The 254,016-nt window shown below is 42.0% G+C and overlaps 18 protein-coding genes, 1 non-coding gene and 1 pseudogene across 22 annotated transcripts in view; 11 read left to right on the forward strand and 9 right to left on the reverse strand.

Moving 5' to 3' along the window:
* The first annotated feature begins 8,352 nt into the window (after nt 1-8,352).
* On the forward strand, nt 8,353-11,812 carry LOC128742560 (probable 2-oxoglutarate dehydrogenase E1 component DHKTD1 homolog, mitochondrial). Its single transcript, XM_053838963.1, has 5 exons — nt 8,353-8,617; nt 8,853-9,530; nt 9,597-10,847; nt 10,909-11,510; nt 11,571-11,812. The coding sequence occupies exons 1-5, from the start codon at nt 8,536-8,538 to the stop codon at nt 11,670-11,672; spliced, it is 2,715 nt and encodes a 904-aa protein (XP_053694938.1). The 5' UTR covers nt 8,353-8,535; the 3' UTR covers nt 11,673-11,812.
* An 8,468-nt stretch (nt 11,813-20,280) lies between these two features.
* On the reverse strand, nt 20,281-21,257 carry LOC128746314 (uncharacterized; annotated as a pseudogene).
* A 579-nt stretch (nt 21,258-21,836) lies between these two features.
* On the reverse strand, nt 21,837-23,868 carry LOC128746315 (protein zwilch). Its single transcript, XM_053843364.1, has 3 exons — nt 22,824-23,868; nt 22,691-22,764; nt 21,837-22,631 (listed from the first exon to the last, which is right to left on the reverse strand). Exons 1-3 carry the CDS (start codon nt 23,866-23,868, stop codon nt 21,837-21,839), a joined length of 1,914 nt encoding a protein of 637 aa, XP_053699339.1.
* A 2,496-nt stretch (nt 23,869-26,364) lies between these two features.
* LOC128732439 (NKAP family protein CG6066) lies at nt 26,365-27,995 on the forward strand. The gene is made up of 2 exons (XM_053825692.1): nt 26,365-27,605; nt 27,670-27,995. The coding sequence occupies exons 1-2, from the start codon at nt 26,470-26,472 to the stop codon at nt 27,839-27,841; spliced, it is 1,308 nt and encodes a 435-aa protein (XP_053681667.1). The 5' UTR covers nt 26,365-26,469; the 3' UTR covers nt 27,842-27,995.
* On the reverse strand, nt 27,914-29,935 carry LOC128732431 (GPI transamidase component PIG-T). The gene is made up of 2 exons (XM_053825683.1): nt 29,622-29,935; nt 27,914-29,562 (listed from the first exon to the last, which is right to left on the reverse strand). The coding sequence occupies exons 1-2, from the start codon at nt 29,785-29,787 to the stop codon at nt 27,980-27,982; spliced, it is 1,749 nt and encodes a 582-aa protein (XP_053681658.1). The 5' UTR covers nt 29,788-29,935; the 3' UTR covers nt 27,914-27,979.
* Nucleotides 29,936-30,353: 418 nt separating this feature from the next.
* Nucleotides 30,354-32,172, forward strand: LOC128746316 (gastrula zinc finger protein XlCGF57.1-like). The gene is made up of 2 exons (XM_053843365.1): nt 30,354-30,517; nt 30,583-32,172. The coding sequence occupies exons 1-2, from the start codon at nt 30,401-30,403 to the stop codon at nt 32,170-32,172; spliced, it is 1,707 nt and encodes a 568-aa protein (XP_053699340.1). The 5' UTR covers nt 30,354-30,400.
* A 14,760-nt stretch (nt 32,173-46,932) lies between these two features.
* Nucleotides 46,933-50,482, forward strand: LOC128746317 (DNA polymerase subunit gamma-1, mitochondrial). Its single transcript, XM_053843366.1, has 3 exons — nt 46,933-48,489; nt 48,547-50,132; nt 50,194-50,482. Exons 1-3 carry the CDS (start codon nt 46,933-46,935, stop codon nt 50,480-50,482), a joined length of 3,432 nt encoding a protein of 1,143 aa, XP_053699341.1.
* Nucleotides 50,483-59,046: 8,564 nt separating this feature from the next.
* LOC128746318 (uncharacterized) lies at nt 59,047-61,127 on the forward strand. The gene is made up of 2 exons (XM_053843367.1): nt 59,047-59,893; nt 59,953-61,127. Exons 1-2 carry the CDS (start codon nt 59,047-59,049, stop codon nt 61,125-61,127), a joined length of 2,022 nt encoding a protein of 673 aa, XP_053699342.1.
* A 10,145-nt stretch (nt 61,128-71,272) lies between these two features.
* LOC128746319 (uncharacterized) lies at nt 71,273-73,331 on the reverse strand. Its single transcript, XM_053843368.1, has 2 exons — nt 72,476-73,331; nt 71,273-72,420 (listed from the first exon to the last, which is right to left on the reverse strand). The coding sequence occupies exons 1-2, from the start codon at nt 73,329-73,331 to the stop codon at nt 71,273-71,275; spliced, it is 2,004 nt and encodes a 667-aa protein (XP_053699343.1).
* Nucleotides 73,332-77,081: 3,750 nt separating this feature from the next.
* On the reverse strand, nt 77,082-89,221 carry LOC128742595 (DDB1- and CUL4-associated factor 6-like). The gene is made up of 6 exons (XM_053839010.1): nt 89,120-89,221; nt 87,850-87,991; nt 78,729-79,465; nt 77,970-78,667; nt 77,649-77,904; nt 77,082-77,587 (listed from the first exon to the last, which is right to left on the reverse strand). Exons 2-6 carry the CDS (start codon nt 87,953-87,955, stop codon nt 77,282-77,284), a joined length of 2,103 nt encoding a protein of 700 aa, XP_053694985.1. The 5' UTR covers nt 87,956-87,991; nt 89,120-89,221; the 3' UTR covers nt 77,082-77,281.
* A 3,174-nt stretch (nt 89,222-92,395) lies between these two features.
* On the forward strand, nt 92,396-93,885 carry LOC128739629 (origin recognition complex subunit 5). The gene is made up of 2 exons (XM_053835129.1): nt 92,396-93,023; nt 93,059-93,885. The coding sequence occupies exons 1-2, from the start codon at nt 92,396-92,398 to the stop codon at nt 93,883-93,885; spliced, it is 1,455 nt and encodes a 484-aa protein (XP_053691104.1).
* A 10-nt stretch (nt 93,886-93,895) lies between these two features.
* Nucleotides 93,896-95,035, reverse strand: LOC128739641 (DNA polymerase subunit gamma-2, mitochondrial). The gene is made up of 2 exons (XM_053835139.1): nt 94,264-95,035; nt 93,896-94,203 (listed from the first exon to the last, which is right to left on the reverse strand). Exons 1-2 carry the CDS (start codon nt 95,033-95,035, stop codon nt 93,908-93,910), a joined length of 1,068 nt encoding a protein of 355 aa, XP_053691114.1. The 3' UTR covers nt 93,896-93,907.
* A 1-nt stretch (nt 95,036) lies between these two features.
* LOC128739649 (glutamyl-tRNA(Gln) amidotransferase subunit C, mitochondrial) lies at nt 95,037-95,686 on the reverse strand. The gene is made up of 2 exons (XM_053835148.1): nt 95,349-95,686; nt 95,037-95,289 (listed from the first exon to the last, which is right to left on the reverse strand). The coding sequence occupies exons 1-2, from the start codon at nt 95,612-95,614 to the stop codon at nt 95,037-95,039; spliced, it is 519 nt and encodes a 172-aa protein (XP_053691123.1). The 5' UTR covers nt 95,615-95,686.
* A 2,462-nt stretch (nt 95,687-98,148) lies between these two features.
* On the reverse strand, nt 98,149-98,679 carry LOC128746320 (zinc finger CCHC domain-containing protein 10-like). Its single transcript, XM_053843369.1, has one exon. The coding sequence runs from the start codon at nt 98,677-98,679 to the stop codon at nt 98,149-98,151; it is 531 nt and encodes a 176-aa protein (XP_053699344.1).
* Nucleotides 98,680-99,534: 855 nt separating this feature from the next.
* LOC128733300 (nuclear factor of activated T-cells 5) lies at nt 99,535-183,127 on the forward strand. The gene is made up of 9 exons (XM_053826920.1): nt 99,535-99,694; nt 106,394-106,505; nt 106,851-107,218; nt 134,012-134,429; nt 160,640-161,301; nt 164,925-165,139; nt 165,205-165,562; nt 173,990-175,996; nt 181,457-183,127. Exons 3-9 carry the CDS (start codon nt 107,023-107,025, stop codon nt 181,459-181,461), a joined length of 3,861 nt encoding a protein of 1,286 aa, XP_053682895.1. The 5' UTR covers nt 99,535-99,694; nt 106,394-106,505; nt 106,851-107,022; the 3' UTR covers nt 181,462-183,127.
* LOC128733238 (U6 spliceosomal RNA) lies at nt 124,898-125,002 on the forward strand. Its single transcript, XR_008411912.1, has one exon. It is a non-coding gene; the product is annotated as a U6 spliceosomal RNA (small nuclear RNA).
* Nucleotides 183,128-192,873: 9,746 nt separating the features above from the next.
* On the forward strand, nt 192,874-195,129 carry LOC128740568 (carnitine O-acetyltransferase). Its single transcript, XM_053836122.1, has 2 exons — nt 192,874-192,959; nt 193,030-195,129. Exon 2 carries the CDS (start codon nt 193,176-193,178, stop codon nt 195,039-195,041), a length of 1,866 nt encoding a protein of 621 aa, XP_053692097.1. The 5' UTR covers nt 192,874-192,959; nt 193,030-193,175; the 3' UTR covers nt 195,042-195,129.
* A 4,371-nt stretch (nt 195,130-199,500) lies between these two features.
* On the forward strand, nt 199,501-207,056 carry LOC128740459 (uncharacterized). The gene is made up of 3 exons (XM_053836003.1): nt 199,501-200,257; nt 200,332-200,770; nt 200,842-207,056. The coding sequence occupies exons 1-3, from the start codon at nt 199,706-199,708 to the stop codon at nt 200,931-200,933; spliced, it is 1,083 nt and encodes a 360-aa protein (XP_053691978.1). The 5' UTR covers nt 199,501-199,705; the 3' UTR covers nt 200,934-207,056.
* Nucleotides 207,057-207,164: 108 nt separating this feature from the next.
* On the reverse strand, nt 207,165-231,223 carry LOC128745259 (transmembrane protein 41 homolog). 3 transcript variants are annotated; one of them, XM_053842486.1, is made up of 5 exons: nt 213,845-213,863; nt 213,692-213,742; nt 213,292-213,610; nt 213,095-213,223; nt 207,165-213,029 (listed from the first exon to the last, which is right to left on the reverse strand). In XM_053842486.1, exons 3-5 carry the CDS (start codon nt 213,564-213,566, stop codon nt 212,522-212,524), a joined length of 912 nt encoding a protein of 303 aa, XP_053698461.1. In that variant the 5' UTR covers nt 213,567-213,610; nt 213,692-213,742; nt 213,845-213,863; the 3' UTR covers nt 207,165-212,521. The 3 variants fall into 3 exon arrangements, with proteins under 3 accessions (XP_053698461.1, XP_053698301.1, XP_053698378.1); XM_053842326.1 differs by lacking the exons at nt 213,692-213,742; nt 213,845-213,863 and adding an exon at nt 230,242-231,223; XM_053842403.1 differs by lacking the exons at nt 213,692-213,742; nt 213,845-213,863 and adding an exon at nt 214,461-214,649.
* Nucleotides 231,224-241,484: 10,261 nt separating this feature from the next.
* The window catches only part of LOC128738368 (ubiquinone biosynthesis monooxygenase COQ6, mitochondrial), a 22,315-nt gene continuing 9,783 nt past the window's right edge, over nt 241,485-254,016 (forward strand). For both annotated transcript variants that reach the window (XR_008412100.1, XM_053833427.1), the window contains exons 1-2: nt 241,485-241,701; nt 241,774-242,204. Coding sequence is in view for 1 of the 2 variants with exons in the window: in XM_053833427.1 (XP_053689402.1) it covers nt 241,515-241,701; nt 241,774-242,204 (618 nt within the window). In the remaining variant the exon portion in view is untranslated. The remainder of the gene's footprint in view (nt 241,702-241,773; nt 242,205-254,016) is intronic.

Genomic DNA, 254,016 nt, shown 5'->3' on the forward strand with positions numbered 1-254,016 from the left:
GGCGTTGCGATGTCATTCGTCTTCGTGATGCTCGTTCCGTTGGCGTTGATTGGGCTGCTTATCTGCCGCGCCTTGCTGAAAAACAAAATGGAATTGCAGGAGACGCAGCAACTGAAAGCCTAACCCAGGCCAGACCCACTCAATTCAAAGCACAGCTGAAATTGATTGAAGACGGAAGACGGAACGGGACTGTGATAGATAGCTCTTGCTTTCGTTTTATGGGTAAAAAAGTATTTAGTCCTTATAAAGGTATGCACCGAGCTGTGTTGCGTTATTGTTTAAGAAAAACGTTTCATTAATCATAATGATAATTGATAATAATTAAATCGATTACTCGATAAATCGAATTTACATAGCTAAGAATGTGTCTCAGCAAACTTTTTACATAACTCGTAAATTCAATTGAATGTAAATTATACAGAAAATAACTATTTAACTAACCAATAAATCTTCGAATGAATTACAACATGACACTTAAAAAGTGTAATCTACATGGTGCTTGACCTGGTGTTTAAACATTAGAAACCAAACAAAAACGTTTACGAATTATCAAAATGTAATGTAATGTAACAGCTATTGGATTTGGCAATATAATAACAAATCACTGTTATCAGTCACCTGGGTAAGATAATTTTATTTTGCATTTGATAGTCGAGTTATATTATCGGAACATGGCACATTAGCGATTGCTTAATTAATATTAACACCTCCTCATGAATGGTCCACATCAGTTTTTGCACCGCAAAATTTATTGAAATGGTCATAAATCTTTCGATTTGTAATATTTTTCTACCAAATTTGGAAACTTTTCCAAAAATCTTTTCTAATGTTCTAATTCCTGCATGTCGCGGCCATGTTTCAATTGGTCCGAGTTCTGGTGTTCCTTGAAGGAATGCAAATTTATTTGAACCCCGTTAATTTTTTTAAACAAACCATCGACTGTAGTCATATCAGTTAGTTTACTACGAACCATGATATGTATCATCCGACCCTAGGGGGAGTCATTAAGAATCCGGAATTGGTTCCCAAAACAGGACATTTCGAAAATATCTGCATTTTCGTGATCATTGCACGTTTCTCAGATGCCATATGATCGATCTCAGAACCAGAACAAGTTCCTTTGAAATCCTTTCAGGACTTGGATCAAATATTAAATTCATGGATGAGTTTATCATAGTTTATCATCCTGTCACTGTATTAACTACGTTTTGAAAATTGGGAAATCTCCAATATCTGTTTTTCAAAATCACGATTTATTTCCACTGGCATGCCCAGACCTAATTAGAAAGTGGGGCACCGACCTGTCAAAAACATGTTTTGGAACGAAAATTATCAAGTAATCGTAGGATAATGGAGTTTGGAATTACTTAATGTTAAACTTTTTTACATAAAATTTTATAGGAAAGGCAGGACGTGCGTTGGATCAGCATCAGGAATTCTGACTTGAACTTGAACGTGACGCTTTATTTAAAATGGGACTTAAAAATGAACTGCAAATTGGACTTCAAACAGGACCCGAATTGGAAGTTAATGAAACGTGTAATTGATTTTTGTGTCGAACATAAATAGCAATTAAATTAGTCTAGATGTAGGGTATGTTGCTGCTTCGTCGTAATTGCCTATTCCCGTCCTATCCAACACAAACTATTAAAAATATCAGCGATTTTTATGACACAATGCAAAATTAGTTATTCCCTAATACTTTAGTTTGTTGACTATCGTACGCGATCAATCAAAGTGAGCTGAGATTTATTTAAATGCCATTTTTCATTAAAGAATTCCTAGCAGCCAAATTTCCTACGTTTTTTCGTGCGACGAAGAAGAAAATGTCGACTAATCGTTTCAATTTCTGTCATTCATAAAATGAAAATAACTCACGCAACGCATTGTCGTTATTCTGCAGCCGGGAAAACTTGCATGACCTGCAGAAATTTTGCAGAATAACATTTGTCATGCCGTCCTACATAAATACATGCGTGCTAGCTTCGTAAACATTATTGTGTTTTTTAGCTCGGGCGATGAAAAATTTTGATGGACGGATTTTAAAACGGCACGACGAATTTAAAATATAAAGTCCGTTGCGTAATTTGAATAAAATGCTTTAACAGTGGTTGGAGAATTCGCGAAAAAGTGATCATTTGAATCGATGAACATCCCTCATGAACACACACTATTCGCCTGCCTCGCCGATAATGCACGCATCAGCTTTGAATTTTATCACGAACAGAACCTCAATGTGAACATCAGAATTCGTTCAAAAATTGAATATTGAACATTGCGTGTGTTCGATTTATCGGATATAGAATGTCCGGGGACGCCGGAAAGTATTCAAAATAATATTACCGCGAAAAGGGAATAGTTTAAAGTAGTGTTAGTGGCTTTACAAGCAGCAGAAAGCAATAATTTACACTTTTGCGTTGCTCACGATATTCGTATATTCAGCGATGCTATGAAGCGTGAGTGTATGATGCTCATTGTTATAGGCGAATTGAACCACTCGCGTAGCTGTTTTATCATGATGAAAACCGTTTGCCGATGCTCGGCGTATCTATTCATTTTGCGAGTTTTCCAACCTCTGTGCTTTAATAATCGCTTTTTAGTGAATTCAAAGGGCACGGATCGGAAGGTAAGTGTGTTTGAGCCAAATCAGCAGCAGAACTTTTGGAGCATTCATTAAATCCACCTAAGAAATGATGAAAATTAGAGTGGCTTTCCTTACTACGACGGGAATTAGAAATAAACCCTATCACTTAATTTCAATGGGCTTGAAACTGGACTTGAAAGCAGACTTGAAATTAGAATTGAATTTGACTTGAAATTGGACTTGCTTTCGGATATGAAATCGGACTTGAAATTAGACTTTAAATAGGAGTTGAAGTTGGTACAGTTTCCCCCTGATAATCCGACACCCAATAATCCGACGGCTCGATAGTCCGAATCTCGCTATTGTGTAAAATTCCGAATTAAAAGGCATTGCAGTTAGCTTCTTTCAATCGAACACTGCTTTCATTGAGGGTCTTAATTTGAGTCAAGATGTTACTTATTCTAACTAAATGAAAATGGTAAATACTACTACTACCACTACTTTACCAGCCGAGAACCGGAGTGGCTCTTGCCGTATCAAGAGTTCCTGTCCACTGTACTCGGTGCTGGGCTACTCGTCGCCAATTCGTTGAGCGTTTCCACACATGCAAATCGGTTTCAACCTGGTCGAGCCATCTATTTCATTGGGCCCCTCTTTTCCAGGAACCGGTGGAGTTCTTGAAGGGAACGGATTTCACTGCACAGTAGTCTGTCATCCTTGCGACGTGACCGGCCCACCGTAGTCTCCCAACTTTCACCAGGTGTACGATGCGAATCTCTTCAAGTAGTGCCTGCTACTCGTGAGTCGTGGTTTGTCGTGGTTGGTGCACTTTTCGCTTTCCGTTTGTATTCCGCCAAAAATAGTCCAAAACACTTTTCGTTCAAATATGGCAAGTGGACGTATGTCTTTCGTAAGCAAAGTTACTGCCTCAAGCCCGAAGAGAACTACAGGTCTGATTAGAGTTTTATACTTCGTCAGCTTGGTGCGGCGGCGAATGCTCCTTGATCGAAGCGTCTTGCACAGGGAAAAGTAATTAGTTTCGACTTCCAGCTTGAATACGTCGTTGAATGTATTATTGTCGGCGGTGACCAGAGATCCCAAATATACAAGCTCATCAACCACTTCCAGTTCAACGCCGTCAATAGTGACTGTACGTGGAAGGCAAACTTCTCTGGAGCCTTTTCCGCGCAACTTGGCCGCCCACGCAGCGTGCTCCTCATCCATCAGCCTCCTACAATCATCGTCAAATCAATCGTTTCGCTGATTCCGTGCACATGCCCAATGGAGCTCGTTGCTACACTGCTGATGGCTGTTTTGATGGTGTTCCAACAAACCTCGAGAGGGGTTTCGTCCAGCTCTTCCTCTTCCGATTGTATCAAACGCAGCTTTATAGTCAAAAAACAAGTGGTACGTCGGCACCGTATTCAGTTTGCGGCTCAAAGCCTTTGTGGGCAGCGTTCAGTAGCTGGTAGAATTTTCGCGTTTTCTGGGAAAAATACAGCTACTCCAACTCCGCATACTCGTGTTCTTGTAGGCAGCGCTTTTGCTCCCGGAGTGTCTTTCCACGTTCTGAGTCTGACGTATGGTACTGCGCATCGTTGCCGTCCGTGTATCGTTCACCTCGTCCATCGCTCTCCTACATTCATCGTTATACCAGTCGTTCCACTGATTTCGATCCACGCGTTCGATTAGGGTCTTCTTCCGGTAGCGCAACTTGCAGTAGATGCGCGTAGTTTACAGCGACGTCTGGCTGATTCTACCGTTCGAGATTTAACCGAGGCTGGTGTCAGTACCAAATGTTGTTCACAACGAGAAAGTTTGGGCGTATATTTACCATCACTAATTACTGATCGAGCTGTCTCTAGCTGATTTAGTGACCTCCACAGTGGTGTACTTGTGAAGGAGTTTATGTTGCAAGAAGATACCACGTACGGAAAAGTTTTTGAAGGCGCCAAAGTCGATAAGTCTAAAGCCCATTTCGTTGACCAGTAGTTATGCGTGAGCCCTAAAATCACCGGCTTGAATTCCTCCTACCGGCCTCCTGAGTGTTGAAACCACCGATCACGATCTTGAGGTCATGTTTTGGACAGCGGTCGCATTCACGTAGAATTCCTCCTTCGGTACTTCTGAGGTGAGGGCTGTGCAAGTTGATGATGCTTATGTTCAGGATTGGCCCTTGATTCTCAACCTGCACATTCGGGGTTCGATTGGCTACCACCCAATAACTCGATTCCGCATCTGGTAGATGGTATGTCCATCCTTGAAAGTGCGTACCGTTGAGCCAGCACACTTCCTGCAGCGCTACGATGTCGAGCTTGTGGATCTTCAATACGTCGGAGAACACTCAAGTGCTCAGTTGCACTATGGGCCAGAAATTGAATTTCGGGACAAATATATTTGCGGTTAAACGGCGAGTCTCAGCTCCATGTAGTTTTCGGCAACTTTTTGAATGAAAAATGACGCATCTTTTGAAGGGGTCGTCCAAGATTTACGTGTTACTTTAACAACAATTTAAGTAATAACTTTTTGAGTAAATTTTTTTTCACCTTTTTGGTTTCAGAATATTAAAGATAAACCATTTCAAGTATTTTTTCTGAAGATATCAAACTTCTACCTTTTACCCATTTTCAGCAATAGACCTTTGTTTATAAACGACCCCTCAAATCACATTTCTTCTTGTAACATGTTTATTTCAACAGAAAGCTCAATGTGATGTTCTAGACAACATTTTGCACATGAAAGAGAAATATTTTTGCTGGAGACTGTTTTGCTTTTTCTGCATTAATTAATAAGATATAACTGTTTTTAGGCTAAAACCCGTTTGATGAAAAATGTGTATTTTTTCAAGGGTGGTGTCTTCGGAGAAGTAAAATAATAAAATATAGCGCATCTTCCTGCACTTTTGTTTTCTTAAATAATTAAAAAAAAAGTTTTTTTCTCCAAAAGTTGCAGAAAATACTAAAATAAGCAACTTTGCTGAAAAAGGTAACTATCTATCTCTTACCGGTTACGAAATATAATGATATGTTAAAAAAGAGCATTTAAAAATCAATTACACTCAATAACTTTGCACACGATTATTTTATTGCTTTCAAATGTTCTACAAAGTTGTTTAGTATGTTGAAATACATATTTTCTGTGAAGACTGTTTGGCGCTAGGACGCATATTTATTGAGTTATAAAATGTATGAAAAAAAAATCCGCACTATTCCCAGGTATTCCCAGCCATGGTATTCCCAGGTATTCTCTGAAATACACATTTGGGCAGATAGCTTTAATAATTCCCTACAAATTGGTATGCAAACTAATTGCAGATACTTGCAGATGGCTAAGATATTCGGATTTTTCATCAGACGGTTTTTAACCTAAAATCAGTTATATCTTATTAATTAATGCATATAACGCAAAACAGCCTTCAGCAAAAATATTCCTCTTTTATGTGCAAAATATTTTCTAGAACATCACATTGAGCTGTCTGTTGAAATAAACATGTTACAAGAAGAAATGTGATTTGAGGGGTCGTTTATAAACAAAGGTCTATTGCTGAAAATGGGTAAAAGGTAGAAGTTTCAAATCTTCACAAAAATTACTTGAAGTTGGTTTATCTTTAATATTTTGAAACCAAAAAGGTACAAAAAAGTTTACTCAAAAAGTTATTACTTTTAATTGTTGTTTAAGTAATGCTTAAATATTGGACGACCCCTTCAAAATATGCAATTTTTTATTTAAAAAGTTGCCGAAGACTACATTGAGCTGAGACAAGCTGTTTAACCGCAAATATTTTTGTCCCGAAATTTTAATTTATGGCCCATAGTGCGTTGGAAGTTGAGAGATCGGCAGTTCTACGTACCAAGTTTCCAATCCTTAGTCCGTTATCGTCACGTGGGTCTATTTCTAATATTGGTAGCTACGCTTAACAAGTTGTCATTGTGACTCTTACCTTTTGTCCAATGCTGGAAAGTGCATGGGTCGAACCAAGCTATAATCTGAGATTATAACCGGATTCGAACCCACAACACCCGCCAGGGCATGCGGCTCGCTGGTACTTGTACCTTTGAACCATAGAAGTGCTGGACAAAAGGAGACTGCACAACCCCCCTTATTAACGTAGGTTGGATTATTTTTAGACACAAATCGTGCCTCTTCCTCCATCTACTGTAGAACCACCGACCGAAAAGTTTAATCTAACTTTGTGTTTACTGGCGGGACGACGACACTATGCAGACCCTTGCGACTTACGAGGTATTGCTTGTGACGCTGTTCGTCTGTCAGCGTGTTAGCCGCGATACCCAGCGCGGGTTTTCGGGGACGGCAAGATACAAGATGAAGAGTTTCTCATCAGAAAACACGAACCACTGACCAGCGTGCCGCGAAAGTATCAGTTTTGCTCCATCCAGCCTCTTCTTCGTTGTAGCCTCCATTACCCCGTGAACCTTACGTTTCTTGTACGTCTTGCATCCCAGGTCCTTTCCCATGATGGTGTGGGAAATCCCGATCGACAAATCTAGGTCACCAGCGGTCTTTCGGATCGAGCGGTTCATTTTTCGACGAACCCGCTCCCTTACCATCTTGATGGCGGCCGCCCGGCTCTAGCACGGCCCTTGGCCGAGCCCGTCTCGCGGTACCGACGGATGGCGTTATAGATGAAATTCCGCTTCATCCCGTGGGATTTCAACCGCCGAAATATGTCGCCGGGTCGTTCACCTCTCGCAAACAACTTTACTACGACGTTGCGGTACTCCTTCATCGCGCGCGGTAAACAAATAACAAATGACATCAAGTCGACACTTTGCGCCTCGCCTCGGAAGTTAAGTATTATATTTCATCACCCACATTTTCGTACGAGACATCAATTTCTACTTGTTTCTAATAGAATATCAATAAAAACTGTCGAACATAAGGAATGATTGATCATTTTTCGGATGTTCAGGACATCAGATTCGTTTAGGTTGACATAAAGGGAACTAATTCGTAACCTGTTGGGACGGGGGAATTCTGTTGCTGTTTTTCAGTAATACAAACGTTGTTATGCCAGACTTGGGAAGCAAAAATACGCCGACACGTGATTAAGCATTTATCAATAGCGTAGGATCGAGTGATTAGCGCTCAAAAACTATTATTTTTACGTGACGCTCGTTTCTTTAGATTTTTTTAAATGACAAACATTTCAGAATAAGTCCAACAAACAGATATATAACCCGAAAAAAGATAAGTTTCCCAAAATTGGTAGCATCAAATCTTATAGCACTCCCACAATAGCACAACCCCACATGAAGAAGCTACGATCGTAAACATCTATTCAACTGTCGGCACAAACAAGTCCAATACTCTGCCGAACCGGCCCCCAATGTATTTTTCTTGCAAATATATATAGGTACCAACAGCACAGACGTACGTTACTTATCAGCAAGTTCAACGGCAAAGTGGGTAATCATAAGGCACGCAACCGCAATGATGATAGCAATCAGTACTCTCAGATCAGGATGGGTCTATGTGTATGCATAGCCAAATTCCTCCGATGACGTTCGAATTCAAAACATAACATGATGTTGGATCCATGCAAAGCGACGAATAACAATATCATAAATACATAGTATGGAATGCAAAGATGAACTGGTTCCGAGTGTGACGGCTAAGCTCAAGTCCAACAAGAAAGCACATACCACACAGAGACGTTACTAGCCAGGGTGGGTTGTTTGTACGCTGAAAAAAATTACTCTCAGTTTCATTCTAACGCTCGTACCGATCTGTTCCCCGCACACGACAGGAGGACCGGTTTGCGACTTGAGCCACACAAAGATAAGAACAGAAAGTGGAGGAGAATAAACTCAAAACAATCGCATTTTTATCTCTTGTCCCTTGACGACTGGTGGCAGGCAAACAGGACCGATACTGCTGCTGGCTGAGCAGCTACGTGGAAGTGAAAAGAAACGTGAAGGCAGAGGTTCAAAATGATCAGGATTATTTCCCGACAGTACCACAGCACCCGAGGAGTGTTTGGATTTAAACCGAAACCGCAACCGGAGTTTAAATGTAAGTTTAATCGACACGGCTGATTGTGGAGGAGAAGCGCCACATGCCTAGCATCATAATCGTTTTCGCGGAATCTTATTTGCTCTGCTGTGTACGTTGATCTCTTATCAGCTGCGAAAATAGTCTCAACAAGTATCTATCCGAATCTCATGTGATACTTTAGAAAAATACTCCTTCCTATAGTAACAACTAATAGGCAGATGATTTTAATGAAAAGAAAATTGTATTATTTCAGTGGACAAACACATTGCTGAAGCAAGAGCCAGGAACAGTAACGTCTATCGTTGGGTTGAAGCATATCGTAACTATGCTCATCGAAAAGCAGCGATAAACCCGGTACTTTTCAGTCAACCTATTGAGACTCCAACGGTACTGGATTATGCTCGCTATGGATTGTCCGGTAACGAAACAGTTCAACCTACGGGAATAATTCAAACGAATAACTCGTCAGCCGTCACCACTGAACAATTGCAAGAGCTGCTGGAACAAATTTACTGTGGAACCACTAGTATAGAACTAGCGTACATCGAAAACGAACACGAACGGGAATGGCTGATTGAGGAATACGAGAAACTATTCCATACCGAGTTGAAAACCGACGACCGCAAAGAAATTGCCGAGCTCCTGCTGAAATCGCAAGCCTTCGACAATTTTCTGGCCGTCAAGTTTCCTACCGTTAAACGATACGGTGGCGAAGGAGCGGAAAGCATAATGGCCTTCTACCGACAACTGTTCCTCTGTGCAGCCGATGCCGACATACGGAACATCGTCGTTGGAATGCCACACCGAGGCAAGCTTAATGTTCTAACCACAATGTTTCAGACGAGGCCAGCGAAAATCTTCCGCAAATTCAAGGGCCTTCCCGAATTTCCCGCCGATGCGAAAGCCATGTGCGATATTGCAAGCCACTTTCGTAAGTTGGTTCAAATGCTTTTCCCTAGTTAATAAATAAAAACATGTAAAATTTTGTGATTTTCAGATACCTCACAGGATCTGGTAGTTCGCAACAAAACTATTCACCTGAACATGCTCCACAATCCATCCCATTTGGAGGCGGTCAATCCAGTTTGTATGGGTAAAACACGTGCGAAACAACTTTCGCAGCTGGATGGACCTTACAGTGGCAGTGACGAGCCGGAAAACTCTAAGATATTGAACGTTCAACTGCACGGTGATGCCGCCTTCGCCGGTCAAGGAATCAATCAGGAATGCCTGATGATGGCCTCCGTGCCGCACTTCGACGTCGGTGGATCGATTCATATGATCGTGAACAATCAAGTCGGTTTTACAACGCCGGGAGACCGCGGGCGTGGAACGCCCTATTCATCCGATCTAGCCAAAAGCATCATGGCACCGGTAATTCACGTCAACGGAGATGATCCGGAAGCGCTGTCCAAAGCTACACAGCTGGCGTTCAACTACCAGCAAACGTTCGGAAAAGATATCTTCATAGATTTGAACTGCTTCCGACGGTGGGGTCACAACGAGCTGGATGATCCAACCTTCACAAATCCTCTCCTATACAAAATAATTCACAACCGAAAGTCCGTTCCCGATCTGTACGCTGCTAAACTGCTGGAAACCGGAGAACTGGCGCAAACCGATATTGACGGCATAGTAAAAAGCCATCTGAACTTCCTCAATTCGGAACTACAAAATTTGAACGAATATCAACCGGAGCGAAGCTACTTCGAGCAACAGTGGAGCGAAATGAAGCAACCGGGAACTGAAATCACCACCTGGGACACGGGAGTAGACTATGGTCTGCTACATCTGATCGCACAAACAAGCGTCCAGCACCCGGCAGATTTCGCCCTGCATCCACATCTGAAGAAGCACCACGTCGAAGCACGACTGAAGAAGGCCGCCGAAGGGACGCGACTGGATTGGGCTACGGCAGAAACGATGGCCATCGGGAGCTTGATGTATCAGGGATTCAATGTTCGTATCAGTGGCGAGGACGTCGGTCGAGGTACGTTTTCCCAACGGCATGCGATGTTCGTCGATCAGAACACCAACGAAATTTACATCCCGCTGAACGCTTTGGAGGGAGGATCCGGCGGAAAACTGGAGATCGCCAACAGTATACTTTCCGAGGAGGCGGTACTTGGATTCGAGTATGGCATGGCAATCGATAACCCGAACAATTTGGTAATCTGGGAAGCTCAATTCGGAGATTTCTTCAACGGAGCTCAAATCATGATCGACACGCTCTTGGTGAGCGGAGAAAGTGAGTATTAAATTCAAAGTCAAGTCAAGACCAGTTCACAATCACATTTTTCTCATTTCAGCAAAGTGGATGGTTTGCAACGGATTAGTCCTACTACTCCCTCATGGCTTCGATGGAGCAGCATCGGAACACAGTTCCTGCCGGATGGAACGATTCCTTCAGTTGACCGACTCCAGGGAATCCACTCCGGATGGGGAAGATGTAAACTTCCAAATAATCTACCCATCCACACCGGCACAGTATTTCCACGCATTGCGTCGTCAAATGATTCGTAACTTCCGGAAACCGTTGGTTGTGATAGCCCCGAAAACCCTACTCCGCCTATCCGAGTGTGTTTCAACGCATTCGGAAATAGCCCCGGGGACGCACTTCCAATCGGTGATCGGAGATCACGTGGTAACCGACCCGAAAAAGGTAAAACGAGTGATCCTCTGCACCGGCAAGCATTACTATAATTTGAACAGTGAACGATTGGCGACGAAGAACAACGAAGTTGCGATCGTACGGGTGGAATCGCTTTGTCCGTTCCCGGTTCAAAGTATTCGTGATGAGCTGGAGAAGTACGCCAATGCACGTGACTTTATCTGGAGTCAGGAAGAGCACCGCAATATGGGCGCCTGGAGTTTCGTTCATCCCCGGTTCGAAAATATGTGCGGGAAGAAGGTAGGAATTTAAAATTATTCGTTATTCGTATCAGCTAAATGAGCAACCATTTATCTGCAGATTGCCTACCGTGGACGTTACGAAGGAGCCACCGTTGCTGTCGGTGTTAGTACGTGGCACGCAAAAGAAGCCGAGGAAGTTATCAAATCTGCCTTCGTCTGAATACCGCCTAGCTACCTTTGGAATGACTGTGAGATATTCTTAACGAAAAAAGAATCATGATCTCAAGATGCAAAGTTCTTTGAATCGTTGAATCAAATTCTTCAGGTAATGAGATTTTTAAGCTATCAAGATTTGAATAAATGAAGGTATTTTTAATTGATTATCTGTCACATGCTTTAATAAAACCTGAACACGTTTGATAAATGAAAATAATCCCAAGTTGTGAAAAACTGCGTTCGATTATTAATAATATCTAACGCGAGAATGCTCAATCTAGCGAAAGTTTGCTGAAGACATCTAATTGTAACAGATGCTGTAGTCCAGTGATGGCCAAACTGCGGCCCGCGGGCCGCATGTGGCCCTTCAAGATGATTCGTGCGGCCCGCGGACTGTCTTCAAAGATGGTGGACTTATAAGAAATTTTTTTTGATGACATAGTAGTCACTCAGTTTGGTTGTAATGCCTCATTCATTGTGAATCTGAATGCTTTCCGGTTTAAATCTTGTGGTGATTCCTAGAAGGTGGTTTTTGTTGTCGCTTATTTTACATTTTGTTAAGCACAGGAATGGCCAGAGATAATTGCGGCCCGCGGCATTCATGAGCGATCTGATTTGGCCCGCATCATGCCTATGCCTGGGCACCACTGCTGTAGTCGAACGTGTTTGAAAATTTTCAGATCACTTAGACTTAGAATACGAGTCGACAATAACCAAATAGTACATTCCGTCAAGTAGACCTCTAAAACGCATCGTTTGTTAGTTGCGTTCCATTGCCGGATATAAGAACTTCAGGCATACCAAATCGGCTGAAAATCCGACGCAAGATAGCAATAGGTGTCCCACATCAATTTGCATCACGAAAGAAACGCTGTAGAAAATTATCCACTGGGTATTTTGCTTTTAAAAATTAGGGTAGAAGTAGTTTAGAGTGTATTGTTTACACTGTATTTTTATCGTGGTTAGTTTTTCGAAAATTGGAAAAAAATGGCGGCATCCGAAAAGCAACGTTGCGAATTTATTTTGCGCAAGCACCTGGAAAATCCTCAGCTCTTTCATTTCCATGATGAGACTTACAGTACTGGACAATATAAAGTACACACCCGCTCTCATATTATATAACACGCGGTATCTTTTTTATTGTCAAACATATGAACTCGGTATATTTGGACAAATTGTAGTATTTTCAATGCTTTAAACGATTTATGTATCGTTAAATATAAACATTAGCTATTTTGGTCAAGCTATTGTATAGTTCTAGAAAAAGTCAATTTTTAGTTGGTCATAATAAAGTACGCACTACTAATATAATGACTGCACAACGCCGCCTACTGCATACGAATAGTTTCCTCGCCATCACACTGCAGCAAAGTGTCAAAACAAATTGTTTGTGATTGATTTTTCATTACTGGTGCGCGTTTTTATCTGGTACGATGTCAAAAATCAAATTTGTGAAGATATCCGTAAACTTATCGTTAAAAGTCGTAAGGAAGGTTTCTCGAATAGAGAAATTGCTCGAAGATATGAAATTAGTGAGGTATGAGTACGAAAAACATTGAAAAAATATGAGGAACTTGGAAGCGTGAAAGACCGGACTGAAAGAGGAAGAAAGCGGAGGACTACAACCAGTGATCGCCTGATTCGTCGAAAAGTGGCTAAAGATCCGTTCTCTACCAGCCGAGTAATCCGAGAAAATACGAACTTAAATATTTCCGAACGAACTGTTCGTAGAAGACTGAAGGAAATGGGATTTAAAAATGGATTGCTCAACGAAGGCCATTTATCCGAAATGTTACAGGTTTGTTTATTTCATATTCAATATTTGTTTTTAAGTAATATTAATTTGTATAGGATCAAACGTCTTAAATTTGCTCAAAAATATATCGACAAACCTCTGGAGTATAAAGCCTCTGTATAAAACATCTTCTGAAAGTACATCTATAAAGCTAATTTTTGTTCGATCACTATGAATAGTTATCTACTATAAATAATGAGAAAAGCATGAAAGTTTCAAGATGTGGTAAGTGCGTACTTTATTTTGTCCAGTACTGTACGTCAAGGCGAACTTTTGGCAGCTTCCAGGGCTACTGTACTTCACTACCCAGCACAAGTTTAATATTCCTAAGGAAGTAACGATGCAGAAACTTTCATAGTTTGCCAAGAAATACATTATGTGACAAACGGAATGCGCCGTTCGTGACTGCCGGGACTGTAAACGGGCAGATATGTGGATATTCAAAACGAAGGAGGCAGAGAAGGAACACTGATGGCTCATGAATTCACGCAGAAGTACGGTGCCAAGTAAGTGATTTTCCGAACGCTCCTTACCATCGCAAGTCGGCGTGAGATGCTTGAAAAACATGGATGTAGGGTTTTGGCAAAAAAGGGGTGAGGTCCCAATCATGGGAAAGAGGTCCAAATAACTAAAAAGGGTTGCGTTTCTCTTGCATTTAGACCGATTGCAGTTGCACAAATGGCTAAGAGACAATAAAGCGGGGGGTTATGAGGGGAGGGGGGATTAGGGACGGGGTGCCCCGAGGAATATATGAAAAAAAGGTTTTGTTTCTCCTCCGTTATAGGCCTTTTCAGAGCGCAGATGCATAATCGGCTACGTGACAGAAAGGGGAGCTGACTGGGAGAGAGCCAACAGGCAGGAGGGAGCGACAAGAAACGTGAATATAAATGTATGTTCTGCCATAACTACAGAACGACCGGACGGTTCTTTAAACTTGTCACACTTTTTTGACATAACAGAAACAGCGCAGAGTGGCTGACAAAAAGGGGGGCGATCTCTTACAAGGGAGGGAGGAACTTTCAAATGCGTATAGGCGTTTGTTTTGCAGAAGTTTCAAAAACGTAAAAAAGGTTTTGTCTCGCTTAATAGAGATTGCAAAAAGAAGACAGATTTACAGATGACTGGAGGACAACGGGAGGGGGAGCTAACAAGGGTAGACACATTCACATGAAGAAAAAGGGTTTTATTCTTGCATTATGAGAATTTTCGTTACAAAAGTATGAAGATCTGTGCTAGAGACACGGAAGCGTTTTCGTAGAACTACGAATGAGGATAAAATTGGACAATACGTGGCATTTTACAAATGTTCAACGGTTTGTTTCACAAATTTATATTATTAACAAATTAATAATAAATGTCTTGAAATTACATTTTTATCAATTTGCACATCATTTGTATCAACTGCTTGTTTCCAGAGTTTCCAGTTTCACTAATTAAACCACTGCATACTGCAGTTGACGAACGGTATTTGCACAGACAAACAGATGAGACACTCGTGTTAATTCCATCGTCCAATCAAAAACCACTCATTTTTCAAAAAAGCATGTTTCGCAACATGACCACACCGCAGCGTGCGAGTGTAGCTTCGAGTTTTCAGTATAAAACCATATAAATGTAAAAACCCAACAGCATAGCACCTAGCAAATGCAAGCTATTCCGCAACAAGCATAACAGAGGGTGCTAGTGTGCAAGCAAAATTTTTTCACATCAGTCAGTCACATCACATGCACTGCCGTGAATCGCATAACAGTCCCATTTTCTATGGAGTTTCCTATATATATGGGACTGTTATGCGATTCACGGCAGTGCATGAATATTCCTCGTTTTCATATACTAGACTTCGGTTTTGAGTATATTAGTACAACTATCGATATAATCGGTTGATAGCAAGAGATGGTTGCTCTTTTCTGCGAGCTCATTTTACGTCCAGGGCATCAATTTGGTCTAGTTTCAATGTTCAAATCATTAAATTAAAGAGAAAGCGTAGTTTTCAGCTTTCATAAAATTGTTTACTTTCAAGACATCAACTTAATCTAGGTTCAATCGAAACGAATAAATCTTTACCTATTGGACGGGAAAGCCTTGTCGTTTTTTTCCTATATCCAGATATAGTTGAATTCACAAGTCGGCACCAACTATTCAAAAGGACCAATCTGCAAAATGTAAACGAACCGAGTGAGGGTTTCTTTCCCTATGCTAGTCCAGCAGAAAATAACCCCCGCTCAGTTTGTTTACATTTTACAGATTGGCCTTTGCGAAAAGTTGGTGCCGAAGTATATAAACTTGCCATAGTGGACCTTGGAAGCCAATGATAATAAAGAGACAAGTTAAGAGGAAAGACTGTATGATACAGGCGTAGTACCAATACGCTTGTAGGATCTACCTAACTTGTGCTTAATTATCATTGCTTGGAAGCATCATGCTTACATATGCTTAATTGATTCGTTAATTCTTAGCATTTACTATATCAGTTAATTCTTAGAAAAAATTCTGATCGATTGATGCAAATATCTCTGAAATTTATTGAAAAATGGCTGTGTTACATGTTGTTGATTTCTCGTACTTTTAAAATACACCCCAATATTTATTTATTTAAAAAAATTCATCTAACCTATTTGTGGTCTTAATGAATAAAATATAGACATAGCACTGGATGAAAACTATCTACGCCGAAGTCGCTCTTTAGAGGCAGTACTCGTCAAATTAAAATCGAATAGATCCGCAACAGAGTTGAAGCTAGATGACATGAAGCAAATCGGGTCGTGTTGTCCATAGGTGGTGTTGCGTTTCGGTATGTACAGGAAAAGCCGTGGTCTAAGCGATCTAACAGGAGCATATATATTCAAACACTGCAGTATTTCCGGGGAGTCGATTTCGCTGATTAATACTTTTCCGATGAACACAGCCTGGGCAATGAATCTTCTTTGTTCCAGTAGCTCCCATCGGGACCAGCAGAAAAGGAGGATTTTAACTTATCGATTACAGTTTCAACGTGACGGTGCGTGATTTCAGCTAGGTTAAAATTAATAACATTGCTAGGTAAGTTGCGTAGAGCACCATCGGCTTCAGTACTCGAGGCAGTAGTGCTATGAAATGTACGTTGGAAGTTTTCAGCAAAGACAGTGCATTTTTCAGCCAGCGAACTGCCATGACTATCACCAAGAAACATGTCAACCGGTAGCCTCGCTTCTTTACGTTTGGTATTTACGAATGACCAAAATAACCTAGGATTGCGTCTAAGATTGTTCTGCATTCGAAAGGTGTACTGCTTGTAGAAGTATCGGTCATATTTTCGGTAGATGCTGCTAACACGGTTGAAGTGCTGTTTAGAAATTGCACATCGTCGTTTGCAATATTCTCGCAGAGCTGAGGAGCGCTGTCTTTCTAACAGCCGGAGACGCTGATTAGTCTAAGGAGGGTTTCGAGCTGGTCTTCGATAAGGAACAGAACGAGCGATTGCTGACATAACAGCCGAGTTGAAGTATTCCAGGGCTTCATCAACAGGCGGGGAGGACTCCAGAAACTGCCAATCAATTTGAGAAACGGCAACGTTCAGTGACTCAAAATCACCTCTGCGGAAATCCAAACTCGGAATGTCTGGGATATCCACGAATTGTACCGGCTCTGTTAGACTGACAGAAATGTCAAGCGCTGGATGGTTAAAATCGAGTGGTAGCAGTGGTTCACTCGCTTCAAACATTTCACATAAAGCTGCGTCATTAACGAGTGCCCAATCGAGCAGGCGACCGTTGCCATTAGTTACATGGTTAATTTGCGTTAGGTTGTGTAGGCTTAACCCATCCAATAGCGTGGAACAGGCTGCAGATATGTTGGACTGTAGAAAATCAACAGCAGGAGTACCATCATCCATACGTTTCCACACTATACCGGGTTGATTATAGTCTTCAAGAATAATCGTGCGTCACTACCGTCTAAGCGTGTAAGAATGGAGCCAATTGAACTAATATGATATTCTATGGAGACAAAATCAGATCTACGGTCGGGTGGTAGGTAGATAGCACCTAAGCTAATGCAGCGAGGTGGGACTGAAGTGTTAACCCATAATTGCTCAAGTGTATCACAAATTGGCATCAGATCAGCATAGCTGATTAAATCTTTAGAAATAGCAATCAGGACTCCACCGTCACGTGTCTTGCTGCTATTGCGAAGATCTCGATCGCAACGGTAAACGGAAAAACGATTACCAAAAAGCTGCACGGAATTAACACAACTGTCCAGCCAAGTTTCGGTCAATACAATAACGTCGTAGTCACATTCGGTGGTCGTCAGAAAGAAATCGTCAATTTTAGTCCGAAGTCCACGAACGTAACGGTAGTATATCCGAAGTCTAGTAGTCGGTGTGCCGTCAGTAAGGTTTTGCTCTACAGAGACTGACGATGGATCATCAGGTTGGGCAGTACTAGAAGCACAGCGCGAGTCAGTGGGTGAATAGGAGTTAGCAAATATGTACTTGCTATGGAGAGTGGTTTGGAAGCCCCGTTCCGCACACCCACACGTAAAACCGGGACGACTGATGAACGCTGGCAGCGGAGGACGGAGCAGTTAAAGCTAGTTGTTTGTGGGGAGGATCGAATCCAATTTTGAACGAGAAAAATGGTAAATTCGTGGAGTCAACCCCTTTTGGTACTAGACGAGCAACGTCAAAACTGTCTTCTTCATTAAGATCGAGACAGCGAGACGCAATTTTCGTCACATCAGCATTAGTTATAGTAGGTTGAAAGCCGGATAGATACAGCCACCACCTAGCCGGGCGGGGAGCGGATGTAATAGTGGCAACAGACAGATCACTAAAATCGATCGTGCTAGTGCCACGATCAGCCGAATCTCGTGCAGTTTGATCATTATTCAGCTCTACGTTACCAGCACGACGGCGTTTAATTCCTAGCTTGGGCCAAGATGTGACTGTTGAGCTTTATTCATTACGGTTTTGCATAAGACGATCTACTTTGTCACTTAGCGATCCAACGGTTTCAACCAGTTGTTGAAATTGATTTGAAATAGCAGCATCCATCGGTTGAGTCGACAAGTAATTTAACTTCTCAGCCAAATAGGTACATATGAGCCGGTACTTTAAGATCCAGATAGCGGTATTTCACCGAAAGCAGAAATAAAACACACTATTTACACCAACAATAATTTAAAAAACAATTTAGCAAATATTCGATAGAATATAGAAAACCAAAACGTAGTTCTACGTTAATAACAATAACAACGTGAAAATTTGTATGCAGGCGTTTTTAGAGCCGGGGAAGGTTCTTATGGTGGTTCGAGACTCCCCTCCTCTCTGGAACGGGGGGCTCCCATACAAATGAAACACAAATAATGCAATTTTAGTGCTAAAGTGTTCAGCGCCCAAATCAATATACCAAATATATTCGGAGTTCTGTTCTTTGGCAAAACAATTCGAAGGTGACATTCGTACGGAGAAAGAAAGTACCGTATAGTCGCCATCTACCGCTCATTTAAAAACGATACTAAGTTAGTTTGTCCATAACAAATCTAAATTGAGGTCAATCGAAACGCAATTTGCGTCATAAGCTAGAGAATACAATTGTGTTTACAAGAAAAATTCACTTGATTTCTAAATATTTAATGATAGTGACTTCGTTTTAAAAAAGTAATGCACTCTCACGACCCCTTTTACCGCTCACCTCAAATACGATGACCCATTCACCGCTCATATGGGAGCCATTTACCGCTCATATTTTTTTTTATTCTAATCGATCGAATAAAACCCAAATTATGGTTGAATTCGCTGCAGATCATTATTTTATTTATATTTCTTGACAAAATTAAATTTTGCTAAAGAAGTTTCTTTTTCAAATTTAAACTATTATTTAATTTGGATTCGCGTTCAAGTTTTTGCTTTTTTGTTTTTTCTTTTTTCTGCATCTCCTTTTGCTGCTTGTTGTTTTCCTTTAATTCGCGTTTTCTTACTTTCTCGTTTTCAATTGCCTGTTTTTCTTTTTCTTTAGCATCCAAATATGCCATAAAAGTTTGACTCGTAGCTACAACTGGATAACGGGTAACTCGTTTAGTGGGTGGTGGTTTTATAATGTTTGGATGCGTAAATATTTCCTCAAGTAAATGCTTTTTTTCCATGACCATGACATTCCATTCCATGACATTATTATCTAATGGCAAAGAATGGCAGCGTTCTTTTAATGTTGAAGTTTCCTCGAATATATCCTTCACTGTCGCCAGGTGTATTGAACACTTCTGATCACCCTCGGAAGACAGAAAATGATGGAAACCTGTTCATGGAATTATTTCAATATTATAAAAAAAATCGTCAATAATTTGGCGCTTACCATCAGCTATTTTAGATTCCGTTTCTGGGAAACCCAGGAATACACTTTCATCATCCTTTACCATACTATCAATCTCGTTTTTCCATTTTTTCCAAAATAAAAACAAGTTTGTGTCTTCTATCGAACCAGACCAACCTGGAGAATCCTTCTGCTTGGAAAACTCCGCTAACTGATACGGTGTTAGGCGTTCCTCGAAATCAACGAAACCGGGTTTCTCCACATTGTTTAGCTCGCTGACACAGTTGTTGGCTGTAGGTAAGCTTTCACTAGTCGGCATTGAACCGTAGTTGACGGCATCCGGATTCCAGGGATATAGTCCGCTTCTACGAAATCCACTTTTTATTATTTCCTCCATATTTTCAAAATTGTCGAGGGTGAGTTTGATCAGCGGACAAACTTCCGATTTGGCAATAGCTCGCATTCCATGTTTTGAACGGAATTCAAGAAGTGTATCTTCCCAGTGCTTTTTCATCGGTCCAAAAAAGCTAACATCCAGCGGCTGTGTCAAATGGGTCGAATTTGGGTACAAGCAAATAAGTATTATTTGATTTTTTTTACAGAAAAGAGTACTCAGCAACGTCACGTGGCTTCTATGACCGTCGACAAACAACAATACCGGCAGAGCGATCTTTTCTCTCTCCAGCCATGGTTGAAAAATGTTTTTGAGGAACTCGTAAAAAGCGTTTCCAGTCATCCACCCATTATCTGTTTTTCCGATTCCCCAGTCTGCTGGAGCCGTCCGGATCACTTCTCCAGGAAGCCGGCATTTATAGGGGAACAATACTAATGGGGGAAGCATCTTTCCATTTGCACTAGCTGTGAAGAGAGCCGTATAGCTTTCTTTATCACCATTTCCGAACACTGAATAGAAGTGTTTGGTGTTCTTCAGAGCCACACACTTTCGTTTCCTGACAACCAGTTCGCAGGCTGTCTCGTCCAGGTTAAAAATTCTTTGTGGCTCTTCTAAAAGCTGTTCGAGGCCTTCCTGCTTTAAATATGCACACACTTTCGAGAACCACTCTACAATCTGATCCTTTTTAATTGTTGCTCTGATTCGTGCCAGAACGCTCGGTTTTCTTAGCGATACTACCGGGTGTCGTTTTAAAAACAGCTGTACCCATTTTTTTCCTGGAATACCGTTTTTGAAAGGACTGCGCTTTTGGGAAAGCCTAATAAAATTTCCAACATTGATCCGAAGCTGCTTCAAAGTGACAGGAAAGCCAGTTCGAGCTAATGTAGTTAGCCACTTAACGATTTTTGACTCTTCTTCGTTTGTCAAGATAGATACCTGTCCGGGTTTGGACCCCTTGGGATATTTTCCACGTAATTTATCACGCAACGTTCCAGCTGGAATTTTATGCATTAATGCCGCCTGCCGTATAGATAAGCCATTTTTCGCAGCAGTCATAGCTGCTTGTAGGGCATTTTCGGAATATAATATTCTTTTGCGGGTCGGAATCATTACACGCACTGGCTACGAGGGTCTTCGAACATCAAAATATCAATGTGTCCCAGCGGACCACTAAACACAGCTTCTGGTGAATCAGTTTCTGAAAATGTAAACAACACTTTAATGAGCGCTAAATGGATTCGCACAATAAACAGTAGCACCAATTGCCGCTCGTAATGTTTTTGCATTTTTACACTAGTTTATGTAGTGTTTTTTAGAAACATAATGCAAATATGATCGCTACTTACCTGCTTCACGTTTTCGCGAACAAAAATTAATCAATAGTTGATGAAAACCATACTGTTTATTAAAAAAATGTTTAGGCCATACTCAGCCGACCTGAATAGCAAAACAAACAAAATGGCGTTTTTTGCACCACACTGTAAAAAATAATTATTTTTGACATTAGATTTCATTCACACAGTGAAAATATATATCTAATTTATATCGTTAAGCATACGAAATTACTGTTTGGTAATATTTTTTCCAATAGTATGCTGCGTTTTTATTTAATAATGCATTTTGGTTTGAAATGAGCGGTGAATGGAGCTGAGCGGTGAATGGCGACCTTATGGTACTCACTGTTTCGTCTTAATGATTGATCAGTTTCGTATATTCCAAACACCAGTAAGGATTCATCCCTTCTGCACATTCCGCCTGCAGCTGACTGTACAGGTGCGTGGGCAATATTGGTTCCGAGCTCTGATAAAAGGTGCTCTCCACTGTCCGAAATTTACACTTGCTAATCATCCTAACCTTGCGAATGTAAGGCGTCGAGTTTTCCACCAAATCAATGATCTCATTGTTCATGATAGGGATTTCAAGCCGATCAGTTTTGCGCGACCGTATATCTTCGAAGCAGACAGCCGGTCTGCTAAAGTATTCCTCAGCTACTTGCGAGTAGATATTGGTTAGCTTCAAGTGCGTTTCGATAGAGAGCAAATGTTCGAGCAAAAGATGAACCTGTGCAAGCTTTCCAATCTTAAGCGTGGCTTCACTCGCATTAAAGTAGCTATTACGAATGGCTCCATCATCGTCATCATCCTGCTCAGGGCTACCGATGCCCGAAAGCAGAGTCGTTTTCCGACTGTAAGCAGATTTGGCTTCCGATGGCTTTACTGCATCATACATGGATTTCCGAACGCTAGAGGCTCGAGAGCTGGCTTGTGCTTCATTCGTCGCGGTGCTCTTACCCACATTTTCCAGGTCTAAGTTGCAAATTTTGCTCTCATGGAATATTATCTGATAATCGTTGAAAATTTTCTCCAATCCTATTTCCAGTAGAAGCTCTAGCGGTTCGGCACCACTTAGCATAGGTATCGCCAAGCGGCCTTGGGCAATTGACTTAATCAACTGCGCTAGTCGATTGTTGTTACTTGGTATGTTCTATAAGATTATGTTTGTGATAATTAAATTTTGTTCAAAAAACCCTTAACTGTACTCACCGCAAGGTTGCTTTTCGAGGCAGCTTTAAAGATGAACGTCAGAACTTCCTTCAAATCGTCATACCCGGAGCAATCTAAAATGATTTTAGCTATAAGAAGTATGAAATAAATTTTAAACATAACTAAAACTCACACTTCAAAACGCTCCACAATCGATCCGTCACGTCGGTAGCCGTTCTATTTTTTACGCGTTCCACAACCGATCCGATCTGTACCAGCTTATAATCGGTCGATTCTATCATGCAAAATTCGGTTAAAATCTTGTGAACCCTCTCCTTAATCAGATCAATATCCAACGAGCCAGCAAAGGTATCACTCTCAAAGTTAAGACGCCCCTCGCTGCGAATTTGTATTATCTTCTCTTTGATGGTCTCGAGCAAATGCAGTTGGCTCCAAAAATATTCCGCAACCGATTGGGTGTCGTCAATGCGAATGGTTTGCCGCAACCAAATGTCGGCTTTTTTATTGATACAAAACGAAGGTTGCTCCGAGTAGCTAGTCCAGCGCAGTTTGATACTAATATGAGACTGAATCTTATAGCACAGTTCAATGTTTGTTTCCAATTCCTTCCCGGTGCCAATTTGTGCCTTTGTTTCGTGAGCTTTTAGGAACCTCGCCATCGAGAGAGTATCGTCAGCAAAACAACCCAGCAGTGTGACTACCCCTCTAACGAACTTCCGTGCTCCTTTTACTACAATTTGTAGCAACACTGTTTGGTCCATATCACGCGCATCACACAAAGCCCACAATTGACCACAACCGGACACGTTACTGTTCAGCACTTCCTGAAGAATCGATCGACCTTTTTCCACGGGAATCGGTGCATAACATTCTTCCTTCTCAAGCCAAGAATTTTCCAAAAAGACCACCGCTTGGTGATCATCGGAAAGATTCAGATCTTCCAGTTTAACATCATCCTTCAGTGGCGAACCGGTAAGATCCAGATCGGGAGCGCTAGATGAACTGCCTTTTTTGGAGCTAAATTCATTTCCGTCTGTCTGCATGACCCGGCTTCGAAGTTCGTCATACTTGTATATGAAGATTATTTTCGAATCGACTTCTTCGGCCAACGATTGAATGTAGGTGGGTGCCGGAGCCAACAGCACATCCACCGAATCGTAAGTATTTTTCAGGAAGGCATACAAATTAGCAAGATTGCTCACTTCTGATGCTGACATTATTTGTGGGATGTCGGAATCGGCACTTGTCGAAATTACGTATTTTATTCTTTTAATTAAAAATTAAACTTTTCGCACAAGATTCAGTTACAGACAGAGCGCGTAAATTTTTTAAAATTGTTTGACTTGAACAACAGTTACTGTCAAAACAAACCCAGCAAAAACCTTACAAAGGTCGTGGCGTTTGGAATGAGCACTCAAAAAAATCCACACGTCCTTTTTACGGCGTGAAACGTGACATGATTTTTTATAGTTATGTAATCTTATAGCGAATAGGGTGTTTGCAGAGTGCATATGTATTGGAGATCTGTTGGACAGGCAAAAGTGACAGCTCCATATAAAACACACGGGCTGGGAAGAGCAAAATTTTTTAAATGATTTATTTTCTTCATTTAAAACAGAAATTACAAGTTGCTTCATACATATGGCAAGGTCAAGGCAAGGTAATATACCTGTTTACTAAATAAAAAAATTATTTTCAACAAATAAGCTAAGACGCGGTAGCAATGATCAAAAATGTAACTATGACCCAAGGGGTCGGTCACTCGGCACAGCCGTTTTTATGTTAGGCGACTTGAAACGAGCCGAACCGTGCCGGTGCTGTACCGAAAGTGCCGAACTGCAAGATTTGTTAAATTCGTTAAAATCTGATAGATCTGGCAACCGTGCGAGATTATTTTGACAACTGGCAGTGCTCCCATTTCATATGTAAAATTGAACCGGAGGTGTGTAAAGCCCTATAAATGTTATTTTTATAAGGCTTTAGAGGAGTGCCGCTTGATATCTCTGCAGTGCCGGGGCACTATGTGCTGAGTGTCCGACCCCTTGGTTATTTCTAATATTTTAGCGGTGTTTGCTGTGGTGTCCATCAACACTTTTGCGCTTCTCTTGTGAATTTTTGTTTCTACAGTTGCACGCATGAAATCAGCCAATCAGGAAGCTCGGTCCGCCCCTTTCAAATGTTGGTCGACATTTCGTATCAGCGCCAGTGGTGACGTATTGTTCCATCAGTTTGCACTTTCTGGTTCACTTATGCTGCATCAAGGCTTCCTTCAGCTCACGACTGTTAGTCTTGCGATAGATGACTCCGGCGTGCCTTTCCTATAGAAATATTGTACCTTGCAGAAATTTTACGAGTCCTACGCAAATACGTTTTTTAATAATGATTATCCTGTACCTACTAAATACACTGAAACTATGCTTGTCAAGCAAGGAGGGGTGCAGTGGGGAGGCAATAACGACCAACTGATGGTTTAAATTGCTAAATTGCAAATACCTGTGGTAAACGCACCCAAGTAACAATTTCAGGCTGATCAAACGCTTTTACAGCTGATTTTATCCAACCTGTGGCTGATCTATGGTTTAGGTTCAGAAATGAAAACCTTTTTTCAGCTCTTAAACATCTAAATCTGGTGATTTTATCAAGCTTCGGGCTAATTAATAGCTGCTTTCGAAGCTGCAATGAAGCTTAATAGAAACTTTTTTGCGCTTTTAAATAGCCAATTTGCGCAATGCTGTCAATTCTATTTTTAGAACGAGAAATAGTTTTGCAATCTGCTTTTCCAGTCGCTTAATCGACGCTTCATCAACCTTTATGCAGCCAAAAAAATCTATTTTTAAATTAAAAAAAAATAAACGCGTCATTTTTATTTCGCCGTAAACGCGATATTTTTAGTTTCGAATAACTTTAATTCGTACAAGTAAGCTAGAGCTAAGCTAATTAAAAATGCATGTCTTTTTTCCGGGAATTGAACCAGCCATCTTTTGATCCATAAGCACTCACCGTATGATCCGCCCCATTTGCATCTGCAGAAGAGACAGTGAGAATATCTTTACACCTGAAGCCTAGCCCGTCTAGCGTGAAGCAGTCGATAATGTCGATAACTGACAAACTTTTGCTGTCAGCCGAATTGCGAAATTCTATGATCTGACAGTATGTGTGCTGTGAGCCGAAAGAAAACTGGGTAGAAGTTTTTAAAGCCACTTTAACGCCCTTAAGCAGCCTTAAACTAGTTTGAAAGCTGTGAGCCTAATGAAAGCTTCCACTCTACATTTTATCACCTTTAAGCAGCCGTAAAACGGTTTGGTGTTTATGGCTGTTTAGAAGCAGATTGTTTAGCAAAAAAAATCCGTTATTAAGCTTTTTTATCAGCTTTTGAGAGAGAACTGGTTTGAAAAACTTAAAGTAGCTTAAACATCGTTTATTTATACACCATTTGAGTGCTTACTTTATGCAGCTTTGATCGCCTTAAACCAACCCGTAAACAGCTATTGCTCTTGCAATTCAGCTACCGTTGTTACTTGGGCAGAAAATAACCACGCTAATAATTTTTGCGTGGGACTCTAAATAGGTGGAGATGGAGACTCCGCAATATTTACAATGAAATTTTTTTTCTGTCTGTGCTGTGAAAAACACTTTATAGCAACATACCGATTTTGTTCCGTGTATTATGTCAAACGTGTCAAACGTTTTTGCACCGTTGTCGGAGTCTGTCGGAGTTTATAGGAATAGGAATGTAAAAATATCTATTTTAGATTTTATTCGTCTATTATATTAGATTGTTCAAGCAAGTTTAACTTACCCTTGGTGCTTCAATTCAAATGGCAAGCCGGAGTCGTTCCCGAGAACGGGAGGATCGTAATCACCGATCGTTTAAAGGTAAGAACAAAGAAGACCGTAACAGGCGAAGACGACAAAGCTCCAGCAGTAGCAGCAGCAGCAGCAGTACCAGCGATAGCGATAGCAGCGATGATCGTTCACGACAGAAGAACCGCCATAAGCGACGATCCGATTCACATTCACCTCGAAAACACACCAGTCGCGATGAACGTAAAAAACGGCAAAAGCAGTCGGACAAATCAAGTCGACGGTCAAACTCGCGAGAACACAGACGTCACTCCAGTTCCAGGGATCGTTCCAAGCAACAAACGCGCTCTCGTAAACACAAGTCCCCGGATCCGAGTGAGCAGCAACGGGTTGACTTCAGTTACAATGGATCCTCCGGCGGAGGTATTTCCAGCAAACGATGGGATAACGATATGTATCGGGAGAATCAGTCCCGCCACGACGCCGATCGCAGTTACCGGCCTCGGTATAGAACGGTTAACGACGCTATGGACGAGGAGCTTCTGCAGTCCCGTCGCTTGCAGCGAGAAGCAATCGGCGAAGAAGGCGCTCCGATGGTGTGGGCTGATTCGCCCTCCCCGCGAGACTCGTCCGATGACGAGGAAGGCGAGCAGACGGTGGTGAAAAAATCCGCAAAAAAGTCTTCAAAGAAAAAGTCGCGATCCGGAAGCGACAAAAAGAAGAAGGATAAAAAGAAAAAGAAGTCATCGAAAAAGCACCGTAAGAAGGAGAAGCATTCGAAGAAGAAAAAGAAGAAAGCAGCATCCGGTAGTTCTTCTTCCTCGGGGGAGAGTGACGGTGAAGAGGAAGACGAATGGGTGGAGAAATCTGCCGCTGGGGCGGACCATTCTAGGCTTGCCAAGGCGGGCAGTTCGAAGGCCGGTGTTGTAGCTCTGGAGGAAGAAACAGCGGACGGAGTTGTTGGCCCGACAAAAACGAGCGGTAATCTAAGCCAGAAGGACTTCGGTCGGGCGCTGTTGCCCGGTGAAGGAGCGGCTATGGCCGCTTACGTCACCGAGGGCAAACGTATACCTCGGCGTGGTGAAATTGGGCTTACCTCGGAGGAGATCGATACCTTCGAGAAGGTGGGCTACGTTATGAGCGGCAGTCGGTAAGTTGAATTGAGTTGGGTTTTGGTTCAAAAGATGGGAGTAATTAGCATTGATTTCTTTTAGGCATCGTCGAATGGAAGCTGTTCGAATACGTAAGGAAAATCAAATTTATTCTGCGGACGAGAAGCGAGCTCTGGCAATGTTCAGCAAAGAGGAACGACAGAAGAGGGAGAACAAGATTTTGTCACAGTTTAAGGAGATGATAAGCGCCAAGCTGGCGAGCGACAAACACTGAGAAAAGTGCGTACAGTTAGAAATCCGATTACTTGTATTAATTTTAATAAAATATAAGACCAACTTGGTGTTTTATGGTTTATTCTAAACGGTGACTTAGTTACAACTCATACTTATTTGGTATAAAACTATTTCACAGCTACTTCTGCTCAGTCTTATCCGCACTAGGCGTGGATTCTGTGCCAACGTCATCAACTTTTTTTGCTTTACGCTTGAACCAACCTTTGACTTTATCCATCAGTTTGGGTTTTGCCGCTTCCTTACTTTTGGCGACAATTTTCTTGGTGGAAATGTTGTGTATCGGCCCGAATGCCAGAGCAACGACAGTACAGGCTAGACAAATCACATTGTATGGCATGCTGAAATCCGGAATGGGTAGAGTCAGCAGAAGTGCTTCGGTTCGTATCTGCAGAAAGTATCCGTTCGGTTGAGTTGCGTTGAAAGTGTCCCTAAACAGAGCAGCTTCCTGTGGTAGCGCGGTATAGTTGCGTCCTATCGGTAACAGCACCGAAATAATCGACGGTTGCATGTAGTGGCCATGACTGGCATCTGGCGGATATTCCTGCCATTTGAGGAAAATATAGTCAAAGTCAATGGATAGTTCAATGGTGCATCGAGCCGGTATGGTGACTGCAAGCTCCAGCTGGGTGGGACGTTCTCGCTGTCGACCCGGTACGTATTTGACCACTTTGGGAATGATCCGTTCGTCGTTTCTTTTGATCTTCAGCGTGTGCAAATAGATTGGTACAAACCAAGGAATGTTTTCGAAAATTAACAAATTTAGTTCAGTCCAGTGGGTGTTTGTGATTCGAGTAACGATACGTCCCCGTTCCTGGCCTACGCCGGAAATGAATCGTTTGGAATAGATTGGTGGAGCCTGAATTATCGATACTAAATTCGGGTCTCGCTTATCTATGGCGGCAACGTTAAACATCCGCTGTTTCTTCTCGAATTCCTTGATGTCATACTCGTACAGTACAGAGCTTGCTCCTCCTCGCGTGGAATGTATAATATTGGTCGGCTTTTGCGTCATTTCGTACTCCTGATGAGTAACATCTACGTACAAACGACTACTTTCGGACAGAATACAAGCTCCCTCCAATCCCTGCCCGAAAAGTTTACGAATAGACCAATCTTTTCCACCGAAAAGCCGTTGATCCTGAACCAAGCTTAAACTTTGTCTAACTTCCAGCTGAAATTGAACGCACTCTTTATCGGCGCAAAGTTTCCTAATGTGCACTGCCAGCGAATTGTAATTGCTCGTATAGATATGATCGGGCGTCAGTAGCGAAGCAAACCCTTCCTCCGATTTGCACGGAAGTAATTTCTTCCAAGGTGTCAAATTTTCCGTACAAACAACTTCTCGCGGCAGAGCCGCATAGCGGATCTTTCCCGCCGGTTGACCATCGAAGCGATGCGTTTGCGGTCGTAAAGAAAATTCCGGCCGGAAGGTATTCGTGCTGTCAACGAAACTCAACGAGGCACAAAACAGCCCGGAAAGCGTTCCGCACAGTAGTTTCCATTTGCCGTCAATTTCCGCATCGCCTACTGTGGTAGATTCGAACCACGCCCAAACTTCCGCTCCCGGTCCAGCATCGAGGACCGGAAAGCCCCAATTTTCGTAACGCCAAATGCCATTGGTGAAGCTGAGATGCAGTTCGTCGATATCGTAGTGGTGAAAAAGTTCCGCCAGGGAACGGGACACCAAATGGGTGTGTAACACTGAAAGTCAAAAGCAGTCAATTAAAATGCAGTAAATGTGTTTAAACGAGAGTACTTACGACTGTCGTTGGAATTCAGATCCCAGCGGGTCGTGAACTGAAAGTAGCTGTAAACAAATCCATCCGGAAGTGGTTTTATAAACATTTCTTCGTTGAACATATCGCTGAATTGTATGGACGGCCGGACGAGGGCCAGCAACATAGTTAACCACAGAATGTGATACATTTTGAATTCGTTCAATAAACTAAGCTATTCTCGGTAAAAGCAGTAGGTCCCGGTGTTGTTAAATGCGTCTTACTACTTTTTTGTGATTTACTGAATAAAATATTTCCTACAAAACATGTTTAGTAAACTACAGTGGCAAACGCAAAATCACCGATGATCGATTGAAGATTGACTGACAGCACAGAACGGACGGTGCGGTGACAGCACCTGCTTACACTGTAACTTCAAACCCTTCAAACTATTTGAACATATTTATTTTAATCAGAACAGCGCACAGTTTATTTTTCCTGCTTTTTAAATTTAATTTATTTAAACAATTCCTTGTTTAATTTAAAAATAATGGGGTCTTGGATCTTGGTCGACTTGGTAAAAAAATTTAAATTTGCCGGAATTATTGTCGAATATCGAATCGCGCAAATTTAACTGTCAAATCAATGCTGTCACTTCATGCTGGTACTTCCAGTGAGAAAAAAATATAAACAAAATAACGTAAAAAAATACTCTGTTCAGTGCTTGGCGTGGAGTTCCAGTTTTAAAACCAGCTTAACTTTAATTGTTCCTAGCCTCAAAACTTTTCCGCCTCGTCCTTCTCCGGTCCCGAAGGAATCGCACAATGGAATACTTTCAGACGATATGCAGGATCTGCGAATCGCAGGAAAATCTGTGCGATCTAACGAACAAGCTGAACGAAAGTGTTGCGGCTAAGCTGTCTTCACTGACCACGATCCGGGTAAGCCTCCCGTACATTTTCCCTTGTTAGTGGAAACTTAAATCCAATTTATGTGTCCTTCACAGATTCAGCAGGACGATACGTTGCCCCGGTGCATTTGTATGGAATGCGTCGGTGCACTCAATCTGAGCTACGACTTCTTGCTTCGTTGCGAGGCTGCTGAACAGAAGCTTCAGGAGGAAATACAAGAGCTGCTGAAGGGTGAAGTGGCGATCGATGTAAGCGAGCAGAAGCCACTGATTGAAACCATCGAGTTCTTGGTGGGTGAAAACGTTGATATTGACGAGCTGGTTAGCAGAAGTCCCGAACAGGAGCTCGACGTTTTGAAGGTAGACAACCAAGGTGAATCGGCTGAGCTATCGGAAGCGGAAATGAGTGAAACGGAACATCTATACAAAGCCCGATCGGATGCCTATGCTATCGAAGAGATTCTCGAAGATGCGGAAGAAACTGACGGTGAGAGTGAACTGGTCGGCAACGCCGATAGTTCTGTTATTATCTACCAAGAGCAACAGCAACAAGACGTCAATAACCCAACCCCAACACAAGTTCAAACCAGTCCCGATGCTGGAAGCAAAAAGTTCTTCTGCGAGACTTGCGGGGAAGGGTTCGAAAAGTGTACCGACCTGTATAAGCACAACAAACATCACGGAAAGGAACGCTTTCAGTGCAAAGAGTGTGATCGTTGGTTTTCGCGGCGAGCACATCTGCAAAGTCACGAAGTAATCCATACCGGGGAACGGAACTATTCTTGTCAAAGTTGTCCCAATTCCTACACAAGTAGTCGCAACCTGCGAAGGCACGTTAAAAGTGCCCATTTAGGCGAGAAACCATTTGTCTGTGATCTATGTGGAAAGGAATTCTCGCAAAAGACTATTCTGGAAGCGCACCACAGTACTCACGTGCAGGAGAAAAACTATAGCTGTTTGATTTGTGCGAAACGTTTCAAATCTAACAAACTACTCAAATTGCACGAAACTAGACATGCTCGAAGTGTACAACCGAAGACGGTTGCCGAAGCGGTCGAATGTGATGTTTGTCATAAGGTTTATTCGAGCAAGATTTCCCTCCGAAGTCACAAGCAAATGCATTCCGATGCCAAAATCTTGTGCACCTTCTGCGGGAAAAGTTTTAAGGTAAGAGCCCATTTAAAGGTCCATTTGCGAAGCCACACCAAAGAGCAACCGTACGAGTGTGGAGTGTGCCACAAAAAGTTCGGCTATGAAACGTCCCTTCGAACGCACCGGTTGATCCATTCGGGTGAACGTCCGTACAAGTGCGACGTGTGCGAGCTTTCCTTCAAGCAGGTTAACCATTTGAAGGCACACAAATTTCTGCACAGCGGACAGAAACCGTTCGAGTGTCTGGTGTGTCGCAAGTCGTTCGCCCTGCGCGGTAATCTGACCATTCATATGCGCATACACGGCGAGCAGGCGTGCAGTCCGTTTCAGTGCTATCTATGCGAGGGAAAGAAACTTAACGATTCAAATGCGCTGAAGCGGCACCTGAAGGCACATCCCACGGCTAAGGTTGTTAAAATCGGCACCCTGACGGTTATTTTAGATACCGAGCAGGAAGAGGATCCCGAAGACGATCAGACTATGGAGAGTACGGTGGAACGGTTGCTGCTGGAGGCGGGAGAAGATGGTAGCTAGAGTTGATGGTACGGTGTTAGTTCATAATTTTAAGGCAGCACCTTCCTAAGTTTTTTACCTTTATTCATTTATTTAACTTTCATCTTTTGCTTTATATTTGCTCCTTAAAATTTTAACATTAGTTAGAAATATATATGTTTAAAATACTGACATCAGTATAAAAGTATAGGTAAGTAAAAATGGTACGTAATATACAATATAGAATCTACTGATCTTCTATTTAAAACTTCAGTTTTTGAAGTAGGACTACTTCTTTGATTTCTATATTGGGGTGCACTTCAGAAAAACGAAAAGGGAACATGTAACGAAAAGTGGTTATGGTTTACACGCTTATAACTCAGCCATCCCTCAATAGATTCTAGAGATATTGGTATCAATCGATTGGAAATTTTTCAAAAAATTCATTTCTACATAGTTTATTACATGTTTCCCTAACAGACATGTAATAATTAAGAAAATATTAGACGAACATTCATTAATTCAATATTTTCATTTTTTTCCCTCCCCACGTCAATGCTTCCCAAGCACAGATGACAGAAATATATACGAGATGAGCTATGGTTTAAGCTTCCTTTGATTGTATTTAGTTTACGCCTTGTAATAGAATCCGTTCGAAAATTGTTAGGCTTTAGCTGTTGCTGCTTGCTGCTTCTCCGGAATAAGGCATCGAAGACATCCAAATTCACTGAGCGAGACGCCAACAAACCGAAGAAGCCATCGACTCGTCCGCCAGCGAACGATATGGTTTTCGCTGCTATCAATGCCTTGAATAATCAACGGATCTTCGCTGCAAGCCGTCTTCAAGTAAATCACCGCCAGCCACAATTGTGACGTTTCAAGCTTGGTCACATTCGTGAAAATGGTTTTGAAATTAGGTAGCTGTCGAAAAGGTCGAAAAGCTGGTCCAAACAAAGAGAGCAGGCGCTTCCGATTCGTTCAAGGTTGATAAAACGGACGATAACAAATTAAATTTGCTAACTGCTGTAAAGGCGGCTCCGATTAAAGCTGTACTACTGGAGTAAATATGCGGCTGCCCCCGAACAAAAATCTACTAAGCCAATGGAATCCACAGCAAAGGCACCGAAAGCCGCCAAAAGAAGTCGTTCCAGCGGAGAAGGTGGCACGAAAAAAGCTGCTGCCCAGATGTAAATTTCCTTGATTTGCATTACTAGTATCTGGTAGAAAACAATCAGTTCTTTTAAGAACTACTGAATAAGTGTACGAAGCAGTTAAATTGATTTTTCTCACATTTTTCCTCAATTTAAAATGAACATGACAAATTGGAAGTTTATCAAGTATGAACGTACGAGCCCGCCAGTAATGTTTAAACTATATTACATGGCAAAATCCTCTGAAAAGCAAACTGCGCCACTTCGTAATTCGAGACGAAGCGTTTAGTGAGAAAATCGAATTGCATCTTCATGTATATATTTGGCCCTAAAAAGGGCTAATTGTTGGATAGTTACAGAAACCTGACCAGATACATTTACTATGAGTATTTGTACTTTGGTGACTGTTTCGGTACGTTCCGAGACGGCGCGCGCATGGCAAACTCACCCGGCAGCCAGCCACACTCACTATAACTTGATATTATGCTTGACTGAGCCGTAGTCAACAAACGAAAGAAAATAGCGTAGCTCTCCTAGCGGCGTGACTTCTTCTTCTTCCTATCGCTTTTTGCGGCCTTTCCACTGGTTGTCGGTGCCATGACATGAAGACGATGCTTGATCTACAGAAACTGGAAGCTTCAAACAACGTATAAAGTCACGCCTTATTTTCTTCTCTGCCATTCCCTTTTCTACGTGGATCAGCCTTTGTTACAAATTGCTGCCGTTTGCTCTGATATATAACCAACGGTAATCCGAGGAACCACATCATTTTCGCATGGGCATCGGTACCGAGAATAACGATCCAAAGCCAAAAAAAAGTCGTTCCAAGGAGAATGCGGTCCGAAAAAAGCTGCTGCCAAGCAGTAAATTTCTTCGATTTGTATTATTAATATCTGGTAGAAAACAATCAGTTCTTTTAAGAACTACTGAATAAGTATATGAAGCAGTTGAATTGATTTTTCTCTTCTTCTTCTTCTTCTTCTCTCTGGTTAGAGCTGACTGCTGTCTGCTCCGGTGTTGGCCCAGTATCTCCGACTATATGGCCAGCAATATTTTTCCCAACGTTTGAGTGACGACTAGTCGTTCATCCTTTCGAATTTCGTTTTGATCACATCATAACATTGATTTGCTTCACGAATTCAGCTACTTCTTGATATAGTTCTATATTCTTTGAATTGTACAGGTCCGTAAGATTGGAAAACTTTTTCCCGAAGTGTGTTTTGTTTCTGAGTAGGCAGTGCTTCTTGCAGTGGAAAATTACATGTTCAGAGGTATCAGGGACACCGCAGGATTCGCAGTTTTCCTCGTCGATGATTTTCATTTTCGCTAGCCAAAAATTGGAAAAGTCGTGGCCAGTCATTAATCGATTTGTTAGTCGAATGTCTCGTCCAGCCATTTGTTTTCGGTAGTACCACGGCTCTGTCGAAAACTCTGGGCACACTTTGTGGAAACGTTTACCTTTTTCGGCCGAGTATTCTTGATACCAATTGTCGGAACTTTCTTCGGTTAGTGTTTTAAAACGATACAGTGCATCTTTGAAAAATATTCTGTTACCGTAGGTTGGTGCTTCGTTGGAAAGTCCAGATTTAGCCAGTCGATCCGCGATGTCATTACCTTCGACTCCTACGTGGCTTGGAATCCATTGGATAGCAACCCCGAACTGGTCAGCAATTTGTAAAATTTCTATCACTATTTCCGGACCCACTTGTTCTTCTTTCGCGTCTTTCAGCATAATACAAGCCGATTTCGAATCCGTGTACACCACGCAATTTTGTAAATTTATCGCCTGAACAAAGGATAACGCCTTTCTGATCGCTGTTATTTCCGCAGCTGTAATGCTGCTCTCCTGTTCCAGCCTGTAGCAGTATCTTCCTTTACAGCACTCAAGGTAAATACCTATAGCACATTTTTCGCCCTCCTTCGATGCATCGGTAAAAATGCGCTTTCTTTCTCGGAATTTGTTGTTCATGGTAAAGAGTACTAGTTGTTTCAATTTGAAAGGGTTTGTTTCATTTTTGGCTGTCGTTAGCCCATCTAGGGAAGGATATATATCCACTGCAATCGTTTGGAGCTTTATGGTTTGCATGATGTCGTTGAAAATGTCTTTATTTTTCAGGTACATCTTTTCCAGGTAACTGTATTTTTCTAGGTCCGAAGTGTCCTGGTTTCTTAGTTCTCTGAGTTGAACGGCAATAATATCGTTTCGGCTGAAAGATCTGGCGATTTCTTTGTTGGCTACATAGTCTTGTCTGAGATGCAAGGGATGTTGCCCGGCTAAGACCGTTAGGGCGTTGAGAGGAGTTGTTTTAGTGCAGCCAGTTACTTTTCGCAAGCACTGGTTGTTTACAACTTCCAGCTTTTTCCGATTTGTTTTACTGGCATTGTTCTGTATTGTACATCCATATTCTAGTATACTCCTCACTAAGGCTTTGTAGATGTTGGTCATTGTTTGCGGGTGTGAGCCATTTTTAATTCCACTAATTATCTTCAGCATGTTGAGTCTTTCATTTACTTTTTTCGCGACCTCTCTGGTGTTTGCCCCAAAGCATAAGAAACTGTCTATATACACACCCAGATGACGGTGTGCTCTCACGGTTTCCAGTTGGATTCCATTTATCCGAACGGTTAGCTGATTGTCCCCTTTCTGGAATATAATTCCTTTCGTTTTTTCTGCATTTATGGTGAAGTTTAACGCTGTTGCTGTCTCCACAAAAATGTTCATATAATTTTGCGCTGTGTCATTCAGACCTTCGAATGTTTTACCTTTTACCAGGATGCCAAAGTCATCAGCGTATTGTACTAGTACGACGTCATCGTTGTCAATTTTATGCAAAGCGAGGGTGTAGAGATTGAAAAGTGTTGGTGACAGGATGTCCCCTTGAGGTAGCCCGTTGTTCACTGTCCTTGAGATAGTCGCACCGCGGATTTGCAGGTTCAACCGTCTGTTTTGTAGGAAATTTGCTATCCATGTATTTATTTCTCCAGGCACACGCATATCAGTGAGCGTGTCAATTAATATATCCGTTTTTACTGCATTGAAAGCGTTGCTCAAGTCAACACAAATTAATGCCACCTTCATATTAAGCCGTTTATGCTTTTTAATAGTGTTGACTACGAATTGAAGACACGTGTTGGTTGACAGTCCTTTCCTGAATCCGAATGATGTTGCTGGTAGGAGGTTTTTTTCTTCAATGCACTTTTGGAGTCTCTCTAGAACAGCTGTGTGGATTACTTTGGTTATCGTGGGCACTAAGCTAATTGGTCGCTTTCCTGACGGTGTAGTCTGATCCCTTCCAGGTTTCGGGATAGCCACAATCCGTATCGATTTTAAATCGTCGTCCGGGTAACCTCTTATCCACATTTCGTTTACGTTTCTTAAGATATTGTCGACTACTATTGGATTTAGCTTCCTCAGCATTTCATAAGTAATCCGGTCGTCTCCTGGCGCTGATGGCTTTGATTTACTAGCTAGTATTCTATTCCATTTATCTTTATCTATTAAATCGCCTGTAAACCACGGCATTGCTCTCAGACCCTGCTGGGGATCATGTGGTCCGAAATGTGCATCGAGGAACTCTTCTGCAGCCTTCTTATCGTCGTACATCACGTTGTTTTCTTTTTTTCGAACTCGTTTTCCTGTTAGTTTGCCTACTTTTTCCCAGAGTTCCTTGGAACTAGTGAAAGGATTTATTTCATCTTGGAATTCGATTAGCTTGTTTTTGATTTCTTCTCTTTTAGCTCTCTGGAACATCGCTGAACTTTTTTTGAATTCAATTAGGTTCGTTACACTTGATAATTTGTTGAAGTTCCTTCTTGCTTCCGTTTTTTTCACCCAGGCTTCTTCTACCTCATTTGTCCACCAATGTTTAGGTACTTTGGTGTCCTTTTGCCTATTAGTTTTATAAGCTTTTTTTACCACTGGAATAAGGTCTTTTACTGTTTTAACTACTCTAGGATCAATTTTTGCCATTGCCTCACAGATTTTCTTCTTGTTATAAAAATATTTATTTTTTTCCGGTTCATTGCATCCTAGTGTGGTTTCGATGACCATATGATGGGAGCCTATACTGAAATCTCGTACGATCCATTGTATATCGGTGTATAATTCCGAGGTACATAGCGTGATATCGATGGCCGAAGGTTTCTTATTTAACTGTGCGGGAATAAACGTGTTGGAACCATCATTTACTATTAGCAGTTTGCTGTTGTTAATCGTTTCTATCAGAATGGTCCCCTTTCGGTCACATTTTTCGTTGCCCCACGCGTAGTGATGCGCGTTGACATCTCCGGCGAGCAGTACCTTTTTATATTGGCCTAAAGAGCTAATAATTTTATTTATGTCATCCTCGAACACATTTGCCGGTATATCGGGGCTAATATATATAGATACTACCGCAATATCAAGATGACATACATTGATACCGCATACTTGAGTCCACTCTGACGTAGCTGGCAACTGAATTGCCAGGTAGTTGTACTCGTTCTGCAGCATTATAGCTGCTCCTCCATAGCTATCATTTCGCGAATTCGAGATGAGATGGTAGCGTGGAAGTTTGTATCTGGAGCTTTGTTCGAAACTATATTTTGTCCATGTTTCCGATAGTATAACGATTTCGTAGCCTCCTTCGATGAGGACTCTGTTTAATTCAGCTTTGTGTTTCTCTAAACTTTGTATGTTACATTGCATTACTTTTAACGGTTTGAATTTTAATGCAGGCGATTGTTGATAACTTTCTAAGCTACTTGTAAACGATTTTTATATAAATATTTTTTTTTTTTTTTTTTTTTTTTTTTTTATTTTTTTTTTATTTTTTTTTTTAGATTATGGTTTGATTTAGTTGAAAATGTTTTTGCACGCTTCGCTTCAATAATTCTTTGGTTTCAGCGTTGATATTTTCGTCACTGATAATCTCTGTATAGAAGCACATCGCTCTATTTTGATATTGGTTCGATATATTTAACTCTATTTTCTGGCTGGTTTCCCGCATCATACTATTCCATTTCTCTGCCTCATGAACTGTGTGTTGGTTGTGTAAAGCTGTTCCTTTTGTTTCCTGTTCTTTCGATACCTTGTTCGTTTGCGCTCCTGATGCTCCTGGTTCCTCGTTCGTTGTAAGTTCTGTTATTTCTGGTCTCTTCCGCTTATGCTGCTGCTGTTGCTGCGTCTTTGATTTTTCTGTGTACTGCTTGACACCGGGTGTAACAGGGGTTCTCGGATAATTGGTTTGCTGCCATTGTGCAGCCAGATTACTGCTTTTCTGTAATGTCTCTGCCAGCGTTGGCATATCTTGCAACGAGTTGAGAGGTTCGAACACATTACTGGATGTGAAGCTGACCATGTCTCGAGCTTCGACGAATGTATAATTTTTCTTTGCCATTATGGATTTAATTTGTTCTTGACGCAGGCGCTCTGGGCAATCAATACTTCCCGTCTCATGTGATTTTTTACAGTGTAGGCATTTGCTGCGAAGCAAACAGTTTTCATAGTTCTCGTCCTCGTGGCGTTCGCCGCACTTTTGACATCTACGGTGGCTCTTACAGTATTCTGTTTTATGATTGTAACGTAAACATTTTTGGCAAAATAGTAACTTTTGCACGAATGGCTGTACTTTGCTTTGACAGCAGAACAGTCGCACTTTCTCGGGGAGACGGCTTGCTCGAAAGGTGACGGATATTCTGGTTGAAGGTTGTTTTTCCCGGTTTACATAACGATTTAGACGGTAGACGCTTACCACAGGAACCTCGCTTTGTAGTTCGTTTCGAATTTCTTCTGTTATGATGTTAATCGGGATACCAGAGATTACTCCCGTTATGCAGACCACGTGTTTTGGAATGTATGCTATATACGTATCATCTTTATTGTTGATAGTATCAATAATCGAATTTGCTCTGTAGTAGCTATTCAGTACTACCATTATCTTATTCCTGCCGACTTGTTTCATATCGATTATATGGTTTTTATACGCTGGAAAACCGCGCAGCTTTGAGCCCAAAGAGAATTTGTTTATTCTTCCATTTTGTTGAGTGTCTCTCAATTCTACATACACTCGGTATGGCGCTTCGTCTTGGATTGTGTATTCGAATTTCTCTCTCTGATGACTGTTCGGCCTGCTGACTTCGTTGTTTGTTCCGCCAGGATCCGGCGGGTCTTCCACTTCCATTCTAACCTCACTTTTCAACCAAAAAGGTTTCTGCTTTTGCTTTTTTTTCGATAAACTAGCACTTTAACTAGATCTTTGATCTTTCAACACCCTTTATGCACTCAATGACTCTCACTTTTCTGTTCGCACTCAAATACAGCCACTATGTAGTTTAAAATCGCGACAATTTCGAAAATCAACCGACACGTGTGACTAACTTTTTGAGAATGTGTTGATTTTTCTCATGAATGATATTCCTCATTTAAAAATGCACATGACAAGTTGGCAGTTTATTTATCCAAGCTTTAACACGTACAGTAATTGGATGTTTAAACGGCATTACGACAAATATTGCGAACTCATGTTAAAAGCATCAGGTAATCAGGTTATTGTAACAAATGAACAAACATGCAAGCATTCACAGTTTCATTTTGTTTTAATAAGTTGCCTTCTTTCCAGCAACTTTCCCACAACAGATCCATTATAGAGTCGAAAAGACCATTATAGTTTAGCCAAATTATTAAATATAAAAGTTCCACACCAATTTCCAACAGTTTCAATAAAAGCGCTCGTTAATGAGCAGAAAAAGTTATTGAATAATTGTCCTGTACTATAACATACTTACTGAATACAACTGATCATATACCTACCTACATATGCAAAATTATGCCATTTCGTGATTCTTTCTGGAAAGCATGAAACGGAAAAGCCACATTACCTGGCAAAATTCTTTGAAAAGAAAACTGCGCCACTTCGTAATTCGAGGCAAAGCGTTTAGTGAGAAAATCGAATTGCATCTTCATTTATATATTAGGCCCTAAAAAGGGCTAATTGTATAGTTACAGAAGCCTGACAAGACACATTTACTATAGGCCGCTATACTTTGGTACCTTCCGAGACGGCGCGCTTGGCAAACTCACCCGGCACAACCACACACAACTGTGAGTGCACGTCTGCCATGCCCGTTGCCGTGCCATCCCTGTCGGCATTAAATGAAAGAAAATAGCGTTGCTCTCCTAGTGGCGTGGCTTCTTCTTCTTTTTCCTATCGCGCTTTGCGGCCTTTCCACTGGTTTTCGGTGGCATGAAGACGATGCTTCATATTAGGTTGCTCTGCAGAAACTGGTAGCTCTTCATTAAGGAACCACCGGACACCGGTTTTGTTCAAACAATGTACGGTTTCGTTGTACGTTGTACCGCATTTCTTTCGTGTCTATGATTCTCTACCCTACGTTGATCCGCCTTTGTTACAACTTGCTGCCGTTTGCTCTGGTATATAATCAGAGGTAAGCCGGCGAACTGCATCATTTTCGCATTGGCATCGGTACGGTGCCGAACAGACAGCAGAGAGTTGCGATTGTATCTCCCTCACTGGACTCGGCAAGGACAAACTAGTAAAACGCAGCGCAGCGGCAGCAGCAGCAGCAGCAGCGGATCATTGTTTGGTGTAGAGTGCGCCGAACGCGTTGGTTGCCGGAGCATCGATCTATTATCAGCTATATTAGAACCAAATAGTTGCGGGGAGCGGAAGAGCTTGAATCAATGGAAAATGCTCTGTCCGGTAACCATTGTCACCTGGGAGGTGTTGTTTCAAACATTCAAGCCATTCTGCTGGCCGGATTTTCAACCACAACCCGTCCTTTTTAGGACGAACAAATTTGTTTATGAAGAGATGAAAATTTTCCGTATACTAAATTTCTTTAATTAAATTTCCAAATGTCGCTGATTCTTTAAATCATGAAGAATTTCTTCTGATTTGATCTATAAAACGTTAAATATGTGGTGACTCGCGGTCTTCTAACTCATGACGTTGCTTTAATTTTATTTTTGCTAAAAATTTTTGCCTTCCCACGCCAATGCTTCCCTAACACGGATGACAGAAATATATAGGAGAAGAGCTATGGATTAAATTCCCTTTGAATCAAAGGGATCAAAGTTTGATTGTATTTAATTTACGCTCTATAGAATCCGCTCGAAAATCGTTGAGCTTCAGCTGTTGCTACTTCCCCGGAATAAGGCAACGAAGACATCCAAATTCACTAAGCGAGACGCCAATAAACCGAAGAGTCAACGGATCTTCGTTGCAAGCCGTCTAGAAGTATATCGCCGCCAGCTACAATTGTGACGTTTCAAAGTTGGACACATTCGTGAAAAAGGCTTTGAAGTTAGTTTTCAACAAGAGAAAGCTGGTCCAAACAAAGAACTGGCGCTTCCGGTTCGTTCGCCTTCCAAACTTGCTAGCGAGAAGCAAGATTACTAAGTCAATGAAGACCATAGCAAAGGCATCGAAAACTCCAAAGCCAAAACAAGTTCTAACGGAGAATGCGGTCCGAAAAAAGCTGCTGCCAAGCAGTAAATTTCTTCGATTCGTATTACTAACAGCTGGTAAAAAACAATCAGTTCTTTTAAGAACTACTCAATAAGTATATGAAGCAGTTGAATTGATTTTGCGAACGGCATCATTTTCGCGTTGTTTGAGTTACAAATAATAATGAGAGTTACGATTTTATCTCCCTTTCTGGACACGGCAAAGGTGGTAAAACTCGGCAGCAGCCGGTTATTGTTTGGTGTGGAGTGTAAATTACGCCGACCGTGTTGGATTCGAAACATCGATCTATTATTGTCAATTGCAAGGAAAATTGTCCAATCAATAAGTGTTCAATCGCTCATAAAAGTGCTATTTTAGCTTAAATCGTTTCGGTTTCTTCGGCGCACTTATTGCTTGGAAGATAACGAAAAAGTGCGCCGAAGATACCGAAACGATTTAATGCAAAATAGCACTTTTATGAGCGATATCGCACTTTGGATGGTACAATTTTACTTGCAATTGACAATAAGCTGCTATAATAGAATATTAAATAAGCTAGAAAACCCAAATTTTGGTCGCGGAAGCAGAACGGCTTAAATTGGTGGGAAATGCTCTGTCCGGTGTTACGATTGGGAGACGAATTGCTCTACATTCGTAGTCCTACTTCAAGCCTGCGCCCGTGCCACTAGGCATGGACCCTTATACTTTTCAATTAATTGTAAGATGGGTGGGTTTAACATTTTAGCAGAAGGCTTTTTGACTATCACTTGTATTGGAAAGGGCTTCAAATGGTGAGTTGACAACCTGGAAGGAACGTCAAACTCAGCTCTGTTCCTCACAAGCTCTACGAGTCATATGATACCAAATGCGGCGTAGCCTGGGCAATGTTGTCAATCTGACAATAGCGAAGTGAGGAGGTGCGACGCGAATACTGACGCGGAAACCATAGCATGGCGGCAGAGGAAATGCTTCGTCAAACATGAGCGTCTGTTCACCAAGGAGGTACGGCTCAAACAGCGTCTGTTCTCCATGTTAGGCGCGGCTGATTATTATACTCGTCCTCGTGCCAACAGGGACTCTAAACAGTGCTGTGCACGATGGTCCTCCGGCGAGACAGGGGGTTAGGGGCAGGCCCAACAAGCCGCCCTGGAACACAAAAAGTTTCTAACAACGAAGAAGAAAATAGGGATCGAAACAATCGGCGTCGACCTAGGCGACGAAATAAGGACTACGATACTACGATTGGTAACTCGGGACATGAAACTGCAAATCGCTCGGCTTCCCGGGTTGCGATAGGATAATCTATGATGAACTAAATCCCCGAAACTTCGAAGTCGTAGCACTGCAGGAACTTTGCTGGACATGACAAAAGGTATGGAAAAGCGGGCATCGAGCGGCTACTTTCTACCAGAGCTGTGGCACCCTCAACGAACTGGGAACTGGCTTTGTAGTACTGGAAAAGATGCGCCAGCCTGTGATTGTTTGCCAACCGATCAACGCAAGGATGTGCAAGTTGAGGATTAAGGGCCGTTTCTTCAATTACAGTATCATATTGTGTACTGCCCGGTGACATGAACGCGCAGGTAGGACGGGAAGCTATATATAGACCGGTAATCGGGCCAAACAGCCTGCACGCCGCAACGAACGATAACGGCCAACGTAAATTTTGTAGCTTCCCGCGCTATGGTAGTCCGAAGTAGCTTCTTCCCCCGCAAAGATATCCACAAGGCCACCTGGAGATCACCAGACCAACGAATAGAAAACCAAATTGACCATTTTCTAATCGACGGTAAATTCTTCTCTGATGTTATAAACGTTCGCACCTACCGCAGTGCGAATATAGATTCGGACCATTTCCTAGTTGCAGTCTGCATGCGCTCAAAACTCTCGTCGGTGTATAACACGCGTCGAAGTCGTACGCCGTGATCCAACATCGAGCAGCAACGAGACACCGGAGTTGCCCGGGAATACGCGCGGCAGCTGGAAGCAGCGCTTCCAACGGTAGAACAACTTGGCGCAGCAACTATTGAAGATGGTTGGAGAGGCATTATGACCGCCATCGGTAGTACTACTCTAGCGGCACTAAGTACAATGAATCCGAACCGGAAAAAAGATTGGTTCGACGGCGAATGCAAGCAATTAGTGCAGGAGAAGAATGCGGCACGTGCGAGAATGCTGTAACACCCCACGAGGGCGAACGTGGAGCGATATAAACAAGCAAGGAACAGGCAAAACTCGGTCTTCTGGAGGAAAAAGAGCCAACAGGAAGATCGGGATCGCGAGGCGATGGAAGAACTGTACCGTGCTAACGATAAACGGAGGTTCTACGAGAAGTTAAACCGTTTGCAGAAAGGCTATGTGCCGCAGGCCGATATGTGTCGGGACTCAGAGGGTAATCTTCTCACGAACGAACGTGAGGTGATCGAGAGGTGGAAGCAGTATTATGACGAGCACCTTAACAGCGATGTAGCTGAACATGAAGATGACGATAGATCTTGGAGTACATGCAGAAGACGACAGAATACCAGCCCCCGACCTCCAGGAGGTAGCAGAAGAAATCGATCGACTGAAGAACAATAAAGCGGCTGGGGTTGATCAGCTACCCGGCGAGCTACTGAAATACGGTGGTGACGCACTGGCTAGAGTGCTGCGCTGGGTCATTGTCAAGATTTGGGAGGAGGAGCTACTACCGGAGGAGTGGACGGAAGGCATCGTGTGTCCGATCTACAAAAAGGGCGACAAATTGGATTGTTGTAATTACCGCGCAATCACACTGTTGAACGTCGCCTATAAGGTACACTCCCAACTTTTATGTCGTCGATTTAACCATTTGCAAAGGAGTTCGCGGGGCAATATCAAGCGGGATTCATGTGGGTGCCCGTGCCACCACGGATCAGATTTTCGCGCTTCGGCAAGTGTTGCAGAAATGTCGCGAATATACAATGTGCCCACGCATCATTTATTCATCGACATCAAATCGGCGTATGACACGATCGATCGAGATCAGCTATGGCAGATTATGCACTACTACGGATTTCCGGATAAACTAACGCGATTGGTCAAGGCGACGATGGATCGAGTAGTGTGTGTTGTTCGAGTATCAGGGGCAGTCTCGAGTCCGTTTGAATCTCGAAGAGGATTATGGCAAGGTGATGGGCTTTCATGTTTGCTGTTCAACATCACTTCACACTCCAGGTGTGATAAGAAGAGCGGGGATAGACACGTAGGGCACAATATTCACGAAGTCCGTCCAGCTTCTTGGTTTAGCTGACGACGTTGACATCATTACACGTACCTTTGAGAGGATGGCGGAAACGTACATCGGACTGAAAGCTGAAGCCAAACGAATTGGACTTGTCATTGATGTATCGAAAACAAAATACATGAAAGGAAGAGGTTCCCGTGAAGTGAATGCTGACCACCCTGCCCGGATTCACTTGGACGGTGATGAAATCAAGGTGGTAGAAGAGTTCGTGTATCTGGGCTCACTGGTTACCGCAGACAACGACACCAGCAGAGAAATACAAAGACGCATTATGGCAGGAAATCGTGCCTACTTTGGACTCCGTAGGACGCTGCGATCGAACAAAATTCGCTACCGCACGAAGTTAACAATCTACAAGACGCTGATTTGACCAGTAGTCCTTTACGACCATGAGACATGGACTATGCTCGTGAAGGACGCAACCAGCTGTTACGCAGCATCTACGGCGGAGTACAGATGGAAGACGGAACGTTTAGGAGGCGAACGAACCATGAATAGCATCAGGGGGCATAGCTTAGGGAACCACCCATCGCAAAAATCGGTCGCCTGCGATGGGCTGGGCACGTCGTGAGAATGTCGGACGACAGCCCAGTTAAAAAAGTTCTCAATTGCGATCCGACTGGAACGAGATGGCGGGGCGCGCAGCGAGCAAGATGGATCGATCAAGTGGAAGGCGACCTGCGGACGCTACACAGACTACGAGGCTGGCGAATTGCGGCCATGGACCGAGTGGAATGGAGACGTCTTCTTCGTACAGCAGAGTAACCCACGGCCAGGAGCTGATTAAGCAAGTTGTAGTGGAAATTGAGCTGAAGCAGATTGAGATTAAATAGTGTGAATCGAACAAGCCCCTTTTTGGTGGGAAGATTTTTCCGTGTGGAAGCGACTGCTTCGAAGATACATTACATTAGCAATTCATGGTTATGATGGTTCATTTATTATACTTAAGATAAGATTAAAAATTTTAATAATAAGATTGCTACTAACTATTGATTATTTATGCTTTATGATAGATAACATTGGTTAATTAAATTACCGCTAACCGTGATATTTTTGATTATTGATTACTGACCAGGTTAGTAAATAAATTCTTAAACGATATTTAACATATGCAATCAAAAGTGATTAAAACCCAAGTTGAAACCAGGTTTTATTTGGCTTGTGGAATTGGGCGGTCTGTAACAATCGGTTTCCAAATAAATGTACAAAAAAATGAATAGTTTTTTGGTGTCCAAGTCAGCCAGCAGTTGGGAAGGGTGGTGCAGACAAATGAATGAAGTAATTTGCGGTTTCGTCACTAACGAGAATGACATGAGCTGAGGCTCGATTTACTGGAGTGAGAGGGGAGCAAAGAGTGGAGGAGAGGATCCAGGAGTTTGGAATTTGATGTTCTTGATATTGTCAATTGCAAGGAAAATTGTACCATCCAAAGTGCAATATCGCTCATAAAAGTGCTATTTTGCATTAAATCGTTTCGGTATCTTCCGCGCACTTATTGCTTGGAAGATAACGAAAAAGTGCGTCGAAGATACCGAAACGATTTAATGCAAAATAGCACTTTTATGAGCGATATCGCACTTTGGATGGTACAATTTTCCTTGCAATTGACAATATTATTCCTACTGCAAATAGCCTCAGCGAGGGCCACAACTAGTGTCAAAAAATCTTTATATGTGTGCGGGGTGGAATACTTCATTAGACATTTTTTCTTGCCTCGCATGAAGACTTGAAAAAATCATCTAGTGCTGGCATCCGTGCATGGGTTAGTCCTTTTCAGTAATTCATTCTAGATATAAATGTTGAGCGTCGCGACGAAAGTAAAATTTGCATCATCAGCTGTTCAAACGTAAACAAATTATCGTGAGTAGAACGCCGGCATTCTGCGCGCATTTTTCGTTTGATTGCAGTGAAAATATGAACGGTGTGAAGAATCCTGGAAATGTACAAGTTTCAGCACATTCGAAAATTTTGCAGTGTGCCGGAGTTCTTCCCACACAGTACAAGTCGCCGTTTAAAAAAATCCCCATCGAATACGCGAGTGCCTAACGAACAAACTTCCATGGATGCTTCTGGTGTTCGATTGAACGAGATGAACATACAGTTGTTATCAAAGAATTTGTACAATCAAATATTTCCAAACATTTCACCAAATAGACAACTCAACGAAAGCCAAGTGGAAAAGCTTCGGAAGGAACTTACACGCCATGGAATTCCTTTAGCTAATCCAGGTATAATTCCCGAGGTATCGTTTGAATTACCGAAATTGAAAGGCGCCAACATCGAAGAACATTTCTACAATATTGCTGACGAGCAAAGCCGACCCTATCGGGAACAGCTGGAGTCACTTTTAGCAGCGGAAAACATTCCCTTTCCTTCGGAATGGACGAAGAGCCCCGAGTGGACTTGCTATGACCCCGACCGAGGTCCGATATCCGTTCCCTATCCGGACGAGTCGGCTCTGGTGTTCGATGTGGAAGTTTGCGTTTCGGCTGGTGCAGCTCCCGTGATGGCAACCGCTCGGAGTCCCACGCGATGGTACTCTTGGACGAGTTCCAACCTTCTCGATCAGCAAACACCGTTCGGCGAAGGGCATCGCTATCAGCTGAAGGAATTGATTCCCATGGAATCGAAGCCGGAGGATAGTCCAACGGATGGAAAGTTTCGACTGCCGAAAATTGTAGTTGGTCACAATGTTTCCTATGATCGCGCACGCATCCGGGAACAATATTGGTTGGAAAGCACGGGGATGCGGTTCGTAGATACGATGTCGCTACACGTTTGTGTGAGTGGAGTGACTAGCTATCAGCGGGCAATGCTTAAGTCTAGTAAGGAGTTGCCACTGGAGGACGTGGGTTGGAGTAGCCAAAGTTCTCTCAATAATTTGGCCGATGTTTATCATCTCTATTGCGGTGAGAAGCTGGATAAGGAAAAGCGGAATATTTTTCTTGAAGGTACACTGACCGATGTGGAGCAGAACTTTCAAGGTCTGATGAATTACTGCGCTGGTGACGTGAATGCCACGCACAAGGTTCTGAAGAAGCTTCTGCCACTTTTTGCGGAACGATTTCCGCATCCTGCTACGTTGGCCGGTATGCTGGAGATCGGCAATGCCTATCTGCCGGTTAATAGTAACTGGAAGCGGTACATTCAGGAGTCTGATCTGGCGTACGAAGATCTAGAAATTGAGGCAAAACATCTGCTGGCACAGCGCGCCGATGCAGCCTGTAGGTTGATGCACGATGAAGGGTACCGACAGGACCTGTGGCTGTGGGATCAGGACTGGAGCGTACAGGAACTGCGACTAAAAGCACCGAAGCGACCGACGAAAAAGGCAAAAGATCTCGAGCAAGCAAAGCAAGCCGTGGTAGTGGAAGAGAATGATGATCAAGATCCACTGGCCGCAAAATTTGAATATTTATACAAAACGAAAGATCGACTTCCCGTACGACGTCCGTTGCTGCCGGGTTATCCAGCCTGGTACAGGAATTTGTGTTCGGTAAGTTGTATTTAAATTAAAAGCTAATTTTAATTTACAATAAGCAAACTTCCCCAGAAACCAACGGAGGACGAATGGTCACCGGGACCGAGCAACGTGAGCACTGGGATGCAGATTGCCCCGAAGTTACTGCGCCTTTGCTGGGAAGGCTATCCGCTGCACTATGTGCGAGGGCAAGGTTGGGGTTTCCTGGTACCGCACCGATACCGTAGAGACGACGACGATCAGGGTGGTATGATCCCGCTAGAACAACTTGCCCGCAGCTGTCCGGTACTGGAGATCAATCCGGAAGCCTCGGCACAGGAGAGCTTCGAAGCACTGACCGGTTTGTGGAAAGATGTAGAGGCGAACATTAGTCGAAAGGATTATTACCGGAAGCTGAAGAAAGATCGTACCGGCAATGTCTATAAAGGAACCGGAATATGGTGCAATCTTGATTTGGAAGAATGTTGTTATTTTTTGAAGCTGCCTCACAAGGACGGTCCGTCGCATCGAGTGGGGAATCCACTGGCAAAGGACTTTCTCAATAAGTTTTCTGACAACGTTTTGGCAGGCGATGGCAAAACCGCCGAGCGTGTGGTGGATATCGCAAGGATGTTATCGTATTGGCGGAACAATCGCGACCGTATAACCGGACAGTTGGTGGTGTGGCTTGACGAAAACAATCTTCCACTGGTGTTACGCGAAGAAGAAATGGATTTCGGCGCGATAATCCCCCAAGTGGTCGTGTGTGGAACGCTAACGCGTCGAGCAATGGAGCCTACTTGGATGACCGCTAGCAATGCCCAGCGAGAAAGAATTGGCTCTGAACTACGTTCGATGGTTCAAGCTCCCAAGGGTTTCAAAATAGTTGGAGCAGATGTAGACAGTCAGGAACTGTGGATAGCCTCGGTGCTAGGCGATGGTTATGCCGCAGGCATCCATGGAGCCACACCGCTCGGGTGGATGACCTTAAGCGGTACAAAAGCCGATAAAACCGACATGCACAGTGTGACTGCTCAAGCGGTTGGAATATCCAGGGATCACGCCAAGGTCATCAACTACGCCAGAATCTACGGAGCGGGTCAGAACTTCGCAGAGCGACTGCTTCAGCAGTTCAATCCAACCTTTTCCGAGGCGGAAGCACGTTCGAAAGCTATCAAGATGTTCACTCTTACCAAGGGTAAAAAGTTCTACTACCTCAAAAAGGGCTCTCGTGGGGATTTCGCAGATAGAGGATACACCGGATATGAAGCGCTAAAAATGGCAAAAATCTCCAACAAATCCGTGAGCGAACTCTTCGAGCATCCCCGCTGGGAGGGTGGTACCGAAAGTGCCATGTTCAATAGACTGGAACAGATTGCTGGATCGGAAACACCGGTAACACCATTCCTGGGCGGACGGCTTAGCCGAGCGCTCGAGCCTCAGGATGGAACGGAAGAACGTTTCCTTCCTACTCGCATCAACTGGGTCGTACAAAGCGGAGCGGTTGATTTTCTGCATTTAATGTTGGTTTCTATGCGTTGGTTAATGGGAGATCGTGTCCGGTTTTGCCTTAGCTTTCACGACGAAGTGCGCTACCTGGTAGATGACCGATTCGCCAACCGTGCTGCCCTAGCTATGCACGCTACTAATCTGCTGACGCGAGCGTTCTGCGTTTCGAGGCAAGTCACCGTAGTAACTCATCATAAAATCATTTGGCCAATTTATAAGTTTTACTTTCAGAATTGGCTTCAATGACTTACCACAGTCGGTGGCATTCTTTTCCACAGTGGAAGTGGACACGGTCCTTCGCAAGGAAGCACAGCAAGACTGCAAAACACCATCCAATCCCCATGGACTAGCAATCGGTTACGGTATTCCTAACGGAACCACCTTGGATATCTATCAACTGTTGGAAAAGCTTGGTCCGAAGGAATCCGACATGAGCAGCTGGGAATGGCACCGAGTGCCATCAGCGAAAAGTACAAACCAAAATGACAAGAAAGTTAAAATAAGAGCCAAGAAACGTTGAATACAATGTTCTAAATTTTATTTGAAGCCTGCCTATCATCTGTACCATTTAGGGAGGTCTACATTGTAAGTTGGTAAGTCGAAACATTGAACTTGCTGGTTTTTTCTCCTGTAACGATCTGAAAACTGAAATTTCATATCTTTTTCGTTTGTTGAATATTTTTGAGCCAAATTTGTGTAGCTAACTGAGCTCGTAAACCGAGATGCTTCTTTCCAGTCCGAACTGTACATGTATTCAATAATGTTATCCTGATCCTGTAAAAGACTGTATCTTAAAAACGGCTAAACTAGGTAAAATTTTATTCATGATAGGTAGGTACCTGTTTTCTCAAATCACTGAGCGATATTTGAGGAAACATGTTCACCTTGGGACGGTTCTGTGAGCAACTGCCTTTTGCAGTATCATCATCCGACAATTTGGGCACCTTGTTTTCAGTTCTACGATTTTTTGTTTGCAATCCAACAATTTCTTTGGGTCGGTGGAACAAGTTGAACCTGATTTTTCGAGGTACTTCGGAAAGTGTCTCCGAATCGCGGTACGTCGGTTTCTTCATTTGCGCCTTACACGTGCTCCTCAGCTAACGTCACAATTGAAATTTACGGATGACTTGGATTGACTGCAAAATACATTCGCGTTGTGTGGGTTGTTGATATTTTTTGAGGACCTCCGTTTTTAGTCTGGTGTAGATTGCCTCCGCCATCTCAAGGTTTCTAATAATGATAACGCCTGCGAAGGTTAGGCGTTTGCTACTTTTATCGGAGATCGTTCCTCTTGTTTCGATGCCCGCTCGCCAGATCACACCTTCAATAGCAATGTTGAATAACATACAGGGTAGTACCGAGATAACTTATCGCAAGCCTCTGCGCGATTCGAAGTGACACGAGACCTCCGAAACACGCACGTAGCACCTCGCTCGCTTCAGCGTAGCTTTGATCAACCGCGTCAGTTTGTCTACAAAACCGTTCTTGTGCTTTCTCTTCCATAACTGTTCGCGCTCGACTGTATCGTGAGCTGTCCTGAAATCGACGAATATGATGCCTGGGCACGTTGTACTTCCAACTTTTCTGAAGGATTTGGATATCGGAGAGTAAATATTTGATTCGTAGTAGCACGGGCCCCCATAAAGCCCGCCTGATACTGCCCTACGAACTCTCTTTCTATTGGGGATAGACGGCGTAACAAAATCTGGGAGAGCACGCAGACGGCGTTGACCAGCGTAATGCCGCGGTAATTACATCAATCTAGCCGATCACCTTTTTTCTAGATGGGACAGACCACACCTTCCATTCACTCCTCCAGTGGTTTCTCCTTCTCCCAAATCCTTTAAATTATCCAGTGAAGTGCTGTTACTAGCGGTTCTCGGTCATTTTTGTTCTACCGGGAGTTGGTCCTTTCCGGTGGGTTTTTTATTCTTCAGCTGATCGATTTCTCGCCGGATCTCTTCGAGATTGGGAGCCTACTAGAGGATTTGCCTGGAATGTGTAATGTGCGCTAATTATTATTTGAGTAGTCGTCGGAATCGAAACCACAACGAACATTGCATGGATTATTATTGAAGATACTAGAAGACAACCAGTTGGTTCTGGTGCTGGTGGACAATTTAATGTATATTACCGCCAGAAGCAAAGTATTGTCACTGCAAAACTGGCTATCTTCAATGATCCACTGCTCAGGATTGCTCATAAATTTATCAGAAAATTTAACAAATCAGAAAAGAAGTACCAATCCGGCTTCCTATGTCGGAAAACCGGCCTTTTTGCAGGATTGACCGACCACCGGCTTTGCAGGTGAAAAACCGGCCACTTGGCAACCCCTCGTGTTCCGGCTGATGCCACGAGGAGGCAGGGATAGGAATTGCTGGATAAGAAGCTAAGAAACACTATGGCGTCTGTATTACGCATTATCCAGCCATTCACCAGCCAAATTGTGAGCCTGTTGTACTTAGAATTAATTTACATGTTTGCTCATAAATATTACTTTAGCTATAGCTGATTGAGAAAATGAATTCCTACTGCTTAAAGGCTGTGTAGTCATTGTTCGTATTACAGGGTGTCGATTTCCTGGAAAAACCTGGAAAATCAGGGAATATCAGGGAATTCATTTTTGGATCAGGGAAATCAGGGAATATCAGGGAATTTCGAAATTCAATCAGGGAAATTTTGTTTACCCGGCAATATTGTTGATCAACTTTCGAATCAAATCAATTTTCATGTCAAATATACGCAGATTGATCGGTTGAATTAAAACTTGTTATATGTCTAATGGCGATTCGATTATCTTTCAGTTTGCCGTAAATTTTTTATTTGTTTTGCGCCGTACAATTGTCAGACTTCACTCGCTGTAGTGCTCGAAATCGGCAATGGCAGGTCTCACGCACTTCACGGTGCAGACATCAAGAGCACAAAGCGGGATACATACTGTTATTTACACGCGATCTACAGCGTTTTCACCAATTGCAGAATTTTACACTCAGAAGTCCCAAGCATTGATCATCTTCCTTCAGTGTCCATGATTCATGTCCGTTAAGGGTTACCGGGAGCATTAACGTTCTGTAGAATTTGCGTTTATGCGAGTTGGCAACCTTCGGGACTGGTTCAGCTGGTTACGTAATACGCAGAAAGCTTACATGTTTCTCTGTTCTGACGTGATCCGCAGTGAGCATGCGACTCTTGGCCTGGTTCTTCTCATTTGTCATTTTCTGGCATTCGACATCAAACAAGCTGTTACACTCACCCTTACTCTGCGAGACGAGTGACGTAACTAATTTGGAGTCATCGCAAATGAGGTGACAATTGTCGCCTAGGTGACACGGTTTGTCACTTAGGTGACACGGGGTTGTTACCTAGGTGACACGGTTCAGTCACGGTGGCGAGTCACGGCGAGTGACAATTGTCGTATTGAGTCACGTGACTCGCGGAATAAGGGTGATTGTCTTCCCCACGTCGTGCCTATCACTTCCCTCGTAGTTGTTGGCGCTATGGCGGATCCTCCACAGCCTACTTACGTCTTATTCCTTTTCGTCCTGCTTTTCTGCGATTCGTTGATCAAGCTTTCTGGTGTACTCCACTGCAACGTCATATGCCGTAAGCCGCTAGATGTTGAAATGCAACATCCTCTCAGTGCGAGCCTTCGCCGATTTCGATAACCTTGCGTGAATCTTACGTCGAGATAGTGGTCAAAGTCGCTAAGAAAAGACTGTATATTGTGACTTCCAAAAAGTTTTGACCGTTAAACACGATCGATCTGGGAGCTAGAGTCTTGAATTTTCAAGTCGTGCGCACCCCATAAATCATTTCGAACCTGTCATAGAATTCGTCCCTAGCAAAGCAAAGCAAAGTCTTGAGCATTAACCGTCACTAGACATTATCCTTCTTTATCGACAGACTTCGCAGCCTACTATTAGAGTACAGGAAAATTACGGGGTCAGTGCAATGATCCTACTGATTCCGTCTAACAAAAACCAGCTAGCCGAGATTCGAACACAACTGGCTTGTTAGAACAGCATCGTACCTCGAAGCTAACTGGGCGGTTCAATTCGTCCCTAGTACCATCGAATTTATGATTTGTTGGTGACTGTACGTTGATTAAGCTGTAGTTGAAGAATTTGCCTTAATTCTCAACACCCATATACGGCCAATGTTGCTTTCAAGCCTCGATAGTTGCAATCCGAAATCATGACACACAGCTTTAGTCTTAACTGTCCACCATTGAGGGTTAAAATATTTGCCATTTGGACATTTTCCAATAATATATCTAGCTAAAGTTTTGCCGTACCTCGAAGCCAGCAAAACGCACATTTTTGTACCAAAAATCTTTGGGGAATCATCTCCTTAACCCCATGCTTTTTGCAGCAAAGATAACAAGCTGGAACTTCCAGGAAAGTTTTGTTTTAGTTTAACTGAAAACTCGCAGACATGTGTCCACCTTCCAGCGGTAAAGTTACTAGTTTGAGCTGACTGAAAATTAGCAAGATTTGTTATGTTTACACGGCTGTAATTTTTTTGTATGTAACATCTAAGCTTTGTGCAAAAACAGGTCGATTAGATTATTTCTCAATCTTTGTTTCTTTGGATTCAAGTTGATACCTCAAACATAACTGTCCCTCGATACTCGATAGAAGAGGGCGTTTTCGAAACGTTGGTAAGAAATAGGTTAAGAATCTTTGATATGTGTTCGTAAAACATGAAGAAATCTAGCTTTAGTTTTCAGCAGCTCGCATAAGCTATGCTAAAGGATTAAAAACTTAAGCCAGAAATCACCCAAATAAGCTTGATATTTGAGTTTTGAGGGTCAGGGAAAAATATTTGAAGCATCAGGGAAAATCAGGGAAAGTCAGGGAATTTTATTTTTGGATTTGAGTCGACACCCTGTATTAACACGATGCGAGTGGAAGCTGGAAGTGGAAGTGGAAACTCAATTCTCTACCACGCTTTTTTACCAACCGAAAAATGTCATACTTAATCATACTTCAAAGACGGTGATTTCCATTTTGATTACCGTCCGCTCGAAGGTAGGCCAAAAGCTTCCGTAGGAAAACAAAAAAGTTACCGAAAATGAAAGAAGAAATCTCTCTGGCAACGACCTTTAGCATGAAAACACGGATACGTTTTTACAGCCAGCTGAACAGCGTGGTTGAGAAAATCCCGAAGGGGGACATCCAAATCCACGCCGAATCCAAATGGGACGCCATGGCCTAGGAGAGGTGAGCGAAAACGGGGAGCTGTTTACAGAATTCTATGGTAATAACAACATGGTCATTGGTGGATCGCTCTTCCCCCATAGACCAGCATATAAAGTCACGTGGGTTTCGGCAAAGCGCGCAGCCGGCGGAGGGAGTGGATTTCGGATGAAACTTGGAGGAAGATCGACGAACAGGGGTGAAAGCCGGCATTGAGCGAGCGCGGACCAGATCGACTAAGACAGCTGCCCGTCAACGATACGCCGAACTGGAGTGGGCTGTTAAACGTGCTTGTAGGCGGGACAAGAGAGCCTGGACTAACTCCATAGCCGAACCAGGAGAAACCACCGCCGCCAATGGTGATATCCGTTTGTTGTACGATATTTCCCGCCGCCTTAGTGGTGCCAGGATGAATACAAAGATGCCGCTAAAGGACAGAGCTGGTCAGCTAGTGACTGACCGTACAGAATAGCTTAAGCGATGGACTGAACATTTTGAACAGCTCTTCCGAGTTTCGAATGTCAGAGACCAACAAAACCAGCAGCGTATGACGCCTACAGTTCGTCGAATTAATCGCGTCAACTCGGAGGCGCCATCGCTGGATGAAATTGTAGCAGCCATCAAGAGTATGAAATCCAATAGAGCGCCAGGGATAGACTGTATTTTAGCCGAAATGCTCAAAGCTGACCCATCTTTGTCAGCCCAGATGATGCATCAGCTTTTCAGCAATATATGGGAAACCGCAACTTTTCCGGTGGACTGGATGTAGAGCATATTGGTCAAAGTCCCTAAGAAAGGAGACCTAACTGAATGCGGTAACTGGCGTGGCATCACGTTGCTCTGTATTACTCTCAAAGTACTCTGTAAGGTAATCCTGAACCGGATCCAGGAGAAGATCGACGCTACTCTCCGGCGGCAGTAAGCTGGATTCCGTGCTGGCCGATCATGTGTAGACCATATCACAACGCTCACAATCGCCTTATATTGGAGCAGATCAACGAATTCCAGGACTCTCTTCTGCTGGTGTTCGTTGACTTCGAAAAGGCGTACGACCAACTCAACCACGAAAACATCTGGGGCGCACTTAAGCGTAGAGGAGTTCCAGATAAGCAAGTCCATCTCATCGATGCTCAGTACGAGGCGTTCTCATGCAAGGTTTTGCACGACGGCGTCTTGTCCGACCCCATAAGGGTTGCTGCTGGCGTGAGACAGGGCTGCATTTTATCACCGCTTCTGTTTCTCATCGTTATGGATGAGATATTAGTTGGAGCAATTGACAGTCGACCAAATCGAGGATTGCTTTGGAATCCTCTAACGATGGAACAGCTAAATGACCTCGACCTAGCCGACGACATTGTCTTGCTCGCACAACGCCGAAATGATATCCAGAGCAAGTTAGATGACCTCTCCGAGAGCTCCCAGGCAGCAGGTATCACAGTCAATGTAGCAAAAACTAAGTCTATGGTAGTGAACACTGACAATTCCATCAACTTCACAGTAGCGGGACAACTAGTTGAGCAGGTAGACACCTTTCAATAGCTTGATAGCCAGACAACGCCCGATGGTGGTACCAAGACTGATATAACCACACGGATCAGGAAGGCTAGGGGTGCCTTTGCAGGTCTGCGAAACATTTGGCGCTCAAACCAGATCACTCTACGTACGAAAACTCGAATCTTTAATTAAAACGTTAAATCCGTACTGCTGTATGCCTGCGAAACGTGGTGCGTCTCAGCGGAGACAACGCAAAAACTGCAGGTATTCATTAACCGGTGCCTGCGATACATCATTCGTGCCTGGTGGCCTGATAACTGGATATCCAATGAGGAACTCCATCGTCGGTGGAAGTGGATCGGACACACCATGAGAAAAGGAGTGAACGAGGTTTGCAGAGACCCAGAGGCTCATGGCGACGGAGCTTAGCCAACGACATCCGGGCTGTAGACGAGAACCTGTCCTGGCAACAGGTAAAAACCGTGGCGGGTAACGGGGAGATCTCAGATTCCATCCCTTTGTTCTGCCGGACTGGCGGACATGGACACATAAGAAAGAGCGGCAAAAAAGGAAGGATTTCCCTCATCGCATCGTAGCGAATGACGAACATGCATTCATTACTGTGGGGTACGAGCGAGTCTACCCGTTGCGAGTTAACTATAGTTCTCGATTAATATTGAGCAGCACCTTATTTCCATTCGCATCGGCATACATTGATACTTGTGCGGTGCATTATCGAGATGACACACACACACACTAGCGCATTTGTACGAACCGGGCTCTTCGGTTTTCTGGCATGGTTCATCGATCTCTTCTCCCGCGGACAGTCCTACAGGTAAGACGTGGTGTTGCGGCGTCGGCGTCTTCGAGTGTTTCAATGCCAATGGCTGGCAAATTCCACAATTACGGTAACCCAAAGCAAAAAAAGTCATGAGGATTGCCTAGTCATACTTCTGCGTCATGAGTTCGGCTTGACCAAGGTGAGTTAAAATAGGTGATCTAGTTTTCACAGTTTGCAAACAGAAGTGCGCGGAGCAATTAGTTAGCAACCATCGACGTTGTTTATACAAAAAGTTTTGCAATGTTTTGTAGTGACCAAGTTGGTGTTCAAACCAAACGAAACCTTTCGTTGGGAAACGATATCCAATTCAGTTGATGTTGGTAGTCGAGCGGTTAAAGGCCCAAACAGAATGCTGCGTCCGTTAGCGTTATTCTGACAGTTTTTCCATGGGTTTACTGTCAAATTAACGCTAACGGATGCGTTGATGCAGTATTCTGTTTTGCCCTTAAGTATGTATTGAATCAAAGTAGGTTGATAAAAAGACCTATCTAATCGATCCTTCAACAGGTCAACAAAAAGTATAGTTCGTAAATCTCACAGTCTACATATAGCATGACACAGACCGAGCGCGCCATTAGAACATAAAACTCGAAAAGGAAATCCTGTCGCACTTGCCATACTCTCCAGACATTGCACCGTCCGAGTAGTAACTTGTTCCGTTCGATGGTACACGATCTGGCTGATCAGTAGGAAGTGCGGCTCATATGGAAACATTACAAAATGGCTCGATTCGTGGATAGCCTTAAAAGACGAAGATCTTCATAACCGTAACGGTTCGACCACTGTCAGCAGGATGGGGAAAAGTTACAAAAGTTTCCAATAAGATTTGCATTTTCATATATAAATCGGAGAAAATATAGGTGCGCACCTTCTAATTTCAACTTATATTTCTTAAAATCGGAACCACAATAATGTTGGCAACTTCTGGCATAGACTGAAGGGGTGCAACAAGTTTCAACCAGATTGAAAGTTGGACACTCTAGGTCACATCTAGTTAGATAGAACCCACCAACATGTCTATGATTGTGGAGAGAAAATCACCGTTGAACACTCGTTGATTGACTATCGTCTGAATTCACGCTGGAAAGATATATTGTATAACCCTCTATCACAAAAAATGTGTGCGAATATCGTTAATTGGAGGCAGAATGATTCATTATTTTGTCCCCTTCGATTCCAACGCAACAATAAATATGATTGGCCCCAATCAGACCGTGGGATTGATGCCATGTGCTTAGAGAGCAACGGAGCGATAGAAAAATCGAATGCTAACTGTATGATGTTGGCATGCATATTTTATCACGGCGGAAGTGTTACTTTATTAGTATTCGACATCTATGCAAATAAAGCACTTCCCGAATTTCGAATCAACACCACCGAAAGTGAAGACGAGTTCTTCATGCTTGACGCCCCAATCAAGCCTATACTGCCGTTAATTTTCTAACAAGCATCAGATACCAGTGATTGATTTTATAGGGAAAAACAACTTTCGATGAATGGAGTGCTAACGAGCCTTTTGCAGTTTTGTGGCAACCTTTACCTGCTTCAAACATGTTCCTAAAATCGTGCCTCGCCAGCCCATTAATAATACTAGCTTTTGTACCAAAAAGCGACTGCAGTTATCCAACCTGGCTGACCAACGATACAATCAAAAGGGTTATCAACACCATCTTTGATCAAATTGATCATATCGATATCATTTTTAACGGTTCAGAAACCGACCAAACGGAGCAGATTGATTATCTAATGCGTGAAGGATTCGTGCAGCGGAAAACCTTTCGTATTTATGGGTCTAATTTCTCCGCAGAAGATGGATGCGTAGATGGTGGGACACCGTTTTCAGCAAGTTTAGCTAAACAGCCATATTTCGATGAAACAATGGATGATTTTTACGAGGAAGAGGACAAATTCATCCGATGGGACCAATCGTACCAGGCATTTGGAAAAATTTGGTTGCAGAACCAATACTATGGATATGTTTTGTACACCGATTTGAGCTCGTTTGCCGCTCTAATGAGATGCTTGTTAGACCCGGTCGGCACATATCTGATCGTACTGGATTCGAAAGGATCTGAAATGAATGAATTAGAACCGCTACTAAAGTCTATTTGGAACCGAGAAGGTGTCTTTCGATGCTTTGTACTGACAAACGAACAGTTACTGGTATTTAACCCTTTTTTGATGAAGAACTCAACTCATGGATATCTGGTGGATCTTAGGAGTGTTGCCGACATTCCTCAGGTACCGGAACGAAACTTCAATCGTTTCCCGTTACGAATCGATATATTTAAATCGACATACAGTGACACAATTACCAGTGGAACCGGCGCCAAGCGGGACTTGTCCGGTCCAGATGTCGTCGTTAGTTGGGTCTTTGCAAAACGATTCAATTTTACGCGTAAGATCCTACTAAAAGATACTTAGTTACCTACTCAAAATGATTAATTATTATTTTAGCAATCCGTCTCCCCATCGATAAGGACAACTTCGGCGTTCGCTTAGCGAACGGCACTTACAACGGAGCGATTGGGCGGCTTGTGAGGCGTGAAAGTGACGTTTCGTTCGTGGGATTTTTCGTGAAGGATTACTTCACGCGTGATATAGAATTCACCAGCGGGGTGTACGCTGACGAAATGTGCTGCCTGGTGAAGAAGTCCAGCCGTATCCCGGAATATCTGGTGCCTATCACAATTTTTCCGCCAGAGCTCTGGAGCCTGCTCGTGCTGGCCGGGTTGTTCTGCGGCTTGGTTTGGATGGTTCTTCGAGCGGCAATACAAACGATGCTGCGGTCCCGCTCCAAGTGGTGGCAAACGTATCGTTTCGCCTATTTGTTTAACCTTTCCGATGAGATTCGCGACGCGCCTCTGTATCGGAAGCTTGTTCAGATTTGCGTTGACTCGTACCTCCTTCTGTTGAGTGCAACCTATCTTCGGTTTACTCGTTCCGGGATCGAGAGGCTTTTTCTTTTTGGAATTCTAATGGTGAGCTTAGTGATTGTTTCGCTGTTTCAGTCGGGCCTCGCTTCAGTGTTTGTAAACCCAGTATACTACAAAGATATCAGCAGTCTCCAACAGTTGGATCAGGCGGGTTTCAGAATACCGGTCAAGTATCAAGGTTTTATGGACGATGTTTTTCCAGCAAATTACAGCAACATGATGGAGTCGTTACGGAACAAAATGGAGCTGAAGCAGATCAACGAATCGATGTTGGCGTATGTAGCTCGGTTGGGTACAATTGCGACTGTAACCCGAAAAACCACACTGTCTCTCGACAATGCCATCTATCTGACGACCAAGCAATTGTTTATGATTCCGGAATGTCCCCGCATGTACAATCTGGCTTATGTAGTTTCCCGGCATTCCGTTCTGCTTGATCGAATCAACGATTTTCTGTTACGGCTGTTGGATGGCGGTCTGATCAATCACTGGATTAGTGTTATGAATTTTAATGTCACATTGCAATATAGGGAAGAAGCGAGAAATTACGAAGAGCCAGGGCTAAAGGTTTTAACGGTACTGGATTTGCAATTTCCATTTTACATACTAGTAATAGGGCTTGGAATCAGTACGGCTGTTTTTGTGGTTGAAATGTTATACACGAGGCCGAACTACCAATTGCCGTACATAAATTAAGGGTTGTGTTTAGAATGAAGAAAATAAATTGTTCCTGTTATTGGCCTACAATTGGTACAAATAGAAGTGCGTCAAAAATTTACCGAGAAACAGTAGATATGAAAATATAATGTTTGCCAGAAAAATTAATTATAAAACAAAAAATTATTGATTTGTCTTTTTTATAAAGCCCTGTATCACTTAAAATCCGCTGCCAGTTGGATTGGAATGGATTTTGAATAGCTTAATCAAATCAACATGAAGCTGTCTAAATAAACAGGATAATGATTGAGGATGATGGTCAAGCTGTGAAACCGCCAACTTTGGACAATGGCTCTCTAGTGGGTTATTTCCAAGCTTCGTGAGATAGAAAAACTACCGGAAGAATTGGTGGAAGGAGTAGTTTGTTCCATCTGCAAAAAGGGTGATAGGCAGGACTGGTGCAACTATAGCGACATAACGCTGGTAAACGCCGCCTAAAAGGTACTCTCCCAAAACCTGTTACGCCGGCTGTCACTAATATTGCACCGGATTTCATAGCGAATTACCAGCCGGGCTTCATGGGGCTCGCGCAACTACGGACCAGATTTTTACCATCCGACAGAAATATCGGGAGTACAACGTGCCCACTCATCACATTTTTATTGATTTCAAAGCAGCATTCGATACAGTCGATCGAGACCAGATATGGCAGATAACGCACACATACGGCTTTCCGATTAAACTGACGCGACTAATCAGAGTTACACTGGATCGAGGGATGTGTTTTTGTGTGCATCTCGTTCGGGGACACGCTCAAGTCCTTTCGAGACGCAGCGAGAGTTGAGATAAGGGGGTAATCCGACGAGCGAGCATCGAAACGAGAGCCACGATTTTTAGCAAGGGTAGCCAATTCCTAGGCTTTGCAAATGACTTTGATAGCCAGGAACTTTACGACAGCGAAGTCAATCTACGCCAAACTGAAAGCGGAGTGTTGGAGAATTGGGTTAAAATTAAATGCGTCGAAGACTAAATGCATGAAAGGCTTAAAGAAAACAGACGCATGCCTCCCACGGAGGTAACTGTTGATGAACTAGAAGTGGTAGATGAGTTCGTGTATTTGAGATCGCTGGTGACCGTGGATAACAACACTAGTGAGGAGATCCAGCGGCGCATTCAAGCGATAAATCGGACTTTTTTGACGTAGGACTACGTCTTACGGCAAGTTTTGAGATAGGGTCTCATTCCAAAAAATCAAAAAATGCGAGCGTCACGAAAAATGAAAGGTTTTGAGCGCTAATAGCTCAGCGGTTTTCCGATCGATTTTCAATATTCTTACACCAATCGATCGGAAAATCTTCTAAGAATTGACCCAAATGAAGAAAAGTATGGATTCTTGATGTTGAACTATTGAAAAATTGAAAATAATGAACCTATGTTTTACCAGAATTCTTGCTTCGTGATTGGTTGTAAGATTCTTTACGATGATCTAAACCTATACCAATTTGATATCTGTGCTTGGGAAGTAAGCCAAAACAAGTGACAAAGTTTCCTTATTTCAACAAGATTTCTCAACACCGCGGTTAAACCTAGACCATTTTGATGTCCTTGCTTGGGAAGTAGGCCAGAAAGAGTGACAAAACCCCCTCGTGCCAACAGATTTCTCACGAACGCGATTAAACCTAGTCCAATATGATGTCTGTGTTAGGGAAGTGTGACAGAAAAAATGACACAAGTTGGTAGTCTCAACAAATCGCAAATTCTTTACTGCGAGACGATTAAACCTAGGCAAATTTGATATCTGTGTTGGAAAAATGTGCTACAGCTGTAGTGTTCGGTTATGATATGACTCTGTATGAATACGCATTCTTGTCGTTTCATTAGAAGTGTAGTGAAAAGATGTGCTGTTGATAAAATAGGATTGAATAGGTAAAATCCCTTCAACGTGGGGAACCATGGGTAATAAAAACAATCTTTAATTTCAGTAAGGTAGCAGGAAAGCAATAGTTTGTGTTCTTGAATTTGTTAAATTATTTTTAAATGCACATAGAAATAACTCTGAAATCTTTTGAGAATTGAACGTATGCAATGTTACTACTTTGATAAATGTGACATACAACATAGCATGTATATATGTTGCATATAGCATGTATACATGAGGAATCGAATGATTATAAGCATGAATACATGCTACTATCACTACAAAGAGACTTACGTAGTCCTGCGTCACCTATATATGCGGTCGTGTCTTGTACACAACCCCTCTGATTTTTCCCCTTCTCAAAACGCTGCGATCAAAAAGCATACGCCGCCATACGAAGCTGACAATGAACAAAACCCTTATTAGACTGGTCGTTCTTTATGGATTTGAAGTTGTGACGCTGCTCACGTAGGACACTCGCGCGCTCGCTGTATTCGAGCGGAAGGTGCGGCAGACTATACATTCGGCGGAGTACAAACTGAAAATGGAAAGCGGAAGCGTATGAACCATGAGCTACAGGAACTGCTTGGAGAAATTCCCATTGTACATCTGGCGAAAATCCGTAGGCTACGGTGGACCGTTTACGTCGTAAAGATGCCAAACGACAGTGCAGGGAAAACAGTTTTCTTCAACAACCCCAACGACACCAGGAACAGGCGGGCTCAACATGCAAGATGGCTCGACCAGGTCGTGCGATTTGCGTAATTTGCGACCTCTGAGACGACTGGGAAATTGACGAGTGGCCAAAGATCGAGTTGAATAAAAACGACTGCTAGAAACAGCACGAGCCTTCCCGGCTATAGGCTGCTGACGACAACGAGTTTTGATAATTTTGTACGATTCAGAACCTTTTAAGATGTCTTAAATTTTTTGCAGCTTGGCATCCTTGGCAACCCTGGATCGCCACTAGGAAATGACGAGAGTTCCCGGTACTGTAACGCCATATGTAGTTTGTTGGCAACGTGGGACCTCTGGCATCGCTGTCAGATTTCATGAGTTTCAAAAAACTCACTGTTCTGCCATCAGACCAGCCAGATCAGCGGGATCTAGTTGCAAATAAGAGACAGCTAATATGGGATCACCAAACTTCATTAGCAGAAATTCCATTATCAAGAGACCACGGAAGCGTCACAACTATGTGCCTACAACAGAAAAGACCCGCCGAAGGCTCATGACTTAATAAGGCATACTTTCAGAACAATGTTCCAACTACGGATACGCACGACCGACCGTACGAACAACTGTACGATGAACGGTGAAGGAAATGGAGTCGTTTAAATGTGCAGGATAGAGATTGAGGATGATGGTCAAATTGCGGACACACCAACTTGTGACGGTGTGAAGAAAGCTGTGAAAGAAATGAAGAACGCGGAGACAGCTGGAAACCATGATATACCCATCGAGCTATTGAAAGTTGCGTTGTGCTGTGCAATCCATTGAATCATCCTAAGGGTATGGAGCAATGAATCGGTGTTTTGAATAAAGGAACTTGGTATACAAAACCATCCCCCGCATTCCGCAGACCGATTTTGACGAGTAGCACTGGAGTTTTTATAGGCTGTCCTTTACAACGGACATTGACAAGTATTTAACTTACACCATAGAACCCATAAATTTGAAGTTTTTAACTTGTAAATGCACCCTTTCTATGGTAGATTTTGAAGCTGCAAATGATTTAGTTAAGCGAAATAAGCTGTGGCAAATCAGTCTTCGGCAAGGTTTTCTAACTAAATTGATGTGATTGTTTCGTGCTGTTTGACATTCCACATCAAATATCAGCACAGTGAATGGGATGTTAGACTCATTCGTTTCATCGGATGGTTTGAAGCAAGGTGACGGGCTGTTGACTAACCCCGCATGCGTTGATCCCGGACTTGTTGAATCGACAAGGATGTCAGCGTAGCCCGTGTTAGAAGTGGCAGAAGAATAGAAAGATCGTGTGATTTGGAGGTGATAATCGATCTGTTGCCTTAAATCAAAAACATCCCATCAAGAAGACTGGCGTCTCTTCCTCGCGCCCATACAAATGACAAGCAACAGAAGCAACGCGCACCCCTCCCGACAAAAGTTGAAGCTGTGTTTACATGGATTTGTGGGAAAAGAAGTGTGCGAGCGTGGCAACGCATTGCGTACGTGTTTGTGTACATCCATATCAAAGTAAATTGATATATACCAGGTATGTGACCATCGAGGGTTGCATTAGTGTGTGTAGAAAGAAGAAGAAATAGTTCTGAAATATGGTGGAACTTGCATGAAAATTAAAACTAAATTAATTGTAATTAATGAATGCAGCTATATTATTCCAGAGAAATATTTGAACATTTACAATGAAATGTAAGGAATATATTTTAAAGTCATTTGCACTTGTAGCCTTCTTTATTATGCGTAAAAAATTTGAGAACATGGGTGACTAACTATTTCGATGTGCAATTGAAAAATGAATTAATGTTAATGTAATACTTCACGATCAATGCGGTATACGGTTGCTTGAATTAAAACACGTTCCATCCAACATTTTGCTTGCATGATGCTCTTGAATATCTGCCTTTGATGTCTTCTTTTAAAAAATAGTTTTATTCGAATAGATGCTTGTGCTACTGCTTGCAAATCCTTAAGTTGAAGTCACTGTTCCAAGATGATACCTTTTTATCATAAATTTACCCGTCTCAACACTACGTAGAAAACCATAAAAAGTAATCTTAGATTGCTACAAAACGGTCTTAGAAGATAATTAACACTTTAAAAGCTTACCAGAAATCAGACGAAAAATATCGCGGGCGGTTAACAATGTTGCTCATGCTGCTTATTGAACAATCATGTCCGAGCATTTTAAAAAAAATCTTTTTTGTTTTACTACTTGTAGGAAAGCGATATAACGACATTTCTTTGAGACATCTTGATACCGCTTTGACGAAAAAATTTCCGCTTGCAATTTGGAATGTTGCACTTCATTGTATTCATGAAAATACATACTAGAAATAATGTTCTAAGCATAAACATAAAAGCTGTAAGAAAAAAAAGACAAATCTTGCGTATCCAACGATTTTTTTAAAAAATTAACTAATTTTCCATACAAAATGCTCGAAATCTCAGAACTAGTGTAGATGTGTTAGTGCAAAGTGTATATGACAGCTCGCATTGTCATATACCTGGTATATATCAATTTACTTTGCATCCATATTTTGATTTACACACTAGTGTGTATTAGTTCAACTTTAACTCGGCAGATAGTATTGCTGTTAGTGTCTCTCGGATTTGGGCAGAGTTGCCAGTCTTCTTGATGGAATGTTTTTGCTTAAACATAAATAAGAAGAAGTAGAGGTGTAGAAGGCTGGTAAACGGCTTGGTAATGCGTACCATCGGTGCCTTGTGCACTGTTCATAAAATAGACCCCACAGTGGTTCACTGCCTCTTACCTAGCAACTCCTACCCCTACCTCCTCGTGGTACCAGCCGGGATACGAGCAACCTCGGTGAAGATCGGGTAACCAACCCCGGTGGAAACCAAGGTCGTATGCTGACAGGAGAGGAGGGCTCCTTCGAGCTACGTTGGCCCTCCGGCGATACTGTGGGGTTGGTTGCGGGCTTTGCAAGCCTGAACCACTAAAACAACCAAAGCAATGGACTGCGTAAGTAATAATAATAACTCTAATCGGAACAATCGGCAAAGACCCAGGCGACGAAAACGGACTAACGATTGGAAATTAGGAACATGGAACTGTCGGTCTCTAAATTTCCTCGGAAGTACCCACGTGCTTTCTAAAGAAGTGAAGAGCCGCAAGTTCGACATTGCAGCGCTGCAGGAGGTATGCTGGAAAGGAACGATGGTACGTACGTATAGAGATGGTCATACCATCTACCATAGCTGTGGCAATACACACGAGCTAGGCACAGCTTTTATAGTAATGGGCGAGATGCAGAAGCGGGTGATCGGGTGGTGGCCGATCAACCCCCGAATGTGCAGATTAAGAATTAAGAATCGTACCAAACGCTCCTCTCCTTTAATAAAAAAAATCAGAGGGGTTGTGTACAAGACACGACCGCATATATAGGTGACGCAGGACTACGTAAGTATCTTTGTAGTGATAGTAGCATGTATTCATGTTTGTAATCATTCGATTCTTCATGTATACATGCTATATGCAACATATATACATGCTACATGCGTTGTATGTAACATTTATCAAAGTAGTAACATTGCATACGTTCAATTCTCAAAATATTGTGCATTTGAAAACAATTTAACAAAATCAAGAACACAAACTATTGCTTTCCTGCTACCTTACAGAAATTAAAGAATGTTTTTATTACCCATGGTTCCCCACGTTCGTTGAAGGGATTTTACCAATTCAATCCTATTATATCAACAGCACATCTTTGCACTACACTTCTAATGAAACGGCATCGGCAAGCATGCGTATTCATACAGAGTCGTATTATAACCGAACACTACAGCTGTAGCACATTTTTCCAACACAGATATCAAATTCGCCGAGGTTTAATCGTCTCGCAGTAAAGAATTTGCGATCTGTTGGGACAACGAACCTGTCATTTTTTCTGGCACACTTCCCTAACACAGACATCAAATTGGACTAGGTTTATTCGCGTTCGTAAGAAATCTGTTGGCACGAGGGGGCTTTGTCACACTTTCTGGCGTACTTCCCAAGCAAGGACATCAAAATGGTCTAGGTTAACCGCGGTGTTAAGACATGACCCAAGACATGATGTCAAAATTATCATCGGGGACTGTAATGCTCAGGTTGGTCAGGAGGAGGTATTCAAACCGGTGATAGGACGGTTCAGCGCCCACCCGCAAACGAACGAAAACGGCCTAAGACTTGTCGACTTCGCCGCCTCCAAGAACATGGCCATACGTAGTACCTTCTTCCAGCATAACCTCTACCATCGGTACACCTGGAGATCATACAACCAGACAGAATCACAAATCGACCACGTTCTGATAGATGGTCGGCACTTTTCAGACATTATCGACGTCAGAACCTATCCGGGCGCTAACATTGATTCGGATCACTATCTAGTGATGGTAAGGATACGTCAAAAACTATCTGTTGTGAACAACATACGATACCGCCGCCCGCCACGGTTAATCCAGCGCGACTGAAGCAACCGGAGGTCGCCGAAAACTACGCGTTATCTCTAGAAACCGCGCTGCCGGAAGAGGGTGCGCTGGATGAAGCCCCTCTTGAGGACTGTTGGAATGCCGTGAAAACAGCCATTAACAGCGTAGCGGAGAACGTCCTAGGCAGTGTGGCACCGAATCGACGTAACGAATGGTTTGACGAGGAATGCCGGCAGATATTGGCTGAGAAGAACGCAGCGCGGGTACAAATGCTGCGTAGAGCCACCCGTCAGAATGTGGAGCGATACAAACAGAAGCGGAGGCAGCAAACCCGACTCTTAAAGGAAAAGAAGCGCCACCAAGAGGAGAAGGAGTGCGAAGAACTCGAACAGCTGTACCGCTTTCACGACACACGGAAGTTCTATCAGAGACTCAACGGATCTCGCAAAGGCTTCGTGCCGCGAACCGAAATGTGCAGAGATAAAGATGGAGGTATCTTGATGCACGACCGTGCGGTGATCGAAAGGTGGAAGCAGCACTACGATGAACACCTGAATGGCGTGCAGGCGGAAGACCATGATAGCGGAGGAAGTGACTACATTGGTGCAGCAAGCGACGAAAATGTGCCACCCCCATCGATAAGGGAAGTTACAGAAGCCATCCAGCGGCTGAAGAACAACAAAGCAGCGGGAAAGGATGGCATTGCAGCGGAACTTATTAAAACGGGCCCGGACAAGTTGGCCGGCTGTCTGCATCAACTGATTGTCAAGATTTGGGATATGGAACGACTACCGGAGGAGTGGAAAGACGGGGTTATCTGCCCTATCTACAAGAAAGGTGATAAGCTGGATTGTGAGAACTACCGAGCCATCACTATCCTGAATACAGCCTGCAAAGTGCTGTCCCAAGTCCTCTTTCATCGACTATCGCCAATAGCCAATAGATTTGTGGGAAGTTACCAGGCCGGCTTCATGGAGGGTCGGTCTACAACAGACCAAATCTTCACCCTGCGGCAGATCCTCCAGAAGTGCCGCGAATTCCGAGTCCCCACGCACCACCTGTTCATCGATTTCAAAGCCGCATATGATAGCGTAAACCGACAAGAGAGTGGAAAATTTTAGACGAAAACAGCTTTCCGGGTAAGCTTACTAGACTCATCATGGCTACGAGGATGGGATCCAGTGCTGTGTGAGAATCTCGGGTAGATTGCCGGACCCATTCGAATCTCGCAGGGGTCTTCGACAAGGAGATGGTCTTTCCTGCCTGCTATTCAACATTGCGCTTGAAGGTGTTATAAGGCAAGCGGCGATCGAAATGCGGGGCACGATTTTCAATAAATCCAGTCAATTTATCTGCTTTGCTGACGACGTGGATGCTGTCGGCAGAACATATGAGGCGGTGGAAGATCAGTACACCAGACTGAAACGCGAAGCAGAGAAGATTGGATTGAAGATAAATATGTCTAGAACGAAGTATATGCTGGCGGGCGGAACCGAGCGCGACAAGGCTCGCTTGGGTAGTACCGTGGTAATCGACGGGGATGAGTTCGAGGTAGTCGACGAGTTCGTATACCTTGGGTCACTGGCAACAGAGGACAACAATACCAGCCATGAGATTAAAAGACGTATTATCAGTGGAAGTCGGGCCTACTACGGACTCCACAAACACTTGCGGTCGAACAATTTGAGCCCCCGTACAAAGGGCACACTGTACAAAACGCTAATTAGACCGGTTGTCCTCTACGGGCACGAAACGTGGACACTACTAGAAGAGGACCTACGAGCACTCGGAGTTTGCGAACGGCGGGTGCTAAGAACCATCTTTGGCGGAGTGCAAGAGAACGGTGTATGGAGGCGAAGAATGAACCACGAGCTCACGCGTCTCTACGGCGAACCAAGTATTCAGAAAGTGGTTAAAGCTGGACGGAAACGTTGAGCAGGACAACTGCCTTTCCTGCAAAAATGGTTCTCGCATCAAATCCGGTAGGAACAAGACGAAGAGAGGCACAGCGAGCGAGGTGGCAAGACCAGGTGGAGCGAGATCTGGCGAGCACTGGGTGCCCGCGGAACTGGAGATCAGTTGCCATGAACCGAAACAGATGGAGAAATTATACTGCGCAGGCCTTGTCATAAGACATTAGGCCAATTAAGTTCAAGAGGTGTAGAAGTGTAATATCCCAAGCCCAACGTAGCTTTAAAAGCAACAGTCGAGGAATTTTTGAACAACCCAGTATACAATTTGGTTTGTATATCTCGATTACAATTGAGAAATACGACATCATTCATATCTGAACGAAAAAGTTATATTGCACACCACGTAAGAACATATAAGTTTGTCTGTGATACGTACGAAAATTTTGACAATCATTTGTAATTCTATCTTACGCGGTTTTTAGAACACGCAACTTAATACTCCAGAATATATGATTGAGATATAACTTAATATTGCAATCATCAATTCTACTCTATAATTCACAGTCATGATCTGTATATGAGGACACGCACGACTGCAAAACAACTTATTGTTCACTTTGTTTTGATATTTGACGTATTCTACTAATCATTATACAATTTCAATGTAAAATTAACATGCATACGATTTATTGTAAACTTTCCATTACGATATTGTGTTATCTGGGAAGCTAAAATGATGTGGAAAATAAATTAACGAAGGTCGTTCTTCGGACAGAGAGAAAAGGTTCCATTTAAAGTTCAAAACGATTAAAGGGAATGCAGAACTTGCTCTAAACGGTATAGAGATCGTTGTTTTTGTAGATGACGTCATTGTAACACTAGTAGGCGGAGTGCCGATAAAAAGAAGTAAATGGATATGAAAGCACTGTGAACGTGACTCTGGTAGAAATTATGCTAGTCATCATATCTTATCAATACCTGTCTCAACAAACGGCACAAGTGTCTCTCCCTCAAAGTTTTACGTTTGTTGTTATCCCGAGAGAACAAGATGATGCAGAAAATCTAGGTTCAGAGGAGATATGCGCCCTACAAACCCAAAAGTTACGTTATCTGTTTCCAGATTCCTCCTCGTTGCATGCAAAGCATGTCTGAACACATTCCAAGCCGATTTCCCAAACTATCAAACTGTAAAACTGTACCGCGCACATTTATTTCTAATTCATGAATTTAAAATAGATGAGCTCAGCAACAAACGCCGCTGTGCTGACAATCAGCCCGATAACCAGCAGGTAGAACGGAAATTGCATATCTATTACCGTGAGTACCTTGAAGTCCGAACTCTGGGAGTTTCGTATCTGTTCCCAGTGATGCAATGTAACATTATAGTTCATTTGCGCGATCCAGTGGTTGATCAAACCGCCGTTTAACATACTCAACAGCACGGCATTGACCTGTTCTAGCAGCACGGAATGATACCCGACTACGTAAGCTAGATTGTACAACCGTGGACATTCCGGGATCATGAACAGCTGCTTGGTGGACACATAGATTGCGTTATCTAGACCAAGCGTGGCTCGTCGTGTCACTGTGGCTAGATGTGTAGTCTTAGAAACAATACTTAGCAAAGACTGGCTTGTCGGTTGCAAAACGAGCTTGCTACGAAGCGACTCCATCATCGGACTGTAGTTGGCAGGGAAGACGTCGTCCATGAATCCTGCGTATTTAACCGGAATACGTATTCCGGCTGCATCCAACTGATGTAGACTGGTTATGTCTTTGTAGTAAACAGGATTAACGAATATGGAGGATAATCCAGACTGGAACATCGAAACGAATATCAAGCTCACCAAAAGGAAACCAAACAAAAACAGACGTTCTGTTCCGGATCTTGTGAATCGGCGATAAGGAGCGCTAACCAGTAGGATATAGGTATCGACGCCAATTTGAAACATCTTTCGGTATAATGGTGCATCCCGTGTGGTGTTGGTGAGATTGAACAGCTCTGCGAGATGGTACCGCTCCAGACGAGTTTTCGCTCGCATCCTAATCCCAGTTCTCAGGAAAATCCATACGATAGAACAAACAATTCCCATCAAAAACAGCAATCCCCACAGATCGGGAGGAAAAATGGTAATCGGCAGCAGATACTCCGGTACTCGGCTAGCTTTCTTCACCAGACAGCAAAGCTCGTCGGTATAGACTCCACTGGTAAACTCAATCTCACGGCTGAAGTAATCCTTAATGAAGAATCCGACAAAACTGACGTCGCTCTTGTGACGCATCAGACGACCGATTACACCGTCAAAGGTTCCATTCGGTAGAAGACTGCCAAAGTTGTTTTTATCCGGAGGTAAATGAATAGCTGAAAGTTTTTACTGATAAAATAGGAAAAAATTATCCCAAAATGACATATTTACCGGTGAAATTTAAAGTTTCAACGAACACATCACAAACCATGGCGTCCGCTCCTTGAAAAAGGATCGTGCTATTTCCGGCTGGAACAGTATACGTCGACCAGAACATATCGATCCTTAACGGGTATCCATTGAAGTCTCCCTGAGGTATTGTGGGTCTATATCCAACCTCAGCCAGTTCGAGTAACAAACCAAACGAACTACCGTTTTTCGCAAAAGGATCGTACGTATGTATACGAAAACCATCCAAAAGAAACAATCGAAAAACTCCTCGACTTCTCCAAACGGATCGGAACAGTGCCCAAGCTTGGTCCCGTGTGAATCGTTCTTCGCTGTCCAACACAACAAAGTACGTTGCTGCAGGGTCTAGCAAGCATTTCATCGACTTATTGAAACTGGTCATATTCGCAAACACTATATAGCCTTGATACTGATTCTGGTCCCAAACCTTCGCAAACGTCTCAAATGATCGATCCCATTTGATAAACTTGACTACCTCCTCAAAATCTTCCTCTAGTGCTTCAGTGACATTCGTCGAAGTAACGACTGGGGTGATAACCGAAGATCGTCCGCCAATACATCCTTCTTCTTTAGAAAATGTTTGCTCGTAGACACGGAAACGTTTCCACTGAAAAATACCACTAGCATTCGATCCACCGCTCCGTATTAGATGATCAATCTGATCCATTTGATCCTTCGGATCTTGGTTTCCTATAACAATATCAATATCGTCGATCTGATTGAAGATTTCCACGATATGAGCCTGGACTGTCGTATTACGCAACCAATCGAGATTTCCAGAGGCCTGCGGACCCTTGCGGCACAGCAACATAATGACCACCAATGATAGGCGAAGCATTTCGCTTCTTTGTTCCTTTCTACCGGTTGGTCGAACAGAAGGCCTCCGTCTGAGTGGACAAATTCACACAGATGGTACACCAATTTATCGGTTCTCAAGCGAAATTCGGCAAAAAAAGTATCGGATAATGATGTTTGCTCATTAGTCAGGATAAAATATTGTACCGCGCGTCGCGTCGGCCGGCCAGTGTTATTCGCGTCATCTATCAATCCGTCCGCTAGACGACGCAAATTCTGACGGTCAGACTGCGTGGTTTATGCGAACAAGAATGCTTCATATTTTATGCATCACTAAAAACGGGTATCCCCGTATTTTCGGCTCGCTTGGCACAGCGTACCGTGCGTGTAAGCGGTCTATTGGATTTAGTCCAATAGTGCTTCAACATCCTGCTGGCTTAGCTTTCAATTATGAGGTAGTGCAGAACCGACAAATTATGTTGGTAAAAAATATACAGAGCGATTTTCAATCGGAACTGACTGTTTTCATTGATATTAACATAAATGTGCACCAATCCTATGAAAAGATATACAACAATCCAAATTTCAGAAAATTTTAGGCCCATATTTTTTATTTGACATTCAGGATGTAAATAAGAGTGACCACGAAAATCATCAACTTCACCAACCAATCATTTTAGTAGGTCAAATAAAAGGTTTTTTGATGAGCTATTCAGAAAAAATGTTAGCATGAAGTCTAACTTTGGTTAGAAACGATTGCAAACTCATCATAAGTGTTCGTGAGTTGGTTGAAAACACATAATTAGTCTGAATGAGGGCCGAGTCACATGTACATACCACTCGATAAGGTTAAAAAACTGAGCCTGTGGGTTTTTTAACCGAGAGGATATGCTCAAAACCTGGTCAGTAATGTATTAGACTAATCTCAAGTTTTTAGTCTTGACCTTGAAATGCGGGCATACATATATATTAATATTTTTTTGAAACGACGGTTCTACAATTGATGAAGGGACGGTAGGGGAAAGAAATGAAATTTTTTTTGGTGAAGGATGGGAAGAGCGGAAAGGAAGGGGGGGGGTATTGGTAGCTATGCTTGACAAGTAGTCATTTTGACTCCTACCTTTTGTCCAATGCTGGAAGGTTTACCTACAGTTTACCTACAGCAAGCAGTGTTACAGGTAGAAGCAAAAGGTGTAGAAAAGTTTGGTTAGTTTTCAATACGAACAAAACATCAACAGGTAAATGATAAATTACCAATTAATTGTACGCTAACGATAAAAATATCTGTAAAAAACCTATGTACAAGTGTATACTAACATCCGTGTTCAATCCGTTTGAAGCACCCTCCTTCAAACGGAGGCCTACCCCTAGGGCTTGAGAGCGCGACCATCGTCAGTCAGGCCTCCCCACGTGTCGATCTTCAGTGGATGATCCGATTTTCCATTACACCAACCGAGCGACTTGTGATACCCACTACGCAGCGACCGTTCGTGGCCCTATACACCACCGATGAACCGATCCTCTGGGAACAAACCGTGTTAATTGCCGTACCCACCACACAAGCGATCACTATCGTTCTTTCGTGGCCCTATACACCACCGAGGGTGTGACGTCTCCCGGTTGTCAGATTCGGAACATCCGACCAAATCACCTCGTGGCTCAACACCGTGGCCTCGTATTTACTATTTATCCGTAACTCGTATTTATCCGCAAGCGATTTGAGAAATCGCTGAAATCCGTCAGCCGCTGGCACCGAACGTCCACCGAAGAAGAAACGATCTACGACGGCAGCATGCCGTAAGAAGACCCAAAACTAACCCTTAGAATAAAGAACTTATGTAAAACCAAGGCATCTAAACGAAACTAAACAATATTTCTCATAATCAATGTGTTCTTGAAGGTGTAAGTCCCCGAATGTGCTCTTTTCTCATATATCGCTTCGCGATTTAGCCCTTGGTAGGTTAGTGTAGGAGGCCTAGGGGATACTGCACTGTTGAGTCGGCCGAACGGATTCAACCCACGTTAGGGTCGTCGCCATTTCGTCCGTAAGTTTTAGTTGAGCATTTGATGTACCCGCCCTGAGGTATTCTAGCCGGACCGGGATTGATCTCTAAAAACATGCTCCTTCACGGCAAGAAATCCCTGCCTGGCGCTTTAGTGAAGGTTGTCACTGCTCTCTGCACAAAAACCCATTCTGCCCCGTTACAAGGTCCTTCGTCAACTCTGTAGGCGTCTCCCCAAGGATTGACGTTGGCGCTGTGGCATAGCTCCCCAAAGCAAGTGCAAGGCAACTTGCACGTAGTTCAGCAATTATGGTGTTCCACCAGTAGATTGGGCAGCGACCGTTTCTCGGTTTACGTTCGGCATAGTCGCATCTCACGCTTTTGTTAATGCTGCTGTCAACCCTTCCGCTTCTGGTACGGAGAAATGCGCTCCAATCTAAGCTCCCACGCGATTTCGTCTGGCTTTCAGATGGTTATTGGTAAAGGAAAATTTTCAGCAAATTTTTTGACAGGTACCAAAAATAACAGTTTGGTACCTATGAGTGGGACATCGAAAATGTATATGTGTTTGACAGCCACTTCAGCCCCTAAAGGGTTTACGTTCAGCTTTACTAATACCTTTAGTAGGGTGCGCCCTGTTGGATTGATTAGGCGACTGCCCCATCCAACCGCCCACGCATTAAAGTCGCTGGCGATGACATCTCAGATCACTAAGCTCCTCAGTCAGCTTGTCTAGCATCTGGTTAAAGGGTTAAACTGATCAATCGTGTATCGTGGAGGTGTATAGCAGCTACAGAGGAAGTTAACGGTGTTAACTTTGGCGATCACGAAGTCTTCATCTGCACAATAGACTACTTCTTGAAGAGGATATCTTCCTACCATCCATATTGCCGCTATTTTCAGTCAGTTTATTGAGTATTAACATTTACTTATATTGTGTGCGAAAAAAAGTATCTAAAAGGAAAGGATAGAAACCAACTGGTAACAGTACATCGCCGAAGATCGTTCTTAACACTCGTCGTTCGAAAACTCCGAGCACTCGCAGGTCCTCCATGTTTCATGCCCGTAGAGAAAAACCGGTCTAATAAACGTCTTGTACAGGAGCACTTAGTACGGGGAAATAGTCTTCTGCTGATAATACGCCTTCGAATCTCACGGCTGGTATTATTGTTCACCGTTACCAGTAAGCCAAGGTAGACAAATTCGTCGACTGCTTCAAACTCATCGCCGTCGATCATTATACTACTTCCCGGTCGACCTCAGTTGCGCTGGCTGCTTCAATGAGAAGTATGTTTGAAGCTATTTGCATTCCAAACGGTCTCTTTCCCATACGGATGGTCACTGGGCCTTCAAATCTATTATGATTTCTTTCTCCGAAGTTACCTCGTCCAAATCCTTGCACTGAAGGGTCGCTTTCGGGCACAGGGCTCTCACTTTCACCCTGTTATCCATGGCTCTCTCATTTACTTCGTGGGAGTGCTTTTGTGGTAGGTCCTTCTTCAGCCCGAGGATCATCTTCAGCTCTCTACTCCAAGATTTTCGATTCATTAATTGCCGATCCGAGAACTGTTTGAATTTGAACAATGAATGACTTGCCGCTGCCTCTGTTCTGGCTCTTGATTCTGCTCGTGCCGCTGTAGCACTTGCTGAGCAGAAGACGCTAGCGATTTTAAGATGTTACTGGACCATACGCAAAAAAATCTTAACCTTTATATAAGCTAAATTAAATATTATCTTCAACTATTACTGAATTACTTTATTAATATAAATATTTATACAACAAAATCACATCATGCTTGTCTACGCAGCCGACCGAGTTGTTAATTCAAAAACTTCGATATAAACGAATTAGTTGGTGAATCTCTTTTACACGGAATTGCGAGGAGGGCGAGGCAAAGTTTCAAAGTTAGAGGCTCTCAAAGCGTATGTCTGCGTGCGTGCGTAATACATCGTTTCCCGTTCGCCAAAAGCTCGCTGCTCGCAACCCTCCTTATAGGAAGTGTTCCGAATTCCCGCCATCCGATGAGCTGGTTTCGTTATTTGCCGCATCTCCTCCGCCGTTGCTTGGGCCGTTTGGGTCCCCACCACCACTACTACTGTTGTTGTTGTTGTCATTGTTATCGCCATTACCGTCGCCATCCCGTGCGGAATCATCCGCTGCCGCCGCAGCGGCCGGTGGTGCATTCCGCCGATTCCGTAGCGAATGGATGCAAGCTAACATTCGTATCATAAACGACGCTGGCACGGTTATGGTGTCTTTGGTCTCCTCCAACATCACGGCGTTGCGTTCCATGAGCTGAAAGGATAAGAATTGATTAATAAAAATGTTTTATAAGTTTTTTTTAGGAATAACTCACATCGTTGGCTTCCTCGCGATCGAAACGGCTTGGTTCTTCGTCCATGGGAGACCACACTTTAATGTCGTAATCAATTCCGGACGTAGCCAGGATGGGCAGCGTCGGGTGCGGCTGGACGCAGTTGACCACGTGCTGGTCAGCTTCCATTAGCATCACCAACCGGCCGGTGGCCCGTTCCCACGTGAATACATGTCCACAGTCTGAGCCGGACATTATATAGTTATTGCCCCAAAAATTGGCTTCCTTAATCATGGTACTGCCAGGAGAAATGCACTAAAATTACTTCATTGGAACTGTTTAGCAGCAGACATTGAAACTTACCGCGCATTTCTGTGACCGACGTACTTTCTTATAACATAGTCGTAATTAATAACTTTTTGTTCGAGATCGTTCAGTGCTTTCAGCTCTTCTTCATAGGAAGAGTCTGTCTGCTTCTTATCAGACTTCTTTCTTTGGTTTGGTTTGCTTCTTTTGTCGTTGTCATCTTCGTCGTCTTCCTCATCGTCATCGTCATCATCATCATCATGCTCGGCATTTTCCGGGGAACAATCCCGCTGTGTGCCACTGGTAGACGGCTGCGGTTCTTGATCTTGGTCTTGTTCCGTACCAGACACAGCGCTGCTGGCAAAGGAGCGAAAATCGTCCACCACATTCGCCAGGTCCCTATCGTTCGTCAGTTCGTTCGTTTGGGTCAATCCAATGCGTGTTCGGGGGTCGGCCAACATTCGCGACAGAACCTCGGTCATACGATGCATGATCGTAGCTTGAAGTTGTGGACGAGCCTGGCCGGCCCCAAATACTCGGGAGGCCATCTCACGGGCCGGACGTGCATCCGGCCCGGTGTCGGACCAGTCGCCACGCAAACGCAACCGACGCACCGGCGGTGGACTATCAACGCTATGCTGCAGCTTGGAAGACCGCTTGCCTTTGTCGGAACTGCTGGACGCCTGAGCTGTCGTTATCTCAATTCCATCTTTGGTTGCATCAAACAGGTACAAATGATCGGACGAATAGTTAACCTACAAAGAAAAAAGCAGGATTTGAGACTAACGTTAAAAATGGAACTAATCTCAAACCTACCAGTAATTCACACTCATCCTGGCTATAGGCGATTGAGGTCACACGGAACGAACGTTTTTCCATCGAGGGATTTGTGAACATCTTTACCGGAATGGTGTGCCGTTCGGTCGGTGATCCCGGAGAATTACAATCTACCAGCTTTAGGAACCGTCTATCGTAGATCCGCACGTGACTGTCCGAACTGCCGACGGCAATATAGTTCATTGTGATCGGCGCCAAGGCCATAGCCGTAACTGCCGAAGGACTCAATATCAGAATGTTGTCTTTGCAGCACGTTTTCAAGCAACGCGTCATTTTTCGCAAATCGAACAACCGAACCGTTCCATCCTCGCCGCAGCTCATAAACGAGCGCGGTTCCGTCGGTATAGTCAAGACCTCGTAAGTGGTTCCATTGCTGTGACAGTTGAAATAGTTCAAGTTCCGCTCGTGTGCTTCCGCCGGCTGCAGCGCAACATCCTTTAGTTCCGTATACAACACGATGCCGTCCCCGGAGCAGGAAACGATTTCACGATTACCACTTTGTGGTAGAAATCTAGCACTAAATATGTTAGCCCGATGGGTCGTCTTGTGCTGAAACAGAGTCCGACCGGTGAAGGGGCTGCTGATAACGATATGCTGATCGTCCGAACCGGACAGCAACAGTTGACCATCGTCGCTCCAAAATACCGTATTGACGCAACCCTTGTGCACCTTTAGCAGCTTCCACAGGTCCAGTCGCTGGATGAGATCTACGCTGTCTGAAATAGGAAATAATACATATAGTTTATTTGATTTAGAGTTTAAAACTACAAATAGATAAATTGTCTTCTCGACCGAGGAATGGACTGTAATTAGTTTTACGGAACATCTGCTTTCGGTTAGCTTCCAGCAGTTCGCAGGTTCAAATTCACCAACGATTCCGCCTCTAACAGTAACATTTCTAAACTGTCGTCGCTTGGGTATTGTGTACTGTCGAAAATCACTCGCAGAACGATCTTCACCGTTCTAATCGCCCTTTCCCACGGGCCACTTATGTGGGGAGTGGTCGGCACAATTAAGTACGACGTGGAACTCGCATTCGTGAGCTTTGTGAAACCTCGTAGTTGGCGTCGAGGAACGACGCTGGTCTAATAACCCAGTCATCGTATGTTAGAATCTTAGGTTTATTGTCTTGATCTTTATAAAGAAGTCAGGCATTAATTTTATTTATAACGGTGGTAGTCTTCAATAAACGGATGTAATGTAGAAGAACAAAGTAATGCAATCAAAGTATTCAACAAAATGGGACAAGGAACACGTGAAGGATAAAGAGCGAAAAATTAGATAAGGAAGGATCATTGAACAAAGGCTTACTTGGTTTGTAGTTCATTTCCCTTTACCATGCTAAGGGATCGACATGTTGAAGGTTATAGTGAAAGCCAATTATAACCGACCTAACCGACCATGATTCGCCAGTATTGCTTAACCATTGAACCATAGAAGACCGGTAAAAGAAAATCTCTAAAACCTTGATATAAGCGCGCGACATCTTTTAGACTCCACTAACGCTGATGGGGTTGAGTTATTTTCAAATACAAGTTGTGCTTCTTCCCCTTCTTCTTTTTCTTCTTCTTCTTCAGCAGCGTAGAGCCGGGGTGGCTCGTGCTGTTTCAAGCACTCGTCTCCATTCAACTCGGTCTTGGGCCACTCGTCGCCAATTTCTTAGTCGTCTCAGAAGTCGCAAATCGCTTTCGACCTGGTCGAACCATCCTGCACGTTGGGCCTCTGTTCCTGGTGCCGGTGGGGTTGTTGAAGAAGACTATTTCCGTCGCACTGTCGTCCGGCATCCTTACGACGTGTCCGGCCCACCGTAGCCTGCTAACTTTCGCTAGATGTACGATGGGAGTTTCCCCAAGCAGTGCCTGTAGCTCGTGATTCATACGCCTCCGCCACTCTCCGCTTTCAGTTTGTATTCCGCCATATATCGTCCGCAGCACTTTCCGCTCAAACACGGCAAGGGCGCGTATGTCCTCCGTAAGCGGCGTCATGGCTTCAAGTCCATAAAGAACTACCGGTCTAATAATGGCTTTGTACATTGTTAGCTTCGTGCGGCGGCGTATGCTTCCTGATCGTAGCGTTTTACGAAGGGCAAAGTAGGCCCGATTTCCCGCTTGGATGCGCCGCTGGATCTCCTTACTAATGTTGTTGTCTGCGGTCACCAGCGATCCCAAATACACGAACTCCTCTACCACTTCTAGTTCGTCGCCGTCAACGGTTACCGTCCGTGGGAGGCGCGCGTTTGTTTCCTTTGAGCCTCTTCCTTTCATGTATTTGGTCTTCGACGCATTTATTTTTAGCCCAATTCTCCTAGACTCCGCTTTCAGTCTGGCGTAGATTGCCTCCGCCGTCGCAAAGTTCCTGGCTATAATATCGAAGCCATCTGCAAAGCTTAGAAGTTGACTGCCCTTGGTAATAATCGTGCCTCTCGTTTCGATGCACGTTCGTCGGATCACCCCCTCAAGAGCGATGTTGAACAGCATGCAGGATAGACCGTCACCTTCTCTCAACCCTCGTCGCCTCTCGAAGGGACTCGAGAGTGTCCCAGAAATGCTTACGAAACACATCACTCGATCCAATGTAGCTCTGATCAGTCGCATCAGTTTGTCCGGAAAACCGTATTCGTGCATTATCTGCCATAGCTTGTCTCGATCGACTGTATCGTATGCTGCTTTGAAATCAATAAAGATGTGATGCGTGGGCACGTTGTACTCCCGACATTTCTGCAAGATCTGTCGGATAGTAAAAATTTGGTCCGTAGAAGCGCGAGCCCCCATGAAACCAGCCTGATAATTCACTACGAAACCTTGTGCTATCGGTGACAGCTGGCGTAACAGGATCTGGAAGAGTACCCTGTAGGCGGCGTTTACCAGCGTAATACCACGATAGTTGCAGCAGTCTAGCCGATCACCCTTTTTGTAGATGGGACAAACCACTCCTTCCATCCATTCCTCCGGTAGCTTTTCCTCCTCCCAAATCCTCGAAATAACCCAGTGTAGAGCTTTTGCTAGCGTTTCTCCGCCATGTTTATAAAGCTCTACCGGTAGGCGGTCCTTCCCAGCGGCTTCATTGGTCTTCAGCAGCCTGATTTCTCGTTTGACTTCTTGGAGATCAGGTGCTAGGACATTACTATCTTCCATGGGCGCTCCTAGGTTAATTTCCGTTCCGCATCCTTCTGCGACTTCGCCATTGAGGTGTTCATCGAAGAACTGTTTCCATCTGTCGACCACCTCGCGCTCGTTTGTAATTCGATTCCCTCCCTCGTCCCTACACATGTCAGGTTTCGGTGTGTAGCCCTTCCGAGTTTGGTCCACCTTCTCATAAAACTTGCGCGTGTCATTAGCTCGAAATAGTTGCTCTAATTCTTCACGATCTCTGTCCTCCTTTTGGCGCTTTTTTCTCCTCAGGATCGTGGTCAACTGGTTCCTAGCTCGTCGGTATTTGGCCAGGTTCTCTCTAGTTGCAATACTTAGATAATTTTTCCAAGCATTTTTCTTCTCCTCCACCGCTTGTTGGCATTCCCCATCAAACAAATCATTTTGTGTACTCCGAGGCTTAATACCTAGTGCCGCGGTAGCGGTCTTTCCGATGGCCGAGCGTATTCTGCCCCAACCGTCTTCGAGGTTTGAAGCACCTAACTCCTTGGAAGAAGGCAGTGCCTCATTCAGTACTCGCGGGTAGTTCTCGGCAGCTTGTGGGTTATCTTGCTGCCTGATGTTCAGCCGAGGAGGGCGGCTTTGATGTGTCCGGTATACGGTGGACAGCTTTGAGCGCACATGTACTGCTACTAGGTAATGGTCAGAATCAATATCCGCACCCCGTCGGGAGCGTACGTTCGTGATGTTAGAGAAGAACCGACCCTCTATGAGAACGTGGTCAATTTGGTTCATTGTACGTTGGTCAGGTGATCTCCAGGTGGCTTTGTGGATATCCTTGCGCGGGAAAAAGGTGCTTCGGATCACCAGGCCTCGGGAGGCAGCGAAGTTTATACATCGTTGGCCGTTATCGTTTATGTCGGTGTGCAGGCTATGGGGTCCTACCACCGGTCTATACATTTCTTCCCTACCGACCTGGGCGTTCATATCCCCGATGAAGATCTTGATGTCCCGTGACGAGCAGCTGTCGTACGTTGCCTCCAGCCTCGCGTAGAACGCTTCTTTCTCATCGTCGGGTCTATCTTCGTGCGGGCACTACACGTTAATGATGCTATAATTGAAGAAACGGCTTCTTCCCCTGTCTATTGTAATCAACTATAGAACGAAAAGTTCTAACTCATTTTATAATGGAACGACGAAACTGTACAGGTACCCAAATTTTCCAGCCTTTGTTGGCCTTCACACCTTGTTCCACTCTGTGTCTATAAAGCACATTTGATTCCGTTATGAAGATTGTCTTGAAATGACCTCTTCCAGCTGCCTTGCTAGAAATAATGCTGCAGAATCATTGATCTTGACCCCTTGAATACTCTTTGCGATGTGATTAGAGCGAAAGCTGTTGCCTCGCTGATGACCTCTCCGCTCTTGAAGCTGCCACACGTAACTTTGAAGATCTCATGTTCGGTATTTTTTTGCAGAAGGAAGCATCATACTACGTGGTAACGATTTCGTGACATAAACGTCACAAATCTGAGAAAATCCGATTTTCCTACTTATGTTTACCAAAACCCCTATTTGTTAAAGGCCCCCCGCCAAGTCGCCATTCATAATTTTATCATTTAGTCCATTAAATTATCTTTCCGAAACATCTAAACATTCGGAAATTCGTCAAGTTTTCGCTGTGATATAGCAGTTTGAATTTTGGGGTCAAATTGATCCCAATGCACTATGGTCCAGAAAGCCAAATTAGGTGGAAAAAATTGTTTACTCAGTAGTCGTTGATTTTAGACTATTTACGTGCTAGTAACAAAATCTTGATTTACGATGCCGCTTTTTTGGCATGAGCTATTTTAGGGTGACCCTTGAATTAACATAGATCCAGAAATTATCTTCAAAACGAAACAAGATAGAGCGATATTCACTTCAGCAATTTTATAGCTTGAAGTATTTTGAGTAATATTGCAGAAGAAAAAATCCCTCTATCTTGAACCGTTTAGGGCGATTTTCCTGAGTTAAGTTAGGGTGACCCTGCTATTTTGTGATTTTTCTCCATTACTTTTTTATTTTGCATTTCTCGCAAAACACTTCTTCAGATGACTTTTGAGGCTCAATAAGACGCAACTTTTGGTGCAGAAAGAAGTTGGCTATCTACTTTACTTCTAAATTTATATTAAATTTTGTGATAAAAATAGGCAGTTTTCAAATGTTAGTATCTTAGAAAGATGTAAGCAGAATTTAAATCGGTTGATTGCGTTTGAAAGATCGTGATTTTTTGAGTATAATATCAAAAAAATGGAGAGTGGATTTTTGTCTATCTCAAATAAATCAACTTAGAATATAAGGGGTTTTAACAGATTTAAGTTCATAAAAGTAAACGAGTTGCGCCATAACTCCGGAAGGCCTTGACTGTTCTTGAAAAAACTTGGCGTACATGTTTCTTGACATAAATAAATCAGCACAGGGGGTTGACAAAAGCGTAGTAGTTGCTAAAAAGGGGAGGGGGAGGTACAAATAAGTAAAAGTGGCTGTAATTATCTTGTATTTAGACCGTTATAAGTTGTGTCAGTGGTCCAAATCTAAGAGAGAATGTATAAACTTAACCTCATGTTTGTTGACTTGAACTTTATAATGAGGTTAGACATTGAAAACGGTAAACTTTCCAATAAACAGAGGCAATGGTAGACAAATTAATGAAATCATATGTGTTTCATAGTATCATTGAGTGGAACTACCGAATGAGAAGTTGAAATAGTTTTCTACCCGCGACGGAGATTTCCGTGATTCGTACCTCCCCTTTCATCAGAGGCCACCATCCTTTTGTCTTTCAGCCACTTGTACACCTATTTTCGATAAGGTTGAAAGTCTCAGGCGAGCGAGTGTGAAAGCATCCAAAGCTTAGTCCACTGACGGAAGCCTACGCCAAACAACTGCTGGTGCTGTGTGCATACATTCTGCTAGCTACACACTCGCGAGGGTACAGCCTCATAGCAACTTTTTGCACATCCCGCCCGCGAATCAAAAGCTCACGAGCTGTACATAGGTCGTGAGCACGAGCCAAACGCTAGGATGTATGGATACGGATTTTACTTTACTTCTATCCTTCTTCATTTCACACCCTCGATTACACACGCAGGTAAGTGTGCGGGCCATTACGAGCGATAGGTATCAGCTGCTGGGTTGCAATGACGAGCGTAAGCAACGACCGTGGCTGATAACTAAATAGCCAAGTATAGCAAAGCCTAGGTGCTAAATTCCGTGATCGAAACTAGACCTTCTGTTTTGCCATCATCTTATCTCCCAGCCACTTGTACAACTTCTAACGGTCCAAATGCAAGATATTATTATTATTAATCTATATTTGAGAGTCAGTCTGTGGCTGGTTCGCCCCTTAATGCAAGGTAATCGCAGCCACTTTTACATATTTGGACCCCCCCCCCCCCCTTTTAGCGAACACCCCCTTTTCGTCAACCCCCTGTGCTGATTCACTTGTATCAAGAAACATGTACGCCAAGTTTGCTGAAGAACAGTCTAGGCGTTTCGGAGTTATGACGCAACTCGTTTACTTTTATATACTTAAATCTGTTAAAACCTCATATTCAAAATTGATAGGTCAACTGCGCAACACATCGCCAAGTGATTGCAGTTTGTAGGTAAGATTCCTGGGTTGGGGAATCTCTCCAAGCAGAGCCTGTAGCTCATGATTCATACGCCTCGGCCACTTCCCGCTTTCTGTTTATACTCCGCCAAATATCGTCCGCAGCACCATCCGCTCGAACACGGCAAGGGCGCGTATGTCCTCCGTGAGCACAGTGTTGTTGTCTGCGGTCACCAGCGATCCCTAATACACGAATTCATCTACCACTTCTAGTTGATCGCCGTCAACGGTTACCATCCGTGGGGAGCACGCGTGTTTCCTTTGACCTTCTTTCTTTCATGTATTTAGTCTTCGACGCATTTATTTTTAACCCAACCCTCCTAGGCTCCGCTTTCAACCTCAAAGTTCCTGGCTGTTCCTTCTGTTTCGATGCCCGCTTCTGAATCTGTCGGATGGTGAAAATTAGGTCCGTAGCGGCGCAACCACCATGAAGGACGCCTCATAGTTCCCTACGAAGCATTGTGCTATCGGTAACAGCCGGTGTAACAGAATCTGGGAGAGTACCTTGTAAGCGGCGGTTACCAGCATTATAACGCGATAGTTGCAGCAGTCGAGCCAATCACCCTTTTTGAGCCATGCACAAACCACTCCTTCCATCCATTCGTCCGGTAGTTCACCTCCTCTCAAATCTTGGATATTACCCAAAGTAGAGCCGTTGCCAGCGCTTCTCGACCGTGATTGTAAAGCTCTGCCGGTAGACGGTCCTTACTACTTAGCGGCTTTGTTGATTTTCACTTTTTCAGCAACACGATTCCTCGTTTGACTTCTTGAAGGCAAGTACTGGGACATTACTATCTTCCATTGACACTCCTTCCTAAGTTATCTTCCGTTCCGCCTCTTTCTGCAACTTCGCCATCGATGTGTACATCGAAAAATTGCTTCCCTCTGTCGGCCATCTGGCGCTCGATTGGGATTAGATTCCTTTCGTCCTTCCTACACATGTCAGGCTTCGGTGTATAGCCCTTACGAGTTTGGTGTAGAATGCAACTGTTGACATAATGACATATACAATGATATCGGGTAAATGGCGTAATGATTCGATGGGTATCCAACACATGATTTGCTGCGTTCTTGATTTTGCAGAAATCTCTTAATTTGCATACAAATGACAGCACATATCTGCATTTTCATTTACCTCTGCTATGTCTTTTAAAGTCAAAATTACATAGTTTCACCAGAGGTTGCTGTTTCCCCAGAACTTCGGGAGCTCAATCTTATAAGATAATATCGACTGGACTAGGTAAGACAGAACATGCCGTGGTTGAGCGAATAAAAATGCAATCCTCAATCCAAGCCAAGACGATTGCAATATCACGCCACAACATTGTTTTCTGGATACACCGCCAAAGATGGTCCCAAAAGCACACGACGTTCAAAAACGGCCAGTGTTTTCAAGTCACCGTCAAGCATTGTCCACATTTCGTGCCCGTAGAGGATTACCGATTTAATAAGCATTTTGCACATGGTACATTTGGTGCGGGGGTTACCAGACCTTAGGGTCCACAAGGCCCTAGTAAATACTACTTCCAGTAACAATGCATCTGCGTATTTCTGTGCTACAGTTGGTATTCGCGACGCGACACAGATTTGGTCCGTTGTCAATCGCCCGTCCACAAAACCGGCTTGTTATTGTATTGCCGCAGCTCTGGTAAATCCGGTTCCTGTACTGCTATTTTACACTGACACGAAGACGATCGTCGAATGCACCATCGGTGAGAACATTTCGTATGTAGAGCACCCTCCATAACTCACGGTAGAAGCACCGTACTATAGAATATCATATCTCTGTTGGAATCTGAATGTCCTTCTAGAGTTTAAACTGATCTTGACTGAAATCCATGATTTCCCTCGGAGTACGAGAATACACCCTTTTTTGACGATCTTCCCGAGACTTTCACGTAGGTTTGTCAATTTCGATGTGATTTATCCAGTGAACTTTCATTTTTATTCCACAAGAGTCATTAACTCTCTCCTTGTTATGATGTTGCAAATTCAGCCTATTATATTTTAAATATGCTCAAAAGTATGCTTAATCCATCGATTTATCGATATTATTTTAAAATCTTTTTAAAATGCAGGTAACATTAACCGATAGGAAAGCGTCATATCTGCCGATAAAACAATCAGACTGTGACAAAATCGGTAAAAAACCGATGTTTTCACATAGATTAAAAAAATCTCGTTCATTCCGGTGAGCAACTAAATCCCCTTTCTTAGTGACTATTTTTGCACGCTTTTTTTTGTTCATGTGCTGACGCCAGAAAACAGTATCTATATCTGTCCCCGTAACAAGGTACCATAACAGTAGTAGTAATCACTCTTTATTTTTGTTTGCTACCTTATACTAAATGCTTACCTTTGCTGCTGCTGGCGAGTCGTGGCCCGTACAAGTCACCATGATAAGCACCACCGTTGTAGAGCGTGCGGAAGACGCTATTGCTGTTTCGATCCCGTGGCCTCATATCCCCTAGTCTAGTTACAACAGCTCACTGTGTCACCTAGCCAATGAAAAAAGAGAACCAGTACAATATGGATGGATATCGTTATCCGTTGCGAACAAACGGTCTCAGATTATTTAATTGTACAGCAGTATCTTATCGGTCGGTAACAAGCACATTACACGCGTGAGTCGCTGATGTTCTCGATTTGCACATCCTATCTTTTTTCTTCAGCGTTTAACTATTAGGTCAAATACTATTCTTTAGTTATAGACCATTATTCTCGGCGAGAAATAAACGACGCTGTCGGCTTGGTGCCAGCGTCGCAAACGCAACCCCAGTCAATGATATAGCACATCAAGATCAATGGCATACCAACCCCACGCGCGCTGGCGAGTCGACCAAACACGAGCAGCATTTTTTGCGCGGTTCACAGAATCGCGAAACCAAAAAAAAAATGATGATAGAAATATTACTTATACGTAAAATAAGTTCTCGCAATGTCGCGAGCTACGTCTTCCTCGCTCAACGGTGCGTTTATGGTTTGCATTTGGATTGGAATGTAAACAGCTTACCGCGTCATCATCGACTACTGGTGTGGATTGGGATTGGAGCAAAGTACCACTAACGGTCAAGATAAATGAGTCCTGTCCGTCGTCATTAAAATCGCGAGGGTACGCGCAAGAGGAAAGAGCATCTGTAGTCAGATACCGAAGAAGGTGCTAAAATTAGACGAGCTCAACTATACGATACCTTCCTTCCTGAGAAAATGGCTTAGCTCGCGAAAGGTGAAGATAACTTTTTCTCCAAATACAGAACCTTTTTTTACATTTTGCCGATAATTTGTGGTGTGATGTCACTGACTCATAAATTCGTACAACCAACTCGCTTCGAATGGTTACATATTATTGTACGTCATTAACACTACACTTCTGTCTGCCTGGCATATTTTAAGAACTGCTAAGTAATATTTTCCCTTGACAGACAGTTAGGATACCGAACCGAACCGAACAAGGGTGAAGGTCAATACTTTTCTTAGAACCATGCTCTTTTCTATTTAAAAGAGAAAAAACAATACTTAAATATACGGAACAGATTAAGATCATTTTCCTTCTTTTCCTTCCTTAATCGACCCATCTTTACCAAACTAATTTTGAACATTCATGAAAACACTTCCTACTAGCTTACCTTACAAATTACAGATGGGCTTTTTACAAGCCTTTCAATTTACTATACGAAGCATTGCAAACTCAAGTAAATATTCGAAGTTAGTTAAATATTGTAACCAAATCTAAAAATTTTTACTCTAAACTCCAATTCCGTAACACTGTACTACACAGTACCAAAACGAAACGTCAACTGATTTGACTGACTGCCGCATTGACAGCATACTGCCTGCATAACAAAACACTGTTCATCAAGTGCTGGCACACATATACAAACGCATTATCTCTGCCAGCAGCAGTAGAGATGCTAGCTGATCTTATAAATTTTACAACACCACAAAAAATGTCAATCACGCTATGCTTTGGTTCTGCGACTTTTAAAAGATCTATTCAAGGTAAACTAGTTTTTTTCTAGACGAATGCGGGACAGGTTGAAGCTATGAGGGTGCTTACGGAAGACATGTGCGCCGTGTTCAAGCGAAAAGTGCTATGGACGATATTTAGCGAAGTGCAAACTGTAAGTGGAGAGTGGCGAAGGCGTATGAACCACGAGCTACAGGCATTGTTCGGAGAGATTCTCATCATACATCCACTACATCTGTTAAAAGCCGGTAGGTTATGCCGGACACGTCGTAAGGATGTCGGACGATAGTGTGCCGAAAACGGATCGCTTCAACAACCCCACCGACTTCAGGAGCAGAGTGAGCCGGCATGCAACATGGCTCGACAAGGTCAACAGCGACTTGCAACTTCTGAGACGTATCGGAAATTGACTACGAGTGGCCTTAAGGCCCCCATACACGTACGTACATGTTGGCCGAAAATGTTGGTGAATTCATGTTCGTCCAACACGCTCGCATGTGTGTGAGTGCCACGAACCAAACTGGCAGAAGAAAATGTTCGGCTCGGCGCTCGGTCGGAATGAACCTCCAACATTTTGTTCATTTCCAACCCAACATATGCGTACGTGTATGGGGGCCTTTAGATCGAATTCAATACGACTGCTTGAAACGACGGCAACGGCGGGACATATTGAACGGAACATTTGCTAAATTGGTTTGTAGTACCTATATACTTACTTACTTTACCAGCCAAGAGACGGGGTGGCTCTTGCCGTATCAAGAATTACTCTCCGTTGTATCCGGGCCTGGGATACTCGTCGCCAATTCGTTGCACGTCTCAACCTATTCGAGCCATCTAGCACGTTAAGCCTCTCTATTCCTGGTGCCGGGTGGAGTTCTTGAAGAGAACAGATTTCACTGCACAGTCGTCCGACATCCTTGCAACGTGGCTGGCCCACCGTAGTTTCCCAACTTTCGCCAGGTGTACGATGGAATTCACTCCAAGCAGTGCATGCAGCTCGTGATTCATACGCCTCCGCTACTCTTTGCTTTCCGTTTGTACTTCCGCTGTCCGTCTGCCCGGCAGAACAAAGACCCAAGTAACAATTTCAGGCCGATCAAACGCTTAGTTCGCTTCCCTGCCGACGGTTATCTGCCGTGGCTTTCATGTAGTCCATTGGCTATAAGTGCAGAGACTGTAGATTACAGAGGCGCCGAGACATTCAAAAACCGCTAAATTTTGAACGAAAGCGGAGAAACCTTTATTTATTATAGTACACTCCGTTTTATTTCAAAATTTAGCGGATTTTGAGTATCTCGGCTCCTCTGTAATCTAGTCCCTGTAGCTATAAGCTGTGTCGCCATGAGCCTCTGTCTGAGTCTGTCTCTTTTAAGTTGTTCTTGCGGAGTTCAGTCAACTGCCTCTCTAATACAGATTTCGTTCGCTCCTTTCCTCAAGGCGTACCCCCTGTGGAAATGGACCAACGTTCACGAATTTCTGTGGCTATCGGCCGTTGATGACATCGACGATGAAGTTCCTCGTTGGATATCCAATTGTCAGGCTACAAGGCATGAATGATATATCGCAGGCAGCGTAGGGAATTCGTGACTACGAAGCTACACGACCTCTTTCACCCTCATGAAAGTGCTCATCTGTGAGTGTGCGTGAAGAATGGTTCAAAATCTCTCTGTTTCTTGCACTCTAACAAATTCCTATCCTTGCTTCACGCATATGCTAAGCTTATCCAGGTGGCAGCACCTTATACCCTAGACAGACATACAATTGTACCAGCGTTGTACCTGTACAATTGTATGTCTGTCACCGTGTACAACGATAGAATCACGCAAGCAAAGTGGTACAACGGTGGTTTCTGTACCTACCTCTTTCACCGTTGTACGAAGCTACAACTGCTCGATTTTTACTGCGCGCAGCGCCAATGACTGGTAGTTGTGATAACAAAAACTAAGCAGAATTTTAAATTAATTATTATTTTGCAAGATTTTGGCAAAGATTTAACGCTAAACGCTCGGCATCTTGAAATTTGTGTTTACATTTCGCGAATAGGAACAAAAACCAACGCTTAGACCATGCAATTAGAGATTATCGATGATGAGCATAACCACGTACAACGTACAGTAGTATGTCTGTCACCCTTCCGTTGTACATGTACAACGCTGTACACGTACAACGCTGGTACAATTGTATATGTCTGTCTAGGGTATTACCTTCGTAGTCGCGAATTACCCAGATAACACAAGATCGTACCCAGATAACACAAAATCGTAATAGAAAGTTCACATTAAATCGTTTTCATGTCAATTTTACATTGGACTTCTATAATGATTAGAGTATGTCAAAACAAAGTTAACAATATTTAAATTGTTTTTCAGTCGTGCGTGTTTTCATATATAACTCATAATTGTGAATTATAAAGCATTATAGATGTTTGCAATATTTAGTTATATCTTAATCATATATTCAGGAGTATTAAGTTGCGTGCTATAAAAACCGCTGTATAAAATGCATGATAGAATTAAAAATAATCGTCAAAATTTTCGCACGTATATTGCCTCCACTTTGGTACATATATGCTCTTATCTGACGTGAAATATAACTTTTTCGTTCAGATATGATGTCGTATTTCTCAGTTGCAATCGAGATATACAAACCAAATGGTTTACTGGGTATAAATACCTATAGTTTTTACGTTGTCTCCGCTGAGACGGACCAGGTTTCCCAGGTTGGATAGCAGAATCATGGTTTTTCAATTTATGGAAAAAATTTAAGCCTAAAAAGTTATAACAAATTTGGCAACCCTGATTGGCTGTGGATTTTTGTAAACATTCATCAAATGGCGCGTAAAGTCTTTGGAAACATTGCTATGTGCTATCGTTTATATAGTCTGTTATATTTTCCTTAATTTTTAAATTATTTACCATATTTATTTTTCAAAAACATGAATGAAACAGTTAAACTAGTTAGTGCACATTACCCATGTCGGGAGCCTTTGATTCGAAAGCTGTATCAATTCTACGGAACTGGAGACTCGTTTCCACCGGCAGTGTACCTATATGGACACACATCGACGGGAAAAAGTTCGATTTTGCGAACCTTTCTTCCCCTGCTTAAGGACACCAAATTTGCAATCCTGAATGCCATTGAATGCTACACCAACAGGATCCTGTTCGAGTCGATCATTAACCGTCTGCAGTCGCATGTGCCTAGTGCCGAAAACGGTTACGCGTCGCTAGCGAGCACCGATTGCATGAAGGATTTTGTTGGCCATCTGGAGCGGTTTGATACGCGCTTCGGGTATGTCGTTGTGCTGGAAAATGCTGAACGTGTCCGAGATATGGATCATAATGTTCTGCCAATGTTGCTACGTTTGCCAGAGGTTACCGGTTTGAACATTTCCGTCCTGCTGGTATCGGATCTACCCTTCGAGAAGTACTATGTGCGGACGGGGCTCTCGCCCGTGATTAAGCTGTTTGTGCCCGAGTACAGTAAGGCTGATATTCTGACAATTTTGCGGAATGATTTCCCGAGAGTACAGCAACAGTTGAAGGCGAATGTCAATGATATGTAAGATTATCATTTTTTTTATTGTGAAGATACTAAATAAAATTTACTTTTAGAAAAAGTGGTCTCTCAGATAATGAAATTCAGAGCAAAATAAGCATTCTCGACAGTTTAACCGAAGACTTTTACGAGAATTATCTCAATATATTTTTGAGTGTATTCTTCAAGGTATGTCGTGATCTGAAAGAGCTGCAACTGGTATCGTTCGAATGCTACCAGAGCTACTGTGAGCCAGTTCTGAACGGTACGATTGCATCCAATGATGTTACCAAACTTTGGCGACACATATCCAAAACGATGAAACTTGCGCTCAGTACCATATATATGCGAATGGGTAATGTTAATCAAGAACTGGGTCGTCCCAGTAACACACTAGCCCTGGAGCAAGCTCCAGAAACGATTGAACAGATGCAAACGATGAAACGCCTGGCCCAGAACTTAGAACTTCCCTTCTACGCTAAGTATCTGCTGATTGCAGCCTATCTGGCAAGTCATAACGCCGCCAAGGAAGACAAACGTCTGTTTATGAAGAACCACGGCAAGCAACGCAAACGACTGCAGTCCGTTATGGCTAAGGCAAAAGTTTCCGAGAAAATGGCTACCCAGCTAGGACCGAAATCATTCACGGTCGACCGCCTGCTGGCTATCTTCTACGCGATTCTGGACGATAAGGTGGGTCTGACGTGCAATTTGCTAGCGCAAATTTCAACTCTGGTCCATCTGAAATTCATGATATTTGCGTCCGGTGAGGGCACAGTCATGGAAGGAAGTGCTCGCCTGCAGTGCACCGTCGGGTTGGATTTCATCGTTCATATCGGTAAAATGGTCGGTTTCAACGTTAGACAATACCTGTGTGATTTCTTCTAGGTTTGTAGTAATTTATTTCCCACTAATTTGTAATTATTTGTAATAAATATTGCGGTAAATCGGTAATGTGAATGGTTTCACTGATGGTTGTATCTCGGGAGCGCAGCTGCAGTAGACCGTGCGAGAGGCTGTCTATCCGAACTATGAGACTGAATGGAACTCCCATCATGTCCAAGCTGTGGAGTTGTTTCGCAAGACTGTCGTCCATTTGGTTAAACGGTTGAGACGTGCAATCCAGAACGGTCACGTTCGATCGCCGGAGAACGTTACATAAATGTTTGGCCAGGTCGTATAGCTCATTTAACTGAGCGGTCTTTTCTGTTTTTATGGGAAGAAGTAAACCTAATTTTTGTGCTCAAAATTATTGTAAAATCATACCTTCAACTAAACATAGGACTCCACATTTAAATGGTGCAAGTTTGCGATGAATCCGTACGCTGTCCACTTCGCAAGCGTCCAGCAGAATCTGCAACGTGGCCAACTCGGTGCACTGACGTATTTTTATCACATCCGGTTTGATCTTCCGACCAGAGGGGCCAGTTTCGACATAAAAACCTTCCAACTCGTCGCGTAATTCACTATTCGGAATTAGTTGAAGCTCTTCAAGAATAACTTCATCTTGTCCAAACCGTGCTCGAATGTTGGTGCTTTGACATTTACCATGCACGTCTTGTCGGGGATCAGAGAGAAAGAATCTGCCCGGATCACAAGCGTATCGCATCCACCAAATTTTACGTTGACGCTGGACCTTGTACATGTACTCACGGCTTGATGATGGACTTACAAAGCACCAACGAGATAAGTGACTTCCCGTAGGTAACTTTAGCTCAATCGACTCGGTAACAGGCACTTTTTCATCGGAAAACATTTCTTCGGTGGCGATTCCAAATGGCAGCTTCACGGAAAACGCATCCTTTACAAATTTAAGGTTCTCTTTAAGCGAGAAACCACAGCCTCCCTCGTACACAGCCGTTTCACTGTCGCTTCGAACAAACTCCTCTTTAAGATTATTTTTCAGCATTCTACCTATGGGAGTCAGCTGGTAGGCATCTATAACACCTTTTTGAAAATTTAACGTTAAAAATTTACTATTTCCCCAAGTTTTCAGTAGTTGATGTAACGTTTTCCCTGTACCCAACAACGTTGCCATTCTACTGCCGTTTAACGTCGTCCGAGTCCTGCTCGAGCGGTATGTTTCCGGGTGGAGCTACAAAGTACTCTTCTTCCGTGATTCGAGCATTTTTCAGCACATCCTGCTGAATGTTACCGTCCGTTACCAAGTCCTCACGTAAGTACAGTTTCTGGTCTTCAAGCACCGTATACAGAGGCTCAACCCCTTCCGTATCAATGGCAAGAATTTGCGAAGCAAATTCAATCGAATCCTCTAGTATTTTATGCGCTTCTCTAGAGAAAAATAATAGTAATTTCATACCAAACACGATATTTCATAAGAATCATCTTACTTGCTATCAAGATCGACCAGGGACAGTCGTTCCAGCAATTGAACCGTTGCCTCGTCAATTTCGACCCGTTGCGGAACGACCCCGCCGGTTAGGGGAGAAACGTGCGGTTTCTGCGGTACCTTGGTGGGATGTTTGAGCTCCTTCACGTTCAACTGCTGTGGACTGCCACCGCCGGTAGAACTGTCGATAGGCTTCTTAACAGTGGAGTAGACTCTTGGTCGCAGAACAGAACATCCACAGGACGATCGAAGCAAAATTCTCAACATGTCACGGAAGTGGACGTTTCACAAATATGTATATTTTCTGTGAATTTATTGAGTAACTTTGATATTTAAGTAACTTAAACTGTTGCTGTTGTAATTCTGAATATCATAACAGAGAACACTAGAACAGTTCTGTATTCACCACACCATATGCATATAGTTACTATATATATAGTTCGGCGGATAGAAAATCGGGAGCCAAATAAACGTCAAAAGCGGAGCCAAAAGCTTTTCAAAATCCAAAATGCAGGAGTAATGTTAAAAAAACACACTTTATTTTCATAGAACTAGTCATTTTCAACACCCGCCAGTGATTATTTTTCGTAAAAAACCTGCGCATTTCACCATAATTTCAAATTTAATTTCATAAATCAGGGATGCCAATTCGCCTGGTTTTCTATCCGCCGAACTATATATTGTCAATTGCAAGGAAAATTGTACCATCCAAAGTGCGATATCGCTCATAAAAGTGCTATTTTAGCTTAAATCGTTTCGGTCTCTTCGGTGCACTTATTGCTTGGAAGATAACGAAAAAGTGCGCCGAAGATACCGAAACGATTTAAGCTAAAATAGCACTTTTATGAGCGATATCGCACTTTGGTTGGTACAATTTTCCTTGCAATTGACAATATATAGTAACTATTATAGTTACTATATATATAGTTCGGCGGATAGAAAACCAGGCGAATTGGCATCCCTGATTTATGAAATTAAATTTGAAATTATGGTGAAATGCGCAGGTTTTTTACGAAAAATAATCACTGGCGGGTGTTGAAAATGACTAGTTCTATGAAAATAAAGTGTGTTTTTTTAACATTACTCCTGCATTTTGGATTTTGAAAAGCTTTTGGCTCCGCTTTTGACGTTTATTTGGCTCCCGATTTTCTATCCGCCGAACTATATATATAGTAACTATAGTAACTATACACATGCATAGCATGGATTGCGCATACTTTTTATGCTTTTTATTTACATTTTCGGAAGTGCTGCCAGTCAATCAGTTCACAATACTAAAACAGTGTTACCGAATTTCTTTTTTTTTAATATTTACTCAAACCCGAAAAAAAATTACGTTAAGGCTGCGTGAAAGCTTTCGACAAGTGGTAATGGCGGCTGGTGGATACAACATTCTGAAGGGTAACTGTTCGGTTTTGGCATTTAATGCTGGCCGCCCAGTTAGCTCCGGCGTATGATGCTGGCCTAACAAGCCAGTCGTCGTATGTTCGAATCTCGACTGGGTGGTACCGCTAAAGAGTTAATAGGATCTTTGCAATAGCCCCGTAATTTTCCTGTACTCTTACAATCGGCTGCAAAGTCTGTCGATGAAGAAGGGTTAAGTTCTAACGTTTATCTCCATGGCTTTGCTTAATTAAATGACAAAACCGAACTGTACCCTTCAGAAAGTTGTACCCACCAGCCGGAATTACCGCTCGAGGAAAGCTGGATATGGCGCACCACTGTTGCCTGTAAATATTCGCCTCTATTCTATTCTATTAGGCAATACATCCTGCTTTTTACATGCCGTAAGGACGGACGGTTTCCACCTTTTTGCGTGCTTAATGGCGGCTAGTGGGTACACTTTTCGACAACGTTTATTTGCTTTTGGGAACCCCGCTCACGTACGCTTGAAAGTTCAACAACAACAATCAACGCTGGAAATATCAACCTGACGGGAATAAAGATGCCAAAGCCATGCTAACGATTCCCGAAAGCTGTAAAAAGGTCGATAATCCGTGTTCGTAAAATATTTGAACAGCATTTTAAAAGCGTCAAGGTCCACCATTATAGTTCGTAAAAATCTGGATATATCCTTAAATTCTAAATTTCGAAAAACTTTAACGAATAAATATATTAAAAATCACATTTTAATCATTTTATTGTCACCGTTTACAAAACCCTTTTTATCTACTTCGTTACGTCCGCTATCCTTACAAGTTAATTCCACCGGCAGGGCAGGCTGGCCTCCAATGTAAGTGCACCGAAAAACTGGACGCTCTTCGTTGGCCCGAGTCAGCAGAGGGAACGCATTGGAATTGTGAAGAAACAGGCGGCTATCGTGAAAGCCATCATTGTACCGGGAGTCAAGGGGTTTCCAGTAAGGCGTATTAGTGCGTAGTAATCAGAGATTACTTTTGTAATCATTTACGAATTAATTAGGTAATCAATAGTAATCAGTAGAGTAATCAATGATAATCTTAAGTAATCATTGGTAATCATGATTAATTTATAGTAATCACAAGAGATTGATTACTAGTAATCAGAGGTAATCAGTAAAGTAATCAAAAGTAACTTTTTTCAAAGGTGCGTAGTAATCATTGCTGTTGGAAACCCCTTGCCGGGAGTTCACCATTTTCAACCGCTCAAAGATACCAACCACTGTAATTTCTATTAAATTTGTCGGTATGGTACAGTAGGACTTTCTTCTTGGTCAGCTGAATGACTACGCAACGCAGCGTTTTTGTATTCTGGAATATCTCTATCAATGCCCTAATTTATTTTTTTAAGTTTTTACAGATGTCGTTTCATAGATTATAAATTTACATATTTTTGTTTTTCTTTTGATAATTGGATGTGCGTTTTTTCTTATTTGCTTTGAATTTCTGTTGATCAATGTCAGAAGATTCAAGTTCACTGTCGCTGCTACTGCTATTACTACTACTACTACTACTACTACTACTACTACTAGTACTGCTGCTGCCACTGCTACTACTGCTGGTAGTACTACTCGAGCTGCTGCTTTCGCTGTCGCTACTATCATCGGAGGTTGACGATAAATCAGAGCTCGATGAAGCGTTTACATTTGATTTGCCTGTTTTTGACGTGCCGTAATCTGCCTTGATATTTTTAGTTTTTGGTTGACCACCACTGTTGGCACTGTCGAGTTTATTTAAATTTTTTTTCAGCATTTGTGTTCTCGAAGACCTGTGAACATATTTTCGTTTTCCTTTACATTCGTAACTCCAGTGTCCGTATTCCAGGCATTTTTGACAACGTACCCCTTTAGGAAAAGCTGCAGCTAGTTTAGCTTCCCTCTGTTTTCGAGCTAATGTAATTGCTCCTAAATGCATTGTTTGATTGTGATTTGCGGTGCAGCTAACTAGTTATTGATGTTAAATATTATTCCGTGATGTCGAAAATGCCAGATTTTTCTAAAGATGAGTGTACAGCAACTGCGCTTCGAACATCTAATTCCAAACTTTTTTGAACATCAATTATCAAAAATACTTACAGTTAAAAATTTATTTTGAGACGAGATTATTCGAAAAACCAGTATTTTTATCAACTATCGCACCCACGCTCGAAGTTGTCGACGACCGCTCCGATTGAAAGAAAGTAACGATCATTTGGTTTTACACAGCGCTTATATAGCACTTACTTAAAAAAGAGTTAATTGGCATTACCTATCAGGATGGTATGAGATCCTGATAGGTAGCGACTAGCGACTAGGTAGCGACAATTAACATTTTTAACCTACAAACTGAAAGCAGAGAAATCTCTGGCAAATAAATATTGCCCCTTTTATGACTATTCAGACTACCGTGCTAATCATTTAATGCAACGTACCGCATTTTGCACTGTTAATCTGACACTAGAGTTGCTTTTAGTTTGATCTACTAATGAGTTTAACTTCTTTTTCCTTCTTCCCCTTCTTTTTCACTTCATTTTTTTTGAGCGAAATCGTGTGCGAGATTCGACTGTGATAATCGTTTAAATCGGGGTAGTCTAAATAGGGGCAAATGTCGCAATAAATAATATTCGTTCTAATTATCGAACTTCAGTGCTGACAGCACTGCTTTTGATGAATTCTGGCGATTCTGGCCAAGCGGGCCGAGCTCAATACCATGACATATAACTCACCACAAATGACCGCACTGCTGTCAAACATAGTCACCACGGTACGGTTAGCTCGCTGTTATGCGAAGTTTCTCCTGTCGTCTCGCGAATGTGTAAAGTTACAAATTAGTGCTCGCGAAATTCTTCAACAATTTGTACATTTTCGTTGCGTTTTAGCATACTGGTGCACTTCCGTCTTATGTCTGGCAGTCTATTGCACGATTTGTTGGTGTTTTTGATCGGGAAGCGGTAAGTTTTACCGGTAAAAAAAGGAAAAATATTCTACGCATCAGCGGACTTTTTTCTTTTTCTCCCTACTCGTAGTTGTGTTTTTAGATAAAAATTGACAACCAGCGTAGAGTTTAGCAGTGCCATACAGGCCTCGTTTTATTTTGCTCACCAACTCAGCTGCTTTTAGTTATGAGATTTGGTTTCCTTGTCGCTTCCTCTCGAGTCAAAACGACGGTCATTACTACCGTCTTTTTTTCTCATTGGTTTTGCAATGTGTAGGATTATCAATACTAGCTCAGCAATTATTGTTGATGTGTGGATCATGAAACTATTCTGCATAAGTCAATCATCTATGTTACTCGTTATCATCTGAATAGGCAAGAATTAAGCAAACATATTTTCCGTATTATCTCAATCCATGTGGTTTTAAAAGGTTCTATGTTCATGGATTATCGCGCGGTTGTATTGAATGTTGCTAAATTATAGTCACCACGCAATTGACCTTGAAACTCGAAGGGTAACAACATATTGACTTAGTCCCTATTTGGTCGATTTGGTTTATCATATTTTTAGAACTGTATTTCCCTCATAATCTAAACAAAAACTAAACCAACGCAATACATTCCATATCCCTTAGAAGAAATGCCCTACTACCAATGGATTGCTATATTTAAATATCTTCCTAACGTGGTTGGGACGAGGCGCCGTTCGGGTGGGCATCAAGTGGGAAGAGCAAAAAGATTCAAATTATGCTGAATTATTTATATACAGTTCTCCAGCTCGCGAGCACACACACACACACGGACACACATACAACCGCACTGTCATGAAGCATCAACCCTGATGGTGAACGGAACACGATTTCTGCTTGTACTCGTTCGCTTATATATTGACAAACGACAGCAGCCAGGCCAGTCAGTGTATGGGTAAACGTGTTTTTGTTGTTTTTTTTTTTGCTGCTATCAACCGGACCAGTTTGAATGCTAACATCAGCAGAAGCAGCAGCAGCAGCTCAGGAATACGATTGTTATTATTTGTTGTTATCAATATATTTTATGTACACAGACAGACTAAACAGGCTCGCGATTGGCTTTTAGCTGCTATGCTGTTATTATCGGGCTTACTCGTCGCATATTCTGTGTGGCTGTTTCGACTATTCATGTTCTCTTCATTTCACTTCGACCGGATCTTACCGGATTGACAGCATGTTCGATGTTAAATTTATTCGGAAAAGTAACCGTGGGATAGAGTGTGCAGATTTTTTGTATGTGACTAAACAATATGCTTAGTGGTATTCCAATTGATGAAGGGACAGTAGGAGAAGTAATGAAAATTTATTTAGAAAATGTCGGGAAAGAGTGGAAAGGTAAGGGGGGGGGGGGAGGGGTAATTGGTAGCTACGCTTAACAAGTTGTCGTTGCGATTCCTACCTTTTTGTCCAATGCTAGAAGATGCATGGGTCGAACCAAGCTATAATCAGAGATTATAACCGGATTGAAACCCGCAACACCCGCCAGGCCCCCCTGTACCCCTACTTCCCCCCCCCTCATCTTTGTACTCTCCCTTCCATTTTTTAAATAAATTTTCTTTACCTCCTACTGACCCTTCATCAATTGTAGGACCACCGTTTCAAAAAAACAAAAACATTAATAAAATATGTTTGGCCGCATTTCAAGGTCAAGACTAAAACCTCGAGGTTGGTCTATTTTCACAGGAACGAAGCCTTTCTCCGAAAACCCGCGCCGAGAATCGCGGCTAACACGCTTACAGACGAACAACGTCACGCGCAGTACCTTGCAAGTCATAAGGGTCTAATATCAAAATCAGCTAATCGTAGTCATTAAATTGGATCTTTCTCTTGAGATCTATCACTGCTTGCTCTGGAATCCCCCAAGGCAGCCAGCTCGGACATTTGGTATTCCTTATCTACTTCGCCGATGTTAATTTCCTGCCTAAATGCCCGCGACTATCGTTTGGTGACCACCTAAAGCTGTATGCAAGCGTAGAGAAGCCCTACAGAACACTCGAAACAGGTTTTTGGAGAAATCCACAAGTCTCTGGGACCTTTCCTTCCAAAGTTATCGCACATTCAAACTTTTATTTCCTGGCTATGACATCAAAGTCACCTGCGAAGCATGGGAGCTAAATAGAGCGATGTTGAGTAGCGTTGAGGTAAACCATCACTTTGTCTTAGCCCTCATCGCGTCTCGAAGCGATTCGAAAGTATTCCCGATATGCGCCACATTACTCGATCCAATGTAGCTCTGATCAGTTGTGCAAGTTTGTCCGGAAAACCGTATTCGCGCATAATCTGCCATAGCTGGTTTCGATCGACTGTAACGGATGCTGCTTTAAAGTCAATAAAAATGTGATGCGTGGGCACGTTGTTCCCCCGATATTACAGCAAGATCTGTAAAGATGGTGAAAATTTGGTTCGTTCCTAACCAACTGCATGTCACATTTTTATGAAAAATTTCGCAAAATCTCAACGAGCGGTCATTTTTAGTATTTATTTTTAATGGCTCTAGTAGCTCTGTAAAAGGTGATGCTGCTTCCTCACACAAAAAAGCGTACTGTGTTTCGAAGTTCACTTAAAATGTAAGCAGCTGCCCCTACTTAATTTTTTTATCGAGTGAGCTGTGAGCTACCGCAAAAGTACTCAATCAATTTTATTCACTCGTCTCTTCAAGGTATGTTTAACCCCTCTAAGGTCTACATCATTTTTAGCACCGCAAAATTCACTAAAATGGCCATAACCTTTTTATCTTTCAATATTTTTTAACCAACTTTGGGAATTTTGCCGAAAATATTTTCTATTTTCATAATATCTATAGATAATGGCCATATGTCACATGGTCCCGTAGTTATTCCGGAGTTCCTTGGGGGACCGAGACATGGCTTTTTTAGATAAAGTTGCCAAATATTTAAGATTTGTTTGAAAACTGTTGATTTTTGTAAACATATCATCGACTGTGGACATATCTGTTACTTTGCCGCAGTTATGGGCCATGGTGCGCCCCATCCGGATCCGGGGGGACACTATAAATCCGGAACCGGTTCCCATAAAGGGACATTTCAGCATCAGTAAAATATGTCGTGTCGCATATCAAAAAACATCAGCATTCGATAAAATAGCGATTGTTGATCATCTCATGTCTCTCAGATGCCGTATGACCGGTTCCGGGCCTGGGGAGGGTTTCTTTTCTGATTCAAGCACGGAACGGATTTCGGAGGAACTTGTCCGGGACCTGGTCCGAGCCCCGTGTAATCGACCTTCACAAATTTGAACCAAATTTCGCCAGATTGTTCGTTTTTGATCTGAAATCAAAAATCGAAAATTTGGTGCCAATCGGACATTTCCTCGAATAATGGGAGCAGCTCCATTTTTAAGGAAACTACCATTTCAACTTCATCGTGTTCCGCAGATTTTTTTACATAAAAATCACTCATCGCCCCGAGGTATTCTTTGCCGATCCCGAGATACAGCATTTTAAAGCAAGCAATTCCCCATTTTTTATGTAAAACTATAAGCAAAATAACTTTTTTTTGAAGCAGTGATTCTCTACGCAATGTAAAACTACTTTGTCGTATCGGGAAAGCATTTATACAATACTAGCTGACCCGACAAACTTCGTATTGCCACAAATTAAACTATGTTGTACATAAATCGTGAATCTCGAATGACCTTCGTCACAATCTTGAGTTTTGCAAGTTTCTGGGGAGTACATGGGTGTTTTAATATACAAATTTTCCTCACAGTAAAGTAGAAAACCACTCCCCCCATTGCTTAGCCTGATAAAATAAAGCGGATAGCATTTAAATATTTGCCATCATTACAAACCATTTCACCGAATACCATTTTGCGGAACACCAATTCTCGGTTGGCCATAACGCGGAATATAGAGTTTCGAATACCATTTCGCGAAAAACCTTACGCGGGATGTACCATTTCACGGAAAATCTTTTCGTAGAAAGTACCGTTTCGCAGTGGTGACCCAACTGAAGGAAAGTAATAGAGGTCAGTAGATCTAGGAAAATAAATAAACCTAGATAGAGGTGATCTTTACGGGGGCCTTCCCCCCCGCAGTGGCCGGCGCTTCTAACGGCAAGTCGTCAGCAACACTCGCGGCCTGTGGCCGTTTCGCGCTGAATTATCTAATGTTACTACTGATAGTTTTTGGTGGTCTTGTTATTGATCGAGTTCCAAATTTCTCGAGTTCGATTAGTTTTTGAGTTACGCAAAAATGTCTGTATTATTTGCATGTTAGTCCTTATCCCCTTACCACAGGGGTGAGGGGTCTCAAACCATCATTAAAAAAAATTCCTGCCGACTCCGACTCCGCCACTCTCCGCTTTCAGTTTGTTCTCCGCCAAATATCGTCCGCAGCACTTTCCGCTCAAACACGGCAAGGGCGCGTATGTCCTCCGTAAGCAGCGTCACGGCTTCAAGTCCATAAAGAACTACCGGTCTAATAATGGTTTTGGTATGGGTATGGGAGCCCCCCCTCATAAAAAGGGAGAGGGGTCCTAATTTACCATAGAAAGAATTCATGCCTCCAAAAACACCCACATGCCAAATATGGTTCCATTTGTTTAATTAGTTCTCGAGTTATGAGGAAATTTGTATTTCATTTGTATAGGAGCCCCCCTTCTGAAGCGGGGAGAGGTTTCAATTCACCATAGAAAACATTTGTAATAGAAACATAGAAATTTGTATTTCATTTGTATAGGAGCCTCCCCCTCCTAAAGTAGGGAAAGGTTTCAGGTGCAATTTGGTTCCGTTTGCTTGATTTGTTCTCGAGTTATAAGAAAATTTGTATTTCATTTGTATGGGAGCCGCCTCTCTTAGTGGGGGGAGGGGTCTTTAATTATCATAAGAACCTTCCCTGGTCCCAAAAACCCCTACATGCAAATTTTCACTCCGATCGGTTCAGTAGTTTTCGATTCTATAAGGAACATAGAGCAGACCGAAATCCATTCTTATAGGCATAGATTTATATGGGAGCCCCCCCTCTTAGTGGGGGGAGGGGTCTTTTGCCATCGAGAGAACCTTCCCTAGCCCCAAAAACCTCTACATGCAAATTTTCACGCCGATCGGTTCAGTAGATAGACAGAAATCCTTTTTTATAGGTATAGATTTTAAATAATTTTATAAATTTTAATTAGATGTTGGACTCCCATCCGATTCTGGGCCAGATTTTGGACCACATTTGTATCAAATTTGGACCAGATTTTGTATAATATTTTGGACCACATTTTTTGTCGAATTTTGGATCAGATGTGGGACCAGATTTTGAACCTCATACTAAAACCAAGACCAGATTTTGAGCCTGAACTAGATTCTGGATCACATTTTTAATCAGGTATTGGTCCAGATTTTGGATCAGATTCTTAAAATGGGCCAGATTATAAACTAGATTTTGGACCACATTTTTGATCGGATTTTAAAACAGCACCCAGCTTTTGGAACAGATTTTAAACCAAATTCTAAGCCTGGACTATATCGTAGACCACATTTTTAATCAAATTTTGTTTCAGATTTGGACTAGATTGTTAACCATGTTTTGGTCCACTCTTTTTATCATGTTTTGTATCAGATTCTAGATCTGGTTCCAGTGCGTCGTAGCGTGAAATTATAACGGCCTTGCCGAAGACCCGATTTAGCGCCCCTCGTTTTTTAAATCAGACAGTGTTCCTTCGAAGTTTATTATTTTTTAGTATTAGACTGTCATACATGATTCGTACAACTCACAGTATCCAGTATCGAGATAGATATAGGCAGAGCACAGACGAAAACACCAAACTTAACTAACACTTGTTTTGCACGTGCTCCTATTAAAGAAGGGAGGGCCTTTGATAGATTACATAATTTCAGCTCGTCTTCAAGAGATTATAGAAACCAGATCATCATGAGGTTGTTTCTCATCATCACAGAGACGGACGAAATAGTGCGTCTTCAAAATTACGTATTATTCACTTCCGTTCGGATGAGGGTGTGTACAGCTTGTTTTTTACACGCGCATTGTGGTATTAACCGTTTGTGCAAATACGGGCAGCAGAGATATGACGACGACCTCTGCTAGCTGCTATCGGCTATCGGTACAGATCCCGCTCCGAAATCGTTCGAAACGATTCGGTTATGTTGAAATGCGTGCCTGTTTTCAGGATAGAACACCGAAAACGACAGATAGCAAACAAATAAGTAGATAGATAGATAGATAAAAAAGCCGTTACACATTTTTTTCTCTTCTGCTGGATGAGTGTGCGTTCTCCTGTGGTGGTCGTTTCTGACCTTGGCCGCCGCCCGTCCGTGCCCGTTCCTTTTTTCACTAGCATAGCATAGGAGCAGTAAGAATCAACAACAACTAGATTAACGTCCGTCGTGGGTCGAACATCGATCCGCTATCCGGAAATGTGGCTGGTTCCCTGCAAAAGCGGATTACGACGGTTCGTGTTTTATTTTCTTCTTTTTTTTTGTATTATTCTAAGCTGCCAAGTGTCGTTATTAACACCTTTAAAATCCATAGCTTGATTGAAAAGACTTGACTTAAGCAGCACACACCGCCGAATAAGTTCCTTATACCTACATGCGACAACTATTCGTGGATTGTCAGAAACAACTGAACAACACCGAACAACACTGAACCGATATTTTGTAAAAAACTTGTTGGAAAGTCATATTTTAACTCAATTTTTTTTTCAATCCTTCCATTTCAGAACGTTACGAAACGTAGTATCTAGTGTGCGACCTTGAACATACACGAAACATACGAATCGCATCCGAGTCAGTCTCGTGGTGCTACTCAATCGGTGGATTGAAACTGAAGAGGTTGCTCGCGTGTGTTTTTTTTTATAGCGGACACATCCCGGCCGGTCGATTGGCTTGCAGCTTTATCGATAATTCGATTGCCACCGCCGACCGACATCCGTTCTAGCTAGCGCCAGCTGCTGGTGCTGGCATTGCGAAAATTTCGGGTGTGCCTTGCCCCGTAGCAGGCATGAATGCGTTTGCTGGTGTGAGGGCGTAGGTAGGTGCTGCGTGTGCGTATTACGGCGAGCACAGATAAATCGCTAATTGGGGACTACGGCGAAGGCCAAGGGAGCAAACGCAAAAAAGCAGTCACAGATAACGGCGAGATACTGCATAAGCTCTGATAAAGATCGATTCGCACAGGTGTCTGGTTGTGTGGGCATTGTTGAAATAAACCAGAAGCAGATAGTGAACCCAGTGAGCTTGAGCTTGATATTTGTGTTGTGTGGGAAACGAAAAGCAGCGTAAACGTACCGTCGTCGGTTTTGGTGGTGTTAACAGGCAGGCCAGTGATAAAAGTGTGAAACCAAAAAGCATGCTCTTGAAATGTGCAACTTCACCGCTTAGACGAGTTCCTTCGAGCCAAACCGGAACTGGCAACGGCTCCGCCGCGGACGTTGGCAGCCTGCTAGGATCGACGGACTCGGGAAAGGGCGCTGGCAGCGGAGGAAAAGGCCGAGGAAAAAACGTTCGCAATGGTACCAGCGGAGGGGGCGCTACGGCCGGAACAGGTAAGCGAAATGTTTACTACAGATGCCACAATCAACAGGTTGGCTTTTCGAAAGGGCGGGCGAACGGGTGGTGGGTTCCATATCGAGCGTGTTTTCAGATAAAACCACGCCCAGCACGGTAGTGCAGAGCAGGGATACTGTTTGTCATTACAGTTGCTTTTATCGTTCGGCTGTAATTTCAGGTCCAATACAAGCTACTTGTTGAACGGAACTACGGTTTTTAATGAAAACAGATGAACAGAGGATTTCTATAAAATTCATAATTGTTTAAGTAGGTAGTTTAGACGCCAGAATATTCGCCAGCATTCACTTTCACTTATCAACAACAGCATCATTCGCACCCTTGCCTTATCATGTGTTTGCCTTTTGTCTGTTATCTCCGCGTGTAATGATGATTCATTACATGCTTACGCTTGTTTACCACCGCCCGCCAGTAAGTACGGAACTCAAATTTTACGCATTTCGCTGTGTCGTCGAGTACACAGGCGAGGCAAACCTGGGTTTGGGTCCGATACAAGGTCACGGAACAAGTTTGGTAATCGAGTAGAATTAATTATACGAGGACGGCTTTTGCAGTACCTGGTTGGTACTTTTCACACGCCGTTTTGTCTGGATGGGCTAGTTGTTACAGCGCTTGTTTACATTTGGGTATGATTCTAATGCGAAAAGTAGTGGGTACTTATTGCCAAATGGTGAGTCATTTAGGCACCAATCTCCTTCGCTTTTTGAGAATATATATTTGGGTTATATACTCGAATCTCTTTTTACATCCATTCATTTTACCTGATTTCGTTTTACGTCCGCTTTTTATGTCCAAAATTTGAATTAACGTTTTCTTTTTTACTTTTTGACTCTTAAGTCTTAGAATTTTAAACTCGATTTCGACTCTCTGACTCCGGAATCCTTGGATTCATAAATTATAGGACTCTTGAGCAATTGAATTCTGAGCCCTTCGGGCTTTTGAAACCTTCAATCCTTGGATTGTTGAACTCTGAATGTTGGGCTCTGATTGTTGGACTATTGAATTCTTGGACTCTTAAACAGTTGGATTCTTGGACTCTTAAACAGTTGGATTCTTGGACTCTTGTTAGACTCTTAGACTTGAACTCCTGAATTTTTAGACTCTTGAACTGTTGAACTCCCGATTCTTGGATTCTTGGATTTTTGAACTCTTGTATTCTTGGATTCTTAGACTCTCTGATTCTTGAACTGTTGGTTATTTAGACTTTTAGATTCTTAAACTTGAGATTCTCGTGGACTCATGGGCTTTTGGAGTTTTAGAGCACTTCAACTCATGATCTTTTAAATGGTTAAACTCTTGAACTCGGGTCTTTAGACTCTTGGATTCTTGGGATCTTAGACTTTTGAACTTTTGGATTTTTATACTCTTGAGTTTTTGGACTGTTGGACTTTTGACCTCTTTTTAACTCTTCAATTTATTTATTTTTATTTATTTCTTTGCTTCATCTGACAACAAGGTCTACATGATATAAAATAATAAAAACTACTAACATATTAAAATAATCTACAATTACGTTAACGTTACTTGAACGTTTCACAGCATGTATTAAAATCAAACAAGTGGAACACAAAGTTTAAAACTGCACATGTAGCGGTTCGTTAAAGGTTCGTTTTGACCATATAATATCCTATGAAATGGAATTTTCAGGAAGTCAGCTGAGCAAAGAACTCTCAAGGGTACGTTTCATCTTTACCAAAATCCAAGGGGCATCAATTAATCCACATAATAACTTTCCAACAAATATGGCACGCATATCGTCCCTTCTCTTTTCCAATGTGTATATATTCCAAAGTTATATTTGTATCACACACGTTTGCGGGAATGAACATGGAGCTTCCTATACGTCAAGGGTTGAAGCACGCGAATACCCTAGCTGCTGAGCAAAAAGATTACAGATGATCATAAACTCTTCGAATTTTGGCTTATTAAACTCTTAGATTCTTGGGATTTTTAACTCTTGGATTTTTGATATCTTGGGCTCGTTAACTCTCGGACTGTTAAACGCTTGAATTCTTCGACGTTTCGACTTTTGAGCTCTTGAGTTCGGGTCCTTAAACTCTTATATTCTTTGGGCTTTAGACTCTTGAGTTATTGTACTTTTCATCCATGAGTTTTGGAATTTTGGGTTCTTGAATTCTTGGAATCTTGAACTTTCGGACTCCTAAATTCTTCGTCTCGGTTTCTCCTGGTCTCTTAGACTCTTACATTCTTGGACTCTTAGACTCATTAACCCTTGGACTTTTGGAATTGTGGCCTCTTGGTATTTCAGGATCGCTGACTCTTGAACTGTTGGATTCTTATACTTTTGAACTGATAAACTCTTGGACTGTTGGACTTTTAACTCTTAAATTCCTCGACTTTTAGATTCTTAGACTCTTGCTCTCTTGGACTGCTGATGCATTCTTGGTTATTTGGACGTAAGATTTTCTCCTTTCCTCTTCCTAATTTTGGGAAAAAAACTAAAATGAAATTGGGCGCAACTTTAAACAAAAGAATCTTAGAATCTTTAACGCTTGGTCTCGTGTCCTTAGACTCTTAGATTTTTAGACTCTTGCCCTTTTGAACTCTTGAACTCGGCTCCTTAAGCTTGGATTCTTAGGATCTTAGACTGTTAAATCGTTGCGTTTTTATATTTTTGGACTGCTGGACTCTTGGACTTGGACTGCTGGACTTCTTGAATTTTAAGCAAGATTTGGACTTGAATTTTTGGATTTTTAGACTCTTGGATTCTTGGATTTTTTAACTCTTGGGCTCTTAAACTCTTGATCACGGCTTCTTAGACTCTTGGATTCTGCGACTCATACACTCACAAACTCATGGACTGTTGTACTCATAAACTCTTGGACTTTCGGATTCCTAGGTTCTTAGAATCTTAAACCGTTGGAATTTTATATTCTTGAACTATTGGACTCTTGAAATTGGACAATATAAGACTGTTAGTCTGTTGCACCTCTTGCATTTTGAAACTCTTTAAAATCTTTAAATTCTTGGGCTCTTGGACTTTTGGATTCTTGAAATTTTCAACTCTTGGACTCTTAAACTCTTGGTCGCGAGTTCTTAGACTCTTGGATTCTTGATATCTTGGACTCACCAACTCTCGGACTGTTAAACACTTGAATTCTTCGACGATTCGACTCTCAAACTCTTGGCCGCGGATCCTTAAACTCTTAAAACTCTTTGAGTCTTAGACACTTGAGTTGTTGTACTTTTCGTCCATGAGTTTGGAATGGAATTGATTTTTGGACTTTTAGGTTTTTAGACTCTTGGAATATTACACTCTTGGTATCTTGAACTTTCGGATTCTTAAAATTTTCCTGTGAGACAAACTTTTCCTTTCATGCATTTGGTCTACGGCGCATTTATTTTTAGCTCAATCCTCCTGGACTCCCCTTCCAGTCTGGCGAAGATTGCTTCCGCCATCGCATAGTTCCTGGCTACGATATCAAAGTCTCCTGAAACCTTGTCTCAATCCTCGCTGCGTATCGAAGGGTGTAGAAGGGAAAATCAATCTTCTCTGCTTGGTGGTCCAAATCGGAATGACAATATTATTTATTCCGTATTAGTTACAGGGAGTCAAGGATTCCTAATGCTATACAGTTTACTACGATCCTAAAATCTCTCTCCCTTTTCATGAACGAGATGGTTTATCTTTTTTTTTGCAGTGTATTGTCAAAATAATCAAGAGCTTTTCGGACTTATAAATGATTCTGGTATAACGGAATCCTACGCAAAGGTTAATTTTTTTTCTGCTCAACCTCTTTATGGAAGCCAATATCCATAACTCTTGGTATCTTGCTTATATTGCTTATGATTTCATCGATCGAGAAAGGACTTACCGAAGCAAGAGTATCGACTGAAATTGACCTCTTCAACTTTAGTACTCGCAACCGCTCTTCTACGACCATGGCTCATGAGATTTGTTGCAAAATCTCACTTTTCTTTAAGTCATTCTATGGCGTAGTCTCGCTACCTGCATTCCGGGTTCTGGTAATTCAAATTCAATTATTATACATCACAATTATCATCATCACCTGGTGTAATAATGATATTTGTTACCAGAAATCAGCCCTAAGAATACCAGGTACCCAATGGGAATAACCTTGCGTTCCGTTATACTAATTAAACCGAATTAACATTATACTCACCATTTGTCAAGCCATTGTATTATACTTTTTCAAATTTTTCCCTCGTCGCCAAAATGTAGAAGGAAAAATCAATCTTCACTGCTTGGTGGTCCAAATCGGAATGATGACAATATTATTTATTCCGTGTTAGTTACAGGGGGTCAAGGATGCCTAATGCTATACAGTTTACTACGATCCTACAAAGGGGCTCAAAAGTATCCCCGAAATGCGTAGGAAATGCTTCACTTTATCTCTGATCAGTCACGTCATTTTGTCTGGAAAACCGTGCTCGTGCAATATCTGCCATAACTGGTCTGGATCGACTGTATCGTATGCGGCTTGGAAGTCAAGAAAGGAGTGATGCGTGGATACGTTGTACTACCGACATTACTGCAGAAGATCTGTGAGGTGGTAAAAATTTGGTCCGTTGTTGCGCAAGCCCCTCATGAAACCCACTTGATAATTACCAACTGAGATCAGGAAGGAAACCAACAATAACGGATCATATACAGCAAAAACTGACAAACCAACAATGAAAATCATACAAAAATAATTACCGTCGGCGGTGGAGCGTATGTGTGCTTGAATGGAATGGTTAAAACTGGAGGGACAAAATTATACGTAAGATCTAATATAAGAATGCGGCGGTAGTTTAATTGCAAAAACGCTTTGGTATCAAACCAACCGAGAGAGTGTGGATTGGAGTCCCACCGGCCCGTTCAAACCCAACCATATTTTTGGCCGTATATCGAAATTTCCCAGTTTTATCCAGTTTATCATTCTTCGTACCAAAAACTCCTTCACTTTAGAAAAAAAAAAAGTTTACCGTGGACCGCGACAGAGTGAGAGGCAAGTAAAACAGAAAAAAAGTTTTGTTTAGTTTTGGAATTCACGTGGTTTTTTCATGCAAGTTTTGGAATTTACACAGTTTTTTACGTAAATTTCGAAATGTACGACAAATTGCAGAAAATGCGCCATCGTTAAAGGGTTAATGGAACGAGCTATTACGACACTCGTAGTCCTACGTTAGGGCCGTGCTCGTTCCTGAATGTTGAGGCTAACATTCGGAAGGTTGAGTCTTTATTACTATGGTAAAAATAACAACACTTCCTTTCTTCGCTGCTCAAACAACTAAAAGATTTTTTTTTAATTTTTATACTTAAAATGATAGATCTTAATTTAAGTATCTTTTATTTTTATTTTTAATGTGGTTTTAACCAGTTGGTCATTCACCATTTAAGTGTCTTGTTTAGTTACAACATTTAGCTGAAACAAAGCTCTAAGTTTTGCGTCGATAATAAATTATCAACGCAACTAAATAAGAGTTGGACTACATATTTGATAGAAAAATTACAACCCTGGTGCAAAAAGTAAATCACCAGAGGAAAGATCTGCATCTTAACCGGTTTTTCGCTACCTCACATTTGAATATAAAAATTCTTACACGATCATGTGCTAAATTTATTTGTTATTTGTTTTTAACTGCCGAAGGTAATGAATCTTAGCTTATGAACGTAAAATCACACTGTCCGGATGGCAGGATTAAAATAAGATTTTCGTATTTTGAAAACATGCATCACAACTTGCGTGCTGTATACCAACATCTATATCGTCATCGAATCGTGTTTAGTATAACAGAAGACGAACGAACTTCTTGGTCTCGCACGAAGAAATCACAATTTTTGTCCGATAACACCGGCCGGTGCCGACGACAACGACGACGACACGACGCAAACGGGTCGGTCTCTCCGTCCGCGTGCTGCTTGCTGCTGTTCTGTTTCATTCAATTGACCCTGATGAAGCAAATAAAAATATAAATTTCGCTTTCGCACAATCAAATTGACGCGATGGTGAGACACAGCACAGAAGTTATCAAAAAGAAAAACTCCGGTTAATGCACCTAGTGGTGCTGTCTGGCGCTTTCTTATGTGGTCTGGCATATCTTCAACTAAGCTCGGTAAAAAATTCCACTTCAAAATCCTTTCACTCTTCCAAAGTTTGAACGTTCAACTCGTCAATGCCGTTATATTGCTTCTTGTTAACATTGATTCAAAAAAATGCTAATTTACAATACCTCTGCAGTCAGAAAGCTAATAGTGGCCACCCAACCGCGAAAATCGGGACGGTATAGGGTCAATACTCAAACATGTCTTCGCGTGGGCCCGTTCGAATAGTTCCTCCGATGATGGTGATGGCTTTCCAGCTCCCGTCACGAATGAGCACCATCTTGATAGCCAAAGGGCCACAAGCTGCAGTTTTCTTGACCACGTAACATTCTGCAAATGGTAACACATACCGCCTCCGCTTGCTGGAGATACCTTCAGGAACATTTGACCTGGTTCTACTTGACATAAACTGGTTCCGCTTAGGCTGTTTCAACTTGAACTGGTTCGGGATCGTTCTCTGCGGCTCCCAGGCCAGCCTCAGGATTTGAATTTGATCCAATTCTGTTTCTAGGAGAATGAACTGGGAGAATGATGTAATTTTCGCTTTATTTAGCTTGTTGCTATGGGATCTGCTGAATGCCTATAACATAATAGAAACACGTCCGATAGCAACGGTAGAACCAACGATCCTAAGTTTATTGACTACTGATGGGTTATTAGGATCTCTAACAATATACCTTCCTTTTTGTAGGCTTCAATCATTGCCTTTTCACCTGTACTCAAAACATTTTCCTATGACATTTATAAGCTGTTTAATCGAATGAAGTTTTGAAAACCAACTCAATACTTCAGCTAAGCTAAGCTAAGCTGAAGCTTTGAAAACCAACTCAGTCAAAGAAAAATGTGGCAAAACTCTCCTTGCGGCTAAAACATATTGGAAACACGTTTTTTGACAGATGATGCAACAAAGACACGATCACGGTAAGCCATGGAAACATGCTTTCGGCTCACTTATGTAGGCAAATTAAAAGTCACCAACCAACCAGTAACCTTTTCGGCAAACTAGATACCTAGCAAATGTTGGTGGTTCCAAACTTTCTACCCTAGCCCACAGGTACAAATGGAACACGGCGGGTTCTCCAAAACTGCGTGCGTGATTGCAATACTTTTTTCGGTGCGAAAGAAAATGAACAACCCACTTTGCAGAATACGATGCGATGCGTTGCGTCGGTTGGTCGATCGGTCGGAATATGTTTTCGACAACACTTTGCGCGTCATCATGATGATTCGCTTCCTTCCTTCCTTCCTTCCTTCAGATTTCGGGGGGTGGTCATAAGGATAAGAATCTCGCGAAAAGACGCGTGCGTTCCGTTTGACTTCGTCATACTTTTTTTTTAATTGTTTACCAACTGCTGTTGTTTGTTCTGCGTTTGCGTTGCGTACTAGGTTGTTTTGATTGTACGAAATTTTTGACGACAGAAACCGTGGTAAACAATTATTGTCATGCTTTATTTTCGGTTCTATCCCCTAACTATACTATCTCGCGGTCTCTTGCGTTTTTTTTTAGTTCTCTCTCTTTCTGCTAGTCTCCTCGAGTGAACTCGAGTAGCGGAAGAAAAGAATGAATAAAAAATACAGGAAACCTGAACGATTTCACACATTTCGGTTCGATTATCGGTCTGCCTGCCTGAGGACCGGTCGGTACCGGATAAAACTGGAACCGTTCTGCAAACCAGTGTGCGGCTTTGTGTTGCCTGCCTGAATGGATGGATCGGTTGGATGCATGTTGTTCTCTCTTCGGTCTGTTATCATCAGCAGCACCCATTGAAACCGGACTAGCTAGTAGAAGAGCTCGTGTGTTGGCTGTGGTGTTTACTTGGCTGGATTTTTCGTCGTCGATGCGTATATGATTAGTATTTAGGTTTGTGTCGCTCTCTTTCTCCCGGCTGCCTCTTTCCCGTTACGTCTTGCCGCAGGCTTTCGAGTAGATAGATCGTCATCGGGTTAGTCGTCCTCCTCGCCGACACCGACCGTTGCTCGAAGCTTGAACGGCTGTGCATACTTTAGTCTTGGTGTGAATCGCTCGTTGAAAACATGCTCGCAGCGGCAGCGCCGGCAGTCCTCTTTAGCCCTCTTCAGTTCGCCTTCCGCTGAACGAACGTGAAGTGAAGTTAACGCGAATCACGACGACCAGAAACGGGACAAGAATATATGTAAAAATTTGAAAAAAAGAAAAATATCGCACGGCACGGCGCGTGTTTACTTGTTGTGTTATACCTTTTCGTGTTTCCAAGTGACGAAGATCTGTCTGATTAACGACGGCGACGACGAACTGGCCAGATCGTTTCGTTTCCCAGCATCCGTCCCAACAGTCGTCAATCGAAGAAGTAGTATGGTTCGGCACATGTGACAAACAGTTTCTCCCATCCGTCAGTGGCAAAAGGACGTAAAATTTTTCGCCGTTTCGTGGCATGTTTTGATCGAGTATCGCGCGGCTGCCGCGCTCTGCCGATGGTTATCAAATTCAAAAATTCGCCGTACGGGTGGTGGTGGTGGTAGGCTGTGGCGCTCTGACAAGAGGCGGTTAGCCTTCTAAATTGATTTGTTTTTCTGGTGTTTTCAATGTGTGGTGACAGAAATGTGTGTGTCGTCGTGATAGAAGAGACCAACTAACTAACAAGAGTGTTCATTGAAATGTGTAGCTGTCCGAAATCAGCTTAGCAAAAATTAGCAAGTGAATTAAGTGTGAGCTTTCTTCGAGCCGTATTCGATGCTAGGAGTGTTTCAAAATGATTTGGATTGATTACGATCCTCACTGATTTAGTTGTGTGCTTTGATAAGAACAAAGCTCGGCGAGAGAGAGAAAGAGTCGTGAGTGCGTGCGTGAATGCGTAATCGGAAGATCGCTGATGTGTTGTTGACTGGGAGATTATCGTTGTGAGTAGAGCGAGAGTTTCTTAGCTCGTGGGTCGCCTCCGGAAGAGCTGTCTGTGTTGTGTTGTGTTGTGCGGTACGCGAACGGGATCCCGTTGACTGATCGTGTTGATTGTTTCGCGGAGAGCTACCTCTAACGTCGTTTACTCAAGCGCACACGCGAGAGCAACAGAGCGAGTGGTACCGAGCGCGGGATCGTTTGCGAGAAAGAGGAAGCAAACCTGAATCTAGTGCGATTCAATCGTACAATGAGACCTAGCATATCGCTAATCATTAGAAGATTCAAGCGCAACCGTATCAGAACCATTCAGCAGCAAACAGTGCGTCGATCGCGGACAGAAATCGTAATTTGCCTGTTTGTTGAAGTGCCATAGTAGAGAAAGTGTTGTGTTCGTTATTTTGTTTCAATTTTTGTTTTTGTGCCGGAGTGTGGTGTGGTCAGTAGCAAGTCATGAGATACACGGGCGATCGGCAACAACAGTCGTCCTACAGCGGCGAAGAAGCAAGCGATGGTGAAACGACTTCCCGTTCGCCGGAACAACCGCCGCGATACGCCCAGCAGCCGCCATACGTTGGCAAAAATCGGCTCCTGCAAAGTTCCCAGTGGAGTAAGAGCTACGATTCGGTGATCAATTACTGGAATACTCGTGATCCTTCCGGTCGCTACCGGAGTGGAGCCGCCACCGGCGGCGGCTATGAAGCACAACAGCAACAGACTCCGGTGGAAGCTAGATCGTCGGGGGGACATTCAGCCGGTAATGATTTGCAATTGATTATTTAATGATCGTCAGTGTGATAACTTGTTTGTGTCGAAGTTTTACCCTGTTTCATGCGTGTCTCAGTCCATTGTGAATAATTTGTCTGCGCGCAAATTTAACTTAATTTGTCCAATTGAAGCCTGATTTGCTCAAAATTCTGGTGTGGCGAGTGTGAACTAAGCTCGAAGAGTAGTGCGACAGTGAAGGTGAAGGAACGTATTTGTATTCTGAAAAGAAGTTTGTTCGCTTGTTATCTCCAAAAAGCCTAGAAATTATTCAATGGTTGAACTTCGCTCAAGATTTAATCTTGAGCCTATGGAAAACATTTATATAGTCACTACTAAAATGACTAACACGTATTAAAATTGTAATATTATTGTGTTGTTTTGGAAAAAATCTGATCTTGAGGATCGATAAAACGGTTATTAGCGACGTGCGTGAAAGTGTCAGCTCAGCCGCCATGTTATTTTTATTTGAATTTATTGTAAACAGTAAAAACTAGTAATCCCGGTAACCATAGATACATGTGCGCCGCCGTCGCCGACACTTGCGCCTGCCGCCACCGCCGGCGGTGATCATGTTTTCCGCGCTGGTTACGGTGTTCCCAATATGTGACGTAAGATGCGGGACAAGCGGCACACCGGGAACAACGAGGAAAGTTGAGCATATTTTGGGATTCTATTACTGCTATGAACATTATTTAGTAATTTCAGTATAAATTAGGGTGTCAGTATTGGGCTCTTTTGGTGAAAACCGTAGAAAATACCGGTAGTACCGGTAAAATACGGTACAGCCCGGACTCGATTATCCGGGTGCTCATTTTTATTTTCGGCCCGGATAATCGAATCACCCGGATAATCGAATCATCATTTTTGGTACAAAATTTTTTTGGTATGTCAAGTTTTTTGACTTTTAGGTATCAGAAATGTTTTATTGATCTATCTTCCCAAAAGTCAGAAAAATCCTTTCTTACGAGTTTTTCCACTGATGATTTTTTTGGTTCAATATTATTTTTTGTATGTTATGTTTTTCAATATTTAGGCATTATAAATGGTTTTTTATTGTTGATCAATCTCCCTTAAAGTCATAAAATTCCTTTTTTGCAATTTTTTTACTGATGATTACGATGAAGATGATGATGGTAATGATGATGGTGATGATGATTTTTAAGTAAAAAAGCTGATTTCATCATCGTAGGATTCATTTTTGTTTTTTTCGCCGATAAAAGGAATATAAGAAAGGAATTTTGTAGCTTTAGGGAGGTTAATCCATGCTTGTCCAGTTAGAACCATCATGTAGCCTGAAAATTATAACATTTGGGTTTAAAATAAATCAGTGAAAAAAAAAAAATTTTTTTTTCACCCGGATAATCGAGTCTAAAAACCCGGATAATCGAATCCCCGAATAATCGAATCCCCGGTTAATCGAATCCCCGGATAATCGAGTCCGGCCTGTATTGGCAGATTATTCAGAATCACTAGAAATGTTGATGTTTTTCAGTAAATGTTTTTTTTTTTCAAACTTTAGCTTCAGTATTGTTGCTTAGCAAAGTATAATTTAGGCAGATATAGTACGCTTAGCGATTTACTTCTCTTGCTAGAACGGATTTTGTTGCCAACTTTTCCAACAATTGAAAAAACTTCCGCTTTCATCGAAGTCTAACGAACGGCACTAAGTGCATCAGGAATTTCCCTTTATTTCTTCAAATTTATAGTAGGGAAACCAGCGCTTAACTATTTTCGAATATCTCGGGATTGTAGCTTCCACTATAATGAATGCCTCGGCTTCCTACAATCTCTTCACGAATTTTTCCTCCATCCCCAAACCGGAACTCTGGATAGCGTCATTCTCTTAAGCATCATTCACAGATACATTCTGTTCTCTGTTATCAATCCCACTATTCGCAGATTGGAGAGTTCATCTGCTCAAATCAAAGTATCACTCGAAAGACTTGAAAAGTATTCCAAATTCAGTCCTGGCAGATTCTTAAATGGCACGATTGCTTAAAAAACGCAAAGATCCCTGTATTCTAATCACGATCCGGAATCGTCGAAACAAATAAATGAAGCTGACTTTCTCGTACCTTCGCTTCATACATGAAGTCACTTGTTTCATTTGTTGAACAGAACGTTTCAAGCAAACTTCAGCTGAAGTTAGTGACTGTAAGAAATGACGACGACTGGCAGTAGGTTAATTATAACATGCATTAAATTGTAAGAAATATTACTGAAATTCAATTCAATTGCATTCAAAGTTGTTGGTCTTCTAGTGAATATTTGATAGATGAATACAAATGAAACTTTAAAACCGGTCGTCATGGTGAAGTGAAAATCGTTTCATGGTGCCTGATTGAAGTTTTGAAACGAATCTGCGTTGCTGCAGTTGAAACTGAAGTTTCATTACTTCATTGTTGAGTGACTATTGTATTTACTATTGTAAGCGACCTTGCCGGGCCCTGATCTTGATTCCTAAATTCATTATTTGAAGTTTCGAATAATTTGGTGGCTTGTAAAGATCAAGTTGTTCAAAAATAAATTGAAACGTGACGTCTGGCGTATACAATGAAAAATTTGCATGAAACATTCAGCAAAGATGCTGTACTAATCCACAGTTCCTCCCTCTTCATTGCTAGTAATCGAAGAATCTCGTCAGTATTAACACGAAGTTGTTTTTCTATGAGTTTTGAAATCTTCTATCCAACTTAGTTCTTCTTTGAATAAGGAAACTAAAAAAAACTAGGATATTAGAAAATACCGGAAATACCGTTTTTTTGCCTTTCCATAACCGGTATTTCGGTATCCAAAAATTGGCCGGTATTACCGGTTTCGGTACTACCGGTTAGACAGCCCTAGTGTAAATGAAAATAAAGCTTCAAAATTGTCAAACATGAGTCGAAATGTCGATAACTTTGTTTGAGAACATTTTTCAAAATCACGTGAAATTTTAGCCTAGGTGCTACATTCAATTTTCGAAGCTTGACCCTCTGCTTTTATATAACAGACTTCACCGCCAGCTGTTAGAGTGTAGGTGACGGTAGGTGGGCTAGTGCTATTGACGCCCTATTGACTCTTACAGCCTCTTCCAGCTGAGATACGAACTTGCAAAGACTGGCTTGTTAGACAACGAATCACCCTGAAACAACGACAAAATAAAACAAAACACGGTAAGAAACGAAAAAAAAAAACGGGAACAGACAACAAAATAACGAAAAAAAGACGCCAAAACAGCACCATAAAAGACGACGAAAAATGACAGAAAACCGACGAACACATGACAAAAGACCTTAAAAAGATAACGAAAACACGACAGCGAGATCACAAAAAGACGACGAATACGCTAAAAGGCAACAAAGAGATGATAAAAGACGGCGAAAAGACAACAATGATATGATGAAAAATCGAAGAAAAGATGGCGAAAAAGCGATGAAAAAGACGAAATACGACAAAAATGCAATGAAAAGACGCCGAAAAAACGTTACAAAAGCGACAAAAACCACCAAAAAATAAAATGAAAAACGACAGAAATTAGAAGGGTTTATGTCATGCACCCTTAAATAAAAACACCGAGCTCGGTAAAATTTTGCCGAAATCTCAACAGCCGACCGTTCGGTAACATTTTTTATGTTGCCAAACGTTACTAAAGATCCGTAAACGTCGATATACATCATCGACATTTTTGCCGAACGTTCGGCTGTTGAGATTTCGACAAAATTTTGCCGAACTCGGTGCTATTTTTTAAGTGTGTAAAGATAGACTTGGCGTAGGACTACGGATGTAACCTATAGATATAGTCCTTCCCCTTAATACTACTAACTACCAGCGCTTTGCATAGTCAACATTCAATAAATAATATGTAAAAGTACACAATTTCAGGATGGCAACTCGAAGGAGTTGGAAAGCAAAGTTCCCTAATTTGTCCAGGTGTATTTAATAAAACTGCAGGTTGCATATTGCGACATATTTTTGACAGAAAATGTGTTTCGCTCATTCATATTTCAATTATTTTTCAATCAACGCCAACTCACTTTCAAGTAAAATCAGCTGATTATCAAAGTTTTCTCATTGCTGTTCCACCGCATTCTTCTTGTTACGACATTCATTGTCTTCAAAGACCATTGAATATTCGTTTCTTGCTTGCACTACAATCCCAGGGTGGTCACAGACTTTGGAAAAGCGGCAAATGCGGGAAAATGTCGGGAATTAGAATTTGGAACCTGTCGGGAAAAATGCGGGAAAAAGTCAGGAATTGAGTTCCTTGATAGAATCTGGGAGACATGTCGACACCCCTGCAATTCTGAGACACACGAATCTTTAGATCTCGGATGAAATCTTCGTACCAGGAATTTCCTCCACCTGCAAAGACGAACTGAAAACCGTCTATAACTGTGAGCGTATGGCACTCTCTGTATCAGCTAATCAGTATCGTAATAGTGGTGTGTGGACACTTCACCTTCCAGTTGATTTTAAGGTACGTCGCTGGGCTTGGAATCAAAAATCTGCTAAGCACTTGAGAAGATACGCTACTATCAGACACCTGAGAAGATAACTCAGGGTGTGGGGCTAGGTATCCCGACCGCCCGATCGACGACCACTCCCCAGACGTCCGAGCTGGAACACATCCTTTGGACTAAGTTATCCGGAGTAGTGTCCTGTCCGCTCACTGCCATCATGCTGCTTCTCGCGCCCGCGAAACGAGGGCATATGAAGAAAGCATGTTCTGCAGTTTCCTCTACTTCCATGTATTCGGGACACGCGGGGAACTCCGCATGCCCGAACTTGTGCAGATACTGTCTAAAACTATCATACCCTGACAGAATCTTTGTCAGGTGGAAGTTGACTTCGCCGTGGCGCCTATTGACCCACCCGGATAGTTCCGGGACAAGTCGAGGTGTCCACCGGCCTTTTGTGGAATCATACTATGCCCGCTGCCATGTGGTCATCGAGGCCGGTCTTGTGGTACTCCGTATGCCTCTAGTTCCACGTTGGTTGAAGCACTCTACGTCCTCGCTGATGATGATACCAATAGGCATCATACCCGCTAAGACGCAGATTGCGTCATGTAAAACTGTGCCACTCTTAAGCACATGAGACGATAGGTGCTTTCCAGCTTAGCTAGATAGCTTTTGGTGCCTAACGCCGATGACCACACCGGCCCGCCATACCTGAGTATGAACTGGACCACGTTGGCTAATAGCCTTCGCTTGCTGCCATATACCGCAGAGCTATTAGACATCATACGAGACAATGCCGAAATAGCTGTGGAAGCCTTCTTGCAGGCATAGTCGACGTGGCTCCCGAACTTGAGCTTGTCGTCGACCATGACTCCCAGAAGTTTTAAGGACCGCGTTGACGAAATAGTGCAGACCCCGACGCTGATATTTACTTGCTGCACCGACTTGCGGTTGTTCACCACGATAACCTCCGTTTTATGATGCGCTAGGTCCAGTTTCCTGGATCGCATCCAATTTTCAGCAATGCCTGTAGAGTGGGCAACCGTCAACTCAATCTCTCTGATAGATTCACCATAGACTTCCAAGGTGATATCGTCCGCAAAGCCGACAATCACCACCCCTACCGAGAACTTTAGCTTCAACACCTCTTCGTACATGACGTTCCACAACACCGGGCCCAGTATGAAACCTTGCGGAACCCCTGCGGTGATTGGAACGCACTTCTGACCCTGCTCTGTGTTGTAGCATAGCCTAAAAATAACTTGCCTGTGAGATCTTATGTGTCATTAGTGAAATGCCAGTGTCAGTTTGTCAGTGATTTGGCCTCCTAACGTTTTGTTTGACAGACTTTGTGGCCAACTGTTAGCGTGTAGAAAATATGATAGATTCGATCATACAACGACTAGTGTATTTGATCAGTATCGTACCACGAGACCAACTGGGAGGAGGCAGTTATCAATAAACGTTTAAATTGAAATTCCGTGTTAGGATCGGTACGGTAATTTGTGTGTTAACCCCAAATTCCAAAGTCCCAAATCCCTGGCCATCTTGATACGTGGGTCTAACTTTGAAATTGAATGAAGTAATAATGTTTAATCTCACTGACTTGGTCGTCGCAACGTTGAATATGAGACCTACTATCTTGTAGTTGTCATCAAGGTTATTCTGCATATCATATTGTCGTCAGCAGAGCAAGAGAATGTCGTCGGCGAAAGTCAAAAGACTCCAGGGTAATCCTCGGTCTGGTTCACTGTCAATGGTTCCAATTAAAACCTCGTCCATCACAACGAGGAACAGTTACAGTTGACAGTACATATGTAGCCTTATGTCACTCCTGCAGTAACACATATGGGGTCCGATAGGAGGCCATCGTGCAGCAATTTGCACTAAAACAATGAGATAGACTACTTTATCAGGAACTCTTCTACGCCTTAGTGCGCCCCAGGTGTTTTCGTGTTTCGGTCGAATGCTTTCTCAAAATCACCAAATACCAGAAGAAAACAGGTCGGAATTTCGATGACTTGCTCCAACATATGATCCAGGCATCGATTGGCAGGGAATCTAGTTTACTATTGCCGGAGAGCAGCGTCGATTTTCTACCGGATTCGATTAAGGATTACCTTACAGAGTACTTTGAGAGTAATACAAAGCAACGTGATGCCACGCCAATTACCGCATTCAGTTAGGTCTCCTGTTTTAGGGACTTTGAAAAATATGCCCTGCATCCATTCCATCGGAAAGTTGCGGTTTTCTTATTGCTAATATAATGCTAAAAAGCAGATGCATCATCTGGGCTGACAAAGAAGGGTTTGCCACTAGCAGAAGGCTGCAAAAAGTAACGTCGTCATTCATCACATAGATAGTTAACCCTGGCTTATAGGACTTCTTAACAGCCCTCCCCAGCTTGGCGTATCGTTGACGGGCTGCTGTCTGAGCTGATCCTTGTTTCGCTAGGCTGTCAGCAAGCTCATTACTCTCGTTTCTACAGTGTCCAGGCACTCTGAATAATGAAACTTAGTTTTGGCGGGAAAGTTCTCTTAGTTGTGCTGCACTGTTAAACTAATTTGGATGCATACTTAGTGGACTTAAGAACCAGTCGTGCCCAGGCTGTCCATAAAGATACCTGCTTTTCGGCTACTACATTATTTGAACTTCCACTTCTGTTTCGTGGCAGAATCGACGAGTGCACTCCATAGACCAGGGCTTAAAAAGGGATCGCAAGTTGAATGTGACTGCCGTGAATGCGAACTTTCCAGTCAATCTGCGCTTGCGCTGCTGCCGTCGTACAATTCATGCGGCATCTCAGCAAAAGCAAACAGTCGATCTCCCGTTTTGCTTTGCGCTTTGAGAATATAAACTGCAAACTGACTGGAAGCATACGGTGACGTATTTTTTCGTTTCTCTTTTTGTCTCCAAATCGGCTGCTCACAGTAAAAGTTTGTCACCCAGACGTCGGTCCGACGCAAGCAAAATATTCGTTTGTATTGGACGGAGTCCGACCGACTTCTTCCATGCACATGTAGTGGTTGTTTTTTTGTAGTATTGAATCATACGATTGTGCGGTTGCTTTTCGTAGCGTGGTGATTGCCAGTCATTTGACTGTTTTGCAGTCATTCGCTGCTCCAAACGGTAAAGGCAACTTAATCGAAACGAAAATGTCAAAAAGTTTTAGAAGCCGTTCGTTCTGCAGCGTGCAGTCGGCGTTTGACTGAGCAAAATGCCAGTTATGTTATGCATAGCATTCGTATTCCACCTCTAAACGGACGGTGTGAACTTGAATGCGCGTTGGTGTGACTGCGGAAGAAAAAAAGGATCGGTCGAAGCCCTGCCGTAGACTCATAGTAGAGTGATAGTTGCGATCCTTGAGCTTTGCTCTGTAATATACACAGCATATGTTACCTTTATTTTATAATGGAAAACGAAGGAAGTTTCTGTCGGGAAAAACTTAAATCTGGTCGGGAAAAAGTCGGGAATTTTTTTCAAGAAGTTCTGTGGCCACCCTGCAATCCTAGCTTCGGGTGGACATATACTAAAATTGGAACGAGACAGAGAAGTATGGCCCCTGTGCAAGGATATGACACACAAAAAAGTGCAAGTGCTTTTAAAATTTGCTATGTGACAGACCATAAAATATTTGGACCAATGCGAATAAATTTTTATTTTGATTGTCAGATTTTCTTCAAAACATATAAAGTCGTCTTTACTTCGACTGAACTCCTTACATCGATAACTGTAGCACAAAGTTCATTTATGTTTGTGTTCCAAGCTTAATTTAGAAATCAGTTTTCAGTTATTCAATTCGAGGTTTGTTTTAAATTTGCTAAATATTTTTTGAAACTCGATCCGTTCCGTAAAATTTTTAATACAATTGTAGTTGTTTGTAAAACAAATTCCGCAAACCCTTTTAATATAAAAAAATATTTTATCAAGTGAGCATTAGTTGAATCGACCGTTCTATTCTATTTCACTTTCCGTTATGTAATCATCTATTTTTCGTATCATAAACTGCCTCCCAAAAACGTAATAAAAGCATATTTATAAATACAGTAATATTCCGATTTTGTCAGCTCTCGATTTTGTCTACCCCCGATTGTATCAGCTTTTTATCCCGATTTTGTCAGCCTATAAATTTTGTTTAACTTTTGTGGTTTTAAACATGGGTTATAAAACTTTTCAACCTGCTTGAAACTATACTGATTTTGTGGAAAGAGTTTTTGAATAAAATGATGCCTTCTGGCGAGTAATTCGGAGTCAAAATTGTAATATTTTTATAGTAAAAGTTCTATAGTTTCTAAACAACCAAAGGTTTCAGCAATGTTGTGTATTTTTACTATTTGTATAACTTTGTAAAACAAGAAAAAGTTATTAAAGCAGAGGAGCGTTTGGTGCGAAAAATTTTAGACTGAATACTGGGAAAATTTTGATCTTCGGCTAAAAATATTGGGTAGTTTGTGGTAGTGGGACTCCAACCCACAATTTACTAAAGCACTCGGGTACCAACCGAGAAATTGTCAGTAACGCGAAAAAGTCAGTAACAGTTAAACAGAGAAAAAGTTATGCAACAACTACAAAAACAGCTAAAATAGAAAAACGGATTTTAACGATTTCGGTTGACCAATTGAGGGTTAAAATTTAATTTTCAGTAGAAGTTTTCGATATTGCAAGGTCTTAAGTCTTGAATGTTGAAAAATTTTCGAAAAAAATATTCCCGATTTTGTTAGTTTCCCAATTTTGTCAGCCCAAAATTCAACATGGGGCTGACAATATCTGAACATTATTGTAATAGCCCTGCGTGGACCCACGTCCATAGGCGGCAGTGTCTCTGATGCAATCTTCCACTTTTTTCTCGATTATTCGCAAATTCTACTAAAAAAATTGATATATAATTATAAATTCTATAAAACGTTGTTTTACAGAGTCGTCTATGATGGGGTTTTGGGATCTTACTTTGGTGTTCTGCGAATCGAGTCACATGCCGCAAAAGGCCCGTCTTAAAACTCCAATGACATTCGATTCAATTCGACTAACGCTGAACGAAACGCAAGTGGCAGCAAATTAAAATTAGCCGCCATAGTGTTTACTAAGCTGCCGCCTGACTGAACCAACTAGATCATGTTTATTATCGTACTTGAAAACCCGTTTGATAAACCGTTTTGAATACCCAAACAATTTTGAAGTCATCGGCATACAAAAGATTGCAACCTATCGTAAATATCGTGAACAATAATGGCCCTAATTTACTCCCTTGTGGGACACTTGAATGGTTGTGAAATTCTTCTGGTTTTTTTGATCCCAATTTGACACACAATCCACGATATTTACAAATTCTCTAGGAAAAAGTCAAATAATTCTGTCACGATTTTGTATAAATCTTTATCTGCTATCAGCGAAAGCGAATGAGTTCTTGCGATAGCCGGCGCACAGGTTTTATGGAAATTTCTTTACAGTTTATGTATTATTTAATGTTGTAATGTAATTGTTTTTGTGAATCCACGAATCGTTTGCAAGCATGAAAATGATTTGAAAGTGACAACTGCCTGTACAGGAAGAAGAGAAGGGTTTGTTGTAATTTCATTAACCATTAAACACTTTAAGTGTTCCCTTTCTTCAGTCCTATTTATTGCAATCGTCGTAACGAACCGACAGTCAACCGCTGCTGACTCTGGCTGGTCGGTGTGTTTCGTTTCATTTCTGCGTATCACACAATGCACCTGCGCGCTGTCCCGACGGAGCGAAGTGTTGTGTCCATCCATTCTGGTGAAACACGCGCGCACAGATTGAGGCAGATTAGATACAGTGGCTCGTGTCATACCGCTTCGAAAGCCATCGGCCATCGATACATGCAAGGACATGTCAGTCCAGTCTGTCGATATCTGTGAATTAAAATGTGCTGAAAAAAACAGCGACTTCGTCGGTCGTTATTATTCGCTACATTTCGTTCACTGACCGAGGAGGCCGCTGGCGGTGGCATCGACGGCGGCGGGATTGTTTGCCTTTCTGTGGCCAGCTGGCTTTCGACTTGATCTGGAGCGTACCGGTTTTCAAGTTAGCGGTCGGTTGATTATGAGAACATAAAATAGTACACTTTTTGGACCGACTACCGCAAACAGAGGATGTTTTTCTCCCGGTAGCATATTGACCTTCTTCGATTGGTGGGGGAAATTTTGTCCGAATCTACGTTGTAGAGAAAAATAAGGTGGTAACTTTTCTGAACTTCGGACTTCCCATACTAGGTACCAGAAAAATCTGGATTTTGCTTGCTTGAAATCTTTTAGATGTTCGACAGTGTGCAAAAATTTTGTTTCTGGTTTCCTACAAAAAAGTCATCACATCTTATCTTGCACATTTTATAACTGTGGTGAGCAAATTCAGTGGCTATACACTTTACACTTTCTTTACACTTGATATCATATTTAGCTTTTTTTCTGAATATTTCAGCATTTTAATAATTAGATGGTTTTTTAACCCGCTTGATGATATATAAAATCGGTTTAGGCACACTGCCAATCAAGTTCTTTAAATTTTCCATTTGAAAATCCGTCCACGCTTCCAAAATTGCCACTTTTAGCTTGTAGGTATATCCGGATGCCCAAGTTCTGTAATCGAACTAGGTTAAATATCGGCATTATTTGACTGGAACACGCTAAAAGCTAAAATTTTTATCTAGCAATTGCTGCAGATTATTGTCTTAAACAATATTATGAGAGACAGATGTGTAAAAAGTAATCGAAGCATTCGACGCAAGCGAATCGATCCAAATCGACCTTCTCCGATAAGGATGGCAGAAAGACTACACGTTGCACATATATTTCAATTTTATTTGTTTGTCATCTTTTAATGCATGCTATTTGAAAAAAAACACGTGCACGAGGTTAAATAGTCATAAGAACATTAAGTTTTAAGAATACATAAGTATATGTCTGCCTGATGATTTTTCAAACCGTTATGTACTCTCAGGCGAAGCATTACAAATTGGTAGACAAAGTTTGCTAAGCGAAGAACGTCACTCGCGTTCTCTTCACTTAGTGCAGTTTCGCCGCGTGGCAACCCTTTAGCCACTAGCGTGCCCAAACATCAATAAAAGGTGGGGCAACCAGCCTTTCAGAAGAATGTTTTGGCCTGGTAAATCGAGTAATTATTTTTTTGGTTTCTGTTGTCACTTTTCTTGTTTTTCCACCCGTTTTTGGCTGTTTTTAGCTTTAGTTTTCTGTTTCATTGTTTCGTTTTTTTTCGTTTCTTGTCGCATGTTTTTCTAATGGTTCTGTTTTTCGGTTTTTCGTCTTGTTTTCCATAATCTTTTGTCATTTTCATTCCCGTTCTCCGTCTGTTCTTTTCCCTTCTTCCTTTTTTTGTTTTCAGTTGACATTTTTTTCTAACTCCTTCTCTTTTTTCGTCTTCGCCTGCTCCGTTTTTTCTCTTTTGGGTTACTGTTTTTTCTTCTTTTCTGACACGTTTATTCCCTTTGGCCCATTTTTTCCCTATTTCCTTTTATCCGGTTTTCATTTTTCATCTCCCGCTTGTCATCTTTTCTTTCTTCAACGTTTTTACTATTTTTCTTTTGTTTCTGTCCCATTTTCCCTTCCCATTTCCATTATGTTCAATGTTTCCTCCATCGATTTTCTTTTCTCTCTCTAATTCTTTTTCTTTTTCTTTTTTTCTCTTGTTTCCTTTTTGTTTTCCCTTTCTCTCTTTTTCTTTTCTGTTTTCCCACCATTCTGTTCAGTTCTTTTTTTCCGGTACCGTCTTTCCCGTCTACTTGTCTCGTTTTCTCTCCTTTTCTTTCTCGTTTATTTTTTTCTGTCCACTGCTTCCTCTTTCTCTTTTTTTTTCTCTTTTGTTTCCGTCTATCCCATTAACTGCTTTTCTATTTTTTTAATTTGCGTCTGTTCCGTTCTTTCTCTTATTATTGCTCCTTTTCAGTCACGTTCCCTTTTTCACTTTATCCTGTTTATCTTCCGTTTTTATTTTTTCCTCACCATTTTTTGCTCTATTTTCTGTTCTGTTCGTTTCTCGATTTGGCTTACTTCCGCATTTTTTGCATTTCTTTTCCTCCCGTTTCTATCCCGTTTTTTCCTTTCTTGTTCCGTTTTTTCCCTTTGGCTGTTCAGTTTGTCCTCAATTTTCTTGATCGTTTTTCCTTGTTTTCTCTCATTTTTCTTCTTTTATCTTCCGTTTTCTGTCCAGTCTCCAGTCTGTTTCAGAGTTTTCTGCCGTTTTCTTCTTTTCCACTTTTTTTTTGTCTTTTTACGTCCCATTTTCCCTCCAATTGTGTCACCAAAATTTTTTTTTCAAGCCAGTTTTCCATCACTTCATTATTACATCATTTGTTTTAGATTTGGACAAATTTGTATTGGATTTGGTCTGAATTGGATGGGGTTTTGATTGATTGCGATTGGATTTGGATGATACTGACTGGATTTGAATTGATTTAGCCGGTTTGAATGTATTTGATGGCATTAGATTGGATTTGAACAAATTTGGATTGAATCTGGATAATTTTTTATAGTATTTGGACTAATTTTAGTGGGATTTGAACAAATTTGGATGGGGTTTTGTTTAATTTCGACTGGGTTTAGATGATTTTGGTCGGAATTGATTTCATTTAGATTTGGCACGGTCAGATTTGTATCGGATTTGGGCTAATTTGGAGTAAATTTGAGCTAACTTGGATCGGATATGAACTAATTTGGATGAGATTTAAAATTGATTTAAAATTTATTTTGATTGGATTTGGACTAATTTAGATTGATATCGCACTAACTTAGACTAGCTTTGGACCTATGTCGATTCGATTTGGATGATTCTGATCGGATTTAGACAAATTTGGTTGGATTAGATTGGTTTTGAACTAATTTGAGTTGGATTTGGACTGATTAGGATCAGATTTGAATCATTTTGAATTAGATTTTAATAATTTCTATTTGATTTCTATTGAATTTAGACAACTTTCGATTGGACTCGTATTAATGTGGTCGGATTTAGATTATATTGGATCGGCATTGTGATTTAGAGTAGCATTGGACTAATTTCGATTGCATTTGGATGATTCTGGTCGGATTTGGACCCATTTGGATTGGATTTGCACCGATTTAGACAATATCTTTCGGTTGGATTTGGACTGATTTGGTCGGATTTGCTTTTCTTCCACTAGCCTAGGACTCGTTTCGATTTAATTTAGAAGATTTTTGTCGAATTTGAACTGATTTGGATTGGAATTGGATTAGATTGCATCGGATTTGCATTTAACTGGAGCGATTTTGGACAATTTCGATTCGATTTGGATGATTTTGGCTGGATTAGGACTAATTTGGTCGGATTAGATTGGTTTCGGACTAATCTGGATTGGATTTGAACAAATTTCGGTAGGATTTGGACCGATTTAGATTAATTTCAATTTGGTTTGGGTGATTCTGGTCGCATATGGATTAATTTGATCGAGTTAGACAGGTTTTGGACTAATTTTGTTTGTATTTGAACAAATTTGAATTGAATTCGAACAATTTTCGATTGGGTTTAGACTAATTTAGATGGATTTGGGTTTGTTTGAATGGGATTCAGACCGGCTTAGATTGGATTTGCACTAATTTCTATTGGATTTAGATGATTTTGGTCGGACATAATCTGATTTGTATTGGATTGGACGAATTTGCACCGATTCAAAGTAGCTTTATTCCAATTTAGATTAGTTTTAGATGATTTTGGAAGGATTTAGATTAATTTAGTGGGATTAGATTGGTATGGATTAATTGATATTGGATTTATAAATTCGATTTAAATTGCACTTGCAATTCTATTCGGAACTGAACTTGATACTTAGACTTACGAAATTAACATGAAATAAATATTGGGATTGGGCATGAAATTAGAATTGAGTTTGAAACTGGAACTATTTTCACGCAAATAATTTACTTATGGCAAAAACAGTTTCAGATTTAATTCAAAACTTTGGACTTCTAAGTTATTTAAAATTATTTTGTTTCAAATTAGATTTTAAAATGAAGGTGGGGTATATGCCTCATTGTGTCTCAGCCTGGGCACGTCAGTGGGCATGATGGCATCGTAATATTGTGCCAGCTTATCTCTGTTTCGGTTGTCTTCCTTTCGTGTTCCTGCGACTAAAAAATCCCACCGCTGTCACCATATTGTAGCTCCCTGTGGACATCAAAGTTCGGACGTCAAAGTAACGTACAAGTGCGTAAAACAAAGCTCTCATGCAGTATGGATCACGAAACTCGTTTGCAATTCTCATTGTAAATCCCAAGTTTTTGTTTGCTTTGGAAATGATGCTATTGTAGTGGTCCTGAAATGTGTTCTGTGAAAAGAACACCAAGATCTATGGCGACAGTTACGCGTTCAATATTCTAGCAGTTTAAGAAATTATTGTATTGAATCGAAGCGTTCTTTCGGCTGTAACTGATTACGGAGCACTTGGCAACGCTGATGCTAAGCCGGTTGCATACACCCCAAACATAAAATATGTCAATCAGCTTTAAAATTCAATACAATCAGCAACTGAGCAAACTGCAAGGTGGATTTTAAGGTCATCAGCGTACACGATTCTGCATCCTGAAGAAAGTATCATGCGTAAATCGTTTTAATACAGCAAAAATAGCAAGAGTCCGACGTTGCTGCCCTGGGGAACGTCTGAGGTACTCGCGATTTCGAAAGAGTAGATGCGCAATTCTTCAGTATAATCGAAGGTATTCCATCGGGTCCGGGAGACCCCGATGATTTCAGCTGCTTCAAGGCAACTGCAACTTTATTTTGCGAGAAAGTAGTTATGTTTATATCGCACACGTTTGCAGGAACAAACTTCAGAGCTTCCTGCACGCACGTCAAGGACTGAAGCACTACAACTAAATAACGAACACGTTAGAGAACTGATACGTGAGAAGATTATAGATGTCTTCAATATTGCTGGCAGATTGCGCTTCTCGTTATCGAATGACCAAAAATGTTTGGTCTGATCAAAAACCGTCGACTGACTTTAACAAACTCTTGTCTGGTGATCGCATCCCGTATACGGGAGTATTTCTGCAGCGCTGCAGTTCTCTTACGCTATAAACGATGAAGCCATGAATTCTACCAGGGTGATTTCCGCTTTGGACTGGAACGAGGGACGAATTCGCGAACGAATGATAAGAGCAGTGGATTGAAGTTGGGTAAGAAGCAGTTGATTGGGATACAGCCATTCTCACATCAACCCCATCCAGGAGCGGTAGACATCAAACTCTCGTTCATCAGGAGGTACTGGAGGATGTAACGGATCAACTTTGATAACAGCTTTAGGTGGTTGGATCACATCGCACTGATTGACTGCATCGACATTAGCAAACACCAAGTCTAAGGCCTGGTCACGGTTATTCCTGAATACAGAGCTAGTATGATCGAGTTGAGCTTTTCCAGAAGCGGGGCATTTCCAACGAAGGCCGGGTTGGTTGTAATTACCGAGCAGTAGGTGAAAGTCTAATGATGCTAGTTTCTTGGATATTGTGAATGCAGAATCAATATGATGCTCAACGCACTTCGGAGAAGTAGAAAAAACAGCGAGAATATAGACTGAACCAAGATAGATACTTCGGTTATCTCCATTCGCATTAACTCAAAGTTGTTCAATCTCACGTTCATCGATCATTGCTGATTCAGAAGAACACTCTCTCCTACACCTCTTGATTTGCCTGAGCCAATGGGATCGCGGTCATTGCGGTAAAGATTATTTTCCGTTCAAAACCTTAAACATAGCCGGACATTGAGCCAAGTCTCGGTGAAATCTACCACATCAATGTCGCAGCGTCGCTAATTAAAATGAAGAAATCATCGACTTCGATGTGGAGTCCTCTAACGTTTTGATAGTATAGGTGGATATAGCCAGATTTTGGAAGAGTATCATCAGAAATAATTCGGGAGAAGAATGGTTGTAAATATATGTTTTCCCGATAATATTTTTAGACAGGATTGTTTTTCAACAAACCAAAAATTGATTTCTCGATTTGTATCTGGCCCGATAATAACCGACTGGGTAAATTTGGTTGGAAGATGTTTTCGAGGCAACGAACATTCTGGGTATGTTTTTTTTGTCCCGTACAAACCCCGTCGTTCTACCGTCTAGTTTACATTACAGCATATAATATTGATGAAAATTTGATAATTATGTTTACAAATTTCATTCTATCGACGCTAATTTAATTTGGACCATTTCTGTGTGATTAGAACCTAGAAGAGAACATGTTTGTCTTGTCTAATAACGGTATAGTGGATGGAAATTTCCCTCGGACGATAATCTGCCAGGTGTGTTAAGTGACACAAGCTTCGGGGTATTAACTAGTAAAAATCTAAAACGAACGCGATAATTTCCTCCAAATAGCTAAAAACTGCCAAATTTTTAAGATATAATTTCTATAAAAACTGTTGTAGGAAAGCTCTTCTCTTGGAGTTGTCCAAGTCTTCGTTAAAATCAAATTGACAAAAAAAACCTAAAAATAAAAAATAAGAAAACTTATCCAATTTAATTCTACTAGGTATGTGTATTTTATTCAATGACAGATACGTATTCTACTAAGACGCTCCAAAAACTTCAGTCAAAAAAAACTTATTCTTGCCATTTGTTCTTTCTTTCCAGTAAAACTAACCGTCAGTCCCAGCGCGACCCTTGCCTCCAAACTGCACAGAAAAGTATTACGGGTGCCCTCGAAGCGCATTCCCGGCAAAGTTCACCCCGGTAAGCTCGCATCGGTGGCCTGCAAACTGACGGCCGCCAAGCAGCGACTTCACCAACAGCAACTGCAACAACATCAGCAGCAGCAAAGCCAACAACAACTGCAGCAACAGTTTAACTTGCAGCAGCAGCAGCAGCAGCTTCCGCTGCAGCGACCCTCCGCATCAACCGCCAGCGTCAACAACTGTGATAACTCCAACGACTCCGGTCTTGGATTCGACCGAAGTCTCGATAGTGCCCTCAGTGCCCAATTCCATTCGAATCATACCTCAACGATTGCCGGCAACGGCGCCATTGGCGGCCGGCTAGTTCATCACAACAGGTGAGTACGCTCGTCAAATCATTTCGAGTTCCTTCCAGCAAGCTGTCATCTCACTATAGTCATCCTGAATTCGTACGGAAGTCTGTAAGAGTCACCCCCGGAGGGGGTAAAACCCAGTTAAAGGTTTCGTAAGATCACATCCGGTCGTGTCGTGAGAGACGAAATTTGCGTAGTTTTAAATCCTCGAATGGCTCCTTTGGGTGACTAAACGCTCGACGTTTAACCGGTGCGATCGCTCGGCAGCGATGAGTGTTTTGATTTATCTGCGAAATCGAATTCACTGCTGTGGAGAGTTCGTCCGTTTCCCTATTGGCAGCGTGCCGGCAGCAATATATTACACCGGCTTGCCTCTCCCGGCAAATAACGTCTAATTAAATCATTAAAAACAATTTATGCGCGACACGCTTGGATGGCTGCGCATACTACTCTGACGCTGCGCTGGGGCACTGTACAACAATACGTCTTGCGTTCAGCAAAAAACGCAAAAAATCGATCGCCATTGGCTATTCGAACAAAACAAAAACGGAGAATGACCGATCGCGAATCGCAGGGTTATCATATTTTGAACCACAGCGGAACCGCAGCAGCAGTAGCAGCAGGAAAAGCGAAAACTTTGCTCGAATCGGCGTTTGGATTTACCATTTCGTCGTGTTCTATTTTGGGTTTGCGTAGTTGCAAGTGATAATTTAGCAACAAAACAAATTAATTAAGGACCTTTGACTTGTTTCAAATTGCTTTGGAATAATACCGGGGGCCGTATAGTAAAAAAGAGCAACTTTCTCTGTTTTGATGTTCAGTTTTTTTGCTTCCTTGATCCTTTAAGTTCGCGCAATGCGCAAACGCGATCGGTTCTGGAATAATTTCGACGAGTCATTCTCACGCTCAAGTTTTTTTTGCATAAGCGTGTTTCCTCGTTGTTTTCCATTATATCTACCTGCTTCAGCTATTTTTTTCTCTATCGAGACGTTTCTAGGCGTTTAAAAACGCTTCTATAAAGCGATTGAATTGCTCACCGTAGTAATTCCATCTGAGTAATTGACGGTTTCGTTCGCTTTAGTCAAATCTCTAGCCTGCGCGCTACGGCGCGCCACACACCGATCCGATAATCTCCGATGCAGTAGCGCTGTGAATGCATGAATGAATGCTGTAAATAGGGCTGAGGGTGGCTCTCATTGCCTTATTCTAATGCCACGTAGTACGTTGCAGGCTGTATTTTCCCAGCAGACATTTCCAGGACCACCCGATCGATCCGGTGACTCAATTTGTGTCATGTAATGAAACGCATATTGATATACTGAACTGTCATACCTGTGCGTTCGTCTCACCCTTTTCGTCCCCTTTCTAATGTTACCAGAGAGGAGATCAAGTGCAGTGACGTTTCATAGTGGACTGAGTGATGGGAAATACCAGCACCCAGAATGTCGTTGTAACCTGTTTCGATACACCTTTGGCACCTAGAAAAGGCGCCAACACCTAATAGCATGGGTCTCTCTTTAACCGGGTAAGCCACTTAGGATTTAAGATTTCGATTCAATGGAGTGGACCAACAACGGCTTCACCTGTTAGAACCGTGTCCGGTTTTTCGATACCTCTCATGGATGGTGGTACCGAACAGGTTGCATTCCACAGCAGACTGATCGACTGAGCGATTGTTGACGCGAAGTTACTCCAACTAGAAAAATACTAGAAAGCGTGCGGAAGCTTAACTCTACAGTCTGGTCTTTTTCAAACCCGTCAGAGTCTTATACCAAACAACGGTGGAAATTATGGCTTTTATTGTGATTAAAATTACTAGTCGACTAGCTCTCTCCCATAAAATTATGGAGATGTTCTCGGATGTACCCCATCATGCATACGGAGGATAGGCATACGGAAGTTAGGCATAAATACATTAGGTATAATATACGTTAGGCATAATAGATGATATGCATAACGTGTGAAAGCCATAATGTATGGTAGACATAATGAATGTTAGGCAATCTACCAGTAGCTTACAAGCGGCCTTGCTGTAGAAAACTAGCTGAACCCGGTGCGAGTGTTGCTATGCTTGCAAATAAATAAATGAAAATTTAATACAACTGGCGCGTTTGTGGTTATTTTTTGGAATGAGTTTTGTTAAAATATTTTCGTTTGCTTGTGTGGATATCGATTATTTTTCAGAGAAGGGACCACAGAAAAAAATCCTGCCTCCAAAACCCCGCACATGCCAAATTTGGTTCCATTGGCTTGGATAGCTCTCGAGTTATGAGAAATTTTGTATTTCAATTGTATGGGTACCCCCCACCTAAGAGGGAATGGGTCCTAATTCACCATGGAAAAAATTCTTGCCTCCAAAACCCCACCATGGCAAATTTGGTTCCATTCGCTTGATTAGTTCTCGAGTTATGAGAAAATTTTTGTTTTCTTTGTACGGGAGCGCCCCTTTTAAAGGGAGGATATTCCTGCCTCCTTAAACCCCACATGCAAAATTTAGTTCCATTCGCTTGATTAGTTGTCGAATTATGCAAAAATTTGTGTTTCATTTGTATGGCAGTCCCCCTTGCAGGAGTTGAAAAGGGTTCTAACCATCACAGGAAGCTTCCCCGGTCTCAAGATCCCCTGCATACAAATTTTCACGCCGATCAGTTCAGTAGTTTCTGAGTCTATAAGGAACAAACAGACAGACAGAAATTTATTTTTATAGGTATAGATTGGACATTAAATTAGACTTGAATTTGGACTAATTAGAACTTGAAATTTTACTTCAAACCGGGCATGGGTGACTTTTCTGTTCCACTTTTTCTCTTTTCTAGTCCCGTTTTACACTTTTTGTTCCGTTATTTTTCTTCTTACCTGTACCGTTGTCTTGGTTTTTACACTCACTTTCCATACGTTTTTCTTCTTTTTCTTTCATTTTCCTTTTTATTGTTTTGTGTTTCTCGTTTCATTGTCCCGTTTTTCTTTATTTCCTGTTCAACTTTTTCTTATTTTGAATCCAGTTTCCTTTTCGTTTTTCGTCCTTGTAAGCGCGGTTTTCCTGCTTTTGATGCTCCGTTTTTCCATCTTTCTTGTCTTTTTATTATGTTTTGCTATTTTCTGTTTTGTTTCTTTCTATTTCTGTCCAATTTTTCTGTTTTTTGTCCCAAATAAAAGCCGGTTATTGGAGTACAGGACAATTACGCGCCTGGTGCAACAATCCTACAAACTCCTTCAGCACCGCCCAGCCGAGATTCGATCATACCATGACTGGCTCGGTTGACCAGTATCTTACCTCGGAGCAAACTGAGTAGTTTTTGTTCAATATTTCTCCTTTTATATTCCGTTTAAGCTCTTTTTCCCATTTTTATGGTTTCCCCTTGTGGTTTTCTTTTTTCTCTTTAATTGTTGTTCTTTCCTCTTCTGGTTTGTGTTGATTTCTGTCCCTTATTCCCTTTCTTGTTTCGTTATCCCACTGTTTCTTTTTCGTTTTTCCTCTGTTCCCGCTGCACTATGGGCCAGATATTAAAATTTCGGGACAAAAATATTTGCGGTTAAACAGCATGTCTCAGCTCAATGTGGTCTTCGGCAACTTTTTGAATAAATAATTGATGCATATTTTGAAAGGGTCGTTCAATATTTAAGCGTTACTTAACCAACAATTAAGGAAATAACTTTTTGAGTAAACTTTTTTTTACCTTTTAGATTTCAAAATATTAAAGATAAACCAATTTCAAGTAGTTTTTGTGAAGATATCAAACTTCTACCTTTTACCCATTTTCAGCAATAGACCTTTATTTATAAACAACCCCTCAAATCACATTTCTTCTTGTAACACGTTTATTTCAATAAACAGCTCAATGTGATGTTCTAGAAAATATTTTGCACATAAAAGAGGAATGTTTTTGCCGAAGACTGTTTTACTTTATATGCATTAATTAATAAGATATAACTGATCTTAGCCATTTGCAAGTATCTGCAATTAGTTTGCATACCAATTTGTAGGGAATTATTAAAGCTATCTGCCCAAATGTGTATTTCAGAGAATACCTGGGAATACCATGGCTGGGAATACCTGGGAATAGTGCGGATTTTTTTTTCAAACATTTTATAACTTAATAAATATGCTTCCTACCGTCAGTCTTCACAGAAAATATGTATTTCAACATACTAAATAACTTTGTAGAACATTCGTAAGCAATAAAATAATCGTGTGCAAAGTATTGAGTGTAATTGATTTTCAAATGCTCGTTTTTAACACATCATTATATTTCGTAACCAGTAAGAGATAGATAGTTACTTTATTCAGCAAAGTTGCTTATTTTGGTATTTTCTGCAACTTTTGGAGAAAAAAACTTTTTTTAAAATTATTTAAGAAAACAAAAGTTTGTATCACCCTAATAGGTGAATTCATGGTCACCCTAATAGTGCAGGAAGATGCGCTATATTTTATTATTTTACTTCTCCGAAGACACCATCCTTGAAAAAATACACATTTTTCATCAAACGGGTTTTAGCCTAAAAACAGTTATATCTTATTAATTAATGCAGAAAAAACGAAACAGTCTCCAGAAAAAATATTCCTCTTTAATGATTTTGCACATTTGTCTAGAACATCACATTGAGCTGTCTGTTGAAATAAACATGTTACAAGAAGAAATGCGATTGGAGGGGTCGTTTATAAACAAAGGTCTATTGCTGAAATGGGTAAAAGGTATAAGTTTGATATCTTCAGAAAAAATACTTGAAATTGGTTTATCTTTAATATTCTAAAACCAAAAAGGTGAAAAAAAATTACTCAAAAAGTTATTACTTAAATTATTGTTAAAGTAACACGTAAATATTGGACGACTCCTTCAAAAGATGCATCATTTTTTCATTCAAAAAGTTGCCGAAGACTACATTGAGCTGAGACACGCCGTTTAACCGCAAATATATTTGCGAAATTTCAATTTCTGGCCCATAGTGCGCTATTTTCTCTTTATTCATTTTCTTTTCCATTTCCGTTTTTCTCCGTTTTCCTAAATTTCCACTGTAACAGGCCTATTTCTTGTCTTTTCTGTCTCGTTCTTTGTCATTTTCTACCCCCTTTCGACTTTTTCTTTTTTTTTTCTTCTGTCACGATCCATTTTTAACGTTTTATCCCTTTTGTCTTCTGTTTTAATTTTTTTCGCTCCATTTTATTTTATTTTCTACTCCGTTTATCCTCTTTTTCTGTTCTCGCTTCTCCATTCTTCTATTTCCGTGTTTCCTCCTTGTTTTTTTTGCGTTTTGTTCTTTTTTCTTTTCTATCTAGTTTAGCCTTATTTTCTTTCTCGTTTTTTAGTTTTCGGTAGGGTCCCTTTCTCAAATTTTGGTTCTCTTTTCTTCCGTCCTTCATCTTTTTCTGTCCAGTCCTTGTTTTTTGTCTCTTTTTCTCTTTCGTTTTCATCTTTCCCGTCTTTTCTTTCCCGTTAGCTGGTTTCTTTTGTTTTTTTTCTTGCCAGTATTCTTTTCACTCTCCCCCAGCCTTAATCCGTTCGTAACCCTTTCTAACTCGTTCCTTCATTTTCTTTTTTCTCACTCACTTTTCAGCTAGAATTCATGAACAACAAAAAATGTTTTTATGAAAATTTTATCATCAAAAGATTAGAAATCGACTAACAACAAAAAAAATATTTCAAGAAAAATCCATGTGAGAGACTTTTTTGAAGATTTCCACCATCATTTAACTTTAAGACTTAAGAGTAATTAGACTTGAATATTGGAACAAATTGGTTTTAAATTAGACTTGGAACTAAACTTGCAATTGGAACTTAAAATCGAAGTTGAAATCAGACTTGAACATGAAATTAAACTGGAATTTGAACTTAGAGTAGTAGCTTAAATTGGATATAACTTGAATTGTATGTATAACTAGAAATTGTGTTTTTACACAATTAATTCAGTTTCGGACCAGGCCCAACCTGGTCCGAAACACACATGACCAAATCACGAATGGGCGAATATTTTAGAAAATATCCGCTCAAATGTTGGGTATATACTGTCCTTATTGGCTGATGCTACCGCTCAAGTAAGGGATAAGCCCTACTAGTCAGTAAACGTAGGAAAATGCATGCGCCTAAATAGAATTGATTTCTACAGACGAAACATTTACGGTATGCAGTCGTCTTGCCCTGCGTGTTCTAGGAAACTTTTGCTACTGACACGGTAAATAGGTCTCGCACCTTATAATAAGCCTCCCAGTTGGCCTCGAGGTATGATTCTGGGCTAATAAGAAGTCGTCGTATGTTCGAATCTCGGATGGGAGAGGCTATTAGAGTCAATAGGATCGTGGCAACAGCCCTGCAATTGTCCTGTACTTTGTTAGCTGGCTGCGAAGTCTGTCGTATAAAAACAGAAGGTCAAGTTTCGATAACGGAATCAATTTTGCAACTATGTTTTGCTTTGCTTTGCTTTACCTTATAATCTTTTAATTATCGATCTTTTAGTTATTTTAATGATAGCTTCATCAGTTCAACATTGACATTATTTTTATCAATATTACGCGAGAAAATAGTTTTCGGCGAGATTCAGCCAGCCAAGTAAGAGTTCGGCTCAACAGGGATTCGGCCTTTCGTGATTCGGTCAAATACAATTTCGGCTATTTGTTATTCGACCACCCGGTATAAGCCTGCTGAGTCGATGCGAGGGCTAGGGAAAACTTACAAGAATCCCGAGATAGGTCTAGGAAAGCGAATAAACCTAGACAGGCACTTCGACGGCAGGTCTTCGGCAACACTCGCAATCTGCAACCGTCTCGTCATAAAATATTTCTTTAGGAAATTATGCCAAAAGGTCGTCATGTCAAATGGTCCCTTATGTTTATGCCAATATATTTATGACAAACGACGTTATATCGAAACAGCATTATGCCAAATGAAATTACGTTAAATAGGCGGCTCCTATTTTCGTTCTATTGTCACGAAGCGATGATTGACTCAATGCGTATTCATAGGAAAGTGAAGTTTTGTAAATTATGCCTAACGTCCATTATGCCTAATGTCGCGCACCCGTTCTACGGTTAAAATTGCAAGTCGACTAGCTCTCCCGTAAAACTGTGCGAGCCAATTACTGTCTAGCTCGAGAGTCGGAAATGTTCTTGATCTGCACTGAAAACAGTAGATCGAGCTTATCCCAGCTTATGAAAAAGGTCTCACAAATTATTTCATTAAGATTAGAGTTTTAAATCGCTCCTTGATCTTGACTTCTGCTGTAAAAATTGGTACCAACAATCACAATAGTAGTGCCACGCCGTGATTTGATTTCAATTCACTAACAAGCGTACGAATAGAACTCTAAGTGATGCCTAATAAAATCGTCAAATGATCAAAATCATATGGATTGGTGATCAGCTTGTTGTCAGGTTCATTACTAGTTAGAAACCTATTGAGTGATAAGTTGGATCAATAAATCAATCAAACTGGAAATAACTGCTTCAAAGATGAACAATTTTTGAATTTTTGAGGCGTCACATTTTTGTTCTCTATATATAGATATCCGCAATATTGATCTTTACAATTTAGGAAATATGGCAGATGATGGATTGCTAATAATAAAAAATGGCTCATATCTATATTTAGATTATTTAGCACTTCAGTGTTTGATATAGAAGTCGAGACCATGACTTTAGCAAGTTTAGCCAGAAAATTCTGGTTAAAATGAGCTTGAAAACCAAAAAGCAGGTCCGAGCTTTCCAATAAACTACTGGAATGAATGGTAATGGTTTACTGGATGACGTAGTAAAAACCAAGCAGGTATTTCGGTTGAGCAATTTAAATTTTTACCAAGCTACCGTAAACACTTTTTAAACGTATATTTTAGAAATACTTCTGCTGGATATTAACGACCATAGAAAATAACGCAGCAAATTCTCCGCTCCGTACAGTGTTCCCATTCTGGGTAGTCACAAGACTCCGATTCTTTTTTTTATTAAGCTGTAAATTAGCACTTTTTTCCCCGAAAACGTAAATACGACAACATCCACCGATCGATTGTTGCTTTGCTACACCTATCGTCAGATTTATGTTAATGAATGGTCTCATATATTTCATATTTTCTTGACCTATTATAAAGTCACAACTCCTCCGTCTGGTCAATAATAATCTATTTTTGGCTTCGTTTCTATTTCGGTCTGCGCCACCGCCGGTTGTCATGTTTACACTGTCATAAATAGTCCTTTGTCGAAAGTCAGCTACCATAGCAACCACTTCGTATGTGCGTGTGTGCGTGTCTTCACAAGTTTTTGCGCTCGTGTTCGCTGTACCTAGTTGAGCGAAACAAATTTAAATTATCGAATCCTGCCATAAAAACAACTAGAAATCTTTCGAAGCGAAATTGACTGTTTGTCGCTGTTTATATGATACGAAATCAAATACAAAAATCACACCAAAATAATCTAAACATGACAGAAATAGCGCAGTAATGATACGAAAAAATCCACAAAATTAATACAAACTTGCACAAACAAACAAGAAATTGACGCAAGAAAGACACAAAAATATACAAAATTGACACACAAAAAATATTCAAATACATATAAAATAGATAATAGAAAAATATAAATTAAAATAAAAAATTACAACACTAAATCAAAAATTAAACCAAAGTGATGCAAAAATTAGGGGAAAGTAGTCAACAGAGAGACAGCAAGAACAGTGCGCCAACAGGGATTGATTCGCCATAGAGCATTGAAGATCCATGATATTTTCCTGGAAAGTAAAGTTAGGTAAATGTAGATTTACGTAATGACACATTCCAGCGTTACGGGACACAATCAGCAACCATTTTTACTGTGTAAATTGGCCCTTGTCTCACTAAATTTTTGGCACATGACTTGTAAAATAGGTGACTAGGAGAACTTTACTTTACTGAAATTTGTCTAATGCAGTTTGAAAAAAAAATTTAATTTTTAATATATTTTTCAACAAATCTCCTTCCTGCGGAGTCAAAGTAGATTTTATTGCAATCATTTCCAAGTGATTTTTAATAACAACATGCATATTTCATCCAAATTAAATTTTCTGTATCACATAGTTATAAGAGTTAGTATTAAAAACATAGACTATCGAATTGTTTACTAACGCCGCTATTTCACTGGTTTTCATAAAACATTCCTATTGGAAAGAGTGAAACAAAAAAAACTACGCATATGGTCAAATCTGCATCTTTACAGTTTTTTTAAGTTTTCGGTCGAATTTGCCTTAAATTAGCTCTAGTACAAAACGTATGCTAGCTGGCTCCATTCTGTTACTTTCTTTCGAAAGCTGAAATAATTTTGTACTGAAAATTGTTCTTAAAGTATGAAATTTATTAACTTTTTAGAAGCAAAAAGCTTCGAAACAAGTGTTTCTCTCCTATAAAAAATTTCTCCCAAAGAGTGTAATAAAATTAATTGGTTTTGTCTACCAAATTGAAGCTCTAGTATCGTTCTACAGTTCGTTCTTTGGCGTGAAACGTCTATCTCTTTTAGTTTCGCTGCAATTTAATTTTAAACGTATCGTGTTGAGTGTTGAATTAGTATCTGAAAACTGCACGAATTCATACATCACGCATATCAACCTAGATCACCGCGTGCGACGGACACGATCTGACACGTATTGAAAACTACAACAACAACAATATTTTTCCTTAATTTAGGGTTTGCCTCCACTTTTACTTGCGTAATACTGTAGAACTCAAGCTGCTTAAATTTTGCCCGCAGGCAGCAGCTTTAGAACCTGTAGTGTGGAAAGAATGCATTTTACCCAGTTTATCACGCTCCACACCTTCCAGTGTGACACGGGTCTGTGGCGCAACCTGGCTAATGCTTGTCTAGAGATCAATTTATACAATCCGCAAAATTTTATGGTCAATCGCTGGCGTCACTTGCTGATGCTGCTTTCCTCGAAGCCTCGTCAAAAACAACATTCCTTCTTGAAAGCGGTGCACGGTGCACTGCCGTAAAAGTTCCTGAATCATTGTTTAACAGAACGAACACTTCTGGATTTGTGTTTACACAACTTGCCTTGTGTAGTCGACGGGCAGAAAATCTACAACCATACTTCTGCTGGGCTGTCGTTGTTTAACGTTGTTTCCGTCGCACGCGGTGATCCAGTGTGCTATGCATGGTGTATAAATTCATGCAGTTTTCAGATACTAATTCAATTTACCGTGAACGTGCCATATTCTGCGCAGTTAAGACATTTTTATGATTCTTCCGCTATTCTAAGTATTCTAGATTTAAATTAACAACGTGGATAGCAGCAATGTGTAGTGCTACGATCTATAATATGTGGTAAAAAATATGGGAATTATAGGTCGACCAACAATTGAGTATATTTTTTGTTTTGTAAACTTATCCACGGTGCCTAATTCTGCGCACTTTCTTGCCCATGTTCTTAATTCTGCGCATGTCTGACATTAGCCATTACCATAATTAAATCCACGATCCGGCCTTCTTGTGCTGTCCGGGTGGCAAAGGAATATTGTTAGCATTTTGATTGCTTCATTTTAAATATTTTATTCTCGATAACGCGAAGGGCGAATTGATTCAGGTTTTCTGCATACTAAACATTACACTATAGACTAATACTAAAAATTGTGCTTTCTTATAGAAACCACTACCCCACTCTCTGACAGCTCCATGAGGTTGGACTTAAAAAAAAGATATGGTTTCATGAATTGGCGCTCGTAGGTTTGGACCCCGAGACACAGCACAGGATTCCAATTTCTATTCTACTTCATTTTTCATGACTCTACACCTCAGCCATTTGGGTGAGGTTGCGTATTCTTTCGCGATTTCTTCGTAGGATACATGACTGCGCAGAATTTGGAACATGAATAAAAAATCTGTGCCTAAATCTGCGCATTATTACATCGCATTTTTCTAAGGAAAGTAATGCATGCAATCACTCTTTTTGTCTAAAACATGACTAAAACTAATTATTGTTTCTAATTATGTTGGGTAATTTGATCATTGCAAAGAATGTCGATCATAAATTTGTTAATTTTCTAGACGGACAATCATAGCGTTGGTGCTAACGACGATGTTTTCTGCCATATAAAATACTTTCAATTTCACGTTAAATTATTTCGCTCTCAAATATTATGGCCCGTTTGTCAATAATGGCGTAATATTCAACAGACATTTATAAAGAAATAACGCAATGATCATAGATATCTTCTTCTTCTTCTTCAGCAGCATAGAGCCGGGGTGGCTCGTGCTGTTTCAAGCACTCGTCTCCATTCAACTCGGTCTTGGGCCACTCGTCGCCAATTTCCTAGTCGTCTCAGAAGTCGCAAATCGCTTTCGACCTGGTCGAGCCATCGTGCACGTTGGGCCCCCCTGTTCCTGGTGCCGGTGGGGTTGTTGAAGAGGACCGTTTTCGTCGCACTGTCGTCCGGCATCCTTACGACGTGTCCGGCCCACCGTAGCCTGCTAATTTTCGCTAGATGTACGATGGGAGTCTCCCCAAGCAGTGCCTGTAGCTCGTGATTCATACGCCTCCGCCACTCTCCGCTTTCAGTTTGTACTCCGCCAAATATCGTCCGCAGCACTTTCCGCTCAAACACGGCAAGGGCGCGTATGTCCTCCGTAAGCAGCGTCACGGCTTCAAGTCCATAAAGAACTACCGGTCTAATAATGGTTTTGTACATTGTTAGCTTCGTGCGGCGGCGTATGCTTCCTGATCGTAGCGTTTTACGAAGGGCAAAGTAGGCCCGATTTCCCGCTTGGATGCGCCGCTGGATCTCCTTACTAGTGTTGTTGTCCGCGGTCACCAGCGATCCCAAATACACGAACTCTTCTACCACTTCTAGTTCGTCGCCGTCAACGGTTACCGTCCGTGGGAGGCGCACATTTGTTTCCTTTGAGCCTCTTCCTTTCATGTATTTGGTCTTCGACGCATTTATTTTTAGCCCAATTCTCCTAGACTCCGCTTTCAGTCTGGCGTAGATTGCCTCCGCCGTCGCAAAGTTCCTGGCTATGATATCGAAGTCATCTGCAAAGCCTAGAAGTTGGCTACTCTTGGTAAAAATCGTGCCTCTCGTTTCAATGCCCGCTCGTCGGATCACCCCCTCAAGAGCGATGTTGAACAGCATGCAGGATAGACCGTCACCTTGTCTCAACCCTCGTCGCGTCTCGAAGGGACTCGAGAGTGTCCCAGAGATGCGTACGAAACACATCACTCGATCCAATGTAGCTCTGATCAGTCGCGTCAGTTTGTCCGGAAAACCGTATTCGTGCATTATCTGCCATAGCTTGTCTCGATCGACTGTATCGTATGCTGCTTTGAAATCGATAAAGATGTGATGCGTGGGCACGTTGTACTCCCGACATTTCTGCAAGATCTGTCGGATAGTAAACATTTGGTCCGTAGTTGCGCGGGCCCCCATGAAACCCGCCTGATAATTCCCTACGAAACCTTGTGCTATCGGTGACAGCCGGCGTAACAGGATCTGGGAGAGTACCTTGTAGGCGGCGTTTACCAACGTAATACCACGATAGTTGCAGCAGTCTAGCCGATCACCCTTTTTGTAGATGGGACAAACCACTCCTTCCATCCATTCCTCCGGTAGCTTTTCCTCCTCCCAAATCCTCGAAATAACCCAGTGTAGAGCCTTTGCTAGCGTTTCCCCGCCATGTTTATAAAGCTCTGCCGGTAGGCGGTCCTTCCCAGCGGCTTTATTGGTCTTCAGCAACCTGATTTCTCGTTTGACTTCTTGGAGATCAGGTGCTAGGACATCACTATCTTCCATGGGCGCTCCTAGGTTAATTTCCGTTCCGCCTCCTTCTGCGACTTCGCCATTGAGGTGTTCATCGAAGAACTGCTTCCACCTGTCGACCACCTCGCGCTCGTTTGTAATTAGATTCCCTCCCTCGTCCCTACACATGTCAGGTTTCGGTGTGTAGCCCTTCCGAGTTTGGTTCACCTTCTCATAAAACTTGCGCGTGTCATTAGCTCGGAACAGTTGTTCTAATTCTTCACGGTCTCTGTCCTCCTTTTGGCGCTTTTTCCTCCTCAGGATCGTGGTCAACTGGTTCCTAGCTCGTCGGTACTTGGCCAGGTTCTCTCTAGTGGCAATACTTAGATAATTTTTCCAAGCGTTTTTTTTCTCCTCCACCGCTTGTTGGCATTCCCCATCAAACCAATCATTTTGTGTACTCCGAGGCGCAATACCTAGTGCCGCGGTAGCGGCCTCTCCGATGGCCGAGCGTATTCTGCCCCAACCGTCTTCGAGGTTTGAAGCACCTAACTCCTCGGAAGAAGGCAGTGCCTCATTCAGTACTCGCGCGTAGTTCTCGGCAGCTTGTGGGTTATCTAGCTGCCTGATGTTCAGCCGAGGAGGGCGGCTTTGACGTGTCCGGTATACGGTGGACAGCTTTGAGCGCACATGTACTGCTACTAGGTAATGGTCAGAATCAATATCCGCACCCCGACGGGAGCGTACGTTCGTGATGTTAGAGAAGAACCGGCCCTCTATGAGAACGTGGTCAATTTGGTTCATTGTACGTTGGTCAGGTGATCTCCAGGTGGCTTTGTGGATATCCTTGCGCGGGAAAAAGGTACTTCGGATCACCAGGCCTCGGGAAGCTGCGAAGTTTATACATCGTTGGCCGTTATCGTTTGTGTCGGTGTGCAGGCTATGGGGTCCTACCTCCGGTCTATACATTTCTTCCCTACCGACCTGGGCGTTCATATCCCCGATGACGATCTTGATGTCCCGTGACGAGCAGCTGTCGTACGTAGCCTCCAGCCTCGCGTAGAACGCTTCTTTCTCATCGTCGGGTCTACCTTCGTGCGGGCAGTGCACGTTTATGATGCTATAATTGAAGAAACGGCCCTTTATCCTCAATACACACATTCTCTCGTTGATCGCCTTCCAATCTATCACGCGATCCTGCATTCCGCCCAGCACTACAAAGCCCGTTCCCAGTTCGTTGGTAGCGCCACCGCTCTGGTAAAACTGGGCCTTTCCGCCACGTATCTTCCATACCTTCTCTCCTTTGCGACAGATTTCCTGCAGAGCTACGATGCCGAGTTTGCGGGGTTCCAGCTGTTCAATCAGCACCCGCTCGCAACCTGCGAAATTTAGCGATCTGCAGTTCCAAGTCCCGAGTCTCCATTCGTCGTCCTTATTTCGTCGCCTAGGTCGATGCCGAATATTCCGCTCCGAATATGCTTGAATGTTGTTCATAGATATGCACAATGTTAAAAAATACTTATATAAAGAAAAATGCGCAGAATTAGGAACTGCGCAGAATTGGGAGCGGTCACGGTAGTTTCGTTTAAGATTAAATTCCAACGCAACTAAAAGAGACAGGTATTTCCCGTCAAAGAACGAACTGCAGAATGATAACAAAGCTATAAATTGGTAGACAAAAGCAATCAATTTTATCACACTTTTTTTCAGGAGAAGTTTGATTCAGATTATTTCGGATTTTTAAAGAGCTTATTTTGGATATCTATTGATTTACGTAGTTTACTTTTTTCATTTGTTCTTCCTTGGAATATTTTGGGTTTTTTAGACTATTTTTTTTTAATTTAAATTTTTTCGATGTTTCTAAACTGTTTTTCACCTTTTAGAAATTCTCATTTCTTTTACATTTTTCATACATTTTTTTATTTTTCAGTTGTGTACCACTTTGTTTTGTATATTTTTGGTCTTTTTTGAACTTTTCTTTTAATTTTCATAACTTACTTTAGTTTTTTTTGTACTCTTCCTGGACTTCTCTTGTTTTTTTTTCGGATATCATTTGAATTTATTCAAATCTCTTACCTTAAGAAGTTGTGTACCGCGCAATCTTTTACCCAAGCTGGGGGATTCCATGGATCGAACCAAGCTGAAATCGTAGCGTTACAGCCGGATTCGAACCTATTCCTCCCACCAGGATTTTTGGATTATTTGAACTTTTTCCAATTCTTTTTACTTTTGTTATACTATAACAAAGGTTTAAAAATTGGTCGAAAAACACAAAGTTGATCCGAGGCCCGGAGGGCCGAGTCACATATACCAATCGATAAGGTTCGACGAATTGAGCAATGTCTGCGTGTGTGTATGTGTATGTGTGTGTGTGTGTATGTGTGTATGTGACGCTTGACTTTAGTCGTCTGTTTCTCGGAGATGGCTGAACCGATTCGTTTGCTATTACGCTTATTTGGAAGGTGTTATCACCTTGTAGATCACTATTGAGTGGTTTTGCGGTCCGACATTTTGTTTAAAAGTTATAAGCAAAAATGTTAAAATTACGTGACATGATTTTCTCCGGAACCGCTCAACCGATTTCAACCATTTTAGTATCAAATGAAGGCTCTTGCTACAGCAAATTTTTTGGGAGAGATTTATCGAAAACAATCAAGCGGTTCAAAAGTTATGCTTAAAAATGTGCTTTTTCATGGTGTCAATTAGTCGAACGTATCTCAGAGATGGCCAAACCGATTTATGCGCTATTAGTCTCATTTGGTAGGTAATATAGCCTCATAGATCACTATTGATTTGTTTTTTGATTGGATGTTTAATTTGGAAGTTGGAGGCAGTCGTGTACAGCATAATAAAATTTACAACTATTCATAACGATTTTAACCAGATAATTAATCAGATTTCAATTATCTTAGTGTCAAACGAGAGGTCTTAACGCTGTGACCATATCTGCCAAATTTCATTAGAATCGGCTTTACCAATCAAACGTTATTTGAAAAACATTGATGAAATTATTTAAGTAAACTTTACTGATATGAACCAAATAGAAAAACACGCGATCATGTGCTCTACCGCAAAAATGCTTAATTTTACAGGTAGTGTGTCTTTGAAAGAGTTTATTTAAAAAATATGGCGTTACTTTGTACACTATTATATGTTTTTGACTTAATTTTGCAGCATTTTTCGGATTTCTTTAAACATTTATGGAGTATTCAGAAATTTGTCAAACCTTTTCATGGACTTTTATCGTACTTGATTTGGATGTTTACTGGATTTTTTTTGCATAAATCTGCGTATCGCATATTTAGTTTTTGAAAAAATCTTGGAAGCTGCATAACCATAAATTAATCACGATAACAAAAGTACAGTCATCAAACCAATAGAGAATCAGATATAGATTCAGCGTGTATAAAAAGAGAGATAAGTATATATTTTCTGTGTTTTTTGACGTCATGGATTTTACCCATTGCTGCCGGTCTGAAAATGTCTGTAATTTCCGTACAAAGATGTACGTCACATACCATTATTTAATCATTCGTTGCAGTTAAAGCTGTAATTCATTTATCTCTTATCCGTGACCATCATTCGGACGCTGTCGATGATGATGCCGCCGATCCAGCAAAACCAGCACAGAGCACATCATCCAGTGAACGTTTATGTTAATCATCTATCTTGCTGTCCTGACAGACGAACAATCCCAGACCTTGTCGGAATTGGTTGCATTTGCAATGCATTTAATGCTCCACCAGCAATTGTAGTGCGAAAAAAATTGGAAATTGCTTTGTTCAGTTGAAGACGGAAGACGTCTGCAAAACAATATTTTTCTCTTTAAAAAAATTAATTTTTCCTGAAATCTGAAGCTCTATAAGAACGCTTTAGACAGTCTAGAATCCAAATATTGACTAAAGCATACATTTTTAAGGTTCCAAAAGCGCACCACCTATTTCATGCGTAAATATGCAAGGTGGAATATTTTTTATCGAAAATCTCAACTGGACAAACCATTTCTAGACTTAATGTACACGAACGATTCTTCCCGTTCAGATTAGGGAAGAATTCCGCTTCAATTCAGATCCGAAAATATAAATCGTATTTGTAGTCTCCTGTGCCGTCTGCCTGCCTTCGTCTAGAAACTAGGTTTCACGATAGTTCATTAATGCCGTCGATAGCCCCGGCCATCGGCTATGTACTTGAGACTACAGCATCTAAAATTACCATATTATGATAAACAGCCAGACCAGACCCCGTAATTCGTGTCGTAGTTCGCAACGTCACCGTACTGTGCGTTCACTCGTCGTCACCCGGTGTGGGATCCACGGATCTAGCTAAGCGAAGTCCGCCTTCTCGTCAGGCTTCCCGTTTCATTCATATTTATATGGCGAACGAGAACTCTGACTGACTCTAACTGACGAGACCGGCTTCCTTGGAGATCGAGTCAGTCTCGTCGGTCAGTCAGTCTACAGTAGAGTGCGCCCGCGAGTGGAGGCATGTAACCAGCCCCATTACCGGCCTATTTAAGTTCGTTTCACAAGAGAGATTCCGGTTCGAGCAGAGCAACACAGATTGTTTACTATTAAATACACGAAGTCCACTCGGCGAGTGTTTACGGTAACTCGTTTTACGTTTCAGATTGAACAGACTTTTGAAAAAAGTGTTTTCATTATTGCTATAATTTCCAGTATGTTTTGCATTATTTTAGTATAATTTTTAAACTCATCAATCCCCACCACGTTTACTAACAATCTGTACATTTTCTCATATTTTTCATGTGTCACCACCATTCCATTGTTTTTCTGTGTGCTGTGCGTGCTTGATGTCACATTCATAATACCCGCAAATCACAACCGAACCAAACCACCTCCGAAATTTCATCAACCCACCACCAGCGCACCGGAAGATGAGGGCGTTGAGAGTGAGTCCGGAGTTCGGAATCGTCCTCCGGCCGGTACGGGCACCACCGGAGGGCGGGTACGTGGAGGCAAACCGGCCACATTGTACAACCGTCGAACGGTAACCCGCTCGGTTGCCAGCAGCCGCAGTAGCAGTGCTACTAGCACAAAATCTCTCAAGCGGAGTCACCTGGCGGTGGATGAGGCGACGACGGCCTGCTCCGGTGGAGATCTGCTCGTACTAACAACATCCCCTCCCAGTAACGTAGTCCAAATTCCGGCAAATTCAAACCTCGCCGGCAAGCTAAGCTCAGCCGGCAGCAAGCTGAAACCGGCCGTCATCCGTACGGTGGCGGCGCCGAAGAAAATCATTATCCCAGTCATCGGGAAATCACCCAGTGTCGGTGCGGGCGGTAGGCGAACAGTCACCATTGCAACTACTACACCATCTTCATCAACATCATCTAACAACAGCAAATCGCTTCCATCGTCATTAGCAATCAGCAGCACTGCGGCAGCGTCGGCGGCGACGTCGTCGACAGCCGCGGAATCGACGGCGGCGGGGAAGTAAGGATCGAATTTTTCACATAGTTTTCCTTCTCTGGTGCGAGCAGGATTTATTCATCGCAATAGTTTTGTTTGCTTGTGTTTTTTTCCTGAATATACTATGAAAAAAAAAATTACATGATTCAATAGTAATCGGTGCCCATTAAATGTATAGTAGCAATTAGAAGGGTGTAACATACCGCACCGCGCCCGTACTACTAGACTGCCGGTTTGTTTTTTGTTTTCATTGGCATTAGCGTGTCTGTGTAAATAATAACCGTAGTAAGTAGTTTGTAGTGTTGTTTAGTAGCCTAACAATATAATGGTAAGTGGGGGAATAGAGGCTTGATTTCAGTATATTGGTTCTAGCATATTTTATCTCTTGATTTTTATTTATAGACAAACATAAATTTGCTTTGGTGAAATCAATTAATCTTACTTTGTTGCATGAAATAGGGAAGGATTGGTAGACTACGCTTCGTAAACAGTTTCTCGACTTGAGCGAATGTCAGTGTTGTGTTATCCGAGGCAAACTTGATGACAATGTAGATTTCTGTTAGATATTGTTATTAAATTTCTAATATGCAATGTCTTTGCAAAAATATGAAAAAATTTCCACGAATTAGAACACCATTTTTCCGACATTTATTTAAGTTTACCACCACCGTGAAAAGTTTTGTGGAAAACTGTTTTGTTTCTTTTTTTCTTCTCCAAAAAGAAAATATTCCTTTCCCCTACCGTCCCTTCATCAATTGTAGAACCATTGTTTCAAAAAAAAAAAAGGAATAATAGACAAGACTTACAACATGAGATTAGTCTATTTCATAGGAACGGGGCCTTCCCCAGAAAACCCGCGCTGAGAACCGCGGCTAACACGCTGGCAGATGAACAGCGTCACGTGTAGTACCTTGCAAGTCGTAAGGACCTGCATAGTGTTGTCGTCCCGCCAGTAAAAACAAGTTAGATTTAAAAAATCTCAGTCGGTGGTTATCTACAATAGATGGAGGAAGTGGCGTCGCTATCTTGATAAGTCGGTTTTGCAGTCTTCTTTTATCCAGCGCTTCTATGGTTCAAAGGTACAAGTACCAGCGAACCACATGCCCTGGCGGGTGTTGTGGGTTCGAATCCGGTTATAATCTCAGATTACGGCTTGGTTCGACTCATGCACCTTGCAGCATTGGACAAAAGGTAGGAGTCAAAACGACTACTTGTTAAGCGTAGCTACCAATGCACCCCACCCCCTCCTCACCTTTCCGCTCTCTCTCCATCTTCTCCAAAAAAAATTGATTTCTTTCCCTTACCGTCCCTTCATCAATTGTAGAACCATCGTTTCAAAAAAAAATATTAATATATATGTATGACCGCATTAAAAGGTCAAGACTAAAAACATGGGATTAGTCTATTCATTTTTTCTCCTTTTCTGTATCGCCTTTATGATTTTCTCTAATCTTTATGATGATGCTCTAATTTTCTTCCGTTTTTCCTTTTTTTCTCGTTTTTTTGCTATCCCGTATTTCCTGTTTCACTGTTCCGTTCTTCGTTTTCTGTCACATTTTTTCTTATTTTCAATCTTGTACTGTTTCTTCATGTTTTTTACTTAGTTTCTTTTTGTATCCTTTCTCGTTTTTTGTCTTTTCTCTTCCCCTTTTCCCTTTTTTGTTTAAAGTTTTCGTCTTTTTCTAAATATTTTTTTTATCTCCTTTTTCTCATTTTTCGTCTTCATCTATTCTGTTTCTGTCTCCCTTTTTTGTCTTTCCCTCCAATTTTCCTTCTTCATCGCCGATTTTCCGACTTTTTCTCTTTCCTTTTACCTTTTTCTATTCCGTCCGTTTTATTCGACTTTTCCTCCTTTTCCGTCACGTTCTATTTTTCTTTACCGAGCGCTTTATTTTATTTCCGTTTTATATTTTTCTGCTCCGTTTTTCCTCTTTTTCTGATTTCTTTTCCCATTTTCTGTGTTCTATTCTTTTCTGTGCCGTTTTTTTTTGGGTTTTGCTCTCACTTTATTTCTTTTCCCTACCGTTTTTCTCCATTTCTACTGTTTTTCTTTTTCTTGTCCCGTGTTTTCCGTGTTATTGTTCCGTTTTTCTTCGTTTCCTGTCCCATTTTTGTCTTATTTTCAGTGCGTTTTTTTCCTTTTGCTTTCTACTAAGGCCATTACAAATATTTTATAAAGTTTTTGTCCTTCCGGTGTTCGGGCACTGAAAAAAACAAAGGGGGGGGGGCGAAAAAAAACAAAGTGGATTTTTTAATCGAGCAAAAAAACATGGGTTTTAAGCATTTTTTATTCAAAGTTTAAACGTGAAAACCGAATCTATTCTTGCTTATAATATATACGTTATTTTCTTCAAAAATCTTCAAAAATCTTCGAAAAAAAGACAAAAACGAAGGAAATTTTTTTCGACGATTTTGAGAAATTTCATTGTTCGAATTTCCATTTTTGTTTCGTGCTAGAAGCGTTAACTCAAATCATACACTCATTTTTCGAGTTTTTCAGACTGTAGAGCCCACAGACAATTGATTTTATAAAAAAAATTGACTCATGTCCAACAAATTATTTTTTGCCCCTCGATTTTTTAAGCCAATTTCCAAGGGGGGGGGAGACAAAAACTTTAAAAATGATTTGCAACGGCCTAATTTTTTTCTAATTTTCTTCCCCGTTTTCCATCTATTCTCTTCTCTTCCTTATTTCGTTTCTAGCTTTCGTTTTTTCTTTATCTTTTTTACTTGTATGTATTTATCTTCTTTCCTTCTTGTTTTTCGTCTTCATCTGGTCTGTTTTTTCTTTACTGTCACATTTATGCTGTTTTGGTTTCCTTTTTCACTTTGCTCTCCGGTTTTCCTTTTTACTTTCCGTTTTTCAAGTTTTTCTTTGTTTTTTTGCTCCATTTTTCTTATTTTCTTTTCTGTTTTCTTTTTTCTACCCGCTGTTTCCCTTCTTTTCCTGTCCCGTGTTTTGCCCTTTTCAGTTTTGATTTTCCTCTTGTTTTTCTGTCTTATCTTTTCCATTTTTCGTCCTTTTCTTTCGTTTTTCCTCATTTTCATGCCTGTTTTTCCTATTTTCTAGCGTATTTTTTTTCTGTCCCGTTTATACTTTTCCTATTTTTTCGTTTTCATCTGTTCCTTTCTTCCTCTTATTTTATCATCTTTTCTTTTCATGTTGTTTTTCAGTTCATCCTGTTTGTTTTGGGTTTTTTCTCCATTTACTCGTTTACTGTTCTTATTTCTCAATTTTCCTGCTCCCGAATCTTCTTTTTTGTTCGTCCTTTTCTATCAGGTTTTTGTTCCTTATTTGTTCCGTTTTGTCTCCTTTTCTATCCAGTTTATCCTTATTTTCATTTCATTTTCTTCGTTTTCTCTATTGTTTTCCCTACTTTTGCCCTTCTTTTTCTGCCCAGTTTCCTCTTTTTAAAATGAGGTAATTTCCTTTTTTTCTCCGGTTTTCTCTTTTTACGACCTGTGTTTTCCCTCCCAATCTTTTATGGTTTTTCTTTTCATGCCAATATTTCTTATTTTCTTTCCTGCGTTTTTTCTTCTTTTGCTATCCCGTTTGTCCGGTTTTTTTCACGACTTCCCCAGTGCTCTTTCTGTGTTTTTCTCCACTGGTTCTCACTTCAATTCAAATTGCACTTGAAATTTTCTTTGGAATTGAACTTGAAATCAGTGTTGAAATTGAGCATGAAATTAGAAATTAATTTGGATTCGAATTTAAGCTCAAATAAGCATAAGCATAGGATAGCGCCCGTGTGCTGCCATTCCGTTATTGACCAGGGCCGATAAAAATTGCAAAATGATGACTGGAAAAAGCATACTTGGGATAGCATGCTATTCCTCATTGTGCAACCTTGTCAGGTCCTTGCAGCTGATCAATACTGACGCCGGCCTCGTCCGAATGCGGGTCCTGGCGGGATGGGAAGGAATGTTAGTCCAATACTTGTTGTTACTAAAGACCAGGAAATCCTCTGCATCTTCACAAGTATTTCGGGAAAGGAATTGTTAGTAGACGGGGGTAGCTAGATGGATAATGTAAGTATGTAAGCACCAGTTATATGAGACTAACCTGTATGCAAAATTTCCCGAAATTCTGTGACCCTTCGGCCCATTTAGTAGGATAATATTGAAAGGATTTCCACTTTAAATTCCCTTGTTTTTTTTTTCATTTAAAATGGTTTGTTTGTAAATAAAATTTTATGATAAAAAACTTCTCATCGCTGACAACATCTAAGAAGGGAAATTTGCTATTCTGTTATTGTTTAAAGGTAAAACTGCATGCTTCCCTGGCAACATTGAAGCTTTTATTACATTTTTTATGATGGTTTCTATGATTAAAATTGTTAAGAAATACCATCAGAAAAGTGGAAAAAGACTGAAGTTGTTACTTGGGTATTATAGATATTGTTGTTGATCAAATATACAGCACCAGCAAATTTTTAATTTGATTTTTTTCGTTCGCCGGGAAAAGCTCACTTAGAAAGGCGTAAGGGAGTTCCCCATTGGTGCTCATTTGGTTTGCTTACAAAATTTTAAAGCGATGTTGAACAGCATGTAGGATAAGCCGTTACCTTGTCTCAACCCCCGCCGCATCTCAAAGGGACTCGAGAGTGTCCCCAAGATGCGCACGAAACACATCACTCGATCCAATTTAACTCTGATCAGTCGCGTCAATTTGCGCGGAAAACCAAGTTTGTGCATTATCTGCTTTAGCTAGTCTTGATCGACTGTATCACATGCTGTTTTGATTGAAGTCAATAAAGATGTGATGTGTAGGCACGTTGTACTCCCGACATTTCTGTAAGATTTATCGGATGGTGAAAATCTGGTCCGCAGTGGTGCGAGCTCCCATAAAGCCCACCAGATAATTCCTTGCCGAAACTTGCGCTATCGGTGACAGCCGGCGTAACAGGATCCGGGAGAGTACCTTGTAAGCGGCGTTTACCAGCTTTATACCACCGCGGTAGTTGGCAGCAGTCGAGCCGATCACCCTTTTTGTAGATGGGACAAACAACTTTTTTCATCAATTCCCTTGGTAGCTTCTCCTCCTTCCAAATAATGTTGGAAATAACTCAGGGCAGAGCCGTTGCCAGCGTTTCTCGGTCATATTTATAATGCTTACAGGCAACTTTGTTGGTCTTCGGCAATCCGATTTCTCGTGTTACTTCGTAGAGTTCAGGTTCTGGAACATTTGTTGCGGAAGAATGTGCCAATACCGCACGGATTAACATACCTTAATTATAAGTAATTTGACATCGTTGTCATCATCGCAGAATAGCTGTCAGATGAAAAAGAAAAGCAGAAGAAGGGACGTAAACACGAAAGATTACGAGTGGTGTGAAAATAAATTGAAAGTAAAAGTGAGTAGATAGTAGATGCGAAAGTGAATCTTAGTGAGATTAAAAGAGGAGTTATTGTGGGACGGATTTAACAGAAACAAAAGCAAGAGTTTTAATACGGTGGATATTTCTCGGCGCTGTTGCAGGACAGAATCAGTGACAGAAGGTTTATTTGGCAATTCGGCAGATCGGCTGACTTGTAAGGTGGTTTCGCTGACAGTTGGAAGTAAGAAAAATAAAACAAATAGGGAAACGGTGAAGGATACGTTAAATTGGTGGTAATATTCAAAGTTGCGGTCAAGGCAGGGAATAGACCAATGTAAGTTTGATAGAGTAATTTTGTAACTTAATTAAAATGAATATATTAGCTTTTAGCGGCTTCGTAACAAAATTTACGGCAGCTCAGAAGACTGTTTCCAACAACATTACTATCTTCCATGGGCATTCCTAAGCCATTCCACCTGCTCAAAAGTCCATGTCCTTTCAGAAAATTTTAGACCCGCGTTTGAGGGTTATTAAAATCGATTCAATGATCCAAAAGTTCTAAAGCAAAAATGATGAGTTGACCAACCTCATGTATTTGTCTTGACCTTTATAATGACGTCAGGCATTTAATTAATTTTTTTTAACGAAAATTTTAATGATCGACGGAAGCAACGGAGGAAGAAAATAATGAAACAAAGATGTTTATGGTATCTGTACCGAGTGGGACAAGACGTGAAAGAGAAAGAGCGAAAAATTAGGGAAGGGAGGGCTTATACAGTATATATACCGTTCCTCTTTACCCAAGCTGGGCAATTCGCTGATGGAATTGGTTACCATGAATTAATGCTGAGACAGGAACCAATAGCTATCAACTATCGTCTGGCATGGAAACTCAACAAGTCGGCTCACAACTTTTTTCCCAAAATCACTGACACGCTTCTTCGTCACAAAAATGGCTCTGATTTACCGGCTATAAAAGAGTGACGTAAAAGCCTCGTCTTCTATTTGGCAGCTCAGATAAGGGTAATAAAATCATTATCAGTTAGACACAGAACAAAATGAGACGCACGAAAAATCCCGAAAAAAGTTATATCACGTTATATGCTGCTACTGACATGGTGAAACGTGTTCAGTAATACTGGTCACAAATTGCAAATCTGCGCTCTTGGGGAGCCGTACTGAAAAACTTTCCATATTTTAAACAGTTAAATATAACAATTCTATGTAACAAGTAGGTGTTCAATAACTAAAACTCCTTTGTGTATTATTGCCAATTTAGTCTAGTTAGTATATAGTTGAAATGATAAAAATTGCAACAAAATGTTTCTGGCATTTAAATCAATTGTAAGATTAGATTAGAACGAATAGAAGGCACCAATCAGGTGTCTGAGACATGTTGACAAATATGAAACAAACTACCTAAGGGAAATAATATTCTACCTGTCAGCAGTCCAGTTTAAAATACACTGTAAAACTGTAACAATATTTATCTCTAGGTAAAAAATTTTCGTGGTAGTTGTGGATCTGTTTTGAGCATTGTTTACCAATTCGTGGTTTCAAATCAAATACATCAACTTTTTATTTCCACCTTTTCAGTTTCAGTTCAAATCCTTACCGAGTTTGTTCAGTTGAGTAGTTTCAATTAAGATTAGCTGTATGAATTTTTAAATGAGAATATTTATTCTCTATTGAATCTTTAGTTGACAAGTTATTTTTACCTGATTCTATCGATGTACTCACGTCGTGGCTTTCGCATGTACCGAAAAAGAATGTAAGTAAAATAATAAAATCAAAATACTTTGTGTAGTGGGATAGTTAGTCAAGTCTAAACTTGACTATATTCTAGTAATTGATGCGTAAAAATATTTCCAATCGATTAATGCAAATATGTTTCAAATATATTAAGAAACTACTGTGCTACAAGCTAGCAAAACCTTTACAACTTTTCGTTTCACTCTGACTTTTCATGTTTGAATAGTACAGTCTAATAAGCATAAGAAACAAAAACGTAATCCTACGTTAAAGTGACAAAGTTTAAAGTTCAGTTCAATCGAAAATTATGAAGTAATTTGTGGTTTCGTCACTAACGAGAATGACATTAGCTGGGGCTCGTTTATGTAGGAGTGAGAGGGGAGCAAAGAGTGGAGGAGAGGATCCGGGAGTTTGAAATTTGATGTTGTTGATATTATTCCTACTGCAAACAGCCTCAGCGAGGGCCCCAGTTAATGTCAAAAAATCTTTATATGTGTGCGTGGTGGAATAGTTCATTGCTCTGGTTCGATTGAATCACCGTGGAACTACGCCCTACGGCTCTATGTATTATGTCAGTCGAGTCGAGCGAAAGTCCTCCTTGTAGAGTTTTTTCCCTGGGTCTGAGTAATCGGCATAGTCCAGCTACTCATCGGAATCGTTAATTAGAATATTTTTAAAAAGTTCTTCTATAGTAAAAGCATCTTATTAGTCATAATTTGTTATTATGTTTTACAGCTTATTAAGTAGGATGTTTTTATATTTTAATTCCTCAATCCTAGCAACCGTAGGAATTATTACGCAGCTTGTCAAATCTTTCCTAATCAAAATGACGCTTTCCGTATATATTAAGGTGTAGTATCCTAAGTAAACCGTTGATCAAGTTATACTTATCTTAATTCATTTGTACTAGTATTGTATTATTTCTCCAATTGAGCTATTATAATAGAAGTTCTACAGTCTCTACTAATATGTACTACCAAAATTCACCAAACTACTGAACTGACATTTTTTTCGAACCCGAGTAATAACCCGAATTTCATTTCCCCGTTTCCAGAGTACTGACCTCATCCCTGGGCCGTCCCATGAACCGATTGCCGGGCAAACGACCGCCGCTACTGTCGTCGCTTGGCGGCGGAAGCGGCGCAAGCAGTGCTGCCGAAGGAACTTTCAGTAATTCCGGTGTCGTCACGCTGCAGTCCATGTTGGGCTGCTCGTCCCGGGATGGTAAGATACAGCTGCAAATCCTGACACAACCGGAGCAGCAGCACCGAGCACGCTACCAGACCGAGGGCAGCCGGGGAGCCGTGAAGGATCGCAGTGGCAACGGGTTTCCGGTGGTGCGGTTGGTCGGTCACACGAAACCCACCGTGCTGCAGGTATTCATCGGAACGGACGTCGGTCGGGTAGCTCCGCACATGTTCTACCAGGCGTGCAAGGTGTCCGGCAAGAATTCCACACCATGCAACGAACGGAAGCTCGAGGGTACCATGGTTATCGAGGTGGATATGAAGCCCGAGAACGAGATGACCGTGACGTGCGATTGTGTTGGGATCCTGAAGGAACGGAACGTCGACGTGGAGCATCGGTTTCCCGATCAGAGTGGACCTCGTGCCAAGAAAAAGTCCACTCGCTGCCGGATGGTGTTTCGAGCGGTAATCAAGCACGAGGATGGCAATGTGGAAACGTTGCAAGTGTGCTCGCAGCAGATCGTTTGCAGTAAGTATTGTTCGCCTTTTTACGTTTTTACTTGCGCTTCAAAGTACCTATGTACGTATCAGTACAGTAACGTCGTAGTCGTCGCAGTGTGGTGTGTAATAATCAAGCGCCATTTCATGACATCAATGAGTTGATGACCCCCGACCGACGGGTTGATCGCAATGCGTTACGAAAATTATTAAAAGCTGGCTGATTGAAGCGGCTGTTAGCCTCATTTTGATCTCATTAGGAGAAAAGTTCCATTGAAAAAGATAACGCTTGCGTGTTTAAAATTGCTTCTTTATTACAGTAGGGTTGTCGATTTAATGTATGTATTTGTTGATTGAGAATTCGAAAAATATTCACGTGACATCCGGATTGTCTAACCGGTTTCAGTGAGCATTTACATCGTTTGTTTCCGTAAACTAGCAATCCCAAATTAAACTAGAAATAACCGACCAGCAATAAACAATCCAGATACCCTCCCAACTTTGGAGGCTTGTTCGACTGGATAAAATATATCAAACCTGTGTAGCGTTAATTGACGTCAGCGAGCGCTGCTCGCTAAAATCGAAACAGGAGACCGCGTCAACAGTATCTATCTTGCCGTGCCGGGTGTTACGCTTTTTTCCCATCTGTGTTTTTTGTCTGGTTTTCGTTTGTGTGAAAAGTAAGGCACTCAACAACACGATATGTATCTCTACCGAAAATCGTAAATAGAAATCTGCCGAAAACCGGTAACCATGCGTAACAGGTTTCGCTCCAAGCCAACCCAACGCCAACGGTTGGTTGTTGTTTATCGGCCGATTCTCTTCGGCTAAACACGAGTCAATTCCGTGCTGTGATTTGCATGTGCTTAATGTTTTTGCGCTTGAAAAGTGGTGGTTATTTATTCATGATTCTGAATTCGATCCTGTCGCGAGAGCACAACTTAAACGACTTGTGCCTCCTTTGGAGATGGAATGCGAGCATTTCTTATTATTCCGTCTAATTATATGGATGGAGTGAAGGCAGAAAGGAGATGGAAGTCAAAAAACAACTTTTTTAAACGTGTGCATTGAGATGTGTTGCGCATGACTGTATAGCAATTCGCTCACACTTATAAATCTAATACACATAAAGAAAAAAAAAACACCTATGAAATAAGGCTAATAAACTGATACCTTGTCCATCATAGAGATGACCAGTTATATTGTTCGCCAAAAAAAAAACGAGAGAAAGATTTCTGATCAGCAACCGCTTCGAGAAACACGATTCGCTATAAAAAGTTTGCAATCCTAATGCGATTATCAGCAAACTGGTTTATAAAGAGGGTTTTGCCTTTTGCGTTTTATTAATGATGGCTATTTTTTGATAAAAATGTTTATTCTTAGTTGCTCATTTAAAAAAGTGTTTTTTCCTATTTACTTTTTTGTGAATTTAATCCACCAAAGAAGCCAAATAACGTTACGTTAGTTAAAAAAATACTTTGACTGTTGAAATTTTGACTGTTTTTGGAATGAAAGCTTGGCAGTCTGGTGAATATCCTGCGGTAGTCAAGTTGTGAGAATAAAATCTGCAGACATGTGTTTGTTGGCTTTAAGGCTACGTACGATTCAGTCAAATACGAAATGAGCTTTCGACGAAATTGGTTAAATTCATCCCGAAAGTTCGATCTGGTCTTGCTTATTCACCATCACCATCTCATGACTGACTGACTGACGCCCCCATTTAACGCGGCAAGCTGTCAACTCACGCTGACCCTTTTCCTCTGTCCCGTTACATGCTACCGGCAATTAGTAATGTGTGAACAACACACATTACAGACAAATCCTCTAATATCCTCAATAACCACTTTGATTTTAACCTAAAATAGCGGCCCTCCATCTTAAGTTCCGCAGAATGGAAACATGGACACAGTGTTTGTCATGTCGCTAGGAAAAAGCGGAATGGTTTTAGTTATCACAAAAACTTAGATGCCACAATTCATAGGGGACAAAGAGAAAGCAGCATAAATGGTTCCTCAGAACCTTAACTCCAAAGACACAAAATTCACAGTAAATGCAACTTTATAACACCGGGAGCGTCTCATAAGGGAGGAGCATGGGGACACCTAATGCAGTCAGTCAAGACAGTCATACCATAGGAGAAAAGTATTCCGCAGAAAAGCTTGACGACGGCGCGCTACTGATATTGGTAGCGAGGGCTGGAAAAATCGCTAGGTGGAGGCCTCGTACTTTATGCTGCTTAGTTTTAACGATACAGAGAAAGTGAGCGTTGATGAACTAGCAGAGTAGTAGTTCGACAAATGCTGAGATCTGGATTCAGCAACAGTGAAAAAGATCGCTAATCAAGAATCTGCCGACAGACGAAATAGTTTTACGGAATATGAACGATTGGGCAGGAGGTTTGCCACCTTACTCTGTCTTTCGACCGATTGGGTTTTCGATCGAAAGATGGTACTCCATCGAATTCGAAAGTAAGATCCTTTAAAAAAAGATTATAAGGCTGTTGGTAATGAAAGCTGAACCGATTGAGTGAAATGGGTGGTAGCAAGGCCAAGTCATCCGTATGGTTCCAACGCAAGGTGACCGAAATAGATAGATGTGCTGCCGTTTAAATCGAATTTAGCTAGCATCAGCCCACTCGATGTCAAGTGACTTCCGCATGGGTTTATTCTTAGGCTTCTCATTACCCTTTCTTCAAGCTGAATTCAACATTACCCCGATGAAGCCTCTTGACAGTACCAAAGTCACTCTTATAGCTAAGTGTACTGGTCAGAGGAACGCAATGAGTCCTCACCAGGGACGGTTATAATTCGCGATAATACCGGTAGTGAGGAAAGAGTGGATAAGTGCAAAATCACACAAAATTAATGGTATGCATATCGCTTACTCAATAGCAAAAAGAAATGCAGTGCAGATTATACAGCAACGACTCAGAAGATATCACGATAGATTAACAATACTGGTCGCAGTCCACACAATAAAAAAAGATATCTCATGCGGATGCTACATATCAGTCAAGTCGTTGGAACAGTTAAGAATCGCATAAAGTTGGCCGTCGTCGGTGTATAATAGGCAATAGAAAGCTCGCTGGTGAATATCAGAAACAAAAGCAATCCAAGAGTACTCCACTGGGGGATGCCAGAAACATTCGTGAACACTTCCGAAAAAGAGGTGCTGTAGACTATATACTCCTAGTGTTTCTCGCTTGCTTAACAGAATACAGTGGTGATCTACTCTATCAAGTACTGTTTTAAGATAAGTTTTGGCAACATGCACATGAACACAGAGTAACGCGAATTCGGTCAAGTTTGTCGAAACAGGCGGCTTTGGATAGAAGTTTTGATCGATGTTATTGCTCCAGTTGTGCGCTATAGAAACAGTTGTCGAACCATGTTCGTTCAACACAATGAAATTGTAGTCGCACTCATTTGCAGCGGTCTATCTTTGTACGCAAACCTCGCACGTTTTGGTATAAGCGCTCGGGATATATATTTTAACGATTCTTCAAATATCGCTACTAACATATTTACCTGTGTCTTCTGCTTTATAAACATATATTTTTTTACTAAACTCCCCTCTCTTTCATTATATAATTATTCTACGTTTACTTTACTATTAGGATTATTAATGAAGTCTCTTTCAACTCAACTCTTACAGCTCAACCACCGGGCGTACCGGAAATCTGCAAAAAGTCGCTCGTTTCCTGTCCCGCCGACGGGGGCCTGGAAATGTTCATTGTCGGAAAGAACTTCCTGAAAGACACCAAGGTGGTATTCCAGCGGCGCAAAGCTCCTCTCGGGTCCGGTTCGGTGCCCATCAGTGTCATACCGTGGGAGCAAACGGTCATCCCGGACAAAGAGTATTTACAGCAGGTTCGTGATCGATTGATCTTTTCCCTACATAAAAGTATTACATCATTCGCTTTTCCCATTCGTAGACGCATCTAATCTGCACCGTACCGCCGTACGTCCGGCAGGATATACAGGAATCTGTGGTAGTACAAGTTTTCATCGTTTCCGCCGGCAAGAAGAGCGAAACGCACAATTTCACCTACACTCCGAAGGGTGTGCATACGGCACTGACAGCGGCCACCACATCAGCGGCGCCCATCGGGGGTAGTTTCTTCGGGTCGCTGACGAGCGCAGGCGGAACGGCCGACCCGATCGCCGCCGGTACCGAGGCTAGTGGAGCGGCGGGAGGTTTAACGAATGGTAGTGTTGCAGCGGCCGGCAATGCCGCAGGAACTGCCGGCTTTGCTCCTCTGAACTCTAGCTTTGGTAGCAACCCGAGCGAAGGTAAGAGATCCTATCCAGGGAAAAAACGCGATTGTCCCGATGCTCCGTCGTCCGGTGCATAAGTGTATGTTTGTGGCTCGACGGAGACCAAAAGCTAATAATTTACGTTCTTTTTTTGATTGAAAAAGTTAACATACCGACCAAAAGATAAAAAAAATATCCGTCTTTCGCAAACATACACCTCCTAGCAATTAGCACGATAGCTGCAAAAAACAGCACACGATTCGTCGATAGTCTGCAGAAAACGTTCGCAATCGGTGATATTTTGTTCGCTTCCGTTTGAACAGAACGGTTGAAAATCCTCTGGCGTTTTTGTCCTAGAGGAAAGCTCACCTAGAAATTGTCACACGATCCAAGTAGCTTAAGTGGTTGAACGAGCGTGTGATGTTGAGTTTAGATTTTCGCTATAGTCCTGTTAGATTGGTGATCGCTCCCTTCACAGGCTAATGTTCCTTCAATTCTGAAACTTCCAGAGCCATGCTCTGGAACAAGCGGTTTCATACCCTTTTAAGAGTTGCTTATGACAATTGCGTACAGGCATTCTTGCTGGCTAGGATCTTTCATCTTAAAAGCAGTGTGCTCTGATGACTGGATGAGGTTATGAGTGTTGTTAGAGTAAATACAGCTTAAGCTTCTTCGATCTCTACTTTTGCTAGATCAGCTTGTTTTAAAATAAGTTTAAAATCTAACCTTCGAGTGATAAAACCCAAATTAATGATTAGTTAACGTGGAGAGTCAACAACATCAACGTAGGCGTGCCGATTCCATGGAAACACTTTTTTTATATGCCCTATATTTGCCTGTTTATTTTTTTTTCACATAAAAACAAAAACTATTGGTTCTGTACGATATTTAATTCTAAACCAGAAACTAGATGTAGAGTAGAGAGAGGCATCACACGAGGAAGATCCGCTACTGCAGCGGAGTCGGCGGAAGCAGCAGCAGCAACAGCGGCATCGTGGATTTGCAGTTGGATGCAGGTGCGTCGGGAAAGCGGGGCGTGTGATGTTGTGATGAGAAATCAGCGATTGCGTTCGCCCGGTTGAAGGGTTCGCAAAATTCGTCTTTGAATGCCGTTGGCTGCAGGTAACATTGAGATCTATGTTTTCTTCCTCCAACTCTCACCTCACCTCTGTCGTTTTTCTTTTTCATTTGCATTTATACACACTACCAGCCACCCAACAATCCATACATACACACACACCCATACACTAATCCAACCGTCACCCGTTTCCCAAAATGGAAAATCGATAGTTGTTTTTTTTTGCATTTCTAAAAGGATGCTTATCTATTGCGCAATTCATCAATAGTCAGTCCAACTATGTAAGACAGTGTCATTAACTAATCTAGCTTAATAGATAAATAATTTTCTACATTTTGTATCGGATTTAAAAGAGAGCTTATTTCGACGCTTAAAATTTGAGTAGAAACCGACTTTTGATACTAACGTCTTTATCCTATATAATAATTCGGAAATAGAAAGTCGTCGAAAGTCAAGAGTCGTGCAGTTCTGTGCGATTTAGTTTTTTTTTTTGAATAATATTTTTGAGTTGTAGACTAGCGGATTATGGCATAGAAATTAAGTACATTTAAATATTTTGCTAATTATTTTCAATTCCAAATATGTCAGTATTACTAGAAACATTTATCGATTTCCTTTTCTTCCCTTCAGATTTCCCATCTGAGTATTTTTCAAATTATCGTACAAAATCAGCCGAAGGGTCCCAAAATTTAAAAAAAAACTTAACGCGGGCACAGTTAATAAACACGATATTTCCTGCTTTCTTAGAAAACCCTAAGAAAAATTTCTGATTCTCTCAAATAACGCTGATTTCAAAAATTCATACCTCTTGAAAACAAATTTTCTCAGCACACCAACAAAAATTGTATAATGGAAAAAAATATTGCTTTTAACACAAATTTTCACTACGCTCGGTGTTACTACGGTGAGAAATAGCCAGTGTCCGGGCAAAGAGGTCTGTCCGACCATACAGGACTTCCTCCTATGAGTTTTTCAATGTTGTTTTTGTATGAGGTTTGCATCACTTTTATGACACTGTTTGCGCTAATATTGCCATTTTGGTGTTAAATTGCACAGTAAAGTTTAAACAAACAAAAACAGTAAACAAAAGTGATACAAAAAACACTAATGATATCAAAAACGGCACGTAAATAAAAGCCAAACAATACAAATAACAACAAATAATTAGTACTAATATTAGTACAAAGGACACAAAACTTATCCAAGTAAGACACAAAGATAACAGAAAACAAAACAAATAAAAATCAATGTAATTGACCAACCTCGGGTTTTTAGTCTTGACCCTGAAATGGGTATCCCGGAAAGGCAAAAAAAATCACCAATATCATTCGTCAAATAGCATAAAAATAACACATGCTATAGAAATATACAAAAACTGTACAAAAATAAACAATATAGTATGAAAAGGACACAAAAATGATTTTGTAATATAAAAAAATTATGTAAAAATAACAAAAATAAGTAACATTATTAAAAAAACTGCAAAATAAAAAGTGTAGCGACAGGTGGAAGCAGTTCTCCGATGAACACCTCAATGGCGAAGTCGCAGAAGGAGGCGGGACGGAAATTAACCTAGGAGCGCCCATGGAAGATAGTAATGTCCTAGCACCTGATCTCCAAGAAGTCAAACGAGAAATCAGGCTGCTGAAGACCAATAGAGCCGCTGGGAAGGACCGCCTACCGGCAGAGCTTTATAAACATGGCGGAGAAACGCTAGCAAAGGCTCTACACTGGGTTATTTCGAGGATTTGGGAGGAGCAAAAGCTACCGGAGGAATGAATGGCAAGAGTGGTTTATCCCATCTACAAAAAGGGTGATCGACTAGACTGCTGCAACTATCGTGGTATTACGCTGGTAAACGCCGCCTACAAGGTACTCTCCCAGATCCTGCCGCCGGCTGTCACCGATAGCACAAGGTTTCGTAGGGAATTATCAGGCGGGTTTCATGGGGGCTCGCGCAACTACGGACCAAATTTTTACTATCCGACAGATCTTGCAGAAATGTCGGAAGTACAACGTGCCCGCTCATCACATCTTTATTGATTTCAAAGCAGCATATGATACTGTCGATCGAGACAAGCTATGGCAGAAGATAATGCACGAATACGGTTTTCCGGACAAACTGACGCGACTGATCAGAGCTAGATTGGATCGAGTAATGTGTTTCGTACGCATCTCTGGGACACTACTCTCGAGTCCCTTCGGGACGCGACGAGGGTTGAGACAAGGTGACGGTCTATCCTGCATGCTGTTCAACATCGCTCTTGAGGGGGTGATCCGACGAGCGGGCATCGAAACGAGAGGCACGATTTTTACCAAGAGTAGCCAACTTCTAGGCTTTGTAGATGACTTCGATATCATTGCCAGGAACTTTGCGACGGCGGAGGCAATCTACGCCAGACTGCGGAGCGGAGTCTAGGAGAATTGGGCTAAAAATAAATGCCTCGAAGGAAGAGGATCAAAGGAAACAAATGCGCGCCTTTCACGGACGGTAACCGTTGACGACGACGAATTAGAAGTGGTAGAGGAGTTCGTGTATTTGGGATCGCTGGTGACCGCGGACAACAACACTAGTAAGGAGATCCAGCGGCGCTTCCAAGCGGGAAATCGGGCCTACTTTGCCCTTCGTAAAACGCTACGATCAGGAAGCATGCGCCGCCGCACGAAGCTGACAATGTACAAAACCATTATTAGACCGGTAGTTCTTTATGGACTTGAAGCCGTGACGCTGCTTACGGAGGACATACGCGCCCTTGCCGTGTTTGAGCGGAAAGTGCTGCGGACGATATTTGGCGGAGTACAAACTGAAAGCGGAGAGTGGCGGAGACTCCCATCGTACATCTAGCGAAAGTTAGCAGGCTACGGTGGGCCGGACACATCGTAAGGATGCCGGACGACAGTGCGACGAAAATAGTCCTCTTCAACAACCCCACCGGCACCAGGAACAGGGGGGCCCAACGTGCACGATGGCTCGACCAGGTCGAAAGCGATTTGCGACTTCTGAGACAACTAGGAAATTGGCGACGAGTGGCCCAAGACCGAGTTGAATGAAGACGAGTGCTTGAAACAGCACGAGCCGGTTCTATGCTGCTGAAGAAGAAGAAGAAGCGAAGATGATACAAAAATAGCATAAAAGTTGCAAGGAAATAATACAAAACGACACAAAAAATGACCCGAAAATAGCACAAAAGTTACGAAATTAACATAGAAATGACAAAAAGTTACACAAAAATAACACAAAGGTGATAAAAAATGACACAAAAAACAAAAAAATGTAATCAAAAAATAAAAATGACACAAAAATAGCACGGAAATGATACGGATGTTGCAAATAATGCAAAAATTACACAAGAATACTACAAAAATTACACGAGAAAAAAGTATAAATGATATAAAAATAAATTAAGAATATACAGAACTGACACAGAAAAAACATACAAATATGACTCAATAATTTTGCAGCATAATTTTTGTTTATTTTTTGCTGACATGATTTTCGGACTGTTTCTTATGCTTTACTGTACCAGTAAAGTTATTATTTCTGTTTTTGATATATTTTTGGTACATTGTTTACAAAACTGCAAACAAAAAATTACAAAATTGCTCAAAAGTTACAAAAATAACTCAATATAGAAAAAGGTTGCCAAAATAAAACTGAAAATATACAAAAATGACGCAATAATATACAACAAAAAAAAAACAATATAAAAATGACGAAACGTAAACACAACAACAAAATGACACAAACATATGTGGAGATGATCTAAAAAGGTTTAAAGACAATATAAAAGACACAAAAATTATACAAAATAACGCAAACATGATTCAAAATAACACAGAAAATAATACAAAAAATGACACAAAAGTAAAATTAAAATTACACAAAAGGGGTACAAAAATGACAAAAAATTATACAAATATGACTCAAAAATATCGCACCAAGATGGTACAAAAATTACAAAAAATAACGTAAAAGTTATACACAAATAATAACAAGAAATTAAAATGACCCCAAAATCCCAGAAAATTATGACACACAGAATATGAAAAAAAATTGATGCAAAAATGATATGAAAATGACGCAAAAAATACACAAAAATGACTCAAAAAATATGACACCAAAATAACTAAAAAATGCCTAGAATACAAAGATAACACAAAAATTAATCAAATATAACACGAACTATTCAAAAATTAACTTGAATAGGCATAAAAATAATACCTCAAAAATGATGTAAAAATGACACAAGTAAAACGGGTTGGAGCGCTTAGTTAGGTTTATTCGATTGTTTAGCCGTATTGAAGACAAAAATTTGTGAAACTCATGCGGTACAAATCTAATACAAACATTAGACATAAATACAATAAAAACGCGAAAATAATTAAAAATGACTTAACATTATGTCAACAAAAATATCTCATAAATGCAAGAAATACAAAGAGGTACAAAAAAATAAAAAAAAATTAAAGTAAAAAATTTAAAGAAAGGAGCATTTTCCCGAATAAAATCCGAACTTCGAGAACAGACACTGATAAAGCCTGCACTGCCGGTGCAAGCATAACTGTCCCATGTTACATTTTGCCATTTTCGACATTTTGTTGTCTAACGTTATAATTAAATATATATATTTTTATAATATGAATCGAAAACATGGTGTTTATACTAGAAAAACTCGAAAAAATTTGAAGTCAATTTGTCCCACTGGAAAAATGTACGCATATTTGTCTCGCTGCATATACCTTTTCATGTAAAATGGTTTCAAGTTGTATACAAAATTTAGTGAAGTTTTTCAACATTATCTCAAAGAGGGATTAATAACACCATGAAAACTAAGTAATTTTAGAAAACTCAGTTTTTCAACTTTGAGTGCGATTTAATCATTTTTGTGTTTTGTAACATGGGACAGATATGCTTCCGGCGGCAGTGCAGATCGTAGGCGAAATACGCATTTGTCGTGAATAAAATTAATATTGACATGTAATTGGAAAAAAGTTTTCTGGAACATTTTATAAACAATAACTCCAAAAATGTACAGAAATTGTTCAAAACTAAAAAAACCAAACTCTTTTGTGTGTCTTTATAGTTTCTTAGCGATAAAAATTCTGCTACAAGTTTGTCCCCAAGGTGAACTAAAATAGGTGATCTAGTTTTCACAGTTTGTAGAACAAAAGTGCGCGAAGCAAATGGTTAGCAACCATCGAATTTGTTTATACACAATCAACAGTTTCATTCAACAGTAAAATTTGCTGGTCAAAAAAATTTCGTTCCCGAAGATAGGATTACAAAGCTTTGTATAGTAAAAGTTTATACTAAAATGGATTTTCTTGAAACGTTGAAAATAATTGGATTGTTTCTACTTTGGTTAACAACATCGGTGATCGTCAATGGTAACACCCAGCATGGATTACTAACAAATTTGAAAGTCACGTGGTGAATGACCCTCTGGGTTAAAATCACTCTAACAAAAAAAAATTTTTGAAAGTCAGAAAACCTATCTTGACTCCTTAAACTATGCGTGTGTGTAATTTTGTTAAATTTTAGAAGCCGTCGGTCCAAACCTGTGCGATAATGTACAAAATGCCCTCTTTCTCTTTTCTTGTTGATATTATTTTCGCTTTGTAATTAACACCTCATACAAGGGCTTACTAACCATACATCATCTACTTTCGAACTCATCCTTACACTATTGAACGATTTTTGTCACAACCATTTCAATTTCGCAATTTTTCTCCCTTTCCTTAGTTCTAGGCTGCGATCTACTGAATTCCGCGAATCGTCTTGCTACCCCGCACCGGTTCGTAGCTTTTGCAATGTGAGTGATAATTGTGCTGAAGGCAATCATGCAAAAACTAGCAGCAAGCAGTGTAATTTAAGCTTCACACTTGTTTGTCACATGAAAGTTTCAAATCATGGAATCGCAAAAGTTTAGTTCATGAGTTTTTCTGTGTTAAAAGAAAAAACACCGAAGCCATTAATACTGGCAAACTGGCCAATCTTTTTATGTAATTAACAACTACTGCCACTCGATTCTGCCACTGTATCACTCTCATTTATCACACAAAAAACCCGTCAACTAAAACGATCATCGGACTACCGCCACTGCTGGAGGATGCCCCGCCCCGCTCGACCACACAAAGACACACTCATCCGAAAACCTACTCCGCCCATGCCTTCTCAGCCACCTGGCCGTTCCTGATAGCTCCTCAAGGGTACTGATAAACAATGTCATACATGAATTTTTTACTTGAATCAACATTTTTGACATTTTATTTCGTTCACCCGTAATTGAAGTTTTACATTCTCTTTTTGTAGTTTTAAGAAATACCCATGTCCATTGTTTCCAGCCAGCCTGTTCCGCTGAACATGTATTTCCTCTCCCTTCAGATTGGCTCCTACCTTCCAAATCCAAGCAAAATCCATTGTTGCACTTTCCCCGTCGTCTGTTAGAAAATCGTTATTTGTTTGTTAAGCTTTGGTACCACCACGAGCCCACAGCAGCCTGCAGTGCCTTCCTCTCTCTCTCTATCAGCATCAGCGACAATCGAAATCAGCATTGCCCCATCGTTAGCATCAACAACGGCCGTTCAGCATCATCATCTTCATCATCGACAACAACCACAGCACAACAATGCCTGCAGCAGTTTATAGATATAGATCATCTTGCCTCTTGATCCAGTAACCAATTGCTTTCAAACTTTTCAGATGTAAGGCGAAATGCAGTGTACCATCGAAAATAGTTCAAGTAAAAACCAATATCCAACGGAGCAGTCAGTACAAACAGCTCTGTACATCTCAGCATCCGCCTCGTGGCATGCGAAATTTCTCTGATACAGTTTCACTGAGTAGGCTGATCGTATGTGTGGCTGTGTATGTGTGATAACGTATGACCATGTTAGAATTTTCCTTTCAGTAATAAATAATTGGAACGAACGATTGTGTGTTCTGTCCTAGAATTTAACTTGGAACTACTATTAATTTGATTTTTGTCATGTAGAAGGTTTAAATTGAAAAAATATGAAAAGTGTGAACGTTAAAGTATGGCTTGGCTCCCGAAGTCTGTCTGAGTGAGATTATGTGAAATGGGTCCGGCAAGTTTCGCGTGATCCCACAACCGCGTGTTTCGAACAGTGAAATGTTCAGCTGTAGCTGACCGTTGCGGTGTTCGACATTTGGTTGCGCTTCTCTGCTCCTCCAGTTATTCCAGTAAATTTTACAGCTGCTAGTTCTTAAGTTCTGCCCGGTTTAAGTTACGATTCTCTAGATCTAAGTATCATCTAGTACACCCGCCGACGATGCCGCAACCATCTTAACTAATCATGGATTTCTTTCGTTTTCTTTCTTTCTCGATCTTTTTCGAATCTTTCTTGTCTGTGTTCCCCCGCAGATATCGCAGCGTCGTCGAGCGATTCCAGCGGTGTCGTCAAGAAGCCACTGTTCCTTTGGGGTTCGCAGCTAAGTGCAGCGCAGGACGAGCTGGATACCGGTATGATGCCACCGCCGGTCAATGTGATGCCAATGGTCGGAACCGGACGTCGCTCCTCGCTGTTGGGAGAACAGCTGAGCATGTCCTCACCGCCCAATTTCAAAGCGGAACTCATTGACGAGAACAGTCGAAGTCCGCACGATGAAGAATCGCTCGAACGGTTCCCCGACTCGACCGACAACTCGATAGATAACAGTCATATTCTCTACCGAAGACGAAGTGTTCGGCAGCCCAGTATGGACCTAATGGAGGATAGCTCCAGCATGTCCATGCTGGTTAACGAAAACAGTGCAATGGATATCGGGTCAGTACCTGGCGGGATGGTCGGTTTCCGAAGTGGGCTAAGCACACTGATGGAAACGAACGAGATCAGCAATTCGGCTACTTCACCGTCACTAGCTGTTGAACTGAAGGTGATGGATCTATGTATTAAGCAAGAGCAACAACAACAGCAGCTGTCTGCCACGGCAAGGAGTCAAATTGAGCAAATGATTGCGAACAGCAGCGGTCTGGGAAGTTTGAACGAAGTCAACCAAATCAAAGCTCAGCTCAACGTGGAAGGCATGCTAAATGCCGCCGTTCAGCAGGGCTCGCTGGAGAAACAAGCTATTGAATCAACATTGGCTTCCATGGTGGGTGGACAACAGCAGGCCGCAATGTTGGAGATCAGCTCCGTCGTATCGTTGTCCGCTAACGCTGGGGGAGTACACTCTCCGACCGTACCGACTGCTCCAGTACTGCACGGTGATATCAACAACACACATTCACCCCTTTCCCAGGATGTGATGCTGAACGCGCAAAGTTCGATAGCAGTCGGTTCGCCAGCGAACATCGTCTTATCACCAGCATCGACGGCGACTTCCAGCGACGTCAGTCCCCACCCGCACTCTTCCATTTCACCTGAAATCATTCTCAACCCGACGGTTTCTCCCTCATCAATGATATGTTCACCTTCGAATGCAACCGTTGCAGCTACGGCAGCGGCTGCCGTTGCTGCAGCCGCAGCTATATCCGAAGACGCCGGACTCCTGACGAACCAAGTATTCAACAATATGGCCGCTGTAGCGGCTAACATGATCGAACAACAACCGAAAGAAACCACCCAAGTTGTGAAGGATATCATCCTCAATGCAGCAGCCGAAATTCTTACCTCCCAAGAGCCTTCCGTAACCACTCAATCCACGATCAACGCGCTGATCTCGATGAATGCCCAGGAAATGATGACAACCTCATGTCAGCCCCAATCTCAAGTTATTATGTCCCAACCGAACCTTCTACCTCAGTGCCAACCTCAGGCGTCTGCGATGGCTTCCAATGCCATCAGCAATGCGCTACATCAACAGCAGCAAATGGTACAAACGTTGATCAACGAAAGCATCCAACATCAACAACATCAGCAGCAGCAAGAACAGCAGCAACAACAACAACAACAACAGCAGCAGCAACAACAAGCAGCCGAATCTCTTATGTTAAACTTAGCAACAACTCATCAGAATCTACACGCATCACCCGGAGCGCCCGAGCAGATGGAGATCGGAAACCCGATCCTGCCATCGTCGGTTCCCAGCCAACAACCACCGCAGCAACCGATGGACACGACGGCACCCCTTTCCAACCCGGTAGCAGCAGTACTGTCCCAACAAGAGTCCCAACAAACCTCGCCTCCACAACAGCAGCACCTGGCAGCGTCCTTGACGTCTGGACAAGTCGTTCAGCAAATGATAGTCGGTGATCAGGATCGACAGCCACTTCAACAGCAGCAGCAGCAGCACCAGCAGCAACAACAACAGCAGCAGCAGCAACAACAACATGCAGCAGCAGTAGCAGCCGCCAGTATACCTCAGGAGTTGACCAGTATGTCGGACAACGATCTCATCAGCTATATCAACCCGAGTGCATTTGATGCAGGTATGTAGCCTAACATAATTTTCAATATTTCAGCAACTGTGCACGGTGGGATTTTTTCGAAAAAAAAAATATATCAGTCTAGTATCTATATATCTCAGTCAATTTTTCGATCCCAAAACGATGCTTAAATCCATCCATGACTGTCGAATTGTTTCGGCTCCCGACTAGCAGTTGCGGTTATTCCCATCCAGAACATATACCAGGTCCTCTGAAATTAGCGATAGAATATTCTCATTGTCGAGCGCGGTCAAAACTTTCACTGAGCGAACAAGGCGTTCACAAACTCCTCCCATGTGATGTAATGATCAACGACTTAACGACTGATGTAATGATAAACTGCCATCAATCACGATTGAGTTATTAGTCTATGCGCTACTTCCAAAAACACCGAATGCAATACCAAACAAGCAAATAGCGCCAGTCACTGTTTCTCCATCCTGCGCAAAATAGGCGAAGATTTAGCATAAGTCTGTACCGGCAACGGAGCCTTATGAGAAACCTTGGGGTCACAACGATGGACGTTGTATGTCTGACGAAGACACCGTCCATACTATCGCGTCCATGTGCGAAATTCACGTTCATTCTTCCCTGCCTGAACCGTACCCGTACAATCAATCCCTTTGATTGCTTGATAGCATGACTGGACTTGCAATTGCAAATTACCTCCGTAGAAACTGCGGACCCACTATTCGGCCTTCCGATGCGAATAAACAATCATTCATCAACCAACGATGCAAGCTCATATTTCTGACTGGTCTTTTCAATCGCCATCCACGGACTTGCTGGTCGATTCAGGTTCTCCTTTCGTACCTTTAATTCGACGATATAACTGTCCACCTGCGCCAACTTTTCAAGAAACACCTGCTCATTTGCATACTTGCTCTTTTGCAAAGTGACTTGAACAAACGACATTCACTGCCTGGCTGTTGCTCTTCCGGCAGTCTAGATCGGATCCTCGGCCCCACGCGTTTAAACCATAACTTTTGAATCTTGGCGGCACGGCACCCAACGCCAGTCGCTTGTTTTCTGCCTCGCCCCACTTGCGCCAGCACCGTTATCTCATCTGCACTTGCAGAAGAACTTTGTGGCAACTTGAAAGACCCAAGCGCGGGTGAGAAACTGATTTCATGAATCCCTGATTTTCTATGTTCCTCAATCGGGCCCTTAGTTGATCCCAACTTACTTTTGAGCTGGTTGTTTCGGCTGGACGAGGTCGATTCCGAATTTTTCGACGAAGGGGACGTGCTATGTTTTCGTCGTATACTACTGCCACCCCCTTAAGTTCTGGTGTTGTTGGAGATTTTTTGTATTGTTTCCGTCTTTTCTTGGACAGAACGGCTTGGATAGTCCTTTCTTGGTATCCTGGGACATTTTCCACGACTGCTTCAGCACCATGGATCGAGGGCTCGCTGCCATTCGAACACCCTAACAAAAAGTGTTTAGTTGTTAAGGGTAGCTCAGTGTCGGTGTTTAGTAATACATGTTTCAGTGGTCTGCAATTATCTCGGTCTCTGAATGCATTGTTCTGAGGATCTCGTTGGACTTTCTTAATGGACTGCCCTAACTTCTCCCATCAACCACCGAAATGGGGAGCTGCTGGCGGGTTAAACGTCGACTTGGTATTTGATCCAGTGAAGGTGGTCATCAATTTCTCCTCGTGGGTGGTTTTCAGAACTTCTCGTAACTCCCGTGAACGAACTGGTTTTTGGGACATTGCATTGTCAGACTAGTTTGTCAGAAGGCACGTTGTATAGAAGCCGAACTTCCTGAACGCTTGGTCACTTCGGGACCAAATAGAATCGTCTCTGGTTCACCTCCTTCACTTGGCCATTCATTGTCTGGTTTTCGTAGTATATCGGACCCGCAGAACCAGCGATTTGTTGGCCGTAATCTTGTGGATGCCCATCTTCATTCGTTTACTCTGATGGTTTCGAGCAGCTCTTATTTTTTTTGCCGACGGTCCGTCATCGATCCCCGGGTACTATCGGTCCTGTACTGCCGTTCTCCAATCCCCCCGAACACCAGCTGACCGTGCGTCGTACTCGACAGTGCACGTCCATCGAGTGCGTGGTCTACCCGAAGTCCACGGCCAGAAGAGAACCAAAAAGAGGGTTCTTTGCTGAAAATAGTTTTGGCTAGCCTTTCGTCGGGCATTCTGGCCACGTGCCCAGTCCACCGCAGCCTACATCAGTTGATGTTTTACCTACCTTCACTATATCAGCATTTTCCATTTTGCCACCAAGTATGGATCACAGAATTTTACGCTTAAAAACCCTAAGCATTGCACAATGGGCAAAAACGAGCTCGTACTCCCAAGAATTAGAAGCCGCTGGTTTGGAATCTTACAAGGTACCTATTCTTATGTAAAAAATGCAAGAAATCGAATGGTAATGGTTTCATTTTGCGCAGACTTTGAGAGGTGGTCCATTTTGCCCTATTTTCCCCAAAAATCATCCTAAAAGCTAATTAAACAGTATAAAAACTTATTTACCGCCCGTGAAACGAACTCAAATAGCTTCCAAATTTTGTCAAAACATTAGAAGAATCAAATACCATCCATTCTGTGCGAAATACAGGTATAGTCCATTTTGCCCAATTCTCCCCTAAATACATAGTAAAACGCAATTAGAACGATTAAAACTAATTCAAAGACAGGGGAAAAAACTCGAATAGTACCAATTTACTCGAAAGACTTCAGGAGAGTTGATTGTCATCGATTAAGTACCGTGATGAATTCACAATCGGTTCGTTTTGCCTCATTCTCTCCTAGATCTACAAAAACACGTTCATTTGCTATTGCGTAAAAAAATCGCAATTTTTCAACGATGGTATCTTTGGAGAAGTTTATCAATAAAATACAGCGGATCTTTTGAAACCATCAAGGTGATCTTATATTCATCTATCAGGGTGATACAAACTTTTGTTTTTTTTAATATGTCCAAAAAAAAATTTTCTTTAGAAAAATTATAGAACACACTAAAATGAGCAACCTTGCCGAATATAGTAACTATCTATCTTTTGCTAGTTGCGAGATATAATGGTTTATTTAAAAAGTACACTTGAAAATCAATTCTGCACAATAACTCCGCATCCAATCAATTTATTGCTTTCAACTGCTCTCCAAAGTTATTCAGTATGATAAAATGCACATTTTTTTGAAGACTGTTTTTACCTTTGAATTAGTTTTAATCGCTCTAATTAGGTTATCTATGCATATGGGGGTGAATTCGCAAAATGGACTATTCTTGCATTTCGCACAGCATGGAATAGATGGAATTTGATTCTTCGGATGTTTTGACAAAATTTGGAAGCTATTTGAGCTCGTTTCACGGGCGGTAAATAAGTTTTCATATTGTTTAATTAGCTTTTATCCTGATTTTTGGGGAAAATAGGGCAAAATGGACCACTTCCCGAAGTCTGCGCAGGATGAAACCACCACCAATCGATTTCCTGCATTTTTTACATAGACTCCAAACCAGTGGCTTCTAATTCTTAGGATTACTAGCTATTTTTGCCCATTGTGCATTGGTCGGTCAGCTTCCTTTAGCGTCCATGATTCATGTGCGTGCAGGGCCACCGGAAGGATTAATGTTCTGTAGATCACCAGTTTGGTGCGAATTTGCAAACTACGGGACTTCTGCTGGCTACGTAATTCGTAGAAAGTTAGATTCGCGGCTGTAACTCGTCGTTTCACTTCGCGGCTTACATCGTTGTCACATATCACGAGCGCACCAAAGTATATTAATTCCTCAATTATTTCATATAGTTGCCACTCCAATTATTTCATATACAGTACAACCCCGCTAATCCGACAAATTCATGACCGGATTAACGAATTTTGACTCGATAATCCGGCAGTCAAACTAACGTCAGTGGGGTTTTGAAATGTCGTGTTGTTTACATCCAGACGTAAACAACTGCGAAAATTTCCGAAAAAATTGTCGCAAATACGCAATAAATTTGTGTTGAACTAAGAAATACTCAATTTATTCTATAAAATACCTTTAAATTCTTGTTTAGCTTAGAAATACGCGCAAGGCCGTTAATCTTTTGAGTAGAGTGATGAAAAATGGAGCTCCTGGCAAAATTAAACGCAGTTATAAGGAGCACCATTTACCCTTTCCATTTAGTTGGAATGAGTAACATCTTGACCCAAATGAAGACCCCCATTAAAGGCAGTGTTCGGTTGAATGAAGCTAAGTACAAATCTTTTTAATTCGGAATTTTCTGGATTAGCGAGATCCGTACTATCGAGTCGTCGGATTATTGGGTGTCGGATTAGCGCGGGGGGAGGGGGGGGGGGGGTGTACTGTAGTCCCAATCTCGCTGCTTCCTGTTTGTTTTGTTCTCCTATTTCTACTACTCTACGGTTGATTCCAATGATATCGACGTCATCCGCAGAAGCAAAGAGCATGTGAGATTTCATAATGATTGTCCTGTTCCTCTCCACGTTTGCTCTTCGTATTACAGCTTTCAACGCAATGCTTAATAGTAGATTTGAGGGTACATACCCTTGCTTCAGTTCATCCAACGCAAGATTTTGACCCATTTAGCGTCGCACAAATCAGCGTAATTTGTTTCGTCAGAAAACCATACTTTGGCATTATCTGCCAAAGCTCATTTCATTTGACTGAATCGTACGCCGCTTTAAAGTCCACAAACAGATGATGAGTCTGCAAGTTGTATTCCCGGAACCCGTCTGGTAACTGACACTGGGTAAAAATATGGGCCATCGTAGAGCGACACTCCTCCATAGCTCACTTATATATTCCCTTTATTCCTGCTGCTCTGCGTTCGTTGATCAAGCTTTCTGGTCTGGAGTATTCCGCTGGCACGCCATCTGCCATCGATCACTGGATGTTGGAACCGAAGCGTCCTCTCAGTGCGAGCATTCGACAGCCATGCGCGAATCTTACCTGATATTTGGTCCCCGAAAAGGCTGTACATTGATGACATCTGAAAAGTGAAGTTCGTCAATCAAGACTTGATCGATCTGAGAGCTAGTCCCCGTTTGGATGCCTCCAGGTGTGTTTCCGAATATTCAGCCGTAGAAAGTAGGTGCTACAGATAGCCATTTCTGTAGCCGCGGCGAAATTTATGAGCATCAGATCGTTATCCTTCCTTGGTTATCATCTGTCAGCTATGTCTTCCAATGACCGGACAGTTGCATCTCCGATGATGATTTTCACTTCATGTCTTGGGCACTCCGTAGATTCTCTCGAGTCTGTCGTAGAACTCGTCCTTAGCATTATCGGATTGATCATTTGTCGGTGCGTATACGTTGAATATATTGAGATAAACGTCGTTTTTTTTGAAAAATATTGTCACTGTGCACTTTCTGCGAAACACGTATAAATAGCACGCGCTTACATTTTCGTTTACTTCTCTTAGCTCAATCCTTTATCATATTGTTAATGTAGTCTCTTTAATTTTGTTCTTTTTATTCTCCGATTTTCACAGTATAATACTTGATAATTTTAGACGTAGAAAAATTCAGTCCCGCCTTCTAGCTGTAACAGAGAGGAGTGCGTGCGTAACGTGCGGTTCACCCAAGTGCAGCAGCAGCAGCAGCTGGAAGTGGCAGTTAAACAAAGATTTGGACATGATGAAAAACCTCAATCACACACACTGTCAGACACATGCCCACGCACACACACACACGCATCAACCAACCGCTCCTCGTGTGCGCCTTCCCATCTATTTATTTAGCCGTAACCGAAAGCAGTGGCAAGCAGTGATCTTAAGGAGGAATTAGCAACCACAGAGAGGACACGCAGCATGCAACAAACGCATGGGGGACAGAGCGAGAGAGAGAGAGGATAGAGAGTATATTATTCGCAAATTATTTTTTGTTTAAACTAAGACTTTCGTTATCGTACATTGTACTTTACTGTTACAATATTTGTAGTATCTGATAGATTTTTGCTCCGTATTCAAAGAATACCGGAGGCCATCGCTCGTATCTATTTATATATCAAGTCAAGATATTGTGAACGTCAGTGAGCCAGTTTTGCAGCAGCACTACACCTGCACTATGGATGAATATTTATATCAAGTAATTTTTTAGCTTTTTCTCAGTGTGTCTTTTCAAATTTGGCAATTTTGAATAGAAGAAATGCATCCCATTCAGAAAATATGCACAATTTTGCGAAAAGGGGCACGTATTGTCCGCTGTGTGGCAAAACGGGAGTTCGATTTCTAAAATCATGGTCTAGTGTCTACACAGTTTAAACCACAAAATTTTTAGCCTTATGACAGTGTCTAAACGAACGTAAAATGAAGGGGAATTTTTTAACTTATGAATGTTAAGGAAATTTTTACTAGTGGATTTTTCCTGTTTATTATGATATCAGACAAGTCGCGCGAAGTCGTGTTCGTGTGGCACAAAAACAAACCGAACAGATGAGGGCAAACACATTACTAGTAACACTATTAATAACCTACACCACAGACTGCCATACAGAGTTTTAGGGAAGAAAAACGTATACAAATTATTAGCAACGAATATAAATGTTCTTAAAGTCTACTATTACAACGTATATAATAGAATTAAACAAAGTCCAGTTCAAGTCGCGCGCGTCACACTACTGACCGGCAAACAAAATTAAAATGCAAAGCAAAACAAAAAAGAGGGAAACGATATTATTGCATCCGGTTTTAGTTCTGTTCTTCGATTACATCGCGCCGTTAATTCAGGTCTGTCATTTCTTAATTGTTCAATCGATGATTGCTACATGACAGGATTCCACAGAGTTGCCCGAAGCCGAATACCTGTATAGATAAGACTACTACTATCAGAATACAGTCAGTTGATTGCCATCACCCTCTCGATTCGAGTAGAAGGAAAAAGTTTAAAACTTTTGTTGACACATTGGAGGAGGAAAAGAAGCATGGAAGCAAATTAGAACCGCAAGTTTTTACATTATACAACAGAAAACAGGAGCCGTGTACCTTTGGTAGGGAACGAAACAGACGACAGGCAGGCAGGTAGTAGACAGACGTTCGCAAGATAGCGATAGAAGAGATAAAGGAACGCCTAAAGAGACAGAGAGAGAACACAGGTGAAGTCTTTACAGTAATCGTTTTTTGCTATTGAAATATTTCTATATTGATGTACTTCGAGAGATTGGAAAAGCTAATAAATTCTATCTGTTTTGTGTTAGAAAGGTTTGCTCACCGAAAAGCTCTATAGCATATTGTTTTGTGAAAATTACTTTGCTGACTCTGAATAAGTTGCAGAATCAGAATTAGTTTGTCTCGGATTTCTCAGCTACATTATCGAATGAATTAGACGAGATCTCAATGGATTTTCCCAAAGAAAGAAATATGATAATGTACCTATTCTCTGCAGTTCCAGGGAAGCAGGCCCCAACGTTACATCCTTCGCCGCGTCAACAAAAACTTGCATCATTCCAAGAACGTCGATAATACTCTAATTGACGCTAAATGACATATAACAACTCAGAAATTTTAGGTCCATCTAAATTTATTTGAATAAATTATTAAGTTTGAAGTAGGCTATGATTTGAAGCTATGGTTCATAATTGACTTCAAAGCTAAATATGATACCATCGACCGTAAAGACATATGGAAAATTAAGGGCTATATTCGAGGAAGAGTCACAAGTGCTCGGAGCTTTCGAAAGACGAGTGCTAAGAACGATCTTCAGCGGTGTGCAGGAGAACGGAGTATGCAGGCGGAGGATGTCCCGTGAACTCGCACAGCTCTAAGGCGAACCCAGTATTCAAAAGGTGGCTAAAGCTGGACGGATATGATGAACACAGTATGTTGCAAGAATGCCGGACAACTACTTTGCAAAGATGGTACCAAAACTGATATAGCCACACGGGTCAGGAAGGCCAGAGGTGCCTTTGCAGGTTTGCGAAACATCTGGTGCTCAAACCAGATCACTCTTCATACGGAAACCCACATTTTCAACTCAAACGTTAAGTCTATATTGCTGAACGGCTATAAAAGGTGGTGCGTCCCAGCGGAGATAACGCACAAAATGCAGGTATTTATTAATCGGTACTTGCGATGTATCATTCGTGCCTGGTAGCCGGACAACTGGATATCCAACGAGGAACTACATCGTTGATGTCGTCGGTGCAAGTGAATCGGAGACACCTTCAGGAAAGGAGCAAACGAGATCTGCAGAGAAGCACTCGACTGGAAACCCTGTCCTGGAGACGAAACCCTGTCCTGGAGACAGGTTATTCTTGTATTTAAATGTATTTAAATAGTTTTAGTTTCAAGTCCAAGTTCAAGTTCAGTTATATTTCAAGCCTAATTTAATTCTAATTTCAACACAAATTTCAGGTGCAATTTTAAGATTAGTAAAAAGAAAAAAGAAGGGGATAAAAAAAGAAAAAGGGACAAAAAAGAAAAACTGAGGACAGAAAAAAAGCGAGAACGGAAGAGAAAAAGAAAAATGATAAAGAGAAGAATGGAAGAGAAAAGAAAAGACGGGAAACGGTAAAGAAAATTACAGAAAAATGAATGATTCACAAGAGAATAAACGGGACTGGAATTGGGACAAAATTTAACAGAAAATGAACAGAAAAATTAAACAGAATACATGAGACAGAAAGAAATAAAAATCGGAGAAAAAGAGAAAAAACGAAAGCAATAAGAATATGCGAGAAGATAAAACGGCACAAAGAGGAAAAACGGAACTGGAAAAGAGAAAAAAAGGAACAGAAACGAGGTAAACCGTATAAGAGTGCAAGACAAAATACAGTGGGAATTCGGCATGGTTCAATTTTGGCAACAAAAGTACTATCAGTAATGATCCAATTTTGTGAGCTCCCGATTTTGTCTACCCCCTATTTTATCAGCTTTTTATTCCGATTTCGTCAGCCTATAAATTTTGTTTAGCTTTCGTGCTTTTAAACATGACATATAATACTTTTCAGCCTGCTTGAAACCATTCTGATTCTCTGGAGAGAGTTTTTGAATAAAATGATGCCTTCTTGCGAGTAATTCGGGGTCAAAATTAGGGTATTTTTATAGTAAAAGTTCTATAGTTCCTCAATAGGCAAAGATAGAGGTATACTATATTCAGTGATGTTGTGTATTTGTACCATTTGTACAACTTTGTAATACAGGAAGTTATACAACAACTACAAAAACAGCTAAAATAGAAAAACTGGTTTTAACGATATTTCATTTAAGAGAAATAGAATTTTTCTACCTTTGCTGAAGAGATAGTAGGTTACCGTCTTCAGCAAAATTGCAAAATAAATTTTCCATTGCACTTTTAGGGGGATTAATCAAAATTTGAATTCCGCTGGACGATAGAATTTTTAACTTTAAGAAAATCATTTAAAGGTTCCATGGTTCATTGAGCTTAGCTTTCGGTTGACCAATACAGGGTTAAAATTTAATTTTTTTTAAATCTTGAATTTTGAAAAAATTGTGACATTTGTGAAAAAATAGATATAAATTAATTAATTTTGGACATATCTATATTCAACTTCATGGAAAGAGACGACGGAAAGGCAATAAATAGAAGACATTTGCAACGTTGTTGCAACGAATGACAAAACAACAGCAATAAAAACGGTGAAACGACCACCAAAGATGACGAAAAGATTGAAAAAATAACGAAGAAAATTTAAGAAAATGACGAAAAGAGCCAAAACAGCAGCAACAAAAACTACAAAAAGCCGTCTAAAAAACTCAAAATTCTTGAAACAATTCGCATGAAAAAGTGGCAAAAGGCGCTGGAAAATACGGACGACGAAAATACGTCAGATAGATGACAAAAAAGGTGAAACAACAAAAAAAAGTGAGAAAAAAAGCAACAAAAAACGACTAAAATACATCAAATAGAACGAAGAAACGTCGACGAAAAGAAGGGGGAAAGATGACAATGAGTAAACGAAGAGACGATTAAAACAACACTAAAGAGGATAAAAATCCGACAAAAAAATGCAAAAAAGAAAACATAAAAAAACAACAAAAATACTAAATAGGTAAAGAAAAGGCGACGAAGAAATCGACTAACAAACGTTGAAAGACAACAAAAAAAAACAAGAAGACTGCAAAAGACTGTCACCTTTATTCTATTGTTGACTCCCGTTTTTCCCTTTTCCCTTCGATTCCTTGTTTATTCCCGTATTTCGCCTTTTTCTTTTCCGTTTTTCTTTATCCGCTTTTTCTGTTTTTCGTTTCTGTTCCTCCTTCGCTCTTTATCGGTTTTCTTTTATATTTTATTCTGTTTTTAGACTTTTTTTTCGTTTAATAGCGTTTACGTTTGAGGTCTAAACGTTTTTTGCTGTCTCGTTTTTTCTCCTTTTCTGTTTTTTCTTCTTTTCTCTTTCTCTTTTTTTCTTTTCTCATTTCCTTTGGTTGATTTATCGTTGTCCTTCTACTGTGTAATTTTTCTCTTCTCGTTTTTACCATTTTGTTTAGCCCGTTTTTTTCTTTTTCTGTCCCATTTTGTTTTTCATTTTCTTCGTTTATTGTAGCACTAGCTGACCCGACAAACTTCGTATTGCCACAAATTAACCTGTGTTGTACATAAATCATGAATCTCGGATGATCTTTATCACTTCTCGAGTTTTGCAAGTCCCCCAGTGGGCGGCGCTTCCGACGGCGGGTCACCGGCAACACTCGCGACCGGCTCGTCCTGAATGATCTAGTGTTACTATAGATAGTTTTTGTGGTCTTGTTATTGATTAATGTTTTATGGAAGAGTCTCGAATTTCTCTAGTTGGATTAGTTTTTGAGTTTCGCCAAAATTTCTGTTTTATTTGTATGAGAGTCCATATCCCCCTACCACAGGGGTGAGAGGTCTCTAACTATCATAAAATAAATTCAAGACTCAAAAATCTCCTACATGCTAAATTTGGTTCCATTTGCTTGATTAGTACTCAAATTATAAGGAAATTTGTATTTCATTTGTATGGAAGCCCACCCTCTTAAAAGGGAAAGGGGTCGTAATACACCACAGAAAATAAATTCTGCCATCTAAAACTCTCACATGCCAAATTTGGTTCCATTTACTTGATTAGTTCTAAAGTTATGAGCAAATTTGTATTTCGTTTGAATGGGAGCCCCCCCCCCTCCTAAAAAGGTAAGAAGTCCTAATTCATCATGGGAAAAATGGTTGCCTCCAAAAACACCCACATGCCAATTGTTGTTCTATTTGCTTGATTAGTTCTCGAGTTAGGAGGAAATTTGTATTTCATTTGTACAGGAGCCCCCCCTCTTAGAGTGGGGAGGGGTCCTAATTCACCGTAGAAAATTTTCTTGCCCTCGAAAACCTTCACATGCCAAAGTTGGTTCCATTTGCTTGATTAGTTCTCGAGTTATGGGGAAATTTGTATTTCATTTGTATTGGAGCCCCCCCTCCTAATGTGGGAAGAGGTCCTAATTCATCACAGAAAAAATTCTTGCCTCCAAAAACACCTACATGCCAAATTTGGTTCCATTTGCTGGATTAGTTCTCGAGTTATGAGGAAATTTGTATCTCGTTTGTACAGGACCCCCCCTCCTAAAGTGGGGAGGGGTCCCAATTCATCATTGAAAAAAAAATTGTCTCCAAAAACACACACATGCCAAATTTGGTTCAATTCGCTTGATTAGTTCTCGAGTTATGAGAAAATTTGTATTTCATTTGTACAGGAGCCCCTCCTCTTAAAGTGGGGAGGGGTCCTAATTCACCATAGAAAATTTTCTTGCTCTCGAAAACCTTCACATGCCAAATTTGGTTGCATTTGCTTGATTAGTTCTCGAGTTATGAGGAAATTTGTATGGCAGCCCCCCCTCTTAAAGGAAAGAGGAGTTACAATTCCTCTTATAAAGAGGGAGGGGTCTCAATTTACCATAGAATAAATTCTTGTCACCAAAAAAAACACCCACATGCCAAATGTTGTTCTATTTGCTTAATTAGTTCTCGAGTTAGGAGGAAATTTGTATTTCATTTGTACCGGAGCCCCCCCTCTTAGAGTGGGGAGGGGTCCTAATTCACCGTAGAAAATTTTCTTGCCCTCGAAAACCTTCACATGCCAAAGTTGGTTCCATTTGCTTGATTAGTTCTCGAGTTATGAGGAAATTTGTATGGCAGCCCCCCCTCTTAAAGGAAAGAGGAGTTACAATTCCTCTTATAAAGAGGGAGGGGTCTCAATTTACCATAGAATAAATTCTTGTCACCGAAAACACCCACATGCCAAATTTGGTTCTATTTGCTTGATTAGTTCTCGAGTTATGAGGAAATTTGTATTTCATTTGTATAGGAGCCCCCCCTCCTAAAGTGGGGAGAGGTTCTTATTCATCATAGAAAACATTCTTGCCTCCAAAAACACCTACATGCCAAATTTGGTTCCATTTGCTGGATTAGCTCTCGAGTTATAAGGAAATTTGTATTTCGTTTGTATAGGAGCCCCCCCCCCCCTCTTAAAGTGGGGAGGGGTCCCAATTCATAATAGAAAAAAATTTTGTCTTCAAAAACACACACATGCCAAATTTGGTTCCATTTGCTTGATTAGTTCTCGAGTTATGAGGAAATTGGTATTTCATTTGTACAGGAGCCCCCCCTCTTAAAGTGAGGAGGGGTCCTAATTCAACATAGAAAATTTTCTTGCCCTCGAAAACCTTCACATGCCAAATTTGGTTCCATTTGCTTGATTAGTTCTCGAGTTATGAGGAAATTGGTATGGAAACCCCCCCTCTTAAAGGGGAGAGGAGTTATAATTCCCCTTATAAAGAGGGGAGGGGTCTCAAATTACCCTAGAATAAATTCTTGTCACCGAAAACACCCACATGCCAAATTTGGTTCTATTTGCTTAATTAGTTCTCGAATTATGCAGAAATTTGTGTTTCATTTGTATGGGAGCCCCCCCTCTTAGTGGGGGGAGGGGTCTCTAACCATCACTAAAACCTTTCCTGGCCCTAAAAACCTCTACATGCAAATTTTCACGCCGATTGGTTCAGTAGTTTTTGATTCTATAAGGAACACAAAACAGACAGACAGACAGACAGACAGACAGACAGACAGACAGACAGACAGACAGACAGACAGACAGACAGACAGACAGAAATCCTTCTTTATAGGTATAGATTTTCTTCTTTTCTCTAGTTTTTCTGTTTCCTTTTACTTTTTTTCTCCATTTACATTCCGTTTGATCTATTTTTCCATTTTTCTCGTTGCCTCCGAAAACCATTATCATTTTGTTCTCTTTCTTCGTTCTATTGCGTCTCGTTTTTCGCTCTTTTCCTGAGTCCTGAATCTTCTCTGTTCCGTTTTTTGTCTTGTTTCTTCTGTTTTTCTTCGTTTTCAGCCTTATTTTTGCTCCGTTTCTGTTCCTTTTTTTATCATTTTCTGTCCCGTTTAACTTTTTCAGTCCCGATTTCTGCTTTATTCGCTTCTAATTCCTTTTCTATCCCGTTTTTTTATTTTCATCTGTTCCGTTCTTCCTCTTACTACGTAACGTTTCACTTTTGTTTTCCTTTCTAGCCTTTACGACTTCACTGTTTTCATTTTTTCTCCTTACCTTCTCTTTTGACGTAGGACTACGTCTCACGACAAGTTTTGAGATAGGGTGTCATTCCAAAAAATCGAAAAACGCGAGCGTCACGAAAAATGAAAGGTTTTGAGCACTAATAGCTCAGCGGTTTTCCGATCGATTTTCAATATTCTTACACCAATCGATCGGAAAATCTTCTAAGAATTGACCTAAATGAAGAAAAGTGTGGATTCTTGCTGTTGAACTGTTGAAAAATTGAAAACAATGAACCTATGTTTTACCAAAATTCTCGCTTCGTGATTGCACTATGTGTCAGAAATTGAAATTTCGGGACAAATATATTTGCGGTTAAACGGCGTGTCTCAGCTCAATGTAGTCTTCGGCAACTTTTTGAATGAAAAAATGATGCATCTTTTGAAGGGATCGTCCAATATTTACGTGTTACTTTAACAACAATTTAAGTAATAATTTTTTGAGTAAATTTTTTTTTCACCTTTTTGGTTTCAGAGTATTAAAGATAACTCAATTCCAAGTATTTTTTCTGAAGATTTTTAACTTCTACCTTTTACTCATTTTCAGCAATAGACCTTTGTTTATAAACGACCCCTCAAATCACATTTCTTCTTGTAACATGTTTATTTCAACAGACAGCTCAATGTGATGTTCTAGACAACATTTTGCACATGAAAGAGGCATATTTTTGCTGGAGACTGTTTTGCTTTTTCTGCATTAATTAATAAGATATAACTGTTTTTAGGCTAAAAACCGTTTGATGAAAAATGTGTATTTTTTCAAGGGTGATGTCTTCGGAGAAGTAAAATGATAAAATATAGCGCATCTTCCTGCACTATTAGGGTGACCATGAATTCATCTATTAGGGTGATACAAACTTTTGCTTTCTTAAATAATTTTAAAAAAAGTTTTTTTCTCCAAAAGTTGCAGAAAATACTAAAATAAGCAACTTTGCTGAATAAAGTTACTATCTATCTCTTACCGGTTACGAAATATAATGATGTGTTAAAAAAGAGCATTTAAAAATCAATTACACTCAATAACTTTGCACACGATTATTTTATTGCTTTCAAATGTTCTACAAAGTTATTTAGTATGTTGAAATACGTATTTTCTGTGAAGACTGTTTGATGCTAGGACGCATATTTATTAAGTTATAAAATGTATGAAAAAAATCCTCACTATTCCCAGGTAATCCCATGCCATGGTATTCTCTGAAATACACATTTGGGCAGATAGCTTTAATAATTCCCTACAAATTGGTATGCAAACTAATTGCAGATACTTGCAGATGGCTAAGATATTCGGATTTTTCATCAGACGGTTTTTAACCTAAATCAGTTATATCTTATTAATTAATGCATATAAAGCAAAACAGTCTTCAGCAGAAATATTCCTCTTTCATGTGCAAAATATTTTTTAGAACATCACATTGAGCTGTCTGTTGAAATAAACATGTTACAAGAAATGTGATTTGAGGGGTCGTTTATAAACAAAGGTCTATTGCTGAAAATGGGTAAAAGGTAGAAGTTTCATATCTTCACAAAAATTACTTGAAATTGGTTTATCTTTAATATTTTCAAACCAAAAAGGTAAAAAAAAGTTTACTCAAAAAGTTATTACTTAAATTGTTTTTTAAGTAACGCTTAAATATTGGACGACCCCTTCATTTATGCATCAATTTTTTATTCAAAAAATTGCCGAAGACCACGTTGAGCTGAGACATGCTGTTTAACCGCAAATATTTTTGTCCCGAAATTCTAATTTCTGGCCCATAGTGGATTGGTTGGAAGATTCTTTGCGATGATCTAAACCTATACCAATTTGATATCTGTTGAAGATTTCTTAACACCGCGGTTAAACCTAGACCATTGCTTGGGTCCTTGCTTGGGAAGTACGGCAGAAAGAGTGACAAAGCCCCCTCGTGCCAACAGACTTCTTACGAACGCGATTAAACCTAGTCCAATTTGATGTCTGTGTTAGGGAAGTGTGCCAGAAAAAATGACACAAGTTCGCCGTCCCAACAGATCGCAAATTCTTTACTGCGAGACGATTAAACCTAGGCGAATTTGATATCTGTGTTGGAAAAATGTGCTACAGCTGTAGTGTTCGGTTATAATACGACTCTGTATGAACACGCATGCTTGCCGTTTCATTAGAAGTGTAGTGAAAAGATGTGCTGTTGATAAAATAGGATTGAATTGGTAAAATCCCTTCAACGTGGGGAACCATGAGTAATAAAAACAATCTTTAATTTCAGTAAGGTAGCAGGAAAGCAATAGTTTGTGTTCTTTCTTGATTTTGTTAAATTGTTTTCAAATGCACAATCTTTTGAGAATTGAACGTATGCAATGTTACTACTTTGATAAATGTTACATACAACGCATGTAGCATGTATATATGTTGCTACTATCACTACAAAGAGACTTACGTAGTCCTGCGTCACCTATATATGCGGTCGTGTCTTGTACACAACCCATCTGATTTTTCTGTCGCGTTTTTTTCTCTTTTTCGGTTTTCGTTTCTCTATTTTAATACTTCTGTATTTTATCTTTTTCTTTTCTTCCTATTCCCACCCGTCTTTTATCTTTTTGGTCTCGTTTCTGTTTTTTCTCCTTTTATGTCCACTTTATCCTTATTTTGTTTTTCGTTTCTTTATGCTTTTTCCTTCCGTTCTCTCATTTTTCTTGCTTTCTGGCATTTTATTTTTTTTTGTCGCGTTTCTCCTCTTTTCTATCCTTTTTCTATCTATTTCTTCTATTGGCTTGAAACTAAACTTGAAATTTAATTCATAAGTGGACTAGAAATTGGACTTGAAATTGGTACTTTTTTACGGAATTAATTTACTGATCGCAAAAACAGTGGTCGATTAAATTAAAAGCTGTAGACTTTTGTGTTATAAAAATTATTTTGCTTCTACTCATTAAATTCTACAGAGAAGGTGGGGAGTGCCCCAGTCTAAATGGCTGGTGGCTCAGACCACTCCTGACTACAATGTATGTTATTTTGCAAATTTGACAGGTTTGGTTGTATGTTCAAAAATGACCTTGAAAGCATATTCGTATTAGTAAACTTCTGATTTAGAAATTAGTAAACTTCTGATCCTTTGGTTGGTTGTGTATGTCATCCTTGAATTTTGAATTAATTATATTCCAAAAGCCGTAGTGTTTAGTGTGTCGTCCCATAAACCATTGAAGATACATTTGTTATGCTACAGTTCAGTTGACTGTTTACATAACAATTATACATATATACATATTCAAACGTCGAAAAAAGTAAGCAAAATTTCCAGTTGTATTGTACCCAATATACACGCACAACTTATGCTTGGTTGTGTCGACCGGTTTCCTTTCATTTTCGTTTGCATCTGTGCAGCGGCAGCCAGCCAGCCAGCGGTGCCTATTTAGAGAAGTTTTGTTATCGTGCTGTCTACGTGTACACATTCGTCGTCGGTCTCGGTCGGTCGCTCTCGATAGATTGTACGTACTTTTACGTTTTATTTTTACATTTAATTCAATCAAGTTTGTTGTGGTTGTTCGCTATTTGCAGTACAAGGGTCGTCGTGCGAAGCAAAACTTACCCCGGCACTCATCATTCAATCAACATCAAGAGTAATTCACTGTCCTTTGGTGTGGCTACACAATACCAGTGACCAGTCCAGTTGTGCGTGCGTTGAAACTGCAGCAGCCAGAGAGATGATGAGACTTGTACACACTAGAACCGTTCCACTGGGTGTTGCCTGCTACAACAATGGTCCACTAGTGCGAATGCTGACGGCAGGCACCTTCAGCACCAATGCACTGCCTTCGCTTCCGCTGCCTCGCCTGGAGGATACGATGAATAAACTGCTGAAGACTGTGGAACCACACGTCAATGACGATGGATACAAGAAAACCAAATCGGCCATCACAAAATTCATCGCCCCCGGTGGAGTAGGAACTAAACTGCAAAAACTGCTCGAAGAGCGAGCCGCTTCGAAGAAAAACTGGCTATCCGATTGGTGGCTTCAATCGGCCTATCTGGAGTATCGCGATCCAGTCATTATCTACTCTAGTCCGGGACTGGTTTTTCCGAAGCTTTCGTACACAACCGTGGACGAGCAGCTGAAATGCGCCGCTAAAATTGCATTCGGAGCGCTGCTCTACAAACGCATGATCGATCGTAACCAGATTAGGTTGGAAATGATGGGAAAGGCACCGCTGGATATGTCACAGTACAATAAAATTTTCGGAACCTGCCGAGTACCCGGTAAGCCTTCCGATACCTTATTGTTTCATCCCAATTCAACACATATCGTTGTCGTATCGAACAATCAGTATTTTAAGGTTGAAGTCGGCAATTCCGACGGTGTCATTGCTGAAGATAAGTTATACCATCAGCTTCGTCAGTGCCAGGAAATGTCCAAACAGAAAGCAGAACCCATAGGAATGTTCAGCGCTCTGCCTCGCGACAACTGGTACGAAGCTTATACCGTTCTAACGGCAGATTCAACCAATCGCAAAACAATCGAAGCGATTCAAAGTTCACTCTTCGTACTATCACTGGATTACGAAATCGGCAATCCTACCGGAGACGACGTAGTCGACGCTTGTCATGTGCTCATGCATGGTGGAGGATCATCGGCGAATTCCGGCAACAGATGGTACGATAAAACGTTGCAACTGGTGGTTGCTCCCAACGGTATTAATGGACTAACCTACGAGCACTCACCGGCCGAAGGCCAGCCGATTGCAGTGCTGACCGATTTCATAATCAACTACCTGGCCAAGGGTGGCCAGGAGGGATCGGTGAAAGATTTTCCCGCTCCGGAGAAGCTGAATTTCAATCTCACCTCGGAAGCGTACAGTTTGCTGGAAAAGGCTGCCGCCAGTCACGATAAACTGATAAGCGATTTGGATATGAATTACCTGCACTACACGGGCTATGGAAAAAACTTCATCAAGAGTAAAAAGATGAGCCCGGATAGCTTCATTCAGATGGCTATCCAGTATGCATTCTACCGGTTGCACCGTGTTCCGGCCGCTCACTACGAATCGGCCCAAACGCGAATGTACGAAGCTGGCCGTACGGAAACGATTCGTTCGTGCTCTAGCGAATCGGTGGCCTTTGCTCGTGCCATGCTCGAGGATGGGTCAAACCCGGCGGATAAGCTGACCAAACTGAGAGCTGCGGTCGACTCGCACAAAGCGTACGCTGCCAAGGCGGTTCAAGGGTTCGGCGTTGACCGGCATCTGCTCGGACTGAAGTTGGTTGCCAGGGAAAACCGAATCACTCTTCCGGAGCTGTTCAAAGACGACGGACTGCTCGCCAGTCAACATATGCGTTTGTCCACCAGTCAGGTGGCATCGCGGTACGATGCGTTCATGTGCTACGGGCCGCTAACGACCGATGGTTACGGTTGCTGCTACAATCCCAAGGATGACGACATGTGGTTCGGCGTTTCGTCGTTCAAAAGCAATCCGATCACGGATTCGAAGGATTTCCGCAACAGCCTGCGACAGGCGTTGGACGATATGTTCGAGGTGCTCAGCAAGGCTGGTGGCATCGAGAGCAAACTATAAGAGAATAGAGGAACCGGTTTGGATTGTGGATATGTTACGCTAAAGTTAACAGTTGTGATTGAAGAGATTTATTTTCTAAACAATGTGGTGATGGTTTTTTTTAAAGGCTATCTGTTTGATTGAGAAAGCTCCCTGTACTAAAATGTCAACGAGAAACGATATTGTAATTTGTATTTTTAGGTGAACTCAAAAGTAACTAATCATCATTGGCGTGCTCAATCTGAGCAAATTGGGGCACGTGCCCCAACTTTTCTTCAAAAGTTTATGGAAATAACCCAAAGGTCCGCAGTTGTTACTATAATTTGCCACTATTTTGCGAAAGGCAAATCAATTGCGTAAAAATGATTCAAATTTAAGTCCAATTTCGAAGTTAATTGACGGTGGAAAACTTCAAAGAAAAGTCGGAAAATTATGTTCTGTCAGATGGAACTTTTTGAAATTTTTTTTTTGTTTATCAATTTATCTAATCTAATCTGTTACTGATAGTTTTTCATTACGAGCAACCAGTTTCTTATGAAAATGTAAGTAAATTTTCTTAGCATATTCAGTTTTTTATTTATATTCTTTTGAACGGCCGCCAGCGCGGAAGAAAAAGATAAGAAAAAAGAAGAAAAACTGACTTGAAAAAAGAAAGCGAAAGAAAAATCGTGGTATCGTGATAAGAGAAGAGACGAGAGAAGAGACGTAAGAAAAAAAATTGGGAAAGAAGGAAATGGAAGAAAAAAGACAGACAAAAAGGGAGAAAAAGAAGGAAAAAACGTATGAAACGAAGAAAACGGAAACTTATTGGATAGAAGTGCAGAAAAAACGAAACAAAAAGGGATAAAACGGGACAGAAAAAAAGAAAGAAAAGGTCAAAATACGGGAGGGAAATTAAGAAACGGGAACAGAAAGAGAGGAATATAGAGAACAAAAAGTGAGAACGGAAAACAAGCGGGATAAAACCGGAAAACAGAACCGGACTAGAAGGCAAGACCAGTCAAGAAAATCAGACTAATGGCGAAAAATTGAAAAAGAAGAGAAAACAGCGGGTAGAAAAATAGTAAAACGAGACAAATAAAGGGAAGACGGTACAGAAAAAGAGGGGTAACGGTACAGAAAAAAGAGCAATAGAGAAAAGTAGAACACAGAAAGAGAGATCTTATATAGAAAGCAAGATAGAGGAGTGGGAAAAATGGGACAGAAAAAAAGCAGTGAAAAAAATGAAACAAAGAAAAAGGTAAAACTGAAAAAACCTATGTACAGAAAAAGAAGGAATGCTGGAGAGTAAAAAGAAAAAGGATCCAAAAGCATAATAAACATGACAAAAAAAGATAAACCGGAGCACCTGAAAGAAAAACGGAACAGACGAAGATGCAAAAAGAAAAAGAGAAGAGTTAGAAAAAACGAATACTGAAAACAAATAAAGGAAAAAGGGCAGAGAAAAAACGGAACACGGAAAAGAAAATTACATAAAACAAACGAGGGAAAAACAAGACTGACCCTAAAAAAATAGGGCAGGAAATGAAGAAAAACGGTACAATGAAACGAAAGAATCACAATAGGCGAAACAGTGTGACACAATGGAAAGGAAAACGAGACGTAAAAAGGCAGAAAACGAGGTTAAGAATATGAGACTGGACTGGAATAAGAGGGCGTACGGAAGAAAAAAGACGAAAAATGAGGGATAAAAGAAACAAGGAAACCAGAAAGAAAATTAGAACAAATTGGACAAAAAAGGAGAAACACGGAACAAAAAAGAAAAAAACTGGATTAGAAACGAGAGCAGAAAAAGAATAAAAGGGAAAATGTTCGGTCTATGTGTTCAATCCGGTTCATCTATCTGTTGTCCCATTTGTCCTGTCTACTGTACCGTCCTTCTGTCTGTGCCATTTGTCTTTTCTTTCTGTCCCATCTGTCTGTACCGTCTGTCTTGTCTGGCTGTCCAATTTGTCCTGTCTTCTGTATATTTCAACTACAATTTCAAGTCCAATTTCATGTTCAATTGGGAAAAACGCGAGAGAAAAAAAGACGAGAATTACCATGGAAAAAAGAAAAATTAAAGAATTACACTGGGTGACACGATGTGACACAGTGGGAGAAAAAACGGGACGTAAAAAAAGAAAACAATAGGAGACTGTGAAGAAAAAGAGGGAAGAGAAAAAAAGAAGAAGAGAGAAGATGAACGATAAAGAAAACAAGGAAAACCAGAAAGAAAATTGGTACAAACTGGACAGAAAAGACGAAACAAGTAAAAAAGGAACAAAAGCTCAGTAGAAAAGGAGAAAAAGAGAGAAAACACAAGAGCAGGAGCAGGAAAGCAAGAGAAAAGAGATCAAGAACAGCCAAATGGAGAGAAAAAATGAAAACGGAACGCAAACGGAATAAAACGGAAAACAACGTAACAGAAAAGGATGAAAATCAAGACATATTAATAGGAAGAACCGTACAGACGCACAAAATAGAAGATAGAATAGAAAAATAGAAGAACGGGACCCAAAACAAGAAACGAGACCAGAAAAGACAAAAAAATGGAACCAAAAATAGAGTAAACCTGTCAGAAACGAATAAAAACTGATAGGAAAAACGAATAGGAGGAAAGACGAAAACTGGAAACGAGAAAGAGAACAAAAAGAGGAAAGAGAAGAGGGAAAGAAAATCACAAAAGAAATCAAGAAAAGCAAGAGAAAGAATAGAACTGAAAATATCAAAAAATTGAGTAGAAAATGAAGAAAAACGGAACAATGATACTGAAAATACGGGACAATAAAAAAAGAAAAATGAGAGTAAGAGCCAAGATTACCGTTTAAAAAAGAAGAAAAAACGGAACGAAAAGTAGAAAAACCGGGACTGGAATAGAGAGAATGGGATCAGAAAAAATGTCAAACTCGTGAGAGAGCAAGACAAAATATTCAAAGCGATTTATATCACCTGACAAAACAGTAAGTCAGAGACTTGCTTCTTAGTCTATCCTAAAAAGATTTAAATACTTTCTGCGGCCTAGTAACGGGCCACTGCTCAAGTATCACTACCGTGAATCGCATACCAGTCTCATTTTCTAGGTAGTTTCCTATATAAATGGTACTGTTATGCGATTCACGGCAGATCATTTAAAGTAGTTAGGCAAACTGGAAGATGACTCTTGTCGCTTTTGTAACCTGGATAGCAAAAATTGCGGGACATCTGCTTTGTAACAGCGTTGCACTTTATCATAGAAGGAGTAAATTCTTTGGCGAGGGTTTAATACAACTCAACAAACAAATTTTCCCAATAAGGCAATAAACTTTCTTCGTTTTATAATACCTTATTGTGACAATGCCGTTAGTCAACAAACGGTAATCGCTTATGCTAGTAGTGATATACGACATCGTGACGTGGTTATACAGTAAATAGGGGTTTGTTACAATAGATCAAATAACTGGTCGCTGCGGAGAATGTACCCAAAAAAATTTCGTGACCATGTCCAAATTCATGACTTGTTAATGTTCAATATCAAGTTAAATTGCATGCCCGATTTCAAGCCCAATTTTAACTTAACATTTAATACCATTTTTAAGATAAATTTAAACTCAGCTTTAAATTGAAATTTCTAGTAAACTGTGAATTACATTTTCAACTCTGTTTCTAGTCCAGTCCTATGTTTAATTTCTCTATACTTTGAAAATATTGAAAATCCGGAGTTTTTAACGAAATTAGCCGGTATTTTTGCGACAAGATTCCCCATCTTAATACGATTACGATTACATACCCGTTTTTGCTGGTTAAAACATTCTTCTAAAAGTTCGGGTGCCCCACCTTTTGTTTATGTCTGGGCACGCTGGCTGGGGTATCTATGTGAAATTTCAAATCTAATTTAATTCCAATTTTTAAAATTTGTGGTTCTAAATTGGTAATTGTTGAAACGTTGGTGATTATGAACCGAAAAAATGAAAAATATACATACATATTTAGAAGGAAAAAACATGTGTGAACGAACAATTGGACAACCAATAAATTCAAAAGTTCAGGAAAGTTAAAGAAACCCAACCTTTTAATGCGTTGCTTGCGAGTTAATATTTTTCGGAGAGTTATTGTCAATTGCAAGGAAAATTTTACCACCCAAAGTGCGATATCGCTAATAAAAGTGCTATTTTGCATTAAATCGTTTCGGTATGTTCGGCGCACTTATTGCTTGGAAGATAACGAAAAAGTGCGCCGAAGATACCAAAACGATTTAATGCAAAATAGCACTTTTATGAGCGATATCGCACTTTGGATGGTACAATTTTCCTTGCAATTGACAATAACTTTTCCGAGAAATCACTGTACTTCTGTTTTAGCGTGCACCGCAGCAGCGCGCTCGCGCCGCGACGCTTTCGCCCTTTTTGAAAGATAGCGCCGCAATCGTCGCGTCACGTCAATGTGTTGTGTGTTTGCGTATGTGTGCATTGTTTATATCTGACCCCGAAGAATTCGCATTGATAAAACGAAAAAAGTGAATAATCGCGAACGGATGCACAAAACAACTAATTGCAAATGCTAAAAATAATCGCTACATCATCATCGCCGACATCATCTCTGCAGAGAAGGCGCTATTGTTGCCGACTATTGCGCCGTGACAAACAAATTCGATAGAAAGTGTTTTACTGTTCATAGCGTTTAGTGAAGCGAAAAAAAGGAGTCCGGACGGACGGTGCCACAGTGGAATGGATGAGCTGGAAACAGCCAGCTTTGCCGAGCTACAGGATAAAAATGAAATCATCAGCAAGTACATCGAACACCTGGAGCAGCTGAAACGGTTGGCTGCGCTACGGGGCCGAATTAGCGAGTCCGAATTTAACAATTATCTAGTGCGTCACTACTTTCACAATAATAACATCATCAATTACATTTTCGACAAAAACACCAGCCGCATCCTGCTCAAGACGGTCATCGATAGAAAGAAGAAAATAATCAATTTCATCTTCGTGCTGCTGACGCTGTTCATCGCCTTTTCCTACAAGCATGAAGTGTCGACGGTGGTGCTGCGAAACATCCAGAGTTTCATCTATCCGGGCATGCGGGTGTGGCGGAAGGTAACGGTGCCAATCATCGCCAACTATCCGTCGCTGACGGAGTACTACGACGAGAGCTGTCTGCTGACGAATCCGTATTTCCAAGTAGAAAACCTCAACTGTGATCCCTGTGCGGACGTTGCCAACGTGCTGGACTTTACCAACATTGACGATGTTGCTGTTAATTATCCGTATATTTTTAAGGTCAGTTTAGTTGTTTTACCATAAAAGTCCTAACGTTTGATTGAGTTGTTTGTGTCTTTCTTCGCCCGGGGCAGACTCAAAAGGAACTAGTCGACATCCACCGGTTGCAGGCTCTATACGAGCAGCATCGTGCCATTTTCACCAAGGATGCATACAAAATCCAGTCTACCCACGAGAGCATCCGCAATCTGGATGACCTCTTTCGTCACTTTTTGAACTCGACCCAGCAGGTCGAGAGCCACAGTGTGTGGCGCTGCAATCGGATGGCACCGGCCAGGTTGCTGCGCGCGTTGTTTCCACGTCCGGCGAGGTTGCCGCCGACCGGTGTTAGCTTGGAACGGTACCTGATCGTGGATACCCCGCAGGCAGCCCCGTACCGCATTCCGGACGCGGAATGTGCTAATATGTTCGTCATTCAGGGGCACGGCAGCAGGACCTTCCTGCTGCGACCGACCCAGGAATGTCGACACCGCTGTCGGACACTGTCTGTGCGGTTGCCGGCCAGCTATGGGCGTAAGTGGAGCCACATTTGGTTGTAGAATTCAGTTGATTATGCAGTAAAATGGTTGTTAATCTACTTGCAGTTATCTACAACTGGTGGTACTGGAAGCCAATATCGCTGCCGGAACGGTACGCCAAATCACCTTCCATCAGCTATATTGGTTCGTACTGTTGAGAGAGCGGACAGATGTGACAACGGCGAAAGGAACAAAAAAAAACAATATTACCGAAACTCTAACCTGTTCAAAAGGACGAGCCGAACAACTAACTCACCGAAGCCAAACTATGGAGCAAAGCAAGATGCTGAGGGTAAGTCAAGTATGTTGTAGTATGATGATATGCCGGTATTAGGAAATAAGAGGACAGCGGAAGTCAGTCACCGAGCGCGTACCGCATTCAAAAGAAAAAAAAAACTATTCAGTTTATCTCTCGTGTCTCGTGTGTGAACATTTTGTTGTACTTTAGTACTGGGATGGAAAATTCGTGATCATAAATTTTCTTTTTAAATGCGTACCATGCAAGCACCATATTCAAACCAGTGCCTAATTCCGAACAGCTGCAAATTTTGCATAAATATTGACAAAATTCTAGCTATTTAAACAATTTAATCACTACATCTGATGATTTCATATTATTAAAATGGTTTAAATAGCTAGAGTTCTATCAATATTTAAGAAAAATTTGCAACTGTTCAGAATTAGGAGGCACTGTTTTGAATATGGTGCTTGCACGGTACGTATTAGCGAAACTTTACAAGCCAGTTCAAGTTTTCATCATTCTTTAAGGAATGCTCAAAGAGACTGACTTCTTGTGGTATTTGACACGAAAACAAAAAAAAAAAAACGCAGCTTGATAGGACGAAATGCTTCCGCTAACATAAATTTTATCGAACGATTGTAAAATAGTCAGTAAGCAAACCAAAACGATTTTTTGTTATTTGTTTTTCTTTTCCGTTTTGATTTCGTTTTTTTTGCATTCAATATGAGATTAGCATACGCGTGTGGATTCTCTATGGTAATTCCGTTGGCATTTCGTGTCTTAGTTGATAATTTATGTGTTACGTGTTAAGATCGGGGACCCATCAAATCGTTCTGATCGTTCCAAGCAGCATTTCAAACTAGTTGAATGTGTTTTATGACGTAAGCGTGCCACCAGTGACTCCACTAAAAGGGAGAAAAAAAAGAACTTTCAAAATTTTTATTTTGATACCCCCCAGAAAGTTAAAGAAAAACAGGAGGTTGGAGATTCTGCGATATACCTATTCTAGCCTCCGTCGTATTATTATTATTTATTTCGTAACTGAAGCCAAAACCTAGCTGAAAACGTATTAAGCACAAACACGTAACGAGGTAGTAGTTTTATGTAAAAGCTTCCATCATAGGGTCCCAACCAAAACATCGGAGATCAGTAATAAAGTTGTGTGGGGACATTGCCATAACGAATAGTCTTACGGTAACAGCAGAGAGCAAGGGCAACTGATGAAGAAGATATTGTGAGATTGTACCACTAAACGGCATATTACTAAATAGGACTTGTGCACACAACACAAAAAAAAGTATAGACCAAACGAATATAATTCAAAATTTTGTTTCGTGAAAACGATTTGATTTAAGTTGCAACCATGTTTCTAGTTTTAATCCAACTTTAATCCCACTAATGTCACCAATACCCAAGCGGCTATAGAAACAATAAGCATTGTTTTGTGAATAGCAAACACAAAACAGGTCTTAGATTACTCCCCTAGAGCACAACAAGATACATACATAAATATTTCAAAACGATAAACTGAACTTTCGTCGTAAAACGACTAGTCTATTAGATAAGATCTGAATATGAAGTTTAAGAATCTAGACTCCAAATTTCTCCAACTTGTTCTTGTTGTTATTGTGACCTACGCGATCAAATGCTGCCAGTGTAGATATTATCAATTTGTCTGTCAGCGTTTTGTGTCCGTTGATTTGATCGTAGTTGATTACCAATAACCTGACTTAGCCAGCGATGGTCAAGGTTGAACCAATTTCGCATCCCTACTAGATTGTTATAAAACAGTGCAGATTAAGCAGCGAGGCCTTTGATGTATGCCAGAAGAGCATTAGGTTAAGGCCACTGTGACAGTCTTAATGATCATCTTTTGGGTCAGGCTCCGATTGTTCTACACAGTCTACGGCCTGCTCATATCCATTGATGGATGATTAATAAAATCAATGACCTTTTGAGATTTGGGCTCTAGGAATTAAACTTCCAAAGAATTACTTACCCTGGTGCGATGTCTCTCAGAGTTTGGTCTGCATAATAATGTTCCGCCGATAAACTCGGTCAATGGCTGTCCGTCTCCAATTTTAGACTGTCCCACACTTTCCAGGTCTTGTTCCACTTGGTCTAACCATTGAGCACGCTCGTCCCCATCGGCTACCACATTAAAGCCTTTACCAGCTCGATCGCGCTCAGTTCCTCCTGCTAACAGGTACTTGGTTTTAGACGTATTCACGACTAATCCAACCTTCACTGCTTCACATTTATGTTTTATATACTGCTCAGCAACCACCTGGATTGTCCTTCCGATAATGTCCCGTCAGTAATGATCGTTCCACGCATGTTAAAACCCACGCGTTTCATAACACCTTCTAACGCAGAGTTGAACAAGAGACAGGAAATACCATCGCCTTGTCGAAGTCCCCTGCGTGTTTCAAACGGACTTGATAATACGCTCGAAGTCCTCACACAGCGCTGTACACCATCCATCGTGGCCTTGATGAGTCTTCCGTCAGCTTCCCGGGAAAGCCGTTTTCGTCCATTCCATAATTTGTCATAGCTCTTCACGGTCGGTAGTATCCTACGCGGTCTTGAAATCTATGAATATGTAGACCGTACCACAAAGATTTGGTCCGTTGTCGATCGCCCGTCTACAAAACCGACTTGATAACTTCTCACGAATCTACTTGCTAGAGGCGACAGATGGCTAAAGATGATCAGAAAGAGCACTTTAGGGGCGGCGTCGAGAATGATGATCGATCGATAGTTCTCACATTCCAACTTGTTCCTTCTTGTATATTGGACATATCACCCCAGATCTTGACTATCAGTCAGTGCAGACAAATAACCAACCAATCCGGTGTCATCTTTACCAGCTGCCTTGTTGTTATTCAAAAACTTATAAACTAGACCTTTAGGTACTACGCAATGTCTATGTTAAAGAATAATATTTTCTCATACAACTTACTTTTATTTGCACTTGCCAACATTAGTAACAACTTACTCAGCAATTTTATGAAACTTATAAGTGCTTCTATTTTGTTAAAATTTTGTAAACTTGTTCAATTTCCAAAAACAACATTAACCAATAGATGAATTATGTCCCGAAGACGTGTCGATTTCTATCTCAAATAGCAAGTAAGACCGTATAACAAAGGTTCCTTTCCCCACTAGGTGGATTAAATCAGGTTTTTTTAACAGATCGGTTGTCTCAACCGCTCTGGTTCGTTCCCGTTGAATGTTGATTTTCGCCTTTCTCAGCTCATCGGCCATCGTCCCGGGGTGATATTGCGATTCTCGTTTCGAGCGATTTTGGTTCGTTTCGACCACGTTAAACGAATGGGCGAAACAAACCAAAATCACTCGAAACGAAATTCGCAATGTCACCCCTGGTTTGGTCGGAAATTCGTTCGCTCGAGAGCGTTGTTGATATTCAACAGTCCCGCCAGGTGTTAGTTTTGAGCTAAGGCTTGGCATTTTTCAAGTCCGCATTTTCTAGCCGACGAACGTCGTAAATAAAACTTTGCAAGCAGTTTTCCGTTCTCGCTCATTACTCTAAGACCATCGCGTCCCATGATGTGTTCACGAATCGCGTTATTTGAGCTAATCTTTGCGTTGAAGCCGCCTAAATGGGTTTAGGTTTCTCACGGACACTGGATGTAAAAGCTTTCTTTCTCCTGCAAATCGGCAGCGTTTTTTGGCACGTAACACTGGCTTATCGTAAGGTTTCTCGTAAAGCAAAGCCATCGGTATAAACGTCCTTAACAACTAGGCCCTTCTTTATCGACCGACTTCGCAGCCGGTTATTAGAGTACATGACAATTACGGAGCTAGCGCAGCGATCCTACTGACTCTGTATCAGCACCGCCCAGCTGTGATTCGAACCTACGATGACCGGCTTGTTAGGCCAGCGTTGTACCCGAAACTTACAGGGCTGTTAAATTTACTGTTCGTGTTCTGACTCTAACAACTGTTGCTGTTCACGTTCGACTGTATCATATGCTGCCCTGAAATCCATCATAAAAGCACGTTGGACGTTGTATTCCCGACATAAAGCCCGCCTGGTACTGCCCCAAAAACCACCCAGTTAGCTTTGAGGTACGATGCTGGTCTAACAAGCCAGTCGTCGTATGTTCGAATCTCGGCTAGGCGGTGCTTGCTAGATAGAGACAGTAGGATCGTTACACTGACCCCGTAATTTTCCTGTACTCTAACAGCCGGCTTCGAAGTCTGTCGATAAAGAAGGGTAATGTCTAATGACGGTTTAAGCCCACGGCTTTGCTTTTGGTATGCCAGGAGTGTCAGGAGTGGGTCCTTTCCGACGACTCTATAAATCTTCGGTTGTCCGATTTTTCGGCGAATCTCAGCGAGATCGGGAGCTGGCTTATTTTTACCGTTTGTGGGCACTTTCAAGTTAACTTCCCTTCCGTTTCCTTCTGTTATATTGCACCTCTCTGCACCTCGCATTCATTTGTGACTAGGTTTTCTTCCTCATCTTTAACATATCAGGCCCTGGTGTGTATTTTTCGCAAGATGGTTCCTTTCTAATAGAACGTGTGTCATTAGCCCGGAGTAGTTGTTCTAGGTCTTCACGATCCCTGTCCTCCTTCCGGTGCTTTTTCCTCCTAAGGATCGTGGTCAACTCATTCCGCGCTCGTCGTCACTTCGCGAAATTCTCACTCATGCTAAAAATGCTTACATAGTTTTTGCAAGCTCTACTAGTTCTTACAAGTCATCTTGTGAACTCGAGGTTTCTTTACTGCAATTGTGAATACTCACTGGAAGCCAAGTCCTATCCTGCCCGTCTTTGAGGGTCACAGCACCTGACTTCAAGGAGATAGCTTCTCGGTAACTTGCGGGCTGTCTAATTGCCGAACCAACCGAGGAGAACGGTTTTGTCGCGATGTGTATCCTGTCGATAGTTTTGAGCACTGCAAAGCAAAGATGCAAAGTTGATGCACTGCTGGGCATTTATATCCCCAGTAACGATCTTGATATTCCGTGACGAACAGCCGTCGCCTTTAGCTGCGTGTAGAATGCTTTCCTTTCATCGGGTTTACCTTCATGTAGACAGTGCACGTTTATAATATGCAGTTATAGAAACGGCCTTTTATCCCCAATCCATAACGCAATCCTGACTTCGATAAACTTGAGCCTTGCCACGACAAATCCTTCGCTGCTTCTCACCTCTGCCATAGCTTCCACCGTAGCAAGCCATCTGTTTGTTTCATTTCTACCCGAAGGGACTCTGGGATGTTCCTGGCCTGGAACCAGTAGAGGACATTTTAATTGGTCATATTACCAGCAAAAATATAGAGGATACTGTATTTCAGCAGGATAATACAAAGAACCATGTGTGAGCAATAAAAAGCATAGTTTTCTGAGGGAAACATTGCTCCGTCGCTAGTCTTAATCACAATTTGATAAACGCCGAGGAATCCTGACTGGGATGATCTACGCAGCAGTCGACATTTTTAAGACATTTGCAGCTTTAGAGCCGCATTTAAAGAGTGACTCCAAAAAATGTCTAACTCAATGTTAAGTAGAACCTTTGGAGTGATCCGAAACCGTTTCGGGTTGGAACTTTCTCGACTTCATAAAACTATTCCTTGAATGAGAGCTTTTATGGACCCACTATTTTGGAAACAATGTATCCTTTAAAATTATTTGCTCTGTTCGGAAACATGGTTGCAATTAGTATGTTAAGCAAATACGTTTTGCAGGGTGTGAAATTAGGCACTATAGCTAAGTGGTGTATGCTTTTTTTACTTTTCATTGTTGGATGTTGCAAAGCATAAGAAAATAAGATAACAGAAAAGCCGACACGTAAAGAAAAAAAACGTGAAAAAAAAACAAAGTTGTATAGAAGATCAACTCTCATAGTGAAAAAGAGGTATATTAGAAACCAAAAACAAGCAAACAAAAAAAACTCATCTATTTTTTGGTAGCAATACACACAGATTACACAAAAAACTTCAAGCAAGCACAGTATAATGATGAAATTCGCCGATAGCGTTGTATTAAAAATGTATATAATCGCTCGAAGAGTGTGGAAATAAGTTTCGTGCAGTTCTAATTTCGGATGACATTCCTTCTCTTCTATAATACGAATCAGGTGATACATCTCTACCGAACGGACGAATCTGTATTCTGTATTATTTTGTTAGGTTTAATTTCATTATGTTTTGCCTATTTATTTGCACATACATAATAAGCTATTCGTAATCGTTTTGTGTTTTTTTTTACATTTGACTACATTCAGATGCGACGAATCGGCAGTTCTTCTGTCACCGATTGTCCTATTCTAAACACTTCATCCAATCAATTTGCTTGCTGCTGGAATTTGTTGTTTTTTTTCTCTTAGCTATTTGTTTGTTTTTTGTTTACTCGTATTTCATATCGCAGTGTGAATTATCTACAATCTAGCATATGATTTAAAACTGAAGCTGCAACTATTCGAAAATTTACTGTACCCAGCGATAATGTTCGTTTAAAGCGTTTAGGTGCTGGATATTTTTGCTTGCAAAACCCTTTAAAATGCTCATTTTGCGGTTAAGGTCTATTGGTCAGTTTGCTTTATTCCTGTTTTTTTTTCTCGCACTTATCGCTCCACACCTCTTTCCATGTCGTCACATTCTATTATATTATTCGGTTGACAAATAATACTTTTATCTAACACTACTTAAAGAGGAGGCGTTTATCTATAGTATATTTTGTTTATAGTTCGAATACGTTACAAAATTTTGTTGAACGTTAACACGTGAACGATTAAAAACATTCCACCAATTCCTTGCTTGCTTTTCTGGTTGTTTTATATAAAAATGCGACATCGGTTACCTACTTACACAACTAATAGACTGACTTTGCCGATTGGATGTTGCGCTTCCGGGGAAAAGGGTCTTTGTATTTAGTTTAAATAATTGCTTTGATTGATTCGATTTTTTTTCTTTCACCTTCCATCTAACCACACCCAAAGCCACCGCTATTCACCCGCAGTCTTTCGGAAATGCGATAATTTGCCAAATCAGGCAGAGCTGAGTGATAGCCCCTCGCAGATTCTGGAAACACCATTAAAAGGGCCATCAGCAGGACAGCGGAGAACGTCCACGGTATCGCTTATAAGAAGCATGGAAGTTATATCAAAAACCCAACGCATCTCTCAAAGGCTTTGTGCCACCAGCCGAAATATTTTGTGTTAGTGTCACGTCAATCAATCTCGTAGCAAAGTGATCGTACCGTGCTGAATGTCATTCAGGTGGAGCTTCTAGAGAGCAAAAAAGTGAGGACTTTTCTGATTAGATCTTCATATATCTCGCAATTTCGTCATCGCTTTGACGCAGTCCTAGCCAAGGCGATCGTGTACGTCCTTAGCTCACACTGCCAACTACCCGGATCGGGTCGGACAAGGATCTGCTATGCAGAACTGTACCTTTAAAAAACCTCGTACGGTGCTTCGATTGGGTTGGGACGACTTTATCTGAGAGGGGGTCTTCCAACCCGTTATCGAACGGCAAGTACACGCAACATCGTCACCGTTTGATACCCTTCCAGTTTTGTCCCACACTCTTCCAGTCAACAACAGCTCATCAGTGAAGTGAAACAAGCCGAATTTGGGTGTTTTCCTGTTCCAGATTCCCAATGTATATTCAAACGAATATAATTCGGCAGCTATATTGGTTTGAGCTCATCGTCTGTTTCGTCACTTAATTTTATTCCGAGCTCAATTCATCGCCCACCGGGATACACTCGCACAGATTTCTCGTGATAATGACTTACTGGCAAGTTCCCAAATGGCAACCAAATATTCATTTGGTTTATTTTGTTATCTAACGTTGGACTAAGAAATCGGAAATCCTGTACTTCCTCGATAATTTGACCATCGACTACTATTGGACTTTAATCTGGGAGACATCGACGGGGCGAACAAATTTACATAGGTATATTTGGTTTTTGGTAGATTCATCTTTCGCAGGTTGCTTGCAAAGAATTCGCTGAGAAGTAGAAGACCTTGTTTGATATGAAGCTGTATTATAGCACAATCATTTCCTTGGTAGAAAACAATTGTATCATCGGCAAAGAGACGCAATTTTCCATGGAAGTTCAGCTTGGCTATATCGTTGATGAATATTAGGAACAATATTGACCCCAGATTACTACCTTGGGGCACACTCGTAGGAACCGTTCCCAACGGTGGCTTTTTACAGTCTTCAACAGACACGAACTGGCTTCTATTTGTGAGGTTGCTTTTAATGAGTGATTTTGCGACTCCTCTAATTCCATAAGCTTCCAGTTTATCAACTAGCAGTCCATGATCTATGGTATCAAAAACCTTTTTTAAGTCAATAAACCGGGATCCTACTATTTTTCGATTGTCCAAAGAGTCATAGATACTCTCTGCTAGGTTAGTGGAGGCTGACAGTGTGCTTATGCCTTGGCTGAATCCATAGTGAAGTTTGTAAATGAGGCCATAGTGATCGATGAAGTTTATAATCCGACTAACGATAAGCTTTTCTATTATTTTGTCAATGACAGACAGAGTAGATTGATTCTACACAGCACACCAAACATTCGAGCAGCCTTATGGATCGTATAATTAATGTGCTCATTGAAATTTAATTTTTCGTCAATCATCACTCCAAGATATTTCAGAACCTGTACTTACTGAATCACTTCTCCGTCAATTCGCACTGTTCTACGTCCCTGTCATTCTGCAGCCGTTTAGTAATGACCATACTTTTTTATTTTAGCAACGTTCGACCTAACTTTTTTCCCACTTCAACCATTCAAAGAAGTTATTCAATCCATTGCTCATCACATTGAAATGCTCGTCGTTTCATCGAAACAGGCAGGGACGATTTTTGGTTCCTGAAAAAACCGTTACATCGATAACATCCGAAAAGTGTCGACTATCAATCAAGGAATAGTCGATCTGAGAGCTGGAGTCCCCATTTGGATGCCTTCAGGTGTGTTTCCGAACAGACGTGGAAAGCAGGTTCTACGGAAGAATTTCCGATCTGCGCATTGTTAGCAAGGTTAACTTCCGCCCTCTCCAAAATTCGTTTCACATCATTCATATGAAAAATAAACAGCAACGGTCCAAGCACAATACCCTGAGGAACCCTGTACCTCGTTACTTGTACGCGACTTTCCAAATAGCCTTGAAACCACGTCAGCACAGTTTCGCGAATACCAGAAAGTTTTAGAGTACAAGTTGGCGTACGATTCAGTCAAACGAAACAAATTGTGGCAGATAATGCTAGAACATGGTTTTCTGACGAAACTAGTTAAGCTGATTCGTGCGACGTAAGATGGGTTGAAATCATGTGTCCGAATAACGGATGAAACTTCAGCCGTTTTCGTGCCGTTGGATGGACTGAAACAACGCCAATGTACTTTCTAACCTGCTGTTTAACATTGCCTTGGAAGGTGCAATACGAAGAGCTAACGTGGAAAGGAATGGAACTATAAGTTTCTTGCTTTTGCAGATGACGTCGATAGCATCGGAATCAACCGTAGACCAGTGAAAACGGCCTTTAGGCCTTTTAAACAGGAAGCAGCGAGATTGGGACTTATTATTAACACAGCCAAAACGAAGTACAGGGTTGCTGGTAGAGAACGTGGGACTCGTGAAACCCGTTGGTGCCGAGGTGGACCTGGACGGGGAAAGATATGAAGTAGTGGAGGAATTCAAATATCTTAGTAGGATAGTAACGAGTCGCAAAGTAAACGACAAATCGTAACTGCAGATCGGGCTTTCTACGGATTGCGTTGCCTGCTGAAGTCCTGTATCTCCGAGGTACCCTTCACGCGTTGCATGAAGAAGGATATTTCGTTAGAAGAGGCGTCGAAACTATGGCATTCCGCGGTAAGTTTTGTGTAAAAAGCCATTTAACCCTCTCTCTCTTAAGGGTATTTGAGTAGTTTATAGGTTTGATCGTTTAAAAAAGTTATCAATAGGCTTGTAAAGCAGAACTATAAGGCCTCCATCACGTACGCATATTTTAGGCCGTATGAACAAGAGTTAGAGCAAACTCTCCCATGAGATTTACACGGGAAAGGCAAAGCAAACTGTTTTATTCATACAACCTATTGGGTTCGAAATGAACAGAATATAGGCGAGTCATTCGAGCCGAGCCCAGCATCTCCTTCGGCTAAATTGGTTCGTGGCACACACACAGACCAGAGCCGGCTATGGGGGATAAATAGGGGGCTTATACAGCAACATAGCAATGCTTCTGCTACGTTCTGAGATAGAAGTATCCTAGGGGGCAGGACGACGTAACACGTCGTATCAAAAAAAAGCCGTTTCAGACCGGTGAAGAAACGACTAGGTATTTCCTTATTAAATTTTTTTTAATTTATTGAAAATATTTTAAATAAAAGTTGCATGGGTAGGTAAGAGGTACCTATAATGAAACAACCGTTCAGCACCGGATAGATAAAGAAAAGTCAAGCTTTTTGCAACAAAACAAAAATTAAAACTCAGTTAAGGGTACTCGTCTTGCCCCGGATCCCCCTACAGCTACTCATAGGGAACGGAACCACAAAATTCTCGAGCCCAGCAAATTGGCACATTCTTCCGGTCATAGTCATAACAGAACCAAACGAAACGAAAATACCTGCGTTGACTTGACTGGACGACGTCGTGGTAAAATCCACAACCTTCTTTTCCGGCTTTTCAGAGCTTTTTATGAGAAATTAGTCCTTAATTGGTTGGATTTTTTTCTGCTGAAAGAATGGTACAGTTTACTGACACGTGCTAAATTATAACCCAAGAAAATACCTATTTATTTATTAATCGATTTTGTTCCGCTGAAATCACTGGAACAAGCGAATCACAAGCTTCGAAAAAATTAACATTTTTTCAGAATTTTGAGTTCTCTCAATTGAATAAATTAAATTTGAAGCTGCTCTGTATGTTCGTCTACTCAAAGGTTACTTGGATCTAATCCCAATACATATTAATAGTTGCATAGTTACCAGAGCGACCATGTTTGTACAGAACACGAAAAAATTGGGGTTTAGTGAAGAACAACGCACTATGTTTGTACACTCATTAAACATTTTCGAACGACCCCAAAATATCGTAAAAAACACTTTCCTCAGAGTTTGTGAATATTAACTATTCAAAACAAATTATAAGTAGAATTTTTCCCGGAGGCGCAACATCAGCCTAAACTAACTATCATTAAACCGACCGATTTTTACACCGAAAGGCCATTTCTCTGCCAATCGACTTATTCCGGTCGAACACAGCTAGACATATTACACTAGGCAATTGGACACTAATCGGCTGCTGTAGCTTTTTATACACATCTTTGGCTAAAATTATACTATTCCTCAATTATACTTCCGAATTGTTGTTGTTGTTGTTGTTTAAGCCAGCTGCCCAACCAATAGGAGGAGGGGTGGGGATGGGGGCTCACTTTTGGCTTTCGCTCTCTACTTTTTTACGTGACTTAACCAGTTTTGCTTGCGGTAAAACAAACTCACCTGTGCTGTGCTTAGCGTTTAGTCGATTTTGGCCTTAAAGTATCGCTTGAATATAACCGGAACGAGCGAAAAGACCGAAAACACGGCCAGCATCGTGATCGAACCCCAACTGAAGGCATCGCTCGAGCTGGTCATTTTGTACAGCGTTTTGCCCGCCTGAATGGCAATGAAGGAAGGCGGCGCAACGCCGAGGAATGTCCCGAGCGCGAACGGGTACAACGGCACTCCGATCACCGGAGCCACCAGATTGATGAACCAATTGGGCAGAAACGGTGTCATCCGCAGGAACAGCATGTAGCTGAGCAGGTCTTCCCGGTGTTTGTCCACCTGGTGAGACCACACACGTGCCTTCTCCGGAAAGTAGTGCTTCACAACACGACGACCAACCAGCTGGGACAGCAGGTAGCACAGGGTAGCTCCCAAGGCCGAACAGAAACATACCAGCGTCAGAGCGACCGGGAAATTGTACAGAAAGCCGCTTAGGATCGATAGAAATAGCGATCCGGGAATGGCGAATGTTTGAAGGCTAAAATTGAAATATTCTAGTTGGTAAATGCCTGTTGAGAAGGTGCCAAACGCTATTATACTTACAATATGTAAACTAGAATAACGCCAAACATGACCTCAAGGTAGTACAGATCTTTGTACCGGTCCAGCACACGGCCCAACTGCTTGGCATCCTCAATATCAAAGGGAACCTTAATGTATTGCTTCTCGGATCTAAAAAAAAGGTAAGTTGAAGATAGTTAGTGGAACGAAACGTAATTAATTCTGTTAGGGAACCGCACTCTTCCAGCTTCGGGAACATGGCATATACGTAGATCATCGCAAACAAACTGGTGAAAAAGATGGCAGCAAGAATGATTAACGATTGGCGGGCGGAACGTTCTTCGTCTACTTCACAATCGTCGCTGGTGCTGCTGCCGACGGAAGCTTTTCCGTTGCATTCCGACTGTTTGCGGGTAAGATTGTTATTTGCGTTTGTCGCATATCGTAGTTGTCCGTTCGATATTGCTGCCGCCGCCGGCGGCGGGCTGCTAGGCTGGGAAGGTGTTGACGTCATTGTTTTGCTCAAAAGAGGCGTTTTCAAGTCTTTTTCGCTAGAAGCTGCAATTAAAAAGAAACCAAATTGATTAGAGATTAGAAATTCCAAACAGATTGGCTTCCGTAAATATGTATGACAATTACGAATGCAGTTCGAACGAACGGCGGAGCTGATAACGCATATCACGGGCTCTCCTGGAATAGAAATGATAAGCAAACTCGTGGAACGGGGTCAACCGTTCACAGCAGTCAGCTGACCGACATCGAGTTGAGGAAATGACTGAAACGACTACTGACTTAGCGCTTCTAGTAGAAGAAAGAAGCGTTCGTTCAGTTGCAGTTTCGTTTGTTATCGGCGGGGATTTCTTCGCTCGCACGCGCTCGCTGGTCGTGCTGAGCCAAGCTAAACACATTTCATGTTTGCCTGCCATGCCATGGCTGATCGATCAGTAAAGCCCCTAGTATGTGGGACGGGTTTGCGTTTATCAGGTGCTGCACACGACAGTTTAGTACAGTTCTGTTTGTTCTACATGCTGAATGGATGACGTGTTATTTTACGAGCACCCAGCGGGCACACGTACCGTGTAAAGCACATGTACGCTAGAACAGCCCCTGATGGGGTGGCATTGGAAGATTGTATTAATGAAAACTAACATTTCGTTGCATGGCTAATTGGCGAAAAAGGCCAAGGTTGCTTAACGGACACCGAACTGAAAATGGCAGAGAAAATGTTGTCTGCTTTGTGTGCAGTTTCACTTTCAACAGTTCACACAAAAATGTCGCTCTACCCATCGGCAATCTTCGTAGCACTTTTATATTTAGCTGCAACCTTTTTAAGCTACAAAGTAGCTTCCTAGAAGAATTGCAATCAACAGCGACGGTTGGCGTTCCGATTATCCGACCCGACACTTACTTCACCGAAAACGAGCATCCGCAAGCACAAAATAGTAACGTGATCTTGCTGATTCCGCTGTTCGCCGCTGCACCACCGACGGACGACCGTGTTTTGCCTTTTTTATTTTGTTTGCTGTTTTCGTCACCTATCAACAACAATCCGCGTTCGCGGATCAGCACACTCTATCAATACTGCACTGCACTGCGTGGCTAAGCACAGACAGGCGGCGTCTATCTGCTCTACTGTACTCTCTACATGCCTGCCTGGCAGGCAGGCAGTCGACTCCATCGATGACAGTCAGTCGATGTCTCTGTCTCAAGTCAGTGACCGCCCCGTGTGGCTCTGCAGCAGCTGCAGAGCCCGATCGATTTCGATTTCAGGACCACCGTATGATTCGTCATCGCTGAAGCGGAAACTTCCTGTGCTCGAGCTCGCCTCAGTGGGTAGAGTATAAATAATACACCACCGGCACCAATTTAACAATGAATTCTCAAGGTCATCCGATAGCGATTGGACACGCTTGCCTGTGGCTTCTAATGAATGCATCGAGCAGTTCAGCGGAGCGCGGTCGCTCTCTGCGTGCGTTATTTATTCGTGACGTGCATTAATAGAGGGGATCTAATGTTTGTCAATAATCGTTTTGAAAAGTGTTTGGAGGTGCTCGATTATAATCGTGAAGGGGTAATTCGAAGTACCTTTGAACAACTATAAGTATGGCAGTGTTGATCGCTCTTTCCTAATGAGGGACCATTTAATATGGCGTCGAATATGTGTGCAGGTATACTGATAAAGGAGTCTTCACTTTTCTTCGTCGAAATGCTGTGGCACGAGGCTGAGGAATTTTCTAATGATGCGCTACCTCTGTGGTAGAAATAATGTCCATTTCAGGTGGACTGCAATCATGTCTTCGGATGGGTAGTTGACTAACAGCTTTCTTCTGACAGAAACTCACTTTCAATAAGCTGCTTTACTAATCCTGGAATGTGGCTTGTTTGTTTGTATTTTATTCAGTGACTTTTAACGACCTCACCCGACCCGAAATATTAGCAAAGCTTCTCCAGAGGCATGATGAGAATACTGTGGCATTTCGTTGAACTCTTTTGCTTTAAGGGAGGGTTTATCAGGCGGGAATACCTGTGTTTGGGTTTTCCCGTTTGATGTTGAGCTGTTCTTTTTCTGTTTTCCATTATTTTCTTCTTCTATACCTGATGGATTGACGTCATCCGAATCCTCCGCATGTGTCGTATCTGTTTCAATGACAGAAAAAGTTAAAGCTAAAGCTTCTTCATTTGTTTTTATACCAACAAGACGAAACTGCATGTCCTTATCTTACCCTCAAGCAAATAATCAGTAGGATCAGTGGACATAACGTGTCGTCCATCATCCATGAACTTTGTCGCTTATTCGACTTATTCGTTGCAGCATAAGTTAAAATCTATTTCTTTTTCCACACCGACTCAAAAATTGTAGACTCGTTTGTTGTGCTTCCTTCAAATTTTTTCTCCTAGGTATATGCTTAGCCTTCAGGTGGTAATGATACTACTTTACCAACCGAGAGCCGGGGTGACTCCTGGATACGCCAACGTCACTTTCCGCTATCCGATTGTACTCCGCCAAAACCTCCGCAACACCTTTCGTTCAAAGACGGCAAGTCCACGTATGTCTTCCGTAAGCAAGGTTACTGTCTCAAGTCCGTAGAGGACTACCGATCTGATTAGCGTTTTGTACATCGTCAGCTTTGTGCGGCGGCGTACGCTTCTTGATTGAAGCGTCTTGCGGAGGGAAAAGTAAGTTCGATTTCCAGCTTAAATGCGTCGTTGGATCTCCTTACTCGTATCGTTGTCGGCGGTGACCAGAAATCCCAAATATACGAACTCATCAACCACTTCCAGTTCATCGCCGTCTATAGTCACTGTCCGTGGGAGACAAACGTTGCTTTTTTGAATCCTCTTTCATCCATATATTTAGTTTTCGACGCATTAATGTGTAACCCTATCCTCTTAGCCTCCGTTTTTAGCCTGGCGTAGATTGCCTCCGCTGTCCCAAGGTTTTTAATAATGATACCAAGGTCGACTGCAAACGCTAGGAGTTGGCTACTCTTGCTGAAGATCGTTCGTCTCGTTTCGATGCCCGCTCGGCGGCTCACACCTCCAATAGCGATATTGAATAACATACGGGACAGTCCATCTCCTTGCCGTAACCCTCTGCGCGATTCGAAAGGACTCGAGAACTGTTCCCGAAATGCGCATGTAGCACATCACTCGCTCCAGAGTAGCTTTGATCAGCCGCGTCAGTTTGTCCGGAAAACCGTACCGGTGCATTATCAGCTACAGGTGTTCGTGCTCGAATGTATCGTATGCTGCCTCGAAATCGATGGAAATATGATTGTGGATAAACGAGGCAACAAAATCTGGGAGAGCACCTTGTAGGCGGCAGTGACCAGCATAATTTATTTTATACAGGAGGGTATTTTCGGTCTGTTTCCAAATAGGTAATTCACCGTTTATGATTTTAGCTACAACTACCGTCTGTTGCAGTGTGTCTGTGTTCCAGTGTGTCGAGATCAAGTGGATGCAATCTATCTCTGTAAGGCGACAAATTTTCTGGATTTCGCTAAAGAAGATGACACAAAGTAAGTTAGATAAATCATCTTTGTACGCGTTCAATCCGTATGATCCAAGTAAGTTGTCTCGGGAACTGTTAATTGCGCCCCGTCGAAATGATAAGCGACTGCACCCATCTCCAATCTACGCCACTGACTGGGGATCAACCACACCAGTCAGCAGGCAAGGGACTGTCCCGCGATCGAAGGGCAATGAGGACTCGTCTGTCCGATCTTGACGTACAATAGAGGAGAATAAAAACAAACCTGTGCTAGATCAGTGTGCGGATGTTAGCGGCGATTTCTTAAATCTACCTAAAATTAATCTTAATCTACTTAATCTATCTAAAATCTTCTGCAAACTAAGACTACTACGAAAGGGACTTTCAATTATGGCAAAAGCGCGGCCAGTACCGCGATCGAAGTCAGGCGCAATCCAGTTCGCGACGTTCGTAGAAATCGGGATTGCCAGTGTCAGTTGTGTGAAGAGCGATAACGTAGAAATGGTGCAGTGTGATGGTTGCGATCGAGTAATGAGTAATGAGTGCACGTTTCGGAAGACATCGCGAATGTCAGCTGGGTCTGTCCGAACTGTAACTGTAGGCACGCGTCCCTCCGACTGATACTAACAATGCGTCGACCGAGCAGCAGAGACCAAATCCACCCCCAAAGAAGACGTTATCATTACGTTCAAAGAGCAAGGCTAGCTCTAGGAACAGTGAAGCTAAAAGGATTAAGGCACTCGAACTAAAGAAGCTTGAGGAGGAGTTCGAGTTGGAGAAGCGGTTTCTCCAAAAGAAATACCAGTTATTGAAGGCTCACGGCAGTGATACTTCTACGGAAGCTGACAACGTCGAAGACAACGTATCCAAGATCGGGCAGTGGTTAATAGATACCAAACGCCACGGTGAAGATTCCGGATTAGTAGAAGATGAGAAGATGAGTTTAATCAAGGTAGTCGTAGTACGATCGTACCCTGCACGGTTCCCATTCCCTGAGTGTTGCGCAAACGCGATTTACTGAGGCCGATCCGCAGATTCAGCTGTTATCAGAAATTCAGTCGTCAGAAAATCAGAACAGTCGGAGAGTTACACTCCACGTATCGACGATGTGGCAACGGTCAGACCAGCGATGATACCGAATGGTTGCAATCAGCAATGTTATCAAGATGTTCGAGAACCAAGATCCGGAGTGAGGGTTTCGCATGCACCTGCATTTAATACAGCTTCATCGAATAGCCACGCCAGGGCGTCTTTCGTCCCTTCGATGAATCTAGGCACGTTGGAGGGTTGGGTCAGCGTTCGACTGCGCTGCGATCGGGACGTCCGGGATCGGACCTTCAAACTACAACCCACCAGGAAACAGTTTGTATTCTAAACCGGAGTCAAATTGCAGCTCTTCAGGAGGTGTCCAAGGATCTCCCCAAGTTCAATGGATCATTAGAAGAGTGGCCTTTATTCTATTCCATGTTCAATTCATCTACGCAGATGCGCGGATTCACGGACGAGGAAAATATGCTAAGGCTGCGCAAATGCCTAAAGGGGAAAGAGCTGGAAGCGGTAAGGTTCGAGCTACTCCATCCGTCGAACGTAGTAGACGTATTGTGTACACTGAAGATGCTCTACGGTCGTCTGGAGGCCATCGAACATTCGATCGTTAAGAAGATCAGAAGTATGGCTCCACCGAAAATGGAGCAGTGGCTAGTGGAACGATTGCCGTCATCACTAAGATTAGGACTAAGGTTGTATACAGTAGCGGAAGATGCAAGCACTGTCGTTGGGGACATCGGAAGGGATCAACGAACTCGGCGTTTCAAGAAAGATGAGTTTCTGAACTTCCATGTGCATAGTGTGCAAAGGAGATTGTTCGATGGTAGAAAATTGCAGCACTTTCGCAGGATTAAGTTATAACTCAAAATGGGCGACAGTGAAAGAATACAAGCTTTGTCGAGAGTGCCTTCGAGAGCACAACGGTTCCTGCAAGCGACAGAAGAAGTGCGGTACGGACGAATGCACGTTCTTACATCATCCACTACTCCACAATCCGGAGAAAAACCAGAATCCGACATCATCGACATCGTATCCTTCAACGACATCGCCCTCTCAATCTCAAATGAGTGCATCAGATCAGGTTCACCAGGGTCAGTCCGCTGTTTTATTCCGCATTGTACCAGTCGTCCTTTATGGACCAAAAAATACAGTACAGACTTACGCGTTCATCGATGACGGATCCAAGCAAATGATAATGGATCAAGACTTAACAAACGAGCTAGGCGTTGAAGGCCCGAGAAAGTCTTTGTGGTTGAAGTGGACCGGTGGAACCCGCAAAGTAGAATCTGCAGATATCCGGTACACAAGGCTCAAAGAAATATGAACTGCGTGGAGTGTACACAATGTCCTACCTTCAAATCCGCCCGCAAATGTTAGTGTTGTCTGAGATGCGGAAGAAGTATCCACATCTTGCTGGAATACCACTTGAAGCATACCAAGCCATCAGTCCACGGATCCTGATTGGCTTGGACAACGCAAAACTTGGATACGCAATTAAGAGTCGAGAGGGGAAGCAAAACGAACCGATCACCGTGAAAACCCGCTTAGGTTGGATGATGCACGATAACTGTACTGGTAAGAAAGAGGCGGCGGGGTACTTGAATCATCATAGTGTACAAACGTGTGAATGCAACCACGAGCACGACAGGAGTCTCCACAAGGCGATGAAGTCATACTTTATGCTAGATAGCCTCGGAATCGTGAAATCGTGCAAGCTTCTGCTCTCGCAAGAGGAAAACGAGCCCAGACATTATTGGAGTCACTCACAGTCCTTAGGGAAAATTGCTACAAGAGCGGTCTTTTATGGAAGTGCGAGAATGTCCGTCTTCCAGACAGTAAGGCAATGGCCCTCCGTCATTGGAAATGCCTTCAAAACAGGATGAACAAAGACCCGGGTTTAGCAGAGGCACTCAAGCCTAAAATGCAGAAACACATCAGCAAAGGTTAAGTCAGAAAGTTATCCTCAGAGGAGCTCCTTGAGCCACATTGAAAGGTGTGGTACCTTCCGATATTCGCGGTAGTAAATGCGAACAAACCGGCCAAGATTCGGCTAGTGTGGGACGCTGCAGCCACAGCCCATAATATTTCCCTCAACTCTGTCCTCCCAAAAGACCCTGACCAGCTCGCGTCGCTCCAGTCCATTCTTATCGGTTTCCGAGAGTATAAAGTAGCGGTATGCGGAGACATTAGAGAAATGTTCCACCAGATTCTAATGCTGCCCGAGGACCAACATTGTCAACGATTTTTCTGGCAGGAGGAAGCTGAAGCAGAACCTGGCATGTACGTCTTTCAGGTAATGGCGTTCGGGACCAGCTGCTCCCCGAGTATTGCGCAGCATGTGAAGAACACCAATGCGTAGCGATTTTAGAAGGATTACCCGGTTGCTGTCGATGCCATAACCAAACGACAGGAACCAAACCAGATTACAATTTGCCAGAAACAGACGAATTAGGGCACAATGTAACGATTTAAGGCAATGGGCGTCCTTAAAGTTTCTTTCAATCTTGGAGATAAATACAAGTTGTCGAGATGCTTTAGAGATGATTGGTGTACGGTGCAAATTAAACGTCAGTTTTGTGTCCCCAGTAAGCCTCCCAGTTTTTTTTTTTTGTATTGTTTATGCAGGGAGAAAATCTTCATAGACAGCACCTTCGCGGTGCCGAATAGGATTCACATGGTGCCAACATGCGCCTACCTACTAAAAACTCTCCTGCTGCCCGTTCCTGAACCCCTCCCGGAACTACCGTTAGGTTTTACTTCAGGAGGGAGGACGTGCCGGAGCACTCCGACTTAACCGTTGCGTGTGTGGGTCCACACAACACCCTTGCCTTTTCATACCGCCACTACCCTTTACCTAGGGCCTGGGCTGCCCAATCAGCCCGTTACTGACCCTAGCAAGCTATGTCGGCCCTGTCGTTGCAAACGTTCTAGCCGTTGCAACTCCGTTATCACCGCGGTTACCGCCCTATCGACGGCACCCCATGCACGCTGCTCAGCGCACATTCTCTGCACGATGTTGTCGGCGTTGGTGTCTTCTCCAACGACCGCAAGCATCACCTGCCGAGTGGACGTAAACCGCGGGCAGTGAAAGATCACATGCTCCGCCGTTTCCTCGGCTACCGTGCAAACGGGGCAAAAGGGTGAATCTGCCCGCCCGCGCGTATGTAGATACTTCTTAAAGCATCCATGACCCGACAGGAACTGGGTAAGGAAAAAGTTTACCTCACCATGACCTCTGCCGATCCAGGACGATATGTTCTGGATCAGCCTATGGGTCCACCTACCATGGTCGGTGCGATCCCATTCCGCCTGCCAACGCCTAATAGAGTCCAGCCTAACTCTGTCCCTAGCGCCCCTGACGTTCCTCTGCCTATGGCACTCGATATCCTCACCTAGGAGTATGCATATTGGAATCATGGCTGCAATAACCCCAATCGCATCCAACGATATGGTACGGTAGCCGCACGCAACGCGCAATGCTAACAGCCTGAACACCTTGTTCAGGCATGCCTGATTGCGCTTACTCTCCAAAGCCGGGGCCCACGCCGGTGCACCGTATCGTAGCACCGACATGGCAACGCTGGCCATCAGGCGTCTCTTACTGCTGCTAGGACCGTAGCCGTTCGGCATGATCTTAGACAGAGCAGTGACCGCCGTTGACGCTTTACCACAAGCATAATCCACATGACTGGTGAAGTTCAGCCTGTTGTCTGTCATGACACCCAGGTACTTCACACTTCGTTTGGAGACAATCACCTGTCCCCCCACGATTATTTTTGCCTCTATGGCCGACTTTCGGTTGCTGACCATCACAGCTTCCGTCTTATGGTGGGCCAATCGCAGATTGACGCCCGCCATCCAACCCTCTATTATGCTTATGGCGTCTGATGCCAGCATTTCCACCTCTTCTAGAAACTCGCCTACCACCGTAAGGACGATATCATCGGCGAAGCCAGTAATATCGACCCCAGTGGGTAGTTCAAGCCTCAGCACCCCATCGTACATGGCATTCCAAAGCGTGGGGCCGAGAATCGAACCCTGTGGAACACCCGCTGTCACTTTGTACCTCTTCGCCCCATCCGCCGTGTCGTACACTAGCGTCCGGTTCTCGAAGTAACTCTTAAGCAACCTGCATAGATGATCCGGTACCCCCATCCTATGCAGCGCTAACGCAATTGCACCCCAGTTAGCGCTGTTAAAGGCGTTTTTGACATCGATTGTGACTATAGCACAATACCTGTCGCCGCGCCTTTTCCGTTTCATAGGCTTCTCGGCCCTCTCCACTACGGACTTTATGGCATCTACAGTGGACTTCCCCTTACGGAAGCCAAACTGCGTGTTTGCCAGTCCAACATCACTTTCCACTACAGGCGTCAGCCTGTTTAGGATTACCCGCTCTAGCAATTTGCCTAGCGTGTCCAATAGGCAAATTGGCCTGTACGACGAGGGATCCCCAGGCGGTTTCCCCGGCTTTGGCAGCAGTACCAATCTTTGGACTTTCCATTTGTCTGGAAATTCGCATACCTCTAGGCAACTCTGAAGCGTCTCTCTAAACATATCGGGATACGCTTGGATCGCCGCTTTGAGTGCCTCGTTCGGAATCCCGTCAGGACCGGGCGCTTTCTTCGATTTCAAACCCCTGGCAATTACGATGAGTTCCTCATTCGTGACCGGAGTGAGGACATCATTCGATTGACCGTACGGGGTCGGAGGCCACCAAACTGGATCGTGTTGCGGAAAGAGCCCTTCCACGATGACTTTCAGCTTTTGGGGGCAGGTTTCCTGCGGCGCAGATGTACCCTTCATCTTTTTCATTACCACCTGGTATGCACCACCCCAGGGGTTTGAATCCGCATCGCGACATAGCTCCTGGAAACAGGATTTCTTGCTACGCCTAACCTCTTTCTTAAGCGCCGACCTTGCCGCTCTAAGATCAACTCCCCGAGCTTCAGCATCTGCATCGGTCCGGGCCCTCTGCGCTAGCCTTCTCGCTCTGTGGCACCTGGAACGGAGCTGGGCAATGGTATCACTCCACCAGTATACCGAGCGACGACCGTTCATTGGCTGCCCCGTCCTGGGCATAGTGGTATCACATGCCCGTACTAGGACGTTGGTCAGCTCACGAGCACTCAGGTTCGAGCGGGTGCTCTCTGCACTGAGTGCTTCAACGAACAGGTCTTTGTCGAAGGCCTTCACTTTCCACCTCCTCCCTGTCGACTTCGCCCCGCGTGGCCGTAGCGCCCGTCGTTCAATCGTGTACCGTATAGCTTGGTGGTCACTATGCGTGTACTCATCTGACACCCTCCAGCCCATGTTGTCAAGCAACGTTGGGCTGCAGAAGGTGATGTCGATGATCGATTGTTGTACCCCCCTACAAAAGGTACTGACGGATCCCACGTTAGCCAGACTTACATCTAGCTTGGACAGAGCTTCCAACAAGCTTTGTCCCCTCGGAGTAGTGCACCTGCTACCCCATTCGACAGCCCAAGCATTGAAGTCTCCTCCAATGACAACGGGCTTGCGGCCCGTGAGTTCGTCGGTGAGCACGTCCAGCATCCGGTCAAACTGCTCCGGCGACCACCTAGGTGGAGCGTAGCAGCTACAGATGCAGACGCCATCGACCACCGCGATCACGAACCCCTCTTGGTCGGACGACACCACCTCCTGGATCGGGTATCTACCCATCACAGCGATCGCTGCCATCCGACCCTTATCGATAACCCAGTTAGCGCCTCCACGGGGGACCCGGTAGGGATCCGCGATAATGGCAATATCGCACCCCGTCTCGGCTGCCGTTTGCCAAAGCAACTCCTGTGCCGTTTCACAGTGGTTTAGGTTAATCTGTATAACCTGCACCCTTATCGTTGCAATGCCCGCCTATAAGCCGCACATAGTGGACCACCTGTGGCATGCTTATTTCCCGCATCGACTGTGCAGAGCATGCACCTGGGGGGTTTGCTACATCCCCTGGCGAAGTGGCCATCTTCGCCGCACCGCCTGCACAGCTTGGACCGATCGGGGGCCTTACACTTGGCCGCCCGATGGCCAAAGCCCATACACCTGAAACAGCGTTCGATACGCCGTTTCGACACCAGTGTACACACTGACCATCCTACCTTAATTTTGCCAGACGCCAACATCTTGTTGGCGATTGCCTCTGGCACGTTTAAAGTCGCGGTTTGCATATCTCCATATGCCTTCCGCAAGCGGATGTCTGCGGGTGCCACATCAACCTTAAGCTGATCCCGCATAGCCTCACTCAGGTCAACTGTCGTCGTAATCTCGTCGAGGTTTTTACACTCGACCAGAACACGCTGCGACAGCGCCTTGACCTGGCCCGCTTCGCCCAGGGACTGCTCAACCAGTTCCTGGTAATTCGAACTCTGGACCGTTGGGTCCTTTCTAAGTTCGAAAAGCATATCCCCTGCCTGGGTTCGGCGGGTCTTTACAACGTTGGCCCCAAGCTCCTGCAACTTGGGGTCCACACGAACCTTGCGCAGTAGATCAGCATACGACAGCTTGCCTGTCAGCTTCACTACTAAGGCGTCGCCCTTATGGACGCGCCTTGGCTTTGGCTTTGCAGCCGCAGCCTCGCTCGGTTTCGGCCTCGGCGGTTTAGGCGGTTTACGCCTAACCACCTGCCAATCCTCTTCCCCGGTCCCGGAAGCACCATCCGGGACCGCCCCCGCACGTTCGCTGGTAGAGGCGCGAGCCGAAGTCCGCTGCCTCTTGGCCACCAGCGTTGGTCCATGGTCGGGCGTAGCCGCCTTACGCTTGGCAAGCGGCGTACGCGCCTGACTAGGCATGGCCACAGCCTTAGCGGCTATGACCTGAGCTTCGGCGATTTCGCATCGCTGCAGAAGCTCTTGCCTCTCCACCTCGGCAGCTATGACGGTAGAGCGGAGGCTCACCGCCAGCTTTTTAATGTCGAGGTGGACATTTGACCTAGAGTTGATGAACGAGTACAACTCGTCCACCAACTTTTTGGCTTCCTCCAGCTTGCTACTGGCTGGAGGAAGCCCGACTTCGCCCTCAGGAGGGTGCACCATGTCCTCCGTTGACATTTGCCTACCGCTGTCGCTCGCCTTCTTGGCTGAGCTGGCAGCGATGGCCACCGGCGTTCTAACTGGGGTGTTAGTCCTAGGTGGTGTCAACTTCCTCTTCGGTATCGCTCCCGTTTTCGGGGGGCTTCCCTGTATGGGCTGTGCCCCCGACTTCGGCGGGCTTCCCTTCTTGGGTCGCGCCCCCGATAACGGGGGGCTACCTGTCTTTGCTGTTGGTGACCTAGCCAACTTACTACTTTTGGCAAAGATATCATCTTTGCCACTAGTAGCACCCGTATTCGATCCCTCTTTGAAATTTAAAAATTTTTCCATTCGAAAGGGTCCCAACTCTAGGCCGCTATCTCCACTCGTAATTGTGTAGTCGCCTTAACGATCCCATGGTGATCTATGCAAGCAGGGAGGCCATGGCTAGGGACACTCCCCCCTACCCTTCATGGGGGCAGGGATGTCAGCATCCGATCGGCGTTAGTCAGGAATGTATCATCTGAGCCTACACCACCGCACTTTGACGTGAGTGACGAGCTTTGAACGTACCTAGAGACCAGCCACGGTTTTAACGGGACGGAAGGCAGCTGTACCATTAGCCTACTCGCCGTTTCGGGAAGGTATCACCCTTCCTTACATAAGGTAGTAGAATAGCACAGCCGTCAGCCCTGTAGCGCCAAATCCAAACGATTATTCCCGCCCGTCCAGTACACCGTAATTAGGATCTTCCTGGAACCGATCCTAATGTGCCCATGGCACTCCTGACCTGGCTTTTTTGCTTAAAGTCCTGAGCTCTAACAGGACGCTACTACGTCCGCAGCTGGCTTATAGGAATTGAGCTCCGCTCGCCTCTTTACGCCACTGCGCCACGCTAACCGCAAACACTACGGCGCCCGCAGCTGGCTTATAGGAGTTGAGCCCCGCTCGCCTCTTTACACCACTACGCCACGCTACCCTCAGGCACAAAGTGCCCCCCTTTCCCTGTTAGCACACAACTGAGGGTGCAACCAAAGACTGGTATTTGGTTGACCCTAGGCCCAGTTGCGTCCCGGCCGGTACCGCGTGGAGGTAGGGATAAGAGTTCCCGCTCCCATCGTAATGGCTATTCGGAGTCGCGCAAAGTCGAATGCGACTTTGTTCGGCGCCTTAACCTCGCTGAGTTAGGGCCTTAACCGGCCAAGCCTCCCAGTTGGCCTCGAGGTATGATGCTGGTCTAATAAATCAGTCTAATCAACAGCTGGCTGCGGGCAAGTTTTGAAAACCTAGCGGGCCTAGTAAGGCACCTTACTACCAGGCACGCGGTTGTATCCCGCGTTATTTATTTTATTTTATTTATTTATATTTATGACCCTTTAACTCTAGAGTCATGCGGGTCACTATCCCGCGTTAGGGGCGGCGTATACCAGCGACTGATCCGGAGCGGGCGGCTGACTTATGAAACCGATGAAACCCTGTGTCTCCCCAGCTGTACCCAAGACGACAGACCTGTCACACCTGCGATTAGGCATCGCAGCCCTAGTAAGGCGGCATGCTTAAAACACTTATCCTGCTACGAAGACGAGCAAATTAGGAAACGACCCACAACGAAATAATCGGTATGGATTCTGGCGAACGAAAAAGGACGATTATTGAAAATTCGCTACTTGGAAAGTCAGGACCCTACGTGGACCGATACGCGCGGGTATCTTGGCAAAAGAGCTGCAAAAGATGAAGCTCAAGGTTGCAGCTATTCCGGAAGTGTGATGGCCCTCCCAGGTGGCTTCGCGGTAAGACGCTGGCCTAATAAGCCACTTGTCGTATGGTCGAATCTCGACTGGGAGAGACTGTTAGACTCAATAGGATCGTAGCAACTGGCTCTGCAATCGTCCTGCACTCTAACAGCTGGCTGTGAAGTCTGTCGTATAAAAACAAGGTCAAGTTTCGATAACGGAATGTAGCGTCTATGCGTGCTGAGGATTAAGGGCAATTCCCTTAATTGCAACTTGAGAAATGTGCACGCATGGAAGAATGATAAACTCGATGGCGTGAAGGATGAGTTCTATTATAGCTAGCTCTATAATAATAACTCCGGGTTCCTACAGTCGCGAATTTTGCCTCCATCCCCAAACCGGAACACTCTAGCATCATTCTCTTCGTCATCGTTCACAGATATCTTCTCTTCTTTGTTATCAATCTTACTATCTGCATATAAGAGTGGGTTGGAGATTTCATCTGCTTGTTTAAAAAAAGTATCGCCCAAAAGACTTGAAAAATATTCCAAAGTCTTTCCTGACAGATCTTTAATGGTAAGAATGCTCAAAAAGCGCAAAGATCCCCGTATTCTGATCTTGTTTCCTGAATTCGTTGTTTGAGAGCTTTGGTGGCTTTGAATATCAAGTTGTTCAAAAATAAATTTACAATACAATGAAAAATTTTTACAGCAAAGATGCTCTTATGTTCGTCAAACGGATGTTTGACCCACAGTTTCACTTTTTTCATTGCTAGTAATCGAAGAATCTCTTCAGCATTAACACTAAGTTGTTTTTCTATGAGTTTTACAATCTTCTATCAAACTTAGTTCTTTTTCGATGCACGAGCAGACACATTTTCAACGCAACGTTTTAAAGGAGTTTAAAAAACTAGGATATTAGAAAATACAGAAAATACTGGTTTTTGCCTTTCCAAAACCGATATTTCAGTATCCAAAAATTGGTCGGTATTACCAGTTTCGGTACTTCCGGTTAGACAGAGCACTACCTGATGCTAATCAACTTCGCTGCAGCCAGGCAAATGGCTTTTTGTAGAACCTATTTCACACGACGGAACATTTGGAAGCATTGCTGGAAACACTATGATGAAGAGGCCTACTGTTAGATCGACCAAGTTCTGGTTGATGGTCGGTAATTTTCGAATGTCGGAGATGTACGGTGGTCCTTCCGGAGACCAAGCGTCGACTTAGACCACTACCTCCGTAGTAAGCAAAATTCTCGTCCGTTTGTTCAACGTTTTCAAAACGATCAACGGAATTAGGAAACGGACCGTTTCAACTCCTGTTATATGCGCCGAAAAGAAGGAAAACCTAGTAATTGGAGGTGGTCAGGCGTTAGAAACAACATTTTGATGTACGGTAGAATAGTGCAGACTTTGCAGACTCACTATTTATTTAAGGTTCAAGGCGGTGTACAATTCAGTTAAACGAAATGAGCTGTGGCGAATTAAGTTTGAACATGGTTTAAAACAAACTGATTGGGCTCATCCGTGCTACCCTTCATGGATCAAAGTCAAGCGTCAGAATAGCCGGTGAGACATTAGACTCGTTTGTGACGTTAGGTTTGAATGCGTTTGTGACGTTTTGTTTGAAGCAAGGCGACGGCCTATTGAATTTGCTGGTTAACATTGCATTAGATTGGTGCCATACAAAGGGTACTCGCGCAGAGAAGTGGTTATCAACTAGAAATGATCAAAGCAGAGGTGATGAAGCTTCTCCCCTTATGGACAACCTTTAGCTGCAGTTACCAGTTACCGTGATTGACCAACACACCTGGCTCTGAAGGTTTTTACTTTGTGTGAGCATACCATGTTAAATGTGTAAAAAGCTGGCTTTTCCAGATAATGGATATCTAATCATTATAAAGGCTTCATTTAATAGTACGCTGTTTCCATAATTTTGATAGAATAAATCGATAGATCTGAATGCTTTTGGGGAGTGACCTCCTTTGTACTCTCAGACCCTCAAAAGTTCCTTCGAGAACATCCTAGGGCACGGTTAAAATTTAAGTTGGCAACAGAACGAACAGAAGTGAATGTACCGTCGTCTTTTTTAAAAGTACCTTCTCCCGTTCTCCGTTTGAGTGAGCGGTCTTGTGCAATAGCTTTTATTGCGTGTTGTCATTGATTAGAAAACTTTCAATGGTTTTATTTACATAACCAAGCCTAAAATGAAAGTACAAACTGCGATAGCAATGTAAGCACAGCAAAGCCTTGGGCCTAAACTTCTTCCAAAGACTTGATCCTTCTCTGTGGACAGAGTTCGCATGCTGTTAGAGTACAGGACAATTACGGGGCTAGAGCCAACGATCCTTCTGACTCTGTCTAGCAGTGCCGCCCAGCCGAGATTCTAACATTCGTCGTAGGGCAACGATAGCATTTTTCACGATTAAATTACTCTATTAATTTTATTCCGGTAGATACGCATATCCCCCCTAGCTTGCAGGTTTCATCAGTGTCTGTTTTTGAACTTTAAGCTCCATGCTAGCTAATGGAAACGTAAAAAATCCATTAAAAGACTACTTAGCAGACGAATGCTTTACATTCAAATACTGCATACCTTGATTAAAACTTGATGAATATTGCCACTTGGGAATCAACAAAGTTGTTTACGGTTAGGTGGTCTGCAAAAGCATATGCGTTTCCATGGTGCCAGGTAAATAAACACTGGTGCTATAAAAATAGATCTCCGCCTCCCATTGCATTAACAAAAATTAGTTAGGTAACTATAAATCAGTCTCCATGAGCAGTCTAACACAATACAAATTTTCTAGGCCTTGGAGATAATGCTCCAATTGCATACCATTTAGATTCATTAGCATGTAAGGCGGAGTATAGGTTTGTTTTTTTTTAAAAAAGCTCGGCGATGTCATTTTAAGTAAGCTTCATGACGATGCAGATCGAGGTAGAAAGCTTATGAAAAATGACGGTGACTACTTGATTAAATATCATTCTCATTATCAAACGAAATAAATTTATGGCACATAAACATAATTGTGTTATAATAAACTCTAAAAAAAAGGGAAGCTGAACTTTCTCTCAACTTAATTAACTTTGCAATATGAATAAGATTAATAAGATATAAACGCAAACAAAACCGTTTGCTTGAATAGTTGAAACTCAACAGCCATTAGAAGACGATTTAATCTTTGTCCTAATAAACCACGTACATAAACTCCGAGTATTAACGTCACTGAGCACTATCGTACGGAATTGCTCATATAATACCCATTAAATGATATGATTACCCGGTGTAAAAGTTATCAGCCCATCTAATTAGCAAACATCTAACCATCTTAATTATCATTAAATTCATTATCAGATTTACGAGAACACAAGCTCGCAGATCTTACCTTCTCCGAAGGCCACAAAGTGGTTCGCCGTCTCAACCGTATCCATTGCACCTCAATGAGTTTCCCTATAGGGCTTCCTTCCTATCTCTCTCGCTCTCGATTGGTGCTGGGGACCTCACGGGCAAGTTTCCACGCGCAATAGTTGTGCCAAACGCCAAACAGTTTTGCTTGTTTTTTTTTCGTCAACCACGCGACCCTTGTCCGCCTAGCAGTAGTCAGTGGGTATGTAATAGCAGCTTCCGGATCACGCGGAGAACTGCTGTCGAAGCAAATAGTTGTACGAACGACACAGAAAAAAACAGCACTCGCGCAAAATCTGCGTGTGCTAGGCGTATGGTCTCTTTGTCTGCCGTGAGCACCTTTATCTAAGCCTTCTCGCTCTGATCGTGTATCGTACGATGCGATATTTTTGTTTTGTTAACCGCGCACAGCACAGCACTCCGCACTCCGTTTCCGTGCCTCCGCTGACCACAAATTCCCGCACGATATCGATTCCGCTGCTAAAATGTGACACACGGTGATGCTGCTGTTGTAACCGTTCTTTGTTCTTACGTTTGTAGTTGAAAATACCACTTTTATACACTTATCGAATCAAACTAAATTACCCGATGGTTTCAATGCTTCGAATCGTTGCTCGTAATCAAGTACGCCAACGAGATATTAAGCAATCACGTACAGCAGAAAAAAGAGCTAGTACTCGCGGTACTCTAACCAACCAGCCTTAAACTAACTGCTGCTCTGGTGCTGTTGCAAATGGCACATAAAATCTATCAGAAATGACCGATCAAACGCTAGACATTTAACGATTTCTCCGCCGTTGTTTACACTTTTTGCACACTTTCAACAGCAAATGTAATACTTGCGGAACGCGGTTCCCAAAGTACAACTGCAATGGTTGAGTAACTAGCAAAATTCTACTGCAATATGCTAAAACTAACTGCGAAACTGCGAGTCAATTTGACGACGACGAACCAACCCAATCGACGGACGTGAACGCGAATCAGACAGAAAAATCAACTGACATGACATCTGCTGATTCCGTTCGCGAGAGCGCAGAAAAAAAGTCGAACAGCTGCAACTGTCATGACTGTCATTCTGATGGCTGACGGCGAGCTTTGCGACGGGGGAATGGTCGCAGTGAAATCAGACCCCATTCTCCTACGAACCATTGGACGATAAGGTTGTGAAGTAAATACAGAGCGAAGTCAAGTGCGCGACGCGTGTTAAATAAATTCCTTTTTCCACCATTTTGTTTTTGAGCGAGAACGAAGTGTGGTTTCAAGTAAATTTTACAAAAGCATCTTGTAATTAAAAGTGAAAAGCAGTGTTACAAAAATATCGGATTCCATTCGAACTTCCCGGCCTCCGGGGATTCGGTGGTCTGAGATAAGATTTTCTCCGCGAGGTTTCCAAGAAACCTCGTTGGATGAAGAGGAAAAAAGACGATGAAAGCTCGGAGGACAAGATTATGGATCTTCAAATAGAACAAGAATGCGAATCAGGAACCGGCTACGAATCATCATATGAAGAATTAACTCCAAATAGCGAAAAAATTATTATGGAGGAAGAAAGAGTAAAAAACAAAAAAATGAAGACCCACGGGGACTTGAAAACCAGAACAAAAGAAAAGAAAAATAAAAAGGAAACGAACAAAAAACTCGAAGACAATTGGACACTAAACAAAACATACAAAACCTTTTTAATAGAACCTATTGACCCTCAAAACGAGAACAATAAACGAATCCACATAATGGAAATAGCCAGAATTTTGCATAACCTGAAAATAAACCAGTACTCGGAATTGAAACCAGCAGGAAGAGATCGCTATAAAATCACCTTCTCTAACCCAAGACACGCGGAACCATTAATCAATTCAAGCATACTGAAGGAAACATTCAAATACAAAGTATTTGTTCCAAACATGTACAAAGAAACTATTGGTGTCATCAGAAACGTCCCTCCAACCATATCTGAATCAGAAATACTAGACAATCTGGAAAGCCACATTAAAATTAACAAAATCGAACGAATCAAAAAACTAAACAGGACTGCAAAACAATCTAACGAAATTGATTTGCAACCAACATACTCAGTGAAAATCTACGTTGAGGGGGAAAAACTCCCTCCCCAAGTCAAAATCTACGGTATTCCGACCAAAGTTGATGTATACGTTTTTCCTCTCAGATGCTGCACAAAATGTCTGCGCTACGGCCATAAAAGTAAAGCTTGTAAATCGACGAATACGAGATGCGAAAATTGCACACTTGAAGATCATGTAGCCAAGAAATGTACATCACTAAATCTCATTTGTTTCCATTGTAAGGGACCACATAGAACATTTGACAGGGACTGCGCTGAAAGAATCAGACAAAATGATATAAACAAGACGATGGCGTATGATAAACTAACCTTCCAAGAAGCAGAAAAACTATACAGAAAACCATCTCAAATTCAAATAAGACTAAGATCCAACACGGATTTCCCATCACTTCCGAATCAAACTCAAAACGAAAACCAACAAGTAGAATCATCTGACACCCCTAATTACACTTCGCAAGAACAGAACAAAGTAACATCCGTAAGCACAATGAACTACATAACTAAAGAAGAACTGATACAAACAATAAATCAATTTAAAACAGAAATAACTAAACAACTAAACATAGATAAGGTAAGAAATAAAATTGAAAAAATACGCAATAAAATTACGGAACATGTAACAGATAGAAATAACCCGAACAGAGCAATAGACAATGATTTGCTACTGATAAACATAGGGGAAGAACTGTCAGAAATAATTAGTACAGACACAGAAGATATACAAATCAATAAACCAACTAATAACAATGGATAATACACGTAATTTAAACATTTTACAAAATAACATCAATAGCATAAGACCCCCTGCTAACCGTTCACTTTTAATAAATTTACTACAACAACATAAAATTGACATAGCTATCCTGTCAGAAATTTGGACAAAACCTGGGGAGGAATTTAAATTTCCTGGGTACAAATTCTTCAAAAAATGCAGAGTACAAGGATACGGTGGTGTAGCAATTCTAAGCAAGGAAGAATTAGTCTGTACAGAAATTAAACTTCCAGATGTAAAGCCGATAGAAGCTATTGCAGTAAAAATAGACAACACAATTTATCCTTTAAATATCATCTCAATTTATATCCCACCATCTCCAATCAACAACAACCAAATAAAAAACCCCTTAACCAAACTTCTCGAATACATAGAAAACTCAGGAACCAGAACCATCTTGGCGGGTGACTTCAATGCTCACCATCCAGTGTGGAACAACGCAAATAAAAATTGCCCTCGTGGTGATTTAGTTACGGAACTGTTAGAAGACACGGACTTGATAATCATGAACGATGGAAATCCCACTATGATTAGACCACCGAACAAAACACCATCTGCAATCGACCTCACAATAGTATCAACTTCCTTAGCACACAAAATAGAATGGTCAGTTCTTAACAACGAAATTTGCGGAGATCACAAAATCATAATATTTAGTATACAGAATGAAGTCACTAAATATACCTACAGCGCCTACGCAATAAATAAGAAAAAAGCAATTGAAAATCTCAACCAAATAGAATCAACAACTATAACTACGCCTGAAATTTTAACAGAAACATTTACAAGGGAAATTAACAAAGCAAAGTATAAGATTAACCCTAAACACCGCCCAAAGAAATGGTGGACTCAGAAAATAGACTCACTACTAAAGGAAAAAAATAATCACCTCAAAAACTATCTATCTAACCTAACAATGGAAAACTTCTTAAAATTTAAAAAGTCAAGGACCGTACTAAAAGCAGAAATACGCAGAGAAAAAAGAAATAGCTACAATGCTCTAACTGACCTATTAACACCAGAATTGAATATAAAACAGTTATGGACTACAGTAAAAATGATTAGTGGAGGTTTTCCAAAAAGAAATAACTTAATACTTCTAAACGATAAACTCATGACTGATAAATTCATGGATCTAAATTTTCCACCTATTGTTAACAATATTAAATACGCAACATCAGCAGAACCTGGAGCAATAAAAATTTCTTATGAAGAAATCAACGAAATTCTAAAAACAAAAAAAGACAGATCAGCCCCGGGTCCTGACAACATTTCTTTTTACTTTCTGAAACACCTGAATATCGACCTACAACTAAAAATAACCGATATGTGCAACCAAGTTTTAACAACAAAAATAATTCCCGATAGCTGGAAAAATATCAAAATAACAGCCATACTCAAACCAGGAAAAGACGAAAAACTACCAGAATCGTATCGTCCAATTTGCCTAATTCCGGTATTTCTTAAAATCATTAACATTAAAATCAAAAAAATAATTGTAAACTTTATGGAGAATAAAAACATACTTCCAAAATACTCATTTGGGTTTAGGAAAAATACCTCATCAATTAATTGTGTAAATACGCTAATTTCCAAAATTAACACAGCTAAAAATAAAAAACAATTTACCCTCTGCACATTTTTAGATTTGACCAAAGCATTCGACAACGTAAACGTAGAGAAACTACTCTCAATCTTACAAGATAAACACTTCCCAACAGAAATCATAGAATGGTTGTATAGCTATCTAAAATTAAGAACGGTAGAACTTACGATGAATAATGGTAAGGTAACTAGACGAATAACACATAAAGGATTGCCACAAGGTTGTCCTATTTCACCAATACTTTTTAACATTTATACAGCCAATCTACACGACAAAATCGATGAGGGTACTTTGATACAATTCGCAGATGACTTTGTGATATACGTCGAAAGCAATAAACTACCTGAAATTCAAAACAAAATGAACAACACTCTAAGGAAAATAAACGCCGCCATCAGTGAACTAGATTTACAAATTAACCCAACAAAATCAGCAGCAATACTTTTCACTACAAATCTCCCGGATACTCTCAACATCAATATAAATAATACCCAAATAAACATAGTACCATATCATAACTACCTGGGCATTTGGTTAGATCATAAGTTAAACTATAAGACCCATATTACTAACACAATAATGAAAGCAAAGAAAAAAATAAACATCATCAAAATGTTAAGTAGAAAAAAAGGAGGTACTCACCCTAAGACACTGCTACAAATTTGCAAATCAATTGTACAATCTCAATTGGATTACGGAATTTCAATTTACTCAGCAGCATCAAAATTCGATTTACAAAGGATAGAAAAAATCCAAAACCTAACCATCAGAACGGCTTTTCGATTACTCCAATCAACGCCAATACAAGTGCTATACGCTGAATCAGGTGAATGGCCAATAAAATTTAGAGCCCAATATTTAACATTTAAAGAAATACTAAAAAATCTCTTTTTTAAAAATAGCCCAATAGTAAACCGCTTACATGAGCTAATCATCTCAGATGATCTCCCGAAATACACTACATTTCTCGAAAAAACAGCAAGTATGAACAATTATCTTATTTTACAGTGCAAGACTAATTGCTTACCCATAATTTTAGAGGAAGATTCGTTACAAATAATTCCGTCAATTCAAAACATTAAAAAAGATAAAACCCCGCAAAGTATACAAACTGAAATAGTAAAAGAAATGATTAGAATAAAATATTGCAACTATTATAAAATCTATACAGATGGATCAAAAACCAGAGACGGCGTCGGTTTCGGGTTTTATGATCCTCAAACTCGTTCATCATTCAGCCACAAACTAAATAGCAATTTCACAATATCTAACGCAGAACTAGTCGCCATCATAGAAGCTATCGAATATGTAATTAGACTGAACAAATTTAAAGTAGTCATTTTTACAGATTCACAAAGTTCCTGTATGACTTTGCTTAGTAACAATAATCAAAACAACTACCTACTACAACTATTCTTCACAATATTAAAATTTAACAAATTTGAAGAAATCATAATCCAGTGGATCCCAGGACACAGCAATATTATTGGCAACGAACGTGCTGACACCGCAGCCAAACTAGGAATAACCAGAGTAAAAAATGAAAACTACCAACTAACAGTAGGAGACTGTCTAGTCAGTCTAAAAAAGGAATTACTACAGACATGGAACAGTGAATATATTGCAGCATCTGAAAGTAAAGGTAAATATCACTTCCAAATCATGAAAGAAATTAATGACCAACCATGGTATGGAAAAATGAATTTAAATACCAGACAAACGCTAATAATGTCTAGAATTCGTACGTTTCACACCGCTACGAAAGATAGACTACATAGATGGAATCTCATAACCACCGATAAATGTGAATTTTGTAACGAACAGGAAAATTTAAATCACGCACTATATAAATGCAAAAAACACTCGAGAATCCGATCAAAGTTCCCCGTGCTCACAGATGAATCAGAGTTCCTAAACATCCTAAAAAACAAAAGAGAAGATCAATATGCTCAGATTGCCGACTTTCTCGTAGAAACGGGAGTCAATGTTTGAATCAACTACTAAACTATCAATGCTGCTTTCCACTTAAAAGTACACCGCTACATTTATATTTAAATATCTTGTTTGAAGCTATACGGGCACTACTCGTCCAAAGACTACTTTTTGCTAATCGAACACCAACCGTCTTTTTAAGCTACAAAATATCACTTGACAGCCCTGGCATTTATGGATCAAAAGGTCTGTGCCATAAAGGAGAAAGGAAAAAAAAAAAAAAATCAGACCCACCGGGTTATCGCGCTTTGCGTTTTCGTACTCGCGCCAACTTTTGTAATTTTTCGCGATTATTCGCGCGCGAATAGCACTTGAAAATTTTTCATGAGATTTTTTTATTGCAACTCTTGGTAACTCCACTCAAAATAATTTTTACTTCGTTCGTTGCAGGAAAAGTAATTATTTTCCATCCAACTTTCCCTGTACTATTTATGTAAATTTAAATTAAATAATGTTTATTTGAGCGTCTAAGTTAGTTAGCGACCAAGGGGTCGGACACTCAGCACATAGTGCCCCGGCACTGCAGAGATATCAAACGGCACACCTCTAAAGCCTTATAAAAATAACATTTATAGGGCTTTACACACCTCCGGTTCAATTTTACATATGAAATGGGAGCACTGCCAGTTGTCAAAATCATCTCGCACGGTTGCCAGATCTATCAGATTTTAACGCATTTAACAAATCTTGCAGTTCGGCACTTTCGGTACATCATCGGCACAGTTCGGTTCGTTTCAAGTCGCCTAACATAAAAACGGCTGTACCGAGTGACCGACCCCTTGCATGCAACGGTTTTTATAGCTGGGTTCCGTGGATCCGTCCATCCGGATCCGTAAAGCGAAGCGGATGAATTGTCGCTAAATAGCTTCGATGGGTTGAATTTCGTTCTGGTAAATAAGGAGACCAGACGGGAGACGCATATTCCAGTACAGGTCGCACAATTGAACAATAGAGTGTTTTCAGGCAGTAAATGTCCTTAATTTTTTTCTCGAAACGAAATAAAAAGCCCAGCTGTGAAGAAGCTTTTGCCACGACGCATGAAATGTGATCCTTGAAAGTTAATTTTCCATCGATTAAAACTCCCAAATCCTTAACTGTGGATTCACGCAGTAAACGTACTGCCAATTCATAGTCATAGTGGAATAGTGAATGTTTTCGTCCAAATGAGATTACCGAGCACTTAGACACATTCAGTGACAATCGGTTAATTTGACACCAACTCAAGTTTTCCAACTGCCCTGCAGAAAACTCATATCCTGTGGTTGCTTTATCGTATGGTATAGCTTTAGATCGTCAGCGTATGAGAGTTTCGCGCATTTCAAAATGGAATTAACGTCGTTCATATATAGCAGGAATAAAAACGGTCCTAGGTGGCTTCCTTCTGGAACACCAGAAAAAACAGGAAATGGCGAAGAAATGTGATCACCAATTTTCACAGACATGCTACGACCACATAGGTAAGATTGAAGCCAGAGCAGCAAATATTCGTTCATGCCAAATCGATCAAATTTGGCAATTGCAATTTGATGATTCATTTTATCAAATGCTGCAGATAAGTCTGTGTATTTCGCGTCCACTTGATGACCATCCTCAATTTGGCGTTTTACAAGCGAAGTGAAGGAAGTCAAGTTGCTTTTTGTAGATCGTTTAGGCATAAATCCGTGCTGATCCGACGAGATGTAGTGATTATATCTCTGGGCAAGCTCCTGGAGAATAATCAACTCAAACAGTTTAGAAGTGGCACTTAATGCAGCTATATCCCGGTAGTAGTCTCGAACTCGTTTACAACCTTTCTTAAAGACAGGAAAAACATAGGACTGTTTCCAGCAGTTTGGAAAAATGCCTGTAGCCGAAGATAGATTAAATACCGCTGCAAGCGGTGCCGCTAGCGTCTCCATACAGCGCTTCAGAATGATTGACGGGAGACCGTCAGGGCCATATCCCGTGGAGGATTTTAGTCTTTTTCCAGCTGACGTAACCATGTCAATGGAGATAACAAACTGCGACAAAGGTACAGAAAGTCGAGGAACAAACTGCGACAAAGGTACAGAAAGTCGAGGAACATTTTTCGATGGCGACGGCTACATCCTGCGGTTCGAGATGTTCATTGGTGAAAACGTTATTGAAATGAGAACGGAACAAATCGGCAATGTCAGCGGTGGAGTCGACTTCGAAAAGACCATTAGACATCGTTAAGGGTAATCCCGATTCTTTACGTTGCTCATTCACGTAGCGCCAATCCTGAAGTGTCTCTGCTTGTGGGTTCGCCCAATCCCTTTTGGTTCTTCTACAACAGCTTTAGTGTGAAATTCATTTGACAATCAAATTTGGATCTACTGTAAGTCTACCCACATCTACCCCGTAACAAAGTGACAGTTATTAACAGTTTCCCATAACACCCGCCAGTGTCAAAAATGTCGCGACGATCGTTTTTACGTGCCGGTCAAAATTGACGCACCTTCGATTTCCAAAGGAAATGTTAATTTTTGTTACGTTAAGCCTAGTATCCAGCTGAAAAGAAAACAGCTCAAGAAAAAATGCTGGTATTTACCGAAGAAATTTTGACAACTGCAAGGCAAGCAATTATCTGTCATTTTTTCTTGTGGTAAAAATTGCGCCGGATATTATTCCGTACGGAAAAGTGACATTTCAAATCACTAGCATGTAAAACTGCGCCATCTGAAAGTAAAACAATATTTCTTGTGAGGTGCATACTGGTAAAGAAATCGCAAACGGAAAATCTTTTCTTTAGCATTTCTTGGCCTATCTTTTTGCCCATTTCTTTTCAGGTCGATACTAGGCTTTAAATGTGAACGCAAAAAGCTGTCTGGACAACGATTTGAAAAGTGCGTATTGATTATTTCAGCATTGTTTCATGTTTTCGGTAAAACTGTTTGAATTCTTGGTGGGTTGTTTGATTGATTTGTTTACAAGATAAAAAGCGGTGTTTATTACAAGATTGTCACTCTTGTGTACGAGTTGTCTGCTCTAAAGTATTTAAATATTGCGTGTTTCATTGAAAGTTATCCGCTGCGCAATTCAAAATGAAATGCTCTTTCATGATTGCTGGATCGATCTATTGAAATAATAAACCAATTCAGATCTTATATGCACAAGGGATTTTTTGCCAAAACAAATGATAATAAACTCTTTCTTCGATATTTACGCCGCTTTCAAACATCTGTCGTGAACCATGAACCAGCAGTTTTAGATACGTTTGATTAGTATGGGAGCTGTCACATTGTTACCGGGTTGACCCACATACACTGGCATGACCTTGAACTGATGGTAGATTCCCCCCCATACATACATACATACAACATTGAAACTTATGGTAAATTTATTGTAAAACTGTCTCAAGTTTAAATTTTATTCATATTTTTGTTTTTTATTTTATGGAGTAGAATTTTCCATATTTCATTACAAAATTACTGCCTTTTTAATGTTGTTATTTCGCTTAAAAAAAATTACCATAAAAGGACGCTAACTCTTACTGTAAATGAAAATGTTTGTTCGCGAAAAAGAGAAGATTTTTTTGCGGGTGCTTATTTACTGTTCAAGTGTAAACATGTAGACATTGTTCAGTTTTTGTCACCCCATCGGCAGACAACCATGTTTTCGCCGCCAACATCTCGTGTGTGCGAAAATGAGATAGCATGTCAGCACTGCGTTTCACTCAACTGCCAGCAGTCTGATTTGGGCCCGCTGTCAAATTTTGAGCCCCGGACATGCTGTCACTGACGTTTACTGCAGTTCGATATAGAGATGTCGATGGGTTGGTTTTTGTATAGATCAGCTGAAGAGGAAGATAATTGAACGGATAAGAAGTTTTATGGATTGTGACATCGTATTTTTCGCAAACTTCGGGGAGAACGTCCAAATACTCAACGGAAAGTTTCTTATTTAAACACATAAGACACGATTGTAAAAAAGTATTTTGAGCCGATGCTTTCAGGAAATTATGGCCACAAAGCACACAAGTTTGCATCCGTTTAATAATGTTCCTCTTCAGCTCTTCGGCTGACCTGCAAAACTGAACATTGCTTACATTTTTATACTTGAACAGCAAACAATCATGGATGTTTCCATATACAGTGGACCCCCGTTCGTTTGAACGATTCCTCATGCAAACTAACGGGGTTAGTTTTTAATTTGAACAACTGGCAACCCTAAATATGCTGGAACTTGTGTGAACTGGTCGCCCTATTCTTTGTTATTGTTTTGGTGGTTTGATTCAGTTGGAAGTTGGAAGCAGCGAATATTTCATTCTCCGATCGGATTTCAATCATAATCGTTGGGAAAACGCAATGTGAAACAGATTAAACACGCTAGATCAGTACAAACAAATCGCGTTTATGCGCATTGTCTGCATAAGCAAATGATGTCATGTTAAGAATGACATTTGAACCATTTTTAATTTGCATGTCGTGCAAACCAACGGGGTGCAAATTAAAAAGTGTTCAGATTAAAAACGGTCAAACGAGCGGGGGTCCACGGTAGTAACTTCGTCAGGACGAACCTGACGCAACTGCAATGAATGTCAAAAGATTATGCCCAATAGCCGCCATTATCGCTCATGGAAATCTGATGGGTATTCTTTTTCAGGTACAGAAACATGCTGGCCATTACCGGGTCTTATAATGGTACCATCACCCTACATGAGCACGCGCCCTCCTTGACTAATCGAACTCAGTGGGCTGGTGGACGGTAAACTGACAGCTGTTTATTTATAAACATTTGAAAAACAAAATTCAAATTTAATTTCAGTGATTGCTTTGATAATAGTGTAAAAATATCCTCAAAATGAGTCTTTTAATGGCCAGAATTTCACGAAATATGTGTCTTTGCCAGCCGGCGTTACGATTGGTTGCTTACCAGTGCCGAATGTTGAGTACGGTTGCGGATCCACCGGCTGAGCAACCAGCGGAATTCTACGACATAATTATCGCCGGTGGAGGAATGGTCGGTACAACACTTGCTTGTTCGTTAGGTGAGAACTTCCTTTTGTTTGTCAGTTTTTAAGTTCCAGAAAAAATGTGAATTTTTAATTTTAATGCAACAGGTAAAAATCCCCAGCTGGCAGACCGGCGAATTTTGCTGCTGGAAGCAGCTGCCGGCTTCAAACCGTGTTCGGCTGACGCGTACAGCAATCGGGTGTCGGCCATCAGTAAGGGAACGCACCGGTTAATGCAGGCGATCGGTGCTTGGCCCCAAATCGAGGCAACTCGCGTCAAACCGGTCCTCAAGATGCAGGTTTGGGATGCCTGCTCGGATGCACTGATCACCTTCAACTACGACGATCTGGCGGATAACATTTCCTGGATCGTTGAGAACGACGTACTGCTGGCAAGTGTTTATCGGCAGCTGGAAACGGTGAAATCGGTTGAGATTCGATACTCGGCCCGGATAGAGGAGTGCCGGTTGATTCGAGACGGAGCCGATATGAGTACGGTTCGGTTGGAGAACGGCAGCCGGCTGAAGTGCGAGTTACTGGTGAGTAGTTTTAGTTTTTGATGTGGGATTACGTCTTACAAGAAGGGGAAGATGTAAAGTTGAAATATTAAAAGGGGAAAAGCGGTTAGGTTTTTTGTGCCTAACATGATGGAAGTCGACAAATCATTGCATAGGCACGTCTATGTTCAAAACTAAATCCAAGTTGAAATTGAAATCCAATTCTAAACCCAGGCCCTAGCCCTAAGTCTCTAAATTTTGATTTTGAAAGTGTGAGAAAGAATAAGCCTTTGTATCTATTTATGTAACAATTTATTACGTTCTGGCCACGTCATAGGGGATTAATTTTTGTCTTAAGTACTTCAACTTCTTTGGCAAGTTCATCCAACTTCTTTAGAATCTGTTTGTGTCCATCCTCATATGCTCTCCATTGTGCTCCATTGTGGGACGAAGGCGGTCTGGTTTGCAGCAGATATGGGTTTTCCGAAAGGGTTCGATTCTTGTGACGATTCTGGAAACGTTGTTTGCGCAAAGTTACCATTCCATCTTCGCCCAGTATGTCCTCGAACGTTTGCAGATTATGATGGGTTCGCTTGCGTTTCATCGATTGATTCCGTTCGCGTCGCTCTGCTACTAGCTTATAGATTGAGGTGATTAAGTCCTTCGGAATCTAGGAAAAGTTAAATGAGGTTTGAATGCACGATTTGTGTGATATTGTTAAACTTACTCTTTTCTCTCTGGGATCGTTTGGTTTAACTCGAAAATGCAATCGCAGGCGAGACGTTTTAAGGAGTGCAATTTTTTGGAAAATTGCCCATAATCGAATGGGTACTTTTCGAAGGATCTTGGAAAACATCAGACCCTCAAGACGTGATATCAATTCAGCTTGGCGCGACAAACGATCCAGTCCGGCGGATTGCTGGAGTCCTTGAATATCACTAACCGCTAAACCAACCAGGAGATTAGTCAAAATGACGGTTACCAGTAAGACGAAGGCTAGAAACATGCCATGTGCCGTTCCTGGATATTCGATTTGCAGGTCTTCGCGATAGAAAATGTCTTCAAACTCCAGCTCACCGGCCATCATAACAATCGTCTTTAGCAAACTCGTCAAAATCTTATCGAAGGCTTTGTAGTCGGAGAAAATAACGCAAAAGCTCAACCCGAACGCTATCAGCAGGCAGCAATAGGCCATTAGAAATTTGGAAAAGTTTACCGCCACTGTCGTGAACATTTGCACGTACAGTCCAAATATCGGAAAACGTCCAACCAACATCATAAGCTCCAGCCAGGCTAGGAAGATAACGATCGCCGCCACGTGATGCTGCCAAGTCGGTACTGAGTTAATCTCTATGGTTGGGTTTAGCTGGAATTAAAGGTACTTTTGATGTAATTTTAAACGAAACAACACAATGGATTTTTTACCGTGCACAAAAATATTCCAATTCCAATACTCAACTGTAACCAGTTTTCCCAGTATCGAATGTAGCCGATAAACCCGTGCATCATCTGGAAGATCTCTTTGGACATCAGAAGCAGATTGAGGAAAATAACCAGGTAACCGATGGCCGGAATATGAGCTGCTGTCTTACACGTTTGCACCTTGCATTCTTTCACGTACACTCCCAGGACGAAGATCGTAAACAGCAGCACAAACAGCCCATGGTAGAACAAACTAAACAGGAAGAACTTCCGTATTCGCCTCCACTTGAGCAGCAGAAATGTTTCGCACAGTGGATGCTTAAGGATCCTTCGCTGACCGACTTCGATAAATGCCAACAGCAGTTCCGTCTCGCCTCGATCGTTGTTGGGAACCAGCGGACGAAAGTCCAACCGTATCTCGCAATCGACGTCGCCGATTTCGTGAATACTGTTCACGCTGATCGCCGCGTCCAGCTTATCTATAAACTTCGGAATAATCTCCGGTGTTCGCCGGATAATGAAGGACAGCGCGGAAACTCCTCCATTGGTTCGAGCCGTCAGATCAGCTCCGTATTCGATCAGCATAAAAACGCAGCTACTGAATTCGTTCAGCGCGGCGATATGCAGTGGTGTATAGCCGAAGTTATCCGCTCGGTTGACGTCGACCTTTGCCTTCAGCAAACTGAGAGTACAATCCCAGAAGCGTGATTCCTTCACGATGGACGCATGCAGTGCCGTTCGACCGTCGCGGTACACCGCATGAACGTCGGCCTTCTGCTCTATTAAATAGGTTACCGTTTCGTGGCACTGGGAAAGGCACGCCAAATGCAGCGGCGTATGTTGATCTCGGTTTCGAGCGTCAATGTCCGCTCCAGCCGCAATTAGGAGTTTCACGCAGTCTAGATAATTTTCCGACGATGCCAGGTGTAGAGCTGTAATCTTTTTCTGACCATACTGAGATCGCGCATCGGCTCCATATTCTAGCAGCAGTTCAATAATTTCCACGAATCCGTTAGCCGCTGCAACGTGCAGCGGTGTCTGAGTGTACACTTGTGGAGTATTCGGATTGGCACCATTTTTTAGCAGATATTCGACGCACTTTTTACTGTTGCGCTGAACGGCGTAATGCAGGGGGGAATGTTTCTCGATGCCGGCGTTGATATCGGCACCGTTGGCCAGTAGCCGAGCGATACATTCGACGCTACCGCAGCTGGAAATACAAATAAAAAACAATCAAGAATTGTGTTGTGAAAAAGAATTGCACCTTACCTAGCAGCACAGTGCAGCGGAGTCGCTTTGTGTTCCTTATCCCAGAGCTGAGTTTTAGCACCATGTTGCAAAAGAATATCCACTGCTCGATAGTCACCTATGTAGCACGCCAGATGAAGCGCCGTTCGTCCCCAGAAATCGCTTGCATTCACATTAGTCCGATCGTTCATCGCAAGCAGCTTCTTGAACATATCATGTTTACTAGCCCAAACTGCTAGCAACAGCGTACTGTTCCGATCATATGTGTACTCCCTCAGAACGTCTTCCACGGGTACCAGACTATCCAACAACTCACCAATTTTTTCCGCATCCGGTAGCTCTTTGAGGGAGCTTTCGATCTCCGAGTAGGCCCAAATTTCCTCCTGTCCTTCCCTGTGGTTGCTGTAGCACAAATCATGCGGCTGATTCGGGGAAGAAATCTCCACCCCGGCTACGTCACTCTCGCTGGAAATGCTCAACCGGTAGCGTCCACCACCGACCAACGAGTTGGCTCGCTCGAACACGTCTTCCGGCGCACCACCACCTTCCTCGCCGTCCTGGCAGTACATGCGGTATTCGTCTTCCCATTTCATTTCATTTTCCTATCGGTGCGAAGGAAAAAAGTTTTTTAAAAAAAATTCTTTGCCAGAGATTCTTCAAAGATGTTCAGGACTAAATTTTCTAAAGATTTCCCAAAAATAGTCAAAATTGTAGTCAAAAGGCTCGTGATGTGACTCAGTGTACCAATTGTCTTTGGTTTGATCATGGCACGAAAAACTGTGACTTAGTCTTACATTGCGACAACTGTTTTGATGTACACCCTACCGTGACCAGTGAATACCCAGATGACATCCAGCCAAAGTGTGCCAACCATATCGTAAACCATCGCGCCACTAATCACGGATGCCCCAACCGATCGGATTTCAAGCGCATCCTAGAACAAGCAATATCCAATAACCAGCACGGTCGTAGGCGGACCGATCGCTGGCGCTTATCCAAGACAGATGCTGGATGTTCTGCTTTTCACCGTCGGCGGTAGCCCCATAACCTGGGCCTTACTGCATTTCAACAACTGATGAATCGCCTTTGCGATCTTAGCAATTCATCAAACGGCCTTTAACTCCCACTCAGCACAGCGTCACCCAACCAGATCTAGGTTACAGCTTCGAGCCTCAACTGCGCCCTCCAGTGCTACTCTTACGACGGAAGAGCTCGTCCAACTTGTCTCGGAAACTATCGCCATTAAGTCGTATAAACCGTGCAGTCTTCACATGAGTAAATTTAATTGGAATACTTGCTCTTTGAGGAGCAAACACTGTAGGAAGGAGCCCACATGAGGATGTCGGTGGTTAGGATCTACCTTTCAGACTTTCGGTTCTTGAGACTCTTCCGAACCAACACTGGAGAAGGAGGTGTGGCTATTTTGGTTAGGCCGGTTTCAATCCAAAAGTCTTCGAGGTCACCGGGGTCATAGCCATCTACTCTACGAAACCAACTAGACTTGGCCATATTAACTCGGATATCCAGTAGAACGGGTCCAACTCCATAGCAATACTTGGATTCGGTGCACCCTTGGATTCAGTAATGTGCGGTACTTTGGTTTGATGTTCAAGCTTCATTGATACAATTTCCCAATCTTTCTGATAAAGATCGTCAAACCTATCCGGCAGAGCATTCCCTAAATAATGTTGGTTCAAGAACATTCAACATCCCGGTAGGTATACCTCAAGAGTGCGTTGTGGGATCCCTGCTGTATCAACATATATACAGCTAACATTACGCCCCTCCTAGGAAGTCGGTTTGCGGCCTAAAATTCGGGTTGGTGACTCCATCAATCAGTGATCAGTGGATTATCGCTATACAGACCGTTGATCTTCAGGACTAATGCTAAAAGAATTACCTGTAAAAGTGACATACTCATTCGTTTTTGTACCCTATGATATGCAATATATCGAGCCTGAGCTTGCTTCACGAGCAGAAAAATCAGAAGAGTAGGAATGATCAATTTGAAATCGTTGAAGCACTCGTTTCGGTTTCGGGGCACTTCACTGGTCATCCGATGAGGTCGCTTACTCACGCTAGACAGGTAGCTAATCTTTAGGTCTCATGTTACCAAATGACCGACAAATGTGGCATTCATCCGGTTTTTTTACCCAAAAGTGAGCCTCACGAATCAGCTTGCTATCTGTAATCTGTTCAGCGATAGAATACGTGGTCCTGTCAGGTGAGCTGTGCTCGGACACAGACTCATTCAGCGTATATAAAACAAAGATTTAAAGACCAGTTCCCCCGAACGAGAACAAGCGAGGTGCATGAGCAAGCTTCCCTGGTTACCCTAAACGGAGACAAGATTTGAAGCACCCATGGGTAAGCAGCAGAAGTTAGTTACCACTGCATTTCGTACGGCAGTACCAAACGGGCTTTATCAGGACGCTTACTACTACGAATCAAGTTATCACGCTGCGACCTATCCGTCTAGGAAAGAGGAACAGCGGCTCACACCCACCTTAAGATGTCAGCCCCATCAACGGGATAGGCACCTTAGGCTAACAACCTAGTGTACTCGAAAATTAAACGAAAAATGTAACGAGTAAATAAGTAAGACCAATCAGATAGAAATTTCGGCAGTACAACGTGCTCACGCATCATATTTTCGTGGATTTCAAAGGAGCATACAATATAGTCGAGCGCAAACAGTTATGATAGATGGTGCACGAGGACGGTTCTCCGCAGGTGTCCAAGGATATCCTGGAGCGAGCGAGATACTACGTGCGTGTTACAATGGCTCATCCGAGTTTCTTCGAATCGCGCAGAGTTGCGGCAAGGTGATGGACTGCCCGGTATGTTATTCGCCATCGCTATTGAAGGTGTGATTGTGATTGTCTCCCTAGGACAGGGACTATTGACAGCGGTAAACTTGAAATGGTGGATGAGTTTATATATTTGGGATCTTTGGTCACCGCCGGCAACAATATTAGTTAGGAAATTCAACGGCGCATTCAAGCTGGAATGTCAGGCCTACTTTTCCCTCCGCAAGACGTTTCAATCAAGAAACATACGCCGCCGCATGAGGCTGACGATGTACAAAAATAAAACAGTAATCAGACCGGTAGTCCTTTACGGACTTGAAGCTATAACTTTGCTTACGGAATAAGATATACGTGGCACTTGCGTTATTGGAATGAAACGTGTTGCGGACTATTTTTGGCGGAGTACAAAGGGAAAGTGAAGAGTGGGACAGGCGTATGAACCACGAGCTGCAGGCACTATTTCAGGATCTCTCCGAGTATGCCTGGCGACCACCCCATCGGCAGGCAACCATGTTTTCGTCCATGTTTTCGTCTAATAGTTTTGAGCGCATATATACTGCTTCCAGATGCCGGTTAGAGTCAATAGTCGCATCCTGTATGTTTGCGATGTTAGAGAAGAGTTGGTCATCTATGAGAACGTGGTCAATCCGCTTCATTGTACGTTGGTCAAAAGGTGATTCGGATCACTAGGCCTTGGGAAGGTGTGAAGTTTATACATCTTTGGCCTTTATCGTTTGTGGCGGTGTGCAGACTATTGGGTTCTATCATCATTGATCTATACATTTCTTCCCCATCGAACTGGGCGTTCACATCCCTGATGACGATCTGGATGTTCCGTGGCGAACAGCTGTCGTACATTGCCTCCAGCCGCGCGTAAAACACTTCCTTCTCATCGTCGGATTTATGCACGTTGATGTAATTAAAGAAACGGATTTTTATCCTCTATAGACACATTCTCTCGTTGATCGCCTTCCGATCTATTACGTAATCCTGCATTCTGCCACACAATAAAGCCCATTTCCAGCTCGCTGGTAGTATCACCGTTTTGGTAAAACAGGACCGTCTTGCTGTTCGAGCAACATTCGCTCGCCACCTTCAAAATTTAGTGATCTGCAGGTTCTAGTACCGAGTTTTCTTACCGTTCTTGTTTCATCGCTCAAGTTGATACCGAATATTCCGATCCGTGTTAGTTTGCATGTTGGTTACCCGATCTCCATTAAAGTTGCTCGTATTCCGGTTGGTACCACGAGGAGGTAGGGATAGGAGTTGTTGGAGAAGTACGCGAGGCACATATGGTACGCATTATCCAGCCTTTCACCAACCAGAGGCAGGTATTGATGCCTGATGTTATGCTCCGCCGAGTTGGACGATCGAGCAGTTTACGCGGATGGTAGACCGAGTATCAGTTGTGCTGATTGGTCTAAGGCCGGTGGTTGTGGCGGGCGACTTTAACGCTTGGGCGGTTGAGTGGGGAAGTCGTCGCACGAACCATAGGGGTCGGATTCTGCTTGAGGCTCTGGCAAAGCTCAACGTAGACCTGGCCAACGTCGGCACCACAAATACCTTCAGTAGGAATGGTGCAGAGTCTATTATCGACGTGACATTCGGCAGTCCTGGTCTGATAGGAGACTGGAGGGTAGACAATGGCTACACTCACAGTGACCATCAGGCGGTCCGCTATGGTGTCGGTCAGATAACGAGGCGGCAGGCGGCGAGTAGAGCCAACATTCCAACCACCTGTGGGTGGAAGACATCATACTTCGATCCCGAAGTATTTGTGGAAGCAATCCAGAGATGCTGGAGCGGATCATCGAGGGCCTCTTTCCGCGCCACGAGCCAAGGCCCTGGCCCCAGGCCGCTGAGTCGTCCAGGCCGACGTTTCAGTGTCTCAGAGCATAGCGTAAGATGGTCGGCCTCCATGCCGAACATCCAAAGTAACGTGGGCGACGGCGGTTTAGAGGGCGGGGAGGAAGCGACGGTTACGAACGAGGAACTCATTGAGATCGCAAAATCCCTAAAGGCGAGCAAGGCACCGGGACCAGACGGAATTCCGAATTTGGCCATTAAAGCGGCTATTTTAGTGGCTCCTGAACTATTCGGGGCAGTAATGAGTAGATGCCTGGAAGATGGCCACTTCCCGGACAGATGGAAGCGGCAGAACCTGGTCCTATTATCGAAGCCGGGAAAACCTCCGGGAGTCCCCGCGTCATATAGGCCGATCTGCCTGCTCGATACTGCCGGCAAGGTGCTGGAGAGGATTATCCTTAACAGATTCGTACAATACACTGACGGTACAAACGGTCTGTCAAGGAACCAACTCGGCTTCCGAAAGGGCAACTACAGTGGATGCCATCTTGTCTGTCACTAAGACAGCCGAGGTGGCAATCCAGCGCAAGAGGACTAGGACTGGTATGCGCTATTGCGCAGTTGTCACGCTCGACGTGAGAAATGCGTTTAATAGCGCTAGTTGGGACTCCATAGCCAACTCGCTTCGGAACGTCCAAGTGCCGGTGTCGCTGTACAGGATTTTGAAAAATTACTTCCAGAATCGTGTGCTATGCTACAACACGGAGGAAGGTCAGAAGTGCGTTTCAATCACGGCAGGGGTTCCGCAAGGTTCCATACTGTGCCCGGTGTTGTGGAACGTCGACGAGGTGTTGAAGCTAAAGTTCCCGGTAGGGGTTGCGATTGTCGGTTTTGCGGACGACATCACCTTGGAAGTCTACGGTGAATCTATCAGAGAGGTTGAGTTGACGGCCACCGACTCTATAAGTATTGTTGAAGATTGGATGCGCTCTAGGAGACTGGAGTTCACCCATCATAAAACGGAGGTTATCGTGGTGAACAACCGCAAGTCGGTGCAGCAAGCAAAGATCAGCGTCGGGGACTGCACTATTTCGTCAACGCGGTCCTTAAAACTCCTGGGAGTCATGGTCGACGATAAGCTCAAATTCGGGAGCCACGTCGACTATGCCTGCCAGAAGGCTTCCACAGCTATTTCGGCATTGTCTCGTATGATGTCTAATAGCTCTGCGATATATGGCAGCAAGCGAAGGCTATTAGTCAACGTGTTCATACTTAGGTTTGGCGGGCCGGTGTGGTCATCGGCGTTAGGAACCAAAAGCTACCTAAGTAAGCTGGAAAGTACCTATAGTCTCATGTGTTGAGTGAGAGTGGCGAGTGCGTATTACACAGTTTCGCATGACGCAATATGCGTCTTAGCGGGTATGATGCCTATTGGCTTCAACCAACGTGGAACTAGAGGTATACATCGACAGGCGCCACGGCGAAGTCAACTTCCACCTGACATAGATTTTGTCAGGGCATGGTTGTTTTAGACAGTATCTGCACAAGTTCGGGCATGCGGAGTCCTCCGGAGAAACTGCACACCATGCTTTCTTTATATGCCCTCGTTTCGTGGACGCGAGAAGCAACATGCAGGCAGTGAGTGGACAGGACACTACTCCGGATAACTTAGTCCAAAGGATGTGTTCTAGCTCGGACGTCTGGGGAAATCGTAGGTGAAATACGTATCTGTCAAGAACTACCGTCTGTCTACCGACTGATGAATGTCGCCTACAAGATACTTTTTCAGATCTTGTGACATCGCGTGACCCAATAGCAATAAATTTCGTATGGAAGTACCAGACCAGGCATAGAGATGGGCGAACAGCTCACGAGCCGTTCAAATGAACTGGTTCACAGGAAAGAGCGTTCAAAAGAACTGCTCCTGAAAAAGAACCACGGTTCTACAAACCTACGCGAGGGTGGCACGAAGCTTGGTTTGTGAATAGCAATTTACCGAACTATCAACTTGGTGGACAAACGAACCGCGAATCATGAGCCGTTCATTTGAATCAGTTGCAGCAAATGAACGGTTCCGAGCCGCTCACACAAAAGAGCCATTTTGCCCACCTCTTTCTAGGCAGGCTTTCATTGAATTTTCATACTGCGACCATGCCGATGGTCGGGAAATGTCGGGAGTACAACATGCTCACACATCATAGTTTCGGGGATTTCAAAGCAGCATATGATGCAGTCTTGCGAAAATAGTTATAGTAGATATTGCACGAGAACGGCTTTCCGCAGCTGTCGAAAGGTGGTATTCTAGAGCGAGTGATATACTACGTGCGTGTTTCGGGGACACGCTTAAGTTCCTTCGAATCATGCAGTGGTTCATCGCTATTGAAGGTATGTTCGGGCGAGCGGGCATCGAAACGAGAGCCACTATCTTCAGCAAAAGTAGTAAAATCCTATTTTATTACAGTTAAGGAGCGTTTGGTGAGAAAAATGGTAGAGTGGAAACTGTGAAACTTCGATATGAGGCCAAAATATATTGCGTAGTTCAATTGGTAAGTGGAACTCTGACTCACAATCTCTCGGTTAGGGGGTCCTAATCCAGTCTACAATTCTTCTCACCAAACGATCCTCCACTTTAATAAAATAGTTTACGTTAGCCCGCGGCAGAGTCAGAGGCAGAGTCAAATCTTAGCCTTCGCAGACGACCTTGATATTATAATTAATAACCTTGGAACAGCGAAAGCAATCCACGCCAGACTAAAAACGGATGCTAGGATTGGGTAAAAAATCAATGCGTCGCAAACCAAATATATGGTAGGAAGAGGCTCCAGAGAAAGCAACGTTTGCCTCCCACGGACAGTAACTATTGACGGCGACGAACTGGAAATGGTTGATGAGCTCGTATATTTGGGATCTCTCATAACTACCGACACGTAAGGAGATTCAACGACGCATTTTAGCTGGAAATCGAGCTTACCTATTCCTTCGCAAGACGCTTCGATCAAGGATCATACACTGCCGCACAAAGCAGACGATTCGAACGAAAAGTGTGGCGGATTATTTTTGGCGGAGTACAAACAGGTAACGAAGAGTGGCGTAGGCATATAAACCACGAGCTGCAGGCACTACTTGGAGAGATTCCCATGCATCCTGGCGAAAGTTGGAAGACGACGGTTGACCGGCCACGTCACAAGGATGCCTGTGGATGGACTGTGCAGTGGAATCCGTTCTATTCAAGAATCCCACCGGCACCAGCAATAGGGGGGCCCAACGTGCTAGATGGCAGAAGGAGGAAGTATAGAGTCACAGTAAGTGTTTGTTGTCAGGATGATACTCGCACGTGAGCTGATTGAATCTGTTGAAATCCACGGTACCTATGTTGTATTCTGAAATGATTCGGAGAAAGTCTGAACATCGATATGAACCACAAATGTTGCAGAAACTCAAGGAAGTTGATCTCAAAAGTAATATTGAAGTGGTGGTGGTGACAAAAAGAGGGTTGGTTTCAGACCGTAATGCGAAGTAATATCTGCTGGGCAAGAATTTTGGACCCCGTTCGATCGACAGAGTACCCCGCTTGAGCGGACTGGCCTTTTCTAGCGCAGCATGAGTGTAAACTGTTCAAGCAGACGGTGATGTAACTGTCTTAGTTAAGCTTTACAGAGTTCTTTCCGATGGGCAGAGGTGGATAGCGATAAATATGAAAAGTTATTTTATAGAGCCGAATCTCGGCTGGGGAAGGATGTTAGAGTCAATAGGATCATGGCACTAGTTCTGCAATGGCCTTGTACTCTAGAGTAGCTGACGGCGAAGTCTGTTGAATAAATACTGAAGGTCGAATTTCGAAGATGGAATCTACTGCTAGACATTGCTCTACTTATTTTACATTCAACATCAAGCTCTAAGTTGAATCCGACATCGATTTCCGCTTGCCAAACTGACAGACGAACTCATTGGATAGAGGCCGCTTGACCAATTACCTCAATATCCGGTCAGTATGTTCATTTCTATTATGTTCATATTGTGTTAGTTCCAGCAGTTTGCCTAATTGCAAATCTTGAGATAATTCATAGTATTTTTTGTATGGACATATTCCCTGCTACCATCACATTTTGATCCATTGTGATATCACCCAGGTGTTTTTCTGTATTCCGCACTTCTTTCTTCTTGCAGTATCATTATTAATTGAGGAAACTGTTGATTAACTGTGCTTGAGTGTCGATATTTTCGTACTTTTTCTTTAATGTTGTTATCACTTTGGAATCTATCACGCTCGCTAGGGTCAGTGATGTAATCAATTCAGCGAGTTTCTCGCCTATTTAATTTTGGTATGATAAGAAATGAGTTGAGTTAGTAGATAAGTATTATGTTCGCCCTATGATACTATTTGATTTCATCCAATATTTTTTACATCATCGGTTGACTAATTTCTATTCTTATGTTGTGTGCTACTATATACATACTTACTATTATAGAAAACCGCACCGCCTCCATTCCAATTTGTGTTGTTCCCAGTATTTCACCCAACTACTATTGAGCTTGTTTAGCAAAACTCTGACGTCGATTCAATTGTT

The sequence above is a fragment of the Sabethes cyaneus genome, chromosome 1, assembly GCF_943734655.1.
Source record: "Sabethes cyaneus chromosome 1, idSabCyanKW18_F2, whole genome shotgun sequence".
Taxonomy (NCBI): domain Eukaryota; kingdom Metazoa; phylum Arthropoda; class Insecta; order Diptera; family Culicidae; genus Sabethes; species Sabethes cyaneus.

Excerpts from the sequence above, each read along its gene's own strand:
- LOC128740459 (XM_053836003.1), top strand. The coding sequence starts at position 199,706 with ATGGATGAGCTGGAAACAGCCAGCTTTGCCGAGCTACAGGATAAAAAT. Across the intron at positions 200,258-200,331 it reads ATTATCCGTATATTTTTAAG|ACTCAAAAGGAACTAGTCGA; the intron begins GTCAGTTTAGTT and ends CGCCCGGGGCAG. Across the intron at positions 200,771-200,841 it reads GTTGCCGGCCAGCTATGGGC|TTATCTACAACTGGTGGTAC; the intron begins GTAAGTGGAGCC and ends ATCTACTTGCAG.
- LOC128740568 (XM_053836122.1), top strand. The coding sequence starts at position 193,176 with ATGATGAGACTTGTACACACTAGAACCGTTCCACTGGGTGTTGCCTGC.
- LOC128746317 (XM_053843366.1), top strand. The coding sequence starts at position 46,933 with ATGTACAAGTTTCAGCACATTCGAAAATTTTGCAGTGTGCCGGAGTTC. Across the intron at positions 48,490-48,546 it reads GGTACAGGAATTTGTGTTCG|AAACCAACGGAGGACGAATG; the intron begins GTAAGTTGTATT and ends AAACTTCCCCAG. Across the intron at positions 50,133-50,193 it reads CGAGCGTTCTGCGTTTCGAG|AATTGGCTTCAATGACTTAC; the intron begins GCAAGTCACCGT and ends TTTTACTTTCAG.
- LOC128739649 (XM_053835148.1), bottom strand. The coding sequence starts at position 95,614 with ATGTTGAGAATTTTGCTTCGATCGTCCTGTGGATGTTCTGTTCTGCGA. Across the intron at positions 95,290-95,348 it reads CTGGTCGATCTTGATAGCAA|AGAAGCGCATAAAATACTAG; the intron begins GTAAGATGATTC and ends ATTTTTCTCTAG.
- LOC128739629 (XM_053835129.1), top strand. The coding sequence starts at position 92,396 with ATGAATGAAACAGTTAAACTAGTTAGTGCACATTACCCATGTCGGGAG. Across the intron at positions 93,024-93,058 it reads GGCGAATGTCAATGATATGT|TAAAATTTACTTTTAGAAAA; the intron begins AAGATTATCATT and ends GAAGATACTAAA.
- LOC128742560 (XM_053838963.1), top strand. The coding sequence starts at position 8,536 with ATGATCAGGATTATTTCCCGACAGTACCACAGCACCCGAGGAGTGTTT. Across the intron at positions 9,531-9,596 it reads CGATATTGCAAGCCACTTTC|ATACCTCACAGGATCTGGTA; the intron begins GTAAGTTGGTTC and ends TGTGATTTTCAG. Across the intron at positions 10,848-10,908 it reads GCTCTTGGTGAGCGGAGAAA|CAAAGTGGATGGTTTGCAAC; the intron begins GTGAGTATTAAA and ends TTCTCATTTCAG.
- LOC128746316 (XM_053843365.1), top strand. The coding sequence starts at position 30,401 with ATGGAATACTTTCAGACGATATGCAGGATCTGCGAATCGCAGGAAAAT. Across the intron at positions 30,518-30,582 it reads CTTCACTGACCACGATCCGG|ATTCAGCAGGACGATACGTT; the intron begins GTAAGCCTCCCG and ends TGTCCTTCACAG.
- LOC128746320 (XM_053843369.1), bottom strand. The coding sequence starts at position 98,679 with ATGCATTTAGGAGCAATTACATTAGCTCGAAAACAGAGGGAAGCTAAA.
- LOC128739641 (XM_053835139.1), bottom strand. The coding sequence starts at position 95,035 with ATGGCAACGTTGTTGGGTACAGGGAAAACGTTACATCAACTACTGAAA. Across the intron at positions 94,204-94,263 it reads AGTCCTATGTTTAGTTGAAG|AAAAGACCGCTCAGTTAAAT; the intron begins GTATGATTTTAC and ends CCATAAAAACAG.
- LOC128746318 (XM_053843367.1), top strand. The coding sequence starts at position 59,047 with ATGTTCCTAAAATCGTGCCTCGCCAGCCCATTAATAATACTAGCTTTT. Across the intron at positions 59,894-59,952 it reads AAAACGATTCAATTTTACGC|CAATCCGTCTCCCCATCGAT; the intron begins GTAAGATCCTAC and ends TTATTATTTTAG.
- LOC128732439 (XM_053825692.1), top strand. The coding sequence starts at position 26,470 with ATGGCAAGCCGGAGTCGTTCCCGAGAACGGGAGGATCGTAATCACCGA. Across the intron at positions 27,606-27,669 it reads TACGTTATGAGCGGCAGTCG|GCATCGTCGAATGGAAGCTG; the intron begins GTAAGTTGAATT and ends GATTTCTTTTAG.
- LOC128733300 (XM_053826920.1), top strand. The coding sequence starts at position 107,023 with ATGCTCTTGAAATGTGCAACTTCACCGCTTAGACGAGTTCCTTCGAGC. Across the intron at positions 134,430-160,639 it reads CGGCTAGTTCATCACAACAG|AGTACTGACCTCATCCCTGG; the intron begins GTGAGTACGCTC and ends CCCCGTTTCCAG. Across the intron at positions 161,302-164,924 it reads CTCGCAGCAGATCGTTTGCA|CTCAACCACCGGGCGTACCG; the intron begins GTAAGTATTGTT and ends CAACTCTTACAG.
- LOC128732431 (XM_053825683.1), bottom strand. The coding sequence starts at position 29,787 with ATGTATCACATTCTGTGGTTAACTATGTTGCTGGCCCTCGTCCGGCCG. Across the intron at positions 29,563-29,621 it reads TCTGAATTCCAACGACAGTC|TGTTACACACCCATTTGGTG; the intron begins GTAAGTACTCTC and ends TTTGACTTTCAG.
- LOC128746319 (XM_053843368.1), bottom strand. The coding sequence starts at position 73,331 with ATGCTTCGCCTATCATTGGTGGTCATTATGTTGCTGTGCCGCAAGGGT. Across the intron at positions 72,421-72,475 it reads TGAAACTTTAAATTTCACCG|CTATTCATTTACCTCCGGAT; the intron begins GTAAATATGTCA and ends AAAAACTTTCAG.
- LOC128742595 (XM_053839010.1), bottom strand. The coding sequence starts at position 87,955 with ATGAGGCCACGGGATCGAAACAGCAATAGCGTCTTCCGCACGCTCTAC. Across the intron at positions 79,466-87,849 it reads ACTCGCCAGCAGCAGCAAAG|ACAGCGTAGATCTCATCCAG; the intron begins GTAAGCATTTAG and ends TTCCTATTTCAG. Across the intron at positions 78,668-78,728 it reads AGGATGAGTGTGAATTACTG|GTTAACTATTCGTCCGATCA; the intron begins GTAGGTTTGAGA and ends TTTTCTTTGTAG.
- LOC128746315 (XM_053843364.1), bottom strand. The coding sequence starts at position 23,868 with ATGTCAGCATCAGAAGTGAGCAATCTTGCTAATTTGTATGCCTTCCTG. Across the intron at positions 22,765-22,823 it reads ATTGTGGAGCGTTTTGAAGT|ATTGCTCCGGGTATGACGAT; the intron begins GTGAGTTTTAGT and ends AAATCATTTTAG. Across the intron at positions 22,632-22,690 it reads CCTCGAAAAGCAACCTTGCG|AACATACCAAGTAACAACAA; the intron begins GTGAGTACAGTT and ends ATAATCTTATAG.
- LOC128745259 (XM_053842326.1), bottom strand. The coding sequence starts at position 230,287 with ATGGATACGGTTGAGACGGCGAACCACTTTGTGGCCTTCGGAGAAG. Across the intron at positions 213,611-230,241 it reads CTTTGTGGCCTTCGGAGAAG|CTTCTAGCGAAAAAGACTTG; the intron begins GTAAGATCTGCG and ends TTTTAATTGCAG. Across the intron at positions 213,030-213,094 it reads GTTATTCTAGTTTACATATT|CCTTCAAACATTCGCCATTC; the intron begins GTAAGTATAATA and ends TTTCAATTTTAG.